The following is a 288358-nucleotide window of genomic DNA, read 5'->3' as shown; positions in this document are numbered from 1 at the left end:
TCAATATATGAAGTTTATTGTCAAATTGGTTTCCATACAACACCCAGTGCTCATCCCAAAAGGTGCCCTCCTCAATACCCATCACCCACCCTCCCCTCCCTCCCACTTCCATCAACCCTCAGTTTGTTCTCAGTTTTTAGGAGTCTCTTATGCTTTGGCTCTCTTCCACTCTAACCTCTTTTTTTTTTTCTTTCCCCTCCCCCATGGGTTCCTGTTAAGTTTCTCAGGATCCACATAAGAGTGAAACCATATGGTATCTGTCTTTCTCTGTATGGCTTATTTCACTTAGCATCACACTCTCCAGTTCCATCCACGTTGCTACAAAGGGCCATATTTCATTTTTTCTCATTGCCACGTAATATTCCATTGTGTATATAAACCACAATTTTTTTTATCCATTCATCAGTTGATGGACATTTAGGCTCTTTCCATAATTTGGCTATTGTTGAGAGTGCTGCTATAAACATTGGGGTACAAGTGCCCCTATGCATCAGTACTCCTGTATCCCTTGGATAAATTCCTAGCAGTGCTATTGCTGGGTGATAGGGTAGGTCTATTTTTAATTTTCTGAGGAACCTCCACACTGTTTTCCAGAGTGGCTGCACCAATTTGCATTCCCACCAACAGTGCAAGAGGGTTCCCGTTTCTCCACATCCTCTCCAGCATGTATAGTCTCCTGATTTGTTCATTTTGGCCACTCTGACTGGCGTGAGGCGATGTCTGAGTGTGGTTTTGATTTGTATTTCCCTGATGAGGAGCGACGTTGAGCATCTTTTCATGTGCCTGTTGGTCATCTGGATGTCTTCTTTAGAGAAGTGTCTATTCATGTTTTCTGCCCATTTCTTCACTGGGTTATTTGTTTTTCGGGTGTGGAGTTTGGGTAGCTCTTTATAGATTTTGGATACTAGCCCTTTGTCCGATATGTTATTTGCAAATATCTTTTCCCATTCCGTTGGTTGCCTTTTAGTTTTGTTGGTTGTTTCCTTTGCTGTGCAGAAGCTTTTTATCTTCATAAGATCCCAGTAGTTCATTTTTGCTTTTAATTCCCTTGCCTTTGGGGATGTGTCAAGTAAGAAATTGCTACGGCTGAGGTCAGAGAGGTCTTTTCCTGCTTTCTCCTTTAGGGTTTTGATGGTTTCCTGTCTCACATTCAGGTCCTTCATCCATTTTTTTTGTGAATGGTGTGAGAAAGTGGTCTAGTTTCAATCTTCTGCATGTTGCTGTCCAGTTCTCCCAGCACCATTTGTTGAAGAGACTGTCTTTTTTCCATTGGATATTCTTTCCTGCTTTGTCAAAGATGAGTTGGCCATACGTTTGTGGGTCTAGTTCTGGGGTTTCTATTCTATTCCATTGGTCTGTGTGTCTGTTTTTGTGCCAATACCATGCTGTCTTGATGATTACAGCTTTGTAGTAGAGGCTAAAGTCTGGGATTGTGATGCCTCCTGCTTTGGTCTTCTTCTTCAAAATTCCTTTGGCTATTCGGGGCCTTTTGTGGTTCCATATGAATTTTAGGATTGCTTGTTCTAGTTTCGAGAAGAATGCTGGTGTGATTTTGATTGGGATTGCATTGAATGTGTAGATAGCTTTGGGTAGTATTGACATTTTGACAATATTTATTCTTCCAATCCATGAGCACGGAATGTTTTTCCATTTCTTTAAATCTTCTTCAATTACCTTCATAAGCTTTCTATAGTTTTCAGCATACAGATCTTTTACATCTTTGGTTAGATTTATTCCTAGGTATTTTATGCTTCTTGGTGCAATTGTGAATGGGATCAGTTTCTTCATTTGTCTTTCTGTTGCTTCGTTATTAGTGTATAAGAATGCAACTGATTTCTGTACATTGATTTTGTATCCTACAACTTTGCTGAATTCATGTATCAGTTCTAGCAGACTTCTGGTGGAGTCTTTCGGATTTTCCATGTATAATATCATGTCATCTGCAAAAACTGAAAGCTTAACTTCATCTTTGCCAATTTTGATGCCTTTGATTTCCTTTTGTTGTCTGATTGCTGATGCTAGAACTTCCGACACTATGTTAAACAACAATGGTGAGAGTGGACATCCCTATCATGTTCCTGATCTCTCAGTTTTTCCCCATTGAGGATGATGTTAGCTGTGGGCTTTTCATAAATGGCTTTTATGATCTTTAAGTATGTTCTTTCTATCCCGACTTTCTCGAGGGTTTTTATTAAGAAAGGTTGCTGAATTTTGTCAAAGGCCTTTTCTGCATCGATTGACAGGATCATATGGTTCTTGTCTTTTCTTTTATTAATGTGATGTATCACATTGATTGATTTGCGAATGTTGAACCAGCCCTGCATCCCAGGAATGAATCCCACTTGATCATGGTGAATAATTCTTTTTATATGCTGTTGAATTCGATTTGCTAGTATCTTATTGAGAATTTTTGCATCCATATTCATCAGGGATATTAGCCTATAGTTCTCTTTTTTTACTGGGTCTCTGTCTGGTTTAGGAATCAAAGTAATACTGGCTTCATAGAATGAGTCTGGAAGTTTTCCTTCCCTTTCTATTTTTTGGAATAGCTTGAGAAGGATAGGTATTATCTCTGCTTTAAACGTCTGGTAGAACTCCCCTGGGAAGCCATCTGGTCCTGGACTCTTATTTGTTGGGAGATTTTTGATGACTGATTCAATTTCTTCGCTGGTTATGGGTCTGTTCAAGCTTTCTATTTCCTCCTGATTCAGTTTTGCAAGCGTGTGGGGTTTAGGAATTTGTCCACTTCTTCCAGGTTGTCCAGTTTGTTGGCATATAATTTTTCATAGTATTCCCTGATAATTGCTTGTATCTCTGAGGGATTGGTTGTAATAATTCTATTTTCATTCATGATTTTATCTATTTGGGTCATCTCCCTTTTCTTTTGGAGAAGCCTGGCTAAAGGTTTATCAATTTTGTTTATTTTTTCAAAAAATCAACTCTTGGTTTCGTTGATCTGCTCTACAGTTTTTTTAGATTCTATATTGTTTATTTCTGCTCTGATCTTTATTATTTCTCTTCTTCTGCTGGATTTAGGCTGCCTTTGCTGTTCTGCTTCTAGTTCCTTTAGGTGTGCTGTTAGATTTTGTATTTGGGATTTTTCTTGTTTCTTGAGATAGGCCTGGATTGCAATGTATTTTCCTCTCGGGACTGCCTTTGCTGCATCCCAAAGCGTTTTGATTGTTGTATTTTCATTTTCATTTGTTTCCATATATTTTTTAATTTCTTCTCTAATTGCCTGGTTGACCCATTTATTCTTTAGTAGGGTGTTCTTCAACCTCCATGCTTTTGGAGGTTTTCCAGACTTTTTCCTGTGGTTGATTTCAAGCTTCATAGCATTGTGGTCTGAAAGTATGCATGGTATGATTTCAATTCTTGTATACTTATGAAGGGCTGTGTTGTGACCCAGTATGTGATCTATCTTGGAGAATGTTCCATGTGCACTCAAGAAAAAAGTATATTCTGTTGCTTTGGGATGTAGAGTTCTAAATATATCTGTCAAGTCCATCTGATCCAATGTATCTTTCAGGGCCCTTGTTTCTTTATTGACCGTGTGTCTAGATGATCTATCCATTTCTGTAAGTGGAGTGTTAAAGTCCCCTGCAATTACCACATTCTTATCAATAAGGTTGCTTATGTTTGTGAGTAATTGTTTTATATATTTGGGGGCTCCTGTATTTGGCGCATAGACATTTATAATTGTTAGCTCTTCCTGATGGATAGACCCTGTGATTATTATATAATGCCCTTCTTCATCTCTTGTTACAGCCTTTAATTTAAAGTCTAGTTTGTCTGATATAAGTATGGCTACTCCAGCTTTCTTTTGACTTCCAGTGGCATGATAAATAGTTCTCCATCCCCTCACTCTCAATCTGAAGGTGTCCTCAGGTCTAAAATGAGTCTCTTGTAGACAGCAAATAGATGGGTCTTGTTTTTTTTATCCATTCTGATACCCTATGTCTTTTGGTTGGCACATTTAGTCTATTTTCATTCAGTGTTACTATGGAAAGATATGGGTTTAGAGTCATTGTGATGTCCGTAGGTTTCATGCTTGTAGTGATGTCTCTGGTACTTTGTCTCACAGGATCCCCCTTAGGATCTTTTGTAGGGCTGGTTTACTGGTAACGAATTCCTTCAGGTTTTGTTTGTTTGGGAAGACCTTTATCTCTCCTTCTATTCTAAATGATAGACTTGCTGGATAAAGGATTCTCAGCTGCATATTTTTTTCTGTTCATCACATTGAAGATCTCCTGCCATTCCTTCCTGGCCTGCCATTCCTTTCAGTAGAGAGATCCGTCACGAGTCTTATAGGTCTCCCTTTGTATCTTAGAGCACGTTTATCTCTAGCTGCTTTGAGCATTTTCTCTTTCCTTGTATTTTGCCAGTTTCACTATGATATGTTGTGCAGAAGATCGATTCAAGTTACGTCTGAAGGGAGTTCTCTGTGCCTCTTGGATTTCAATGCCTTTTTCCTTCCCCAGATCCGGGAAGTTCTCAGCTATTATTTCTTCAAGTACACCTTCAACACCTTTCACTCTCTCTTCCTCCTCTGGGATACCAATTATGCATATGTTATTTCTCTTTAGTGCATCACTTAGTTCTCTAATTTTCCCCTCATACTCCTGGATTTTCTTGTCTCTCTTTTTCTCAGCTTCTTCTTTTTCCATAATTTTATCTTCTAGTTCACCTATTCTCTCCTCTGCCTCTTCAATCCGAGCCATAGTTGTCTCCATTTTATTTTGCAGTTCATTGATAGCATTTTTTAGCTCCTCCTGGCTGTTCCTTAATCCCTTGATCTCTGTAGCAAGAGATTCTCTGCTGTCCTTTATACTGTTTTCTAGCCCAGCGATTAATTTTATGACTATTATTCTAAATTCACTTTCTGGTATATTGTTTAAATCCTTTTTGATCAGCTCATTAGCTGTTGTTATTTCCTGTACGTTTTTCTGAGGGGAATGCTTCCGTTTCGTCATTTTGGATAGTCCCTGGAGTGGTGTGGGACTGCGGGGCACTTCCCCTGTGCTGTCTTGAATAACTGTGTTGGTGGGCGGGGCTGCAGTCAGCCCTGATGTCTACCCCCAGCCCACCGCCGGGGCCACAGTCAGACTGGTGTGTGCCTTCTCTTCCCCTCTCCTAGGGGCAGGATTCACTGTGGGGTGGCGTGGCCCGTCTGGGCTACTTGCACACTGCAAGGCTTGTGGTGCTGGCGATCTGGCGTATTAGTTGGGGTGGATCAGCAAGGTGCACAGGGTCGGGAGGGGCAGGCTCAGCTCACTTTTCCTTCGGAGATCCGTTTCGGGAGGGGCCCTGTGGCACTGGGAAAGAGTCAGACCCGCCGGAGGGATGGATCCACAGAAGCACAGCTTTGGGTGTTTGCGTGGTGCAAGCAAGTTCCCTGGCAGGAACTGGTTCCCTTTGGGATTTTGGCTGGGGGATGGGTGAGGGAGATGGCGCTGGCAAGTGCCTTTGTTCCCCACCAAGATGAGGTCTGTTGTCCAGGTCTCAACAACTCTCCCTCCCGTTGTCCTCCAGCCCTCCCATTCTCAGAGCAGAGCTGTTAGCTTATAACCTTCCAGATGTTAAGTCCCACTTGCTGTCGGAACACACTCCGTGTGGCCCCTCCGCTTTTGCCAGCCAAACTCGGGGGCTCTGCTTGGCCGGCGGGCCGCCCCTCTGCCCCAGCTCCCTCCCGCCAGTCCGTGGAGCGCGCACTGCCTCTCCGCCCTTCCTACCCTCTTCCGTGGGCCTCTCGTCTGTGCTTGGCTCCAGAGTCTCCGTTCTACTAGTCTTCTGGCGGTTTTCTGGGTTATTTAGGCAGGTGTAGGTGGAATCTTAGTGATCAGCAGGACGTGCGGTGAGCCCAGCGTCCTCCTGCGCCGCCATCTTCCCAGGATCCTCCTGTAATATAGTTTAAAATCAACAAGTGAAATACTTCCAACTTTGTTCTCCTTTCTCAAAATTGCTTGGAATATTCAGGGTCTTTTGTGTATCCATATGAAATTTAGAATTTTTTTCTCTGTATCTATGAAAAGTACCATTGGAATTTTGATAGACAGTTTATTGAATCTATAGATAGATTTTGGGTAGTATGGACATTTTAACAGTATTAGTTCTGATCCACAGACATTGGATATGTTTCCATTTATTTGTGTCTTCTTCAGCTTCTTTCGTTAGTAAGTTAAAGTTTTCAGTGTAACAGATCTTTTACCTTCTTGGTTAAATGTATTCCTAAGTATTTTATTGTTTTTGATCCTGTTGTAAATGGGATTATTTCTTTTTCTTTCAGATATTTTCATGTTGATACATAGAAATGCAATTGATTTTTATGTTAATTTTGTATCCTGCAATGATACTGAATTTGTGTATTAGTTTTAACAATTTTTTGGTGGATCTTTGAGTTTTCTGTATATAACATCATGAATTATGCAAACAGAGACAGTTTTAGTTCTTTCTTTCCAATTTGGATGCATTTTATTTCATTTTCTTGCCTAATTGCTTCATTTAGGACTGCTGCGAAGGCTTATTGGTACTTAACAGATACTTAATAAATGACCACAATTATTATTAATGAGATGATGCACAATATAAAGCTAGCCATTATTAGTATCACAACAAGTGGTGGGAAGCAAAGGCTCTAAGGATGGGGAATCCCTATTCTGGAGAACATTAAAGAATCTGCAGCATGGAAGTGGCAGGATTCTTCCTGAATGACTGTGTTTCCACCTTTGTTGCATTGGTCCTCTCAACCTGATCACATCCTTTGCTATCACCGTAGGGGATCTTAGCACATCAAAAGGATGTATATAAGAAAAATTGGAATTATGCTGCCACAAAGCCACCAGAGCACATTGGGAACAAAAGAGTGCATTTAAACAAATGTTCATTAACTAGACTCACTTGGGTGAGAAGCCCTGCACAGAGGCAACAGCCCTGTTTCACAGTCCATTTAGTTGGAGATGAGAGAGTCAACACAGGCACAATCTTAGGCATGGCAGTTGTTGAAGGACAGCTGTGACCCATGCTTCCAAATGAATCTTCACTACTATTACTGTAACCGAGGTGGAAGATAGTGGTTTTTAATTTCAAAACTTGCTTTGAGAAAGCCAAGTGCAACACACAGAAGCAAAGGAGCTGGCACCAAGCACTGCTCTTGGCTGCTCTAGCCACAGCAGGGACTGAGGCCAGCTCCAGGTAGCCTTTGGCGTACAGGGGGTGTGGATGTGAAGAAGCAATGACTTCTCCATATGCTGGAGGGGAAGTGAGCTGCACATTGTAGTCCTGAGCCTACAGTTGCTGTTCTACCTGAAGGATCTTTGTCTAGAAGAATGGGTCCACAAGGCTCAAAGAAAGGTCAGTAAGAAAAACAACCAGAAAAATAAATCTTTCTTTGTTTTTGGCAACCATTCATGAATAGAGCTTGAAAGATGGCGTTCAAGGCAAAGGTTTGGAGATCCTGAAGTTTCACCCCATGGGTCCCTGTGTTCGCTGAAGTTTCCAGCTGTCAGGACCATGCTGGTATGAGACAAATGGACTGAATTTTCCAGCTCACCTAGTTGCCCTTGAGGCTGGAGTCTGGACAGAGGTCACTCAAGCCTGCTGACCATGTGTTCCCTTGCACTCCTGTGGTGAAGGAAGGTAATGGGGCCAGCGGCACAGCTTGCAAAATCCATCACCATCTGTGTTCATTCGTCAACGAACGTTTGATGCCCATGATGTACCCAGCAATGGGCTGAGGAGGACCTGGAACTACAGAAGGGAGGCTCTTGGTTCCTTTTCTCAGAGTCGTGGTAGGGTGGAGGACACAGACAAGTAGACTTTACAGTATGATATGACAGGGACTAGAGAAGCATAGGGGCAGGGGCACCGAGCCTGGCTCAGCCAGGAAATGATGCCTAAGTTGTGGCTTTAAGGACTGGTATGAGTTGAATAGTGTCCCTTCTGCAGAAGATATGTGGGAGTCCTAACCCCCAGTACCTTAGAATGTGACCTTATTTGGAGTTAGGGTCTTTATGAGGTAATCAAGTTAAATTGAGGTCATTAGCATGTGCCCTAATCCAGTATGTATCCTGATAAAAGGGGGAAGATTTAGACACAAAGACACACACACACATACACACAGGGGTAATGCCACAGGAAGATTGAATTATGCCGCCACAAGCCAAGGAGCTACCAGAAGCTAGGAAAGAGTCCTGGAACTGTTCCTTCCCCTAGCGCCTCCAGAGAGAATACAGCCCTGCTGACACCTTGATTTCAGACTTCTGGTCTCCAGAACCCTGGGATAATAAATTTCTGTCCTAAGCCAACCAATTTGCAGTATGTTGTTATGGCAGTAACAGGAAACTAATACCTGTACTTGGGGTTATCCAGGTGGAGAAATAGGGGGAGGGAGGCCCCAGCCCAGGCAAGGAGACAGGGACATGATATATTGCTTGTTGGTACAACTGGGGCATAGGAACAGGGTAAGGCCATGGTAGGAGCGGAGGTGTAAGAAGACTGAAGGGGCCCTTCCCTGCCTTCTCCACCTGGATAATCTCTGATTCCTTGAATTAGTTTCCCACTTCCTACTATAAAAAGGCTGGAGAAGAGGGTGTATTGCTTAAATCATGAAGATCTTGGCCTATGCCATACTAAGGAGTTTGGGTTAATTCCAAAAGTGATGGGGATCTATGAAGGAACTCTGTCACAGCCAGCATGGCAGCATTGCAGAGATGTATTGTGGCCTGTGGGGCTTAAGGAGGGAGGTTGCTGTGGCAACCTTGGCAGGGAGCGATGAAATCCAGAATCAAGGCAGTGGGTAAGAGAAAAGGGACCAGGAGGAGGTGCTGCTGAGGAGATGGTGACTGGCTGTCTGTGGCGCAGAATGGAGGGGTCAGGGAATACCAAGCATGGTGGATGCTGCTGGTCTTCACTGAAATAGGGAAGACAGAAGAGGAGCACTTGCCTGCTGGGGAAGATTGGTGCTGTTCTAGGCCTTGCTAAGTTTGAGGAGCCAGTGAAACATCTCAGTAGAGAAATCCGGGAGGCGCCTGAATGGCTCAGTTGGTTAAATGTCTGACTCTTGATTTCAGCTCAGGTCATGATCTCACAGTTGGTGAGTTCCAGCCCTGTGTTGGGCTCCTCACTGGCAGTGCAGAGCCTACTTGGGATTCTCTCTTTCTCTGTCTCTCTGCCCCTCCCCTGCTTGCTCGCTCGCTCTCTCTTTCTCTCTCAAAATAAATAAATAAACTTAAAAAAAATTGTGCAGGGCGCACTTGTGGTTGTGTGGTTGTGTGGTATGTGTGGTCCCTTAGGGGACCCTGTCCAGACTCTTGCCTGGTGTAGAGTCATCTGTGAAAAGTGTGGAGAGGAAGACAAGGCTGAGCGTGGCCTAGAGGATTCTTCCCACCCTTTGCTGTGGTCAGAGGGGCTGTGTTGCAACCTGAGGGGGCCCCACTCTGGGATCCCTGGTTCACAGCAGACAGACCTCATCTGGCCACTCAGTCTTGCTGACCCAGGGCTGGGCTAAGAGGTGGATGTGTTTGGTCATAGGGCGGTCTTTGGGGAACGCATCTTAGAGATCTGAGCTAGTCTGGCAGTCTGAGCCTAACACCTCCTAATCCAGATACCTCATTCTTCTGATCTTACTGATCTATACTATCCTTCATCACTATAATTTTGAGACACGGGCTAATGTCAGTGGAGAGAATCCTGAGCTGTAAATCTGGAGACCCCCTCATGTAGGGTTTGACTTTTACCAGGTGGATTGTGCAGGCAGCTTCATTTTGCTTAGTCTCCCTATGCCTCAGTTTCCTTACCTCAGTCACAGCCATAGTCATCCAATCAGATTGTGGAGGGCAGATGTGAGACAATATAGAAAAATACTTTGACCTCTCTGAAGGAAAACTACCTCACAACTGTACATTTTTAATCTTATCAGTGGTATTAGGTATATCTTGCCTGCTAGAAGGACCACTGTATTGTTTTGGGCTCTCTGCTGGGAGGTCAATGCTTACGGGCCCTCTTTTAAAACTTACTTTCAGGTTACCTTAAGACAGGTTTTCCATTGGTGTTTTTCTGTCACCTTTTCAAGTGACTCTTGCAGCACTTGATATGCTTTTTTTGAAGAACTCACTTTCTCCCAGGCTGAGCAGAGGGCCTGGCCTCTCTCCCAGCAGCTGCTGGCTACATTCAGGAAGGTTATACTCATTTTCCTGCCTCATAACTAGGTGAATTATATTATATTCAGCTCAAGACCTGTAAGCCAACCATTCACAGTGAGATGGCAGAACTAGATTCCTCAGTAGAAGATACTCAGAAGGTTTAAGGGAAAGGCTTTATTACTGTTAATATCAGCTAACATCTACCAGATGACCACAGGGCACAAGGTTCCGTACAGCACAGAGAATGGCACAGCTTTGTCATTATCCAGAAATTCTGGGCCATTGACCAAATAAAGGAGAAAATCCTCATATGGATTCCAATAATCAAGAAATCCTTAATATTGGATACTGTGATTCCCCAGCCTGGCTGTACATCAACTCCCTAGCCTGGACGTACAGAATCTTGGAGGCTGAGATCCAGAAAATCAATATTTTTAAGAAGTCCTCCAGGGTGATTCAGGTGCATGTTTAAGTTTGAGCCCTGCTGTAGTACTCTCCCAGTACTCCAAAGTCCACACTTTGATGGACTGTGCCATAAGGGACTTCAAGCAACTTGATTGCCCTCACCCTCACTTTCCGCTGTGCTCACTCTTATTTACTTAGTCAACACGTATTTATTTTATTGAGGGCTGGCTCAGGTCGGATGCTGTGCCTCATGCTCAGTGCTCCAGACAATACTCCAATGAGTAGAAAGGACATATAGTCCAAGCTCCCAGGAATCCAAAATCTTCTGTTACCTCAATGAGGCTTGGCTAGATGAGAGAAGGCCTGGAGTTTTACAGATGGGAGGCAGAGTCTTTGTGGCTTGAAGCATGAGGAACTGTACAAACAGGGGAAGATCCAGGCAACTCCTCTATTCTGCCTTTCTTGCTTTTGCCTTTCTGCCACAAATATTAACAGAGGCAACACTTTATGATATGGAGGTTCTGGGTCGAAATGTCATCCACAGGCACTGTGGTGCCAGGCCAGTCCCTTCTGTGACATGGGGCCTCCTAGTGTAGGGAGGATAGCATGAAGGTGTGGTTGTGTGGTATGAAATCAATACTGGGACACAGTAAGACCTTGATGAGGTAACGGGACAAGGTCCCCCTCTCATGGAGCTCACATTCTGACAGGAAGAAGCAACATAAACAAGAAAACAATGAGGAAAAAATAAGTTCAGATGGTAATGCTTCCATGAAAGAAATAAAACCAGGTGGTGAGATGGACAATGTATCTTTGGGGTTTGGGGTGTTAAGGGTGACACTACTGAGGAGGTACTGGCCTAGCTGAGATCTAATAGCCAGCCTTGCAAAGAACTCAGATAGGGGACATCTCGGGCTAAGGAAGAGCAGGGTGAGCTCAGCCCTTTAGGTCATGAGGGGGCTCTGGTAGCTGAAGCACAGTGATGAGGGGAAGGGTTGGGAGGTCACTCAGACAGAAAAGGGCCATACCCTTGTAAGGTCTGGTAAACAGGGGATTTTATTTAAAGTGAAAATGGTAAGTGATATATTTTTGTAAGCCACCTAGGCACCCTGGTTTATTCACTTATTTATTTATTTTTTATATAATTTATTGTCAAATTGGTTTCCATACAACACCCAGTACTCATTCCAACAGGTGCCCTCAATGCCCATTACCCACTTTCCCCTCTCCCCCATCCCCCACCAACCCTCAGTTTGTTCTCAGTATTTAAGAGTCTCTCCTGGTTTGCCTCCTTCCCTCTAACTTTTTTTTCCCCCCTTCCCCTCCCCCCTGGTCTTCTGTTAAGTTTCTCAGGACCCACATATGAGTGAAAACATATGGTATCTGTCTTTCTCTGCCTGAACTTATTTCACTTAGCATAATACCCTCCAGTTTCATCCATGTTGCTGCAAATGTCCAGATTTCATTCTTTCTCATTGCCAAGTAGTATTCCATTGTATATATGAACCACATCTTCTTTATCCATTTGTCAGATGATGGACATTTAGGCTTCTTCCATAATTTGGCTATTGTTGAAAGTGCTGCTGTAAACATTGGGGTACAAGTGCCCCTATGAGTCAGCACTCCTGTATTCCTTGGGTAAATTCCTAGTAGTGCTATTGCTGGGTCATAGGGTAGATCTATTTTTAATTTTTTGAGGAACCTCCACACTGTTTTCCAGAACAGCTGCACCAGTTTGCCTTCTCACCAACAGTGTAAGAGGGTCCCCGTTTCTCCACATCCTCTCCAGCATCTGTTGTTTCCTGAGTTGTTCATTTTAGCCATTCTGACCAGTGTGAGGTGGTATCTGAGTGTGGTTTTGATTTGTACTTCCCTGATGGGGAGTGATATTGAGCATCTTTTCATGTGTCTGTTGGCCATCTGGTTGTCTTCTTTAGGGCAGTGTCTATTCATGTCTTCTGCCCATTTCTTCACTGGATTATTTGTTTTTCAGGTGTGCAGTTTGGTGAGTTCTTTATAGATTTTGGATACTAACCCTTTACCCAATATGTCACTTGCAACTATCTTTTCCCATTCCGTTGGTTGCCTTTTAGTTTTGTTAATTGTTTCCTTTGCCGTGCAGAAGCTTTTTATCTTGATAAGGTCCCAATAGTTCATTTTTGCTTTTGTTTCCCTTGCCTTTGGAGATGTGTCAAGTAAGAAATTTCTGCGGCTGAGGTCAGAGAGGTTTTTTCCTGCTTTCTCCTCTAGGGTTTTGATTCTATTCTATTCCATTGGTCTGTGTCTGTTTTTGTGCCAATACCATACTGTCTTGATGATTACAGCTTTGTAGTAGAGGCTAAAGTCTGGGATTGTGAGGTCTCCTGCTTTGGTTTTCTCCTTCAATATTACTTTGGCTATTTGGGGTCTTTTGTGGTTCCATACAAATTTTAGGATTCCTTGTTCTAGCTTCGAGAAGAATGCTGGTGCGATTTTGATTGGGATTGCATTGAATGTGTAGATTGCTTTGGGTAGTATTGACATTTTAATAATATTTAGTCTTCCAATCCATGAGCATGGAATGTTTTTCCATTTCTTTGTATCTTCTTCAATTTCCTTCATAAGCTTTCTATAGTTTTCAGCGTACAGCTCTTTTGCATTTTTGGTTAGGTTTATTCCTAGGTATTTTATGATCCTTGCTGAGATTGTGAATGGGATCAGTTTCTTTGTCTTTCTGTTGCTTCATTATTGGTGTATGAAAATGCAACTGATTCTGTATATTAATTTTGTATCCTGCGACTTTGCTGAATTCATGTATCAGTTCTAGCAGACTTTTGGTGGAGTCTGTCGGGTTTTCCATGTGTAGTATCATGTCATCTGCAAAAAGTGAAAGCTTGATTTGATCTTTGACAATTTTGATGCCTTTGATTTCCTTTTGTTGTCTGATTGCTGATGCTAGCACTTTCAACACTATGTTAAACAACAGCGGTGAGAGTGGACATCCCTGTTGTGTTCCTGATCTCAGGGGAAAAGCTTTCAGTTTTTCCCTATTGAGGATGCTATCTATTAGCTCTGGGCTTTTCATAAATGGCTTTTAGGATGTTTAAGTATGTTCCTTCTATCCCGACTTTCTCGAGGGTTTTTATTAAGAAAGGATACTGAATTTTGTCAAACGCTTTTTCTGTATCGATTGACAGGATCATATGGTTCTTATCTTTTCTTTTATTAATGTGATGTATCACATTGATTGATTTGCGAACACTGAATTGGCCCTGCAGCCCAGGAATGAATCCCACTTGATTATGGTGAATAATTCTTTTTGCATGCTGTTGAATTCGATTTGCTAGTAGCTTGTTGAGAATTTTTGCATCCATATTCATAAGGGATACTGGCCTGTAGTTCTCCTCTTTTGCTGGGTCTCTGTCTGGTTTGGGATCAAGGTAATGCTGGCTTCATAGAATGAGTCTGGAAGTATTCCTTCCCTTTTTAGGGATAGGAGATGAGAGGGATAGGTATGAACTCTGCTTTAAATGTCTGGTAGACTTCCCCTGGGAAGCCGTCTGTCCCAGGACTCTTATTTGTTGGGAGATTTTTGATAAGTGATTCAATTTCACTACTAGTTATGGGACTGTTGAAATTTTCTATTTCTTCTTGTTCGAGTTTTGGTAGTGTGTATGTGTCTAGGAATTTGTCTATTTTTTCCATGTTGTCCAGTTTGTTGGCATATAATTTTTCATAGTATTCCCTGATAACTGCTTGTATTTCTGAGGGATTGGTTGTAATAATTCCATTTTCACTTGTGATTTTATCTACTTGGGTCCTCTCCCTTTTCTTTTTGAGAAGCCTGGCTAAGGTTTAACAATTTTGTTTATTTTTTCAAAAAACCAGCTCTTGGTTTCATTGATCAGCTCTACTGTTTTTTTAGATTCTATATTGTTTGTTTCTGCTCTGATACTTATTATTTCTCTTCTGCTGCTTTGGGCTGTCTTTGCTGTTCTGCTTCTAGTTCCTTTAGGTGTGCTATTAGATTTTGTATTTGGAATTTTTCTTGTTTCTTGAGATAGGCCTGGATTGCAATGTATTTTCTTCTCAGGACTGCCTTTGCTGCATCCCACAGGGTTTGGATTGTTGTATTTTCATTTTCATCTGTTTCCATATATCTTTTAATTTCTTCTCTAATTGCCTGGTTGACCCATTCATTCTTTAATAGGATATTCTTTAACCTCCATGCTTTTGGAGGTTTTCCAGACTTTTTCCTGTGGTTGATTTCAAGTATTGTAGCATTGTGATCTGAAAGTGTGTATGGTATGATCTCAATTCTTTTATACTTATGAAGGGCTGTTTTGTGACCCAGTAAGTGATCTATCTTGGCAAATGTTCCATGTGCATTCAAGAAGAAAGTATATTCTGTTGTTTTAGGATGAAAAGTTCTAACTGTATCTCTCAAGTCCATCTGATCCAATGTATCATTCAGGGCCCTTGTTTCTTTATTGATTCCCTGTCTAGATCTGTCCATTGCTGTAAGTCGAGTATTAAAGTTTCCTGCAGTTACCACATTCTTATCAATAAGGTTGCTTGTGCTTGTGATTAATTGTTTTATGTATTTGGAGGCTCCTGAAATCGGTGCATGGACATTTATAATTGTTAGATCTTCCTGATGGATAGACCCTGTAATTATTATATAATTCCCTTCTTCATCTCTTGTTACAGCCTTTAATTCAAAGTCTAGGGGCGCCTGGGTGGCTCAGTCGGTTAAGCGTCCGACTTTGGCTCAGGTCATGATCTCGCGGTCCGTGGGTTCGAGCCCCACGTCGGCCTCTGGGCTGACAGCTCAGAGCCTGGAGCCTGTTTCAGATTCTGTTGTCTACCTCTTTTTCTGACCCTCCCCTGTTCATGCTCTCTCTCTCTCTCTCTGTCTCAAAAGTAAATAAACATTAAAAAAAAAAAATCAAAGTCTAGTTTGTCTGATATAAGTATGACTACTCCAGCTTTCTTTTGACTTCCAGTAGCATGATAGATAGTTCTCCATCCCCTTACTTTCAATCTGAAGGTGTCCTCAGGTCCAAAATGAGTCTCTTGTAGACACCAAATAGATGGGTCTTGTTTCTTTATCCATTCTGATACCCTATGTCTTTTGGTTGGAGCATTTAGTCCCTTTACATTCAGTGTTATTATTAAAAGATATGGGTTTAGAGTCATTGTGATGTCTGTAGGTTTCATGCTTGTAGCGATGTCTCTGGTTCTTTGTGGTCCTTGCAACATTTCACTGACAGAGTCCCCCTTAGGATCTCTTGTAGGGCTGGTTTAGTGGTGATGAATTCCTTCAGTTTTTGTTTGTTTGGGAACGCCTTTATCTCTCCTTCTATTCTGAATGACAGACTTGCTGGGTAAAGGATTCTTGGCTGCATATTTTTTCCATTCATCACATTGAAGATTTCCTGCCATTCCTTTCTGGCCTGCCAAGTTTCAGTAGATAGGTCTGCTAACCCCTTATGTGTCTACCTTTGTATGTTAAGGCCTGTTTATCCCTAGCTGCTTTCAGAATTCTCTATTTATCCTTGTATTTTGCCAGTTTCACTATCATATGTCGTACAGAAGATCAATTCAAGTTACATCTGAAGGGAGTTCTCTGTGCCTCTTGGATTTCAATGTCTGTTTCCTTCCCCAGATCGGGGAAGTTCTCAGCTATGATTTGTCCAAGTACCCTTCTGCCCCTTTCTCTCTCTTCTTCTGGAATTCCTATGATAAGGATATTGTTCCATTTGATTGCATTGCTTAGTTCTCTAATTTTCCCCTTGTACTCCTAGATTTCTTTATATCTCTTTTTCTCAGCTTCTTCTTTTTCCAAAATTTTTTCTTCTAATTCAGCTATTCTCCCCTCTGCCTCTTCAATCTATGCTGTGGCCACCTCCATTTTATTTTGCACCTCATTTATAGCATTTTTTAATTCATCATGACTATTTTTTAGTCCCTTGATCTCTGTAGCAATAGATTCTCTGCTGTTGTCTATGCTTTTTTCAAGCCCAGCAATTAATTTTATGACTATTATTCTAAATTATTGTTCAGTTATATTGCTTAAATCGGTTTTGATCAATTCGTTAGCTGTTGCTACTTCCTGGAGTTTCTTTTGAGGAGAATTCTTCCATTTCATCATTTTGGCTAGTTCTCTGTCCCTTATGCATTTTAAAAACTTGTTGTGTGCTCTACACCTGGGAGCACTGCTCTATTAAAGGACGGTCATACACCCTCCAGGGCCTGGCCCTTCAGGAGGTGTTTTTTCAGAGATTGTTACTTGCTCTCTGTTGTTGTGACTTTGGTTTTTTTATTATCCTACTCATAGTGATATTTTGGACCCTCCAACAGGTGTGCTTTGATTTGTTCCTTGGAGTAGCCCTGTAAAGGAAAACAGACAAACAGGAGACAAAAACACGCAAACACACAAATAACACAATAAACAATAAATAAAAACAAAAAACTAAAGACTAAAAACAAAGAACCCAAAACACCAACTACAAGTAAAGAGGAGGGTGGAGGTGGTGCTGATGGAAGAGCACATACAGGGAAATGAGGGTGTGGGGGAGAGAAAAAATAAACATCGATTAGGCCGAGAGACTGAAAGGCTTAATCCAGAGAGAGAGAGAAAGGATAATAAGAAAGGGGGCAGGGAAAACGAAAGGAAGATAAAGTTACCCAGATGGAGAAACTATATGGCTTGATTATTCTAGAGAGAGAGAAAGGAGGGTAAAGAAGGAGGTGTAGAACACTATCAAGACAATGGATTAAATATGTCTGTTTAGACAGACCAATAACCAGAGTAACCAGCCTAGGGATGGGAAGAGATAAGGAGGAGAAGTGGGGGTGGGGGGAGGATATATCTATACATCCAGAATTGATCCAGAGTCAGTCCAGGCCATGCTGCAGAGTTTGTCTGGAGTAGCTGTCTGCAGGGTCTGTGCCGCTCTGGTGGATGCGCAGTTACCCAGTGTGAAGGGGCATGGTGTGGTGTAATCTGGACCCACCTCTGCTATGGGCCCTGGGAGTCATCCCTGAGGCCTCGCCTTCGTTGGGGGGGTGGGGTGGGGAATGGTGACCCCCCAGTCTCTTCTCCATGGAGCCGACCCGGTGGACTCCGTTTGAGTCATCCTCCCTGTGCCAGGGGCACAGACAGGGCAGTCCTTCTCGCTCTGCCAACTGCCCTGACCCTAGGCTTGGCTAGGATTCAAAGTCCCGCTCCGCGTGCTCTGGCACTGGGGAAGCGCCTCTCAGTGTGGCCGATGTGTGGTCCCGGCTGGCTTTGTCTGTGCCACCGCACTTCAGGGAGGACCGCCTTCTCCTACTGCGGAGTGAGAGCTGCCACCCTTGCCGTGAGCCCCTGGGGTTGGTGGTTGTGTTTTCCCACAGCACTCCAGGGAGACGGCTGCCTTTTCCTACTGCAGACTGTGCCCTTGGCCCAGCCACTGAGGACGCAGGCAGGCTTTGTACTATCACGCAGCCCTCCAGGGAGGGAACTGCTTTTTCCAACTGTGGTCTGAGCCCCTGACCTACAACTACACCCAGGCCCCTGGCTCCCCTCCTCCCCAGGTGGGCGAAAAAGGAGCCGGCCCCAGTCGGAAGAAAGCCCCGCAGTTAGAGATCGGATCCCTCTCAGTCTCAGTCCGAGGTCTCTCCCCTGTCCAGATATTGTCCTACACTTCCCTAGCTGCTCTTTCTCTTCCCTTTGTCTCTCCCCAGAAGGGAGTCCCTCCCCTCCGTGCCCATGCGGCCTTTTATTTTTTTATCTCCCCCAGTTTGGAGTTACCCACCCATCTTTTTTCCAGCTTTCCCATTTTCTTCCTAGTAGATTCAGTCTCTTTTCCTCCCAGGCTCTGGTGTTCAAAGTCCTTTGGCTTCTGTACCTCTTTGTTTGAGAGACAAGGCAAGTATGTATCCCCCTATTTCTCCACCATGTTGGCCCCCAATAAATGACATTTTAAGTGAAATCACTGTAGGGTTTTAGGCTAAGGGGATACATATATGATATAATTTATGTTTTAAAAATACCCACCTTCCCTTGTGCAATGAAAATGTCACCAGCACCTGCCTAGACCTGAAGTTAGGTTTGTTTCTGATAACATTTAGGTTTCACCATGCACTGGTGACACTTGCCTTGAAAAGGCAGCAAGATTTAAGGTAGACTCTGTGTCTCTGAAACAATGCCTAAATCTTGCTCCCTGTTGTTTCTTGGGATGGGGCACCTCTCTTCTGCCTTGGGAGGTGCTGGTGGCTCTTGGGTAGGCACTGGCCTTCTGAGAAGCCTCTGGACCTTCTTTCAAGCCTGTATCCACCTGTGGTCACTGGTTCTATTTTCCTGCCCCAGTTGTACTGTTGTACAAAGTTAGGTGGCGGTGGCGGCGGCTTCTTCTTCTTCTTCTTCTTCTTCTTCTTCTTCTTCTTCTTCTTCTTTTAAGTTTATTTGTAATGGGAGAGAGAGAGAGTAAGAGAGAGAGAGAACACATGAGAGCTGGGGAGGGGTAGAGAGGGAGGGAGGGAGGGAGAGAGAGAGAGAGAGAGAGAGAGAGAGAGAATCCCAAGCAGGCTCCATGCTGTCAGGACAGGGCCAGATATGGGGCTCAAACTCAAAATCTCACTCCATGAGATCATGAGCTGAGCTGAAATCAAGAGTTGGATGCTTAACCAACCAAGCCACCTATGTGCTCCATAAGGTTAGGCTTCTAAACCTCTGTTTCTTCTCTGTCTCTGGTTTGCCTGGAGACTTGTGTCCAGGACAGTGACAAGCTCATTCACGACTTCTTGAGGCTCAGTGAGGCAGTTTGGTGTAGCTTTGTTGTGAAGGTGTGCAGTTTTCCTGTGTAACTCACCTGGCACTCAGCAGGGACTTGGGCTAGGATACAGGGCTTCTGTTTCCTATTACAGTGCTTTTGTTGTGAAGTGTTCTCTCTAGATTTTCCTGGGGCATTCAAGTGAATCCTCTGTGGAATATGTTTGCTGGCTTATATATCATACTCCTACCTTACTCCAAACACGCTTTAAGATTTCTAACAAACATACATAAAGTACAGACCAGAAAAAGTTGAGAAAAAAGAAAAAGGGTAGAAATAAAATGGTACAAAAATGAGGCCAATTTAAAATGCAGACGGGAAATTCTTTACACTTGCTTATGAGTGGGTGACAAATTTGCTTCTATTACAAGCCACATGAAGGACAGCCCTGCCCCTGCCTACCATGGGCAGTCTCCGTGGCTGACAGATTCATGAGGGGTGGAGGTGTGCTGGGTCTCAGCCCTGACATGCAGGGTAAAGTTCTTTCCAATACATGTCCCTCCAGGGGACAATGCAGACAGGGTAGGCAGGTGTTCGTGGGTCAGGGCTTGCAAAAGTAGCAGGACTGAAACAGAAAAGATTGTGTGCTGTGGGGCAAGGTACATGTCAGTTTTAATCCTACTGCTCTGCTTATTAGCTGTGTGATGTCAAGCAGGTTTCTTATCCTTTATAAGTATCAGTTTCTACATCATAAAATAGGGCTAATAAAGCTTACCTTATGAGGACTGAATGATCTATGTAGACTCATAGAATGTGTACCACAAGCGCAGCCATTAACATTGTCATCACCAATAAGAGCAGGTTGATTGACAGTTGGCTGATCTTTATTGAAAGTCACCTATATGAATATCTATGCTACCTTACTTATCCCCACAACAACCCTGGAAGGAAGGCATGACTATAGACTCAGAGAAGTTAAGGAATTTGCCTGGAATAACCAGCTTTCATCTACCTTGCCTCTAAGGGCTTGAAAAAAAAAAGTACTTCTATGAGAAACTTCCTGCCCAGGGAGTACTAACAGTAAAATTAATTATAAAAATGGGGGTTCCTGGGTGGCTCATTCAGTTAAGTGTCCAACTCTTGATTTTGGCTCAGGTCATGATCTTGTGGTACATGGGTTTGAGCCCTGCATTTCATGACAGCATGAAACCTGCTTGGGATTCTCTCGCCCTCTTTCTCTGCCCCTCCCTCAACTCGTGTACTGTCTCTCTCAAAATAAACTTTAAAAAATTATTAAAAAATCCTTACTGGACACTTTTTTGTGTTAGGGATTATGTTAATATATTTTACATGAACTATCTTACTTAAGCTTTAAAAAACTCTCTGGTATATGTATTGTTGTTATTATCTTTAAAGTACTGCAGCTTAGAAAAGTTACTGTAGCAAGTTGAGAATCCAGAATTCTTTAGACAAACACAGGAGACTTTGTTCATTTCTTTGTTCAACAGCTAGTCATCAAATAGCTACTATGTTCCAGTCTGAGAATTCCATGATATACAAAGCAGAAAGGGTCAGTGCTCTCAAGCAGCCTGGGAATCTTACGGGGGAGACAGTCACATCCAGTAGAGCAGGGCTCAGATATTAGTCTCTTGTCTCTAATTTTGGGTTTGTTTCTCCTATACTACATTGGGAGCTATAGGTCACCTTCCAGCCTGCTGGTCTGATTTTAGGTCATTCATATTTTTGTAAAACTAGATGGAATTTCATCAAAGCAAATGGCCTCATTTTATGGATTGGTGTTTTGTTTGTTTTTATTTGTTTGTTTTAGCTATAGACCTCTTCCTTCAAGTCGAATCTTTCTTTTTTTTTTTATAATTTTTTTAAACATTTATTTATTTTTGAGACAGAGAGAGACAGAGCATGAACGGGGGAGGGGCAGAGAGAGAGGGAGACACAGAATCGGAAGCAGGCTCCAGGCTCTGAGCCATCAGCCCAGAGCCCGACGCGGGGCTCGAACTCCCAGACCGCGAGATCATGACCTGGCTGAAGTCGGACGCTCAACCGACTGCGCCACCCAGGCGCCCCTCAAGTCGAATCTTTCATAGAAGCCCTCTGTAGGCACAAGCAGTTGTCCATGTGACTATGTGTATATAGACATATATATACACATGCCTGTATATATACACATACACTATATATGTGTATAAATACAATATACACACCTATAGATTAGTGTGTGTATAGGGGAGGAAAACGTTTGCCTCCACCCTGTTAGGTTCAGTGTTTGGAGACCTTCAAAATTAAACTGGCAAGACAGATTAGTGACAGATTACTCATCTAAGTATATGCATGGGAGTTCACAGAACAATGTGACTCAAGTGGTGATTAGAATTTGGGGCTTATTTACCATCTTAATAGGGAAAAGTAAGAGGAAGAAGCGCACTTATGGAAAACAAATGACTTCTTAATAGGGGAAAGGGTGGGGATCAAAGGGCATTTAAGGCAAAACAAATGACTTTTTGGAAAGATAAATGGGCTTTTGGGAAAATAGATAGGAGATACAGTTTTTTGACAATGTCTGTTTGGGTGGAAGAGTGAATCTTCCATGGATGCTTCTGGGGAGAGGATTTATGACAACTGAGTTCTTTTGAGTCTTTTTTAGTAGTTCTGCTTTTAGCCAGAAAAAGCATTTCAGGAATTCAAATGCTTTCAGCTCAAAATAATTTTTATGCCATAGTGGTGTATTCTAGATCCCTTCATGGTATATATGCTTCCATGATTCATGCCATATCCCATCAGGCGCAGAGATAAGGATTGGTGAGAGGGCATCGAGAAATGGTATCATTTCTAGGTTTCTTTTCTTGGTCAGGGGTTTAGGCCTACTTTGAGCAGAGGTCATCCATTTCCATAGTGTGGGATTCACAACCTTCCAGGTGTGTGGGAGAGCTGGAAAATCCATACTTACCACATTTGTATCCCCTTCTGTTCATTCCATAAAGACTTCTTGATTACTTGCCAATTGCCAGCCATGGTGCTAGCAGCTGGGAATATAAGAATGAAAAACATCCTCACTTTAAAGGAGCTCACAGACTAGTGGGGAGACAGTAATGAAATTAATAAGTAACTGTTATGTGATAAATATTAGGATAGAGAAGGGCCCCATGGTGCTATGAGAACTAGCAGACAGTTCTCCCCTCTGCTCAGGATGGGGGAGAGAAGTGAGAGACTTCACAGAGGAGATTGCTGAGGAGATGAATTGAGTTTGGAAGGATGGGTGGGAGAGCACCAGGGGTACAAAGAAGTTGCAGGCAGAGGGAATGTGTGCAAAGGCCTGGGAGCAAACACCCCACAGTGTGTTTGGGAATTGCTAGTGATTAGAGCATAGATATGTTACTGGGGTTGGGTGTTATGGGGATGCAGATGATGAACCTAGAGGGCTGTCCGAGGCAGGCCAGGAGAAACCTTAGAACACCCTAGCAAGAGAGTAGGTTGAAAGGAGAAGGTGCTGTAGACAAGAGGCTCAACAGCAGAAGTGAGAACGCATTAGGATTAATCCTATGAACAGGCAGCATTTTCATGCAGGCACTTTCACTATCCACCTGGCTGGGCCAAGGGGAAGGCTGAAAGTTAAATAGCCTCCTACAGCATGTTGGAAAAATGCTCTGGAATATCTTCTTTGGCATCTGGCTTTGATTATTTTTATGGCACATGTATAACCAGGAAGAAATTACACATATGCATTTCCCAGTGGCTACTGCTAAGCCAAAGGGAAAAGAACATTTGCATTTCTTAAAGAATTGATTGAGATTCTAAAGCTACACTGGAAAGTTAATAGTAAAATGCACAGCTTGAAAGACTGCTTTTTGGCACGAGAGTGCAGACCAGATTGATGCTAACTGTGACACAGTTTTTAATTAAGTGTTTATAAAGAGACATTTATAGCCACTCAAGAGGCCTTTTTGGTCCTTTGGAAAGGAGACATTAAGGAGGAGATGTTTATGGTTCTAACAGAAATTAATATATAAACAGACTTCAATGGGGTGCCTGGGTGGCTCAGTTGGTTAAGTGTCTGACTTTGGCTCAGGCCATGATCTTACGGTTTGTGAGTTCGAGCCCCGTGTCAGGCTCTGTGCTGACAGCTCAGAGCCTGGAGCCTGCTTCGCATTCTGTGTCTCCCTGTCTCTCTGTACTTCCCCTGCTCGCTCTCTCTCTCAAAAATAAATAAACATTAAAAAAATTTAAAACTAATAAACAGACTTCAATGTATATTTAGGAAGAATCAAATAGGAGGAAGCACTTTGTGAGGTGAAACTTGTCACACAAATTAAAATTGAATACAATGGGGAGAAAACGTGGGAAACATACTGGTTAAATGTTTCGCTCCAAAGTGTTTGGTACTGGAAACCAGCGTTATTACCGATAAGAAAATTAGATAACATTTCATGTTCATTAATTCACATTACTTTTGATTTGATAAGCATTGTTAAGTAAACACCAAATGTTTTGTTAAAGCAGTAGAACTAGAAATTAATTGCCACGAAGTAGGTGCTTCTCTATTTCTGTGAATTCATTAAGCTCTGGCCGTGGCTTGAATCCACAGTGACAGGACAGGCCAGTTAAACAGGGATTTGACTAAGGAAACTAGTCAAATTAGTTTCAAATCTAAACTAGTCTAGATTAGGAAACTAGACTAAGTTACGTTATTAGTAGCAGGAGTGAGCTATAAAATAGTAACTAAATTTCCTCCTCCTTGCTTCATACCTCTAAGCAAATGGTTTCAAGCTCTGCTTACTGCTCTTATTTCTAGGTATGTCTCTCTTAAGCTGGGCTGTGTCAATGAGAGGATGGATCGGTGTCCAAAATTTGTGCTTTCTTTTGTATTTGGCATTTATGCCTATTTAGGAATCATGGTGTTGGCTCAGTTCTTTCCAACTAATACTTGGCTGCCTTTTTGAAGACCTGAGGTTAAAAAACAAACAGAAAGAAAGATATTATTAAGGAAAGCTGCTTGAACTGGCTAGACCAACTGATGTTTGTAATTATTACACTAGTTCCCATTTCAGACACAGCAAGAAAAATAGACTATCTTCTAGAAAACAACACCAGAGTGAATTCCCATTTGTGTGGCCACACAGTGCTAATATTCTGGGAAATAAGTAAATATCCACTTCCTTCAAAACTGTACACCCTGGCTATGGTCCTTCCTACTCTTTTCTTTCCAGAAGCAACCTGCCTACTCCTGGAGGGCTCTCAAGGGCTTAGAGCATTCTTATTTGTCCTAAGTTGCACTTTCTCTGCCCTAGTGCAGGGGATGATTAGGACCTGAGAGCCGTTGGGAAGTGAGCACTGTTTTTATTTGTTTGTTTTGTTCTGTTCTGTTTTTTGTTTTTAACCTCTCAGAAACACAGTTTTTGAGAGTGCACCAGTGTCTTTCCCTGCCAGATTACTGACCAGAGCTCAGCAATGAGATTGTTTACCTCCCGCCTCAACATTGAAGTATACACAGAATGAGATAACCGGTATAAAAAAGCCACAATTCTCTCTCCTCTTTCCCCTGCTCCCTGGGTTAACATACGCCATTAGACAGCAGGTTCTGCACTGAGCTCAGGTAGAACAGCTCAGGGAGTTTTCACTAGATCTTTAGAGAAAGTTCTGTTCAATTGGAATTGCACTAAGAAAGCTACCCTGTGGGTAGACTGGCCTCCCACTTCGCACTGGCCTACAGCACTTCCTAGTACTGAGGGCCTGGAACGCTCTTTCCTCTAAGAAGTTGGAATATGCTTTCAAGTCTTTGCTCTGCCGAGATCTTATCACTCAGTATAAAATTGCATCCTCCCAGCACAGCTCCTTCAGCCTACTGGACTTTTCTCTTTCCCACAATACTGTCATTTTGTAACATACCATATAATTTCTTTATTATACTTTTTCCTCATTATCTGTCTCTTTCTCCTGACTCCTATCATGAAAACAGGCATTTTTCCTTCTTCTCGTCTTTCTCTTCCTCTTCTTTCTCCTTCTTCATTTCCTCTGCTTATGCTGCTTCTTTTTTTGTCTGTTGATGTATCTCAAGTACCGAGAATGGACAGGCCAGTATGCAAATATTTATCTTGAAAAATTGTATGCCTGTGAAATTATAACCTCAGTGAAGATACAGAACTTTTACTTTGCCCCCAAAAGTTCCCTTATGTCCCTTTGCAGTCAACCCAGAGTCAACCAATACCACATGTCTTGATTATTGTAGCTTTATAAGAAATTAAAGTCAACTAGTGTGAATTCCCTAACATTGTTCTTCTTTTTCAGTGTTGGATTGACCACTCTACATTATTTATATTTTCATAGCATCAAGTTATTGAATCTTACAGAAAAGCTGGTGCAGATTTTGATGGGGATGGCATTAAATCTATAGACTAGTTTGGGGAGAATTGAGATTTTAGCAATATCAAGTCTTCTAATCCATGTACATGGCATCTATTTCTATTGATTTAGGACTTCTTTAATATCTCTCAGCAGTATTTTATAGTTCCAATATGAGGTCTCACCCAACCTTTGTTAAATTTATTCCTAATTATTTTATGTTTCTGATGCTATTGTAAATAACTTTTTTGCTTTATTTTCTAATTATTTGTGACTGCTCTATAAAAATATAAATTTTATATTTTGACCTTCAAACTTTACTTATTCTAGTAATTTTTGTAGTTTCCTTAGGATTCTCTATTTACACAATCATGTCTTCTGTGAACTAAAATAGTTTTCTTCCTTTCCAGTATTTGCCTTTTTATTTTCTTGCCTTTTTGTTTTACAGTACTTACTGGAGTGTGTTTTTTTCCCCTTAGATTTACTGAGATATGATTGACATATAACATTGTATAAGTTTAATATGTACAAATGTGATGATTTGATACGTGTGTATATTGTGAAATGGTTACCACAAATAAGGTTAAATAACACATCTGTGACCTCATATAATTACAAATTTTTCATGTGGTGAGAACATTTAAGATACATTTTCTTCCTTCCTTCCTTCCTTCCTTCCTTCCTTCCTTCCTTCCTTCCTTCCTCCTTTCCTTTCCTTTCCTTTCCTTTCCTTTCCTTTCCTTTCCTTTCCTTTCCTTTCCTTTCCTTTCCTTTCCGTTCTTGTTTTTTGTTTGTTTTTGAGAGAGAATCCAATGGAGGCTCCACAATGTCATTGCAGAGCCTGATGTAGGGCTCGAACTCATGAACGATGAGATCATGTGCTGACCCAAAGCTGGACACTTGACTGACTGAATCATCCAGGTATCCCTAAGATACATTTTCATAGCAACTTTCAAGTATATAATACAGTATTATTAACTACAGTTACTGTGCTGAATGCTAGATCCCCAGAACATATTCATCTCATAACTGGAAGTTTGTACCCTTTGACTGCATCTCCCCAGTTCTCCTACACTGCAGTCCTTGGCAACCACCATTCTACTCTCTGTTTCTATGAGTTTGGCTTTTTTGTTTCTATATATATTTTTAATATATTTTATTGTCAAATTGTCTTAACATACAGTGTGTACAGCGTGCTCTTGGTTTGGGGGGTAGATTCCTGTGGTTCATGGCTTACATACAACACCCAGTGCTCATCTCAACAAGTGCCCTACTCAATACCCATTGCCCCTTTCCCCCTTTCCCCCCATCTACCCTCAGTTTGTTCTCTGTGTTTGAGACTCTCTTATGGTTTGCCTCTCTCCCTCCCTCCCTCTCTGATTATAACTATTTTCTTCTCTTTCCCTTCCCCCATGGTCTTCTGTTAGTTTCTTAAGTTCCATATATGAGTGAAAACATGATATCTGTCTTTCTCTCAATGACTTATTTCACTTAGCATAATACCTAGCAGTTCTATCCACGTTGCTGCAAATGGCATGATCTCATTCTTTCTCATTGCCAAGTAGTATTCTATTGTATATATGAACCACATCTTCTTTACCCATTCATCAGTTGATGGACATTTAGGCTCTTTCCATAATTTGGCTATTGTTGAAAGCACTGCTATAAACATTGGGGTACATGTGCCCCTATGAATCAGCACTCCTGTATCCTTTGGATAAATTCCTAGTAGTGCTATTGCTGGGTCATAGGGTAGATCTATTTTTAATTTTTTGAGGAACCTCCACACTGTTTTCCAGAACAGCTGCACCAGTTTGCCTTCTCACCAACAGTGTAAGAGGGTCCCCGTTTCTCCACATCCTCTCCAGCATCTGTTGTTTCCTGAGTTGTTCATTTTAGCCACTCTGACCAGTGTGAAGTGGTATCTGAGTGTGGTTTTGATTTGTACTTCCCTGATGGGGAGTAATGTTGAGCATCTTTTCATGTGTCTGTTGGCCATCTGGTTGTCTTCTTTAGAGCAGTGTCTATTCATGTCTTCTGCCCATTTCTTCACTGGATTATTTGTTTTTCAGGTGTGCAGTTTGGTGAGTTCTTTATAGATTTTGGATACTAACCCTTTACCCAATATGTCACTTGCAACTATCTTTTCCCATTCTGTTGGTTGCCTTTTAGTTTTGTTGATTGTTTCCTTTGCCATGCAGAAGCTTCTTATCTTAACAAGGTCCCAATAGTTCATTTTTGCTTTTGTTTCCCTTGCCTTTGGAGATGTGTCAAGTAAGAAATTGCTGCGGCTGAGGTCAGAGAGGTTTTTTCCTGCTTTCTCCTCTAGGGTTTTGATGGTTTCCTGCCTCACATTCAGGTCCTTCATCCATTTTGAGTTTATTTTTGTGAATGGTGTAAGAAAGTGGTCTAGCTTCATTCTTCTGCATGTTGCTATCCAGTTCTCCCAGCACCATTTGTTGAAGAGACTGTCTTTTTCCCACTGGATATTCTTTCCTGCTTTGTCAAAGATAGTTGGCCATACTTCTGTGGGTCCAGTTCTGGAGTCTCTATTCTATTCCATTGGTCTATGTGTCTGTTTTTGTGCCAATACCATCCTGTCTTGATGATTACAGCTTTGTAGTAGAGGCTAAAGTCTGGGATTGTGAGGTCTCCTGCTTTGGTTTTCTCCTTCAATATTACTTTGGCTATTCAGGGTCTTTTGTGGTTTCATACAAATTTTAGGATTCCTTGTTCTAGCTTCAAGAAGAATGCTGGTGCAGTTTTGATTGGGATTGCATTGAATGTGTAGATTGCTTTGGGTAGTATTGACATTTTAACAATATTCTTTCAATCCATGAGCATGGAATGTTTTTCCATTTCTTTGTATCTTCTTCAATTTCCTTCATAAGCTTTCTATAGTTTTCAGCGTACAGCTCTTTTGCATTTTTGGTTAGGTTTATTCCTAGTTATTTTATGATCCTTGCTGAGATTGTGAATGGGATTGGTTTCTTTATGTGTCTTTCTGTTGCTTTATTATTGGTGTATGAAAATGCAACTGATTCTGTATATTAATTTTGTATCCTGCGACTTTGCTGAATTCATGTATCAGTTCTAGCAGACTTTTGGTGGAGTCTGTCGGGTTTTCCATGTGTAGTATCATGTCATCTGCAAAAAGTGAAAGCTTGATTTGATCTTTGCCAATTTTGATGCCTTTGATTTCCTTTTGTTGTCTGATTGCTGATGCTAGCACTTTCAACACTATGTTAAATAACAGTGGCGAGAGTGGATATCCCTGTCGTATTCCTGATCTCAGGGAAAAAGCTCTCAGTTTTTCCCTACTGAGGATGATATTAGCTGTGGGCTTTTTATAAATGGCTTTTATGATGTCTAAGTATGTTCCTTCTATCCCGACTTTCTCGAGGGTTTTTATTAAGACATGTTGCTGAATTTTGTCAAACGCTTTTTCTGCATCGATTGACAGGATCATATGGTTTTTATCTTTTCTTTTATTAATGTGATGTATCACATTGATTGATTTGCGAACACTGAATTGGCCCTGCAGCCCAGGAATGAATCCCACTTGATTATGGTGAATAATTCTTTTTACATGCTGTTGAATTCGATTTGCTAGTAGCTTGTTGAGAATTTTTGCATCCATATTCATAAGGGATATTGGCCTGTAGTTCTCCTTTTTTGCTGGGTCTCTGGTTTGGGAATCAAGGTAATGCTGGTTTCATAGACTGAGTCTGGAAGTTTTCCTTCCCTTTTTATTTTTTGGAACAGTTTGAGAGGGATAGGTATGAACTCTGCTTTAAATGTCTGGTAGACTTCCCCTGGGAAGCCGTCTGTCCCAGGACTCTTATTTGTTGGGAGATTTTTGATAAGTGATTCAATTTCTCTACTAGTTATGGGTCTGTTCAAATGTTCTATTTCTTCTTGTTTGAGTTTTGGTAGTGTGTAGGTGTCTAGGAATTTGTCTATTTCTTCCATGTTGTCTAGTTTGTTGGCATATAATTTTTCATAGTATTCCCTGATAACTGCTTGTATTTCTGAGGGATTGGTTGTAATAATTCCATTTTCACTTGTGATTTTATCTGTTTGGGTCCTCTCCCTTTTCTTTTTGAGAAGCCCGGCTAGAGGATTAACAATTTTGTTTATTTTTTCAAAAAACCAGCTCTTGGTTTCATTGATCGGCTCTACTGTTTTTTTAGATTCTATATTGTTTATTTCTGCTCTGATCTTTATTATTTCTCTTCTTTTGCTGGTTTGGGCTGTTTTTGCTGTTCTGATTCTACTTCCTTTAGGAGATTTTGCCATTTGTATTTTTCTTGTTTCTTGACATAAGCCTGGATTGCAATGTATTTTCCTCTTACAATAGCCCTTGCTGCATCCCAAGGGTTTGAACTGTCATGTTTTCATTTTCATTTGTTTCCATATATTTTTAGATTTCTTTTTTAATTGCATGGTTGACTCATTCATTCTTTAGTAAGATGTTCTTTAACCTCCATGCATTTGGAGGTTTTTCCAAACTTTTTCCTGTGGTTGATTTCAAGTTTCATAGTATTGTGATCTGAAAGTGTGCAAGGTATGATCTCAATTCTTTTATACTTATGAAGGGCTGTTTTGTGACCCAGTATGTGATCTATGTCTGTCGAGTCCATATGGTCCAGTGTATCATTCAGGGCCATTGTTTTTTTTATTGATTTTCTGCCTAGATGATCTATCCACTGTTGTAAGTGGAGTATTGAAGTCCCTGTAATTACCACCTTCTTTCCAATAAGATTATTTATGTTTGTAATTCATTGTTTTATATATTTGGGCGCTATGAATTGGGTGCATGAACATTTACAATTCTTAGCTCTTCTTCATGGATAGACCCCACAAGTTATAGACCCCACTTGTTATTGCCTTTAGTTTAAAATCTAGTTTGTCTGATATAAGTATGGCTATTCCAGCTTTCTTTTGACTTCCAGTAACATTATAGATGGTTCTCCATCCCCTCACTTTCAATCTGAAGGTGTCCTCAGGCCTAAAATGGGTCTCTTGCAGACAGCAAATAGATGGGTCTTTTTTTTTTTTTTTAATTTTTTCAACGTTTATTTATTTTTTTGGGACAGAGAGAGACAGAGCATGAATGGGGGAGGGGCAGAGAGAGGGAGACACAGAATCGGAAACAGGCTCCAGGCTCTGAGCCATCAGCCCAGAGCCTGATGCGGGGCTCGAACTCGCGGACCGCGAGATCGTGACCTGGCTGAAGTCGGACGCTTAACCGATTGCGCCACCCAGGCGCCCCTAGATGGGTCTTATTATTATTTTTTTTAATCCATTCTGATACCCTAGGTCTTTTGATTGGAACATTAATCCATTGACATTCAGTGTTATTTTTGAAAGATACAGATTTAGAGTCATTGTGTTATCTGCAGGTTTCATGCTTGTAGTGATGTCTCTGTTACTTTGTGGTCTTTGCAACATTCCACTCACAGAGTCCCCCTTAGGATCTTTTGTAGGGTGGTTTGGTGGTGATGAACTGCTTCAGTTTTTGTTTGTCTGAGAAAACCTTTATCTCCCTTCCTATTCTGAATGACAGCCTTGCTGGATAAAGGATCCTTGGCTGCATATTTTTCCTGTGCAGCACATTGAATATTTCCTGCCACTCCCTTCTGGCCTGCCAAGTTTCAGTAGATAGGTCTTCTGATCCTGTTATGTCTATCCTTGTAGGTTAAGGCCCATTTGTCCCTAGCTGCTTTCAGATTTCTCTCTTTATCTTTGTATTTTACCAGTTTCACTATGATATGTTGTGCAGAAGATCTATTCAAGTTACATCTGAAGGGAGTTCTCTATGCCTCTTGGATTTCAATGTCTGTTTCCTTCCCCAGATTGGGGAAGTGCTCAGCTGTGATTTGTTCAAGTACACCTTCTGCCCCTTTCTCTCTCTCTTCTTCTTCTGGAACTCCTATGATACAGATACTACGTTTCATTGAATCACTTAGTTCTCTCATTCTCCCTTCGTGGTCTAGAAGGTGGTCTCTTTTTCTCAGTTTCATCTTTTTTTATCTTCTATTACACTTATTCTCCCCTCTGCCTCTTCAATCCTCGCTGTCACCACCTCTAGTTTATTTTGAACCTCATTTACAGCATTTTTTTAATTCATCATGACTATTTTTTAGTTCCCTGATCTCTGCAGCAATAGATTCTCTGCTGTCTTCTATGCCTTTTTTCAAGCTCGGCAATTAGTCTTATGACTATTTTTCTAAATTCTTGTTCAGTTATATTGTTTGTGTGTTTTGATCAATTCTTTCGCTGTCATTTTTTCCTGGAATTTCTTTTGAGGAGAATTGTTCTGTTTCATCATTTTGGCTAGTTTTCTGTCTCTTATGTGTTTTAAAGGCTTGTTATGTGCCCTGCACCTGCAAGCACTACAAGGCATGGCCCTTCAAGAGGTGTTTTTTTGGCATGTGTTACTTGCTTCTCTGTTGTTGTGACTTTGGTTGCTTTAGAGCCCTACTGGTAGTGATATTTTGGACCCTCCACCACGTGTGCTTTGATTTGTTCCTTGAAGTAGCCCTGGAAAGGAAAACACACAAACAAACATACATACAAACAAACCAAAAACAAGAAACCAGAAACACCAGCTATAAGTAAACAACAGGGTGCGGGTGGTGCTGATGGAAGAGGCCTTATCCCATACAAGGAGAGAAATGACAGGGTTGGGGGGAAAGAAAAGAAAAGAAAATTGACCAGAGAACCTCTAACGGTTAATCGAGAGAGAGAGAGAGAGAGAGAGAGAGAGAGAGAGAGAGAAGAGGAAAATAAAGAAGGAGGTGTAGAACCGGTCTAAAGAGAATAGATTAAATATGTCTGCTTAAACAAACCAACAACCAGAATAAGCAGACTAGAAGAGGGAAGAAATAAGAAAGAGAAAAAGGAAGGAAAAAAGTATATATAATAAGAATTGTCCGAGAATTAAATAAGAAATGCAAAACCACTGGGTGCCTTGGAACCGGTGGTAGTGCTGGTCTGCAGGTCAGCGTCAATCAGGCTCCAGTAGATATGCACCGAGGGGCGTGGTTTCATGTAGGTGGGTCTTGCCTCCACTTTGGACCTGCTGACCGTTCCCTGAAGTCCTACCTTGTTGGTGATGGGGAGAAAAATGGTGACACCCCAGTCTCTCCTCCACAGACCGGCTATCCCAAACCACTCTGTTCAGGCTGTCCTAGCAGTGCCGCAGGCAAGGATGAGGCGGTTTGTCCCGCTCCACTGACTCTCATGCCTCCCTGGCGCTCAGCTGAGATTTAAACCTCAGTATCTTAAAGGGTCCTGCTCCGTGCAGCCCGGTTCTGGGGAAGAGCCTCCCTGAACTGCCTCACAGTGCCACAAGTGTGGTTTGTCTCACTCCACTGACTCCCACGCCTCCCTGGAGCTCGGCTGGGACTTAAGCCCCCATGTCTTAAAAGGTCCCGCTCTAGGGGCGCCTGGGTGGCTCAGTCGGTTGAGCGTCCGACTTCGGCTCAGGTCACGATCTCACGGTTTGTGAGTTCGAGCCCCGCGTTAGGCTCTGGGCTGATGGCTCAGAGCCTGGAGCCTGCTTCCGATTCTGTGTCCCCCTCTCTCTCTGCCCCTCCCCCATTCATGCTCTGTCTCTCTCTGTCTGAAAAACATTAAAAAAAAAAATTAAAAAAAAAAAAAAAGGTCCCGCTCTGTGCGCCCCAGTTCCAGAGAAGTGCCGCTCTGAGCCACCGATATACGGCCTCTGGCTGGTGAGCGCAGGCAGTCTTTTTCCTTTGAATGGTTATATACCTTCTTCCTGTAGCACTCCAGGGAGGGGATTGCTTTCTCCCACTGTGGACTGTGCCTCGAACTAGCAACTGAGACTGGGACTGGCTCCCTTCCTTCCCAGGTGCGTAAACAGGGCAGCTGGCCCCAGTCTGAAGAAAGCCCCGCAGTTAGAGATTGTATTTTTCTCCTTCCCAGTCTGTGGTTTTTCTCTTGTCTGGATAGAGTCCTACCCTTCCCCAGCCTCTCTTTCTCTTCCCTTTGTCTCTCTGCAGAAGGGAATCCCTCCCATCCGTACCTATGTGGCCCATTTTATCTTTCCCAGTTCCCATTTATGCACCTATGGCCCGTCAGGTTGTCCCCGTGGGTCCTTGGAGGTGTTTCTGTCACTTTGGAGTCTGGATTCTTGGAGTTCAAAGTCCTTTGGCCTTAACACTGCGGTGTTTGAGGGACAAGGGAACTTTGGGTCCCCGTACTTCTCTGCTATGTTGGATCCTGAGTTTGGCTTTTATAAAAAAAGATTCCACACACAAGTGAGATCATATAGCATTTGTCTTTGTCTGACCTGTTTCACTTAGCATAATGATTTCAAGGTCTATCCATGTTGTCACAAATGGCAGGATTTCTTTCTCTTTTATGGCTGAATAGTATGCCATTATATGTGTGTGTGTGTATATATATAGATATATAGATATATATAGATATATATGAAATAAATGTTTTATTATTACTTATATAATAATAAATATATACAATAAAACATTTATTATATCATATTTTTGTATATATATCTTATATGTGTGTGTGTGTGTGTGTGTGTGTGTGTGTGTATCACATTTTCTTTATCCATTCACCATTCACACATTTCTATGTCCTGGCTGTTGTAAATAATACTGCACTGAACATGGTATGAGGATGCAGATTCCTCTTTGAGATAGTGATATCATTTGCTTCGGATATGTGCCCAGAAGTAGGATCATATGGTAGCTGTATCTAAAAATTTTGAGGAACCTCTGTACTGTTTTACATAGCAGCTGCATAGGATCCTTTCAGGATCTCTGGGTGCATGGATGGGAGTGTCTCTTGCTGGGACTTTGGACCTTCAGAACTTCTGGCAAACTGGCAGACTATGGCTGTAAGGAAAGTGCAGCCATATAGAGAGCCGTCTCTGGATCTCCGGAAATGCAGATAGGAGCATCTCGTATGAGGTCCCTGTACCAGCAAGACTGTTAATGGACCTGTGGCTGGGTTGAGCTAGAGTCAGTTACAGGTACTTTTCAGAATTTACAGTCTGTGATGAATGTATATAGAAGATGTGGTGTGTACATACACACACACACACACACACACACACACACACACACACAATGGAATATTACTTGGCAATCAAAAAGAATGAAATCTTGTCATTTGCAACGACATATATGGAACTAGAGTGTATTATTGTGCTAAGCAAAATTAGTCAGAGAAAGACAAATGTATGACTTCACTCATATGTGGAATTTAAGATACAAAACAAATGAACATAAGGGAAGGGAAGCAAAAATAATATAAAAACAGGGACGAGGCAAAACGTAAGAGACTGTTAATACAGAGAACAAATTGAAGGTTGCTGAAGGGGTGTTGGGTGGGGTGATGGGCTAAATGGGTAAGAGGCATTAAGGAGGACATTTGCTGGGATGAGCACTGGGTGTTACATGTAGGGGATGAACCACTGGATTCTACTCGAAATCATTATTACACTATATGCTAACTAACTTGGATGTGAATTTAAATACATACATACATACATACATACATACATACATATATAAGAATCTGCAGTCTGACTGAGTTTGACAGGCTCCAGGGGTTCCTGGGTCATGGCCTAGATGGAGTAGGGCTGGTTCATGGACCACTTCAGGGTACACAGCCAGGACCAAGGTCTATATGCCTATTATGATACACATGGGTTGGCACGACTCCTCCCAGATCCCTTGGCATAGGGTACTGGTGACAGAACCAAATCTAAATGGGACTATATTTGTGTTCTTGGGGGTACAGAGCAGTGTCTGAATCTGTAGCCAGGACCCTGGTAGGTGTGAGGAGAGCTCACTGTACTTAGTATTGGACTGCATTGGGGTTTTACAGTCTCCTACCTGGATCTCAAAGCTCCACCAAAGGCCCTTGTGTGTATGAATGGATGCCAAATTTTTTTTGTTGAGGAGGGTATATGTAAGAGGGACTGTCGTAGACTCTGGGTCTGGAGGTCTCTCTTGTCCAGCAAGACAGCAGGCACAGGATTAAAATGTGAGAGAGGCTAATGTCTGGGAGGAGACAAGAGACCCAGGTAAGGGTCCTTGCTCTGTTTTTATTAGGATCCGAAGGCTTACAAGCGTGATGCACGTGTACAAAGAGACAATGAAAAAGTGAACATTAACTCATGGGTGTGAGGGAAAGGGGGTTTTGAAGATATGCAGTGTTAGGGGTTTGGGTTAATGCAAAACAAAATCCTGGCACCTGATGGATGGTTGTTTACAGCAGACATGAGACACCACCTCTGCTTACCTAACCTTGCCTAGGGGACAAGAAAGAGCATACTACCTCAGGGTCAACAAGACACCTTTCTTTTGCTAATTAGCTCTGCTCTGGGCAACTTTGCCCTGTTGCTGTCTAAAGTCATGTTTTCCTGTTTTTGTCCTTCCTTCCTGTGAAAGCAGCATTCTGCTATTGTACTAAATTGGGGGGTGTTTCTGCCCTGAATACCTAATCTTGTTTACCTAATCTTGGATACTTTCATCCTGATATTTCCTGTTCCTGTACCTTTTTCCTATACTGGGAGCCTCTGCCCGGTTTACCTAATCTTGTTTGCCTAATCTTGTTTACCTAATCTTGGATGCATTCATCCTGTGGCTATTTCTTTATGCCTTGTGAACCCATCAGGGCAAGCTCAGGGAATTCCTAAATTTATTCCCCACAAGGGTCATCTTTTTTTTTTTTTTTTTTTTTTTTTTTTTTTTTTTGCTTTAGTCTATATTTTAAAATACTGAGGTACAAATGATGTATAATATTATATTAGTTTAGATGTATAATATAATGATTTGGTATTTGTATGTACGGTAAAACTTTGGTTTCTGAACATATCCATTTAGGAAACACGCTTGTAATCCAAAACACTTGTATATCAAAGTGAATTTCCCCACTGGAAACTCAGATGATTCGTTCCACAACCCAAAAATAGTCACATAAAAATGCTTCCAATACTGTAATATAATACAAAATAATAAAGAAAATACAAAACATAAAAAAATACAAACAATTAGCCTGCATTTAACCTTTGAAATTCTTTGGGGCTGGTGTGAGGGAGACGGGAGACGAGAGAGGAGGGTTATAGTGTAGGACTACTTTCACTATCACTAATAGAATCACTGTTGTCTATTCGCTCAATGGAATCTTTTTCTTTTCATGCAACTTTAACAAGGAACCTATCCAGTGACACTTGCTTTTGCATCTTTTTGAGGATTTTGGGGAAATGTGACATTGCATTGTCTTTAAACAGATTCACTACTTGAACTGCTACAGCCTTATTTGGGTGGTGCTCTTCTACAAAATTTTCACGGTTTCCCACATTTTACACATCTCCCTAATCTCACTTGAAGGGAGAGATTCCTCTGCCTTTTTCTCCTCTTCCCCTACAGAGGAGATGCAGACATAGACTTATAAAATCTTGTACTTTTGGCCACTTGCATACCTCGTTTGTATTTCTTGATGATTTCCTTCTTCCATCGTAATCATCTCCTTCTTCTTACCTCCTTTCTTTTCAACCTTTTTCTGCATGGGGGACATTGTATACACTCACATGGATGTTGATTACAGTACAGTATTAACAAACTCTTGTCATATACTACATTTAATGTGACTGGCAGTAAGGCAGCAGAGGAAAGGCTCTGTATCTGCAGGCAGCCTGACCTAGAATGAAGCAAAGCATTCCTAAACTTACTCTTGTATGGAAAAGCAAAGGACTGTTCATAGGCGCTGTGAAGTCACAAAAAATACACTAATGCCCGTTGTGGGCACCTTCCAATGTTCTGAAGAATCACTGATTTCTGCCAAACACCACGGACTGAGACTGAGCATCCAAGCATGGGAGATGATCTCCCACAATCCTGCAGTGAGAGGGAGAGAGAGAGAGAGAGAGAGAGAGAGAGAGAGAGAGAGAAGAACCATTGGCTTAGTTGTGATTATGTGATGTTCAGCATCACATACTGCTCTTATTGCAAGACATTGCTCATTTATCAAGTTAAAACTTATTAAAACTTTGCTCATATTGTGGAACACTCACAGAACAAGTTACTTGTAATCCAAGGTTTTACCATATTGTGAAATGGTCATCACAATGAGTCTAGTTAACATCTATCACCATACATAGTTACAATTTTTTTTCCTGTGATAAGGACTTTTAAGATTTACTTTCTTAGCAACTTTCAAATACCCAAAATTATGCACTATAGTATTAACTATATAACTATGCTGTAAATTACATCCCTATGACATATTTATTTTATAACTGGAGTTTGTACTTTTGACCACTATCACATATTTGTGCCCTCCCATCCCCACCCAAGCCTGGTTCTGGCAACCTCCAATTTGTTCTCTGTTTCTGAGTTCAGTTTGTTTAGATTCTACATATAAGTGAGATAATGCAGTATTTGTCTGTCTGATTTACTTCATTTAGCATAATGCCCTCAAGATCCCTCCATGTTGTCACAAAAGGCAAGATTTCATTCTTTTTTATGGCAAGATAATATTCTTTTGTGTATGTATATATCTATTCATTTGTGTGTATTTATTTATTCACTTATCAATGGACACTTTGGTTGTTTCCCTATCTTGGTTAGTGTAAATAATGCTTCAATCAATGAACATGAGGTGCATATATCTTTTTGAGTTAGTGTTTTCATTTTCTCTGGATAATATCTGGAAGTGGGATTGCTGGATCTTAGGGTAGTTCTGTTTTTAGTTTTTGGAGGAATCTCCATCCTGTTTTCCATAGCGTCTATACCAATTTACATTCCCATAAATAGTGTATGAGAATTCCCTTTTCTCCACATATCTGCCAACACTTGTTAACTCTTACCTTTTTGATAATAGCCATTCTGTTACCATGTGTGAAGTGATATCTCATTGTGGTTTTGCATTGCATTTCCCTGATGATTAAGTGATGTTGAGCACCTTTATGTGTACCTATTGGCCATCTGTATGTCTTCTTCAGAAAATGTCTTTTCAGATACAATGCCCACTTTTTTAATTGGATTTTTTTTTTTTTTTTTTTGCTATTGGGTTGTATGAGTTCTTTATATATTTTTGGATAACTTCTTATCAGCTATATGATTTGCAAATATTTTGTTCTCATTTGGTAGTTTGCCTTTTCATTTTGTGTACAGTTTCCTTTGCTTTGCAGAAACTTTTTAGCTTGATGTAGTCCCCACTGTTTATTTTTGCCTTTGTTGCCTTGGATTTTGGTATCAAGCGAGGAATATCTTATTTGGCCATTTTGCTCTGTAATATTGAACGGAATTAGGAGGAGTGGATATTCCTGCTTTGTTCTTGAGCTTATGCACTCTTCCCATTTCCCCAACTGTGTGTACCTCAGAAGACATTTCTTCCTTTCTCTTCCTATCTTTGGGTTGGTGCTTTTAGCTATTGCTGTCGATGGCTAACATTCCTGCTTTAGAAGTAATGGAAATTCTGCTTAATCCTGGAATTTCTGCCAGTAATACAAAACTGAGCTCAAATATTCATGGAGCCTTCCCTGATTTCTCAAAACATAGTTTAGAGACTCTCTTTTGTATGTTTCCTCATAGTTCTTTACATATCTGTGCTTTGTCAGTAATCATATTGCATTGTAATTATTTGTCTCTCTGTCTCTCTCACTAGACTGTGTCCTTGAGGCACTGTGCCTTACTCACCTTTGCATTCCCAGAATTGTGCTTAGTGCCCCCCAAATGCCCATGGATGAATATATGAAGAGGTGGAAGTCAGAGTTTTATAGGTGAATATATTTTCTCTTTTCTATTTGCAGTGAAAATGGTTCCTTCTCTTTCTGATGATGATGATGATGATGATGATGTGTGTGTGTGTGTGTGTGTGTGTGTGTGTGTGTGTGTGTGCATGCCTGTACACCTCTACCCCTGGAGATATTTCCTTCCAAATCTTCTCCTCTTACCTTTACATTGGTAACTATGTTGCAAATTTCTGAATTTATTGAAAAGAAAAGATTCTGTGTAGGACAGAGTGTAGATTTCTTTCAGATGGTGACAAGGTAAAGGGGCCAAATTTGCTGTTTAACTGAAATAAAAGAAGAGGTATTTGTTCAAGATTTAATTTGCTTCCTTTATTTCTTTGTTATGGGATGTCATGTGATATTGATGTTTACTTTAAAATGAAATGGACTGAAGAATGTCTTGCTGAAATAGGATACAAATTGTATTTGGATTCTAAGTGATGAGGTAGTTTATTTATGAAGGTAGAACTCTTCACTGATGAACCTACAAGTTCTTTTTTTCTTTCCTTTAGTATTCACTACCACGGTAGCGATGATCTGGAGAAAGTTCTAGGTGAATTATTGAGGCAATTTTGCATGAAAATACTTTTTCCTCTCTAAGAAAAAACTTCTTTTACTTTTGTCTCAATACCTTGAAGAATTGAGAACATATTTTCTTAAAGATTTCAAATTAAGGGCATTTTTTTTCTAGCTTAAACTCTTTCTTTACTTCTTCTAGAGAAGGGCCTGTCTTCTCTTATGGAAATTTTACATTATGTCATTTTCTTTTCTCAGACTTAAAGAATAGAACTGAGAGAAAGAGCTTAAGAAAGTCAAATTAGCCATATATCTTCCCAACAAGAACCATTGTCTGATTTGCATCTTTTGTGTCATTATAATATTCATTGGGCATGTAGCAATTTTGATATGATAAAGAACTTATCATTTAAAAAAAATTTTTTTAAGTTTATTTATTTTTGACAGAGAGAGAGAGTGTGCAAGTGTGAGCTAGGGAGGGGCAGAGAGAGAGGGAGACACAGAATCTGAAGAGGCTCCAGGCTCTGAGCTGTCAGCACAGAGCCCGATGTGGGGCTTGAACTCACAAACCGCAAGATCATGACCTGGGCTGAAGTCGGACGCTCAACTGACTGAGCCACCCAGGCCCCCCTAAACTATCATTTTTAAATATAGAAATTAGTTAATCATATTCATGGCAGACAAAATTTACTTAGACAAAAATTTAATTATTTATTACATTGGTAATGTATCTGTAAAATTGATGTATTAATTGTTAAATCCAAATTAAAAATAAAGTATAAAACATAAAGTGAAAAATATTTAATTATATTTTATAGGCTCATAGAAATGTAAAGTTTATTAGGGAAATCAGATAATCTAGTCAAAATCCTCATTTTATAGATAAGGAAATGATAATCCAGAGACTTTAAGAGGCAGAACTAATATATTCCAGGGCTTTTTATGCTATTGTATTTCTCCCAAAAGGAGATAAAATTTTGATTGTTTGAATGTTGTTGTTTATGAAATTATAGAATATTGTATAAGTGGTACATAATTACATTCTTGTAAAAGATTAAAACAACAAATAAGGATGTAGAATAAAATATGGCAATCTTCCTTTAAAACCTCTTCTCACCCGAACACACACATACACACATACATTCCCCTATTCACAGTTGAGAACATAATTCTCTAGTCATTTCACTGTTCCTTAATATATGTATATGTACATACATACATATGTCAGTATAGTGATTGTTTTGTTTTTGTAAGGAAGCATCTGACACTTGCTCATTTCCAGTTGATCTATTTTACAGATCTTTTATTCCTGTACAATTGGTCCACTTTGTTCTTTTTAATAAGTGTATAGTATTCCATAGTATAGATTACTGTAATTTGTTTAATCATCCTCCTATTGATAGATACTTAGTTTCAGGGCTTCCCCTTTAAGTTCTTTCTATTACAGATGGTGTTGAAATATTCTTTTACATATGACAGGGTTTAGGACATGCTATCACAAAATATGGTAGGTTGACATTTTGAAAATTTTAAGTCGAAAATATATAAGAAATGGCAGGTGCGTGAAAAACTCTTTGATCAACCCTTTCTACCTCAAAGCAAGTCATAAGGTCCTCATGTGAGAGTTGCTCTCCTTATCCTTGGAGGAAAGAAACACTCTTATCTCTGAAGATGGACAGATGCCAAGAGGAATCCAAACAAACTGGCCTTGTTGAATTTCTCCTGGTTTACTACCCTTCTGTCATACCCTTTTGTCCTATATTTTCTTACAACTTCCTACCCTTCAAACCTAGTATAAAAACCTTCATATTTAACCACTTCTTCAGGTCTTCATTCCCTATGAAGGCTTCTGTGTCATACACGATTTATATTAAATACATTTGTGCTTTACTCTTATTAAGCTCTTTTGTCAGTCCAATTTACACGGCCCCAGCAGAGAACCTGAGATGGGTAGAAGAAAAGATCTTTCCTCCCCTACATCTCAAATTCTCAACTATTTATTTATTGAATATTCTGTTTCAGTCCTCTGTCCCTGATATGAAATGTCACATCCAATAGTAGCCAAACTCAAGAGTGTGCTCATGCACACAGGTATGTGTGTGGCGAGGGATGGGAAGGAGTGACAGAGCCTACTATATCTGCATTTGTTATTATTCTCCATTTATTTCTTAACCCATGCTATACTATTTTAATATTAACAACCTTTTAGTGTTTTTTGAAATCTTATAGGAAAAGCTGTTGTTTTTCTGTTTCAAAAACATGTTGGCTGTTTTTATATTTTTTTCTTTCATGGGAATTTTTCCAACCATTTTGTCAAGTTTCCTTAAAAATATTCTTTTGGGATTTGTATTGAGATCACATTGAATTTACAGATTGATTTGGGGGGAAACTGACAATTTTAAAATAATGGTTTTTCTCCTTATTTATTCCAATCTTCTGTTATGTTGTTCAGTTAATTTTTATAGATCCTATGTTAGTTTATTACTAGGTTTGTTTGTTTATTGGTTGCTAGTTTGAATAGAATCATTTTTTAATGACCTTTTAAAATTGATCATTGTTAATATGTAGGGTTGGGGGATTGTTTATATCCTGCAGTTTTAGTGGTTTCATTAATTCTAATAGTTTTCAGTTGATTCTGTTGCATTATATAACATTATTTTGTACAAATAATGATAATTTTCTCTCATTCTTTCTGCCATCTTAATGCATTGGGTAAAAGCTACAGTATGATATTGCCTAACTGTCTGCATTTTTGTCTTCGGATTTTAGTAAGAATTATTTTAATATCAACTCTAAGTGTAATACTTGATCTATATTTCTAGAAGATATATTTTACCTTAAGAAAGTCCCCCCCCCCATTGCTAGTGTATTTTTTTTTAATTCAGAAGAGGTTTTTGCTTTTATCAAAAACTTTTAGAGTAATTTGAAATTATTAAATTTTTCCATATAATTTCTTAATCTTGTTAATTTCATCAGTAGACTTCCTAATAAGGAATTTTTGCAATCCTGGGATAAAGTCTGCCTGAATATGATGCATATTCAATAATTATCTTGCTGATTATGTTTTCCAGTATTTCACACAGGAATGTTTATTGTCACATTCATCAGTGAGAATGGCCTGTAGGGGTGTGTGTGTGTGTGTGTGTGTGTGTGTGTGTGTGTGTGTATGTGTGTACGCGTGCGTGCATTTGTTTTTGCTATTTTTACCCAATTATGGTATTAGGGTTAGGATAGACTAGCAGAATGAGTTGAGAAGTTACTTATTTATGCTCCGAAATAGTGTAAATAACATGATATTGTCATAGACTCTATGTCTAAAGTTCCCTTTTGTCTAGCAAAAGAGCGGACGCAGGATTAAAACGAGAGACGGCTAATGTCCTGGAAAAAGAAAGGAGCCCCGAATAAGGGTCCTTGCCCGTATTTATTCAGATCAGAAGGCTTGCAAACGTGATGGGCATGTACAAAGAGACAAACTAGGATGTGAGGGGGAAAGGGGGATTTTGAAGATATACAGTATTTGGGGTTTGGGTCAATATAAAACAAAATCCAGGCACTGGGCAAATGGGTAGATGGTTTTTAACAGCAGACAGGAGGCGCCGCCATGCCTGTTTATCTTTGCTAGCCTAGGGATGAGACAGATAGGGGGAATAACCTCAGGGTTAACAAAACACCTTTTATTTTGTTAACCATCTCCACTCCGGGCTGCTTTGCCTGCAGTGCAGCAGTCCATAGTCCAATTCACCAATTTACCTAACCTGGCCCTGTTCTCTTATGAAAGCAGCTTTCTGCTATAGTACTAAATTCGGGATGCTTTCACCCTGAATATCTAATCTTGTTATTCCTATGTATTGGGCACCTTTGCGTCATTTCTATTTCAGGCCTTTGCCTCTCCCTCTCTAATCTGGGGGCTCTGCACCCCCTCTCTATTTTGGGGTGCCTTTGTACCTCCCTATTCTCAGGGTGTCTTTGCACCCCCCTATTCTTGGGGTGCCAATCTGGTTTACCCAAACTCGGGTGTGAGCATTTTATTGACTTGGTATTTCTTTGTCCTTGTTAACCCATTGGTGTAAGCCCGGGGGATTCCTAAGCTTATCCCCCACATGACATTAATGTGTTCCTTAAGCATTTTGTAGAACTCAAACCTTGTCGCTTTAGTACCTTTTTATTAGGGTCAGATCTGTGACTGCTTTTTCATTTTGCCCCAAAGTTACCTATCTATGCAGGTTTCTGCTTCCTGAGTTAATTTTGATAATTTGCTTTCCTTAAAAATGACCCATTTCATCTAGGTTTTTACATTTATTTCCACAAAATTTTTTATAGTATTTTCTTATAAATCTAATATTGTTCTATATATCTCTATTTATAATTATTTTCTCTTTCTAGTTTTTAATATTTTTATTTATGTCCTTTTTTGTCATCATACTGCTAAAGGTTTATTTCATTTGTTTGTTGAAAGAACTAATTCTTGATTAAAAAAAATTTTTTTTTAAACATTTATTCATTTTTGAGAGACAGGGAGAGACAGAGTGCAAGGAGGAGTGTGGCAGAGAGAGAGGGAGACACAGAATCTGAAATAGGCTCAAGGCTCTGAGCTGTCAGCACAGAGCCTGATGTGGGGCTTGAACTCATGAACCATGAGATCATGACCTGAGCCAAAGTCAGACACTTAACTAATTGAGCCACCCAGGCAACTCTAGTTCTTGATTTTGTTGATTATTACCACTCTTTTGTATTTTCCATTCTATTAATTTACCTGCATTATACTATTTCTTAATCCTTTCTACTTCTATTGATATAATTTTTATGCAAAATTTTTTGTGTGTTTATTTATTTTTGAGAGAGAGAGAGAGAGAGAGAGAGAGAGAGAGAGAGAGAGAGAGAGAGACAGACCATGAGCTGGAGAGGGACAGAGAGAGAGAGGGAGACACAGAATCCAAAGCAGGCTGATATGGGTCTTGAACTCTTGAACCCTGAGATCATGACCTGAGCCTAAGTCGGAGGCTTAACTGACTGAGCCACCCAAGAGCCCCTATTGATACATTTTTTAAAATGTTTAATTTATTTTGAGAGAGAGAAAGAGCAAGCAAGCACAAGTGGGGGAGGGACAGAGACAGAGAGAGAGAGAGAGAGAGAGAGAGAGAGAGAGAGAGAGAGAATTCCAAGCAGGCTCCTCTCTGTCAGCACAGAGCCCGACACAGGACTCAAACTCACAAACCTTGAGATCATGAACTGAGCCAAAATCAAGAGTCGGTCAGTTAATCAACTGAGCCCCCCAGGTGCCCCTGGTATTTATTTTGTTCTATTTATAGTTTGTGAATTTGATGCTCAGTTGATTTTTTTCCCCAATATATAGGAGTTTTAAAAGAATATATATTCCCCTTTGTGGTATATGAAGTGATATTTTATTAGATTTAGCTTGTTATTCCATGATTTCCAGGCTTATTTTTGTCTGTAGGACTTGTCAACCTTTTAGAGATAGACTCCTCCCACTATGATTATAATTTTGCTATATGTTTTTATTTTCTCAAGTATATATATGTAGATATTTTAATGAAGAGTTGGCAGAAATTGTGATAGGACCTTTTAGCCAGGTGCTATTAAAAACTCTGTTTGGCAAGTTATTTCTTAGTGACTCCACAAATATTGTTGTTTTACCTAGAAGTAGTTTCTACTAAATCATACCAATTCTTTAGATTTAAATAAATCACAATAGTGTCTTTTTGCTTAATAACCTTGTCTCTACCTTGTCATTCCACCCTATCACTATGGATAATTTGTGATTTTTGTTTTTTGCCCTGCCTAGATTGTATGTCCTTAGAGCAGCTTTTAAATGCTTTTAAAAATTAGTTGGGTCTAAAGACCCAGAACACATATATATAAATTATAATTATAAATATAAACATAAACATATATATATAGTCTTTTAATTGTTCTCTTTGCTCTCTCTTATAACCAGTTCTTAAAGAGCTGATGAAAAGATGATTTCCTCCATCCTCTCTCCCTTGCTTCTTTCCTTCCTATTATTATTATTATTATTATTATTATTATTATTATTATTTTGGAAAAAAACCCAGTTTATAGAGGATAATAAAAGATACAGATGAACAGCCAGATGAAGAGACACATAGGTGGGGTCTGGGAAGGTCCCAAGCATAAAAGCTTCTGTCCCCACAGAGTTTTGAGTGTTTCCCTCTTGGTATGTGGATGCGTTCACCATTCCAGAAGCTCTCCAAACCCCATTCTATTGCGATTTTATGGAAGCTTCTTTACATAACTACAATCAGTTATTAACTCCATTTATAGCCTCTTTCCCTTCTCTGAAGCCTGTTTAATTGGGCTGAGAAATCTAAGTTTCTCATCTTGGCTTAGTCTTTCTGGTGGTCAGCCCCATCTAGGAGACATCCAGGAGCTCACCCAGAGTCACCTCATGAGAACAGAAGATGCTTTTAGTATTCTTATCACTTAGGAATTTACAAGAGTTTCAGGAGCCCTGTGTCAGGAACTGGGGTCAAAGACCAAATATAAGAACAAAAGATGCTCTTAGTGCTCTTATCACTTCTGAATTTTGAGGGTTTAAGAACTCTGCCAGGAATAGGGAAAAGACAAAATATATTTATTTCTTATTATAAATCATGCATCACAGGTGTATAATATCATGATAGTTTTATTCAACTTACTATTGGCTTGGGTGCTTTATTTTCAGGCTTTGTTTTCATTTTGCTACTTGTTACATTCTATCATCTTCTACATAAGAATTCATAATGCAATCATATTAGCTCAAATAAAATATATGTTCTCATTATTATTTATATAAGACGGGGAGCTGGAATGTGCCATTGCATTTATTATAAACATTTCCCCAATTAATATTAATGACTATTTTATTGAATTTACTGTGTGACAGACACCCATTTTATAGCAATTCTCACAAAGATTTCCTTGTGTTTCTCAAATTAAGGTAAACTTATATTCTTATGGGCATAAAAAGAATAATCACTATGAAAAAGAAATTTGGATAGGACTTAAACCTGAATTCTTCTCTTGCCTTCCCAAATCACGGTTTTTATCACATTCTCTCTTACTGGAGAATCAGCAATCAGGATAGAACTCAGTTTTTGTTTTGTTTTAAGTTTATTTATTTATTTTGAGAGAGAGAGAGAGAGAGAGAGAATAAGTGGGGGAGGAGCAGAGAGAGAGCAGAACAGAGAATCCCAAGCAGGCTCTGTATTGTCAGTGCAGAGCCTGATGCTGGCTCAAACTTACTAAGGATGAGATCATGACCTGAGCCAAAACCAACAGTTGGAAGCTTGACGGACTGAGCCACCCAGGTGCCCCTAGAACTCAGCTTTGAAAGGCCAAAAGCTTATATAATTTTGTTATTTCTTATTAAGAAAAAGAATACAAAACTAGAAATTCAAAATTAGATACAGAATTATGTATACCAAGAAATCATAGCAAAGTACAGATTTTAAAAGAGCTGATAAAAACAAATGTCACAAAATTAAATGCCTAACACATTGCTATGGAACTTTTCGCCTACATTTTTGGCTGTAAATTCTTTACCATTTCTTCCTATGACAACAATTTTGTAATGTTTTCTATAGCAAGAATGGAAAGACAATTCAGTCTTTTTATCATGGTTGTTAAAATGTGTTGTTATTATTATTATTATTACTGAAAAGTTTCTCTCAGCTTCACAACTTGTCATTATCATGTAAATTTTTAGAACTGTTGACAAATATGAGAAGCCTCTGTCAATTTTCTTTCTATGAACTGTCACAGATGTGCTTGTTCTGTGTAGTATGCTCTGCACCATAGATCAGGGACTTTGTGTATTGTTTTAAGGAAGCTGGGTATACGTGAGCTAGGGGAGCTGTTCCGAGCACAGGGATTGATGCTGACCCTTGAATGCAGTGCCAGCATTCACTGGATGTTCTCAACTTTGGGTTATTAAACTGTTCAGATAAAGATTAGACTACAAAGGGCTTTGAAGCCAGTTTCTTTTTTATTTAAATAAGCTTTTTATTTTGGAATAGTTTGATTTACAGTTTTAAACCACTTTTCACTGTGTTATCTCATGTAATCCTCTTAAAATTGTGAGATGAGTATTTTGAGGTTTAAAGGGATATAAGGATCTTACCTAAAGTGACAACACATGTCAGTTATGGGCTCCCTGCTAAAGAGACAACGTCTGTGTTAATAGCTTTTATACAACAAACATGATTAAGGGGCAGTAGCAATAGTTAAAAGATCATTATGTGACTAATAAAAGCAATATCTTTTTTTATTTAAAAAAAAAAGACCCTCTTTCTTTTGGTCAATCCATTTTAGTTGGGTCAAGTTCTCTTCATGAATTTCATGAGTTTCCTTGACAATTTATTTCTCTGTCCAGACTTTAAAGTGCTTAATAAAGTCCTCAGAGGATCACACACCCCACTTCTCTTAGAATGACTGTCTTTGGGCCCAGGAGAGCACTGAGAAGCTGATCTGACCTCTTGCAGATTGGCATTATTTAGTGACCACCCAGGAAAAGAAGGGACCTTTGCAGCTGACATTGTGCATCTATGTTTTAATGCAATAACTTTCTCTCAATAGACCTACTATAATTGGTGAAGGAAAATCAGTTCGAAAGGAGGAAAATATATTATTAGAACAAATCGACATGTACAGGGAATGGTAATTGTCTGTTCTCTGTCACCTAAAATGATATTAGTACTAATGGAGTGAAGAGTGAGAGGGAAGAAAAGGATAGAAAAGTTGGCAGAGCTGTTTGTTCCAGCTTTTGAAAAATTTTAGATCATTAAAAAAAAAAAACAAAACAGGGGCGCCTGGGTGGCGCAGTCAGTTAAGCGTCCGACTTCAACCAGGTCACGATCTCGCAGTCCGTGAGTTCGAGCCCCGCGTCGGGCTCTGGGCTGATGGCTCAGAGCCTGGAGCCTGTTTCCGATTCTGTGTCTCCCTCTCTCTCTGCCCCTCCCCCGTTCATGCTCTGTCTCTCTCTGTCCCAAAAATAAATAAACGTTGAAAAAAAATTAAAAACAAAACAAAACAAAACATACTCACTGTGCTAAGATGTCTTTGCCTTCAGCAGCATGACAGGAGAATGAGCAAAGGCTTTGGAGTAAGACAGAACTTGATTCAAATTCTGGTTCTGTTGCAACTGACTATATGATACTGGGTAAGGTATTACAACTATTAGAAACCTTAATGTTTTTAGTAGTAGAAGAGAGACAGTTGCAAGCTGGCAGGATTGGTGGGTGTTATCATGGTGAATGTATGCAAAATACCTAGTATACTATCTGGTATATTGCATTCATGTAACAGTATTAACTATATTATCATTCACACTAAGTTGGAGTCTTTTTTTCCTTTAAAAAAAAAATAAATGAAAGGGATCTACCAATTCCTTATTGTGATTGCAGTAGACAAGCAGAACAAAGCAATCATTGGTTTTTCTGGTGGAATAAGCTGTACATGGAGCTAAGAAGACAAGATATAATAAAAATTGTATTGAGGTGGTATTTACCTGTAACATAGTGTGATATTTAATTTTGTCTATCAACTTGGCCAGGCCATAGTAGCCAGGTATTTGACCAAACACCCATTGGACTGTGTCTGTGAAAGTGTTTTTTAGATGAGATTAACATTCAAATAGACATTTAAGTAGACTTTGAGTAAAGCAGATTGCCTCTATAAGGTGGGTGGGCTTCATCCCGTCAGTTTGAGGAGAAAAAGACTGAGTTATTCCCAGAGGAAGAGGGATTTCTGCCTCCAGACTGTCTTTGGACTCAGGCTGTAGTATCAGCTCTGCTCTGGGTCTCTGGTCTGCCAGCATTCCCTGCAGATTTTGGCCTTGCCAGCCTCCACAGTTGTGTGAGCCACTTCCTTAAATCAATCTCCTGCCCTTCCCCCGTCATTCCCATTGGTTCTGTTTGCCTATAGAATGCTGACTTATACACATAGATTAAATATTGATTTGTGGTGACATTGCAATAAATTTGGTTGGGGCCCTGCCTCTCTGGCTTATTTTTCTTTTCCTTTTTACCCTTATTTTGATTTTCAGGTTTTTAGAGGATAGAAACCTATACACCTTTGTTTGGTATTTGTTCTCTGTTAGGCATCTATGTTGTGGATGATCAAGAAAAGTCAGAAAAAGCAAATGTTGGGTAATTTGTAACCATTTAGAAGGTATGTTCATACACATTATTTAATATTTACACCAATGCTGTGGGATAATTAAAATTATCCCTGTTTTAGATACAGAAGGATAACAATAAAAACAATATTGAGCATTTATTGAGTTCTTTTGCGCTAAGCATGTCCCAGGAATAATCTCATGTAAGAATCACAGTTTACTACTCCTAATTTACAGATGAGCACACTGGTTAGAACTTGAACTCTGATTTACTGATTCCAAAGGAGCCTATGCTTTTTTTCTCATGTGGAGAGGTGCCTTTTTAGATCCCCTCCCCCAAAGTGGATAGGACACATCTCAGAGCCCTTTTGTGGCATAGGTCTCTGAACTACTATCATTTCTGGAACTCAGCTAAAACTCTGGTATTCAATTAGGACAGAGATCGAATGACTCTAGGCTGCAAATGCAGAGCCTTGCCACTCCTGAGTTAAAGATTCTCATTAATGGCTATTAATATTGAAAGGGATGAGGTATATCTTTGTATCAGTCATCAATTTTCCTCTGCCTTTACAGTGGAACTGTAGGACAATTCTGGGGACAATTCAAGGCAACTGAGGAAGTAAGAGGAAATAGAATTAGAGGGCTTAGGGGCTATAGGGCTTTTAGCTTCTTATCCTTCTCCCTCCTTTGAGAGACAAGGACACTGAGTCAGAGGAGCTGAGTCACCTGCTCAGGTACATTAGACTGGTACATTTAAGGTGCACATGAAATCACCTGGAATCTTCTTAAAGTGTAGATTCTGGGGCCTGGGAGTCTGCATTTTCTAACAAGCTCCCAGGTGAAGCTGATACTTCTGGTCAAGGGGCTATGCTATTGTGAGTAGGAAGGAAGACTTGGCATTATGTTAGGATAGAAGTGGAAGGAGGGAATGAGGTCTTAATAGGTACCGTAATAGGTGATAATTGGATAGGCTGGTCTCTACAGTGTTTGTTAACTCAAAACACTAATACTCTTTCAAAAACACTAATTTATAAGTGATCACATGATTTCAAATGCTACCATGAGGTTAAGAACTTTAACAGGCTGGAGCAATAGACTGATTTTTAATATGTTTAAAGTTAAACAGAATGAATATGATTTAAAAAAAAGCCACAACTCTTACCAATACAGAATATGTGAAATACAATTTAATAATGTGATAAAGACCTAGGGATTTAAGTTATTATAAGTTTATTGAGTCAGTAGCATGATGTGGTTGCATTAACGGAAGTATATAGTGTGTGGGGAGTAGGAGGTGATGGTTTTCTTCCACATTGTACAAGTCATAAGATGCCTGGAAGATGTGTTTACTTTAGGGTGTGCCACATTAAGAGGGATATTAGAAGTGTGTCTGGGTGAGCATGTTTGGGGACATCTGGGGATTGTGCATTTGAGGAATTGCTGAAGAAAGTGGATGTTTAATCTGGATGTTAAAATGTCATAGAATAATGTAAGACCTTATGCAAATATTTGAAGAGACATCATGTGTGTAGTAATATTAGGATTATTCTGTGTTAACTAGAATCTGTAAAAGTGGACACTAGAGACTGATTCCAACATAATCTAAGGCATTTGGGAGAAGACTAAGGAATAGTCTTAGAACTGGGCTTGGAGTTGAATTCCAGCTGTATGGCAGTGAGCACATCAATGGCCACTCTATCTCAGACTCCCCATTTTTAAAATGGGAAAAAAATCTTCCTCCCTGGTCATTATAAGGAGTCAATGAAATCATTTGTGAACAACATGGCCAAGTATGGCAAAGAGTACTGACTCAATCACTTTTTAAAACATCGTAGTGTTAGAGTAGTCTAGCCACAAAATGACTACCTCAGGAAGCAGTGAGTTCCTTGTCACTGGAGGTGTGCAAGCCAAGGATGATTAATCTCTTGGGAATTTGGGGTGAGAACCTTGCACAGAGGTTTGCTGCCAGGCAGGAGGTTGATGTACAATGGATATGATTTATAGGGTTCCTTCCAGTTTTAAGAGTCTGCGCAGGCTGGCCCACCAGTCTCTTTCCTTAGCTATTAAAAATGCGGGTGGAAAAATGGCTTCATTCAATTGTAATACTACTCACTTTTCAGCCTAAGATAGGCAGAAATGGGCTTTATTTTGAGCAGTTCTTTCCCTTTCCCAAACCATTTTTTGAATTATAAAATAGTACTATTTCCATTTTATGGGAATATCAAGGGCATATGTGTCATATAGAATAGCTTCCTATATAGTATGATTTGAGGAGAGTAAAGAAGACTCAATTGCACCAAATTATTTTTTCCATTGGTCCTGTTATACATCTTAAAATTACTGTTATTGTCACATCTTTGTATAGAACTATCAAAATGTGAATGTTATTTAGAGTGACTAATGCCTCAAGCCATTATCAGTCATTAACATCTTGGCCAGACTTAGTTTGGTCATTAGTGCATTATTTGGTGCTCATGAAAATGCACTGCTCAGATCTCCTGCTGTCGGGAGCATTGTTAACTGGCAGACCCAGCTGCTAGCTTGCTGGAACTTCTGCCATGTTTATACCATGTCATGTTTCCTGTGGGCCACTTGCAACGAATGACTGACCACAGCAAGGGTAGTAATGCAGGACTGTTCCTGAGAGATGTGGGTCTCAAGCAACTTTTACTGGAAGGCTCCCTTCAGCCCAACTGAACCCTTCTAAGAACTGTGCTATAGGGGCGCCTGGGTGGCGCAGTCGGTTAAGCGTGCAACTTCAGCCAGGTCACGAATCTCGCGGTCCGTGAGTTCGAGCCCCACGTCAGGCTCTGGGCTGATGGCTCAGAGCCTGGAGCCTGTTTCTGATTCTGTGTCTCCCTCTCTCTCTGCCCCTCCCGCGTTCATGCTCTGTCTCTCTCTGTCCCAAAAATAAATAAAAAAAAAAGTTGAAAAAAAAATTAAAAAAAAAAAAAAAAAGAACTGTGCTATAGTCCTAGGCTCTTCCTACCCAGAGCCCTCCCATTCCCTTTCCTTCGCAGGTGTCAGACCCGCATTGTAGTTTAAGGCCTTCCCTGCCTTCTCCTGCTCCCTCACCTTTATCCTTCATAGGCACTTCCCTTAACAAACCTCTTGCACATATAACCCTTGAAGGATTCAAACTAACACAAGTGGTGCCAAGAGTGGTCTGAGGAAGCAGGTGGTAAGATGGATTTGCGAAACAGGCTTCCTCATAGCTCAGCAGGCAAAGAGGGTACCATCCTGAGTGATATAGTGCATGGTAATCCTTGGCACAGGGTGGAGGCCCAGACGCTCAACTTTTAACCTGTGGTGACCTGAGAAAATGCTCTTTTAGTAAGGCGAACTGAAAATCGTGGGGAGAGAGGGAGATGTCTGCAAAAGTTGGTTACTACTTAGTTGCACTGATGCCCTGGAGAGAATGAGATGGGGGCCTTTCTATGAGAAAGTGAGGGCCTTTGACAAGAAGTTAAAGGCTAACTCTGAGAGCCAGAAGCTGTCTTTGATAGCTCACAAAGAGACCCAGGTGAGCAGTATCTTTAGACAGAATTGCAGCACTCAGAGACATTCAGAAGTTCAGCTGAGGCAGATCTGTCATATTAAGATCAGGGCCCTGGTTGAGAAAACCTGGGATCTGGATGGATGTTTCTTCAGACTTCCCCAAATCCTCAGAGTTCCCTCTTATACATGGTAGCACTTGCCCTGCACTATGAGATGCTGTGGAGGCCTCACCTCCACAACACAAGAGGAGCTGTTCTCACTTCCTCACCTGGCTGCCTGTTGGATAACAGGTTAAATCCCAGCATAACCTGACTGAGGACATGCTGAGCCTAAGGAAGAAGGAAAGAGACTGAGCACAAAAGGAGCTTCAAGAATTAGCTAGAATGTACCTGCCATCAAGGAAATACCTCTTGAACTAGATTTGAGGACACTTAATCAAGGGAGCTGGAATGTCTGGCTAGATTAACAAGAATTCATTTTCTTGGGATGTGGGATTTAACACCTGGGAAGGACCAGGTGGTATAGACTGAATATTACCCCCCCCCCCAAATTCATATGTTGAAACTTGAATCCCCAATGTGATGATATTTGGGGAAGAGGGCTTTGGGAGGTAATTAAGGTTAGAAAAAGTCATGAAGGTGTGTTCCTTAGGATGAGATTAATGCCCTTATAAGAAGGAGAGACATGCACATACCCAGGAAGACCGTGCACAGGAAGGCCAGAACCTGGAAGAAGGCCTTCACCAAGAACTCAATGCTGGCCCCTGACCTTGGAATTCCAGCCTCCATTACTTTGAGAAACAAATGTTTTTTGTTTTAGCCACTCAGTCTGTGGTATTCTGTTATAGCAGCCCAAGCTAAAACACCGGAGAGTGAGGCAAACTCATTGCTAAGGTGGCTCATAGCAATCTGGAAAAAGCTATGGCAAGTGAAAATGCATGTGTTTCTTTAGCAGACAGTAGAGGAAGTAATAAAAAGGCATAGACAGGTGGGCATGTTGGAGTGGATATATTATGTGATACAACCAGAGGATTATATTCCATGGGAATTCCTGAGGACACAGCATTCATCAAGGCCATCAGGGAAGAGAGAGAGGCAGCAACATCAGTAAGATGTTCACTGGTGGCCCTCCTCTACAAGCCAAGGTCATAGTAGAAGAGATAATCCCCAAACTAGCTTTGGTAACATCATGAAGACGCGGCCCCAAAGTAACGGAGGGTAGGTGGCAGTGCTTCCTGTAATGATTGGCCAAGTCAGGGGGCAGCCAAGGGCTGGTTCCCCAGGGAGTATGGGATGGTTAATAGAACATGGCCATCCTCAAAGTGCAGCAGCTGGGTAGCCTACAAGGGTGCTAATTAATCTACAAACAGGGAAAGGCAAGAATTGAGGAACAGGAGGCTGAAGGCAGTATCCTAATAAAAAGTCAGAGTCCCTTGCTCAGTTTTCAGACCTAAGCTCATTACAGATCTAGAACCCTATTGACTGAAGTTTGAAATTGTCAGTGATGGTAAAAGATCCAGTATGGAGCTTATGGCAAGTCCCAGTGGGAGAATCACAATGCAGGTTCCTAAGAATCTAAGATTTGGCTGTAGACAATTGAAATGCCTTTTTTAAAAGGCTATATTGAGGTATAATTTCTATTTGAAAACTATTTTGATAGGTTTTTTTTTTTTGATAGGTTTGGACATATGCATATACCCATAAAACTGTCACCACAATTAAATTAATAAACATATCTTATCACCTCTAAAAGTTACCTCTTATTTTACCCCCCCTTTTTATGGTGCTAGGAACAGTTACTATGAGGTCTACCTTCTTAATTTTTTAAGTGTGCTATACAGTATTGTTAATATCTTTTGAGAAGCAGTTCCTGGTTTGTTACTGGGCCCTGGTAAAGATGGATTGCTTGGCCATATGGCACCAAATGATTATGCATCTGGAGCTACTCATTAGGAGCTGGGGCCTGTGCCCTCCCAAGTCATAAAGTAGATGGGCCCACTAGCATTTCTTTGAGAGATGCAAATCGTGCATCTGGAGTCAAGAGCAAGCAGCACTTGAGGGCCCAAGTGAGCTCCATAAGTAGGTCGCCCAGATCTCTGTGTAGCCCAGCACTATTGCCCTGGCACCTTTTTCCCTGCTTGAATCAGTGACCCTGTAGGGTGTCCTGTAGGAGGACCAGCTGAAGGAGGAGGAAAAGGGACTATCTTGGTTTAGAATGGGTCAACTTGGTATGTTGGTACAGCTGAAATTGACAGTGGCTGCATTACAGCTACATTCAAGGATGGCTCTAAAGGACATGAAGAGAAAAAGGTCTTCTTGATGGTGAAGCTGCAGGCAGTGTCCCTGGTCATCTGTTCTCTGTAGAAGAAGTGGCTCAAGTTGAGAATATATATAGATTTCTGAGCAATGGCCAATGACCAAGACATTTGGCCAGGGATTTGAAGAAAAAGGATGGGATGGTTGGAGACAAGATCTGGACTAAGAGGCCTGTGAATGGAAGTATAGAAGTGGGCTGAAGTGGGAAGGCTTTTATAGCACACATTAACACTCACCAGAAGACATCCGCCACAGAAGAGGCATTAAATAACCAAGGAGACAAAATGGTTTGGCCAGTTAGGATGAGCAGCCTTCTCATCAGTCACCAGACTGGCACAATGGGCATATGAATGTAAGGGCCAAGGTGGCAGGGATGAAAACTTAGTTTGGGCCTAATAGCATGGACTCCCACTTACCATGCATGAGAGTTATTGCTGCCTCCCAGTGTCCAACCTTTCAGCAACAGAGATCAACATGAGCCCTCATACATGGGTCTAGAAACCAGAGGTAGAAGCAGGAATGGTTCCACTTTCCATCACTCCAAATGATCCACTAGGGGATTTTGTGCTTCCTGTTCTCAAGATTGAAAGTGTTGGTCCCCAGTGGGTATATGCTCTTGCCAGAGTGCACAACAAAATTTCCATTGAACTATAAGCTAAGATTGCCATCAAGGCTCTTTGGACTCATCTCCAAGGACCAGCAGCAAGCAAGGGTCATTGTCCTGGTAGGGGTAATTGCCACTGATTGGCAGGAGGGGGTAGGGCTGCTGTTACACACAGGGGCAGGTAGGACCACAGGCAGAGCCCAGGCAATCCACTTGGATATCTACTGATAACACTTCTGCCCCGTTTTGACTGTGAATAATCACATGCCAGCATCCTATCCTAAGGAGGATGTTGTTGCCAAGGCCTCAAACCCCTTGGGAATGAAGATTTGCGTGAAACTTCCAGGCAAGCCACCAAGCCCTTTGAATGCATAGTGGGGGGAGATTGCATAGGAGAACCAGACATGATCCCAAGACCAGCTGCAGAAATGAGTACTGTTGTTCATACACCTACCTCTTTTGTCCACATTTCCCCTCAGGAAGAGAGGCCTCTGGGATGCATGGAGGAGCTGCTTCTACTTCCCATGTGGAGAAGTAGATCAGGCCATGAAGTGGGGTGACTGTGGTAGCCATGAAAATTCATAACTCAAATCTCCTCCCGTGGGAATGTGATGATCTGACAGCACCAGCTGCTTCCTCTCTAGATTCGCCCTCACATTCACACTGAGGCCAACTTCCCCAGGCTGCTCCCAGCCAGTGGCTGAACATGATGCAGCACTGGCACGGGTCCTCTCCTGAGGGATGCAGGACTCCTCCAGTTGGTGACTTTGACGCGAGACTCCCCATCAGAGCTGTAGTCTGAGGCTCTTCCTACCCAGTTCCCTCCCTCCCCCTCTTCCTCACAGGAGTCAGACCTGTCTCTCCATCGGAAGGCCCTCTTGTCTGCTCCTTTCCTTAAGAAGGTTCCTCCAACACACTCTTACATGTTTAATCTTGTCACCGTGTCTGCTTCTCAGAGGATCCAGACTAGCACATATACACTAGAAAATGATGGCTTTTGACTCAGACCTGGATTAGAATCTTATTTTGCTACCTATTAACAATATGACTGTCCTTCAGTCTTTCCTTATTTTCCTCACCAATAAAAGTATCTTATGCCTAAAGTTCTAGTGAGTATTAAATGGCTTATCATTTGAGGAGTACTTGTGATGTGCCTCCTCTGTTGAGTACATGATTGATTCCTTTCTCATCTCTGTGATTTAGCAAGACAGTGAGGAAGTGGGATGTTGCGCTCCCAGCCTATCCAGCTTTTGAGTTCTCAGGAGCATGAAGATGCTGGGTGCCTAGGGAGGGAGGAGGGGAGAGGGAGGAGGGAGGAGGGAGGAGGGGACACAGATTAGAGACTGAAATTGATCACTTTATTTTAAAGCCTGTCCCCAGTTGTATGTAAATTCTCATATAAAGTTTTTCAGAAGAACATTAAAGGCGACTATGAAGAAAAGTGACTCTTCCTGGCTGTGCAGTGCTCTCTATGCCTGACCCCCCTCCCCACCTCCCCTGCTGGGAACACATGCCTTCCTCTTAGGACCCTTCAGAGCCTCACACAAAGGGCCACACATAGGATTTATGCTCTGATGAGAGCAAGTTCATGGAGCAGAACAATGTGACTGTTGTGTGACTGATGGCAGTGGAACTTTCTGAAAAGCCCTGAAAATTTAATTATCATCAACCATTTAGCCCATTTCAAATGAGGTTTTCGCAAGCCCACATACTTCAGAATTTGTTTGATAACATGAAATAAAGTTTTCTATGGCGTTTGTAATGTGTCAGGGACCCCACTTAAGCTGGGCCTCCCTGTGAGCACTGTCTGGGCTCACTTACAGAGGATACCCTCTGTGAATTTTGTCCCTGAGGTGTGGTTGGGAACAAGGGGGAGGGAAGGAATTGAAATAGGGAGAAGATGTCAGGACTTTAATTATTCTCTATTATAGGTGGCCTTTAAAGCTAAGTCAAAATGAGATTTTAAGCCCCTGCTCTCACTGGCCTGATGTGAGGATTAGATTGAATGTGAGAACACCTTTAAAGCACATAGAAAGTGTTTGACATCTAAGTGTTCAGTAAATACCCATTGATAATAATAGCACCATCATCTTTTTCGTGTTGCCCTTCCTCCTCCCCATAGTACACTCCCTTCTTCTTCTCACCTGCCTAATCTTACCTGTCCTCCTGCTGCCTCCTTGAAGTCTTCATGCTATGGTCCAGATGACATTAATAAGTTTTTTGTTTAATGCCATTATAACTTCTATCTCTACCCTCATTGGGCACAGACAACATTTGCTTGTATTCTGCTCTAGGGATGTATCTTCTCTTGCTTGAGGAGAAAAGTAAGGCAGTGTAGGTAGTGATTAGACCATGGGATGAGGAGCCGGAATAACTGAGATTCCATGATTTATTACTTATATGAACAAGTGACTTAGCCTTTCTGAGCCCTGGCTTCCTTATTTTTAAAATGGAATCTATAACTTACCTTATGCATTTGTCATGAGGATTTGGAGATAAATATGCAAAACTCATGATACTGAGAAAGGAAATTATTTATTTATTTGTTTGTTTGTTTGTTTGTTTATTATTTTGCCCTTTTATCTGCCAGAGAATCTAGCAGGAAGGACTCAGCATTCACTTCATAAATATTAGAAATAAAATTGGAACTCTTTTTGCAATCACTTTTTTAGATAAAGATTTTTATGAAACTGGTGCTTCTCATACCTTCCTGAGCCTATGAATCCCTTGGAAAATCTGATTTGATAGATCTAGAAGAGGGTATTTTAACATGCATCTCAGGACATTCTGATGTTCACGCCACTTGGGAAAACTGCTCTAAAGTAAACTCAGAGCATGCTTTAAACCCTCAATGATTATGTAAGGTTATCTGTTTCATTAAAGGAATGGAGTTATACCAGCCTCTTAATAATTGACTCACATTGCTGCCCAACTGATTTGGGCAAAGTGACCACCATGAAGAGGTGGGTATGTGTGGATAAGTAGCATTGCCATTGAGCTACCATTAGGTCAGAGCCATTAGCTGCTATGGTGGATGCTGTGTCTCTAAGTGGGATCTAAATGTATTTTCTTAATTGAATGAAATCCAAAATTTCATTTCATTTCAAAGCTGCATAATGTGTAATTAGAAACCTAGTTACATCTAATGCCCTGAATGGAGATCCCAGGGTTGTCTCACAACAGTCAAGAGGCTTGAGCAGATAATTACAAGCACTTCACTGTGATAATTGCCAACCTCAGAGAGCTCTAAGAAGAGAATGCCTGTGAAAGCAATGGCTTTGAAAAGGTGAAGCACTGTTCCAGTGTCAGGTATTGTTATCAATAAAGAGATTTTGTCTTTTATGAAGCTGGGATTGTTAGGAAAGAGGTTCTTTGACATGTCATTGGTTTCCTTACCATTCATCAGTCCACAGTGAAATGGTTTTAATGAGGCATGGATTGGGCTGAGACCAAGATGAAAGCAGAACCAGGGCCAACAGGGAAGAAAAAAAGAATATTCAGCCCAGGAGCATCTTCCTTTGTGCAAGGAGATTTCCTAGTGGAAGCATTTGAGATTTAAATAGCAGACTTGAAAGTGAAGCTCTTTCTATTTCCAGGCATCAGAGGAAATATCTTTAGAGATACCCAACTTATCTTAATATTCAGATAGATTTAAAATGAATTTCATAGGGTATAACTGAAGCACCCTCAAGCAAGTAGTACTCAATCTGCTCAAACCTCAAAGCCCAGAAATACAGAGGCTGGCTTGAATTCTTGGACTAGAAACGGAAAGACCAGCCCACAAAGCAAAGATATATACATACTTGAGTTACATGTACTACCTCATAGCATACAGTACTTGACATCACTCCTTATCAAAAATATCCCTTCCTTTCTAAGTCTTAAAGTGAATGGTGTTATCTTCAATAGAAACTATATTGAATTAACTGAAAAAATTGAAGTTCTCCTCCAACCCATTAAACAAATGCTGAAGACCAGAAAACCCCATATTTGATCCCTGTCTTACTTTATAGAAAGTATTTAGAAATATTGATGATATCAATGTCACATTCCTCAGCTGGTTGTACATATGAGATTTGGTTGTTACTGAGGGAGTCTTTTTTGATAAGAGAAGTCATATAGTGTGAGTGGAGGTGGCCTGGAAGTTGAGATATTACATCACAGGGACTCAAGTTGGGAGCAAATTCTGTGTGCCATATTTCTAGACTAGTATGTGAGATCAAGACCTTCAGGTAGTGAGTTCACCTAGCTGACTGCCCAGACCTCTGCATCTTTTGTGGCGTTCATAAAATAAAAGAATTAGAATTTTCTGTGGTTTTTAGAAAAAGATTTGAAAGAAAGGTAGCCCAGTGTTGCTTATAGAAGTAAAGAGAAAGTTGTGGTCGAAGACAGTTATAGTTTAAGAAAACAGAAGTTTTGGGTAAATCAGGCAGTGGAATGTGAAATTTAACAGTGACCCTGTTCTATGAATATAAGTAATTCACAATATTCTCCACAGAAAGAAGAAAAAAGTACTTTGTGAAACTATTTCAGCTGGTGTCTCAGCTAGTATAAAAATTGCTCATCAAGTGAGAGATAAAATTTTAGTGGAAATTGAAAAGACAATTTGTGGTATAATGATATGCACGGAAAGCCTATGTCTGTACAGAAAACTGATTTGGGTGAAATCCAGAATTTACATAATTAAGATCTTGGGGATTTGTGAAAAACTAGATACTTGTCTTTCAAATGCATTAGGTATACAAAGAAATTTATATCTGTCTATCTATCCATCCATCCATCCAGTCATTCTTGTTTGAAAAGCCGAGTATTCTGTGTGCCAGGCATTGTGTTAGGAGGAAGGATACTGAGTTTAAGGGACAGTGACTCCTAAAGGAAGAGGTCTAAGGCATATTGTCATGGAATACCACTTATTATGGAAAAAGGACCAATCTTGATATAGGATTGGAGAGAAGGTAGCCCTTATGGTTTACTTATTATCCATTTTCTACTCACTCTACTTTTCTGCATTAAGCAATTTCACAGCTAGGCAAATCCACTCAACCTTATCTACCCTTGATTTTTTTTCCCCCTGAATGTTTTTCAAATAATTCTTGATTATTTGGCCCTACAAATTATACATCACAGGGAAGCTTGTCAACAGGTTATAACAAAGCATATACAGTAATAAAAGCAGGAGATCTCACTTTGGTTTTATGTGACTTCCTTTGGGTTTCTGGTGACTTGTGAGCAAGCATTAAGGGCTCTTTCTTCTTGCTGAATGTGCTTTCCACACAGATGGGAGGACCAGCATGGATGCTGAAGTTTAAAGTGGTTTCAGAAGGAGGATCCAGAATCTGGGACTAGCTTTCTATCTTTCAGGGTCTTGGATGTCTCATCTTATTCCGCTCTTTTGCTCCCTTTCCCACACTAATAACAAACAATAAAAACACATTATGGCACAGTTATTATACGGCCTTTTTTAAATATTAGCTCATTTATTGACTTCAACTATATTAGAAGATAGATGTTCTTATTGTCCCCATTTTACAGATGAGGGAAAGGGGCGCAGAGAGATTGTTTGAAACTGCATGGCTAGTAAACTGCAGAGCATGGATTCAAACCCACCAGGTTTGATCCAGACTATAAATACACTGCCTCTCACACTAAAGTTAACCTGATGACAGAAATGTCTCTCATTCATCATATGTTCAGTCACTATTGTGTGTGACAGGAGACTCAAAGAGGCCTTCCTCCCATTGGACCTTCTATTGACCGTTCATGTCCATCTCACTTGATTAACTCATATGGAGAAAGGGCAAACATTAAGAGCTATAGAGCATGTTTCAGTTGGCTGGGAGAATTTTGAGACTATTTCCAAATATGCTCTGGTTGTGATGCTGTCTCCACATCCATTGGACATAATAAAGACAGTTGAGTTCATAAAAGGTTCGCAATAGCAGACACTGTCTTCTACTGGTTGCAGAGCTGGTTGAGTTGCTGTCTGATGAGCAGAAACAAGGAATACTGTTTGGCTTTTAGGGGTTTCAGTCTCTCCCATTCCTCACAGATGACTAGTAGGTGCTGCATATGATAGACAGTCTGTGGAAGTCCCAGACCAAACTCCTTCCCTAACTGAACATTCCCAGATGCCTTTCACTTCTCTCCTTTTATTTTTTTTAAAGTTGATTTATTTATTTTTGAGAGAGAGAGAGACAGAGCAAACAGGGGAGGGGCAGAGAGAGAGAGAGGGAGAGAGAGAGAATCCCAAGCAGGGTCTGTGCCTTTAGGGTAGAGCCCAATGTGGGGCTTGAAACCATGAACCATAACATCATGACCTGAGTTGAAACCAAGAGTTGGCTGCTTAACTGACTGAGCCACCCAGGTACCCCTCACTCTCTCCTATTAAAGCAATAATAAAATTTATCAGAAATAAAAATCAAACTATTCATCTTAGCTCACAAAATGGTTAAGCCAGATCCATGTAACTTTCACCTTTTCTCTTTCCTGTGAGACATTTTTGGAAACTATTTTAAGTTGTTGAAGGAACATTCCACTTGAAGAAAAGGTTAAAGTAGTCGTGACTGGGCTGAAGGGACAAAAAGCCAGGAGAATGAGCTAAAGTTCCAGGAGCTTCGTTGACCTATTTCTGCCAGTTTTGCAAAACAGTACAACACCCTCACCCTTCAAGTGGTTGGATGACAGTCAGGGCCGTCCATCACAGACACAGACAGAATTGTTTCTCTGCTCATCTGCCCAGGTGACCACTCTGAGGGACCATTGTGGCCAGGCTGTTCTGAACATTGGACAGCAGGAAAATGCCTTCCTCCACCAAACATATTCTCTCTGCCTTTTACTCCTTTTCCTTTCCTTTGAGTCCTGGAAGGGTATATTTTAACTGAAGGGAAAATGAGTCCAGAAAGTGAACTCATCTAGATGTGATCATGGGTGTTTTTGTCCCAGCTGTGCTAGATTTGATCTCATGGGATGCCTTGGGACACTGAGAGAATGTGGAGCAATTGCTTGGATTCATAGGACCCAATCACAGCTAAATTTCACGTTTCACTGCTTGATTTACTGTAAACTTGTTTTCTAGTTTAGAACTTTAACTATCATTGACCTCAACTTTCTCTCTGCTTCTACCAGCAAGGAAACCCTATTGTCCCTTTTTCCTTGTTTTCTTTATTTTCTCTCGTTTTCCTAATCAAGACACTTTCTTTTGAATAATTCAACTTTGGACTGAACTAAAAAGATGTTTGTTTACATGTCTGAATCTTTAAGGCCGTAAGACTGAGCCTTCCCAAAGTGATACAGTAACACAGAGTAGAATTCAAGAAATGTCCATTAAGTAAGCAAATAAACATTTTGGTCACTGGTGCACTGGACCAGTGCACCAGCAAATAAACATTTGGTGCACTGGAAACCAGCTGCAACACATCCATTCTTCCCAATGACTGTAGTAAACTCCTTGATTCTTGGTGCCATTTCCTTAAGTGTGAAGCCTATGCTTTACTACTATGAACTGTGTGATTCAGGGCAGGTTTCTTAACCTCTTAGTTTATATTTATAAAAGTGACCCCAAAATAGGACCTACTTCCTTGGGCTAAGGATTCCATGAGACAGTCTACATGAAATCCTTTACGGCATTGCCTGACTTACCGTACCAGTTATTCCAGGTTCGATGCCCGTGCTTCCTGCAAAATACCCAATTGAGTTACTCTTTTCTGTGGATGGACACTCTGCTGCTGAGCACATTTTCAGAGCAGAGATGACTGGTCTGTCTTTTGTGTAGTATAGACTGAGGTCCCTGGTCTCAAGCTGCTGTGCCTGAAACTCCGATGGCTCCTGCTCCACTTACTATTAGGATGCGACAAAATACTGCAAACCTAGAAGCATAAAATAACTCCAGCTTCACACATTCTGTGGGGCAGGAATTCAGAAATGGTGCAGTGGGGATGGCTTGTTTGTTCTACAGCGTCTGGGTCCTCAGCTGAGAAGACTTGATTGGCGAGGGGCCGGCATCACTGAGGGCTTTGTCACATGGGTGTTTGGCACCTGGGCTGGTGTGTTAGTTTCCTAGGGATGCTGCAAGACAATACTACAAACTGGGTTGCTTAAAACAACAAAAATGTATTCTCTGACAGTTCTGGAGTCTAGCAGTCTAAAATCAAGGTGTTGTCAGGGCCATGTTCACTCCAAAAGCTCTAAGGGAGGATCCTTCCTTGTGTATCCATCCCAGCTTCTGGCAGCCCCAGGTGTTCTTTGGCATGAGGCAGCATAATTTCACTCTTTACCTCCATCTTCACATGGCCATCTTTCCTGTGTGTCTATCTTCACATGGTGTTCTCCTCTCTCTGATAAGGACGTGTTAAGGGCCTTCACTACTCCAGATGCTCTCATCTTAACTAATTACATTTCCAATGGCTATATTTCCACATGAAGTCACATTCTGAGGTACTTAGAGTTAGACTTCAGCATATCTTTTGGGGCAGGGGGACACAATTCAATCCCATAACAGCTGGGATTCAAAGGCTCAGGCTGAGCTGGCATTATTGACCAAAACACCTACATGTGGCCTCTCCAGGTGGCTGAGGTACCTCACAGCACGTATCTAGATTCTGAGAAGGAACATCCTGAAAGTGATCATTCCAAGAGAATCAGATGGGAGCCACATGGCCATTTATGACCCAGCCATGAAGTCACACGTATCACTTCTGCTGTAGTCAGTTGGTCAAACCAGTAACAGTCTACCCAGATTCTACCTGTTTAGGGGAGGGGACATCAAAGAATTTGGGGACCATGTTTTAATTTTTTTTTAACATTTATTTATTTTTGAGACAGAGACAGAGCATGAATGGGGGAGGGTCAGAGACAGAGGGAGACACAGAATCCGAAACAGGCTCCAGGCTCTGAGCTGTCAGCACAGAGCCCGATGCAGGGCTTGAACCCGCAGACCTTGAGATCATGATCTGAGCTGAAATTGGATGCTTAACCAACTGAGCCCCCAGGCGCCCCTGGGGACCATGTTTTAATCACCCACTTTCTGCCCCTACCACACACACAGCCTGGGAATAGTTTTTCTGAATTTTCTCATTTAGTTTCCATATTAAAATACAGAACACAGGATCTTCTCTAAGACAATAGAAAGGTTATTCTCTTGCACATTCCTATAAAATATTTTTCATTGTCATTTTGAAGATAGGATACTAGACTGAACTGGTTTATCTTTATATTTTAATTTAAAAATCAAAGAATTTTAAGGAAGAAAATTTAGACTTGAAACAAAGTATTTTTGAAAAAAAAATTTTATATGAGCTGAAAATAGACGACATAACTGGGGTGATTACGAGCCGTTGCCAGGAGGAGGGAAGGGTCTGTCAAGTGAGAATGCTGTGATCCTACAGCAGTAGGAATTAAGGCTGCAGCTTAGTGGTTGTTGCTTGATTTTAGAGAATAAACTGCCAAAATATTGTGGAGAGCTGATGTGAATGTCTAATCACCTTATTTTTTTCTAATAGATTTCTAAATACACCCAGCACGTACTCTCTTACCGAGCTTTTTTAAATGTGGTCTGGAAGAATAGATAAGTACATGATCATCTACTGCAGGGCCACACATTGTAAGAAAATATGGCTCACTATGTATGTTTATCAAAAACAGGTATCAAGATGTTCATAGCAGCACTATTTGATAGGCCTCAACCGGAAGTACCAAAGTACCCATCACAGCAGAGTGGATACGGTGTGGTATGTTTATAGTGGGATACCATAGTCCACAGCGATAAGAATAATCTACAGCTACACCCAACAGTAGGGATTAATCTCACTAATAATGGTGAGAGAAATAACACAGATACAAAAGAGAATATGGTGTATGATTTCAGTTTTCTAAAGTACAAACCCAGCAAAAACTCATTTATCCTGTTGTAAGGCTGGATAATAGTTGCTCTTCAGGGGAAGAGTAGCTGAAAGTGGTGAGGGAAAGAGCTTCTAGTGGTTTTTGGTTTCTTGATCTGGGTGCTGTTTGCAGGGTTGTGTTCAGTTTGTAAAGCTATGCACTTCTAATATGTGCACTTTTCTGGATGTATATTTTGCCAGAATAAAAAAAAAAAGTACTTACACTCAGATAACTACCAAGCTATGACAGAGGAATGAACATTATTAAAGAACACAGAAGAACGCATGTTGAGACTTTCAGTGCTCATGTCCAAATGACTGACTTTCTTGGCTTTTCTGGTGATACATTTTAATTCTGCAAGATATTTTCATTTTAATTACAGTGAAATGGGTAATGTCACCTAAATCTCCAAAAAGTTAATTTCTGGCCCTTGCTTAAAGGGAGAATCAAGGAATATAGAGGCCTTTGGAAACAGAAAATTACTCATTCGTCCCTTTGAAAGTATCCAGGACTGCAGAACAGAATCATTGGCTCCATCAGCTGAAGAGGAGAGGGACTAAGGAAGATAACGAAAATGCCCACAGAAAATATGGGCTTTGCTAGATTTCCAGTATACTTCCATTGCCTTCAGATCCAGGGCTCTCTGTTGCCAGGATCTTGCAGAATGCCAGTTTTCACTCCACCATCCCTCCCTCACTTCCGTTACCCATGTCCTACTTCCCAGGATATTCACATGGAGTTCCATGAAAACTTTTTCTTCTTTGAGTATCCTCCTTGTTTTATTTCCTCCACTGGGACTAACGGCCACCTGTCTTAGAGGTCTTGTTGTTTTGTGACAAACCACCCTCAGCAGGTTTCCTTGAGGCTCATTTGCTCAAGGGCCATAGAGTCTTCTGGGGGTGCAGACCAAGCTTCCAGACTCCCTTGCTCTGCAATAAGCTAGTCACAGGTTAGGGTGCAGATGGTACACAACGTGTTTCCTGTGCTTGGCAGGAAGAGAATGGGGTCCATTGGTTATTTTGTCAAGCTGGCAGCAGTTCCTGTAGAGAAGACTGTGTCACTTGTGCTGATTCAAAAGAGTACCTTGATGTAGGGAAAAAGCAGTCATGGGCCAAGGCATGAGCTGAGCGATTCCTTGAACGCAGCCATAGAGAATGTTTCCCCTGGCACCACATACACATCACTAGTTTGAACAGCACTCTGCTTTCCCTGTCTTGGTGAGGTGAACAGCACATTTAATTTCAACTCCTGTGGCCTTCTGCAAACCATCCCAGCTCTACTTGATTCCTCAGCTGTGTTTGCTCCTCTGTTCTTGGAGAACAGCATTTTCACTTGGTATAAACTGTGAGGCACCGTCTGAACAAGCAGATTGGTTACTAATAAGGAAACTGGCACTGACAGCTTTTTAGGCTCTGATGAGAGAAAAGAGATATCTTTACCTCAGAATGGTTTAACTCTCAATGTAGCATACCCACTAGTTGAAATTTAGAGAAAGAGAGAGAAATTTAATTGTCAGGCTGTGGTGCATAGTGTCAAAGTTACTTAGATTATGAGAAATAAGACTTTTCAGTAGCTTTAAGGCCACAGCTCATCTTTTTTTCTGGTGTGGGCAGCTCAGACAGGGTCCAGAGGCCCCACCCTATAACTCATAGTTCTGTCAGGCACTCAACAGAAAAAAACAAGAAGTATTTGACTGTAGTGTTAGCTATGGAATGTTCACTGCTAGTCATGCAATTCTATTATCTCAGTTCATACCTGTCAGATTAATAGATATATCAGAAATATTTAGAATTAGAAGGGTCCAGAGAGATAATCTGGTCCCATATTCTATTAAAATTTTTTTATTAAAAAAAAAAAAACAACAAACCTAAGTTCAGAGAGTTTAAGTAGCTTGAAATATTCTATAAGTGACAGAGCTGGGACTAGAGTTCAGTCTTTTGCAGCTCCTGGCCTACTAAGGACCCTATTGACTGTACCATTGTGATGAACCAGTTTTTATAGAAGTTTTGAAAGTCAGAATGATTTCTTGCTTGAGAGGTACATGTCTCTAGGATAGGACCATTTGAGGGTAACCAGGAAAGCTATTAAGATGAGTTACCCCATGCCCTCCTTTCTTCATGAATCCAAAATGTCAAGGCATTTGCAGCATCCATTGTGGGGCTGGGACTGAATACCAAGGATTTCTAGGAAGACTGATCTAATCTGAAATGACTCCACAGGAGTTGGCTGTACCCTTTATATCTTCCTGGTATATAGGGCCCTACTGGACATTCTGTAGAAACATCTGCAGAGGGGGGGCTGCTCTTATTTAAGCCCAGACATTCAGTTCTTTGTGGGGTCCCCAATGCCATCTCAAGTCTGAGCCATGATTCTCAAATACCCAAGAGAGTGAAAATGTCCACCTTTCTCTCTGAAGTCTTTCTGATGTTGGAAGACCTAGGACAAAGGCAAACTTTTCAAAGGCTTTTCTGCTGGGGTTTAACTTTATGTTTAGCAAACTTTGGACATCAGAGGATGGTAGTATTTACCCAGATAAATTTTCTTTCCCACGGCATTGTTTATCCTTGGAAGACATCCCTGGTGAGTTCAAGAGAAGATTCTGCTATCTTCTGCACTCAGATAAAACCTAATGCTGAGATTTGCTGGGCATGGTTTACAGCCAATAATGGCAGAGGTAAAGCAAGTCACAGGTAGTACTGTAGCACACACATTGCAGATCTCAGCACAGCTATATAGGCTGACAATTAATTCCAAGTTTCTGGCCTATCTCCATGACTAGTACAGCTGTTGGAATTAGAAGGACCATCCCTGGGAATCTTGGGGATGCTTTCAAAAGATGAAAGATTTCAGGCACCCAACCTCTTCTGTTTGCTTAAACATATCCTCCAATGTACCTCCTATTCCCTAATTTATTCAACAAGCATTTATTCAACCCTTGCTAGAGTCTCTTGGAACAAACTGGTAAATGAGCTTTTATTAAGCTCCTACTCTGTGCCGAGCACTTACACATACATCGTCTCAGTTGTGCTCAAAATACTGTTGTGCACTAGGTTCTCTTTCTTACAGATCATGAAACTGTGGTTCAGAGAAATTAGATGAATTGTTCAAAACACAGAAATGCAGAGCTGTGGTCTTCAGGATCTTCTGGTTTGGGGTTCTGGGTAGTTTCTACTACATCTACCTCTTCTAATATTGTACCATTGAAATTGTTGACAGGAAAACTGTGTGGTTATTTTTAACAAAAATCACGCACCAAATCCAGTATCTTTGGCTTGGTTAACATGCTAATTTAACTATACTCAATATGTAAGCAATAGTGATTTGGGTGATAAATGGATCCATCTACCTAGAAATTATTAGCATGTCTTCTTGACAACAGATTTGCCTTCACTCTTTGACCCAAACTAATTTTAAAATTATTTTTGTTTCCTGGGCTCATATTAATTTAGAAGAAAAGTAATCTGAATAGCCAGCAGAAGTCAGCCCGGGACCACTGGTGTGGTCTAACCCTAAAGACCCAAATGGAGGCAACAGCAAACAAGTACAACAGTATTAATGATTAAAAACTACAAGTGAATATTGTTGAAAGTACTGGTATAAACATTGGGGTAGATATGTTTTCACTCTTATGTGGATCCTGAGAAACTTAACAGAAGACCATGGGGGAGGGGAATGGGAAAAAAAAGTTACAGAGAGGGAAGGAGGCAAACCATAAGAGACTCTTAAAAACTGAGAATAAACTGAGGATTGATGGGGGTGGGGGAGGGGAAAGCAGGTGATGGGCATTGAGGAGGGCACCTGTTGGGATGAGCACTGGGTGTTGTATGGAAGTCAATTTGAAAATAAATTTTATATTAAAAAAAAAAACTACAAGTGAAAAAAAGCAGAAAGCACACACCAGACATCCTGCAAAACAATTAAGTTCTTTAAGGGTCTTACAGTCCTAAATCTGGAACCATCACAGCTAAGAGGATAAGCTTTGGATTCTGAGAAAGCTGACTCAAAACTAGGCTCTGCCAGTCATGTACAAGCTACAAGAAGTCAGGAAGAGAGTTTAACCTTCACTAAACCTCAATTTCTTCTCTGCAAAATGTTGGGGATGGTAGGAGAAGTGGACTCTGATAATACTTCCCTCATAGGATTGTGGGGCATCATAAATGCCCCATAGCACAGGGTGGGGCACATGAGAAGTGTATCCTAAGTAGCAGATATTGTTAGTATTATTAAATAGGATATATAAGGATATGCAAAATAATAACTAGCATTATGCATTTTTACTCAATAAATTAAATTTATATCAGGCAAGCTAAGAAGTTTCCTAGATTAAACATCTGATGAAAGCTCAGACTCAGAAAAGATTGACCTTTACATTCATTTCAACCCTGAGAGTCTTGATTTTATAAGCCCTTGTAGGGATTGAGTGCTAATTCTAAACAAGGTCCTGGTGTCATGTTATTTTCAAGTAAATAAAATGTTAATATGTAAATAAAAAATGCTGAGAAAAAAAATCACAGATTGAACACATGCATTTATCTCCACTCCTGTGCAAAATCTCACAGTAAAGGAATTTAATATGCAGGAACCTGTAAGAACAAGAGAAAGGAGAGATGGTGAGAGGGAAAAACTCAATTTTGAAAGCGAGAAAGCAAACAGAAAGGCAGTAACATGCTTAGTAGACTAGGGACAATTGAAAGCTGCATGTCTGCAGGGGAAAGAAGCCAACAAGAAGGAATGAGACCAAGCCAATTCTGAGGTAGAACCTTGGAAAGGCTTAGAGTAGGAAACATATGGAATCGTTGAAGGCAAGGATGTTGAGCAGGGCTGAAAGCAGGAGGCTTTGTTGAGTTTGTAAAAGGAATACTTAAGACCCCAGATCTCTCCTTTGCTACTCAGCCAGGTGGCTACCCTCGCCCCACCCCTCTTCCAGCATTTCCACCATCACTTCGGCCATCTCGTAAGAATTTTTCTGATGTTGTCACAGCCTTCTTTAGTTCACTCTACTTCAAAGCATGGATATAGAAGCTTCTTTTTATTCACCAGTACTTAGTAAAAGACAACAATATGAGGTAATGATGTTCAACAAACCTTACTACTGAGAAAAGGAGAACCTAAATCAGATACCATATATCACTATTCTCAGATTCCATTGTCATGTCCCTATGAAGACAGTCTTCTACTGGTTCTTTCTCTCCTCTGTAGGCCTTAGCCTCCTGCTACTGAAACAAGGGCCTATTCTTGTCCATGCTTAGAAGTCTCCTTTATCTTATCCTCTCCAGACATACAAAGTATGGGAAAGCTTGTTGACAATGTAACAGGCAGTATATTAGTTGACAGCATATTGATGTATCTTGCCCAGTCTGAAGATAGAGTTTATCATTGGTTAGACTAATGAGCCCTCTCCATGTGAAGCCTTTACAGTTGGACCCTCCTTCATTCAGGGTTCTGCAAGGCCAATGAGTAGGTACTTCAATCTATGCATAACTAAAAAAGACACCAAAATGAACTCCCAAGAATAAATGGGGGAGGACTTACCCTCATAGATATATTCCAAATTCGATCCATAAAGCAGATGCTTCTGACAACTCTCTAGAACCAGTTTTTTGTTTTGTTTTTGTTTTCAAATTCAGATATATCAAGATTGGGACAGAATCTCTGAGCAATAAGAGATTGTTGGGATCTATCTCTAATATATCATTTGGTTTCCCACTTCCTTTCTGATTTCCCTCGACAGTATTTGTTGCTCCCTTACTGGTGTTTTCATTCTTGTATGTTTATGCAAACAATAATAAAATTATAGCTCTTATCATAGCATATTATTGTTCTTTGTTAGTGGGACGCCTACGCTGATAAGTTGTGAGCTATTTGAGGAGTATTTTATTCATCTTTATATCCCTGGCACATAGTAGGCACTCGGTAATGCTTGTGCTGAATTGAATTGGCTGTGGGAAAAGAACAAAATGCTTCTCCTCAGTCAGCATTTGTTTTCCAGGATCCATTCCAACATACTTCCAACTCAAAAATGTGATTTAAGAGATAGGCAGAGAGGGAATTGAGCTGAATGTTTTGCAAAAACACCTTGTCTTTAAAGGTGGGGGAAAAAATCAGCTACTTTCCCAAGATAGCTATTCTGTCCTGCATCTTGAAGCAATGAAATGATGAGTGTTGTGATCAGAGAGGACCCTCAGAAAATAAATAAAACCCAACCCTAGTAATGCAACCATTAGCTAGGAGGGAAATGACGAAAGATATCATTATCATCCTGATATTTTTAGAACTTCTTTGGTGACAGGTCAGATTTTGAGAATCAGAAAATGATAAAAATAATCTTGTTATTCCACAAAGGAGGCTCTATATATATCAGGACGATTTTGAGCACTGCTTGAGAAATGTGGAGAAAATATTTTTAAGTGTTAGTGAAATGATAGGCTTTGGGGGCAGACCCAGCCTTGTTTTATAAGAGATTTCTCTTGTGGGGGGAGGAGGTGTTGAGAGGTTCTGAGATGTTGGTGTCATAAAAAGTCAGCAGTTGATGCAGGTTTTTATTTCTGAAATTTTCGAGAGAAGGGTCCATGTGGTAGAATTTCATGCAGTATATAGAAAATTGAAAATTGCTTTTGAAGTTATTAGAGGTGCCTGGGGAGTCCTCTGGTCCCCACCAGATGACCATGCTATCCAGATCCTAAGCCTCTTTGTTTTTCTTTATTTTCAAACTACAGGATTCTATAGGATTCCTTTTGCAGCCTCCTTTTGTAGCTATTGGTGAGTGGCCCTATAGCCATATATCTAAAGGGGCTTGGGGCTCCGGGATTAATAGAAATGGCCCTCTATTTATTTGGGATGCTTGCTTCTTTAAATACTCAGCCATCTGACTCTCTAATGGTTTAGGATTAGTCATAAGTTAAGTAGAACAGAGAAAATGTTATAAATAGTTTATTGCATATCCATTCACGAAATTTAGGCTAAATTTGTATATCCTAGCCATTAAAAGAGAGCCTATATGTTTATTTAAAACATTGTGTGGCTCCTGTTTCATTTAGAATATGAAACATGATTCTATAAGATTTATATGTAAGTTGCTCTTTTCCTCATATTTATTTCACTACCTTTTTATGTCTTGTTTTTCTTAGGTCTGAATTTGAGCCTTTGAATGTATTCCTTTTATATCTTTTTGTATTTTTAAAAACATGAATTAAAAATATAAGTCCCTATATCAAGGAAACTGTCGACTTATATCTTTGGAATGTGAAAATAATCACTATCAATACTCTGAGTTTATTTTACTAAATAGTGTAATTTTGGTAAATTGGGTCTTACTGTGGCCAGAGACCTGACTATGAAACTGAAATAATATTAAATGTAATATTAAGAAATACGTAGAGGCCAAGGAACAATATCTGTAAAATACCATTGACAATGGGACTTTTAAATGGCCCATGTCATTCATAGTGTGCCCCAGGATGGCTCTGGCACACTGCATCAGTGACATCAGGTGTTGGCTCTTTGAGGTGATTTGAGGAGTTCTGAGTTAATTTGCTTCAAAATAGCCACTACATCAGTAGACCTGCCAGAGCCCACATGTTCCTCTATCTGCCAAGCACTTAGACTTAGGCACTGAAGGCCTCTTGTGAATGCAAACGTGTTACTGGGAGAGACAGTACATCAATGTATAGCATACAGTGTCATTGGTTATCAAGTTAACTGGCCTGTCTCCTAAATGTGGCCCAGAGACAAGAGGGAAGGAAGAGGAAATCTGGAGAGGCAGTGTTGTTCTGGCCCAAATGGTGGGTGCACTGTGGAGTTCCATCTCTGGAAAGCCAGTGTTGGGGGAGGGGAAAGGAGAACACTTAGAAAAGGAAGGAGAAGGAATCAGGTGGGGACCAGGGGACCACAATGACTTCACAAAATTCCTGCGAGGCTGCAGTTTGCAATTTGGCAGAGCCACTGGAATAAAAAATATTTTCAGGGGAAATTTATATAAGCTCTCTCCTGCAGGTCAGGGACTCTATTATTATAGTAACATGAAACACACCCTCTTCAGAAACTCTGTAGCCCTGTGGCACCAAGCAGGAGTCTGATGCAGATAATTTGAGTGGTCTAGTGCTCCCTGGGAAGACAGGTTTGGGGAAGTTCTCTCTGGCAGGCATGAGCTGCATCTCACCCAGAATCTTCCTGGAGTGCCCCCACTCCTGACCACTTGTCCTGGAAGCATCCTCCAGATTGCAGCATGACAAAGAAATGTAGGAGTATATCACCATGACTTGGGATTTGCAAAAGTCAAAGTGGGTCAAACATAAGGAAAAGTGCTGCAGTTGGGGAGCCCAAGTGGTCATAGCTAGTGCCCTCTGGATGTTCTACACTACAGTGGTGCCAATCACTTAGGTGGGCTTTTCCAGCTCGGTCTTTTGGTAAGTTCTTGAAGCTTTGGTGAAGTGTGCTGACAGATTGCCAATGTTCATGAGCCCAAGTAGAGAAGGAGGCTCTAGTTTACCAGACTTCTCCATTGGATTTCCAAAGGAGCTAAACTGTAATCACAGGGCAGTGCATTTATGTAAACATCTTGCTGAGCTACTGGCTCTTGGGCAGAAAATTATTCTTATTTTTCTCTTTCTGCCCAACAAGAGGCATAATATCATGGGAAAGAAAAGGACTTAGAGTGATGAGGAAACCATGCATTCAACTGCATTCTAGCAATTTAAAGCTCACATCACTCAGGAAAATTAATTTAGTCTCATTGAATCACATCTCTAAAACCCAGATGATTATAATAATTGCTTCATAGAACTGAGAAGATAAAATAAGGTCACGAGTGGAAATTTGACATATATCAAAATAATGTTTGTGAGATTCCCAATGGCATGGACTAGCTTCTCTTCAGAAGATAGATAGACTTTCTGAAGAGAAAAATTCCAGGGTTCCTTCTGAGCGGACTAAGATTTGGAAGCACTTCCCTTGGATTTTAGATGTTAAAGAATCTTAAAAATTATCTTGTCCAGCCATCATACTTTATTTTATATTTAAAATTTATTATTTTTAATTTTATTTTTTATTTTTTAAGATTTACATCCAAATTAGTTAGCATATAGTGCAACAATGATTTCAGGAGTAGATTCCTTAATGCCCCTTACCCATTTAGCCCATCCCCCCTCCCACAACCCCTCCAGTAACCCTCAGTTTGTTCTCCATATTTATGAGTCTCTTCTGTTTTGTCCCCCTCCCTGTTTTTATATTATTTTTGTTTCCCTTCCCTTATGTTCATCTTTTTTGTCTCTTAAAGTCCTCATATGAGTGAAATCATATGATTTTTGTCTTTCTCTGACTAATTTCACTTAGCATAATACCCTCTAGTTCCATCCACGCAGTTGCAAATGGCAAGATTTCATTCTTTTTGATTGCCAAGTAATACTCCATTGTGTGTGTGTGTGTGTGTGTGTGTGTGTGTGTGTGTGTGTGTGTGTATATATATATATATATATATATATATATATATATCACTTTTTCTTTATCCATTCATCTACCGATGGACATTTGGGCTCTTTCAGTACTTTGGCTATTGTTGATAGTGCTGCTATAAACATGGGGGTGCACGTGTCCCCTTTGAAACAGCATACCTGTATCCCTTGGATAAATGCCTAGTACTGCAATTGCTGGGTCATAGGGTTGTTCTATTTTTAGTTTTTTGAGGAACCTCCATACTGTTTTCCAGAGGGGCTGCACCAGCTTGCATTCCCACTAACAATGCAAAAGAGATCCTCTTTCTCCGCATCCTCGCCAACATCTGTTGTGGCCTGAGTTGTTAATGTTAGCCATTCTGACAGGTGTAAGGTGGTATCTCATTGTGGTTTTGATTTGTATTTCCCTGAGGATAAGTGATGTTGAGCATTTTTTCATGTGTCGGCAGGCCATCTGGATGTCTTCCTTGGAGAAGTGTCTATTCATGTCTTTTGCCCATTTCTTCACTGGATTATTTGTTTTTTGGGTGTTGAGTTTGATAAATTCTTTATAGATTTTGGATACCAACCCTTTATCTGATATGTCATTTGCAAATATCTTTTCCCATTCTGTTGGTTGCCTTTTAGTTTTGCTGATTGTTTCCTTCGCTGTGCATAAAATTTATTTTTTATCAAAGAAATGTTCATATAGTTTTAAAATAAAATATTTGTAGTGAAAAATAAGTTTCTTACCTCCACTCCACCTCAGATCCCACTCTGTAGAAGATAATATCTTGCTGAATTCAATTTTAGACATTATCTTGTATCTAGTGCTCTAATATATGAAAATTTAGTTCATTATACCTACCACATTCCTATCCAGCCCCCCAATATAGTCTTATCACTTTTGTTAGTTTCTTCATAGGGTAACTTTGTGACTGCAGAAAGTATACCATTTTATTTCTAAATTTATCATGGGGCTGTAATCTGTAATCCTTGACTTCACACTTTAAAAGATGAAGCCAGGGGCACCTGGGTGACTCAGTTGGTTGGGCAACTGACTCTTGATTTCAGTTCAGGTAATGATCTCATGGGTTCATGGGATTGAGCCCTGTGTCAGGCTCTGTGCTGGCAGCATGGAGTCTGCTTGGGATTCTCTCTCTCCCTCTCTCTCTGCTCTTCCCATGCTGTCTCTCTCTCTCTCAAAATAAATAAATAAACTTCAAAAAAGTAAACAAATAAAAATAAAAGATGAAGCCATTGGCACACCACCTTTTCCTTTACCCCTCTTCCCACTTCTCAGTTTCTATCATTTGAAATTTTATGTCTGTGTTGCTAAAGTTGATGACATTTACGTTCTATTTTATGGTCATAATTAAGTGTCTCATGTCTTGTTTATAAGATATTTATAAAAGGTTACAAGCAAGTGTGGTTAAATAAATGTGGTTTACTGTAGAGCCCAGTAGAAGACAATGATTAGATTGCCTCTCACCAGCATTTTGTTCTTCCACAAGTTTCTAATTGACTTTTTTTTAATCAAAATTTTGCTTTTGTTATTTTCTCATTTCAAAATTTTAGAATTGAATTAGCTATTTTTCAAGTGCTCTTTTTTCCTCCCAGAAACACTCCATTCTCTTCAGATCTATACTAACTGATTTCCAAATTTGTGTTCATATTTGTTATTTTGAGATTTCTCTTTTCTGGGTTAAATCTCCTATGTCCTGGATCCAAGACTTCAGGTTTTTTGTTTACATTTTTCAAATTTACTTGATGGTCTAATGCAGATCCTAAAAAGAATATAGGGCTGCACCTAGGTATATGAGGCCACAGACAAATAATTTTTGAGGCCTCTTTCTGCATAAATAATTGTATTAAAAAGTATTATAAGATCCATAGGCACATGTCAAATGTAGTGTTTTATTGGATCTAATTTAGAATACTGGATAGAGCCTTATGTATTTAATATTCAATCAGTATATGTGAAGATTCTTCTTTATTCTCCATGTTCTTTATGGTCAAGTGCATTATTTCTATCTCCTACCATAAGAAAAAAATAGCAATACTCTTATTACTCATGATACTCACAATACTATACATTGAAGCAATATAGATCTGTATTTCTGCAATTCTGTAATACCATTATTGAATGCTGGTTGTTGTTAATTATGATGCTGTGTCATCCATCAAGGCACTTGTGAATATTGGCTTCTAATGACTCCCTCAGAGGCTTTTGCTGCATTTCATTGATGATGACCACAAATGCATTTCTTATCCAGAGTATGCAGGAAAATGTGAACAATAATTGTGTTCTGGTTGTGTTGAATTTACCACTTGGAATTTTAGAACATAAATATAGAACAATATATCTTTCAACTCTGTCTTCTCTTGAATTCTTTATGCAGCAACCACTATATTCCTAGAAAGTGATTATGTTAATGTTAAGTGCACCCTACCTTCCATTCATTGCCACAGGCAGAGAGGACTGGAGAAGGAATGACAAAAGAGGTCTTATTTGCACAAGGAATGTCTGTCTCTCAGCAGGCATGGCTTTAGCGACCTGGAAAAGCATGATGTCCTCACACCAATGGAAGCAGGAGAGGACATCAACCAGGGTCACTTAGAATAAAGGATACCTGCTGCCACCCTGGGTTGCCCTTGAGTGCTAATGATCAGACATGGCACCATAAAACAAAGCCAGACAAGAACTGACATATGGGTTCACACATGCAGCTTAAGTCAAGGGTCTGTTGGTGATGAACAAACGTTGTCCTATGTCCAGTGTTTGAAAGTCACTAAAAATCATCACATCACTGCCATTCTGACAACCCAATCTACATGATTCTATGAAAGGATTTTTGAACCTTGTAGCATGAGCATTCCACTTGTTAGGATGTCCTCCTGGAACCAGGGTAAATCAGGACCTCAGGCAACCTTTTGGCATATGGGGAGGGTAAGATGTTGGAAGAGCACCAGGAATGGGATGAAAGAGGACTAGGGCCCATGTGGATCCTGGTCTGGGCTAGGGTGCCTCCCAGGAGGGTTCTGCTGAACCTGGCTGGTCCCAGGCACTGGAGGAGGCCTTAGGAAGTTTCAAAGAAGACACTTCTGGAGACCAGATCCCATGCAAAACCAGATCTGAGCTCGGTTCTCTCCATCTGGCACGATTAACTCCCAGACACCAGGAGGGGACTTAGAACTTCAAGGAACTGCATTCCTGTAGGGCGGGGATCTCAGGGTCGTATTGCTGACAAGTGTGAAATGTGGTATTTTTCAGTTTATGCATTTGTGGAAATGGCTCTTTTCACCCTAATCCTTGATTGTTGGGTTGAGTATGGAATTCAAGTTTGACAGTCATTTTAACTCAGAACTTTGAAGGCCTTTGGTCCATTTCTTCGCAGATCTAGTGTAGCTGATAAGATGTCTGATGCTGGTCAGAGTTTTAATTTTTTATAAGTATATTTTAAATTTCTCTTTTTCCTACTGAAGCTTCTTAGTATCTTCTCTTTATTACTGAAATGCCTGGCACTGGGTGTTGCTGAGATGTCCAGGGCGGGCAACAGACTGCCTAGGAACCACTGAAGTATCACCTGCATTGAATGATTTATTGTGCCTTTTTACAAGAGCTATTTTTTTAAAAAGGAAACTCAGTACAAAAGGCCAGGAGGGACCACACCAGTAAGCATGATGCTGTGTATAGCACAACCACTACTTGTAACCAGGTGTGGGAGGGATGTTACTTCCAAGAGCTGGGCTTTCCAGCCTAAGAGAAATGAGCTGCCACTGTCGCACAGAGCAAGCAGGAGAGAGAAGAAAGAGAAACCAAACCACAGAACATCTGTCCAATTCTGCACAGTGTATTATAATAACCCTCAAAAATATAGGCAATTTTTTTCAGATATAATTCAAATACCCACTTTGCTGCAAAAGATTTTGAGAAGACTTCTTTTGATGGACAGCTTCAACACTGGAATTTAGAATTAGTATTTCATCAATTAATAAATGTCAAATCTCAAAAAAAACTTCTATAATACTGAGTCTAGAGTGTATGTATGCACGTGTACATGCATTATGCGACTTAGGTAGCTTATTGCCTTGGGCACTTGATTGGCATCTGAATTTATACACTCATGTCCTTTGACTTTTGGAAAACCATTGTGATGTTTCCTTGATGATTACTTCCTCTTTGTTTTCTCTCTCTGTCACTCCATTGATTTGGCATGAGGCTTCTTAGACTGATTCTCTATATATCTTAGATTTTCTCTTAGTTTTTCACATCTCTTTGTTCTACTTCGTGGTGATTTTATTAGATTGTATCCATAATTTATTTGAATTTCAGAGTCATATTTTCATTTTACAATAGTTCCTCATTAGCTATTTATATTTTGCTGATGCAATAATTTTTTTTACTCCTTTTTAAAAATTTTTTTTAATGTTTATTTTTGAGAGAGAGAGAGAGTGTGTGTGCGTGCATGCATGCATGAGTGGGGAGGGGCAGGGAGAGAGGGAGACACAGAATCTGAAGCAGGCTCCAGTCTCTGAGCTCCGAGGTTGGAGCTGTCAGGACAGAGCCTGACACGGGGCTTGAACTCATGGACTGTGAGATCATGACCTGAGTTGAAGTTGGACGCTTAACTGACTGAGCCATTCGTGCGCCCCTATTTCTAAAAATATTAATTAGAAAAATTTTTAAAGTTTAAATTGTGTTTTTCCAAAGTATAGCTGTTCCTTTCAGAATGACATATTCTGCTTGTTTATTTTGGCCTCTCTCTTATGTTATGGAATTTCCTGAAAAGTCCCGTGATATTTGGCTATTGCATCATATTTAAGAACCAGACAATAAACTGATCTTGAGGGGTGTGTGTGTGTGTGTAAGGGGAAGGGGAGTGGTCAATGCTTTCAGGTTGGCAGTTGCCTTTAACGTGATGTGCAGAAGTGGACAATAATCCTGGGGACCCATAATTCTCAGGTTTGAGGTCTTTTCTCTGTGGGCATTCCATTGCTTTGGAAAAGAATCCTCTTGTTACTTACATAATGGGTATATTAGTTTGCTAGGGCTGTCATAACAAAATACCATGGACCATGTGGCTTAAACAGCAGAAATGTATTTATTTACAGTTTTAGAGCCTGCAAGTCCAAGATAATGGCGTTGGCAGGTTTTGGTTTCTCCTGAAGCCTTACTCTTTGGCCAGCATAAGGTCATCTTCTCACTGTGTCCTCTCATAGCCTTTCTTCTGAGTGCGTGTATCTCTGGTGTTCCTTCCTCTTCTTATAAATACTGGCCTATTGGATTAGGACCCACCCTAATGGTCTCATTTTAAATTAATTACCTCTTTTTTAGGGCCCCATCTCCAAATACATTCACATTCTGACGTACTGGGAATTAGGACTTCAACATATGAATTTGGGGGAGGATACTTTTCAGTCCGTAACGGTGGGTAGATAGACATCTGTCAGTCTGCCAATAAGAAGAGGGTTTTAAAGTGTGAGATCAACTGTTGGGTCAAGAGCAAGATTTCTTAAATTTGGCACTTCTAACATTTTGGGTTACATAATTCTTTGTTGTAGGACCTGTCCTGTGCATGGAAGGATGGTTAGTAGCATCCCTGACTTCTACTCACTAGATGCCAGTCATGACAACCAAGTATCTTTAGACATTGACAAATGTCCCTGGGCAGTAGGGCAAAATTCCTACCCAGTTGAGAATCAATCTGTGGCTTTCTCTATTTTAGGAAGTCTAAGGGCAGAATATAGATGAGTATGGATGGTCAGTGCACTATATGTAAATTAAAGGCTCTCCTACCTCACCTTTATTATAAATTATAAATGATAAAACTGAGACTTTGAGAGAAGAAGTAATTTGCACACAGTTGCATCTAACAGTAGTGGAAAAGACAGGATTGGAATCCAGTTCAGTTGACTCCTAGTCTCGTGCCCTTTCCACGAACTCAACTTTTCTGCTTCAGCATGATTTGTTCTCTTCAGAGAGATTTCTCCTCTTTAAAGGAAGAAGTCCCCAACAGATTATCTGGATTCCTTGAATTAATAAACTCTAGTAACAGCAAAAGCTTTTGGGAGGAACCCTTTACCTCAAACTTTTGCATGTTTTAAAAAAGAAATTAAACTCTGATCTCAGTAAGAAACTGCTTTAAACTGGGAGGTTGAGAGTAGATGGCTACTGTGTTCTATCCTCTATTAAATGATTACAGATAAAATACCGACTTCATTCATTCATTCGTGTATTATTTATTTCCTCCAACTCTCTGGCTGAGGACAAGCATTGCAGTGTGTGTGTGTGTGTGTGTGTGTGTGTGTGTCCGCACACACACTGAGTGCCTGCCTGTATTTGTGTATTGTGGGTGTGCGTGATGTCTGTGCATTTCTATGTGGCATGTGTATGTATGCATACACATTGGGTGCACTAAATTTGGGTTTGCTCAAAAAGGAATAAACAGAATTTTATCAGAATAGTCCAGAGTATAGCAGTATTACCCAGTGCTTCCTCTAAGGACAGCACACACTCATTTGGTGTTGCTGATTTTTCATCCTTAGCATCCACAAAGCACTCTGAGATCTCTTCTAACACCTTGACAGATGGTGATTTGACCCCCAACCCCCCATCACCCAATTTGGGCTGACAGTATTGGCAGCCTGCTGCCTGGAGGACTTCTGCTGCCCATCAAAGTCAGCTCTGATGAGGCTTTGAAGACACACACGTGTCAGGTGTGAAAGAGCTTCACAAGTGGGCCCAGACCTTCTAATCTTACTCCCAGGAGGGGCCAAGAACTGCCCACTGGAGCCCATGACCTTGACCTTGACCAGCTGAAGACACTGAATCCTGGGCTTGGGAGCAGAAAGAATGCTGTGGACTGTGAGTCTCCAGGGATCCAAGAGAGAGAGAGAGAGAGAGAGAGAGATGATTGGAGACCAATCTGAAGGGGAAAGTGAAGTCTGGGATGAAGGAGGGCAGGGTTCAGTCACTCTTTTGTTACCATATGGGAAAATTTGTTTCATTTCTTCAAATATTATAAATTCTATGATAGAAGAGACTCCTCCATATTCTTTTCCCATGTCCGCCATAGGGCCCAGCAGAAAGTGTCTGAATACTAGTTGAGTGATACGTGTATTCCATTCTCTGTTTCAGTAGTACTTACACATGGGGGTTTCATTCATTCATGTATTCAGCAAATACTTAGTGCCTACTTTGTGCCAAGGATTGTCTTAATTCTGGATTACAACAATGAGCAAAACAGACAAAAATCCTTGCCTTTTGGGGAGACAACAAATAAATCTGATAATTAAGATAGAATGTGAACACTAAAGAGGACAAATAGGGGGGGTTCCATGTATGTGGGAAGGATGGGTTAAAATTTTAGATAGAGTGGTCAAAGAAGGCCTCAGTGATGATCTGTGTGAAGACCTGAAAGACCTTGGGGAAGAGAGGAGAGGTGCTTTCTGTTTAGATCATTTTGTAGGACTCAGCACATCACTTACAAAGTGGGTGTTTTGTTTGTTTTTTTATGAAACATCTTCACCTCTCACAGGAATCAGTGTTCTCTTGCTTCTGCCTTCGGCCAATCCTTGCACCTACACACTGGGTTCTATCTTTCCTATCTCCTAGAAATGCTTTTACTCATCAGTATGGAACTCACCTTCCTATGGGCTCAGGTTGAAACTTGCTTTAGGGTCTTCCTTCTTAGTACACAAACAAACAAACAAACAAACAAACAATGAAATTCCCTTCCTGAACATTGTATTTACCTCTGCCTATCACTTTATTCTCTTCTCTCTTTTATGGCAAAACTTATTGAGAAAATGGTCCTGATTTACTGTCTTGACTTTGGCTTCTCAACCCATTGTTAGATGGCTTTCCTCCAAACCATTAAAATTCTACTTGTGAGGGTCACTATGCAGATTAAAAAGCCAGTTGCTCAGCCTCAGACCACCTTTCTAGACTCTCTTTTGGGATCCTGGGACCAGGAGTCTGCAAACTCCATTTGTCCTTTGTCATCTGGTTTCCACTGGGTGTTGCTGAGAGGGGACACTAGAGGGAGACTGTCAGGCAGGAGGAGGTGGAAAGGGTTTGTTCTTCCCCATTTGCGTGCTGTTTTGGTCAGCATCTCCCCAGAAACAGCCCCACACCTCAGATGGAGTTGTTGGCTCCAGTCCCCTGCTTCTGCCAGCACCCTCATGCCCTTCTCCTCAGAGGTCGCAGCCTCTGCTCTGCTGGGCCCATCCTTCAAGTTTCTAAGGCATCAGCTCTAGCTGAGTAGGCTCCCTCCCCTGAGTCCAAGCTCCCCAAGGCCCTTAAATGAGCTCCAGAGGTATCAGAAGCAGCTGGGCAGCACTCCCTCCTTTGAGGCCAGAGCCCAGCTCCATGGGGCCTCTGCTCCAAGGGCCTGGATTCGAATGGCTCCCACCTCTGCCTTTGTTTCCCTGGCCCTAGAGGAGGTGATTGCTTCCTGCAGTTAAAATCTCTGTGCTTTCTCAGTCTTCCCTTTTGCATTTTCAGCTCTTTAACCCCTGGATTTGGCTGCCAAAGCAAATGGATCTCTCTCCATCTTTTATATCAGGTAGCATTTTACCTTTCTGACGGCTCTCTCCTTCAAGAGCTCTCTTCCCTTCTGCCTCTTGAGACCATTCTTTCCTGGTTCTCCTTCTCACTCTTGAACTGCCCCTTCTCAGTCTCCCCCATGATCTCTGGCTACCCTTTAAATCTTGACTGTCCTGAGCTCCCTCCCTGGCTTCTCTTCTTACCCTGCACCATTCCAAGCCCTGGCTTCAACCTCTTGTTAAGGATTCCAGTTCTCCAGGCTTGTTCAGACTTCTCTCTAGAGCTCACACTCCTATTTACAATTGCTGGTTAGATCTTTCTTCTGAATATTTCACAGGCTCTTTAGTCTCAGTACTTTTCAAATAAATCTTGTCATCTTCTTATCCCAAACTGCTCTCCTGCTATGTTCACCATCTGCCCCATTGCCTAAGACAAAATGATAAGATCTGTTTGGGTTTCTCCCTCTGCCCTACATCCTGCCTTTACTTGCACTTAACGTTTCTTTAGGCTTTGACTTCCCTCTCAAGCTCCTGCCATAGTTCAGATAATGAGAGCTAACACACAGCACTTAATGTGTTCCAGAAGCCATACTAAGGACTTTGTATAGAACTCATTTAATCCTCACAGCAGTAATTCTATGGGGTAAGTCCATTTTTATCCCCATTTTGCCGACGAAGAAACTGAGGTATAGAAAATTTATGTGACCGACCCAGTCACTCAGCTAGTAAGTTACAGAGCTTAGATTTGAGTTCAAGAAGGTGGGCTCTTAACCATGCTGCACAACAGCCTCTCAAGCACCTTGGATGAATCCCCAGCTTGCCTGAATCAGTTTCCTTCTGTGGAGCTCTTCCCAAACCTTCCTCCTCCCCACTGTCAGAGTAGACTCCCTTCTTTGTACTTACAGACCCCACTTACCATAATTGTTGTTAACACGTCTTCCTTGATGAGCAGTGACTACTTCAAGGGCAGTGGGGATTTTACTTGTCCATTTTTCTCTCCAGCATGTAGTATGGGGGCTAAGACATAGTAGAAGCTCAGTAAATATTTTGGGGACTAGAAAGAATTATTTTCAGTACTCTTTGGCCAGTTGAGTTCAGTGGTTAGAACCTGAATTGGGGTCTTCCTCTGGGCATATGTTTGTCAGCTGAGGGACACACCCCCAGGGACAGTCACTTATGTCAGAGTGAATTTGGCAAGGTGATCTTGGTTGCCTGACAGTCCCTGCCTGACAGAATAATATAAGAAAACTTTCACAAAACAGTGTGATCTGCTCTTGGCTTTGAAAATTCTACCAAATGGTGGGGAAATAAGAAGCAAGACTCACGGCAAAGGCAGCATGCTAATCAGCTCCGTGTGTCTTATCTCATGTTGTAAGAAAAAAGAATCATGCAAATGTTGTATAATTGTTTGTCTTCATTATGTGAGCTTGTTCCTCACTTCATTATGCACAGAATTTGCAAGTTGCTTTCTGCCTTCCTCCCATTTCAAATAGCTGATTTGAAATTTCAGGAGAGGTACATATTAATTAGCAGGCCTCCATATAGCAAATATTAATTTAGAAACTGGTGTGAAGCATAAACATCAACATAACAGCCATTATAGAATGAGAAATGATATAAATGTTTTCAAGGTCCAGATAGATGGGAGGTTGTAATCTATTTTGAAGATCTGGATAAACACATTTTTTTTTTTAGTAGATTGTCCCCCTTGCTCCTGGGGATGACAGCAAAGGGTGGATGGAATGGGATGTTCAGCATGGTTTATATAGAAGAGGTGTGAGGATTAAAATTAAGGAGGAAAAAACAAGAGCAAACAGCAAATAACTATGGATAATACCTAGGTAAGTTTCCAAGGATGTTCCCATTGAGCCCAGATGTTTTAGTTACTGTTCTTTTGAGTGTAATGAACACAGGCAGTGATATTCCTCATAATCACACCTTGTGGTTAGTGCCAAAGAAGGAGACAAACCAGGAGCATGGGGTAAATATGGGGCCTGTTCCTTCAAAACCATGTGTCCTACCTCAACCCTCCCTAGAGCTCCTGGGAGGCCTGAATAAGAAAGGGGGAGGAAAGAACAGAGAAACTCTTTGGGGATCCCAGCACCCCTTCATATATTAGCTGGGAGACACCAGCCAACTTACTTGCCCATTCTGAGCCTCTGGTTCTTCATCTACAGACCGTATATAATAACATCTACTTTTTAACAAGGTTCCAATGAAGATTAGAGATAAGGAAGGTAGAGACTTCTAGAAGAAGCATAAAAAGGAGACACTTTCCTTGACCAAAAGGGAAGGAGCTGCAGTGGCTCAAAGGTCCAGATGAGAAGTCTCAGTGGCTAGTTTCTGAGAACCTGCTCAGCTCCTTTCATAGTACCCATCCACCCACAGAAGATTTCTGATAAAATCCCAACAGATACAAACATGGGTTGACATTTTTATATTTCATTAAAATCTCAAAGCCCCAGTTTTCAGCCACTGTTTATGTTTATCCTTATGTTTATTCATGACCCACTGAAGGTGCTCAGTGTTGAAGAGAACTGACATGGCTTCAGGGGCCCTGCCATTATTTTGGGGATGTGGTTGAGACTAGGATAGACACAAGGGCCCTTCTTTGAGCCATCCCCTTCTTGGTGCTCCCAACCCCATCCAACCAGTCTCACCACCCTGGCCCTATATCAAGGAGGCCACCTGTGTATATGGGAATGGACATCTCAGTGGCACTCTGCTTCAAGATCAAGAGCCTCCCCCACGATTAGACACAGAAATAGGAGCAGGGGGAAAATGACAGCTCTTTTACGGAACTCTAAATGACGTAGCTTCAGGAGGTTTGGTGAAAAGCCTACTCTTTGCCATCTTCCCCCACAAAAAGCCCTACGGAAAGTTCAAGCACCCAGGAAGGTGGCTTTTAAGAAAGCCGCTGAAGGAGCCAAATAAATATATTTATGCATTTTCTAAATTTAGACCAGTGGGGAGAGACATACTATTTATAAGTGCTTGAAAGGTGTAAACATTGTGGAGGTAAGAGGAAGCTGAAGGGGTGCACAAGAAACTGTATCTCAGAATATTTGATGGAACAGGATGAACATGCAATTATTAAAGAAATGATATTTGGAAGAGGCCTGTCAGTCTAGGGCTGGCCTCCTGGGAAGACGTGAAGGCAGCTGCACCTATGCTGTCCCCAATGCCTCCCTCCGGCTGAAGAAGGGGGTGGAGGGGTCATCTGGGGATTGAGGCAGGAAAACAGATGAGTAAAAGAAGATTTTTCAAAATTGTGATGAATGATTATTTTTTATTGCCTAACCTTAGAGCAGAAACTAAGAATGAACAATAGTAAGGTCATCCAAGAACATTTAGGGTGTGGAGAAAAAAATGGACTCTCAGCTACCTTGATGCAAGTGGCCATCCAGGTCAAATTTGGAGAACCTGGCAGGTCTGTAGCAGCCTGTGGGGCAATGGAGCTCCCACTGGGAAGTGAAGGACTCACTGATCTTAGTATAGAAAAGGGATGTTTATATTCTTGTATTTTATTTTTTATTAGGAATTTTATTGTTGTCTTTAACCCCTCCTTATAATGTAAAATTCCCCCTTGAGTACACCTAGTTTCAGTTAAATGGATAAATGATTAAGTTAAGAACAGAAGTTTCAACCCAGAAATAATCCTTAAGTGAGCAGACATTTACCAAATAGAGTGACATCAGCCAAACAGATATTTCCCAGCTCAAAATTATGCTATTCTGAAGTAAAAGTGTATCTTTGAGAAGACAAGGAGGAACCTGAAATGCATAGTGGAAGAAGTCAGTTTGAAAAGGCTGCAGACTGTGTGATTGCAACTATATGTCATTCTGGAACAGGCAAAGCATAAGGGCAGTAAAGCGATCAGGGATTGGAGGTAGAGGGGGAGGGAGGAAGGCATGAATAGGTGGTGCATAAGGGATGTTTAGGGCTGTGAAATGACTCTGTGTGACGCTGTCATGGTGGATACATGACATTATACATTTGTCAAAACTCACAGAATATACAACACAAAGAGTGAACCTTAACGTAAACTGTAGCTTTACATTAGTAATAATGTAATAGTAATGTAATTAGTAATAATGTAATTAGTAATAACGTATCAACATTATTGGCACATCAGTTGTAACAAATGTAGCATCCCAGTGCAAGATATTAGTAGTAATGGGGGAAAACTTAGGTGGAGGGAGAGAGTACATGGGAGTTCCTTGTACTTCCTGCTCACTTCTTTCTGTAAACCTAAAACTGCTCTTAAAAAACAAAAATTGTTGATTAAAAATTTTTTTCTTTTTGAAAGAACTTTTTCAAGTTTATTTATTTTTGAGAGACAGGGAGAGACAGAGGGTGAGCAGGGGAGGGGCAGAAAGGGAGGGAGACACAGAATCTGAAGCAGGCTCCAGGCTTTGTCAACACTCGAACCCACGAACCGAACCGTGAGATCATGATCTGAGCCAAAGTGGACGCTTAACCGACTGAGCCACCCAGGCGCACCCCCCCCCCCCAAATTTTCTTTTTCTAAATCATCTGGGTGGCTGAAAAACCTCCGGTATTAGAAAAAGAACATCTCAGTGATTACATTTATTTTATTTCATTAATAAACATAAGCCTAGTAAATACTGAGCTAATGCTAGGCTCTGAGGAGCTGAGATTAAATAGAATCACTGCCTTCAGCAGTAGCAGTAACCGCATCATTAGCCCACAACAGAAATAACTAATGTTTATTGACTGCTTCTTCTGTTTTAGGCCCTGAATTCACTCTCATTTAATTCCATAACCCTAAGAGGGGCAAATAAAGAAAGTTACGTTTTATATTGGCTTGACAAATAAGGAAATAAGTTTTGGAAATTTAAATAACTTGCCCAAGGTCACCCACCTAGGAAATAATAGAGTCAAAACTGTATTGAGGTAATCTGACAACTGCCGTACAGAACTCTAGGGTATATCCCCACAGGAACACGGAGCCAGGTGTTCTATTTGCAAGGCTGCTTTGAAGAGTTTTGTTCTTCTTAGGGAAATCTCCAGGTAAAGAGAACAGATTCCATTATGAACAGGAATCTGATATGGTTCTGCCTCAAAAAGCTGCGTAACTCTTTTTACAGAAGAAATCTATCAGATTATATAATTGTATTTCTCCATTCAAATTTGAAAGATCCCTTTATTGCAATTATTGTTGTTGCTGCGAAGAGTACATTAGCACAAGACAGAACTTTACAGCTATTGAGACTTAAACTACAAGGAAAACAAATTGGAAAATGAGGTGAGGCTCAAGTATGTATCTATATTTAACTTTATATGAATAAGAGGAGCATTAAACTTCACCGCCGCTTGAGGCCATTAAAATCTTTTTCATTATCCTGGGAACACTATTGCTCAGATCACTTCTAAAATTCATGGAAAAGAGAACAGTGACTGTGGCAAATGAGACAGATCCTTTCTTTCCCACACACAGGTTTCATATAGCCATCCTTTCAAGAGTTTGTTGACTCACAGTTGTGAGACCACCTTGAATTAATGTCCTCTTAAGTAGGACATAGTCAATCTAACAACCAAGCAAACACCACATGTAAGTAGTGTACTAGGAGTTACGGGCTACAAGGTGGGAAGAAATCTCAAAAAGAACGAGAACACAGATGAACAAGCACATACACATAAGAAAAATAACTGTAGCTCTCATAATGAAAGCTAGCATCACATTTCCCACAAATGGATGATGGAAGCCTTGGAGATGAAAAGAGCTTGCAGCAAAGTTCAAAAAAGGTCTACACCCACAATGAGAAACAGCATCTTTGAAATCCACAGCTGCTAAAGGTTGGCTACTTGTCATCTCTGTCCATCCTTATGGTCCTCACTGCCTACTACTTCTTGAGTGACTGAGTTTTTGTGTGTGTGTGTGTGTGTGTGTGTGAAAAACCCAGTATCACCCATTACAATCAGTTTTGTCTAGGACACTAATGCCTTTTCACACTCAAAGAAGTTCCTCCTTTGCAAGGTAGGCCCACAGATTTTGACTGGGCTAAATTACTGTAGAGACCAAGTCCTTCTCCTCACCAGGAAGTGTACTTGACCATTTATGGGTGGTGAGAGAGAGCTCTACAGCTCTTTCCCAGGTGACCCTTCCCAGGGCAGGTAATCCTGAGAAGCATTGGAAATGGCATTTCCCCATACCCTGAAACCCTCTCTTCAAGGGTAAAAAAAAAAAAAAAAAAAAAAAAAAAAAAAAAAAAGTTATCTTTAAAGTTTCTTCCAGGAGTGGTAGAAAATAATGACTCAGTAGCTCTAATCATGGACTTTAATATGGATGCCAAAGAAAGTGTAGCTGGACTCCACATAAAATGCCTTGAGTTATTGTATCTCCCAACTAGTGCCACAATAAACTTGCTTTGTGGTCAAATAAGTCTGGGAAACACTGAAGACTTGAGGATTTACACTGCAGAAAAATTTTTAAATACTAGAAAATCCTGCATTAAAAAAATGTGTTTAACCTTTCTTTACATCCCCCTCCTCCGTCTTTCCCTATGGAACACCAGTAAATTCCTAGGAGAGTTCTTTGAGAAATCTTTCTTTAGAGTCAAGAGATGTTCATGAATATAAATACCTATGCAGGATGCTTGGTTGATGGATTTCTTTCTTATGACCAACCATTGTAAGATGATTAGTTCCTGCAAATTGCCCTTCGTGACAGAAAGTTCACACACATCTTCTCACTGCCCTCCATCCATTATCCGGAGCCTAAAACAGAAAATTCGATGTATTATGATGTAAATAGAAAGGTCAGTCCTGTCTATCAACACAAGGCCTTGTTAGAGAAGCAGAAACGTGCCCCTTTTCTGTTGCTCTGAGTCATCTCTCCAGGGTAACTAACTTCCTAACTTTTGGAAAAATAAAGGGATGTGTAACAAAATTCTTGCCATTTTCTGAGGAAGGGAGATGAAGCACACCATGATTCCTGGATGCTGAGAGAATTATTGACTGATGGGGAACTGAAAGGAAGCCCTGCCCCTATAAACCCCCAAACAGGAGTGTAGCTGCCCATGGGTAGTGTCCCAGGCTCCTGGAGCACTCATGGGAGACCCTGCCATTGTCTTGTACAGCTCCTGTCATCACTGGCATGTGATGTTCATGCTACAGAGACCCAGTGTTAATGACCTGAAGACCATAATTCATTTGTCTGCCTCCATGCCCCTCCAATCTACTCTCCAACACTGTGTTCAGAGAAGTCTTTCCAAAACACATATGTGTTTACCTCCCCTCCCTCTGAGATTCCATCAAAGTGGTAGTATAAACCCAAAATGATAGACTAGGATGAGGACTATATGCAGGTAAGAGGGCTTAACAAACTTCTGAAATAAGTGGAGCAGAGAGGATGAAGGGTCTGCAAAGGGGGTAGCTGAGGAAGGAGAACACAGAAAATGGGAGTGGTGTCTGAGGAAGAAGGTAAGGAAGCTATTGCAGAGGCACACAAAAGAACAGGCAGCTGAGGAAGGATCCCACCTACAGAACCAAGGAGGGGCTCAGGACTTAGAAATTCCAAGTATCACCAAAGGCAAGAAGGAGAAAAGGGGTCAAAATAGGGAGGATACTTGAAGGTCTATATTTGGAAGAGTCAAGCCCTCTAGCAACATTTCTCATCCCTTGTGGAGAATGTTGAACATCCAAACATCTACCTGTTAGGCAAAAAGAAAAGAAACATTTGCAACGTATGTTATTATTGGCCAAATTGCATCCCCCCAACATTCCTATCTTAAAGTCCTAACCCCCAGTACCTCAGAATGTGACTGTATTTGGAGATAGGGCCTTTAAAGAGGTACTTAAGGTAAAATGAGGTTGTATGGGGTCCAGTATGACCCCAGTCCTTATGAGAAGATGGGATTAAGAGAGACGTGCACAGAGGAAAGGCCATGCGAAGGCACAGGGAGAAGACTGCCATCTGCAAGGCGAGGAAATGAGCCTCAGAAGAAACTGACCCTGCCGACACCTTAATCTTGGACTTACAGCCTCCAGAGACATGAGAAAATACGTTTTTGTTTGTTTCAACCACCCAGTCTGTGGCACTTCATGTTGGCAACTCTAACAGACTAATACCTGTATTTTCCTTAACTGAAATTGAATAGCTCCAGATAAAAGTTCTCTGTAATTTGACACTGATTGGTGACTGTTTCACTATCTGATCGCCCTAAGAGGTAGGCTGCTTGGTGACAAGATCCTTGTTCTTCACGGAGAGTTCCCGGTAAGCTTTGTATCACCTAATTATTTAAAAAAAAATTTTTTTTTAATTTAATGTTTATTTTTGAGAGAAAGAGAGAGACAGAGCATGAGTAGGGAAGGGGCAGAGAAAGAGGGAGGCACAAAACCCAAAGCAGACTCCAGGCTGTCAACACAGAGCCCACTGGGGGGCTTGAACTCACAAGCTGTGAGATCACGATCGGAGCCAATATCGGTGCTCAACTGACTGAGCCATCCAGACACCCCTTAAAAATATTTTTTAATGTTTATTTATTATTTTTGAGAGAGAGAGACAGAGCATGAGCAGGGGAGGGGCAGAGAGAGAGGGAAACACAGAATCCGAAGCAGATTTCAGGCTCCGAGTTGTCAGCACAGAGCCCAATGGGGGGCTTGAACTCATAAGCTATGAGATCATGACCTGAGCCGAAGTTGGTCGCTCAACTGACTGAGCCATCCAGGCGCCCCTGTATCACCAAATTCTTAAATATGAGAGCGCCACCATTTATACATAGTTTACCTTAAGAGATTTAAGGATAGTCTCCAACATAAAATAGAGAAACCAAGAAAATACATTTTTTAAAATGACCGTGGATGGAACAGATAATTCAGGGAAAGAAGGTTAATGTTTCCTACTTAATACTCTTAAAGAAATTTGAGAAACAGTTAAATTATACAGCAAAAATAAGAGCTATGAACAAAGGATGGAGAAAGAATAAAAAGCCTGGAAGTTGAATATATGTTGTAAAATAAATTTAATTGAAGAACCGTAGGATATTTAAGGCCCTCCCAGAAAGTAGAACACAAAAGAAAGAGCCCTAAAAGGAGAGAATATAATAAACATAGAGGGCCAGCAGAGGGGGAACATCTTATAATAGAAGTCCCAGAAAGAGGGGTGCCTGGGTGGCTCAGTCGGTTGAGCGTCTGACTTAGGCTCAGGTCATGATATTGCAGTTGGTGGGTTTGAGCCCTGGGTTGGACTCTGTGCTGGCAGCTCAGAGCCTGGAGCCTGCTTCAGATTCTGTCTCCATCTCTCTGCCTCTCCCCTGCTCGTGTTCTCTCTGTCTCTCTGTCTCTGTCTCTCTGCCTCTGTCTCTCTGTCTCTCTCTCTCTCAAAAACAAACAAACAAAGAAAAAAACAAAAAAAAAAAAAATGAAGTCCCAGAAAGAAAGAGCAGAAAGTGGAGGAAATTATCATAGAAGTTAGTAATGCAAGAAATTTTCCTACACTTGAAGAGCAAGAATCTCCAAATTAAAATGGATAAGTAAAGAAAGACCCAATAGCATTGTGAAATTTCAGAACGTCAACGACAAAGACAAAATACTAAAGTCTTCAAGTGAGAATGAGAGAGGGAAAAGGGTCCTATAAAGAAATGAGAATCAGAATGACATTGGATTTCTCATCAGCAACATTGGATGATAAAACACAGGGAACAGATTTGTCACGATTGAGAATCTAAAAGAAAAATGGGAACAAAATTAAGTCAGTAATTCTAGGAAATTCTAGTAATTCTAGGAAAAATCAGACCGAATATAAAAAAAAAAAGGTGATTTGGTATTATAAAACAAAGGCAAGGAAATGTAATCAAAGTCTATGACTTTTTTATTCAGTGAACAATTTTTACACAGTCAATAATTACAAACTGTATTGCTTTTTAACTTTTAGATCAATCTATAGTAAAAATACAGAAGACTTAATGATTATAAAAGTATTAACATGGACAATCTAGAAGTGAGACGAGTATTAACATGGACAATCTACAGATGAGAAAGCCTGGTAGATCAAGGTGCAGAAAGCTATGTGAAAAGCTGAAGTGATACTAATATTCTCATTTACAGTCTGGAGGGTTAAGAGATGTTGTTTATATTTGAAGTATCAGGAAATGATTCTGTGGATGTACTTAAAGGTACAAGGGTCAGATGTAGATGAAAAATTAAAAAGCAGGTCATTAGGATGGTGATCTACAATGAGGAATGAATAGAAATTGTGGTACATCTCCTTGTAGTCAATAAAATGGGTATCATTTAGATACAGAAACATGTCTGAGATATTTTAAATGAAAAAAAAATAAATATAAAATTTTAGTTATAAAATGTTCATCTAGTTATTTCTTGATGATAGGCTTATAGGTCATTTTCTATACATTCATTCAACAAGTTTTCTATATAGTTCATCCATTTAGAAGGTTTATTGATTATCAGCTGTATGTTTCAGCACTATGCTAGGGGCTGGGAGTAATGAATATGGAAGTTTATAATACTCAAGTCTCTGCCACACAGCTTATAGTCCAGCAAGAAAGATACATATTGTACAAGTAACGATTTGAAAATGTGAGCTTTATGGTGCACCTGGGTGCCTCAGTTGGTTAAGCGACTGAATTAAGCTGAGGTCATGATCTCATGTTTCATGAGTTCGAGTCCCACGTCGGGGTCTGTGCTGACCGCTCAGAGCCTGGAGCCTGCTTCATATTCTGTGTCTCCCTCTCTCTCTCTGCCCTTCCCCCTCTTGTGCTCTGTCTCTTTCTCAAAAATAAATAAAAAAATAAAATAAAATGTGAGCTTTATGGATGGAAGACAATCATGATGTTAGGAGAGCATTGAGCACAAGTCCTAAACCTAATCTAGGAACATGGAAAAGATTGCTTCAACCAACTTCTTTTAAGTTTTAAATGAGAGAGATTTGTTTTGTTTTTGTTTTTGTTTTTTTTTTAAAGCAGAGATTCAGGGGCGCCTGGGTGGCGCAGTCGGTTAAGCGTCCGGCTTCAGCCAGGTCACGATCTCACGGTCCGTGAGTTCGAGCCCGGCGTCAGGCTCTGGGCTGACGGCTCGGAGCCTGGAGCCTGTTTCCGATTCTGTGTCTCCCTCTCTCTCTGCCCCTCCCCTGTTCATGCTCTGTCTCTCTCTGTCCCAAAAATAAATAAAAACGTTGAAAAAAAATTAAAAAAAAAATAAATAAAAGCAGAGATTCAAAGATAGGAACATATTGTTATCTCAGTTACATAAATGCATGTGCTCAGGAAAAATTCTCAAGGGAAACAGTAAAACCTTAACTGAGATTATATTTAGATTCTGGAATCTGAGGAATTTTGTATTCTTCTTTATACGTTTATGATTTTTCCCAAGTTTTCTGCTAAGTGGATGAATGGCTGTGATAATAAAAGTTATTGTTACCGGTGAGGCAGTTACATATTTGTGCTTGGAGATCCGTTCCCTCGTACTGCCTATGGAAGCCGAAGGCAGTTACTAATCTATCTGAAGCACAATTACAGTTGCCAAAACATCTGTCTACCTACTAGGCATTTCTTTCTTTCTTTTTTTTTTTTTTCCAACGTTTATTTATTTTTGGGACAGAGAGAGACAGAGCATGAACAGGGGAGGGGCAGAGAGAGAGGGAGACACAGAATCGGAAACAGGCTCCGGGCTCCGAGCCATCAGCCCAGAGCCCGACGCGGGGCTCGAACTCACGGACCGCGAGATCGTGACCTGGCTGAAGTCGGACCCTCAACCGACTGCGCCACCCAGGCGCCCCACCTTAGGCATTTCTAAAGGCTGTCACTGGAGATGGTAGATTCGTTTCAACAAATATTCCAGTTAGCAAACTTAGAGACTTTGTTTGCATTTTGCTAACAGAAGCACATATTGGGATACTCCTCAAAAGTGCAAGGAGATGCAGATGACAGGAATAAGCCAAGCAGTGACCTATTATTTCTGATACTTCTTTGTTTATTGGGCTACTGTGTCATGCCTCTAAAAATTTAACTATACCCTATAGTATGTTTTTATTGAAAAAATGTGGTTTAAAATGTAAAGTAATCCTTGTTTTTATGCCCATGTTCCTTGGGTTGTGTTTCTGGGTTCTAAAAGCATTTAGATTAGTTTTCCGTGACTACTTTCAAGAAGTTATTCCTACATCTGTCAGTGGTAATTTTTATGGACTTGGACATTAAGTGTACTGCACATATACGTCCTTTGCCTTACATTATGTCTTCAGTCGCACGTGTATATCATTACTTTGAGAACCACATAACGATATTTTATCCAAAGATCTTTTTTCTCCAACATGAACTAAGGTGGAAAATCAAATTAATGTATCTTAAGTTGGCAATATATATAAAAACCTCATGTTATAACTACAAGATTCAGCTGAAAGGTAAATTGCAGTGTGTGCACCCAGAGATTTAAAATCAGGTTCCAGGGGCGCCTGGGTGGCTCAGTCAGTTAAGTGGCCAACTTCGGCTCGAGTCGTGATCTCGTGGTCCGTGAGTTCGAGCCCCGCGTTGGGCTCTGTGCTGATAGCTCGGAGCCTGGAGCCTGCTTCTGTTTCTGTGTCTCCCTCTCTCTCTGCCCCTCCCCCATTCGCGCTGTCTCTCTGCCTTTCAGGGATGAATAAATGTTAAAAAATAAAAAAAAAAAAATAAAATAAAATCATGTTCCAGGTTAGGGCGCCTGGGTGGCTCAGTCGGTTGAGTGACTAACTTTGGCTCAGGTCATGATCTCACGGTTTGTGAGTTTGAGCCCCGAGTCCGGCTCTGTGCTGACAATTCAGAGCCTGGAGCCTGCTTCAGATTCTGTGTCTCCCTCTCTCTCTGCCCCTCCCCCACTCATGCTCTGTCTCTCTCTGTCTCAGAAATAAATAAACATTAAAAAATTTTTAATATAAAATCACGTTCCAGGGGCATCAGCACTTACAGAAAATCTCCTGTGTTCTCATTCCTTAGGAGATTTATTAATATAAGGAAAGGGTAGGAATGGTGTATAAATGCATCACTTTATCTAACTTCATCTTCTTCTGTTTGTTTCTGTGTCTCTGCTAGAAAGGGGGGCGGGTTTCCAAAGGGTATTGTTATATTATGGAAATAGTACAGTCTGCTAGTCCAAAGAACTGGGTTCTGATTCTGACTTTACCATTAATCAGTTAAGTCACTTAACTTCTCTGGTTCTCATTTAAACAAATGATCTCTCTTAAAAACTGAGAATAAACTGAGGGTTGATGGGGGGTGGGAGGGAGGGGAAAGCGGGTGATGGGCATTGAGAAGGGCACCTGTTGGGATGAGCACTGGGTGTTGTATGGAAACCAATTTGACAATAGATTTCATATGAAAAAAATAAAAGATTTAAAAAGGAAAAAAAATAAACCAATGATCTCTTCAAGTCATTTCTAATGTAAATGTTCAGTGATTTGATGAGATCTAACTTTTGGATAAATTGTGGAGAGTAAAGGCTACTGTGCACAGTTCCTGCTCCTCTGGGATCCAGACCTTTTGTCGTCACCCCTATTCAGAGCCACTTTGTCCTCTACCAACTACCTACTTCAGGAAAATCTCACAGCAAGGATTCAACAGTGATGAGGGAGCTATAATAAAACAACATCCTCCATATGGCCCAAAGGAGAGAGGTCTTAAGGGGTATGGGTTTAGAGTCCAAAACATGTGTCTTCTCTGGAGGGAGCTCTCAGGCCTCCCCAGCTAAATTCATGCTCTTATCCTTTTCCTAGTTCTTCTTCTGAATCCATTTACCTGAACAATTTCTTCCAAATCTACTTTCAACTCCAGATTGATATCTAAGCTGATTCTGCCAATGGGGACAGTGAAGGGGTCATAAAGGAAAGTAAGCAAAAAAGTCAATATCCATTCAAAGGGGGGGGGAAAGCCCACAATAACAAAAACCAAGGTTTTGTATGCCCCCTACCAACATAAAACACTGCTTTCCTATAGAAGCTCAACCATTTTCTATAATTCTGATTTTCTTTTAACAATCTGCATCTTTCCTAGAAGACACATTTTTTTGTTCTCTTATGTACATTCCATATAAAAGTACATTCCATAGCACAATGAGCAACTATGGGCTGAATTCTCTGGAAACTGCCATCATTTCTCTTTCTACCTTCCTTTTGTTTCTAAGAGCAGTTGTGAATTAGTATAGACCCAAAATAGGAGTTGAAATATGTATTGCATCATTTGTCATGTAGCTACAAAGGAAGCAGCAGAGCTAACCAGAAATGAGCAATGGGAGATTTCTGATAAACAACTCTGATGGTTATCTATAAGCTGAATTAAATCATAGACACCAGAGTTTGGAATTGCATTTTGAATGGCAAAATTAGAGGTAATTGCCTCCCACTTATATGATAGTGTCAATTTAATGTGGAATTTGAGTATGGTTTCACAGACTTATCATTCCATTTTGTGTTAGTGCAGAGAACATTTATTTACTTATCAGGCTTCCATGGAGCACGTTTAAATTTCGAAAAAGAAATGATTTAAAAAAAAACAAACAAACACCTGGGTGTCCTGATATGGATACCATAATGGATGTTGATAGTATTTAGAAGTAAAATGAATGAGATTACCTTTTTACAGACTCAGTATTCATCAGTGAAAATATGCAAATGATGAATTCAGCCTTGTTATCAGGCAGTTTACGCCTCTCCCAATATAGAACAGGAAGTTAGAATGGATTCTTCTCTCATTGGGTTTTCATCAAGTAGACCAAATGAAGATTGTGTAACTCATGCACCTTTGGCTTGTCCTTTCTCTAATTTGGGAACAGAAAAATCAACAATTAATTTTGGATTCTGACAGAGACAAAGGAGGAGCAGTGAGGTTCTGGGGGAATTTAAAATCTTGCTGCATCCCCAACTGACCCTGGCTTGGGCCCCTTCATCATGGAAGCAGCTCCTGCCAATCATTTAAAAGACTTGAGTCTTGTTTCAAGAGACTTATTGGTCTTGGTTCTGCAAACTCACAATTCCTTTATTTACTCTTGGGAAGAAAACGCAGGTAGAAGCTTAAAAGCTGGATGTCCCTGCACTTCCATCTCCTTGTTCATCATCCTTAACCAGGCAGAAAGGTGATGGGACAGTTTGTCTCTAGCAAAAGGATATGTTTAGATGCTGAGGTGTTTCCAGAGACAACTGGTCAGAGAAGTCAGGGGGAGAGAAAAAAGCGGGATCCAGATCCCCTGTAACTGCTTGCTGCTTTCCCCACAGGACTCTGCATTGATAGACCTCCTGTCCCATACTCTTCCCTTCCCCTCTCATTCGATGTCTCTTTTCTGACCCTAAATTTCACCTTTCATAGTAAGAGGTCAGTATGTTTTCATACTTGGGAAATCTCATTCAAGAATTTTTGTCAATGGACAAGTCATAAGAAGCCCTTCCATTTTAGGGCTCGTTGACGTCACCAAGGAGGCGATAAATATCTGTTGATATAATTGGATGTGAGATTCAGTGTTGAGATAGCAAAACTCTGCCCCTCGTTCTCTGGCAGGGCCCTATGATTTATGCAGGAGCAGAGGCAGCACGCAATCGAGCTGTCAAGAGAGCGTCAGCTTATTAGGCAAATGCTGCGTGGTTTCTGAAGAGGGTCGACGCTATAAAATCCCACTCCAGGCTCTGGTGTGGAGAAACTCAGAGCCCAAATCGGTTGAGAGACTGGAGAGAAGGAGAAGAGAAGAAAAAGAGAGTGAAGACAGAAAGGAAAAAAGAAGAAACCCCTTGAAAAAGCCCCGGAGACTTTCCTCTGCAGAGAGGCGGCAGCGCCCCACTCACCTGCAGAAGCACCTCAGAAGGTAGGGAGCGCCTAGACGGAAATGTGCCTCCAACTTTGCATTGCCTGGGCTGCCACGGTGTGCGAGGCCGAGCCAGGTGTCCCGGTGGGGCCGAATGTTGAGTGTGTGCGTGTATTTGCTGACTGTGCCTCAAGATTCTGATAGTAACTGGGATGTGTCAAAAGCAAAGTTAGACGGTTGCTAATCGTTTTTCAAACTGCCAGTTACTCGTCACTGGCGGTGTAGACGAGCCCCCACCTCCCCCGCCATCGATCCCGACCCCTGAGAGAAGGACTTCAGGGCTAGGATAGAGAAAGAGGAGAAGGAGGAGGAGGAGGAGGAGGAGGAGGAGGCAGTTCTCATTTGGGAGGACAACGCTGAAACATCCGGAAGGCGGGCGGGTATTTACAGCGGGTGAGATATGAAATTTGTAGATCTTCTCGAGAGCTCGGGGAATCAGTTTTGGGGATCGTTAGAAAGGGGACTCAGAGACCCTTCGAGGGTCTCAGAAGGAGAAGGGTCACTCCAGCCTGGCGTGGGGCTGAGTTTTGGTGCTGAGCCTTGTAGGCGTCCCCTTTCCTGCCCCGCCCCGCCCCCCAACTCTAGAAGTCCCAGTTCGGGCGCTTCAGCACCGCGGACAGTGCCTGCCCGAACGCCTAAGGCAGGTCCACGGGTGTAAGTGTAGGAAGACCCCCCAAGCGCACCTTCCGTTTGAGCTCAACTCTGACCAACTCTTTCTTTCTCTCTTCCCTCCTCTCATTCCGCTCTCCGCCCACCTCTGTGCCGCAGCGAGCGCCCCTAACATGCGGCTGCCGCTTCTCTTGTCCGCGGGCGTCCTGCTGGTGGCTTTCCTGCCCTGCCCGCCATGCAGGGCCCTCCTCAGCCGGGGACCCATCCCGCGCGCCCGGCAGGCCCCTCAGCAGCCCCAGCCCCTGGATTTCTCCCAGCTGCCGCCGCAGCCCCAGCAGCCCCAACAGCCACAGGCTCGGCCCATCCTGCTCCGCATGGGAGAGGAATATTTCCTCCGCCTGGGTAACCTCAACAAGAGCCCCGCTGCTCCCCTCTTGCCCGCCTCTTCACCTGTCTCTGGCGGCAGCGGCAGCCACCTTTCACCGGACGAAGCGGCCGCCAACTTTTTCCGAGCGTTGCTGCAGCAGCTGCCGCTGCCCCGGCGCCCGCTGCCGCTCGACAGCCCCGCAGGTCCGGCTGAGCACGGAGCCGAGAACGCCCTCGGCAGCCGCCAGGAGACACTCGAGAGGCAGAGGCGATCCGAGGAACCTCCCATCTCGCTGGATCTCACCTTCCACCTCCTCCGAGAAGTCTTGGAAATGGCCAGGGCTGAGCAGTTAGCGCAGCAAGCTCACAGCAACAGGAAACTGATGGAGATTATTGGGAAATAAAACTGTGCGTTTGGCCGAAAGGATGCAGTATTTAGCACGCAAAAAAATAATAAAAAAAAATCAAATACAGTATTCTGTACCATAGCGTTGCTCTGATACCATTTGTTTATTTATTTTTTTTATAGCTTGAAGCCTAGACGATGTATAGCAAGAGAGCCTATACTCCTTAATTAGCATGCACAAAGTGTATTCACACACAGTAACAGCAGCAAAACGTTATTTGTATTGTCTACTTTTAGTTTCCATTTCCAGGTGTCTTTAATGGTGTTTAGAAAGTATGGACCCAGAATGAAATGTTTTGAAGCAGGCAGAAGTCACTCAATTTATTTTGTTGTGGTCTGAGCCAAAGAGAGTGTCATTCTCTTGGATAGGTGAAACAAAATCTGTAAGCTCTTTGAATCAACCTTTCCTTGTAAACGTTTCAGTAATAAAAACATCTTACCAATCATTGGTCAATTTGGTTGTGTAAGAGAATGTCGAACATTTATATTTTTAATAAAAGCTGCAAAGGTAATCATGACTTTATTTTTTCCTTTTCAGTATTCATAGGAGTAAAACTTCCAGCCCCTGGCTTCCTTCGACCTGACAGCAGCACAAGAAGTGCTGAAAACTCTTTGCATTAATTTCCTACTAAAAATACAAACATATGTCAAGTGGCTTACACAGATACTGCAGTCGCCTTGGACTCATCTGTGTACCTCAGGTTACTCCTCTGAGGTTAAGTTAAATAATTTGGGAAGTTGCTTCCAGCTCTAAGACTTGGTAGTTCTATGAATGGTAGATCAATTCATAATAGAAATAACATTTAACCCTGATTAACTATAAGATGTTAAATAATTGGAAAGGGCAGGGAAGGAGGAAAGGAAAAGAGAAATGTTGAGGCAGGGCATTCCTCCAAACTCTAGGGCCAACATGCTGCCTTTTTTTTTTTTTTTTTTTTTTTTTTTGGTATGAGAAAGTCTCACTTTATGAAGCTACTACATTAGCACCATAAAATATACTTCTTCTATGCTATTTGCCAGTGCCTACTTCTAATAGGAGAAACTCAATAGTTTCTACACTTAAATATAATGCTGTGAAATGGCACTTGGGAAACTTTTTATATAAAAAGTATTTTGACTTTAATAACTTCACAAGTGTGCTTCTCATTTATGTCTATACCAATCTTAGTTTAATTCTTAAGGATACAAATTATCTCTAGCATTTCTAAAATGGAACAGGTGCAGCCAATTAGTTTTATAATGCATTTATCTTTGGTAGTTGAGTTACAACTTACAGAAATTCAATTGAATGTTTAATACTTCAAAATTAATTTGGATGTCTGTAGATGCTTCTTCCCTTGGGACCCCTTAAATACACTTGACTGATGTATTAATAAGATAACATGAAACACTGAATAAGTCATTATAAGACTAAGTTGTTAAAAACAGCATTTATTTAAGAGTTCATACAGAATAAAGTTATACTTATGTTTTGAAAGAGGCATCATGGTGGGACAAATAAAGCATGATTTAAATATACATGTATTTTATATGTGTATTGTATGTGTACATATATTTAAATACATGCAGTTATTCTATAGTTCACCAGGTTGGTGCCTCAGTAGATACATAAGGAAAGTAGACAATTGCTGATGGAAATTCTTTTTCAATTTAATTGCTTGATATCTGCACATCTAACTAAGATTAGAAAAAATGTCACAAGAAATGTCCCAGGCCTTCAGCCTTCTGGACTATGGAAATATCACCAGAGTTAAAGAACATTTCTGGATATATGAGTGACATCTGTTATGGAAATGAGGAAACCTTTGTAAAATGTTTCATATCTTTGGTCAATGATTTACCTTTTGTCCATATATTGATAAATCAGTCACTTCTGAATTAACACTGAATTTCACTGACCAACTGCACGGTTAAAGAAGAAAGAATAAGAGCTACTATGATATAATAACAAAAGCCAATGCCTATTAGAGACAAGAGTGTAGTGTATACTTTTTCAACACTTGCCACTTGTTACAGACACACGCACACATATCACACCTACATACTCTTTATAATGTTTCCCACACAATAAAAGATTTTCATAAGATCAAGTTTTTTTTTTTTCCAATGCTTTCAGCAACTATGTTTTTCAAAATTGTTTTCCCTCTGGAAAGTCATCTGGAATTAAAGGGGTTTTTGTTTTGTTTTGGTTTGGTTTTTTGCAGAAATTCTGTTCAGAGGTCCCTTTCATCACCTGCATTGTATTAATTTCATCTAGGTTCCCTGCTGCTGGTGTGCATCTCAGCCAGGCAGACAGAGGGCAACAGTTGGAATGAACATCATTCGTTCAGGGAGTTCAACCAGGAAAAGGAGAAGACGTGGCGAGCTGGCTCAGAATCAGCTCCATTCCCACTCCCCGAAGCTGCAGCCTGTACCTGGAGGGGAGGGTCCTCAAATCCAGTCTGCAATAGAAGAAAATCTGAATCAGAGGAAGAAGAGCCTAGTCCTTTTGGGTTCGTCCAGTCACTTTTCTACTTAGGAGAAAGGATAATAATAATAATTATTATACAGGGCATAATTATTATTAGGGATAGAAAGCAAGCTCAGGCCCTCTTGGCTGTGGCCAAGAGTCCTGAAAGTAACTCACGCTCATGATCCAAAAAGGGGCAGCAATGATGCATGCAGTGGAGGGAAGTTCTTGGGAAAGAGTCCAGGCTATTCTTTTTTTTTTTTTAAGTTCACTTATACATAATTTACTGAGGTAAAAGTGGCATTGAACTAATAGGAATTTGGATTTAGAAATGTCTGCAGCATACAACATGATGGCTATAGTTAATACTGCTGTATGACATATTTGAAAGTTGTTAAGAGAGTAGATCCTAAGAGTTCTCCTCACAAGGGAAAAAAAAACCACAAAGGAAAAAAACATTTTTTTTTCTTTTTGGCACCTCTATGAGATGATGGATGTTAACTAAACTTTTGGTGGTAATCATTTCATAATATATGTAAGTCAAATTATTTATACCTTAAACTTATACAGTGCTGTATATTACATATGTAAATAGTATAATTTTTGCAATGCTGCAGACTTAGTTTTGAGCAAATCATGAATGAAAGGACTTTTTTTCTCTAGGTAATAAAATCTAATAACATAAAATTTTATTTTTTATATAGCCATCTCTTTAAAAGGTACCTATCTTTTATAGATACCAGACAGATACAGCTGTGATTTTTGAAGTAATTGATCAATCTAACCGTGTAAATGAAATTTATTTCTGTTGTTTTAAGCTTAAAAAATAACAATGAAATGGGGGACAATTATAAAGCAGTCTTGCTGAAATGCAATGTGATGTATAAACTCAAACTCCGTACATTTAAAAGTACTCTGACAAACACAGTTCTTCCTAGAACTACTGAAGATGGGCTAATATATTCTGATGACTTCACTGGTAAAATTATCCCACTGGGTTAGAATGCCACTGATTTCAAAGCAATGAGGTAGGCACATGCATTCAACTCTGAAGCCCCGAGTGATTTTATGAAGCTGCTACATGAATGGACACTAGCTGGCATGACAAAGCAGAACTTTGGTAAGTATAGTGTTTTGTTGCCACTTAAAATAGTTTTGAGTGAAAAATGAGTATTTTTCCTACACCTTCCCAGATTTTACCCTAAATATAAGTTTGGGGGTAACGTTTCAAGTTTAATAAATTTGTCCCAGGTCCTTGAGATTATCCTTCCCACTGCCATGTTGTTCCTCAATAGAAAGTTTCAAAGGGCCGGGGTGCCTGGGTGGCTCAGTCAGTTAAGTGACTGACTTTGGCTCAGGTCAGGATCTCAAGGTTCCTGAGTTCAAGCTCCGCATGGGCCTCTGTGCTATTAGTACAGAGCCTGCTTCAGATCCTCTGTCCTCCCCTCCCCCCACTCTCTGTCCCTTCCCTGCTCTCTTTCTCTCAAAAATAAACATTTTTTTTAAAAGAAGAAAGTTTAAGGGGTGCCTGGGTGGCTCAGTCGGTTAAGCGTCTGACTTCGGCTCAGGTCATGATCTCACGGTCCGTGGGCTCGAGCCCCGTGTCGGGCTCTGTGCTGACAGCTCAGAGCCTGGAGCCTGCTTCAGATTCTGTGTCTCCCTCTCTCCCTGACCCTCCCCCATTCATGCTCTGTCTCTCTCTGTCTCAAAAATAAATAAACATTAAAAAAAAATTTAAAAAAAAAGAAAGTTTAAAAGGGCCATGAAATCATACTAGATACAGTAGAATAAAACTTATGCATGTAGTTTTCCATGAAGGAATAGTTGACACGTCAAATGAAATTGGACTATTGAACAAGGGCTGCTATTATGTTATTAGATTCTGTTGGTAATAGGTTAGATACCTCAGTGTCCTTCAAGTTGATGTGGAAAAAACAACATCCAGACAGAATTCTGTGCCTATTTATGTACCTCAAACTCTTCTCTTCCCTACCGTAGTCACCTTACTCTAATCCTAAAAACAAAAAGCCCATACCAAACTAAAACAAAACCAACAAAAAACAACAACAACAAAAACCCAAACCAAATGATCTGGGCGTATCAATTGTTCTGTAAAAGATCAGATGATTTCTAAGCATCCTTTAGGTGTGAATACTGAATTTTGCCTAAACAGACCATCAGTGTTCATGTTGTAGCCTCTTTTCCTTGAAAGCAATCCTGAATCTAGAGGAATCTTCCATGACAGCTGTTCTGAAATATCTAAAGGGCAAAACTAGTTGGGTAAGGTATTTTCTGTATAGGGATATAATCTTCGCAAAACTTCTGGTAGCTAACAAACCATTTGGTACTGCTTTGGGATTTGTATGTATTTTTATACTTTTCTGTACTTGAGATTAAAATCTATCTTCCATTTAAACCGTTCTAGCTGTTACTACCTAACAACCTTCAAAACTTGGTATCACGTAGTTTGGTTTGTTGCTTTTACATCCCCATGTTTTCATGCAGTTAGTAGATTTTCCTCTAAACAATATGGACAGATGATACCTATCAGAGAAGAAAGGCCAGTGTCAGAGTGGGTGCCAAAAGCAGAGATTTATCCTGAGTATTTTTAGATGATTATACCATCCCCTTGGTCTTGTTTATGTAAACTTGAGGACCCACCAACCATCTCAGCAAAGTTCTGTGCCAAGAGGTTTAGCCTGGTTTTGATTCCCAGACTAACCACTTCCTAGCTGTATGACTTGGACAAGTCAGTCAACCTCTCTAAGCCCTTAGTGTTTTCTTTTGTAAAACAGAGATGAGACCCTATCTCACAAGGCTGTCGTAAGTACTGAATAAATAAATACACCCAAAGCACTTTGTACATACCTCACTTATATTAAGTGCTTTAAAAATGTGTTTCCTTCCTTCCTTCCTTCCTTCCTTCCTTCCTTCCTTCCTTCCTTCCTTCCTTCCTTCCCCCCCCCTTTCTTTCTTCCTTCCTCTCATCCTCCCTCCCTCCCTCCTTTCTTTCTTTTTTCTTACATTAGTAAAGAGCCTCCTCTACCATGCGGAATTGCCTGGGACTTCTTATGAGGAACTATACACAGCAGCAATGACCCTCAGTAAGGAAAGACAATTATATTTGCAATGCTCATCTTTTCAGAATTGGATATTATTTATAGGATTTAATTCCTGTGGCATATTGTAATAATGATTACCTATGACCCTGTTGTGTATCTCCAAGTGGCCTAACACTATATATGGCTCTTTCCTAAAGGAAGAATGAATTACAGATTTAGAAACCTTCTTTCTGTAAGTACAGCCCATTAAATCATAAGCAGACGTTTTTCCTATAGCCTTCCTCAAATGTAATTGTATATGTGTATTCCTTTAAATAGTTTTCCAAATGCTGGTTCTCCTCCATACAGGAAATGCTATTTCTTAGGAATATAGATGTTCTTTGAAGCCAAACAAAGGACAGAAGATGACAAGCACTGAACTTCCCTCTGCTTTTGAGCTTGTCCTGCACTTCAGTTTACTTTGAGATGTATAAAAAGATGAAGAAATGATTATTAGTCTTATATTATTTCTAAATATTACACATTTTCCTGAGGTGACCCAACTTACAAGCATCATTTAACACTGGGCCGTATCACTATGGGACTCCAGATAATTTGAGAAATGACTTTTGGTCATAAAATAAAAGCAGGAAGCAGAATAGGGAGGCAGCATTTTCCCCTGTCTCAACCATGAAATGCAATTTAGTCAAGATCCACAAAAGACTATAGAAGGGAGTGGCATACCTTTGCTCAGGGAAAGACTATTTTTCTTAGATGAACTTGATTAAGAATGCTGGATATTCATGAACCCAACCTACTCAGAAACAGAGTCTTGAGTTTTTTCCCTGTTACTACCAAATGTTTTGTGAGAGAAAAATAATGTCAGATTATAGTATGAGGGTTTTACTCCATAGATGAGTAGGGTCATAGATGAGAGGTTCTTCCACCAAGAACTGCATAATGTACTGGCATCATCCTTGACAAGTTAGGTCATCTAGAATCATTTCTTGTTGATGGGGATTAAGGAACATGCATTCTGTCAGAGGTTTGCAGACATCTGTCTTTGTGCACAGGACAGTTCCAGATTATGGACAGTGTTTACTTGGTCTGAACTGTGTGGCTGAGTGGTATTCTGACAAAAACTTCAATTAGTTGCAAACATTAAAAAATCAGGACCAAGGGTGCTTGGGTGGCTCAGCCGATTAAGCATCTGACTCTTGGTTTCAGCTCAGGTCATGATCTCACAGTTTGTGAGTTCAAGTCCCATATCGGGCCATGCACTGACAGCACAGAGCCTGCTTGGGATTCTCTCTCTTCATCTCTCTCTGTCCCTCCCCTGCTTGTTCGTTTTCTCTCTCTCTCTCTCTCTCAAAATAAATTAAAAAAAAAACATTTAAAAAATCAGGAGCAAGGATGTAGAGAAATAGAAGCTCTTGTGCACTGTTGGTAGGAATGTAAAATGTACAGCTGCTGTGGAAAACAGTGTGACAGTCCCTCAAAAAATTAAACATAGGATTACCATATGATCCAGCAATTCTTCCACTTTGGGGTGTACACCCAAAAGAGTTGAAAGCAGAGACACACAGATATTTGCACACCTATGTTCATAGAAGCAATATTCACAATGGCCAAGAGGTGGAAGGAAGCAACCCATGTGTTCATCAGTGGGTGAATGGCTAAACAAAATGTGGCATTTGCATATAATAGAATATTATTCAGCTGGAAGGAAGGAAATTCTGACACATGGTACAACATGGATGAACCTTGAGGACATTATGCTAAGTGAAATAAGCCAGTCACAAAACAACAAATTCTTTGTGATTCCACTTACAGAATATAAGAAGTATCTAGAGTAGTCAAATTCATGAGAACAGAAAGTAGAACAGAGGTTGCCAGGGGCTGGGGGAAGGGGGGCAATGGGGAGTTGTTTTTTAATGGGTACAAGAGTTTAAGTTTTGCAAGATGAAAAAATTCTGGAGATTGGTTGCACAGCAATGTGAATACACTGAACACTTGAATTGTATGCTTACAAATGGTTAGGATGGTAATTTTTATGTTATGTGAGTTTTAAATTAAAAATTAAAAAAAATAGGAGACTTCACATTAAAATCTGGATTTGCAGGTTCTCTTGACGAAGAAGAAATGGAGCAATCCAGAACCTACATGGAGAGCTGAGCAGCCCTGTCCCTATAAATTGGGTATGCTCCCTCTATCTCCTGATTTCCATCATGCCCACCACTCCATTTTCCCTCCTCTGCTGCAAGGCTGGTTTCGGTGGCCATTTTTCATTTATAGTTGCTATGCTCAGAATTAAGAGGAAAGCAAAGTATAGCTCGTATTTATGCTTTTATTAACATTTTTCTTTTACCTGGCTTGCTTTTTCATTAATGTTACCTTTTTGGTCTCTATGGGCACACAAGCTTGTTGCTGTTAACCAAAGGGTAGGCTAGTTTTTAGTAGGAAAGTGTCAAAGAAAAGAGAGAAATGATCAATGGGGTCTTTGGCTTTGGCTTGATGCTAAATGTAATGATTTGTTTTTTAAGCCAACATGCTTCTTTTGGCAAGATTCTTGACAATTAAAGCATGAAACTGCCTTTAGTGCTCAGTTGAAGCCAGATGTGTCCTTGGGCACTTAGCATAGGGATATAACTGGGTGCAGTTTCGTGAACATGCTCTTATTTTGGTGTGGGGGCAATACTAGCAGCCCCCTCTACTAAATGCATCCTGCACCACATGATTCACTGACTGAACAAAACTAAACAGATGCTTTCCTGATATTCACTCTGGCACAAGTCTGGGTAGCCACGTTTAGGAGGGAAAATCTTTTTTTAGCTGGCCTAAAGTAAAAGAGTGAGCTCTTTGACCAGTAACCAATGCCCTCAGGGCTCCTCTAAGCTTCCCAGGGGTTCCATGAGGTGCCAGCATCTGCTTTTCCCCAAATGATCATTCTCTACTCCACCCATGATCCTGATCCGTTATCATTTACCTGCCTGTGTTCCAGTTCCTCAGCTTATCCAGGTGATAGTAATTTATCTGATAAACTGAATTACAGCTAAGACATTAATGGATGATGATGGCTTAATGTACACCCCTGCCACACATAGCATGGAAATGTCCATGTCTTATCCTGAGGGATAACTGTGGTGGACATGGGAGCCGCTATGCCAGGCCATTGAAATGATATTGGGGACAGTGAGGACATCTCTGTCCAGGCCTCCACACTTGGGCTCCATTTGCTCTCTGCCACTATGAATGCCAATCACAAATTCCACCTGACAGAAGGATCTGGTTATTACTACCTGTTAAATGCCAGTCTTTCTTGGCCAATTCAAGAAGACCCTTGCACATTTATAATTAAACTCATTTGCCTTAAAGGAATGTGGATAGAAGGGGTAAAACTAGACCTGAGGCTGCTGAATGGGCAACCACCCTGTCTCTACCCTGAACCTGCTAGGCTAGGTTAGAGGCTCAAAGCCAGATGCTAGAAACAGGTGTGAATAGGATTGCTGAGGTCATGCTTAGAATGCTTATTCAGAAAGACTAAACTCAAGCACTGGCCTGCCCCCTACAAAGCATTCCTGAACCACAGGCCCTTGGATAGCTTAAGCATTATGGATTCCAGCCTGGAAAAGAGAATGCAACCAAAAGTCTGAGGGAGGCAGCAGTGTCTGAAGAATAAGTGAGGCATGGTGGGTAATTCCCAGCTGAGAGTCTAAGCCCTGGAAGTTCTGCTGGGCAGGTCTTCCATTGTGGGCATTTCTTTCACAGGAATACAGACATTTCTGCTTCGTGATGGAGCAACTGGGATACATGAGGAAGCACAGAGCTGTGTAAATATAGCACACTCTCCATGAGTGCTAGAGGAAGAAGAAAAGAGGTTAGAAAGAAAACACCCACTGAAAAGCGTTTTTTTGTTGTTGGGAGTCTGCCACTGTATACACTAAGTAAAGAAATGGGGGGAGGGAATTGATTTGGGGGCTTCATTGTCACTAACTGCTTCCTTTTTGCTGAGGTAAGACCAGAAACCAGAGTAATTTCCTCAGGCCTATGAAACAAGAAGAAATTAACCTCACTCGCTTTTTCTTAACTCAGAGTCAGATTCATGGTGTATACTGTTTGGTGTGTTTTGAAACATGGTTTAGGCATTGATGAGGTCAATGGATGGGGTGGGGAGCAGGAAGAAGCTAAAACATTGGTATCACAGCCTGGCACAAACTTAAAGCCAGCATTCTTCTCAGATATGGACCTGCCGATTATGTGTTCAATATAGAGTGTGTGTTCTCACCCTTTCTGACAGAACTGAATTACAAAGAGCTGCTGGTTGGATCATTAATTCCTGCCTTGTGTTAGATAAATAGGCCAAACAGGCTGTCTTCAAGAGCAATGGGAGGTTGATAGTATTATTATGCCCAATTTATGGATGAGAAATCTCAGGCTCAGGAAGGTTAAGGAACTTGCTCAAAGTAACTCTAACGAGAGAGCTGAGGGTTATTAATATAAATGACTACAAATCCAAAGAACAAAGCTAGAGCTGTTGAGCATGTGAGACTCAAGGGAGGGGCCAGCTCCACCCTTGGAAGTCAGACTGAGAGCCAGCAGTAGCACGGGTGCAACTAAGGGACTGGAGTGCTGTCACTGCAAGGGTCAGCCACAGTCCTACAAGCAGTGGAGGCCTAGACACGTCCTCTCTCTGCCCGGTGAGGCTGTGCCGATGCGCCAAGAGTGGTCAGTCAAAGCAGGGGAGCCCTTCGTCACACTATTTTTGCCTCATTCATCAATCACCCCGGGTAAAGTGGGGATTCACTCACGTTTCCTAGATGCGGGCTTGGCGAACAGTATACTGCACATGCGCACTCTGTGCCATGGCGGAGGGCAGCGGATCACTGGGCCCTAAGCTCCAGCTGCTCTGTGACCTTGAGCAAGTCACTCCTCCTCTGTGGTCCTCCACTGTAAAATGTGCAAGTTTAACAAATCCTACTTTACAAGACTGTCCTGAGGTATTACTGAGAGGACCTCTGTGAAAGACTAAATGATAGAGTCATGTACACACATTGGTTACAGTCTTGCCCAGCGGCATTGGTTTTTCAGATGCATTAACGATGGTGGATGAATTCCCTGCTTTGTGGGTTGCACTGGGGGAAAAGGCATTTTTCATGGAATCCACTGAGATATGAAAATAAAGACAGAAAAAATCCACAGGATGTACAACACTAACAAGGGTCTTAAGGTTAAATCCGAATAATAAACAGTTTTCAAACACAGGAAGCAAAACTCAACTGGCTGTGTCATAACAACTCCCCCAGAGAGCTCTCCCTGGTGCCTGCGTTACTGTTTTCATGGAATTGTGGAGCTGCAGGTACAGGTTGCCAGGGGGGATGAATTCATTACACCCCTCACAAACAATTTATATTACATTTCCCTCTTTAAAATGGATACATCCATTTTAGCTTCCTATTAAAGTAACCTTTACTAAGGATGCTATTTGATCCTGAGAAATACAGCCTACAGTTTTAGTGTAGGGTTTGTTTGGGGTTTTTTTGTCCTTCTAGAAAAGCCCCCAAATTGACAGTGATTAGAATGTCACTTTCCCAACAGGAAAAAAAAAAAAAAAAGCCAGAGAAAGAATTGTGGTTGTAGGATACAAATGAAAAAGCATTAATAATGTTTATGTAATGGTCTCTCCTATAGCTTGCTCTCTCCTATAGTTTTTTATGTAAAATGACTGCATTTTATTATCATAACTTCTTATAATTGCCAGGTTTATTAAGTCCTGGATAGTGTTATGCAGTAAATGTAGGCCAGTCCTGAGCACTGATTAATTTTCTATTTTTACCAAGCTTAAATTCCAGCACAGTCAGGGCGCTGGTATATCAGCGATTTGTAAGCTCGAATCTCCTAATTTGTAAAACACAAGCAGTCACTCTCAGCAGGGATTTCTGTTTGAAAATAATTTGACACCTTGAATCCCTCAATTAAATTGAGAGAACATAGTTAAATTTTCATTCATTTCAGTTTGTTTTGGAAAATTAAATAGATCATTTCAAAGAATACAGGACCTATAGTCACACTCATGGGAAATCATGTTCTTAGTCTCCTGCTTTATTTTTAAAAATGTTCTATAATACTTTGTGAGATTAATCTCACTCAGAAAAGCAGCTTTTCAGCCCTCTAGCCTCCAACATCTCTCACCTCTCAGTCTCAAGTGGCAAGTAGAGCTTGCCCCTGAAATCAGGATGAATGGTTTGATCTCAGAGGTCATTTGTGTGAAAATGATTTTATCTTTTGGCCTGTGATACCTATGGAGACCCAGGGCTCCACCTGGCTGCTTTTCTTTGGAACTCTAGCCTAGTGTTCATCCTGGTTTAGGAAAATATGAATATTTTCAAGGAGACTGAATTTTGGGATGATGAGAAATTTGATAAGGTCTCAAATCGGGGGACACATGTATTGGTTTCTGAGAACTTAGGAAATAAAACCTTCAAGAAGGGAAAAGACTCTTTGCTAGCCACTGCCTGTCTTTTTAACCATTTAAACCATAGATTTTTTTTCTTCACTCTTCTCTCTCTCTTTCTTCCTTCCTTCTCTCCTTTCCTATTTTTCTCCTTTCTCTCCATTTCTTTTCCTTTCCTTTCCTTTCCTTTCCTTTCCTTTCCTTTCCTTTCCTTTCCTTTTTTTTCTCTCCTCTCCTTTCCTCTCCTCTTCTTTCTCTTTCCTTTCTTCCTTCCTTTCCCCTCCCCCATTCTCTCTCTCTCTCTCTCTCATGAAATGTTTTTTTTTTTTTTTTTTTTTTTTTTTTTATTTTCCTCCGGGAGCACCTTTGTAACCTCATAGGACAACATTTATAGTGCCTGGGTTGGGAACTAAGATAGTATGGGCTGGTGTTCCTTGGTGACACTTTCCCACTGGCCTTGACTTCCACACATCCCTTTTGCTATTTTAGAGTAAAGAGCTCAAATGTGTAGGGGGCCAATGTGGTTCTGATGTTCTGTGTCTGAGCTCATGATACTCTAGATAGGAAGAATCCGGAAACACTTGTACCATGTACACCTGCTTGTTAACACTTGGCTTGGGAATCTTGGACTTCTTAGCAAGAAGACAGCTTGGTGCTGGAAGTCCTTGGCCCATGACAGGGTGGCCTCTGCAGTTCTGTAAAATCTGGTTTAGGTAAGATAAGGAGTGAATTAGGGCATAAGTGTGTCATGAAAATATACAGAGACATTAGCTTATAGAGCAATTTATATCAGAACTAAAAATAGGGAACCACAGACCAGTGACGCCTAGTCATTGAATCATTAAGCTCAGCTTAGTCACTTAAAATCATTAGGTACCTCAGCTGTCTCAGCTCTTGCTATGCTTGGCCCCGGGCATGGCTAGGTGAGGAAGGGGAGACAGGATTGTTGGTTTTGGGCTATGAGGCCTTCCCCATTGCCAGACACTTGGAACATCTTAAAGATTATCAGCACCTTTCTCCTCCAGGCTCTCCCCACCTGCCTTCTAACTTTGCTAAGCTACTTTAAATGATAGTACATGTGTATAAGGACCTTCTTTATACCCATTAAAGCAGGTACACACACACACACACACACACACACACACACACGAGATAGAAAAGGATTTTGTTTAACACTTATCTTGGGATATATTCTTTAAGAAAATGTAACAATGCTAAATGTGAATGCACCTAAACAAAACTTCAAAATGCATGAGGCAAAAGTGATAGAATTGCAAAGGTAAATAGACAAACCTACAGTTATAATCAGAGACCTCAAACTTCCTCTCTCAGTAATTGATGAAACAAGTCAACAGAAAATCAATAAGGATATCAGAGACTTGATCAACTGACCTAATTGACCTTTACAGAACATTTATCTAAACAAATACTATGTTTTCAAAAGTGCACTTAGAACATTCACCAAGATAGATCATATTCTGGGCCATAAAACCTTAAGCTTCCTAAATTTAAATCTTAAATTTAAAAGGACTGAGATCATATAAAGAGTATTGTCTGTAAACAACAGTATCAAACCAGAAATCAAACAGAAGGATGTCTGGAAAAATCTCCAAATATCTAGAAAATAAACACTACTCATCTAAATAACTCATGGGTCAAAGAACAAATCCCAAGGTAAATTAGAAAACATTTTGAATTAAATGAAAATACAACATATCAATCTTGTGAGATGCAGCTAAAACAGTGATTAGAAGAAAATTTATAGCATTAAATGCTTGTATTAGAAAGTAAGAAAGATTTCAAATCAATAACTTAAGTTTTCACCCTAAGAAACTAGGAAGAGAAAATCAAATCGAAAGTAAGTATAAGGATGAAAATAATAAAGAGCAGAAATGAATGAAATAGAAAATAGATTTTAAAAAAAGTAGGGAAAACCAATAAAGCCAAATAAAACCAATAAAGCAGAGAACTTAAATTACCTGATTTAATTTTGTTTGTTTATTTATTTTTGAGAGAGAGAGAGTATGCAAGGAGGGGAGGAGCAGAGAGAGGGAGACACAGAATTGAAGCAGTCTCCAGGCTCTGAGCTCTCAGCATAGAGCTCAAACTCACAAACTGCGAGATCATGACCTGAGCTGAAGTTGGACACTTAACAGACTGAGCCACCCAGGCACCCCTTACATTACCCAATTTAGAGACTTCTATAAAGCTATAATAATCAAGACAGTGTGGTATTGGTAGAGAGACAAAGATACAGATTAATGGTTCAAAACAGATGGTCTACAAGTAGACCTGAGCATATATGGTCATTTGAATTTCTATGAATCATCAAGGTAGTTCAATGGGGAGAAAAGATAGCCTTTTTAATAAATAGTGCTGGAATAAACAAGTATCTATATAGAAAATAAGCAAACAAGATCCAAAACCTTGATCCTTATCTCACAATACAAAAATTAACTTAAAATGATCTTGGACCTAAGAGCTGAAACTATAAAAATTCTAGAAGAAAATGTGAGAGAAAATCCGTGTGGTTTTTGAGTTAAACAAAGATTTCTTAAAACACAAAGCATAAAGGGGAAAATGAAAAATTGAACTTTATCAAAACTAAAAATGCTTGTTCTTCAAAATACACTTAAGAACATGAAAAGGCAAGCCATAGACTGGGAGAAAATATTTGCAACACATGTCTGATAAGGGAGTTTTATGCAAAATAACATAAAGAACTTCTACAACTCTCTAATAAGATAAGCAACCCAAAGAAAGTGGGCAAATACTTCATCAAAGAAAATATTAAACTGACTTAGAAGCACATGAAAAGATGCTAAGCATCATTAGTCATTGGGAAAATGGCAAATTAAAACTATGTACCATATATATCCATTAGAATGGCTACCAAGTAAAAGATTGACACAGTACCAACTGGGATGCAGGGAGGGGATTAACTGCAAAGGCATATGAGGGCACTTTGGGGAGAGATGGAAATATTCTACATCTTAATGTGGTAGTGGCTATGTAAGGCTACATATTTGTCAAAAGCGATTGTACTGTGTAACACTTAAAATCAGTAAATTTTTAAACCACATATCTTCCATCTCTTCATACATGTAGTATTCTGTTACTTCCTGTATATCCTAATAATTTGCTATACTGGGCAGTGAGGGCTGTAAGTGCCTTTAGATGGACTTCAGAGTTGAACCATCGTAGATTTTATGGAGTTTACAGCATCGAAGGGGAAAAGTGCAGCTGTGGAAACATTCAGCCAAAGGGGTGCCTAGGAAGAGATTTAGAAAACAGTTTGGGAAATGGACATTTATATAAGAACTTCAAGGCAAGACATATTTTGAGAAATGCACTGGGCTATTTCACTGAGAACTTGTTATTATTGTCACTCAGCATGGTTTGTGTCAGGCCTGACTCCATAACCCTCCCAATGAAAACATCCTGAAACAATTTATAAAGTTCTCAGTACTAAATTTCTCACTCTGTAATGTGTAAATAGATGAATCTTTTCATTGAGTAGTTGCTTCCTTTTCTCAGTGGGAAGATGAAAGTAAATAAAAGTAAATGCCCAGAGTCAGTGCAGAGAAGCAGCAGGATGGGAACCTAAGTCCTTTTTACTAACTTTAACTTCATTGATCTTTCCAGTGCCCGAGACTTAGCAGAATTTCTACCCAACTTGTTTGTCTGTTTTCAGGCTTGAGAAACGGAATGTGAAAAGTAGATATTCTATTCTTAAAAAAACAAATAGTTATAATATAGTAAAACTTTTAGGTTCTCTTATAATTGTAACTTCAGAGTCTGGTGAAATATATGAGTTGTGGTTCTCTATAGAGACAGAAATCATAGAGATTTTAATGTGAAAGTCCCTATCTCCAAAGCAAGTGACTCTCACTGGGATGTGGTGGGGGGGGGGGGGGTGGGAATGGGAGGTCCTGTGACCTTGATTGAGGCAGCTGCCAGGTTAATCCACCAAATAGGAAGACATTTCTCTGGAAAGTCTTGTGCCCTGAATAGCTCCCATTAAACAGCTTGGACAAATTCTTCCACACAAGGCTGCTAACCCTCATTAGGAAGGGAGGAAGGGGAACAGGGGGTATCTTTCACTGTTGCTGCTCCCACTTCTAGAAAAATCACACTGCCACATGTATTCCCGATAAAATACTTAATTGTCCGCGGGTATCGATGATGGGAGTGGTCCCTGTGTTAACACCCGGGTGTAATTTGCATGAAAGTTGTGTAGGAAGAGGAAGGGCAATGGAGGGAAGCAGATTGGACCCAGAAATGGCCACAACAAGGCATGCGTGGGAGATGAGGCTCACAGAAACTGCTTTCCAAGGACAGCTGACCTGCTTTCTTCCCACCTTATTATTGCCCTGCTAAGATTGACTAGGGTGGGATGTCACTTTTGCAAAATAAATTTAAAAATTAACACATGAAGTAGATCAAATGTTATTTCCCCCAAACTCTCTTTGCATTGAGGGAGCGTACAGCCTAGAAAGGTGGAGACTTAGAGGGCAATTTTGTAGTTCATGCACAGGGGCTTTGCACAATGTGACCTGTGACCTCTTTTACAGGGGTTCCTGGGAGAAATCTGATGTTAACAGGGCTCAAAGTGCATCCTGCAGAAGAATCTCTCTTCTGTGAGATTCAGTTTTTCCACAAGGCTGAACCCAAACCTTGTTGAGAAAAAAAAAATTTTTTTTTCAAGAATGAAGGCAGAGAAGACAACAGTGCTCCTCTGATCCAACAAAAAGCAAAATCCCAGTTCGCCACTGGTGGAGACTGCTGATGTCTAGTTTTTGCCATGACCAGTTTCTAACACATAATCTGCCTATATGATTAGGTGAAGAGAGAAGGTAAACAGGTTAAAGTAGTGGGTGCCTGGGTGGTTCAGTGAGTTGAGCATCCGACTTCAGCTCAGGTCATGATCTCGAGGTTCGTGGGTTTGCGCCCTGCATCGGGCTCTGTGCTGACAGCTCAGAGCTCAGAGCCTGCTTCAGGTTCTGTGTCTCCCTCTCTCTTTGCCCCTTCCCCTCTAATGCTCTGTCTCTCTGTCTCTCAAAAATAAATAAACATTAAAATAAACAGGATAAAGTAGAGATTATATGGTATCAGAAATCACAGGCAGCAAAAGCAAGGGCAGGTTTCACTATGTGGATGGCTATGAAGAAAGCATGTGGGAACAGAACATTTGCCTTCTTAAAAGTTTGAAGGTGACTGAAGTGAGTTTACAAATCAGCAAGTGGGCCTGAGATGCTTCTGAGATTCTAAGGCAACATTATTCCCTGACATAATAAAGAAAGTTGAGACCATCAGTGAAATCAAGAACTTTTGTATCGCATCCTAAGTGTCCAGGGAACGACTAATGATAAAGTGTGAAATTCCAATAAGCTAACTTTGCATTGAACAAATACTAGTCTAGTGAGTTGGATTCTGAGGTGTTGAAAGTAAATCAGGCCGGCAAAAAAATTCACAGAGGCCAGCAATGTCTGATACTATGGTGACATCTCTATCAACCTGTCCATATTCTTTGCAGTACTGAATGTCAATCACCCTACTCCACTGCTCTCCCATCTGCCTCACCCTTATCTTGCAGGCATGTGAATGTGAAGGTGCACAACATGGGCTCAGTGGATGGCAGACGAGAAGCATGACTCTCCCCCTGCAGCCTCTGAGACACATTACAAAATGTATGGCAACAAAGCCCCAAACCTGAATTCTCAGAATGTAAACTGAACTCTTCAGACAATTATTCAGATCCACAATTATTCAGGGTATTCCAATAAAATATGGAGTTTTCTCTCTCTCCATTTGCCCCACTGAGTCCATGGCCAATACTTCTACCCACTGCTCTTCACTGCAAATAATGAGCAGACTATAAAGACACTAGGAACATTCTAGGGTACAAGGTGTCTGGCTATTAGACATTGGGGGCAGATCCTACTCACACATAGTTGCAGACATGACAGGGACCCATGGAGATCCTACTGTCATTGCTGAACAGACAGCTAATGAGGCAGAAAGGAGCTATGATGGGAGCTTCCAGAAGAGTCAATGTCAACGCAGGAAAAAGTCAATGAGCCAGAAATAGCTGAGGGCTTTCAGTACCAGTCACCCTGAATTGCTTTTGAGCTACAGGCACAGGGAGCTGGGCATCAGGTCCAGCAGGGTCATTTACTCAAAAGCATGTGAGGTTTGAATCTTTAAATATTGTTAAGCTGATAATATTCAAAAGGCTATTAAAAGAGTAAGATGTTCATCCCTAAGCAAATCTTATAACAGTAATTAAGAAAATGCTTGACTTTGAGAAAGGTGTCTCAAAAATAAAGGGTGTTGGCTTTATGACTCTTCTTTGGTTCTCATTCCTTGTGTCTGGTAGATGAACATTGCTCCTTCTGCTTTTTATTCATTCAGAACTGACCTGGCTGAAATCCCCTTGATGTTGCTGCACCCAGGATATCTTTCAGAGATCTCTCTCAGGAAAGACTGTAGAGGTTTCAAAGAGACGGAGAAGTCACCTGGCCCACATTCCCACCAGTGCCAAGAATTTCCTATGTATCTTTGACAGGAGTCATCTGGCTGCCTCCTGGGTGCCTCTGATGTAAGCAAATGAAATGCGGTTTCTTAATCTGTGGAAACCCTGAATATTCCTGAACAAGTCCTTTGCTGGTCCTCCCTCTACTTTAAAAGCCGTGAATCCTCATGGCATTATTGACAACTTTTGAAACTGGCCTGTCCTAATGGCCATTTTGGAGGGTCCACTTATACTGGATTACTGAATAATTGCCCACTGAGTCTCTATTCTGAGTCAGGATTTGCCCCTCCATGCAGGTTTAGATAATGGAGCAATTACCCCTCCGAAGTCACCTTGAGATGATTACATTGTAGAGAGTTTGAAGCCATTACTATTATCTGGAACTTGGTTCAAATTTTTAGATGGCTGAACCTCAAAGTTGGGGAGAAATTTATCTCTGAGCCTATAGAGTAGGGACATTATGGAAGAAACTATATGAGATGTTAGTTAAGGGAAAAGAAAATATTTCCTACCCATTAAAGTAAAAATCAAGCACTGAATCTGACGCCAGATGTAGTGAAGTATAAGAAAAGCCAAAAGTGCTAGGCAGATTGCTAACTCCTGTGAGAAAACAAGAAGAAAGCTTCACTGATATTATCACAAATAATATTTTTCAACATCATTTAGATGGATTTTGCATTTTGGTTTGGAGCCCTATTATATGCTCCTCTTATGGGGTATTTCACACGGTTTTCAGAAAACAGCTCTTCCTGACTCAACTTCCACTAAATAGATAAGAAAGTTAATTAACTTTCTAGAAATAAAATTCCCATAAATTTTCTAGAAAACATTATACTCCGTTTTTTAACCTAAAAACTACCTCAAGATGTTTCCTCATACCAATTATTTTTTGTCATTTTTCATTCGTGAAAATAAATATATGACACAAAAGCATGTTACTTTTAGTTTTCCAAACATAATTTCCTTTTATTATCTCATGAAATTAAGGTTTACTTGAGCAGATAGTCAAGACAATGAGTACTTTTCTGATTTTTGAAAATTGCTGTTTGTTGTTCATAATCACCTGATGACCCAGGAGCATGGAAACAATATTTCTTTCACATCCCTTGTCTGAGCAACACTCACATCCACACATCATTTAAGAATGTTCATGGGTATGGAGCAACCATGAGCATCCTTCCTTGTAAAGAAATTGTAGAATATTTCTTCTGTGGAATCTTTGAGCCATGCAAACATTAGGAGTTTCTTAACTCCTTATAGGAAAAAGACATGGCCTTCAAAGATATTATATTAAAAAAAAAGTATTAAGTGACCCTTAAAACCCCCAAAGTAGGAAAACCTGTGCTTTTCTGCTCCCAGCAGCACATGTTTAGGAAGCACTGGTTTAATCAAGCAAGACTATCTTTGTCTAGCCATAGCCAACACACTCCCAGAATCCATGAATTAACCAGAGGTTATTTTCCAGAGCAGACTTAGAACTCCGTTCAAATGTGCTCCTTCAGGGTTGCTGGGAATGACACAAAAGCAGGTGATTAGTGTTTAGAAGCCCAAGGAGGACACAAAAGGCTGAGCAAGGGCAAGTGGCCTTTGCGAAGGGGAACCAGTCACTGCAGACAAAGCAGCTTTAAACTGCATGCTTAAGGGCCAGGCTTGCGTGGACCACCTCCCTGGGGAACCAGGTGTGAGGTCACCACATATGGGTAGAGTGAAGTCCATTTTTTTTTCTGTTTGTTTTACAAGGCTTAAAAAACAAGCCAAAATTGGGGAATGAGTTGTTTCTGTGTTTTTCCCAAGGCCATGGTTTCTTTCTGCCCCTTTGGAAGCCCTTCTTTCTTGCTGTGATTCCAGCAGGACGCTAGATGGCAGGGAGAAGCATTCAGACACAAGAGCATCAACACTAACCTGAGAAGTAGCTGCTGGTGAACTAGTTTCCTTACCACTCACTGCTGCCCTCTCACTGGCTGCAGCTTCTGCCACTTCTGCCTTCTGCACATTCGAATCCTCAGAACCAGGAGGCCCTATGTGTCCCAGACTTTCGCTCCCTGGGGTGGAAGGTGGGTTGGTGATGGCTTTCCGGGTTTGGCCTTTATACCAACTAGGGTAAAACAAGGGATCCGCAGTGTCCGTTGCTGCAGGGACTGGAGTTTCAGACTCTGTGGTCTGCTGAGAGCCAGTGGGCACAACCTCCCCCTTAATCAGGACAGATAAATTCAAAAGTAAAAAAAAAAAAAAGAAGAAGAAGAAAATGCAGTTGATTTTAGTTCCCTTTGGGTTTGAAAACCGTGAGCTCTCTGTGCAGTGTCTGATTTAGCGCATGTTTTAGTTCATCCCACCCTCTGCAAGTGCTAAGGGAAGGAAAAATGATAGCACTCTTCTCTCTGGGCACCTGCATGTGCCTTCTCTTTTCTGGGCTTGTCCTTCCCTAGATGGCAGCCTGGGCAGAAAGACAGTGGACGACTAAAATGAAGGTTGCTTATAAAATATCAGATATAGGAGAAAGGTCAAATTATTGGCCACGATTAATTTTTTGACATTCTTGGTGGGCTCCCCAAACCTCTTTCCTAAAATCCCAGATTGGTCTTATTGATCAAATCCAAGTCTTGTTAAGTTACCACACCTCTTTCAAATTCAGTGCAATTTGATTTCAAGATTCTAGGAACCGTTAACAGTATTTCAGCCTGGTTTCCTATGGAGACAGAGCATAGAATATAATTCTGTAATTCAGAGTTTCCCCTCTGAGGTTTTGTTTCTATAGATAATCTCAATTCATTTTGAAAGCAGGTGCAAAACCAGGATTCCTTTTTGATGAATCTACATTGTCCACAAACTCCGTAGGTTGAGACCTCTCTGCTGAAGGTGCCATGAAGTCAGCACAAAGACTTGAAAACTGGACAGTGACATCTTAGAAGCTAAGAGTCAGCCAATCAGATACAGAATTTGGGATGAGTTATCTCCTAAGAAAATTTTAAAACAATTCTATTAACACATAATCTCATCAAATGACAGATACATAGAAAACTAGATGGCATTTGTTTGCCCACTTAATGAAAGATATGGTTATATTTCAGGGTAGGTGATAGGGACATAAACTAACATGGCTTCTCTGTTTACTTCCTTTTTTATCTACAGAAAATTCAAAGTTCTGAAGGGACATTCATTTTTATTTCTCACCTTAGATTATTTATTACTCTGTACTCCATCTCTGTATCCAGAGCAGACCCAATCTGCGTGACATGGCTGTGAACTAACAGGTTATACACGTACCCCTCCCCCATGCACACACAATTTCCAAAGATTGCCTCAGATTCTAGTGGGAAAATCGTGTTAAACTAGGTCTTGCCAACCAGTTATAATAACACCAAACCTGTTGAATCATCTAGAGGACTTTTCTCCCTGACACTGCCTGTGCTGAATTCTTTGGTCTTCCAGATACAAATGTCTGGCCTTGTATGACCTTTCTCTTAAGGCAGAATAAATTGTTTAGCCTATTCAGCAAGGACACACCTGTGAATCCTGTAGGAAGGCATTTGTGAACAATTACCTGTGTCCCTGGGGCATCTGTGGCAGGTGGGAGGGCCGGAGGTGGCTCCGGGGAGGAAACTGGAAGCGCCCCTGGGGCAGCCTGGAGCTCTGAGGCCAGCTGAGAGGGCTCCGAGGCTTTCTCTGGACTTTCATCCTCTCCTGATGACTCTGTTCGAACATTTTCTACCTCTTCCACTTCTACTTGCTCTCTTTCTTCTCCTCCTTCTTCTTCTCCTTCTCCTCCTCCTTCTTCTTCTCCTTCTTCTTCTTCTTCTTCATCTTCATCTTCTGGTAAGGTAACGTGTTTTTAAAATCATTATAACTACCACTGCAGCTATGATATCAATTAATGGCCAGTACTTCCAGCCCAGATTAAGGTCAGGGCCAGGGAAATCTTCTCCATCAGATACTGGACTGTGGCCCAAGTATGTCATGCTGGGGCTTGTGCTTCTAGTTAAATGTGGGCAGGAGAAATGTGATGATGGGCCCAATCATCACCATCCTCCTTGTTTCCCTCTCCAGTACAAAGTGCGTCTTCAGTACCACTGTGCAGAGCCTGGTCACATTTATATCATGCTCTGTCACATCTGCAAGCTCCTGGAGGACTGGGATTGTCACTAACGTATCTCTGCCAAATTAAATGGAAATGCAACTCTCTTCCCTATCTCAGAACGCATACATTACCCTTGTCTTCTTTTACTTTCTTACCTCCTCTGTTCAGTGAACGCTGACTTTTGCCACAGTTTATGCCATGAGTCTTTTCCTAACACATTGATCTTAATATTCCCTCAGGCAATATTAAGGAGAGACAATATTAAGTAATTATTTTAGGAAGATTCATCTTGAAGATTTGCTTCTGAAGTTACATCTGTACACACTAATACAGCTTCATGGCATTATTAGAGGTCTAGCCAAGGAGTTTTGTGACCTAGATGGGCTAGGATGAATCAAGACAGTCAAAGTTTTGATCAGCTCCAAGGTAATTATCCTCTTTTTAATTACTTCATGAGGACAAATTTCCAGGAGGGTCTCTGGACCACATGGTAGGGGTGCATTTATAACTCATGAAATATAGCTGGTCACACATAGAGCCAGTTTTATTTCCAGATTTTTTTTATTCTATGACTCATTGCTATTCTTGCCCTCTGATGTTTGATTAAGTGGATGTGCTACAATATCTATCCAAATGTCATCTACATTTTGTTTTTATCTCATCCTTAACCTTGCACTTCATGACACTTCACATCATTGTAGTCAATACCTTGTGTAGGGTTGATGTTGAGACATCATCATCACCATCAATTATTAAGTATTTGACTACCCAGAGTCAAATGCCCAGTAATGGCATTATAATAGGCACTGTGATGTGCAAAGCCAAATAAACACTGTCAACCAACTCTATGAATCTGTAATGAAATGGAGTTTCACATTGGATTATGATCCTTGTATAATTGTCGACATCCATTCTGGAGGTGATTCTGAATCCCCCTTCTCTCCTGCTGAATCCATCTGCAGCTTTCACACACCTGCAACTTTGGCCAAATGGTCACAAGAATAACAAACCTCTGTAAAAATCAATTTCGCGTATTATTTTTTCTTCTCTATTGAGGTTGACTGTGAAGTGGTTCATGTTCTCATAACCATGTTCTATTTTCTCCATCTGAAATGCCTTCGATGCCTCAGAAATTCTGCAACAAAGACAAGTTGCCACTTTTTGTCACCGTTTAACATTTGATAGCCTTGGGTAAAAATGAAAAGTATGCATTTTTCCATAAAATGAAAATTACTTACTTTTGTAACAGGGTTTTGGCATTCTGTGAAAGCAAACAAAAGACAGACCTACTTAAATTCTTTTCATCAAAGACTTTATTCTTTCCTCCGCTGACTCTGAAAATCTCAGAGCTTAGTTTCTAAATGCCATGAATAACTGCTGTTTTATACCGGAACCCTCTTATATTTAAGCGATATCATGGTCCCTTAAATATATGCTTATGAAATTGTTTAAACAGATGGAGACATGAACACATAATGAGCTTATAGTTTAGTTGGTAAAATAAATCAAAATGCTGTGTGCATAAAATAACAAAAATATGATGACAACTACTTCTCCAGGACCCACGTTCTTGGTTAGTTCCATCAGGTACTGAAAGAATACTTACCTGCAGAAACACTGCCATTTCTGGCTCATCCATGAACTGGATTCCTGATTCAACCAACTTTGACACATTTTCCAAGTGATCAGAATACTTTTTGATCAGAGCACGGACACGTTCCAGTTTCTCCTCTTGGGTTCGGGTAATGACTTGGGTCATTTCATTCTTCCTTTCCTCCAGGATGCCATACAGGTAATCAAACTTCTCACAAAGTTCCTGTTTCTGTTTTTTACAGCATTCCTGTTAGTTGAAGTTAGCTCATGTTAGAAAGTGTTTAAAAGAGTGCCTATTTGGAGAAATCACCTTGGGGTGCCTTGGTGGCTCAGTCGGTTAAGCAACTGCCTCTTGATTTTGGCTCAGGTCATGATCTCATGGTTCATGAGTTCGAGCCCTTTTGTTGGGCTCTGTGCTGATAGCACAGAGCCTGCTTGGGATTCTCTCTCTCCCTTTTTCTCTGCCCACCCTTCTCTCTCTCAAAAATAAATAAATATTTTAAAAAAATCACCTGGATACTTTGGGAGATAAATTTACTTATACAGTATATTTTTTCTTTTCCTTGAAATTGTCCTTTGGGTATAGATTCCCATTGTGCTGATGTTTTGAAAATCTCACTTTGATACTCAGACAATCTAAAATCAACCAAATTGACTAAATGGACCAATGAATTTTCAGTATGTTCTATGTAAATGGGGAATTTCATAGAAATTAAAACAGTTTTTTAAAAAAATACATATATATTGGTTATATATATATATATATATATATATATGGCTTATATTTTGCTTTACAGTGTGTGTATATGTGTGTGTATAAGGAAAACTATGGTACTTCCTGATTTGTACCCTTCAGTCTCTCTCTGCTCCACTTATACTGCTGCTGTTCTAGTTTCAATCTTCCCTTGGAGATTCGGAAGCTGCCCACCAGCCTCTGCATCTGGAATTCCCTCCTTCAAGCAAACTCATACACTACAAACAAATTCATTTTCCTGGAGTACATTTATCTGGGGAATAGTGTTTTTCTCTGACTAATCGTTGTCCAGAGAATAATATTTAAACTTCATAACTGGCTTTCCAGCTTCTCCATGACCTGGTTCCAACTTTCCTTCATAACATTGCACTGTTCTTCATCACATACCCTGTGTCCAGCAAAAATGAACCACTCACTTTCTTTGCTCATCATCATCCCTCTGTATAGGATGTTCTTTCCCAATTCATAGTTGCAAACTCTAAATAATCTTAAAGACATGGTTGAAATACCACTTCTTCCATAAAACTGTCTTTGATCTCAATGACTGAATGCCGTCTTTTAATTCTTCTGAAATCCCATAATAGTTACCACTTATGCCATACACCTATATTCACCTGGTTCTCTATTTATCCAATACTGTCTAAGACAGAGAAATATGGGATCTGGTCTTTGATTCCTGGAGAGAAAGGCTGTATGGGAATTCAAACTTGTGCATTTGCATTGTGTGCCGGAAGCACCTCCAGTACCATCTAGCTCCCTTCTCTCTGAGTCCATGTTTAAAACATCATTAACTTTCCAGATGGCCTGGTCATTGTCCTTTTGCTTTTTCAAGTTCCAGTAAGCTTGTTATGTATACATGCCAGTATCATTGGACCTGACCATCTCTGTGTCCAGGAACTTTATAGCTAACAGCAAGTTTTGAGACCTGATGATCCAACATAGCTTTCCTGTCTGGTGGGGGCTTCTTGGGAATGCAGCCAATTGATTTGACATCTCTGAACTTTGTGTAACCCTTATTACATGTTCTTTCATTTTAGTAAGCATTGGTCTCTTAGATGTCAAGTATCACTTTCTTCTTTCACATGAGTTTCTTAAATATCTAAAGTATAGTCTCTTTAAGGATAGAATCTGAGTCTCTCTGAGACACATACCACTTCGGACAATAGATGTTCAGTGTATATTGTTGAACAGGTTTTTTAAAACTGTGTTTTTAAAAATGTGTTTCATTTCTCCACAATTTTTCTACTATTCTCAGAGTAAGGGAAAAAAATGGGTAACCTAAAGCAAATTGTTGATTATGAAGATATTCCACAAATTAACAAGAAATAACACCCCTCACTCCACTGCCTCCTTTGGAACACAATTCTCATCACATTTTCTGACCAATAATAAAGCATGATGGAGATCCAATGATTCTAACCACTTTAATAGTAATTACTGGTTAATGCTATCATCCCGCATCCATTCATTCATTTAGCAATTGGTTCTTAAGCATGTCATTTGTGTCAAGCACTATGCAAGGTTCTGGGGACCCAACAATGAACTAAAGCATAATTCCTGTTCTTAAGGAGCTCAGGTTCACTGAATGAGAAAGACTATGGGCCAATAATACAATAATAACCTAGTAGGCTGAATAATTTAAATATCTTGGAGCTTTATACCAGGTTTTATAGAAGTATGTGGATGGGGGCCATTCAAAGGGAGCTGGGGTGGGTGGGTGGCTCAGGAAAAGCTTCCTAGTGGAAGTAATGCCTGACTAAAGGAAGAGCAGGAACAGAGGAGGTTGGAGGAGGGGCTGAAAATCCATGGAGCGCCTTGGCAGTTGTCAAAGTAATAGTACTAGGGTCCATACAGCATGTCTAGACATGGAAATTGCTGGGCTTGCCAAATTTGCATCTATTTCCAGCCCTTTAGCATGAGATCTGGACTATTACGAGGCCTCAGAACGGAAGCCAATTAGTAGCTTCCCAATCAAACTTTCTTTCACTGGACTGCTTTCTGTTCTAAGCTTACAGGCAAACTTGAGCCCACTGCATTCCTGAAATATGTCTCTTTGACTTTCAGAATCTCTACTGTTTACTGCAAACATATGATGGTTTCTAGCTTATGAATTGTGCACTTGAAACATATATACTGAGTATTAAGATGTGATACTGGTACAATGTCTTTGTTTCTCAAACGTTTTCTTCTAAGCCAAATTATTTATGAGACTGATGTCATGTGTCATGGCTAGTGTTTGATTTAGCGGTTTAAGTGAAATAGCCACTTTATTTATACATTATTTTCAATTCCAAGTATTATTTTATTTACATTCTGGTTTTCTATTGATTTGTACTATATTGAATCTATCATTTTAATAGCATCTATTATTTACTTATTTACAGTATAGGAAATTCTGTCCTATGCATGGCATGTGCTTGATTATCATCATCATCATCATTATTATTATTATTATTATATGACTACATACTGTATAAAGCACTTATAATATTACATGACATATTATAGGTACTATATCAGTGCTTATTAAATTTAGATCCAATTTTCCTTGATTTGAGGGAGGGGTCAACTTGGCAGAGAAGTAGGGGGATCCATACTTCCCAGGTCTCTCAAAGAAAGAAGTGCTGAAGCCAATTTTCCTTGATTTGAATTATTTAATTGTGGAACTTTGAAGCTGCATGGAATATCAGAAGTAACCTGCTCCAAACCAGTCATTTCACTCATGTGGAAACTGAAACCCAGCAGAGTTAAATCACTTTCTCAAGGCATTCTGCCATGTATTGTTAGTTCCTGGCCTATAGCCAAAGACTTTGAACTCCTGGGTCATTGTTACTCCTACCACACCTTGCTGTGAAATACTTGAAAGTAACTTGAAAAAAATTTTATGTGAAGTACTGTGAACTGAATATATGTCTTTTAACAAATCTACTCTGTAGTAAGTAGGTTTTTAAAGATGAGAAAACTCTCAATTGTTTCAGAATTATATTCATTAGTTCATTCTTTCAGCAAAATTCACTAATTACTATGTACCAGGCATTAGAAGATCTGAAAACCTGCCGTAGTTTTCCAGTGTTCATAAGAAGGGTAGAAAAATTATTATATTTTCTAATCTCTAATTTAAAAAAAACCTTAACTTCTTTTTTTTCTTCATTAATGTGCCTTTAGTATAATTCTGTGCAAAATATGCTAAGAGTCAGACAAATCGGTTTCTGAAATAGAGAAAGTATGCTTCTTTCTTGGAATTATGAAACTAGTACTTACAGACTTTTAGAAATGAACTTGAGATGTTCAGGTTAACCTAATGTCAGATTAAAATGAGAAATAATTCCCTGAAATTAAAATTCTTCTATTTTTTTTTATTCTCTCTGAGGTAGAAGCAATACATGAAGACTAAGGTGGGCACCCTTCCATCTTTCTGGACTGCAAGACCTTCAAAATGCTGTGAAGGTCAGTTAACAACAAACGCCTCAGCTTATCAACTCCCCCCTCCGAGGTAATTAGGGAACAAGTATATGCTATGAAAGAAAAATATGCTCTTAGAGGCCAGCTCACTAGTGAGTGATTACTCTGAATTTCAGTACCTACTGTGCCTTTGTAAATGTGGACCTGAAATGCTTTCAACAGTGACTTTCCAGTAACCTGAAAAATGGAATGGGAAAAACGTGGACTTCTGCATTATCAAAATGTCTGCAGGTAGCACACTTTAAAGGATGACTATTACCTGCAAAAGCGTGATAGCAACCGTCTTTATCTCTTCTCCACAAAAACTTCCTCACCTCAAAGATTTCTTTTTGCTTTTAATGTTCTATTTTACTTATTTCAGTAAAAAACTGGGTTAAAAAAAAGTCTTCAGTAAAAATTCTTGGCTCTGTACCTTCTCCCTCCCCCAACGTCTCTGGATAGTAATTGAATCAAGATACATACTTTTTAAACTTTCAAGTTTATGTTTTCAAATATTCTCCATTTTCTTCCTTTTGATATCTGTGGTTCCTATGTCCTGTGTGTATGTGTGTGTGTGTGTGTGTACACATGCACATGTGCATGCATGCATACCTGGGTGAGTGTGTTTAGCAACTGAAGTAACTTCCATCATGAATGCCCTAGGCATTGGCCTCCAAACATATTCTGATGCATAGCCTCCAGCTGCAACATGACCTACCTCCTGGGTCTGCCAGGACAGTTATATGTATTGGCTTCTTAGAAGAACAAAATAAAAGTTGTCCGTGATCCTTGAATGAAAATAAAATCCATCCCATCTCTAAGGTGAACCCAGTATGGATGCAATATACCAAAAAGGGGTGATTTTATAAAGGGAAAACTATGCTGCCCATATTAAAAATGCAAAATGATGACAGGTAGAATATCTGTTTCTAACCAATGTCATAATATTTGGCTAAAAAGAAAAAAAATCAAGTAATCATTTGGTCATTTCCTTCGAAGTGAGTAGGTAATCTTTAATATTCATCTAAAGCCCATTGTTTAGCTGTTGCTTTCATAGAAATGTTAAAACTGACAAGTTCTAATTTTTAGCCTGCTTTATATTTTAATGGTAATAAGATATAAGATATGCAGTTGCAAAAAGGAGCTTTCCATGGAAAAAAATCAACAATAGACAATCTTATACTAAAGAGTAGATAGTTAGACAAGCAAAGTACTGTCATCCTGTTGTTTTTAATGGCTAGATTTTCAGTGGCTCACCTTCTCCCCAGGCACTTATTACTCTCTGAGATGATCTTGTTATTTATTTGTTTTATTGTCTAACTCCTGTACTAGAATAAAACCTTCCTGAGAGCAGGAAACTTTTCTGTTTAGTTCATCACTATTTTCCAGTATTATGTGTGCAGAATATGGTGTATAATGCACACCTGAGAAATATCTGAATGACTGAGTGAATGAATGAAATATGATTTGTATCTAGGGATATTCAGTCCTCAAAAGTTTCTATGTTCCCAGAAAATAGATATTTAAGTAGATACTCCAAGACTCTGCTTCGTTTAGTGCTCAAAAGAAAACTGTGCAACCTTAGGGAAGCCATTTAATCTCAGGATGATTTTCTTATCTGTACAATAAGGGTTGGGATTGGATGATTGCCAAGGTCCCTTTTGACTACAGTTCCAAGACTCTATGACTTCAGATAAATGTGGGGATATTTCAGTGTCTTAAGGCTCTAAAATGCCTCTTCCTATTCCTGGCAAGTTTCAGAGTCGTTATCTACAGTATTAAGACATAAATTATATGTCCGGGCCCTGCAATGTCAGTCCCAGCTTGGGAATGTGCCAGGGCTATGACAGGAAAACCTAAGACAATTGTAACCACTGCTCTTACCATGTAAGGAACATGCCTCTGTGACCAAAATAGAGCTGAAGATAAGCTCTTAGCCCACCATTTGTCACTGAGCAACTGTGGCTCTACCCAGCCCATTCACATACGCACTTCATACCTCCAGCACTCATCCACACACTCTCGTTTGGGGCTGCAGCTCTGGGTCTGGAAGTGCTCAGTCAGCTACATTTGAAATACAGTACTTTAGAATTCCCTTCATTAAGCCAAATAGGGTTTCCTTTCCCCAAAAGAAGGGGGGGGGAAGCAGATTAATATTACTAAAGAGAGAACTGTATTAAAGTAGAAAGATTCTTCTGAGGAAATCAGTCAACATTTACTGGTAAAGCCCCAATTTCTAGCACTTGGGAGAAGTTCCATGAGTGCAGACTAGGATGAAAAGTTGGGTCTCCACCGGGCTATACAAGAAAAGAGGCAGACAAATGAGGATAACGTGTTCCTTCCAGGCACATGGAGTTCAGCTCCTCTCCCATCAGCGGGGTCCCCTTGTGCAGTGCTCAGCAGAGCAACTCTACCCAGCAGCCATGGGTCTCCAGACTCCCAAACTCATGCTGTTTCTACCATATCACGTTGCCACCCACTTCATGATAGAAGAACAATTATGTTCTAATCAATGGATCTCTAAAACTTACTCCTGGGGTTCTTCTCTAGATCATTTAAAAGCTCCTTGAGCAAACTCTCTAAAGCAGAGAGCCCAGTGAGCCATACTGACTTGGGTCCTCTGGTTCAGTGAAAGCCACAAGCCCATGCAAGCTGAGAAGTTATTTAATTTGCTCCCATACGTAGTAGAGAGTCAACTTGTCTCCCAGAAGAGCCTCAGCCTCCCTTGGTTGCCAGTATTTTGCCTCTTAGATAAATAATAGGGCTAATATCTCCTGCCATTCATGTTCAGTTTTTCCATCTGAAGGGGGTTGCTTAGCTCTGCATCATAATTACTCAGGACCCTGAAGGTCTTACTCTGATACTGCTTAAAAGATGCTCCAGATGCTCCAGTGGTTCAAATGATTATTAGCATTGTTACAATAAGTGTGGTCTTTCCAAGCTATGAGAATAATATGAGGTAACACTTATCAAGCCCCTGGCATGTGCCTCTTACCCCAATTTATTCATCTCAATAACACTGTGAAGAATGTAGTATTAACCCCAGTGTACCAGTGAGGAAGTTGAGGGACAAAGGGCTTAAGTAACTTCCCAAGGTCATATAGTTAAATGACAGCTAAAAGTCTAACTCTGAAACCTGTTCTTTTAAGCATATGTTCTATTGCCTTTGAAATGTTGCCTTAAAAATTCTGGAATGCTTATTAAAGTGATTCTTACAATATTTATACATCATATTTGTAACTTCATGGACAGTGTCCTAAAAGCTATTTGGGTAAAATTATTGTTTTGGAAATATAATAGGTTTGTTGTCATTGAAGAATCATTGGCGGATCTTATTAAAGTCCTCATTTTTCAGATAATGGAAATGCTCAAGATCAAATAGTTATTATTCAACTTGTAGCTGTTTCCTTTAGACATGCATCCATACAAAACAGGATTATTTCTGGGTCTGCTTGTCTGTCAGCCTCAGGAGGACCGGAATTAATAGCCTACTCTCTTGGGTATCTAGTGACATAGGATAAATGCCCTTTGTAAAGACTATAAGACGGAGACAGAGGTTATGATTTTTAGCAATGAGGAAGGAAAGCCAAGCACAGTATTCTGGAAACAGAGAGCTCCCAAGGCAGTGCACTTGTCCACTCCAACCAGCAGCCCTCTTTCTGAGTCCTAGCCTATCCCAGAACATTTCCTGGGCTGGAAAGGCAAGTATAGCTCCAGACCATGCTGGGCTTATATAGAACAGCCTAGAAGGCCCTCCAACCTGCAGTCGAGAGCTCTGGGAACATCTCAGCCTGTGCGACATTCAGCTAGGAGTACTAAAAAGGCTGAAGGCTCCTTCACCCACTGTCAGATCCACAGCAAAGAGAAAAAAAATGCCACTCCTCCTTTTGACACGGTTCAGATTGCCCTTTCATGACTACAGCCCTTTTCAAAGCCACTCTCATAATCATTGTAAACTCATATCAATTGCATACATTATTTAAAAAAAAATTTTTAATGTTTATTTATTTGTTTTGAGAGAGAGAGAGAGAGAGAGCAGGGGAGGGGCAGAGAGTGAGAATCCCAAGCAGGCTCTGCAAAGTCAGCCCTGAGCCGGATGCGGGGCTCCTTCCCACAAACTGGGAGATCATGACCTGAGACGAAATCAAGAGTTGGACACTTAACTGACTGAACCACCCAGGTGCCGCTTTTAATTTTAATTTTTAAAATGTTACTTATTTTGAGAGAGAGTGAGCAAGCACACATGCATGAACTGGGGAGCAGCAGAGAGAGAGGGAGAAAGGGAAAGCATACGTTATTTTTAAATGATAACAAGGAGTCCCCAGTGCGATTTAGCCTAAGCTCGGCAGCTCTCCAGGGCTGATCCTGGGCCAGGTGCCTGACCAGCCCAGCCCTGCAAGACATTACATGATCAAGGACAAAATTAGACACGTACAAGGGATGGGCACTCCTACCAAAGGGCAGGTGTCTGGGCCCCATGTGGGAAGAGGCAAGGTAATTGGGGAAGGATAGTGCCCACCCAGGGACTACTCCATTTCCCATCCCTAAGGGGTTCTTCACCAATCAGAAGAGCGACTTCTTTAAACAACAGCTCCCCACCCCCTGGCCAGGAGCCACCAATGGCTTCCCAGAAAATGTTTCCAGGCAGGTGGTGAGCAAAGTCAGGAAGGAAAACAACTACCCCAGCGAGAATGGGAGACACAGGAGCTCTGCTCTGTGACCCTGAACTCTGGTACAGAATTCACCTGCTCTGCAAGGTAGGATCATTTCACTCTAAGCCAAGAACCTCGTGTGCTTCACTACATGCAGCTTTGCAGGCTAGTGCTCACAAAGTGAGCCTCTGGTGTTTTGCCCAGGCTCTGTGGGAGAGCACTTTAGTGATTACAGGTGCACCATGTGGCCATTTGTGGCAGTGTCTCTGTCCTCTGTCCTCTTCAAATGGAGGATATTTGCATCAAATAGGGATCATAAAATCAGAGACCTCCCTGAGGCTCTGAGCCAATACCTACATCTGCAGATGAGCCACCTAAACTGATCGGAAAGAACTGTGCTTTTCTGAGCAACATTCATTCTATATTTATTTTACTGATTATTAAAAAAATGTCCAGGTCTCTTTACAAAAATGCGAAATATAGGAATATATAAGGAAGACAGTAGTCCCACTGTTCATTACTCCTAACCTTTTGGTTTCTGGAGTTTTTCCCCATATAAATATATATAGGGGTTATTTATGAATATATACATTCTATACTGTTTTATTTCCTTAAAGTAAAATCTCAGAAGTGAAATAAATAGGTAAAAGGGATGGACACTTTTAAGACTCCTGCCAATTTACAGCTTCATCTGAAAGCCCTACAGGGAACAATTACATTTGTCTAGTAGCCTGTGAAAGTACTTATAAAAGTGTGTCATGTTTGATGAATACTTTTATCAGTAATAATAGGAGTAATAATCCTAAACCTCACTGCCTGGAAGTTCCTCCTGATATCTGCACTAAATCCCTTCTCCTGACTTAATTTCAAACCTGTTCCTGCTTGTCTTGTTCACAGTGAAAGAAAAAACAGCTGCTCCCTATTGTGCCCCTGACCGGCCTCCAGGAAGAAAACCAGTTGTCAAATCTCTCCCCGCCCTCTCAGTGTCCCCCCCGCCCCCCGCCCCCCATGCTGGCTACAGGGAGCCCGGTTTGTTTGCATTTCTTTGCTCAAGGCCAAATGTGACCCCCAGAGCTTTTCTCCTGTATGTGTTCTGCAGCCTTGATGTCCCAGACAGAGATCTCTGATGCAGGCTTGACCAGAGATGAGTATAGAGATTACCTCACTTACCCACAAGCAACCCACTCCTATTTATACACTCAAGACTCAACATGGCACCACACTGGAGTGCTGATTCATGGTTTACTGATTAAGTTGTATTTGGCCTTTATTGTAAATAAGTAAAAAGATAAGAGTTTATATTGTCCATTTTGTAATCACTTTGGGCTCTTCACCAAAAGAAAACCTCCCTTCTGTAAATGGATCCCAGATTTATCATGATCTTTACAGGAATATAGGTATGGAGAAGAAAGGACATTGATTTTAATGTAGAAATCTAAAACGAGATGGTTATGGCCAATGTCTTGAAGTGATCATACAGGAACCAGCCTTTGGCTTCTGATAGAATTTGCCTTTCTAATGATAAAATAAAACAGGGTATTTATCAGGCACTCACCATATACTAGGCACTGTGCTAAGCATTTTGCTTATGCTTAATTTTTCACAGTAACTCTGTAAGGTGGGTCCTATGCCCCATTTTTACAGAGGAGAAAAATGAAGGATTGAATGTACATGAGAAGGGATCTTTAAAACATATGGGGCGCCTGGGTGGCGCAGTCGGTTAAGCGTCCGACTTCAGCCAGGTCACGATCTTGGGGTCCGGGAGTTCGAGCCCTGCGTCGGGCTCTGGGCTGATGGCTCAGAGCCTGGAGCCTGTTTCCGATTCTGTGTCTCCCTCTCTCCCTGCCCCTCCCCCGTTCATGCTCTGTCTCTCTCTGTCCCAAAAATAAATAAATGTTGAAGAAAAAAAACATAATACATAATTTAAAAAAAGCAGAACGAGAAATATAGTACATTACCATTTATAAAAGTAAAAGACGTGCATATAAAATAATCAACATTTTATAAGAGTGTAAGTGAACGGAACACCAAACATGTTAGAGTGGTTATGTACAGAGAAGAGAACAGGACTGGGATATGGAGATAAAAAGAAATAAGTAGATAAGAGGGGCCTTGCCTACAGCAATACAGACAATATGCTACAGACTGAGCAGTACAATGCCTCAACACTGCATCTGAGGTCCAACTACAAGAACCAACAACCCCAAAACCTAAAGCAGGGAGTAATAAATGGCTCCAGGTTACAGATCCAGAGACCTGCACTCAACCCAGCTGTCTTGCACCTGTCCTCTGTGCAGCCTGGCTTAACTAGTCTGTGAATCTTCAGTTCTTGAAAAGGTATCTGCCACATAGCTAAATCTCTTTAGGTTTCAGCTTTTTGCCTTCAGCAATTACACAGTTTACACTTGATCTTGAGGAAGGGTGGATTTACAGTATTTCTTATATGCCAAGCTTCAGTGTGAGCTAAACAGCCAGTCATTTATGCATTTGTTCACCAAGTTTGTATCAAGTGTTTATTATGTTCCAGGCACTGGGCCAGGCAGAGGGCAGATATGAATGAGCCAGAGCTCTGGTCTCAATGAAATCCACAACTAAATCATTCTGTAACCACAGACACATCTTCCTCCTTCTGCTATCCCCTTTGTGACCCCGCTGTCAGAGTGTAGATACGCAGCTCAAACCTGCACATGATTTTCCAAAGCACTAACTAGTACTCCTTAAGAAATTTGGATTTCCACAAAGAAATAGTACTATAATGGTGGATAACACTTATTTTCATTACTGGGAATTGATTTTTCTTCTAACTAATCTTTTAAAATGGATTGACCACAAAAAACAGCAAATGTAACAACCACCCCAGTAGATGTGGTAAAATCTGCCTTGTTGACTCACATGGTAACTTCTCTTCCTGAGCCAGGAGGAGAATGTTTTAGAGACATATGAGGAAGGCGGTCATTCTATAAGGAAAGATTGTGTGGCACTGAGGCAGCCACAACCCCCCAGGAGTCCAGGCTTGGTGTATATTCAGCTGGAGTTGTTTGACTTACCTCAATAGTTTTACAGGTGTCCTCCAGCTGGCTGATTACTCCCTGGACTCGATCATTGCTTCCCACAAGGACAGCAATGCCATCACTGAGCTCAGACTAATGAAGAGAAAGGAAGGATGCAAAGTTTTAGGAGTCTTCTAGCCAGCCCTGATTGTAGATAAATTGTAGTATTATCCTCATGGATTCCTAATCCAGCGTCCACTGAACCCCATAGGAGTAACAGGCTTATAAGGCCTAACCTCCTGGTCTTGTAATAAAATTCTGTCTAGATGTGTATATAAATGTATTTGTCTGGGAAGAAGTTTCATAGTTTTCACCAAATTCTTAACGGAGACTGAGATCTGACCTTGGTAATAACATCATAAACACTGAATTATAGATTATAGAGAATAGCATATTCAAGCTAAGTAATTATAAATATTGTTTATAAATTCAGTGGAGTCCAATATGTGACTTCAGAGACCCGAAATGAATTATTTTCCTAGTGTAGCTCAGGATCCATTTTACTAGGGAAATGAGAATAGTAAATATTCATTTATTCACTGACTCAACTAATACACACCTTCTATGTGCTAGGTGTACAAATACATACATACTAGACTAAGTTATTACAAACTTGAAACTCTAGCATTTGACTGGTTCTAGGGGAGGGTTTTCAACTTGAAATTCCTCTCTGCTTTCCAAGACTGGCTATCAGGAAGCACTGAATGGGGACTTTGGAGACCTACCTGCTTGATCCAACTCTGCCTTTAACTTGGTTATGATGTTGGCCAAACATGTAATCAATGTGGACCCTAAATTTCTTGGATATAAAGTGAGAAGGTTGGACCAGAACAGTGGTTGTAAAACATTGTAAAGCTTCAGAACCCTTTCTTCAGAAAAAGGAAGCTAATGTGGAATCCCAGTAGATAAGAGTGAAGCTGCTCTGTCCAAACAGGAGTGGGGTAGAAGTCCTGCCAGTCTGTCCTGTTCATCCCACAAGAGTTCCTAGGGCTCTGAGGGAAGTCGTGTGAAACAAGTACCATTCGGTTCTAACATGCCATGACTTGAGGGGGATGGGTGGGTGTGGAAGGATAAAGGGAAATAAACCACAAATGGATTGAAAAATAAATAAATGTTACAGATGTCTTGCTAAATTCTGCTTTTTTGGCAGTTAGCACTCACTGATCATGACTGGTATTGCCCAAAAGTTTGGCTTTCACATTTGATTCCAACTCTGACCCTCACAGTAAAATATCTACCAAATGTGGGATGTGTGATTCTTCATAGAAAGGAGCTCGATATGGAGCTCCTCAAATTCTAGGTGTGGGGAGTGGCTGCATCTATTTGAGCACATAACTGCACGTTTATTTGCATCAAATGGGCAAGTTGCTACTTGCCAATGGATGAAACTGGGTTGGCAGGTTAGTGATAAGCTGGGGACATGCTGTGGTTGGTCAGGGTGAGGAGGCTGATGCCCTGGCGGGGGGGGGGGGGGGGGGCATGTGTCAAACTGAGAGGAGTCCTTTTAGCAAGCGGCCTAGGTTGAAAGCCTAGGAAGCCAGTTTAACCTGGACTTGAAGGCTAATACAGTAGGAGTTGGGGGAGCAAAGGCCTGGGAAGGGTGCAGGAAACAGTAGCTTTTTTTAGTGAATGAAGAAGAATTCCTGTGACTGGCGTGAAAAGTTAATCCTTTTCTTATCTATAGTCTAAACTTCAAACAGCTCTGACCAGGTCCCAACACATTGCTTGTCTTCAGCAACCTCCCAGATGCACAAATAACAAGCGACCCTTGCCCTCTGCGCACCTTCCTGAGCCTCGGCACCCCTTCCCTCGCTAGCAGTCCCCTTACTCTCTTGGGGATCTAGTGTGTGGCCATGTTTGCACCAGCACTACACCACTCCACGCTCTGAGCCGCCAGGCCTCAGGGCTACGTGGCTTGGGCAGTCCCCTTCAGCAAAGAGAGCCAATCACACAGAAATTCGGAAGGGGCTAGAGAAGAGGAAGAGAGGCTCTGTTACCTTCTGCCTCTGGAACACGTGAGTTAGGGGAGCCACCTGGCAATCCTTGTGTGCCCCAAAGACCTTGCACAGAGAGCAGGTGGGCACTTCACAGTTCAGACAGTAGATGTTGATGCGTTCCTCTTCATGCTCCTCACACATGGGCTGGTCAGACTTCTTTTCTGGTCTGGGAGGAGGTGGGCAGATAAATGTGTCAGCTCCCATTGCAGCAAAGCAGAGTTGGTGGGGGGGTGGGGGGGGTAGGATTAGTATTGCTATTCCAGAAAACTTCCAAGGTCCTGTTCTTGTCCTCGGAAACCTCCAAATTCAGTTGCCCTTTGGGCTTAGCAGTGGTGTGCTGATAGGTATCTAACGACCAGCCTGGAGTAGGGGATAGGACATGGACACTCTGATCTGTAGTGTTTGACAATTTCTGCGGTGAGGGTTCCCATCATGGCTGATTTAAACTTATTGACGGTTTAAAACACAGCTAGTAAAATTCCTGAAAATTGTGAGGAGTGTGCTCCAGCACTGTCTGCACACACTTACAAGTCTCTTGAGATACTTTCCAATTATGGGTAAAGAAGGAGTATTTGCTGATAAGCTAAATCTCAAGTTTATGCTGGCTTTGCAGAAACACTAGGTCCCAACTCTACAACCTCCAGCAAACACTTCTCCCTCCAAAAGGAAGATAGAGGTGGGCTGGAGGAGTCCAAATCTCTGATTATTAGTCTAGGCACTGATGGAAATAGCTCTGTGTAAGAAGGAACATGTCCGTGTGTGCTTCATTAATTTGTTTGGGTCTCTTCCTGCCATTAAGAAAATTAAATGTAAATAATTTCCCGATTGAGGACTTGGCAGGGACTAAGAGTGGGTATTGTGTGCTCAGTGACTGTGAACAGTACTTTAAGCAATAAGAAAAATGCAAAATGCTGTTCTGGGACATGGTGGTAACCTTGGAAGTAAGGACCTCACAGATAATCCCCAGGTTTTAGTTTTCCCAGTAGTTCAGCACCAGCCAAAACTTTTCGGAACTGCAACAGGTAATAATGGAGCATTGGGTTTGTATGTGTTAGTGAGACGATGACCAAGCGATGAGGAATTGCAAGCATGAAAGGGGAGTGACAAGTCATTACTATTTAAGAATAACTTGCTGTGGAATCACCTGGAACGGCCCAAGTTCACAGCGTGTGGTGGGGCCCTGTATATTCTCCTAATGATCAGTGTGATTTATGTGTTATGATCAAGATCAAAATTATGTCAAATTGTAGCGCTCTAGGCCCCCTCTGGAGAACATGGTGAGAGATGTGGGTGTAGCCTGCCTCGCAAAAACCTGGAATTCTTATACATCCTATCTAAAGACCAAGTTTGTTAATAGTTTTCAGAGGTACCTGAAAAATGTAAATACAAATCCAAAACCTTTCTTCATATTCCCAAACACATATTTATAAGCATTGTTATTTAAAAGATTGGGACTGGGGCACCTGGGTGGCGCAGTCGGTTAAGTGTCCGACTTCAGCCAGGTCACGATCTGGCGGTCTGTGAATTCGAGCCCCGCGTCGAGCCCCGCGTCAGGCTCTGGGCTGATGGCTCGGAGCCTGGAGCCTGTTTCCGATTCTGTGTCTCCCTCTCTCTCTGCCCCTCCCCCGTTCAAGCTCTGTCTCTCTGTCCCAAAAATAAATAAACGTTGAAAAAAATAAATAAATAAAAGATTGGGACTGAATTTTTCTGTTGTTACCAAGATCCACTTTTTAAAAAACTGCAGGTATTTATGGGCTGTGAAATTGATTATTATGGGCCATGAAATCAATTTAGAGGTCATGACCAGCATTGTTAAAATCAAACTAAAATAGACAGTAAATACATGGGCTACACCTAGTAAGAATAAGTAATGATACCTGAAACTTTTGTTTCTGGTGTACATAGACGCATGTGTATGTTTTACATGCATATGTATGTACATGTATCTAAGTGCACTGGAAACAAAAAGTATATATTTCATGTCTATATATCTACATCCATCCATGTATGTAATGGTCATTGGATCACAATGTAAAATGTACTTCCAGTGTGAGACATGAATAAAATGGTTTGTAAACCATTGATTCTGATGTGTGGTACCACATACCTGCAGCCCCAGAACTCAGAGAAAGGCAGAAAATATACTGATTTCTATCTATAAATCACTAGGTAGGAGTCAAGTCAAGGAGACCGGGCTGTGGGGGTAAGACCTGGGTCTGGTGAGGAAATTGTATGGGCTTCCAGCTTTGAGATTTTTGTGAAAAGAATTTTCACCTGGTCTCGTAACAATATGGTTTCCATGAAATCTGTGGCTTCCTAACTTGAAATTCTGCCATATCCTTGGAAGTCAATTGAGAAAAGTGAACTCTGCAACCAAGAAATGTATCTTCCTTCCCAGGTCTATCTGTTTCCTCCACAAATATGTGAGTTCCATGAGGGCAGGTTTGTCTTGTTTTTTTTGCTGGATCCCTGGTGCCCAGAACAATGTCTTGCATAGAGTGGTACTCAGTAAATATTTGTTGAATGAATGAGAAATGAAAGAGACTTTGCCAGATGAATGGACAGTATTCTTTGTACTCTAATTCATCTGGGGAAAGCATGTGAAATATGGGGGAAAACCAGGGTCACTTGGCACTCATGAGTGGCAAAGAAACCAGACAACATTCTGAAGACTCCATTTATAAATGACAAAGCCCTTTAAGGTTCTCTAGAGACTAGAAGTGGTTTGCTCTTCGCTTGTTCAAAGGCTTCTCCACCTCCTATACCTTCTGTCCCATATATCTCCACCTCATAATAATAAATGTCAAGCATGTATCTGGAGTATATGTACTGGAAAATGGCACAGGTGATGCCTCTGTGGCTCACTTCCCTGAAGCATTTCCTGAGGGCAGCTTGCATCCGTGCGCTGTTCTGATGTCAGCAGCTGGACCAGAGCTCAGGTCTGTGAGTACATATATGTATGTATACAATATATATATGTGTGTGTATATATATATATATATACAGTACGCGCAAACACTTTGGAAATGTGGCAACAGCCATAAGGCTGTATGCTTAGTTTTTGGTTGTGATTATTTTTCCATAATGCAATACAGACTGAGAACTATGTCCCATATTCCTTATTAGGTTTTTCTTGTTTAGGTGGTTACACAGGCCCAGAGTCGTCCCCACTTAAAAGCGGGTGTATAATAGAGACCTTTAGACAACTTAAAACATATAACAGACTTGGGTCAAACAGGCATGTAGAATAAAGATGTAAATGCACTTTCATGAGGTGAGGGTAGCTGAGCTCACAGTTGTGGCTCAGGACTCAGCTTCAGATGCTGGCAGTGGCCTCTAGCCACTCAGTGCTGCCTAGTCTCCAGGAGTCTGTAGCCTGCTGTCTCTGGTCTCAGGTTCCTGGAACCATCCTGGTGAATCCTGAAGGGTTGGCATCTGGTCTTGGTGAGGCATTACAGGTGGTACCTTTGAAGTCAAACTTATCTCAAAGCTTAATTCCAGCTGAGCTTCTCCGTGTGGTGGTTGTGTGACCTCAGGCAAGTTACTTAACCTCTTTGAGGCTCAGCTTTTATTCATATCTGAAAATCGGCCTGAGGGTCTTCTAATTAAATACAGCAGAATGAACATGTGCCTTTTTTTATTTGTGTTTCCTGTGGAAATCCCACTAAAATGCGAGTAGGGAAATTTTAAAAATCGCATTCTAATATAAGTCAAGAAGGACAAAAAATGAGCAACATGACAGCAGATAAGGGATGTCAACCACATGTGGGAAATTGAGAACTTCTGGATGAAAGGAAGTGACTCTTCTTTCTGCTAAGCGCCTGCGGGGGAGAAGGCTGAGAGGAGCAAGCTGACTTGAGCTGAGGGACCCCAGAAAGGCTCTGCAACTGCGGCAGCCAGGTATTTCCAAGGCAGGAGTGTGGGGGGAGGCTAAAAAGCGGGGCACTTTTTTGCATATTTTGGAAGATTGCTTGAGGATGTGGTCCATAGGAAACAGTAGAATAAACCAACAAAGAGAAGGACGTAGGCTCTAGGAAATAAGGATTCAACCCAGGGAAGAGGAAAAGTAGGTGAAGCCCAACGACGTGAGGGCACTGTCCTGACTTTCTGCAGTGAAAAGTCCATAGAGAATGTCTAAATTGAAAAATCAGAAATAGGAGTACACAGATCTGTAATATACAGATGTCACCGGAGGATAAAGAACAGAAAAACAGCTAAAACAATTAAAAGTGGTTGGCTCTGGGGAGTGAGACTTGGGGGTGGAGAGTGGGGTGGGAGCATGGGCCTCATTAGAGGTGTCCTAGTACTATTTGAATGTTTAAATTATGTATATGAGTTAGTTTGAGTAGAATATTCAAAGTTTTTAATAAGGTAATGATAATAATCACAATCTCACAGGATTGTTGTGCAGATTAAAGAATTACATGTGATTCATGTGTAAAGCACCCTGAACAGTGGTTGGCACATATTAGTTTTACTTATTATAAAGTTAATTATGATTTTTGTGATTACTGTTAATGAAATAAATTCCTTCTCGTGTCCACCTCTCCAAACTGTGGCTAGTTCAGCACCAGGCAGTTATTCTAGATAAGGCCAGGTTTTGTTGAGACCTACAATGTCTGGTCTTTCTGTGGGAGGTCAGAGTTGACCAGCCCCTCTCCTTTCTGCCCCCACACCAATGACTGTGAGCCAGAGATGGGTGCCTCTCACTCTGAATATCCAAGGTTATTCTAAGGTTGCCTAATGTTCTCTGAGGCACAGGGTTCTGGGCTGGCAAGGCTGACATCCTCCAGGGAACACCTGGGTGTATGCCCAAACATGTACCTGGGCCCTCTGTGCAACTTGTGATTTTACTACCAAGTAAAAATGTCCCAAGGCGAGTCTCAAGTTCAAGAAATAACAGTGTAAGAAGAACTTGATAATCAGAAAAACACCACTGGTCCACCCAGCTATAAGCTTCATTGTTGGAAATTTGGTTCATTACCTTTATACCGTTTGTGCACCTGGGCACTTTTTTGGCAGATGCACATGTAGACTTTATAGTTAAAGTAAGGACATGTCTTTTGGTTTTGCTAATGCTACAAGTTTTAACATCTTTCTTCTCTGGATTTCATAACATTGTTATTATTTCCCATGTTTCAAGCTCTCACTGTAGCAAGTAGCAAAAGGAAATTATTGCAATAAATAGAACATGTAAGAAGCTTTTTGGTGTTGCTTAATTAGCTGGCATTTATGAAGCAACTATTCTATGCAAGACACTGTATTAGGCACTAAATCAGTTCTTATATCAACACCCTTAATAATTGGTTGGTTATTAGTTGACTTTTTTTTAAGAGACAGTGTGTGTATTCGCATTTTAAAGTAATGTAAAACAATGAAATCAGATCTGTGAAGCAACGGCAGCAACAACAGTATTTTCCTTCTTCTGCAGACACTTTGGAAGCAAAGGAAATAGCTGACTCTGTATCTCTGTAATATGTCATCGGTAATTACTCTTCTTCCCCCACTTCCATCTAGATCCTGGCACTATCTAATTTAGTTTGAATCTTAAGCAGAAACTAATAGCCATAATGATTATAATAATTATATGTTAGATTTATGGAACAGCTTTCCTTCTAAGAGTGCTAGGCTCTTAAAGCCCTGCAGATGTTCCATAAATACATGTCTCCTAATAAGAATCACAATGAGTTCATTTCCAGATGGTCTCAATATTGCTATCAAGCTTTGTGGACTGGACTGACCTGTGTACAATTGAAAAAGGGCTCTTCACACCATGCCTTCTAGGAATGAACTACTACGGTGTTGTCTCTAGGAAAGGAACTCTATAGCCAATGTGATTAGATGAGGAAGAAGCCTTTTTTTTTTTTTTTAATGAATGGATGCATATACTGAGTATCAATCCAACAGGTGAATGCTGAGAGTATGCAGCAAATACAATCTAGAGAGTAGAGAAACATAACCCAAATGCCATCTTCTTCCCCCCACCCACCCATGTCACTAAACTTTAAGTTGCTGAAGGGCAGGACTATGCATTGCTTTGTAACTTCCCAGAGTCCATACAATGATTAACTATGTTAGAGAAATTTGTTTTTTATTATGATCATCTAGACAATTTTAAGGTGAGACTGTTGTCTAAACTAGGAACCGGACTATTTTGGAAAATGCCATTTCTGTTAGTTCTCCTTAAAGTTTTGTACTGTGAATTTTCTGCTATGTAGAATTGGGAGCTACGAAGGACCTGTGAAGTGCAGAAATGTCTAAAATATGCGTAATACAGGGCTGAGAGGGGTAGGCCGCATTATGCCTCTCTCAGTATTACTGAACAGGTTAGTGTTAATGAATTACTTCATTCTTAAATTGATGCAAAGTCTTGGGCACCAGCTCCCTTCTCTTTCCATGAGTGATTCTCACACCGGTAAGGACTCACTTGGAAAAACATTTTCCTATAAGACAATGTCTGTGATTGGCAAACGAGCATTGGATAGATTGATCTGTTAGAACAAACAAACAAATACACAAAACCAAGCTTCAGATGGGTGTGACACATGAAGGGACAGTACCTGGTGGACTCCTGCTTATAGATGTCAATGATATTTTCCACCAGCAGGTTCCTCTGAAGGCCATATATCCCATGTCTGTCCAGAACCACTTCGTGTCTACAGGATGGGCAGCGAAACCGGCCCCCTGATGCCACAGTGGTGCCTCCTCTTGTGGGCAAATACGGGTTAGAGGCCTGTTCTTGCCAAGCAAGAAAAGAGGAATTAAGTAATGCCACAGGTAGCTTTTCTGAGACTTCTTTTCACTCTCTGTTACTACAACAAGATCAACTTCTACTTTAAGCTGGCCATAAGATAATCCCTTAGGGCTTTAGCAGCAAGTGGTCCTAAAATACAGGCCCAGCACTTTATCCACAGTCAACCGCCATGTACCATTTTCAGCATGAGGCACTTTTCCATCCAACATTTTTATTACCAAAAGCTCTAGCCAGAAACTCTAACATTAATGTCTTAGGAAGCCATTCGTTTACAATTTTGAAGCAGATTCAATGTTTTGAAGGTTTTTTTTTTTTAACAAATAGGATTCTTAGTATTTAAGTTAAAACTAGATTTGGGAGTAAGGAGGAGTAAGGAGGAGGCAGACAGCAAAGCACAAAGCAAATCATTTTAAAAAAATGGTTTTCTTAAAAAGGAATGTAGCCTTATAAAGTTTTCTGAAAGAATTCACCTACAAGTTAAGGACTTGATTCCAAGAAGAGAGAATCTTTTTTACCCCCTAAATTCCAAACAAACCTACCTGGAAAATATCACTGGCACATTTCCTACACAGGTTATGCTGACAGGGGAGAATGACCACGGGTTTCGTGAACATCTCTAAGCAGATAGGACAGATGAGTTGCTTCTCCAAGTTATCCATGGTCTGCTGCTCTTTGGAAAAAGACTTATAATTCAAAGATGCGCTCATCTCCTGGCCGTCCCCGTGTGCACTGCCAGGGAAAGGGTGCTCCGAATGGTTTCTGCAAGTGTTTCCTGGAAATAATTCCAAGGATTGGGTGATCAAGTGTCCTTTACGGTTTTTTCGATGGAAGACATTGTTTCAGGCCCAGGTTCAGAGGGGGTGCCTGAGCTGTTTTTAGCAGCAGGGGGGGTCACGTGATAGTGGGCTGACTTGTCCATATAAGCCAGTGACAGGAGGATGGATTCTGACAGGTGACAGAGAACAGGAGCCAACATTCCTGCCCCAGGGAGTGAAGAGAGTGAGTGGGAAGAAGGATTACAAACCCCATTTAGACAGAGTTGTGAGGAGAGGGATGTTGAAGCTGACAGTTGTCAACAACAAATGCAAATATGCATGCCTAGTCACTGAGCCATGCCCTCTGTGAGCACTCAATAAGAACGTGGTGACGGGTTTCTCCAGGACTGGGGAGAATGCAGCCCAAGAGTCTAACTGTATAACGAATGCATTCCTGTCTGGAGAATTGAGGAAGCAGGTCACCAAAAGTAGTGTGATCATACCATCTTACATGAAAACAAACAAAACATGTCTCAAAAATCATTTTCCTGACTTCACAAGGGCAATCAACTAAAACGATTTGCTTCACTTTAAATTTTTCATCTTTGCAAGAATGGCGGTCTGGGAAAAATTCAAATTTAAAAACTGATTTCAATCCTTTTCACCATAAAAGTATCTACGAAAAAAAAAATCCAAACACCAGTTGATGATCCCATGTTTTTATAAGTTGTGAATAAAATTCTAGTAAATTCTTTTTTCTTCCACACTGCTCTTCCTCCTCCCTAACTCCCTCCTTCATCCTGTATCCCTACAGTCACCTTCCCCCTCACACACACCAAAAACACAAAGAAAATTTGGCAATCTTTTAAAATATAAATTTAGTTTGCAACAATAATCAGTAATGAGGTAGTAATGGCATGTAGGATAACAGACCCATTGTTTCATTTTTCCATAAAGCAGGGAACAGATATCAGTGCTGTTGCCAACCGAAGTGAAAATGGAGTCCTGCTTCCATACCCGGGTTTCATCTGGCCTGAAATACCTATTACACCTCTTTGCATTTGCCCCCTCCTCTTCCAAGTTGATTTTTTAAAATGATAGTTTCCCTAGTCATTTCTGATATTCTTGGTCTGCTCTTGAGTCACAAATAACAATTTTGATATTTGCCAGAATTTTGTGAAACTGTTTCATCAATATAGAGTTATTTAAAAATTAAAAAATCAGATCAAAAATGAAATAGTATCTGTGTATATGTGATTTACTTGCAGGTTTATTTCTCCTTGATTTAAAAATATTCAAACATTGAGCACATCTTGTCAACATATCCCCAGTGTGCACTTAATTACCAGTAAACAGTAGGCCAGTGTGACTGGTTATGTATGGTCTTATTGCTGTGTGCACTGAAAGCTTATTGAGAATCTAATAAACTCTATTAGTAATAAGTTACATGTGTTCGTAAACATTTCAAGGATCTTAGGAGAATTTTGTTATTCCTTTCAATATATATTGAGTAAAGAAGGGAATTGGGTGACATTTTTTTATTGAGTTAATTCAGTTCACCTAGCCCAGGCAGTTAACAGTATTTATCATCACATGGGCTATGGAGGTTATTTTCTAGGAAAGATAAAGTTTCTACTGTAAAAGACTCATCAGTCTAAGAAAAAAACAAACTAATAATGTACAATGAGCCAAGCCCATCCTTATTAGAGGAATTCATTCTTTCAAAAAATATTCATTGAGTGTCTATTGTGTATCCCCATTGTGTTCAGCTCTGTGGATTGAAAGACAAACAAGACACAGGTTACTGTCCTCAAGGAGCTCAGTCTAACAGCAGAAATAAGACACGCATGTACAGAACCACAGTACAAAACAAAATGTGATAAAGAGCCACAAAATTTCAGAGTTGGATTCATCAGGAGGGCTTCATGGGTGGATGGTATCTGAATGATCCACTAAGAACTTGGACAAATGGATGTGTAGTTATGTGGGGCATAGTTGGGGCTTTCTAATAAAAGGCACAGAAGCAAAGACAGCGAGGCACAGGAGTGTGGGGAATGCTCAGAGCGTATGGTGCTTTGGGCTGGAGTGCAGAGCATGCTGCTGGCACATGAGCAGGTCACAAATACTGGGCTAAAGAGTTTTTAACACTTAATAAATTAGTCAACAGGAAGTTGTTGAAAGTTTCTCACAGAAACATTTCTGTGAGAGCTGTGCATTGGTTAGATTAGTATCACAGTGGTGGCTAGAATACTGAAGGTGACCTAGATAAAGACCAGATGGGAGATTGTTGCCAATGCCTAGGTGAGAGGTCATGATGCCCTGGCACTGGGCGATAGCTGTGGGGAAGAAAAAGAGGAAAGGGACTCTGAGGCTATGAAATTAGAATCCACAGAGGTGACTCAGATGGTCTGAGTATGAGCAACCACCAGTGATGCAGTGAGAGGTGCACAGTGAGTCAGGAGACAGGCCTTCTATCCAGTTTCCATGTCTACCTTGCTTTGTCATCTTGGGAAACTGACCTCACCTAGCTGGATTTCTGTTTAATCTGTAAGTGAGTGGTGTTCATAACCTAGGCTTAACAGTATTTTTAGGGGAAAAGAAAGAAAAACCCTTGAAATATTAATTTTGACATTGAGAATCCCCAATTCAATTATGTGATGCTAAGTTGATCCTCTTCTCTCCTCTGTTTTTCTGTTTCCTACTTCCTGCCTTGTACTTTTTCTTAGAACTGCCACTAGGAGACTACCCAGGAAACTAGCAAGAATCTCATAGGAGTAAGAGTCAAATCAAGTCAACTATATGCCCAAATTATTGCCTTTCCCTCTTTATCTTCTTTTTTCCATTCTTTGTTCCTCCCTAATCTCAGAGACCAGGAGTCCATGAGGTGGGCATGTGAATTAAGAGTGGGACATAGGAGTAGCATTCTGTTCTAAAGAAGAACCAGAAAATTTTAGTCTGCTCCCAAATCATTCACAAATTTCCCTGAATGATTCTGAAAATTCTGAAGCTGAATAAGATTTGAAGCTAACTTCAAGGGTCTGGGATTTCCACAGACGTGAAAGCCGGCTTAGTTTCCCGAAGTTGTCTTTACTGTGTAGGAGTGATGTACAACTTTCCCTGCTTCTCGTACCCCAACCCGCCACAATTAGGACAGGGGGTTAAAACCAGTTGGGGCAATTTTACATGGGGGATTGGTTTAGTTGGAAGCCCCAATCACTCCTCATTCCTGAGTCCCACCAAACTAGGGCAGGGGTATGTTTACACACATTGAGGAGATGAAGCAAAACCACCATTGCTGTCACCTCCTGGAGGACCAGCAGTTTCCCAATCCCCCCAATAAGTCAGAGGAAGTAAGATGGGTCCCTAAGAACCTGACTATATGCCCAACAGCAGACTTGCCATTAAGGCATGATAACAAAAAGAGAAGACTTTTGACTTTTTTCAACCTCTAGCTACCAGGCTAAATGGACCCAGACTTCAGAGGACAGAGCATGGGAGTGAAATGTGGATTTCAGTGTGTTGCTCATCTCAGGAAGGAAGAAAAGGGAGTTCTAAAGCCTATTACTTTTAGTACTATGGTTGGCCCTTGAACAATAACTTAGGTGTTTTTTTTTTTATGGTACAGTACTATAAATATACTTTCTCTTCCTTACGATTTTCTTAATAACATTTTCTTTTCTCTAGCTTACTTTATTGTATATAATACATATAACATACAAAATATATGTTAATTGACTTATCAGTAAGGCTTCTGGTCAACAGTAGGCTATTAGTAGTTAAATTTTGGGGGAGTAAAAATTGTATGTGGATTTTCAACTGCACGGGGCGTCAGCACCCCTAACCTCCACATTGTTCAAAGGTCAACTGTATACTGCCACAACAAACATAATAAATCTGTACAGAGTACCAATCACTACTTATAATAGCTCTTTATAATAGGTATTATTTCCACTGAACCAACTGTAACTCAACAAAGTAGTTGCCTAGTCATATGGCTGCTAGCTGTGAAGCAGATTTAGAGACACATCTTTTGACTACAGAGACCATGACCTCACCGGCTAAGCTATACCACACTGCTCTATAGCACACTATCCATTAGAATTCTCTGCAGTGATGTTAATGTTCTTTATCTGTACCGTCTAACCTCTATCCAAAGGTGGCTATTGAGTACTTGAAATGCGTATAATGCAATTCAAGATCTGAGTTTTAAATTTTATCAATTTAAACTTGTGTTTAAACAACCATATGTGGCTAGTGGTTACCATATTGAACAACCAGCTCTAAAATATGTGATATGAAAAAATCTTGGGGAAAATTGGAGTGTATTTGAAGGATTCTCCCATAGGAACAAGGTCCCCTTCTTTTGATGAATTTTATACCTTCTGGTCAGAGTGATAGGAAAGTCTTCTAAGCCTAGAATAGTTACAAGAGCAACATCAACTCTTCATCCCAACTTACAAGACAAGAGAAACCATCCTGGGAATAGGAGGCATTAGAAGAGTCCCAGGAAATCAGTGTCAGGAGTGCTAACTTTCCTGAGGATTCCAGAATTTTCTCAGCATTTCATTTACCCATGTTCTCTTTGTCTCTTTAGCCCAGGTAACTGAAAATCCAGGTACTTGAAAATCATCAAGGTTTAACTCAAGGAGCTAGTCATTCATCAAACAGAGCAGCAGACTTATGGTCAGATGGAAGGTGAGCTAAGAGGAAGTAAAAAATTGATTTGAAGCAAAGCAGTGAAGCAGAGACACTGTAGCCCTGCTGGAAGGAAGAGAAAACGAAAGGCACTAGAATGCTGACCTTGCCTCTGGCTCAATGTTTAAGGTAGAGAGGGAGGAGAATTCTTACTTCTTCTACCCACCAGAGGTGAGAAAGTTGGTGGCTGACTAAATCATTAAAACAGGGAAAGAACACTGGATGATGTGGATGTGGAAGCAGAGAATTAGGGACTGCTTAAGAAGCAGGTTTATTTAGCCTGGAATGCTAGGGCATGAGTGGACCAGGACCTTCAGGTCAACTCCAGCACCAGTCACACATCTCTTGAAAGTCAATTTAATTCCATCCCAAAACAAGACCCATTCTTAATATTGTGCAGACCAGGTCCTCTTAAAACCAAGACAATGAGGTTATTAATTGTTCCCTGCAATATCCATCCATCCATCCATCTCTCCCTCTCACCATTCTTCCCTCTATCAGTGAGAGCACTAATATATGACCAGTGGAGATAAGGCAGCACTTCATTTGGGATTTAGATGAGCTGGTGTTCCAAGAGCCAGGCTCTGTTGATCAGTCCTGTTAGATATAACTCATCTGACCACAGGAGGCGTATGTATAATGTATAATGTTATTTCTTTTGGTATTCTGGGGTTCAGGGTGTGATCAGGAAAAGCACCTTTGAACCATTATTTAACCATATAGCAACTTTACAAGTTACTTGAAAAAAATATAACCCAGAACTCTATTTCCAGTAAAAGGATTCTTGCAATCTTTTTACACCAAGGACTCAACTCATGACATCTACAAAATACTTAACATTTTTCCTCTGTCTACATTGTCAGTCTCTTCAATTTAGCTATCTGGCAATAGGTAGGTTGGATATCTGATTTAAAAATTTTTAATGAAAAGAAACATTTTACAAAATATAAAATCAAATGAGTTAACTTGAAAAGTACTTTACAGAAGCTAATACCATGGCATTTCTTTCATTAGTTTGCAAACTTCTGGCTGTAAGCTTTTCTTCTTGATAATTACTCCTCCAAATCCATTGTTTATACATTTCAATTTATCATAAATATCTCTCAGGATATATTAGAAAATTAACATATTTTACTTTCCTCTGAACATTTCTTGGCATAATTCAAATGCCAGAAATAAATAGTGACAGCCCCAACAAATAAATCCTTTAGCCTAAGGCCTTCCCAATGGCCATGTCTGAACTTATATAGGCTCCAGGCCCTTCTTGACTCCACCTTCAGCACACACAACCCTCTCACCTTCCCTCCACCTCAGCCCCCTGATTGATTTTTCTGAATTCACTCTTGTTTTCTGCAATCTGTTTCTCATATGTCAGTCCTTATTTAAATTGCACTAATGGTCATATTACCCATAGGATAAAAATGTTAATCCTCATTGTGGTCTCTAAGGCCTGACATGATCTGCCCCTACCTACCTCTCTGACCTAATATCCAATAGAAATAAGATGTGACATACATATATATATATATATCTATATATATATGTATATATATGTGTGTATATATGTATATATATGTGTGTATATATGTATATATATGTATATATAGTGTATATATATATATATACATATATAATTATAAATTTCTAATAGCCACATTAAAAGACAGAAACAAATGATATTAATGTTATTAATATATTTTATTTAACCCCCCAAAATATAAACTATTATTTTAACATGTAATCAATATTTTAAAAAATGAGACATCTGTGAATAGAGATAGTTTTACTTCTCCTTTCCAATCTAGAGGCCTTTTACTTCATTTTTCTTGCCTTATTGTACTGGCTAGACACCTCAGAATGGATATCCTTGCTTTGTTCCTGATCTTGGGAGGAAAGCATTCATACTATTAAGTATAATGTTAAGTGTGTGTTTTTCATTGAGGCCCTTTATCAAGTTGAAGGAGTTCGGTTCCCTTCCACATTTGCTGATAGTTTTATTTATTTATTTATTTATTTATTTATTTATTTATTAACGTTTATTTATTTTTGAGACACAGAGAGACAGAGCATGAATGGGGGAGGGTCAGAGAAAGGGAGACACAGAATACGAAAAAGGCTCCAGGCTCGGCTCGGAGCTGTCAGCACAGAGCCCAACACAGGGCTCAAACTCACGGAGTGCGAGATCATGACCTGAGCTGAAGTCAGCCGCTTAACCAACTGAGCCACCCAGGTGCCCCATGCTGATGGTTTTAAAAATCAGGAATGGATGTTGAATTTTGTCAAATGTTTTTTCTGCATCAAACTAAGATGATCATGTGGTTATTCTTTTTTAGTCTGTTTATTATGATGAATTGTTGATTTCTGAATGTTCAACCAGTCTTGTATTCTTGAAATAAATCCCATGAGGTCAATGCTGTATTTTCCTTTTTTGTATTGTTGGATTTAATTGACTAAAATTTTTACGTTTATGTTCATGAAGGATATTGGTCTGTTGGTTTCTTTCTTTCTTCTTTTTTTTTTTTTTTTATAATGTCTTTGCCTGGTTTTGGATCAGGACAATGTTGGCTTCATAGCAAGATGGACAGCATTTCCTCTTATTCAATTTTCTGTAAGTCTGTGTAGAATTGGTATTATTTCTTCCTTAATTGTTTGGTAGAATCCACCATGCAAGCCATCTGGGCCTAGTGCTTTTTTTTATGAGAAAAATATATGGGTTAATACAAGTAAAGTAACTAGAACTGTGCTTGGCTTACAGGAAGTGCTGTTAGCTGTTAATTTTTTTAAATGTATCTATATTTTCCATTAAAGCTTATAATGTGTACTGCAGAAATTAGAAAATATTTTAAACTTTTAAGGAAGAAAAAAATCACAGTGATGCTACTATCCAAAGATCACTACTATTAACATTTCAATTCATTCTTCAGTCTTTTCTACAAATTAATGCTTGTTTATATTGTTATTATTTATAATGCCCTGTATGCAATTTATTAACTTAGCATTTGATTAACATTTCCCATGTAAATAGTTCTTAATAAGTATAATTTCAATGGCTACATATACTCCATTATATGGTCACAACATAATTGAACTATCATTTTGTATTTTTAGAATTGTACTACTTTCCCTCCACAGTAGATCCAAGCATCTCTTTCCTGTACTCCCATATATATTTATATAAACACACATGCAAACCCTCAGAATATTCCCTCCAGGCCTTCCCTTTATGGTAGTGTTAACATACTCTGACAACAGTTCATGTTTAGAGTGTGTTCACTATGTATTAGGCACTGTAATAAGGGTATCATTATTATCATCCCTATTTAACAAACGAGGAAACTGAAGTACCATGATGCCAAGCAACTTGCCCAATGTAACTAGGTAGGGAATGTGAAAGCCAAGAAAGGCCATCAGGTTCCACAGTCCATGTGACTAACCACTATGCAATAGTGCCTCTCAGCTTATACCTTTAGACTTAAAAAAAATTTTTTTTAAACATTTGTTTATTTTTGCGAGACAGAGACAGACAGATCATGACCCAGGGAGGGGCAGAAAGAGAAGGAGACACAGAATCCAAAGCAGGCTCCAGGCTCTGAGCTGTCAGCATGGAGTCCAACGTGGGGCTCCAACCCATGAACGGTGAGATCATGACCTGAGCCAAAGTCAGATGCTTAACCAACTGAGCCACCCAGGTGCCCCCCTTTAGACTTTTTAATAAGAATTCCATTCCATACCTAAGTTGCTGACCCTGAGATGTTTGAGTTCTTACCCAGCTCACCTGCCCTAACCATGTGCTCCCACCTGGATTTGGAGAGCATTTCTTCCCCTTATTACCCATTCCTTGATCTTTTAGTCATTTATAATTTCACTGTCAGCTCCTCCAGTCAGCCAGTTAGAGTACTCATAATCTCAACTGGAAATTGAGACCTAACATCTGATAAAAGGATTCCTTTTCCTACTTTATAAACTTGTTTTTATGAAAATGATATATTTTAAACGAATCACTATACATTCAATTTAAAGACTTTATTGAAAAGAGTAAAGTGAGATAAAAATGGAGACTGCCCTAGAAAATGAAAGATATACCAATAAAATGCAGCAGTTGTATACATTAGTACAAAAAAAAAAAATACAGGTTGCCTAGAACCCTAAAATGAACATGAGATAAAAGAATTATCATTTACTAATTGTAATCCTCAAAAAAGATAGTATTTCTGCCTTTGTCTTTGTAAATTTATGTTTTGTGTTGAGAACCACAGTATAGTTTCAACAGCTTTTTAAAGGCTATATTCTAGTAAATTAGGATAGGGAGCATATATTTCCAGAAAAACCTTTGTGTGTGTTCTGCTCAACTTCTGAATCTTTCAGCGAGTGTGTGTGTATTTATTTTGTTTTTGTTTTGTCTTTAACAAACTAGACTATGCTCAAAATCAGCCCTAAGTAAAACTTTTTTCCATTTAATTCCTTTTCAGTGCTCGTCTCCAGTTCTCCACAGTTACTCCCCAGGAGGAAAAGGGCATTAGAACCCCTCCTTCAGTAGCCAGCTTCTAGGTTGAAACCCTTCCGCTTCCTCACCTCTCTTCAGGTATCTTTATCCTACCTTAGTAGATCGGCCCAGAGTTGGTCACCCCACTGAAAGTTGATGTGGAGCGGAATACTTCTCGCTTCGGCTTAACGCTAAGTTTAAAGTAGCCAGCGCCCTTTTCCAAGTTCAATGTTTTTTGCGTTGTTTTTCTGTCAGTCCCCCCTTAAATCCGGGCAGTTTAGTATCAAATGGGTCCTTGGAAGTGCAGCGATCGAGGACAAATCACAAAGTGGGAACAGATGGGACTGCAATCTGTAACCATTTTTGGACAGAAAAAGAACCAATTTCGTGAACCTCCCAAAGTAAATGGGTCTAAGAATTTTAAGTTGTAAGAATAAACTCCGTCAGCACCCATTATCCCTCGTCTGGGGAGTTTTAGGAAACGGTAACCTCAAGTTCGCCTTGTCTCTCACTTGCCTGAGAGCTGATTTCAAGTTCTACTTGAGTTGAATGAGAATCGAAAGAAAAACTATTACACGGAATGAGGAGAAAAGGGTTGGAGGATGCGGGCATCGATCCCGCTACCTCTCGCATGCTAAGCGAGCGCTCTACCATTTGAGCTAATCCCCCACCGCTGGGCACGGCCGGTTATCTCTTCCCCTAGAGAGAGGTCAGAGCATTTAGAAATGGAAAAAATGTTTTTCTTAATCACGTTCTTGATCTTGCGTCACAGCCGAGGCCAAAGTAACAAAAATCAATAAACACTCTCCTTCGAGCCGGAATCGAACCAGCGACCTAAGGATGGCTAGGGACATCAGGGCCTACAGTCCTCCGCTCTACCAGCTGAGCTATCGAAGGGAGCGGGGAGACAGAGTGCCGACTTTTCTTCATAATGTTTACTCATTTTCTAAGCTTCGTGTGCTTTCTACCGCGTTTCTTTCCCGACTCCCAGGTTTGCCCATCACAAGGTATCCTTCTGGTGACCCCACCCCCCCACCCCCATCTTCTCATGGCCGCTGGAAAGAGCGTTCGAGTTGCCCCCTCTCCCCGGAGCTCTGAGGAAAAGAGCAGGCGGCTGGCTGGCTCGGGACCTTTCTCTGTATGCTCAGGGGACTCGGGAAACGCCAAAGACGATTTAGAAAGGAGCAGAAGGCCGGGACCTGGCAGCCGCCCCGCAGAGCGCAGACTCACTTCGGCGCTTGTTAGTAGGACAGCACGTCCCCGCTTGGGTAATTCACAAACTATTTCATACGGGGGTTGCTGCCATAGGCCAAAACTGGAGCGAAAGTACCAGAATCCCCAAGTGTTCGTTGGAATATTATACTAGGAAAGGAGACCCGTGGAAAGGGCCGTAGATCGTAGAAAGTTGACAAAAAGCATACTTGTCTCCTTCGAGCCGGAATCGAACCAGCGACCTAAGGATGTCTCCTGCCAGGAAGTCAGCTACAGTCCTCCGCTCTACCAGCTGAGCTATCGAAGGAACGGGCAAACTGTCCGTGCCCCTTGAGACTCAATGTTCAAGAACCCGAACGAGCACAGCTGCGGGCTAGAGACTGAATAGAGCATGCGTATTCCGGGACGGGGAGGGGAAGGGAGTAAACGCCTGTGTATTGTTTCACGCGTGCGCAGAAACACAACCTGGCTCCCCTTCGTGGGATCCTGACAGACCCCGGAGAGGACCCCCAATGCGTGTGTCCTAGAGCTAGTGGTACCAAGACTCAGCAACTCCGACACCACCTTCCTTTACTTTTCCTTTACCACCCCATATTGGGAGTGACTGCCCGAGTGTGGCCTTACCACTCTAATCTGTATGTCCCCTCAGTTTCTCCTTGTGTGGAGGGCCAGTGGCGCAATGGATAACGCGTCTGACTACGGATCAGAAGATTGTAGGTTCGACTCCTGCCTGGCTCGGCATTTTTGTCACAATGATTTTTTTTTTATAAAGCAAAGATTATTACTTCTTCAGGGTTCCTCAAGTCACAAATGCCGAGAGTATTTTACTGCACTTCGAGTCCAGAAATCTGTTGTGCGTCGCTTCCAGTGCCGCCCCGTCGAACTCTCTCGAGCACTAAGGAGAGGCAGCCGCGGCCGCGCGGCTAACTGCCCGCGAGAGCGCTTCCGACACGGGCGGGGGGAGGCTCTGGGGAAAGCTGGCGAGATCAGCCGCTCAGGAACTCCAGGTAGGAAGCTGGGTTAGGGAAAGTGAAGCCCGCAGTCCCCGTGAGGAAGCTGGTTGAAATGCCAGGGCTGCTTCTGCAGCAGCTTCATTCGTCGGGTCTTGTAAAATAGTTGAAGACTTTAGTCACCAAAGTCACGAGAAAAACTGCCCACGCACACGCCCTGACAGTGCTGACGAAAGAAAGTTAAGGTATTTTTGATTCGGTTCCTGTTTTACATTTCATCTTAATTAGTGTATCGAGCCCCTCCTAGGTTGTAAGCATAGCATAAAAACCATCGAATAACTTGGATTCTGTTCTCAAGGGTCTTTTAACCGAGAGGGCATAATGTTGGTTTGAATACATTGGATTTTTATTTTGAAGTTATTGATCTTATTTGTGGAGAGTAGTTTAGAATTCTCTTAAATTTCCTCAAGGAAAATAGCAATTTCCAAAAGTAAAAGCTTTAAAAAAAAATGTGAAATTCGGGAAGATATAAGTTAGGGAGGAGAAAATGTGGGGTTAGGAGAAAGGACTAGTTTTTAACTGGGAAAGCAGTCTCCTTAAGGTCACATAAACAGTTAAAGGAAGCTAAAAATTGGGGGGGGGGGGACAAGTACAATTTGAACAAAATGATGGTGGGTTTTATTTTTGTTTCCTAGTGAACATTTTGCCATTTTTGCAGGTAACAAGCTAATATTTGTTTCAAGTTACATAGTATTCCTGAGAGTTTAAAAAAATTACCTCTGTGGGAAGTTGCGGCCATATGTTGCAGGCCTTCTCCCAAGTTTGTTGACGGAACTTTCAAAATGAGTCTCCAAGGAAAGAGCCTCCATCTTTATTCTTACTTTCTTCTCATTTTACAAGGGTGACAAGTAAGGGGTTGATTATTTGCAGAGGTCACGGTCATGGCCATCATTGCACTGTGGGAGAAACTCTAGCTTCTTGGTGTATCCCCTTCTTGCACTCTTTCCCCAGCAGTCAGCCAGACCAGAGTAACACCCTCCAAGAGGGCCAAGATGGTGGGTGATTTCTGACTCTCTTACTTGTGACAGAAAACAACCATGCCTGGACAGCCTAGTGAAATGTAAAATCATTGAGGATAAAGATGAAAGCCTAGGCTTTCAGAGATGGGGACAGAAAGAAACAAAACAAAACAAACAAAAAACAGGCTAGCTACAAAAGAATGAAAATCAGATTTTGATCAGATTTCTTATCAGTAATACTGGGTGCTAGAACACAGTAGAGCAAGATTCTTGAAGTTCTCTGGGGAAATAATTTTGAACCCAGAACTGTATAAACAATCAAAGTAGCAATCACATATGAGAATAAATAGTTCACACTTGCAAGGTGTCATAAAATTTAAATCCTATGACTCCTTTCTGAAACAAAAAAATAAACATTACTTGAAGATGTTATACTGATTGGGTTCTCTAGGAAGTAGGAGTTGACACAGAACTAGAGTATAAAATTATAGTGGGGAGTAACATCTATGAATGGAAAAGGAGAGGACACGGTATTAGGTAGGGGTAGTTAGACAGCAATGTGGACCTGATAGGCTTGGTACCTGCAGAGCAAAGATTTCCCTTCAGAGGAGTCCTGAATTGGGTAGGAATGACTAGGTTTTCAGACCATCACTTTGCTCAGTCATAGGCCAAAGACTGAATACCTCCTCTGGAAAGCTGAGGTAGACCCTAAAGGAGGTAACACCTGGAGGCTCTCAGTTAACTATCCTCTCTGCAGCTGGGCAGTTCTTTCTTGAAAGGCAATCAATCTAGCAGCAAATCTCTGTGTCTGCCATAGATGTACTTCAGTAAAAAAAAAAAAAAAAAAAAAAAAAAAAAAAAAAAAAATCCAAGAAGAGGAGTACATAGAATTTAAGTAAAAAGGGAACCAGCCAAGAAAGCAATCAGGACAAATTAGGAAAAAACAAAAGGTGTGTCAGAGGGCTCTAAGAAGAAAGGGGAGTCTTTCATAACAGTGTGATTAAGGACCAGGAAGACTTTAGAGATATGATAAGATATGCTTTCTCAAAAAGCAAGCCAAAGATAATTAGAAATTTCTGGAAAAAATACAAAGAGCTTTATAAAGAATTCATGGTCCATGGCACAAAAACAGACATATAGACCAATGGAATAGAATAGATACCCAGAACTAGACCCACAAAAGTATGGCCAACTAATTTTTGACAAAGCAGGAAAGAACATCCAATGGAAAAAAGACAATCTCTTTAACAAATGGTGCTGGGAGAACTGGACAGCAACATGCAGAAGAATGAAACTAGACCACTTTCTTACACCATTCACAAAAATAAAGTGGATGAAGGACCTGAATGTGAGACAGGAAACCATCAAAACCCTAGAGGAGAAAGCAGGAAAAAATCTCTCTGACTTCAGCCGCAGCAATTTCTTACTTGACACATCTCCAACAGCAAGGGAATTAAAAGCAAAAATGAACTATTGGGACCTCTTGAAGATAAAGAGAAAGGAAACAATCAACAAAACTTACAGGCAACCAAAGGATTGGGAAAAGATATTTGCCAATGACATATCTGACAAAGGGCTAGTATCCAAAACCTATAAAGAACTCACCAAACTCCACACCCCAAAATTAAATAATCCAGTGAAGAAATGGGCAGAAAACATGAATAGACACTTCTCTAAAGAAGACATCCAGATGGCCAATAGGCACATGAAAAGATGCTCAACATCACTCTTCATCAGGGAAATACAAATCAAAACCACACTGAGATACCACCTCACGCCAGTCAGAGTGGCTAAAATGAACAAATCAGGAGACTATAGATGCTGGTGAGCATGTGGAGAAACGGGAACCCTTTTGCACTGTTGGTGGGAAGGCAAACTGGTGCAGCCACTCTGGAAAGCAGTGTGGAGTTTCCTCAAAAAATTAAAAATAGATCTACCCTATGACCCAGCAATAGCACTGCTAGGAATTTACCCAAGGGATCCAGGAGTGCTAATGCATAGGGGCACTTGCACCCCAGTGTTTATAGCAGCACTTTCAACAATAGCCAAATTATGGAAAGAGCCTCAATGTCCATCAACTGATGAATGGATAAAGAAATTGTGGTTTATATATACAATGGAATACTACATGGCAATGAGAAAGAATGAAATCTGGCCTTCTGTAGCAACGTGGATGGAACTGGAGAGTGTGATGCTAAGTGAAATAAGTCATACAGAGAAAGACAGATACCATATGTTCTCACTCTGATGTGGATCCTGAGAAACTTAACAGAAGACCATGAGGGAGGGGAAGGGAGAAAAAAAAGTTACAGAGAGGCAGGGAGCCAAACCATAAGAGACTCTTAAAAACTGAGAATAAACTGAGGGTTGATGGGGAGTGGGAGGGAGGGGAAAGTGGGTGATGGGCATTGAGGAGGGCACCTGTTGGGATGAGTACTGGGTGTTGTATGGAAACCAATTTGACAATAAGTTTCATAAGAAGATATTTTTGGAAATTAAAATAATATCCTATAGCAGCTAGTACAATGACAGACACTTAAGTGTTTGATCTAAAGTTGGCACTAATATAATGTCCTTATTTCATGAGTTATTTTTGAAATTAGTACCTATGTTTATTAATATCTATATTCTTGACATGGTTTCTAGCATGCATCCAGCATTAAAAAATATTCATTACAGATCTGCAAAGTTTTTCCAAAATAAAATGCTTGAAGGGGAAAAAAAAAGAATTCATGGTGCAAATATAAAGCAAACCAAAATCTGGCACAATTTTGAGAGACTGATGGTGTATATTATGGACTAATTTTCTCGTACCCCTCTCCAAATTCTAATACTAACCCCCAGTGCCTCAGAATGTTACTGTATTTGGAGATGGGGACCTTTAAAAAGATAATTAGATTAAAATGAGGTCATTAGGGTGGGCCCTCATCCAATATGACTACTGTCCTTATTAGATTAGGACACGGGGGGAGAGAACACCAGACATGTGCATGCATGGAGAGACAACCACGTGAATACACAGCAAGAAAGTGGCCATCTGCAAACCAAGGAGACAGGCCTCAGAAGAAATCAAACCTGCTGAAATATGCATATGAAAGTACTTTCAAGTTCTTCCTTTCAGTTGAAACCGTTCTGCAGAGCAGGAAGCTCTACCAAGAAATGTTAAATAATTTCTTCAGGATAACTCTTCAGGTTGGGGGAGCAGGGCTGAACTCAGGTTTACTGTTTCCTCATCCGTGGCTTTCTGTAAATGTGTACTGTTTCCAAGAAGGATTCCAAAAGATTGGAATGAGAACATTTGCTTGTTATGAGAAACCACAGAGATAGCATTTTCAAGGTTAGAAAGGGAACTATTCCAGATAACTCCAGGAGATACAGTTCATTTGTGTTATTTGCAGTAGTTAGGTTCTATATAGTCACCACAAACAGTGGTTTAGTGAATACTGAACCTTTGCTTTTAGGAAAAATACAAGGTTAAGTTCCTGTGAGCCTCTGTTCACAACATTATCTTAAGTGATCAATATGTGTTTTGTGTGTTACTGTTTATATACCTTATTTAATATATATTATTGTGAATGACCATGAAATAAATTTTAGCAAGTAGGAAAATTTGCAAATATGGAATCAGGATGATTAAGCCAAGCTAAATCCTGAATTATAAGCCAAATCACTATATCAGAAGATTTTAATGAGAGCAACCCTTGGCCCCCTACTTCTCTTAAGGAGGTTAAAAGGAACCATTTGCACTACAGGGAGATTGCAAGACTGACCCATCCAATTCCCAGGGCTCCATAAGACTGCAAGTTCATTTGCAGTCTTTCACACTCAGGAAAAGTAGAGCTATCATCTTGTTCATACAGTGTCTTTCCCAAAGGTAAGATTTGGAGGACTAGGGCTGGGAAAAGATGTTGCAGGGAGATTTTCTTCAGAGATTCATATTTATTCCTTTAATAAACATTTATTCAGTCTCTACTATGTTCCAGGCACTATTATAGTGCTGAGGATGCAGCAGTAAGCAAAACAGCCACAAATTTCTGCTCTCGGAGCATATATTTTGAAGGGACAGACAGACAACAGGTTGACGATAAATAATATCTATAGTAGGCTTAACAGTGGGGAGTGCCAAAGGAAAAAATAAAGACTGGTAGGTCCAGAGTGTGGAGGGTACTGTGCTTTTCACAATGGCAATTTGACATACACAGACTACCAGAAACAAAATAAATTGCTGTGGAACACACACGTTTATTTTAATTTTTTTTTCAACGTTTATTTATTTTTGGGACAGAGACAGAGCATGAACGGGGGAGGGGCAGAGAGAGAGGGAGACACAGAATCAGAAACAGGCTCCAGGCTCTGAGCCATCAGCCCAGAGCCTGACGCGGGGCTCGAACTCACGGACCGTGTGTGATCGTGACCTGGCTGAAGTCGGATGCTTAACCGACTGCGCCACCCAGGCGCCCCCCACACACATTTATTTTAAATGATGGGAGATAAAATTCCAGGTCCTTTAGGAAAAATTAGTTTGCCATGTTGTATTTCCTATGAAGAAATAATAAAGGGTTATTAATTTGTCATCTGACATAATAATGGTATATTTTTACTAATAGAAACTTCAAAAATTGTACCTTATTTTGTACAATGGAGAAATTGAGTATAATTTCTTTTATTATGAATAGATAATTAAAGTCATGGAAAACTATACATCCTATTGTATAAATGATATTGACATGCCTTGTTTTTACATATAATAGCAAATATTCTCACCCCAATCTTGTGGAATCAGAATAATGGAATAGAATGTATTAACTTGGATTTATAGACCTATGGTATTCACTTTTAATAGGGGAGGAACAAATTTGAGTATACTGAGTATAAATGCTGTTTTGATATTAAATAAGTAGTTATATCTGACTTTACAGAATTCAAATGTCTTATGGTGCTATGGTGGTGTCATAATTAGGCAGACAGACCCTAGAGCTAGACTACCTGAGTCCAAATGCTGGTTCTCTTGTTATTAAAGTCACAGGTTAATTAACAGCTCCAGTTTTCCCATCTATGAAATGAGAAATAATAGTACCAACTTCAGAGTCTTGCTGTGAGGATTAAATATATTAAACACTTAGAATAGTGTCTGGCACATAGTACTAAATATATATATATATATATATATATATATATATAACACACACACACACACAATAAATACATATATATATATGTATGTACAATATATGTATGTACAATATATATATGTATGTATGTACAATAAATACATATATATATGTATGTATATATATATATATAAATAAATATATATATATATTTAGTACTTACTGTGTACTAAATACTATTTAAAAATATATTAAAAGTTTTCTTAGCACTGTCTATTATCCTGTAAAATTATGGCAGGAACTTTACCAAAATTTTTAGTCAGGATTGTTTAGTAATATCCACAGCTCTAGAATCACTTTTAAAATTAAAAAAAAAAATCCAACTTTTCACTCACTTGATTAATGCTGCAGTTATTCATTGGTCAGACAAAAGAAAGTGGCAGACAGCTACCAAGGCTACACAGGCTTCCCAGGTTAACAAATGCTACAGGGAGCTGGGAGTGGAGGGAGGGGGGAGGGGAGGGAGGAGGAATAGGAGCAGGAGGAGGAGGAGGAGGAGGAGGAGGAGGAGGAAGCAGCAACAGAGGAAGTGTTTGGGAATTTGCTCTTGCAGAATTTGAGGATTTTGAGTCTTTGAGGATTTGCTTTTGAATAAGGCCCTGAGAATTAAGTGAGGATGATTACTCCAAAGGGCAGTTAAAGAGAAAGATACATAATAGAGTGACAGAAATGAATATTCTTTTGAAAATGAGAGCTCTGGGACAGAGTTGGGCAGGACATGGAGAGGGTTAGTTTTCAGGAAGGACAAATGTAGTTGGAAATCTAAGATCACCATGGAGAGGCAATATAGCGTAGCTGTTAAAACCATGGATTTGAGGACAAGCCTGTTCCACGTCTTACTAACTGGATGATGTTGGCCAAGTTTATTTAAACTTTGTGTGGTTTAGTTTCTTAGTGTGGAAATGGGGGAGTGATAATGCTGATAGTACTTGTCCCTTAGATGGTGTATTAAGTGAATATATAAATATAAAATATATCAAGCTAATAAGAAGCTCTTAGGGCAGCTTCAGGTAGTAAGCACTATGACTGTTGGTTAGTATTGTTCATTCGACAGATTTATTTTTAATTCATGAAAGAATGAATCATCTTTTAAAAATACAAATGCTCCTGTGATCCTAAAAGCCATCACTTCCCACCTCCTTTCAAATCCTTTAGTTTGAGGGATGGCATGTGCTGAGAAAAGACTTAAGAGAGAACAAAGAAAAGTAGAAAGAAGGGAAGTGAATCACTTTTATTCTTTTTACCCTCTTACTCAGAATAACCTGCATCTTTCAGGTTTCGGTAGCTAAAATTTTATTTTCTGAGTATACTATGTATTGTTTAAAAAACAAATTCCATGCTAAATACAATGAAGCAACTTTTGAAATGAAGGCATTTTATATAAAACTGTTATCCTATAAGTTAATCAATAAGTAGACTTAATATTTTTCTGTTCCTGATGGCTATCATTTGTTACTTTTAAACCTAGATTAGCTTTAAAATACTGCTTTCTGCAATTATAATAAATAATCCTGAAAAATGTCAGTTTAATAATTAACATGCCCAAATAGATCATTCTAAAAATATTTAAGAAAATGTTGGAATTTCATTCCCAAAGTGAAAATTTTCACTAAAAATTTTCTCCCCAATTATTCTTCACCAGAAAATAAAGTGCATTATAGATGACTCTGGACAATGTTTCGGGAGTAGAGATATTTGGGTACCAGGACAGATTACTCAGAAGGAAAAAACCTTCACGAGGTAAGATGCCCTCTTTCTGGGCCTGGGAACAAGGACCTGCCTGGGGTGGGGGGGCTCTCAGGAGCTGAAGAAGTTGATACAGTAATAGGATTTTTCCGCTATCACAAAGCTGAGTTGGCAGCCCCAGTAGCGAGCAGAAAGTGTTAACAGCTGTCCTATTACTGCTGATTGGATTCTGGGAATTTAGTTTTGCTTCTTGGGGACAGCCTGGGAACAGCATGAAAGTTCCAGAAAGCTGCATCCCACCCATTTAATACTGAGCATGTTTAGGCCTCTTTTTGGAGAAAGGCTTTTCTCAGAAATGACATGTGTTGTAAGAATTAATCAGTTAATCAAAAGATATTTGTTAGTTCCTACTTCATTTTTAGCACTGGGAAAAATACAAATGTAGACTCTGACTCTAAGATGTCATTCTGGAAATCACTGCTAATTTGAGCCATCTGCAATTTGGAAATGGCTTTGTTTTACAGAAACTGGTTATACATAACTTAATCTAAGTTTATACTTTGTACTCTAGAACAGCTCAAGAATAATATACAGATAAATGTTACTTAGGTGCTTAGGAGGGGTGGCTGGAAAAAGAGGGGTTTGGAGAAGTGGACTTGTGTTTCTCGGATAAAGGTTTTTCTTTGTTGGGGAAGGACTGGTGCTCTGGGGATGGATTTGCCTTCACATCAGTGAGGAGTAAGGGAGGGCAAGCTGCTAAAATTTTTTAAGATAGCTCTGTAATTGAGTCAGAGGCCTTATTGGGTCCCAAGCTACCATTAGCTTTTATATTAATCAAATTGTTCATATTAATATGCAAAAAAATTAATATACTAAGCCTTCCTTAAAGGCTAAAGATTCTAGCAGCTTTTGCATTTCTAGCAGGTAGGAATTTCTCTATTTTGTGATACAGGTTAAACATTTACTCATTTAACAAATATTTTCTTGCTGTCTACCATGTGTCAGGCATTATTTTAAGCACTGGGGATACAGCAGAACACAAAAATAGCCCCAAATCTTTGCCTTCACAGTGTGGGAGACAGACAATAAATCAAGACTAAAAAGTATGTTAGTGAAAGGTATGAAGGAAAAAAGTAGGGAATAGGAAGCATGAGGTGGGTTATAGTTCTAGGCATGGTAGTCTGGGAAAGCCTTTGAAGAAGTGACATTTGAAAAAAGATCTTAGGTAAGTTTCTTCATCATCTAAATACATTATATGTTCTAAATTTAATTCTGACTCAGAGCTGCAGTTTAACAAGGTAGCAAGAAATTTCACCTCAGCCAGGTTTTTAGAGTCTTCCCCACTTCCTAGGGATGTATGGGGTCCTCAGGTTTTCTGTCTTCCTCCTCCAAGTGAGTTTCTAGCCCTTCATCTTGCTCCAGCCTCATTGCTCCTGGGGTCTCTGTGTCCAACCCCGTAGGATTCCTTTGAGGGGCCAGGTGTGGGTAAAGGAATCTTTTGCTATGGCTAAGAAGCCATGACTTAAATTTGTCTGTCACCCAGCATCCAAGTGCTATCTCATCAGAGGGGCTCTCCCCTGTGGAGATATTGCCAGTAAACTGGGGAGACCCTGGGCCCTGGAGCCTTGACCCAGCCTGTCCCAAAGGTGTCGCTGAAGCTTCTTGGTCTCCTCACGAGAAAGAATTCAAGGACAGACACAACACAGGGATGAATGACACAAGTGGGAAAGTTTATTAAAGCTAGAGTATACTCTTCAGATGTGACAGCAGGTGACTTAGAGAAAGAGAAGAAGAGCTGTGCACACTGGGGTTTGGGTTTCTATCTTTTATTGACAGTTACAAACTAGGGGTGGAATATTCATTACTAGGGGCAGGGATTTCTTGGAAGCTGGGTTTTGGCCTTTTCTTCCTTTTTTGGCCAGGGTTTTCGTGTCATGACACCCACCTTCTTGGGCCTGTCTGGTTTGATCTGGCTTCTTGTGGAGTGCTGCCAGGACAGGCCTCTGACTTCCCTGATAGGTGGCCATGACTTCCTCTTTGCTGGCTTCTGGGTATCCTGCTAGAATCTAACTAACTGCTTACTCTAACAGAGACACAAGTCTGGGCTACTCTGGGAGCTCCCCTCCAAACTTCCAAACCCATCTTTAGTCCAAAGGCCCTCATAACAGGGCTACTCTCTCCCTCACATTTCTTTCTAACAGCCCTTATAATAGCCCAAGCACCCAAACAAAAGCCTGGGTGGTAGTTTTCTAGGTGTCTCTCTACCATTATATTTAACCTCCAAGGTCACAATAGCAAGGGAGTGACCTTTATAAGATGAATCTCAGAAGGACAGCCCTCATTCCTTTGAGTCTCACTAAGGACAAAACACAATTAATGTCTCAATAAATTACCTTGCCATACATTCAAATAATGAATGTGGTCACTATGAATTATTTTTCTGTCAATACACTCAGAGAATTGTTGGAAAAATACTTCTGTTCCTCTCTGACCTATCAGCATTATGAGTATCTGTGCTTGAATTTGAAAATATTCACCTCTCTGAATATTGTTACCCAGGCTATTTGCTATTTCTCCCTCCTGCGCTGGTTGGGGGTAGATTTATAACAGTTTATGTAAAAGACCAGTAAACATGGACATGGCATTGGTAGTGGCCAGCAGAGAGATTAGGAGACTAAAACAAAGGAATAAATGTCAAATGGAAGAAAGGTGGGAGTGGGAGAAGGGAGGAGAACAGGGAAGGAGATGGAGTATTGAGAACCAGGGAAGAGAAGAGACCGAGGAGAAAATGAAGTTAGATACTCAGGATGAAGAAATAAAAAAAAAAAAAAAGAAAAAGAAAAAGAAATCTAGAATAGGGAGTAAAGACAATAAAGAAACAAGTGAGGAGCACTGATTAAGTGTTAAACTCATACAGTCAGAAGGTCAGAAGTTTGACGTGTGTCACGGGACAAAAATCAAGGTGGTGGCAGAGCTGCATTTCTTTTTTGGAGGCTCTAGAGAAGAATCCATTTCCTTAAAATTTCCAACTTTTAGAGGTTGCCTGCATACCTTGGTTTATGGCCCTTTCTTCCTCTAACTTCAGAGCATATCTCTGACCATTCTTCAATCACCACATCTCTCTCATAGCCAGGAAAAATTCTCCATTTTTAAGGAGCCATGTGATTAGATTGTGCCCACTTGGATAATCCAGGATAATCTCCCTATCTCAGAATCATTGGCAATGACATCTACAAAGTCCCTCTCACTGTAAAAGGTAATATATTCACTGGTTCTGGGAATTAGGATAAGTACATCTTGGAGGAGTCATCATTGTGCCAACCACAGAGATTATGTAGCCCTAAGTGGAACCCTCTCTGTAGATCAGAAGATCAGGCAGTGTATTACAGGTGGGTGTATTTTAGGCCACATCAGATGTGTTTTAGCATACATACCATTTAAAATATAGAAATAAAATGTCATTTATTCTCAAAGAATTAAAATATGTGTATTTTGGTAAACAAAAATGCATATATGTATTTTATTATGTTCTTATGTAAAAGAGGAAAAAATAAATAGATGGACTTTGAAACCTTATATGAAATCACCTACTCGGATAACCTGAAGCCCAGGACTAGGTGTTAAGCCACTGAAGTGCTGGTTCATTTGACCCTTTATGAAGATCACAGTGAGCATGTTTCCTCTTGGTGCTTCTCTGCTAAGATGCTTATGAATTTAGAAGACCTGCAGGTGACTCTGGATGGCAGCTTCTGTTGATCTCTACAAGATGCCTAAATAGCCTCTCCTCAAATGAAGAGTTGATCCTTGTTTCTATGTAGCCAATGGACATTCTGTAGATTCATTTCCTCATTCATACACATTCATCATTGTAACCGGTAATTAGCCCTTTGTGGGGAACATTAACAAGAACCCCTTCATGAATTTAATCCGACCATCTGATTCTGATTCTGATTCATGTCCTGTTCTCATCTTTCTACTCTTGTACCAGCTCTCTGGATAAGCTGTGAGTAGAAGTAAAACATTCCATGTGAGAAAGAAAAATGAGGTCTGGGAGAGAAAGAAAGGAACTTTGTGATTTACAGTTGCTCTTCAAAAATAGGCCTGACCTTTTGCTTTAAAAGACTTCAGGAAGGAAATGTAGTAGCTGAAATTATCCACAGACAGGGCTATTTCTCTTAGGTTCCCATCAAATGGAAAATAGCACTTGTTTGTTGAATACAGAGTTCCAAGTACTTGCTGATCACTGGAGCCATTAGTACTGGGTATCTTCCTGGGTTTTGTTGGGTAAGAGTTTATCTATGTAAGAAGTCACATTATACAAACATATACAAATTCACATAAAACCACCTCATATTTGCCAAATACTTGATTCTGTAAAGTTCTTTCACCTCAGCTATTTCATCTGGTCTCACAGTAACTTGGAAGGTGGTCAGAGCAGATAAGAAAATGGAGACACAGAGCAATTAGCCATATTCTCATCTCACTTGGTCACAGGGCTAGGTAGTGAGAATTTAGATTAGAACCAGCTTTCCTAATTTTCAAACCAGGGCTTTTCCTACTTGATTATGTCAATTAAAAAAAAAATCCAGTAACTCAAGAGTTAAAGTAGAGTTTTAATGACCTCATAACTGACAGAGTTATAATACCAATTTTCACTTACAATGTATATTTAGGCTCATTTAACTGTAATTTGGTGGTAGGGGAGAATAAGAAACAGAAAAAGGAAATGGCATTTCATGCAGTATTATATAAAAACATAATAAGATCTTGAAAGCTGCAATATTATATAAAGAACCAAGAAAAAACAAACACTTTCTGTACTATTTTAGAACATGGTTTTAGCACATGGTTTTGATCACATAATGAATATAAAGATCAAACAGTAAATGCAGACATGACCTTTGAGCTTAATTGTTCAACATGCACAGAGCTGAGCACTTTCTGATCAGTGTAATTAATCCCACCCAAAAAGGGGTAAATGATATGCCTTTAAGTCTAAAGTTAGGCTGTAGAATTCAGAATTCTACCTTTTACCCTATATGTTTCTTTTCCTCACTTTGTCTAATTTAGGTCAGTTGTAGAAAAATTATTTTTACTTAAAAAAGTGGTCAACACATTTTTAGGGCTGGTTTGGGAATTTTTCTGGATCCAGAAAAACCATAAACTTAACCAGGTTGATATTTTGTTTTTGTTTTTGTGCCAATCTAAAAGTACACACAAAACCTTTCTTCTTGGTTTTACTCAACAATTTCTAGCAAATGACAGTTTTTAATCTTTCAAAGATATACTTCAAAATTAAGTGATTTCTCTTTTTTACCTAATAATTTCTTCCTGCCTCTTGAAATATTTTTCTAGCCATATTGAATATTGACAGGGAAAATTCTCCACACATACACAAGATTCCTCTTAAATTCTCATATATGTTTTGCTGATGATATTTGTGGCAGATAGGAATATTGCAATTCAGTTAAATAGATGAAAAGTGGCTTCTGTTTGGAATACTACAGTAAGGAATTAGGTCTGGGTCACATAAAGGGCAGGCTCATGAAGCCTGTCCAGTACTACTGTCTTACCTCATGCAAGGAGCATAAAATAACTCTTCAGGCTTTTATTCATCAAAATGGAGTGTGTTTCATTAGGAATTCTACTCAAAGAGTGAGACTGCTTACTGAGAAAATTATGTAGCAATCATCTTTCCCTAACCTAAAAAATAAAATACAAATGTGGAAAAGTTCACAGCATTTCATGCCCCCTACCCTGCCTTCCCATGACCACCTGGAGACATGGTTGAACCAAGAAGATGTATTGTGGACCCTCAGTGGTCTCAATATTAAGAGTCTGTGCAATAACTTCGAGGTTCTTCTCTGATTAGCTGTGTTTTCTCATTTGCATTTGTAGGCTGGAGAACAACTGGAAAGTCCACATCTAAAAATAAACAAAGCAAAGCAATAAACACCCTCTTATTATGTTACATTTCCTTTAATGGGGCAAGTGGTAGATATTTTTGTTGAAATGATGATTGGCAAACTAATTCAGTTCATAAGATATTGAGGATGCCTACCCTTTAAAGGACTTCAAAAGGGAGGAGACACTATCTTTACTCTTCATTTAAGTTCTGTCAGTTATAGAATTATAAAACAAAAGCACTGAACCCAGCTTTCAACTTGAAGCAATTGCTGAACCTGGTGAACTTGAGCCATCTTGTGGGGATGAGGACAGGTCTACCACATATGTCATATAGACTCTAGTGTATATCTGTATGCAAAATGCCCCCTCAAGTTGTTCAGTGCACAATTACATATATGGTCCTGGTTGAGAGAGAGGTCAGAACTTGGAGCTTGCTTGGGGCGCCTGGGTGGCTCAGTCGGTTAAGCGTCTGACTTCGGCTCAGGTCACCATCTTGCGGTATGTGAGTTCGAGCCCCGCGTTGGGCTCTGTGCTGACTGCTCAGAGCCTGGAGCCTGTTTCAGATTCTGTGTCTCCCTCTCTCTCTGCCCCTCCCCCGTTCATGCTCTGTCTCTCTGTCTCAAAAATAAATAAACGTTAAAAAAAAATTAAAAAAAAAAAAGAACTTGGAGCTTGCTTAGATGAAAGTCTAATAGGAAGCTTCCCACATAATACTGTACCCAAAATGGTTATCACACTCTAAGTCACCATACCCCTAAATCTATAAGGAAATTTGTTAGGCTTGCGTTTTGGTGCTGAGGTGAAAGAGGAAAGAGCTCCCCTACAAATACTTAATGGCAAGCCAATGAACATACATATTGGCAGACCAAATTTAAATATCTATGTGTTCCAGGAAACCTCAAGCTGATAATTTAGTTTAAAATGGTCCAGTATAAGATGTGCTCCCAAGCACCTAGCAGAAGAGAATGGCTCCACCTTCAACACAGGTCTCAAAGATTCATTAAAATATTGCTTAAATACATGAACTCAAGGTAAAAATGAATAGAGAGATCGGGGAGATATAGAGAAATAGAGAAAGACCCTCAAAAAAATAACTAAAAAATTGCAAGAAACGTAACTCATAGTGAAAACAGAGAGAGAGAGAGAGAGAGAGAGAGAGAGATTGAGAAGGAGGGAGTGAAAGATTGCACACAGAAACAATGCACACTGAGAGCTAGTAGAAACAATAGGCCAAATCAGACCCACAAAGACTTCAAGTCCTGCACTTTTAAGACATAGAATAAAAAAGAGTTGCATGTGTTTTTTAAGTGACCAAGTAGATTTTGAAACTATTAAAAAAGAAGTTGAGATTAAAACATCTGAAATTTAAAAACCTGATGAGTGGGTTTATAGCTAAAGAGAGAATGAAGTGGAAGACAGATCTGAGGAGTTTAACCAGAATGTAATAGAGAAACAAAGAAATAAAATATGAAAGAGGTTAAAAGACATGAGGAATAGAGTGATAAAGTCTAACATATCTGATAATACTTTCAAAAAAAAATTAGAGGCAATATTTTGAAGATTTAATGGCTAAGAATTCTCTAGAAAGACACCAATCCCCAGATTCAAGAACAAGCCAGGATAAATTAGATACAGTTATATCTAAAACATCTTAGTGACATTAAAGAAAACCAGTGGTTTCAACAGCAGTCTTATCTCTGAATAGCAAATGTGTAGGCCAGAAAACTATGGAATTATACTTTTAATATGTTAAAAGAAGTATCTATCAACTAAATTTGTTTACAAACTGTGCTATTGTTACTTTTTTAAAAACCATAATATAAAGGCATTTTCAGACAATAAAAATGGAAATTGTGCTACTCAATTTAAAAGATGTGATTCAGCCACAAAGAAAGTGTTACTAGATGGAAAATTTGTGCTGTAAAAAGGAATGATGATTAGTAAAGAAAATGGTAGATATGTGAATAAAACTAAATGATTATTGACTATGTACAGCAATAATAATTTATGAGGCTTAAATTAAGATCAAACTAGAATACAGCAATGGTGTATAAATCAGAAAGGGAGTGATCAGAATTAAGGTATTACAGAGGTCTTGTATTGTTCAGGAGGGGTAAAGATAAGAATTAACTTTAAACTTTGATAGCTTAAGTATGCCTGATAAGTGTTCAGAATAACCCTTAAAGAACAGAGCAAAGAATATAATTTCCCAACTGGAGAGGAAAAGAAATGAAATATGAAAAAAAAAATCTATCATTACAAAAGAAAGAAAAAAGAAAAGAGAAACAGAAAAAAAAAAGGTCAATTTAAAGTGATAATTAAATATAACTAATTATAAGTAAGTAGCCCAAGTTACTCAGGTAGTAAGTAATAGAGCTGGTAATCAAACGTAGGCAGTATTTCTTAGAGTCTATTCTCTTAAAAACTGTGCTATACACAAAAAGGAAGTATATATACTTCCTGTGCTAGTAGGAAATAATTGAAATACATAGTTAATTATAATAAATACAAATGGACTTAATACTTTATTTAAAAGAAAAACTTTCTCAAACTGAATAAATCCCTCCCCCCCCCACGTTTATAAAACACACATCAAAGGACATAAAGACAAAAAAGTTCATAGTGAAAAGATGTAAACATCTTACCACACAAACACTAATAAAAAGAAAGCTGATGTGGGGCTCCTGAATGACTCAGCTGGTTAAGTGCCTGACTCTTGATTTTGGCTCAGGCCATGATCTCACAGTCATGAGATGGAGCCCCGAATTGGGCTCTGAGCTGGGCATGGAACCTGTTTGAGATTCTCTCTCTCCCTCTGCCCCTCCCTGGCTCAGGCGCACACTCTAAATAAGTAAGTAGGTAAGTAAATACATAAATAAATAAGAGAAAGCTAACATAACTTTAACAGACAAAAAGCATTGATAGAGCTAAAGAGTAACTACATAATAATATAATATTCAATTCACCAAATAACTATAAAAATTCTAAACTTATATACACTAATAAAATAGCCTCAAAATATATGAAGCAAAACTGATAGACTTTATGGAAAAATAGAGAAATCCATCATCATAGTGGAAGATTTGAATGCTTCCTCCAGTAACTGACTGGTGAAACAAATCTTTAAAGATATAAAGAATTTGAATTTGAAAAGTACAATGTTGTGGACTAAACTGTGTCACACATACCTCTTCCCCCTGCCCCAGCTCATAGGTTAAAGTTCTAACCCCCAGTACCTCAAATATGAATCAAATTTGGAGAGAGGGTTCTTAAAGAGGTAATTAAATTAAAATGAGATCTTCAGGGTGGGCATTCATTTAGTGTAACTGGTGTCATTATAAGAAGATGTTATTAGGACACAGATACACAGAGGGAAGACCATGTGAAGACATAAGGTGAAAATGGCCATTTACCTGCCAAGAAGAGAGGCCTCAGAGGGAGTCAATCTTAATGACACCTTAATCTTTTACTTCTAACCTCCATACTTGTGAGAGAATAAATTTCTGTTGTCAAGCCACCCTGTCTGTGGTTCTTTGTTAACAGCAGCCCTAGCAAACTAGTACATACAATAAGTTGGGTTTATTTAACAGTCATATATGGAACGGTGAACCTAACAAATGCAGAATGTATTGTTTTGAAGCAATGTGGGACATTTATAAAAATTAAGTTCTAGGATACAGAGCAAGCCTCAAGACATTTTGAACTATTGTATCATGCTCTCCATAATTTCTGATCACAGTGCAGTTAAGTTATAGATGCAAACAATAATAAAAAACCTGAAAAACCCCACAGGTCTACAAATTAAAACTTAGGCCTAACTTAGAGATCAAAGAAAAAATTATAATGAAAATGAGAAAATATTTAGGACTCTGATTATAAGAACAATATAAGAATGTGTGTGTGTGACACTAAAGTGTTACTTATAGGAAAATTTATAGCCTTAAATGCTTAATATCACAAAAGAAGAAAGGATGAAAATTAAGAAGTATAAAATTTAAGAAGTTAGAAAACTAACAATAAATTAAGAGAAATAATAAAGAATAGAAATTAATTAAATAGAAGCAAATATACAAGAGAATCAAAACCAAAAGTTATTTGAGAAGACCAATTAAATTTTCAAATATCTGGTAGAATGGCTAAATAAAATGGAAATAACCAATACAGGGAGTGAAAAATGGGACAGTAATGCAAATACATGAAAGGTAATAAGAAGAAATTTTGAAGAACTATTTTTTTAATAAAGAAAATCTAGATGGCCTATAGACATTAAATACATTGAATCAGTAATTTAAAATTTGTACAATCACACATTAGCCCAGAAAGTCCTACAAAATCCTGTAGAAAGAAATAAATCTAATAATACACAAACTCTTTAAGAAAAGTTTAAAAAGAAGGAATCGTTTCTAATTTATTTCATGAGGCATAATCTTGATATAGAACCCTATAAGGAAATTTTGACAAAGGAAAATTGTAGACCAACCTCACTTATTAATATAGATACAAACATCTAAAACAACATTAGCAAACCCATTTTATCAAAAAATAGTTAATTCATCATGACTGCATTGGGTTTATCTCAAGAATGCAAGATTGTTTTAACATTGGAAAAATAACATATAGTTCTTCACATTAACAGATTAAGGGAGAAAAATCATGATCATCTCAACTGATGAAGAAAAAAATATTTGATAAACTTTTACACTCGTGACAAAGTTCTAACAAAAAGGAACAGAGACAAAACCTACAGCAAGCCTCATAGTTAAGATGCAATCTGGAAAGCATCTTCTCTTCAACATTTTACCGGTAGTCTCAGCAAAAACAGAACGGCAAGGGGCGCCTGGGTGGCGCAGTCGGTTAAGCGTCCGACTTCAGCCAGGTCACGATCTCGCGGTCCGTGAGTTCGAGCCCCGCGTCAGGCTCTGGGCTGATGGCTCGGAGCCTGGAGCCTGTTTCCGATTCTGTGTCTCCCTCTCTCCCTGCCCTTCCCCCGTTCATGCTCTGTCTCTCTCTGTCCCAAAAATAAATAAAAACGTTGAAAAAAAAATTAAAAAAAAAAAAAAAAACAGAACGGCAAGACAGAGAAAAAAAATTATAAGAGATGGGAAGGAAGAATAAAAACTATCACTGTTCATACATGATACAAGCAATTATGTAGAAACTTTGAAGAATTTACAGATAAATAATTGGAAATAGAGAGCTTAGCTAGTTTCTTTAATTCAAAATCAATGTTTAAAAAAAGCACAATTTTGGGGCGCCTGGGTGGCGCAGTCGGTTAAGCGTCCGACTTCAGCCAGGTCACGATCTCGCGGTCCGTGAGTTCGAGCCCCGCGTCAGGCTCTGGGCTGATGGCTCCGAGCCTGAAGCCTGTTTCCGATTCTGTGTCCCCCTCTCTCTCTGCCCCTCCCCCGTTCATGCTCTGTCTCTCTCTGTCCTAAAAATAAATAAACGTTGAAAAAAAAAATTTAAAGAAAAAATAAATAAAAAAAATAAAAATAAAAAAAGCACATTTCTGTATACCAAAACAATGTAGAAAATTAATGTTATTTATTTGTAACTATATAAAAATGGATAAAGCATTCAGGAATAAATGTAGCCAAAAATACGTAAGATATCCTTAGCAAAAGCCAGTAAAGAAGGGATATACCATGTCACATGTTAGAAGACACATTTTTTAAAATGTCAATAGTATGTAACTGATCTACAGAGTCACTGCAATTCTAAACAAGATTTCAAAGGTTTTATTTAAATATCTTTTGTTTAAAAACTTGACAAAACTGATTCTAAAATTTATATGGAAAAGCAAAAGGCCAAGGATACATAAGACTTCCCTGAAAAACAGAGCGGGAAGACTTGCCTAAACAGTACCAGGAATTTTATAAATGGGCCTGGTGTTGCATTACAGATAGACAAAATGAGCAGTGAACCAGAACAGAAAGACCAGAAAGTCCTCCATATATCTATTGAAACTTAGTGTATTCTGAAACCAAGACTAGAAATCACTGTGCTCTGACAACTTTTTTCCATATGTAAAACTTGAAACTGGAACCATACATCATATGACATATAAAAATCAGTCCAGATGATTAAACATGTAAATGTGAAGAGCAAAACTATAAACTTTGAAAGGACCACATAGAAGAACCCCTTTATATCCTTGGGATAGGGAAAGATTTCTTAAAATACAAAAATCACCAAAGATAAAGACAACAATTGACATTTTATTACATTAAAACTGAGAACTTTGGTGTATCAAAAGATACCATAGAGTGAAAAAACACCAAGACATAAACTGAGAGAATACATTTTAAACAAACATGATAAAGAGTTAATACCCAAATATAAAAATATCAGTTAGAAAAAAGTACATGATATAATGAAAACCTGCAAAAGATTTGAATAGGCATTTCATAGAAGGAAAAACTCAAATTAACAATATAAGAAAAGAGATAAAAATTAGAACCACAATGGCATACCATTTCCCACCCACCAGATTGGCACACAATTAGTCTGGTGATATCAAGTGTTGACAAGGATGTGGAACAACAGGAACTCTCATTAACTTTTAGTAGTAATGGAAATTAGTGCAATAGTTTTGCAGAACAACGTGGCATTATGTAATAAAGTATAGATGTACAAACACTTTGACTAAGGTATTTGCTGTTAGCACTTATGCACCAGAAGATATGTATAAGAACATTCATAGAAGCATTGTTTTTAACGGACAAAAAAGTGGAAACTACCCAAATATCTGTTAGCGGTAGAATGGGTAAATAAATTTATGGGATGTTCTCACAGAAGAATACTATACAACAGTGAAAATGAATGAAAGGCAGTCATAATGTGAATGGATCTTAGAAATAGTATGTTGAGGGGCGCCTGGGTGGCTCAGTTGGTTGAGCAATCGACTTCGGCTCCGGTCATGATCTCATGGTTTGTGAGTTCGAGCCCCGCGTTGGACTCTGTGCTGACAGCTCAGAGCCTGGAGCCTGCTTCTGATTCTGTGTCTCCCTCTCTCTCTGCCCCTCCCTCACTCATGCTCTGTCTGTCTCTGTCTCAGAAATAAACATTAAAAAAATTTTTAAAAAGAAAAAGAAATAGGATGTTGAGTTTTGAAAAAAAAAAGCAAGTTGGAGGATAATTGTTGAATATATAAGCCCATTCACTTAAAGTTCAGAAATATGCAAAACCAAGCAATATGTGGATTAGGAATGCAAATTTATTTATTTGTAATGCTAAAAGGAATATTAAGGAAATTATTACATTATAATAGCCAGGACATGGATGGAGACAATCTAAGTGTCCATCGATGTTTGAATGGATAAAGAAAAAGTGTGTATGTGATAGAATATTATTCTGCCATAAAAAGAAAGAAATCCTGCCATTTGTAACAACATGGATAGAATGTGAGTACATTAAACTAAGTGAAGTAAGTCCGATAAAGACAAATACTGTATAATCGCACTTATATGTAGATTATAAAACTTATTGGAGATTGGATTTGTGGTTACCAAAGGTGAGGGTAGTTAAAAGGTACAAACTTGTAGCTATAAGATGAATAATTTCTGGGGATGTAATATACAGCATGATGACTGTAGTTAACACTGCTGTATGGTATATTTGAAGGTTGCCAAGAGAGTAAATCATAAAAGCTCTCATCACAGGGAAAACCTTTTTTTCTTTTTTCTTTTTGTATCCAAATGAGATGATGGATGTTATCTAAACATATTGTGGTAATCATTTCATAAATATATATAAGTCAGGTCATTGTATACTTTAAACAATGCTGTATATCAAATATCTCAATAAAACTGAAGGAAAAAAATGATTACAAAGGATTTAAGATAGCAGAGGGAAAAGTCAATAGGAACTGAAAAGGTAGTGGCATATTCTTTTTATAAAAGGTATAAAGTCAGGTCATAATATTTGTATGTATTTAGTATTTAATAAAAACAATAACAGATTAAGGAATTAAGTGAATTACCCCCAACACTTCAACCAATAACCTATATTTAGGGCTTGAAATGGAATTGTCTGACTCCAAAGCCCTTGGTTGTAGCCATAATAGTATCTGCTCTCAAAGTAGCTGGCATAAAAGGCTAATAATCCACTTTCTCATTTTCCCTTACTTTGTGAGTTGGTTAGGCCTGTGGCATCTTCCACTCCCTGCCATGGGTGAATTTGCAGAGAACAAAGAACCTTCTCCTTTTCTGTAGGAAGGGTATTTAATTTCTTTCTCTAATCAAATTTTGTTCTACCCTTCTCCTCTATGTTTTTTTGTTTTTTTAAGTTTATTTATTTTTGAGAGAGAAAGAGGGAGAAAGCGAGAATCCCAGGCAGGCTCCATACTAGAGCTCCATAGCAGAGAGCCTGATACAGGACTTGAACTCATGAACCATGAGAACATGACCTGAGCTGAAACCAAGAGTCAGACGCTTAACAGATTGAACCACCCAGGCACCCCTGTGTATTTGTTTAATTGAGGTAAGATTCACATAAAATTAGTCATTTTAAAGCAAACAATTTAGGGGCGCCTGGGTGGCTCAGTCGGTTAAGCGTCCGTCTTCGGCTCAGGTCATGATCTCGCGGTTCGTGAGTTCGAGCCCCATGTCGGGCTCTGTGCTGACAGCTCGGAGCCTGCAGCCTGTTTCAGATTCTGTATCTCCCTCTCTCTGACCCTCTCCCATTCATGCTCTGTCTCTCTCTGTCTCAAAAATAAATAAAGGTTAAAAAAAATTAAAAAAAAAAGCAAACAATTTAGTATAATTCACCACTTCTATCTAGTTATAAGACATTTCCCCCAAAGGAAACCCAGTACCTATTAGGCAGTTGCTCCCTGTTTCTCCCTTCCCCAGGCCCTGACAACCATCAGTTTTCTGCCTCAATGGACTTGTCTGTTCTGGTTATTTAATATAAATGTATCATGCAATATTTGTTCTTTGGTGTCTGGTTTCTTCCACTTAGCATAATGTTTACAGGTTCATCTACGTTGTAGCACGTGTCAGTATTTCATTCTTTTTATGGCTGAATAAAATTCCACCTCTCCTCTACTTTTTGTCCTTTCCTCCTCAGAACCTCTTAACTCCTTTTCCCCTTTATCTAGTTAAATTTTACGGCTCTTGCTCTTCTCTAGCAAAATGTCTAAGATTCTAGCTGCTTTCTCTCTATCATACTTTGATGGGATGAGCCCTTATCTGAACAACCCCCATTTTGGGGTTATTTGCAACTGTGATCTCTGTACAACTACTGTTTTACTCAATTCCTTGATAAAACTGTTCAGTAGAACAGCCCAATATGATTTTAACTGCTTTGTCTGGCATGGAGAACATTATTTGCCATCTTATCTACAGGGTGTAGGGAGATACTGTGCCAAACGCTTTGTTGGTATCAAGATTCATCCCTTCTAGGGTTATCCATCCTCATAATCTCCTACACCTCAACTTCTCCTTCTTTATGCCTTCAGCTTTAAATGTCACTTCCTCAGGGAAGCTAGCTTTACCTGCATCCTTTGGTTTGCTTTGCCAGGGATAACTGGTTCCCATTTATGCTCTTGTTTCTGTTCCTTGTTACATTGTCTCACAAGTCAGGCCTCCTAGTGTTTATTATCACAGCCCCTGTTCCTCTTCTTTGGTGTGCTTATACTTGTAAATTAGCTAGCTCTTTTGTGTCATTATTTCAATTTGTCTCCCATCTCCTCTGCTAAATTGTAAAATCCAAGATAGCCCAGTCCATGTATTTTCTTTTTCTAGCTCCTACCACAGTGTCTAACAAATATTAAGTGCTCAATAAATGTTTGCTGTGGGAAAACTATCTTAATAAACCTGTCTAGTAAACAGGTTTTTACACTGTTTGTTTGTTCACTGAACCTTGGCAGCCAAAAATTGAAGAAACTTTGGATCCACTTTGAGTTTCTTTTGGGTCAGCATTCTGAGCTGACTCACTTGTCCTGGTCCCCTGGCCCAGAGCCTTGATGATGCTTACTTGGTGTATTTATATAAAGAAGAAGTAAAGGACTTTGGATTAGTTAGTTGCAAGATTTTTTTTTCTATGAATTAGTTTTAGAAATGAGTCCCTTTTGGTTGGGGGGAAGAAGGTAGGAGGGAGATTGAGTGGGGGTTGGTGAAAAGAGAGAAGGTGAATTTAATCTCTTCCTTGATGCCCTTTACCCGAGCAGCAAAGTGTGATGAATGCTACAGAGCAAATGTAATAAATGTCTCAATATCTTGGCTGAGAGCAGGAGTCTAATTACAAGCCATATGGCCTCTTCAGCACAGTGGCTGTGAATTTATTTGGGTTTTATCCAGGTGAGTAACAAGAACAGTTAAGCAATCAATAGATTTTTCTATCACTGAATATCACATGTTTAGAACCAAGGTCAACTCTATAAAATCTTCTCCTTAGATATCTTATTCCCTCTCCTTCCAAAAAGTGGGGAAATCGTGATTGCATGAAAAAAATCTCTAGGGTTTAACTGGGAGTTTTCAGTCCATTGCCTTCAGTTTGGGGGAAAAAAAACCAACACTGAATTTAGCTGTTGTAATCTTGGATTGTTTTACCAGGGTGTTTAGAGATAACTGGTTCTCACTTACGCTCTTGCTTCTGTATTTTGTTTCTCTCTCTCTCTCTCTCTCTCTCTCTCTCTTACACACACACACACACACACACACAGACACACACACAGACACACACACACACACACACACACACACGCGCGCAGAGTTCCAGGAAACAGGGTATCTGAAGATGGTCTACAGAGTTCTCTTAGCTAGCAGTAGTATTCTGATTTCATTGTGGTCTTCAGCTAACAGAGGAATATACTGGGTCTAAATGAGATTGTTTTAAGTATACCACTCAAAAATTCACAAAGTGGAACTTTGAATTTGTGAACATTTGAAAGGAAGGGAAATCACCTGGTATTTATTACCTTTACCTTTCAAGTTTCAAATTTTCCAAGATGAAAAAGAGGGGGCAATGGGCTCCCCCCAGATACTTTCTCTCTTCTGTTTGATCCTAATTGATTCATAAGAATAATAGAATTTCTCTGTGTTCCTAGGATCCCACTGGGAGTATATTTTTATTTTGAAAAGAGATGGATATCTGTTTACAAATTCTGTAGTTTCCTGTGAATATTGAAGAGTCCACTGGAATTTCCCCCTTTCTTTTTTAATTTTTTTTAATTTTTTTTATTTTTTAATTTTTTTTTTCAACGTTTATTTATTTTTGGGACAGAGAGAGACAGAGCATGAACAGGGGAGGGGCAGAGAGAGAGGGAGACACAGAATCGGAAACAGGCTCCAGGCTCTGAGCCATCAGCCCAGAGCCCGACATGGGGCTCGAACTCACGGACCGCGAGATCGTGACCTGGCTGAAGTCGGATGCTTAACCGACTGCACCACCCAGGCGCCCCAGAATTTCCCCCTTTCTTAAGTGTAGAAACTGGATTATACCTTCTCACATAGTTGAAAGAGACATAATAACTAAAGCTAATCTTTCCTCTCTACTACCAAATCCCACCCTGTACCACTACTCCCAAATAGAAACTGGTACCATTTACAGCATCAAAATGTATCTTAGGCTTTAGCCAGTGTCAAGGAGTAGGTATGTTTGTAATATGTACATAATAAAAAATATCCAAGAAAAATTGTAGACTTTAAATATAAAACTAGAATATTAACTATCTCAAGTCAAGTGAAAAACATCTGTAATGTTTTTTAATAAGTCAGCTGGCTAAAAAAGTTTGATATTTTAAATTTGGATTTTCATAAACTAAGAAATATCTAGTGTTCTATAACGTGTCCTTAAAAGAGAAGTTTGAGGTGTTTATTCACTGAATTCAAATCATAAATGTATTTCTCTAGTTAGCTTCTTTCTTCTTTATTAGTCCAATTAGGCATAAGGAGGCAATAAAGTATTAAGGAGCTATAACTTTTAATCTGGAGAGAAGATAATCTCGTATTAGTTTTATTATAGTTTTTATCTTGGCATTTCTGAGAATTGCACTTAGAATAATATAAGATATGCTAGCCATACTTCTTTGAAAATTAATACTCAAATATGAAAAATACATTTTCATTTGTAATATTCATATACTGGTCAAATCTCTAAGTACAGTATAATCTGTAGCATAGCATTTACATTGATAATTAATATAAAACCCTTGCTCCACCTGCTTCTCCCCATCCCACTGTATCATCTCAATTAGCTTCAATCTTCCCTGAAAGTAGGGTATTATGCTCCACAGGCATTTTGTTCTATTACTCGCCAATGAGTATCAAGCTTGAAATGCGGATTTATAGTCCACTCAGAGAAATGTTTTATCAGTACTGGCTGCATAATTAGCAAAACACAGTGCACAATGAAAAATGTGTTATACCTGATTCAAAAGCTAAGAATTTGAAGTGAGGCACCTGGGTGGCTCAGCTGGTTAAGTGTCCAACTTCAGCTCAGGTAGTGATCTCACAGTGCTATTTGTGCTAATAGCTCAGAGCCTAGAGCCTGCTTCAGATCCTGTCTCCCTCTCTCTTACCCCCCTCCCCCCATCCATGCTCTGTCTTTCTCTGTCTCAAAAATGAATAAACATTAAAAAAATTTTTTTAAAAGCTAACAATTTGAAGATGGTGACAGCAGAGTAATAAACCAAGTGTTGGAATTCTAGCCAGTGCAATAAAGCAAGAAAAATAAATAAAAAGCATGTGGATTGGAATGGAAGAAATAAGACTATTTCTATTTGCAGAGGACATAATTGACATCATAGAGAATCCCAAAGAATTCACACATATCAATACAAATTAATGAGTGAGCTTAACAGGAACACAGGATACAAAGTCAGTACACAAAAATAATTGTAAATACTTGTGATGAACAAGTATTTAAGTATTTAATCTGGAAACCCAGATTAAAAGCCAGTACCATTTACAATAGCTCTCCCCAAAATGAAATAGTTAGGTGTCCATTTAACAAAACATATTCCATCTCTGTATTCTGAAAACTACAGAACACTCATAAAAGAAACCAAATGAGACCTAAATAAGTAGAGACACATCCCATTGTGGAATTAGAAGATTCAACATAGTAAAGATCTCAATTTTTCCCAAACTAATATACAAATTTCATGCAATTTTAATTTTAAAAATTGGCATTTTTCTGTAGATTTAGACAACCTGATACTAAAATTTATACAGAAAGGAAACCAAACTAGAATCACCAAAACAATTTTGAAAAACAATAAAGTTAGAGGAATCACACTAGCTGATTTTAAGACTTACTTTAAAGTTGCAGAAAGCAAGATGCATGTGTTATTGGTGAAGGGATAGATATAGATCAATGGAACAGAATAGAGTCAATAAATAGACCCATAGAAATATAGTCACTTGATTTTTAACAAAGGGATGAAGATAATTCAATGGAGAAAGAATAATCTTTTCAACAAATAGTGTTAGAACAATTAAACTCCATGTGCCAAAAAAGCCCACCAAAGTTGACCTAAGTCTACACCGTAAACAAAAATGAACTTAAAATGGGTCACAGATCTAAATGTTAGACATAAAACTATGACACTTTTAGAAAACACTGGAGGGGTGCCTGGATGGCTCAGTCAGGTGAGCATCTGACTCTTGATTTTGGCTCAGGTCATGATCTCATGGGTTCATGGGTTCAGGCCCCATATTAGGCTCTACGCTGACAGTGTGGAACCTGAGGAGCTTGCTTGGGATTCTCTCTCTCTCCCTCTCTTTCTTCTCCTTTCCTGTGTGTGCATGCTCCCTCTCTCTCTCAAAATAAATAAACTTTAAAAGAGGGGAAGAGAACATTGAAGAAAATCTTTATGACATAAGGTTAGGCTCAAAGTTCTTAGACATGACATTAAAATCACAATCCACTTAAAAATCTGATAAATTTTTCATTAAAATTTTTGCTATGCAAAGAAGCAGCAAAACATATGTAGCCAGGATAAGAGTTTTGCAAAACAAAACCCATAAATATTTACACAAAAAATTTTTTTAATGTTGTTATTCTTGGAGAGCTTGTGCCAGAAGGTTGGTATAAACTTGCTTTCGACTCTATAATCCTTCTGTGGTTGTTGAATTTTTGAGTATCTCTCACTTTCATACAAAGTCCCAAACCTCCTCACCATTGGCAGCTTTCAAATGAGGTTAGGCAGCAGTCTGATAAAAAATTGTGGAAAGGTAAGGGTTGACTACTCAGATTTCTTCCACCTCTAAAATCCTAGGATTTTATGATTAGATTCAATGTAAGGTAATAATTCCCCAAGTGAGAAAATGTTTGCCATGTTTCATTTAATTTCAGAATCACTGAAAAAAAATCTTGAAGTGCTAACATCTCACCAGTGCCTTCTAATGGACTCAGATATTGATGTATGCTGCCTACCATTTTTCATGAGTAGCTTGATATCTGCATGATTAGTAGCACCTTTCAAGAATATTTTCTTTAACAACTTTAAATGCCCCCCCCTTCTTTTGCAGAACAGAAGATACCACATTATGTTTATTGGATCATAGTCCAGAAAGCAGAGTCTTCTCATGGAATCTGCTTTTTCATCTTTACAAGTATTAATGTTTATTTTATCTGTAAACATAAAGTCTCTGAATTAGTGAATAAAAATCTGAAATTAACTAGTGCAGCTAGCTACAAATAAGGCATAGATTTTTGTAATGAAATGTTACACTGAAGAGCAGTGGTAAATTTACTGGATGGTTAATGAGTTTTAGCTTCATGGACCTCTATCTGTGCAAATCTTTCTAAGGGCCTTTTGGGGCCCTAGCAATGTGCTTATATTTTTGTATATTTGCAAAAGTAAGATATTTTAATCATCATTAGCAAAAACACTGTCTCTTTTCACTTTGACTTTCCCTCCATCATACTTTTCTTCTTAAGGAGTGGCAACAGAGGGGCTATGGATGTTTTGAGGGATTCAGTTAAGAGGAAATAGAGTTAAATGATAAGTTTCATTTGGACTTAGAGGGATATGTTTTTGTGGTTTGCAGCAACTCTGTTTATAGTTAATTATTTCTAGCCATACTGGCATGGGAATGGCTCGAGGAATACTATAGCTCCCTATGCCAGTTCACTTGCTGAGGAGACATGAAGATCCATGCCACAGGTGATGTCACACTATATGAATGTGCCCAGGGGGCTCTGATACTGGAAGTATTAGGTGATGTAGAGGCAACAAAGTTGGAAACGTGCAGACTTAAAAAGTGGTCTGTGAAAAATTCTTCCAAATCTTACAACTTATATATGAAATAGACTAGATTAGTCTTCCCAAATTTAAAGCAATCCCTAAAAATTTAGACATTATTATTAGTGAGTTGTAAAACCAAAAGAAATTTTTCTACTCTACCAATGAGAGAAAACAAATTTTGATCAAACATGCTAGAGGAAAAACAATTAGTTTTCTACTCTTCCTACAGAAAACGACATTCCAATATTATTATTAAATGAAGAGGCAAAGAATAATGAATGCATCCCGAAAACATAAGGAGAAAATACTGTAGAGGTGTGTCAGGCAGTTAATTAAACTATTCGCTATTTTTCTAGATTTTCTGATACATGATATTTTCAGTTTTTAAAGTTTTAAATTTGTTGTGATTTCATTTTCTCATTCCAAATAAATATTCACTTTCAGATCTAATTTTGTATTTGTAATTTCGTGCTTTTTTTTCTTAAGGGGACTGCCCAAATAGTGTGTCAGGCCCTATAAAACCTGGATCAACTCTGCATAGAGCTTTTAAATATTTAGCCATAGAATAAAGCTTGTCCTTTTGCTTAAGGATTCTTCGTAACACAATCAGACTTAGTCTAGAATATGACCTCTGCAATGGAATTGGTAGCTCTGGGGAGTCAGAACTAAGAACAGTGAGAGGCACACAGATTTATCACTAGTCACCCTGCAGGAAGGAAACCTGGGTGGAATTTGGCACTGAGTGTAAATTTCTGTTCCAGAAAAGAAATCTTCTGCAAAGGAGGTCTGCTGAAATGACCTGGTAGAGCTTTTATCTAATTTAAAATAGAAAAGATTTTGAGGCTTTTCAGAGAAGTGTGCATCAGTGGATTTGGGATATCTGGGTTCAATTCACCTAGTTTTGGTTTCTGCACTATACAGGAAAAGTTAAGATAAGGTTGACACAGTGGATGATGATGACAATACTCTCCTATCTCACGTCCCTTCCTATCCTCTGTCAATGATAGAGTACTGTACTGGGTTGATGGATGTTATGGGAGATCCTATAGACAACAGAGCCAGCTAATGAGATCTTAAAACAGTTTATCTCCCTTACAAAGGCAGATGGGATCATCATTCGTAAGCAAGTTATATAAGGTCACTGGCTCTTCCATGGAGAGAAGTTTACATTTATATATTTCTGTTTAACCCATTTTTGAGTAGTGCTGCTTATTTGTTCTTTTTGGTATGTATGTCCTCAATAAAAGATTAGTTGTCCTTTTATATCCCAAATGAGGCAAAAGACAATGGTAATTGTATTTCACCATGGGCCCACAGTTTGTCTCTAAGGGCAATAACAAAAAATTGTTACAGTAACCCACCTATTTGCCAGACTAGCCACCCAGTGTTCCCCATAGGAAGGGGTCACAGGTTGCAGGAAAATCCCTCAGTCTTCTCTTGATGCTGGTTGAGGCTGGCTCTGAATATGTGGATTTGGAAGGAAGCTTCATTTCCAGGGAAGAAAGATCACCCTTCCCCAGCTCTACCCAAAACTCATTACCAAGTAATTAGAAAAGAAAAAAAGTCCAGGGTTATTGATGTCCATTTTCTTCTATTTGAATAGAGATCTTTGTTAACAGGCTTGGTTCTCATATCTCTGGGTATTCCCACCCAAACCCACTGAACCTCCCTGAACACTCTTGTAACAACATCATGAATTGTACTGGCTTTGCTTTGTGATCAGCATATTTTGTGATTTATTTCTAATGGTGTCAGGTTCTGCTTTTCTCTGTGGCCAGGAAAAGTAACTCTTCCTTTATCCTCGCCCAAAAGAGGTACCAAAAGCTGACAATCTGTGGGATTCCCCTCATTGGGTTGTTGGATCTCTCTCACTTTAGTCATAACCATCACCAGGGACCTTGTGCTTGGTCAGGCCTGTGAAGGGACACCCACTAGCTCTGCTGTCATCTTACTCCACCTTTTTCCATGTCAGTCTTGATCTGCTCCTCAAGATCCTCTGGGGACACATAAAAGTCCTCTTCTGGCACTGATGATTTGGGCCGGCAGCGTCCACAGCAGCAGTTGCAACAGCAGCACAGGCAGCAGCAAAAATAACAGCCAGTGAAGAGTCCAATGATGACAAACAGGGTCTAGGGGAAACAGAGACAAACCAAAATAGGGGTGAGGAATGGTGGCGTGTGGGAGAAACCAGAAATTAAGTATGCATCCATGTATCTTCAGAGACCTGAAGATGTTGCAGTTCCCCCTGAGGACCACATATTCACCCGCATCCTTATTCCATGCAAGAACTAGCTTTTTCGTTGCCTTGGAAACAAATTCCTTATAGTTTTGCCTAACAAGTTCACAGGAAGTGACTTGTAGCCACAGTAATGAGGTGTGATACTTTCTTCTTTATTCATAAGCTATGGTGATCATTATTAAGAGGAGAACAAACAAAACAACAAACAGACAACCTCTACAGGTCAAATGAGCTAACCAAGGGGATTGAGTCATTCTCACCAAAGATAAGCTATTGATAGCTCTCCCTCACGCCTCCTCATTTCCCTTAGTCACTAAGTCTTGCAAGAGTCTCTTTAAGATCTCTTACACCCTCTCCCTTGTCTCTCTCCTGACTGGTAAGGACTTTAGAAAGATCTCCTTATCTCTGCCTTTAACACATCAGTAGCCTCCTAACTAGCCTCCCTGCCTCCACTCTTGCCTCCTATTCTACTCTGCACATTGTTGTTGGAACTTACTGAAATACATTTCTCTTGAACCTATGCGGCAACTTTCCTGCCTCTCAGGAAAGACTGGAACTCCTTATTAATGGTCATGTGGCTTCAAACCTTTCCCTAATTAGCACAGCCCTATTCCTGCCATACCTTCCATAGCTTTGCTCTCCTTGTGGATTCATCTTCCCAGAGGGCTCCTTCCATTCCTCAGCCATCTAACAAATGCCAACTCTGAGTTTAAGATTCATCTCAAAGATCCTCTCTCTGACATCTTTCCTGATCCCCCCACTCTAGAACAATTACTGCCTCCTTTGTGCCCCAGTTGTACTCCACAGAAATTTCTCCCATGGTTCTGTTGTTGTTGTTGACACCTTAGGACATTTATCTGTTTACAGGTCTGTGTCACATTAGACTGCGAGAGTTTTGAAGGCTGTAACTATATGTTAGTCATCTTTTAATCCCTCCTACCTAAGGATTTAGTACCTGGCATGTGGGAGACAATAAATACCTACTGAATTAATGAATGTATAAAGTCATTAATAGATAGATGAATAATTTGTTCCTTTTAGTGAACAGCCAGAACCAGGATTTCCCCACAAGCATATGAAAGATTTGTTTACTAAGTCTGCCATAGCTAAAGTGAAAAGAAACTCTACCAACCCTCAATTTAAGTTAAAATAAGCCAAATTTTTTTAATTCAGCAATATAATGGTTGTAAAAAATATGTTATTTGAAATAGGAAGTGTTTTGAATAAGAATGCAGATTTTATCTAAAAAGAACAAAGAGGATAAAGATCACCTTGCGTGTATGCAGTTCTTCAGTAACTTAAGGTAGAAATCTTTAATGTTGATGAAACTCACCTGGCTCATTCCTGCTTTCTGACTCTGGCCCCCATTATGGGGTGGAGCCTACAGTGGTTTGGAGTGAGGGAGCTTTAGTCACACTCTCGCACCTATAATCTTTTTGCTGTGGATACTCTATATTTTCATAGACTTAAGAAAATTACTCTGCGAAAAAAGCTGCAACACTGTCCTCACCAGCTGCCTCCAAAACCTTCCTATGCAGTATTCCTGAGCTATTGCCTCAACCAGCTCCTCCTTTCTCTACCTATTTTTGTCCTCTTATGTCTTTACCATGCAATTCCCATATTTACTCTTCGCTGAAAATTTTCTTTAATTCATATATTGTTTTGTTCTTTAATTAATCCAACTAGATTGGTTGCCTGCTACACAAATAGCCTTGACTTACATACTCATAGTACTTAGCACACTACTGAGCATAAGTAGGAGTCCACTATTTTTTTTTAATGGGAAAATTTATTTATTTTTTTAAATGTGTATTTATTTTTCAGAGAAAGAGTGCAAGCAGGGGAGGGGCAGAGAGAGGATCCAAAGCGGGCTCTGCGCTAACAGCAAAAAGCCCAAACTCACGAACCATGAGATCATGATCTGAGCTGAAGTTAGCCACTTAACTGACTGAGTCACCCAGGTGCCCCAGGAGTTCAATATTTTTGAAATACATATTTTCAGTGGTACAATAAATCATTCATTTAATGCATACTTAATACATGATCATATGCGCCGGACCACTCTGATGGACATGGTGCAGTTAGGCTTTTGACATAAACAGAAGAAGGTACATTTTTTTGTGGCCTTACTTTTAAAGAGCCACATCAGAAATTATTTCATATATTTCTTATACTGCTGGACAGCGTCTGTTTTTCTATATGAATTTTTATCAACTTTGTCAACTTCCTCAGTAAGGAAACCTATTTGTTTTTATGCAGGCCAGCCCTAATATGCAACCAGGTATTAGTGTGTAAATTATCTAGAATGTCCGATATACCTCCCAGGGAGACAATGTCACACCTGGAGGTTAGGTTCCCAGGCAAGCCCCCTAAAGCCTACATTTTATGTGAACATTAAGTCAATCATAAGTGATAGTGTCAGTATGTACACTCTCATTCCAAGGTCCAAATCCACTCAGCAGGAACTTGTCTCTCTCCCAGGTCTTCAACAATAGAGAAAGGAGATCTCAAGTGGGAATCCCAATTATCTCTAGGAGAAGACATTTTTGGAGACTGTAGAAGACAAATGTGGCTTTAGGTTGTAGACTCTCCATGCTTATGTGCAAAAATGTATTCTTTCTCTGCATATATAAAACTCCTCAATTTAGCAAGATTTATTTTAGTGGAAGAAAATAGCAATCAGAATCCTATTGACCATGCAACCCCTTTTTTTGGAGATCTGCAGTTTTTTTAAATTAATTACCTCTCATATGAGTGTGAGTTCATATGATTTCACAAAATGTATGAATTGTCCAAAAATATCCTGATGGATCATATGAATGCTTTGTATGTAAATATGCTTTTGTCAAAAGATAAGGGGGTGCCTGGGTAGCTCAGTCAGTTAAGCATCTAACTTCAGCTCAGGTCATGATCTCACAGTTTGTTAGCCCGAGCCCCGTGTCGGGCTCTGTGCTGACAGCTCAGAGCCTGAAGCCTGCTTCATATTCTGTGTCTCCTTCTCTCTCTGCCCCTACCCCACTTGTGCTCTGTCTCTCTCTATCAAAAATAAATAAATGTAAAAAGAAAAAGGTAAGGACATTAAAACTCATGAACAAATGCATAACCATCACCAGACATATACCAGGTATTCCTAGGAAACCACCCAAAATTTATTGTTAAAAGTGAATTCTGATTGTACTAAGTCCTTAAAAATGTTGCCTTCTTCTTGACCAGATATCCTTTTTTCCCCTTTTGCCTCTATGTCTCTCCAACACCCTGTTCAACACTACTTAATTCTCACTTTTTCCTCCTCATTTCCTTCTCCACTACTTCAAGTCAGGCTGCACGTGAGCCTATGACATAATTACCACACATTCTCCCAAGTACTGTGTTTGTTCATGTAGCCTATGCTATAGATAGTAAAGTACATGGCTAAATTTGTCCTATAATAACTTACTAAGCAGTTGTCACACTAATAAATTATTTTTGTTTTTGAGCAGTGAGTCAGTCCTTAATTAGTCATGGGTCGAGGGGGGGCCAGTCAGAATTAACCTGAAGCCTCAAATTCATTTATAATTAATGTCTAGAGGTATTTTAAGTCATGCTGTATTTTATGATTATTTAATGAGCTAAAGCAAAAAATGATCCTCAAATAATAGCTTTTGATTAAAGTGATACCTCTTTTTATTTATAAGAGTTTAATAATATAGTAAGCTTAGGTTTTCTCTGAGATGGAGCCTAAAAGAGTGAATAATATCATGGTTTTTCTAGGAAATTGTTTTTGAAGAAAAAATTGATTTACCTTTGCCCACCAGCTTGACAGCATGAAGTAGGTATTAACATTTTCATCTCCAAATTGCTCAGCCACATAGAGTCCCAGTGATCCATACTTGTCATATATGTTTCTCTTTGACATGTCGGTAAGTATTGTGTGGGCGTTGTTGATTTCTTTAAACTTTTCAGCAGCAGCTGGATCATCTGGATTCTTGTCTGGATGATGTTTCAAGGCCAGTTTTCTTTTAAAATAAAAAAAGTGAGGGAAAGTATTATTTGACAAGAATTGCAATGACATTTTAGGGGGGCATTATTCATTTGTTCATCATTTTTACATGCAATTACTGTGAAATGATAAGTTTCACAAAAATGTTGATGTGACTAAGCAAGTTTCCAGTAAATGTTGTCTCTTGTTCCTATGTGCAGGCACAGTAGTATTGTTTCTTTCCTCACATCCTCAAAGGAATTCTCAATAGCTGCGTAGTTGTCGAGTCTGAGCCATTTTGCTGTTGGCAGATATGTGAAGTTTATTTTCACCTGGCAGCTGATCAGTGGCCCACTTCAATATGCAGAGGCCTTTCAAGTGTTTGAGCAATAGAGTAAGTTTACACCAAAATTCCATTTAGAACTGGAACAAGTTTCTGGAATTAACAAAAGTTCACACCACATATTCTAAAAGTTAAATGAAAAATTGTCCAAAAAAATCTGATTCATACTCCCTTGAATAAAATTATGACCTTTTTCACAAATCTTCCACAAACACTTTTTCACTCCCTTTTGTTTTTATGAACAGATACTGTGACTTTCCTTGTTGTCAAATGTATATTTGACTTCTTTTTTTTTAATTTATTTATTTTGAGAGAGAGTGAGCAAGCAGGGGAGGGGCAGAGGGAGAGGGAGACAGATCCAAAGCAGGTTCTGTGCTGTCAGCGCAGAGCCCAACATGGAGCTAGATTGCATGAGCTGTGAGGTCATGACCTGAACTGAAATGAAGAGTCAGATGCTTAACCAAGTGAGCCACCCAGGCGTCCCTATTTGACTTTTTTAAAAATAGGTCTTTCCACTTCAAATAATCTGTAGAAATTTAGTTGTGAGTAAAAGGGCCTGTCTTCTCTGTGGATCATGAATCAGTTCCTGATGAATATATGTATGTGTTGTGTTGCAGTGTGGTGTTTGTGTGTGTGTGTGTGTGTGTGTGTGTGAGAGAGAGAGAGAGAGAGAGAGAGAGAGAGAGAGAGAGAGATTTGGGGGCAATTTATTCTTGTTATACTCAAGTATTAAAAAACCTATAACACGAATGTGAGAACTGGGCTATGATAGTCAGGGTCTGGCTGGTGGCCATTTCCTTCACTTCCCTTTGCAGACAGACTTAAATAATGATTAAAGCTGTGTTCAAAATTGAGTCTGTAGTAATTTTTCCACTAAAAAGTCAACAAATTTTATGACTCCGTACTGGAAATTTTATGTGACTTGTTCTCTCTGCTGTGTCCTTTATAGCTCTATGTACGAATATACCTTAAGCTTTTATTTTGGTTTAGATTAAACGGTTTCATTTTAATACAATAATAAAAGGCCATAGTAGAACAGAAAAGTAAAGTCTACTTTATAAGTCAATCTATACAATAAGCTGGAAAAAAAATCACACATATTTTAGGAATTAAATTACTGCTGGTTAGGAAGTAGGTGATTAAGCAGCTCAGCATCAGTACCAAAATACTTAAAAGTGTAAATCATGGTGTAAAAGCGATTTCAACTCTGAACTCAGAATAAACAAAAAGAATAAAACAATGATAGTTCATTTTAAATTTGTTTAACTAAAACATTTTCATGCTTTTTGAGAGACGTTTGGGGTATCTATGTTTTTTTATGTGCAGAATTCATAATGAAATCTTGTGCTAATAGCATAAAATGCCTATTTTGTCATTTAAAAGATCTTTTATGATGTTTACTATGTGCTAGCACTATTGTAAGCATGTTATAAATATTAATTCATTAATATTTATCACAACTCTATGAAATTGGTATTATCATGATCCCATTTTACAGATGAGGAAATTTAGCCCCCAGAAAGTTAAGTAATTTGCCCAATATCACACAGCTAATAATCACAGCCAGGCTTTGAACACGGGGAATTTGACCTCGAGCACATGCTCTTAACCACCACTAGGCTGCCTTTTTTATATTTTTAAATTTAAAAAGTAAGGCACACAGTGTTAGTAGACCATTATAAAAGGACTTTGGCTTTTGGTCTTTAAGGTGATGTGGGAAGCCACTGGGTTTTTTTTGAGAAAAAGAGTGGTATGATCTGACTTTAGTTTTAGAAGGATTACTGACTCTTGGAGAGGACAAAGACCAAAGCAGGGAGACTCTTTTAGGAAAAGTCCATGGTGGTTCTGATCAGTGTGGCAGTGGAGGATATAATGAGAAGTGGTTGGATTCTGGATATATTTTGAAAGCTAGCTGATGAATTGGATGTGGGATACAAAAGAAAGAAATGAGAGGTGGCACCAGAGTTTTGGCCTGAGCAAATAGCAGTTTGTAGTTACTACTTAATGAGTTGGCAAGAATTTTTTTTTCTTTTTTTGGCAGTAGGGAATGGTTTGTTAGGATTTAGAGTTTGTATTTTAGACACATTTGAGATGCCTATTAGACTTCTAAGTGGAGATGGAGGTAAGAGAGATATATGAGCCTGGAGTTTAGGCAAGAATTACTGTAGGAGATGCATGTTTGGGAGTTCTCAGCAAGTAGATGGTATTTAGAGCTATGGAAGTGGAAAAGATTCACAAGTGAGTGGGTCCAAGAGAAGTCCAAAAACTGGGCTTTGAGAAGGAAGAACAAGCAAAGGAGATGAAGAAAGAAAGATCAATGAGGCAGAAGGAAAAATATGGAGAATATGAGGTCTTGGGATCTAAGTGAACAAAGTATTTCAAGGAGGAGAGTGGTCATTTGTGTCAAATACTATTAACAGGTCATATATGATGAGGACTAAGAACTGATCACTAGGTTTAGTGATATAGAAATTTTTGGTGACCTTGATACACACACACACACACACACACACACACACACACACATGCACATACACATAGACAGTGGTATATATGTCTGTGTAAGGAGAAATAAAGCAGAAAAATGAGAAGAAAGAGGAAAATGGAAGGTTATGACCACAATTAACAGTGCTTATAGCTGCACATTGGGATTATAGGTGATTCTTTATTTTGTTTTTGCTTGTTACAAAAAATATACATATCACTTGTGTAGTTTCCTTCCATTGTTAAGGTCCAGTTACAAATGTTGTTCTCTTTTAATAGCTGAAAGTTTAGAGTTTGTTCTCTTAAATGACCCACTGACAAATTAGAAGGGGTAAAAAAGGAAGAAAGAAAAAAGTCCTCTAACTTCAGTGATACAATGATCATCATCAAACAACATCAAGTGGATTCTTTAAACACATTAATTTTAATGGCATGATATCCCTGGAATTCTCACACCATGCCCTCGAATACAATTTACAGCATTTCCCCCTACTAGTTCCAGAAATCAAATTCAAGCCAATCAGATACAAGAGCTATTAATTCTGCCTTGAAAAAAGAAACCCCTGCAAAGTGCCTCTTTGCATACATTTGCTTCTTTTTAGGTTTCAGTTGTAGACTGATTATATACTGCCCGAGACTTAGCCAGAGAAGCCTAGCTTCCTGTCATATTTTAAGCTGTTCGGATCTTTGTCAGCTTACAAGGGCAGATGCACCCAGCCATTTATTACACTCCTCTAACAATAGCACTGGCAAATTCAGAGGGCTGGAGCATCTCCATTTGTAACAAATCCAATTCCTGGTCGTCAGCAGCATTTTGACTCCTCTTGGCAGATGCTCTTGGCTCTGAGGAATCCTTGGGAAATATGGCTAGCAGAGGCAGCTACCAAAATTACACAACTGCTCAGGAAGTAATTGGTTAATGACCCACACTTGGGAATTGCCTATAGACCAAGAAAGCATGTGTGGAATTTAGGGTGAAAGAAAGTGCTTAGAGTACGTTTAAATATAAAATTCACCTAATTCATTTTAAAGATCTTTCTTATAATTTCTCATTTTAAACTTAAAAAGTAATAGAATTCTAACCAGAATGTGTGCTTTTTATCCTAAATCTCTCTCTACTCTTAATCACCTAATTAATCTGGTATGGCTATAACTAATGTTAGAAATAGCATCAATGCCTCTCATTTCCACTTTGCAATCCATTGACAACCGTAAACTGAAATGCATAGTGAATTCAGTTGAGTGGTGGAGAAGATGAACGTGGGGTTTATAGTTGTAATTACTTATGGCCCCTATTTTGAGACAGTGGCATACTTCTAAGAATTACGATGTTTTGCCCACTTCTTTTCCTCTTAACATCTAACACTCAGATCAGATCTACCTACTACTCTCTACCAGTCTCTACGTCATCTAAGACCTGATTCTGACCATGTTGCCTCAATTCTAGGCCAGATCTATCTCCATGGGGTTGAAATATCAGAGGAGACCTTGTTTGGGAAGGGTGGCATCTGAACTTCAGGGAATTAAGTTCCATCCTGGCATGGCTGTGTCTATAAGCTGCCTTTCCCCACTCAACACATTTTCAGCTGCTTTCTCCAATTACCTCCTGTTGTTTCCTATTTCAAAATTTCTCCACTGCAGTGTGACTTTCTGTTAAATTCTCTCAGCCACAAAGTTTATTTCCCCTCCAGTGTCCCAGAAGAAGCTACCTGTTGCCTAAGATGAAAGAGTAGAAGAGTGAAGCATGATTTCTTCCCATCTCCTAGAACCTTTAAAATAAAGTTAGCATCTACTGCAAAGATAGCAAAACCAAACAAACAAACAAAAAACCCAAACAAAATCTGAGTTTGAAAAAGCTCAGGTAGCAAAACAAAGCAAAATCTGAGTTCAGAGATAGACTTTCTAGAAATATTCTAGATAATATTCTCTTAAATATTATTCTCAGATAATTATTTCTAGAAAAAATTGGCTATAATGGGAAGGAGACTGGTGGTAAATAGGAAAATTAACTGCTGCAAACCAGAGTTTGAAGGTGAAAACAACCCCTAGATTAGTAACCCTAGATGTATGGCAAGTGTTGCATAATGGAACTTGATAGCTGTCATAATACTGGAAGTTTGGTGGACCTCCTGTGCCCTCCTGGACTAAATCAACACCCAAGTGAAAACATAAGAAACCAACATAGGAATCCCAGTGCACACATCTCCCTGACATTTGGTAGTGATGGACATTTTAATGTTTGACAGTTGGATGGATATAGATATATGTATATATGTGTATATATACATACATATATACACATATATACATATATATGTATATACATATATACATATGTATATACATATATACGTATATACATCTCTTTGTAGTTTCATTTGTATTTTCCTAATTACTAATGAGGCTGATATATATATTCTTGCAATTATAATTTGGATATCCTCTATTTAAGTGCATGATCTTTTGCCAGTGTTTAGTTTGATGTTTAAATTAATTTGTAGTATTTAAAAAATATGTGTTCTATATATGAATCCTTTGTCACTTATATGTATTACATACATATTCTCCCATTCTGGGAACTTGTTGTTGTTTTCTTTATGGACTCTTTTGATGAACAGAAATTCTTAATTTTAATTTAGTTGATCAATTTTAGTCTGAATTCAGGAAGATTCTCAAAGTTTTATAATTTTACCATTTACGTCTTGCATATATTTTATTAGATTTATTCCTAGGAAGTTATACTTCATGTGTGTGGTTTTGACATTTCAAAATGTTTTCTTAATTCATTGCAGATATAAGAGATTTTTATATATTGATGTTCCTAAGCTTATTTATTAATGTTAATAAATTACAGATTATTTTGCATTTTCTACATACACAGTTATATAATATATAAAAAATTGTTTCTTTCCTTTCCAGTCCTTGTATCATTTAACATTTTCTTCTTATTATTGTTTTGGCTAAGACCTTGGGTATGATGTCAGATAAAAGCAGTTGTATCAGGGGTGCCTGGGTGGCTCAGTCGGTTAAGCATCCAACTTCAGCTCAGCTCATGATCTCACAACTCATGAATTTGAGGGCTCTGTGCTGACAGCTCAGAGCCTGGAGCCAGCTTCAGAGTCTTTGTCTCCCTCTATCCCTGCTCCTCCCCTGCTTGCACTCTGTCTCTCTCTCTCTTCAAAATAAACAATACAAAAAATAAAAATAAGTTAAAAAAATAAAAGTGATTATAGCAGCCATCCTTCTCTTTTACTAATTTACTAACAGTGAATGGATGTTAGATTTTATCAAATGCTTTTTCTTTATCTGTTGAGAAGACACATTTTTTTTGTCTTTCAATCTGTTTATGTGATTGATTTTCTAATGTTAATTGAAGTTTGTGTTCTTGGATAAACTCAACTTGGCCATTTTGTATTATTTTTTATTTATTGCTAGTCTCAGTTTTCTAAAATGTGCATCTAATTATAAATTTCCTTCTAAGTACTACTGAACTGCATTTCCCAAGTTTTAATATATGACATTCAGTTCTAGATATTTCCTTTTTTTAAATGTTTATTCTTTGAGAGAGAGAGAGAGAAACATGAGCAGGGTAGAGGCAGAGAGAGGGAGACACAGAATCCAAAGCAGGCTCAAAAGCTCAGAATCCAAAGCTGACAGCTCAGAGCCCAGTGCGGGGCTTGAACCCACAAACCATGAGATCATGACCTGAACCAAAGTTGGACGCTTAACCGACTGAGCCACCCAGGTGCCCCTGGTTCTAGATATTTTCTAATTTTAATTGTGGTTTATTTTACCCATGAGTTAGTTTAAATTGTGCCTCCCGATTTTCAAACACATGGGAATTTTCTAGTTATCTTATTATTCTTACTGTCTATCATGATTGTATTACTGTGAGAAAACATTTTATTTGATTTAAGTCCTTCAAAATTTGAGGATTGCTCTATGTCTCATTATTTGTTCAATTTTTATAAATGTTCCATGTGTACTTTAAAGAATATATATTCCATACCTGTTGAGTGCTTTGTTCTTGTAGAAGAGCATTAGATTTTATTTGCTAATTTTTTTTGTTCAAATCTTCTATATTCTTAACCATTTTACTGATCTACCAAACAAGGTATGTTTCCCACTATGGCTGCAGGTTTGCATATTTCTCCTTATGGTTGTCACTTGTTGCTGTATGTATTTTAGGCCATGGTTTTTGAAGCATACAAATTAACAACCGTTATACATGACTAGTGAATTGAACTTTTATCATTTGAAATATGCCTCTTCACCTCTAGTAATACTTTTTGTCATTACTTTGATATGAATAAGCAACACCAGCTTTCTTTGGGTAGGCATCTACCTAGAATATATTTTTCTTTACTTTTATTTTCACATTTTCTGTATACTTATGTATTAGATGTGTGTTTTGTGAATCCCATATTATTTTTTTATTTACAATGACAGTCTTTCTCTTTTAATTGAAGCATTTAGCCTATGTTTATTTTTAATATAATTATTGATATAATTCAGGTTAAATCTACCACATCATTATTTTTTTCGCCCATATAAAAATATATTTTTCCTCCTTTTTGCCTTCTTTATTAAGTCTTTATAGTTTTTCTACTTTTTTCCATGGTTGCTTTTGGAAATTATACATTTTTAAAATTCCTCTTAGAAAATCCTTATCAAAGTCCAATATCAAGATACTTTAGTCTTCCTTCAAGAGAATATAAAAGTCTTAGGACATGAACCCTATTACTTTCCTCCTAACATAAGTGTTGTTGATAGCATGTACTTTAGTTCTCTAAGTCTCTTAGTCCCTCAAGAATTGCTATTTAATACAATTAGTGTTTAATACAATTAGTTTAATACAATTAGTGTTTGTGTGCATTTACTTGCATATTTTCCAATTATGTTGCCATTGATTGGAACATCTTACGTCTCTGACTATCCATCTGGAATTATTTTCCTCCTGCATATTAACACCCTTTAGTATATCTGTATAGATCTGCTGATAATTAATTCTTATGATTTTTGTTTAACTTAAAAATGTCTTTATTTCACTTTCATTTTTGAAGGGCATTTTCCTTGGATATAGAATTGTAAGTTATCAACTATTTTCTTTTTCACACTGAAGATCTCAGTCCAGTGTCTTCTAGATTCCATTATTTCTGTTAAAAAATCTGTTACAAGTCTATTGTTGTTCTTTGAAGATAGTTTGTATTTTTTTCTCTGGTGGCCATCAAAGCTTTACATCATTTTTCAACAGTTTTCCTGTAATGTGCTTTGATACAGATTTCTTTCTATTTGTTCTGTTTGGCTTTTATTTGGCTGCTGGTATAAATGGATTGATATTGTTCATGAGCCTGGAAAATTCACAAACATTGTTTTCAAATAAGTTTCCTCTTATTCTCTTTCTACTCTTCTTTTCAGACTCCAGTTGCATTTATCTAATGGATCTTCTTCTATGTGTTTCATCTTCTTGCATTGTTTCCTGTCCTTTTGTAATTCTTTCTTGCTATTTTCTTCTGGTCTATCTTCCAATCAGCTCTCTAACTTGTTAAACACTGCCTTTGAGTTCTTAAGTTTGGTTGCTGTATTTTTTTAGTTGTGAAACTTATGTTTCATTTAAAAAATCTGAAATATCCCTTTTCATAATTTTCAGTTTTCTGTGAAAATCCTCAATCTTATATTTTACTTCTTGATCATAGTTATTTTAAAATCTGTATTGGATAATTTTAATACCTGAGGTTGTCTGTGGTTTTGTGTCTATTGTCTCATTTCTGCTGATTCCTGTTCATATTGTCTTGACTTCTGTGCTTGTCTCTGTGTGCCAAATACTGTATTTTTAAAACTGTAAAAAGAGTATTATATGTAGGAAAGTTGTGAAAGAGTAAATCCTAAGACTTTTTATGGTAAGCAGAAATTTTTTTCTCTTTTCTTCTTTTGTATCTATATGAGATGATGGATGTTAGTTGAGCCTATTGCAATAATCATTTCACAACGTATGTAAATCAGATCATCATGCTATATAGCTTAAACTTATATAAAGATGTATGCCAATTATTTCCCAATAAAACTAGGAAAAATTTTAAAGAAATAGTTGGACTGCCAAGAGAATATTGTCTTATACCAGAAGGCACTTTTATTTCCTATTTTCAGATGCCTGGAAGCACTTACTAAACTGAGGTCATCTTAATCCAATATTAGGGATTGAGATTTTTTCAGTCACCTCGGTGGCTCCAAGTTCAGTTATAATCCATACAAAACTGGTGTTTTCCTTTATCTACTCCTGGGTAACAAGCTACAGTGAAATTTCATAGCTTAAAGCAACAAAAATTTTATTAATTTGCCTACAATGTTGTAATTAGGCAGAACTTAGTGGATACAAGGATACAAGTCCTGTTTGCTTTGGCTAGGACTGCTCAATTGGAGCTGAAGGATTTGCTTTCAAGATGGCTTCACTGACTTGCTGGTAAGTTGGCACTAGCTATGGCTGAGAGCTTAGCTAGGGCTTGTTGGCTGGGAACTCTGTTCTTCATGGGGCTTCTCCACATGGCTAAATGAGGAGCCCCAAAGTATGATAATCTCAGGATATCCATACTTCTTAAAAAGTGGCTAACTTAAACCATATTGCAGAAGCAGAAGCTGCTAGGCCTTTTTAGGATTTAGGTCCACCATCACTTCTGCCACATTCTATTGGTTAAATTAGGTCAGAGAGCCAGCCCAGATTCAAGAGGGTTATACAAGGACATGAATACCAGGAAATATGGTTTATAGAGGACCACAAAAGTAATAGTGAACCACAGATGATTTACTTCCATTTTGTCCTTTGTCCTGGGGTGCAGCACTTCAGAGTATAAATAGAATTGCAAGACTCTCATTCTTGTTGGCTAGGGTCCCAAAATTTTCTCCTTTCTCTGTAGAGTCCCGCTCAGCCTTTCAGCTTCTCTTCTTCCTTATCATGACCTAGTCAGCAGTAATTCTTTAATATCAAGTGCTTTTCAGATGTATATATTAAAAGATAATTTTTATCCAGTTTTTCTAGTTTCTCTCAGGGGAAAGGAAAATGATCCAAATTACCTAGTCAATGATAACCAGAAACTCTTGGTTATCTTTTATGTCTCCATTCTTCTCTTTCAAGTATAGTTGACCTTTTGAACAATGCAGGAGTTGGGGTGCCAACCTCCCACAGTCAGAAATCCATATATAACTTTTGATTCCCCCAAAACTTAACTACTAATAGCCTACTGTTGACCAGAAGCCGTACTGATAAAGTAAATAGTCAATTAACTTATATACTATATTCTTACAATAAAGTAAGCTAGAGAAAGAAAATATTATTAAGAAAATCATAAGGAAGAGAAAATACATTTATAGTACCATACTGTATTTACCTTAAAAAAATCCACATGAAAGTGGACCAGTACAGTTCAAACCAATGTTGTTCACGGGTCAACTATATATGTTAATTCTACCTAAGGCCTCTGTTCTATACCACTGTTATATAAATGACCCATTGTTTGTTTCTTTACTGCAAGCTGAGACCCATTAGCTCAAAAGCCCACCAAAGCTCGACTCAAATTTTTACATGTTTAATTATTTTAAAAATAGCTGAAAGAAGCAGATTATCAGCCATTTGGAGCCTACCTACTTTATATCTGCAAGACCTTGCTCCATATGTGCTTGAGAGCCTTGAGGTTCTAAGAATCCAACCTGCCATGGCCCTCTGGAGCTGTCTGGCTCAGAGACTTCCCACTATGCTCCTGAGTGACATCACCTAGACATGTAAGCCCCCTTGCCAATGCCCCCACCTTCCCTTCTCACTGAGTTCCCTTGCCTTGCTCCCCTTCTGTAAGTGGCTCCCTAGCTAAAAACCTCTGGATTGTTTCATGCTGTGAGCATCTTCCCCTCTCAAGCAATAAAGCCCCACCCAATAAAACTTATTGTGGGTTACTGCCTCTTATGGTCTTATCTTTTCTCTTGATCAACCTCTGAATCCCTTGAACACTTTACAACCACTTCATGCATTTGTACCCAGCACATTTTTTCTCCCCACAAGAAACTTGATACAATCTACTGATGAAAAAAGGCCAGAACAAGAATGTTATTGGGGCTTAAGGAAGAGGAGCCACTGGGTGAGGATTAGTACAGAGTCCTGCAAAAGGGACAGAATAGCAATTTCAGGGCACCATTTGGCTTCAAATTGCAAATAATGATGCCAGTGCTACCCCTGCCATGTAATTATTTCTGAAACACCTGCTGCCATAGTATATGATTCAAGTATTTGATCACCAGGCCACCCAGGGCCCTCTGAAGGCCACATTACACAGTCCTATGATTTCCTCACATTTGCAGATGGAATATCAGAACAGCTCACCCCAGCAATTGTCAGGGTGTTCTCTAGTTCTGTGTGATCCTCAGTCACATTCGTGATTCAAGACAGATGGCATGAGATAACAATAGGAACCATAAATGATGATCTGTTTTAGAGAATTGACCTTTTCGCCCCATCACATAAAACCTGATGGAGAGTCAAGTGCTGACCTCTAGTGGCAGTCAATGCATTGATATCACTTCACAAGAAATCTTCTCAAGTTTTTACTAGACTATGTAATAATTTGACTTTATGAGGCATTATGCTTGAGTATTTTTTTTAATGTGAGAGTTAAAAATATTTAAACTTTTGAAAAGTTTAAATGCTAATTGATAAATCTTTGTTTTAGACAGTTTTCTGGTCAGAACTCTTAGGCTAATTTTAAGAGCCAGCTCTTTACCTCCCCTAATAAGGTAGAATAGACTAGAATATTTGTACAAACACAGATAAACTGTGCCCAATATTAGAAGTATTTATCCACACCAGTAATAAGAGTACTGCCTTAAGGAATGAGGACCTGATATTCTGAAACCAGTGGGCCACTATAAGCCTTCAAACCTTCAGCAAGCAACTAAGATCTCTGTGTGTTACATTTTTAAAATATTTTTTTCTTACCAGCCTAAAGCTTGTCCAGAATCTAAGAGCTGCATACAACTTAAGATCTCTGTATTTGGCTCAGGTTTCCAACAAAAGTTTCTGGACCTCTAATCTTACTATGTTTCTTAGCGAAATGTTTGCATTTTTTTAAGCCAGCAATCTTTACAGAACTGTGATCAATCATCAAGGGAGAGACCTGGAATGTAGAAGAAAGAGCTATACAAACTTTGTCTCCTACCAACAGCAGCTCCCACCACTTGTTCTAGTCAAAGCCTTTAGCAGGCACTTGCTCTCTGTAGACCCTCCTACTGCTGTCTGATGGCTCAAGTGCCAGACATAGTGAATTGTGTCAAAGCTACAAGCAGTCCCTGGTGATTTCCAGTGGTGGTCCAGGCTGGTAGTTCTTATAGGGTCCCCAGTCTCTTTATCTTCTAGGTTTCTCAGTGAAAATATATATAGTATAACTCCCAGATACATCTTTGTATTAAGTGCTCACTTTCTTGGTCTCCCCTAAACCCATTCCCGACCCCCCACCAAATCCATTTTTTAAACTTACCAGGACCTGTTCTTCCAGACTGACATCTCACTGACTTAATTTCCTTAACTATACAGTCTGACCCTTGCAGTCATGCACTTGAGTGCTACTCAAACCAAATTATTCAGTTGTTTAAATGTTTTGATTTCCTGTCATATCCTCAAAGAAATTATTCTAGTCTTCAACTGCTTCCACTCCCATTTCTGTAATGACCAGCATTGCTGGAGAAGATTGCACAACCATGCAAACTAGAGCCAATAAAGGCCTTCAACTTTCTACCTCAGCTGGTCTTCTATTCTGCTTGTCAATCCTTTTGCTTGGCCTCAAGTTCCTTCTTAAGTCTCCTGTGGCAGATATTCCAGCTTTTATGACTTATCCTTGATTCCTCTTCCTCATTCCCTCACCCTACCCCTCAACAAGAAACCTCATTTCCTACTTCAAAAGAGGGGAAAGCTTTATTAGAAGGAAATAATTCTGCACAATTGCATCATCTTTCCTCTTCTTCTTATTTGGAGGGAAGAAGAACCTATTCTCTTTAAGATTAACCTTTCCAGTGTTTTCTAGGATCTACCTCTGCACCTTCCTGAATCCTGGTCCATCAGTCATCAATCCCTACCCTCAATTTCAGTACCTTCAGTAATTTCTCTTTGTTTTCAGCAAAAAAACATGCCCATCATTTTTTAAAAAGGAAACCTATTTTTATGTCCTTGCCTCCCCTTCAAATTATTGGACTGTTAATTATCTCCTCCTTCCCTTCTTCATAATACTTCTTCAAAGCAAAGTTTACACAAAAAAGGTTGCATCCTCAATATCATTTACTCTTCAACCTGCTGTAATCTAATTTCTAGTTCTCAACTTGCTCTCCATTCCATGACATCCTAACCCTCATTCTATCAGACTTTTCTACAAGGTTTGTTGACCATACCTTCTTTTCCTTTAGTTTCCAGGATGTCTTCCTTGATTCTTCTCCTGCCCTGACTGGGGGGCTGTGCAAGGTAGTTCAGACATATGTGGGTCCCTTGGGGCCAAGTTTGGCAGAAGGAGTACGTCTTATCCAAAGTGACCAGTGCAGCAAAAGCAAGCAAACAGTCAAACATCAAGTAAGGATAAGGCAGACAAACAACTGGGAAGCCAGGAGCAAGAACTTGAGAGTAAAGTGGACATGTCAGAGAGAGGATTTTATTCATTCTTCATAAGCCAAAGGAGGGCCACTTCTCATAAAAAGGACAAGGAACAGAGTAGACAATCTGAATGTGTTGCTACAGTCATGTATGTTTATAATTTCTCCTGTGCTCACCAGTTAAATCCGTAGTTTTCAACATCTGATGCTCAGAATCATCTGTGAATGGGATGTTGTTTTTAAAAACTCATGTGTCATGGCTCTACTATTAGAGGTTCTAATTTTGTAGGTCTGGGACATCTGTATGCTTACAAAAGCTCCAAAGTTGATTTGGCTGTGCATCAAAGTCTGGTTTTGAAGTTTTGCTGCTATTCTACTTGACACATGATTCTTTGTCTTTCTCCTTCCTTCCTTCCTTCCTTCCTTCCTTCCTTCCTTCCTTCCTTCCTTCCTTCCTTCCTTCCCTCCTTCTTTCCTTCCTCTTTCTACCTTCCTTCCTTCTTCCCTCCCTTCCCTTCCTTCCCATCCTTTCTTAAATTCTTTCCCTCCCTCTATCCCTCCCTCCCTTCCTTTCTTTTTTCTTCCTTCCTTCCTTAATTGTGGTAAAAAAATACACACACAACATAAAATTACTATTTTGATCATTTTTGAGTGTACAGATCAGTACCATTAGCTATATTACTGTTGTTGTGTAACAGATCTCTAGAAGTTTTTTACTTTGCAAAGCTGAAACTCTGTATCTGTTGAACAACTTCCCATTTCCCCCTCCCTTTAACCCCTGGAAACCATAATTCTAACTTTGTTTCTATGAATTTGGCTATTTAAATAGAACTTTGTTTTTGTTGTTTTGTTTTGTTTTCTGTTTTTTTTAAATATACTACTGAATTGTCAGCTTCAAAGCTATTTAACACTTTCTTGGCAACTTTTTTGGAATGCAATTATACTATTATTATTTGATGCTTTTCCCCTCCATGGTAGTTAAATATATTGTGCAATATTTATGGCATAGCATTGCATACACATACCATCATGTTATGGCAATTTGGTCTTTATTAAACATGTATAGCCTCCTTTTGTTTATTTTATTTTTTTATACAAGAGTTATTTATTTTATAACTGTAAGTTTGTACCTTTTGACCTTCACCCCTACCCCTCACCTCTGGCAAACACCAATCTATTCTCTGTATCTATGTATTTAGGGCTCTTTCTTTCTTTCTTTCTTTTTCTTTTCTTTCTTTCTTTCTTTCTTTCTTTCTTTCTTTCTTTCTTTCTTTCTTTTCTTCTTTTCTTTTCTTTTCTTTTCTTTTCTTTTCTTTTCTTTTCTTTTCTTTTCTTTCTATTTCACGTATAAGTGAGACCATAAGTACTGGTCTTTCTCTGTCTCACTTATTTCACTTAGTGTAATGCCCTCAAATCTCATCCATATTGTTGTAAATGATAGGATTTCCTTCCTTTTTATAGCCCAACAATATTCCCTTGTATATATATGCTACATTTTATTTATACATTCATCCATCAATGGACACTTAAGTTGTTTCCGTGTCTTGGGTATTGAAAAAATGCTGCAGTGAATATAGAAGTTCATGTATCTTTTCCAGTTAGTTTTTTCATTTCCATCAGATAAATACCCAGAAGTGGCATTGCTGGATCATGTAGTAGTTTTGTTTTGTTTTTTGAGGACTCTCTATAATGTATTCCATAGTGACTGCACCAATTTACGTTCTCACCAACAATGCACAAGGGTTCCCTTTTCTCCACATCATCACCACACTCATCTTTTGTCTTTATGATACTAGCCATTATGATAGGCACAAAGTAATCTCATTGTGATTTAAACATTTTTTATTGAGGTGTGTTTGACACACAATATTACATAACAATATTATGTTAATTTCTAGTGTACAACTCAGTGATTTGACAACTCTGTATGTTACACTATGCTCACTACAAGTGTAGCTACCACCTGTCATGATACAATGCTGTTATAATACTATGGACTATTTCCCTGTGGTGTGCCTTTCATTCCCATGATTTATCCACTCCATAACTGGAGACTTGTACTTCCCTCTCCCCTTCACCCGTTTTGCCCATTATGCCTTCCCCGCCCCCCCCCTCCCCCAGCAATCATCAGTTCATTTTCTGTAGGGGTTTATTTCTGCTTCTTTTTTGTTTGTTTGTTGTTTGGTTTTGTTTTTTGGATTCCAAATATAAGTGAAATCACAGTATTTGTCTTTCTCTACCTTATTTCCTTAAGCATAATACCCTCTAGATCCATCCATGTTGTTGCAAATGACAAGATCTCATTCTTTTTTATGGCTGAGTAATATTCCATTATATATGTATATACATATATGTTATATACACATTATATATGCATCATATCATACATACATATATACCATAATATATATACATATATAGTACATCTTCTTTTTTTGAGTTTTTTTAATATGAAATTTATTGTCAAATTGGTTTCCATATAATACCCCGTGCTCATCCCAACAGATGCCCTCCTCAATGCCCATCACCCACTTTCCCCTCCCTCCCATCCCCCATCAACCCTCATTTTATTCTCAGTTTTTAAGAGTCTCTTATGGTTTGGCTCCCTCCCTCTCTAACTTTATTTTTTCCCCTTCCCCTCCCTCATGGTCTTCTGTTAAGTTTCTCAGGATCCACATAAGAGTGAAAACATATGGTATCTGTCTTTCTCTGTGTGACTTATTTCACTTAGCATAACACTCTCCAGTTCCATCCACATTGCTACAAAAGGCCATATTTCATTTTTTCTCATTGCCACGTAGTATTCCATTGTGTATATAAACCACAATTTCTTTATCCATTCATCAGTTGATGGACATTTAGGCTCTCCATAATTTGGCTATTGTTGAAAGTGCTGCTATAAACATTGGGGTACGTGTGCCCCTATGCATCAGCACTCCTGTATCCCTTGGGTAAATTCCTAGCAGTGTTATTGCTGAGTCATAGGGTAGTTCTATTTTTAATTTTTTGAGGAAACTCCACACTGTTTTCCAGAGTAGCCGCACCAGTTTGCCTTCCCACCAACAGTGCAAGAGGGTTCCCGTTTCTCCACATCCTCTCCACATCTATAGTTTCCTGATTTGTTCATTTTAGCCACTCTGACTGGCATGAGGTGGTATCTCAGTGTGGTTTTGACTTGTATTTCCCTGATGAGGAGTGACATTGAACATCTTTTCATGTGCCTGTTGGCCATCTGAATGTCTTCTTTAGAGCAGTGTCTATTCATGTCTTCTGCCCATTTCTTCACTGGATTATTTGTTTTTTGGGTGTGGAGTTTGGTGAGTTCTTTATAGATTTTGGATACTAACCCTTTACCCGATATGTCATTTGCAAATATCTTTTCCCATTCTGTTGGTTGCCTTTTAGTTTTGTTGATTGTTTCCTTTGCTGTGCAGAAGCTTTTTATCTTCATGAGGTCCCAATACTTCATTTTTGCTTTTGTTTCCCTTGCCTTTGGAGATGTGTCAAGTAAGAAATTACTGCAGCTGAGGTCAGAGAGATTTTTTCCTGCTTTCTCTTCTTTCTCTTCTAGGGTTTTGATGGTTTCCTGCCTTACATTCAGGTCCTTCATCCATTTTGAGTTTATTTTTGTGAATGGTGTAAGAAAGTGGTCTAGTTTCATTCTTCTGCATGTTGCTGTCCAGTTCTCCCAGCACCATTTGTTAAAGAGACTGTCTTTTGCCACTGGATATTCTTTCCTGCTTGTCAAAGATTAGTTGGCCATACTTTTGTGGGTCCATTTCTGGAGTCTCTATTCTATTCCATTGGTCTGTGTGTCTGTCCTTGTGCCAATACCATGCTGTCTTGATGATTACAGCTTTGTTCATCCATTTATCTATTAATGCATACTTGCATTGATTCCAAATGTTGCCTAATGTAAATAACTGTAGTAAACAGGGATGCATGTCTTTTCAAGTTATTGTTTTCATTTTCTTTGGATAAATACCAGTAGTGGAATTACCGAATCTTACTGTATGTTTATTTTTAATTTCTTGAGGAGCTTTCATGCTGTTTTCCACATTGGCTGTACCAATTTACATTCCCACCAACAGTGCACAAGGGCTGTCTTTCTCCATATCTTTGCCAACACTTGTTATTTCTTGTGTTTTGGATTCTAGCCTTTCTGACAGGTATAAGATGATATCTCATTGTGGTTTTGATTTGCATTTCCATGATGATTAGTGATGTTAAGTACCTTTTAATGTGTCTGTTGGCTATCTGTAGGTCTTCTTTGGGGAAAAAAATGTCTATTTAGGCCCTCTGCCTAGTTTTTAATTGGATTATTTGTTTTCTCATGTTGTGTTGCATAAGTATTTATATATTTTGGATATTAGCCCCTTATCCAATATGTCATTTGTGAGTATCTTCTCCCATGCAGTAGGTTACCCTTTCATGTTGTTGATGGTTTCCCTCACTGTGCAAAACCTTTTTATTTTGCTGTCATATGAGTAGTTTATTTTTGCTTTTGTTTCCCTTGCCTGAGGAGACATATGTAGAAAAGTGTTGCTAGGGTCCATGTCAAAGAGATTGCTGCCTAATTTTCTTTTAGGAGTTTTATGCTTTCATGTCTCACATTTAGGTCTTTAATTCACTTTGAGTTTATTTTTGTGTATGATGTGAGAAAATGGTCCAGTTTCATTCTTTAGCATGTAGCTGTCTAATTTCCCAACATCATTTATTGAAGAGATTGTCTTTTCCACATTGTATGTTTTTGCCTCCCTTGTCATAGATTAATTGACCATATAAGCATGGGTTTCTTTCTGGGCACTCTATTTTGTTCTATGTTGTATTATTTTTGAGCCAGTACCATACTGTTTTGATTACTACAGCTTTGTAGTATATCTTGAAATCTGGGATTATGATATCTCCAGCTCTGTTCTTCTTCCTCAAGATTGCCTTGGCTATTTGGGAGTCTATAGTTCATACAAATTTTAATATTATTTGTTCTAGTTCTGTAAAAATTCTGTTGGTATTTTGATAGGGATTGCACTCAACTTGTAGATTGCTTTGGGTAGTATGGACATTTTAATGATATTAATTCTTCTAATACATAATCATGTATATCTGTCCATTTTTTGGTGCCATCTTCAGTTTTTTCATCAAGATTTTATAGTTGTCAAAGGTCTTTCACCTCCTTGGTTAGGTTTATTCCTAGATTTGGGGAGGCTGTTAGGTGCAATTTTAAATGGGATTGTTTTCTTAATTTCTCTTTCTGCTACTTTGTTATTAGTATATCACTGTGGTTTTGATTTGCATTTTCCCAATTATTAGTGATGAGCATCTTTTCCTATAACTGTTGACCATCTGTAGATCTTCTTGGAAAATTATCTAATCAGATCTTCTTCCCATTTTTAAATTAGATTGTTTGGTTGTTTGCTATTGAGTTTTACATTTTCTTTATAAACTTTGGATATTGATCCTTTAGTGGACATATGATTTGCAAATATTTTCTTTCATTAGGTAAGTTGACTTTTCATTTTGTTGATGGTTTCCTTTGCTCTACAAAATCTTTTTAGTTTTATGTAGTCCCACTTGTTTATTTTTGCTCTAGTTGCTTTTGCTTTTGTTGACAAATCCAGAAAGCATCACCAAGATCCATGTCCAAGAGTTTACTGCCTAAGTTTTCTGCTAGGAGTTTTAGGATTTCAGGTCTTACAATCAGATCTTTAATTTATTTTGAGGTGATGTTTGTGTGTGGTGTAAGATGGTGGTCAAGTTTCATTCTTTTGCATGTAGCTTTCCAGTTTTCCCAGCACTATTTGTTGAAGAGACTGTTCTTTCCCCATGGTATATTCTTGCTTCTTTTGTTGTAAGTTAATTGGCCATATGTGCCTGGATTTATTCCTGAGCTCTCTATTGTATCCATGAATCTGTGTCTGTTTTTATGCCAATATTGCACTATTTTAATTATTATAGGCTTTGTAAACATAGCTTGAAATCACAAAGCATGATACTTTCAACTTTGTTCTTCTTTCTCAAGATTGCTTTGGCTATTATGCATCTCTTGTGCTTCCAAACAAATTTGAAGATTTTTTGTTCTATTTATGTGAAAAATGCTATTGGAATTTTGATAGGTATTGCATTGAATCTGTAGATTGCCTTCAGTTGTATGGACATTTTAACAGTATTAAATCTTCCAACCTATGAGCATGGAATATCTTTTTCTTTTTTTCTTTACAAATTTTTATTTATATTCTAGTTAGTTAACATACAGTGCAATATTGGTTTCAGGAATAGAATTCAGTAATTCATCACTTACATTCAACACCCAGTGCTCATCACAACAAGTGTCCTCCTTAACACCCTTCACCCATCTAGCTTATCCCCTACCCACCTCCCTCCATCAACCCTCAGTTTGTTCTGTATCTTTAAGAGTCTCTTATGGTTTGTTTCTCTCTCTTTTCTTTTTTCCCCCTCCCATATATTCATATTTTGTGTTTCTTAAATTCCACAAATGAGTGAAATCATATGGTATTTGTCTTTCTGTTTGACTTTTTTCACTTAGCAAAATACACTCAAGCTCCATCACATCATTGCAAATGATAAGATTTCATACTTCTTGATGGCTGAGTAATATTCCATTGTATATATACACCACATCTTCTTTATCCATTCATCAGTTGATGGACATTGGTGCTCTCTCCATAGTCTGGAAGAAGAAGAAAATCTTGTCATTTGCAACGACTTTGATGTTGTCCGTATTTTCAAATAACCAGTTTTGGGTTTTGTGGATTTTCTCATTCTTCTATTCCCTATTTTATTTATTTCCACTCTAATATTCACTATTCTTTTTTCCCTCCTGCTTTTGGTCTAGTTTGTGATTCTTCTGGTTTCTTAAAATGGAAGTTTAAATTATTTGAGATCTTTCTTCCTTTTGAATGTAGGCATTTGCCATTCTAAATTCCCTTCTGAGAATTGCTTTCACTGCATCCCATATGTTTTGGTATGATATGTTTTTTCTTTCATCAATCCCATAGTATTTCCAATTTACCCTGTGATTTCTTCTTTGACCCATTAGTTATTGAGGAGTGTATTGTTTAATTTCTACATGTTTCTGAATTTTGCAAATTTCCTTCTGTTATTGATTTCAAATTTTATTCCATTGTGACAAGAGAACATACTTCGTTTGACTTAAATGTTTCTGAATTTATTGATACTTGTTTTGTGGCCTAACATTGTTAAACTTGGAGAATATCCCACATGTACTTGTATTATTGGGTAGAGTGTTCTATAGATGTCTAGTAATTCTAGTTGATTTATAGTATTGTACAAGTCTTATGTTTCCTTGCTGATCTTCTGCCTAGTTTTTCTGTCCACTATTGAAAGTGAGGTGTTGAAGTCTCCAGTTACAATTGTTGAACTATCTGTCTCTCCCTTTAGTTCCATCAGGTTTTTCTGTATGCATTTTGGGGCTTTATTGTTAGGTATATATATATATATATATATATACATTGTTAGGTATATATATATATATATACATTGTTAGGTATATATATATATATATATATATATATATATATATATATATATACACCTATCAATATATATACATTGTTAGGTATATATATATATATATATATATATATATATATATATATATATACCTATCTTTGTTTCTAATGTTTATTTATTTTTGAGAGACAGAGCTTGAGTGGGGGAGGGACAGAGAGAGAGAGACAGACACAGAATCTGAAGCAGGCTCCAGGCTCTGAGCTGTCAGCACAGAGTCTGACGTGGGGCTCGAGCCCACGAACCATGAGATCATGACCTGATCCAAAGTTGGATGCTTAACTGACTGAGCCCCCCAGGCAACCCTAGTTCTTGAGTTCTTTCTCCGGTCTTTCCTGAGTGTGTGCACACCTGTGAGCAGGTGAGGAGCTTCTAGATTCCCTGGGATATGTCAGAACTTTTCAAAGCCCTACTTCCCCAAAACATCTCATTCCTCAGCCTTTTCTCCCAAGTTTTTTTTAGTAAGTTTACTGTTGTGCCAACTGTTATCCATTACCTCAGGTATCAATAACTAAAAATTTTCCTATAAATATTTTCAACAAATATCCCCCCTGCCCTCTCATGTCAGCTTTAGTGCTGACACAATTTGATTTAGGTGAGAAAAGACAAGCCTTTTGAGTGGGTTTTTCAGAGAGCCCACACAGATTAACAAATGATAATTATTTGAAAATTAGGTTTTTTTGCAATCCTCTGGTACCACTACTAGTATTCTTACTGGGAGTGCTAGCAGTTATTTTCAAGTTTACCACTGAGCTGAGAAGCAGGGTATGGGACTAAGGCAACCTAAAATGCCCTGAAAATCACCATTCTTATCAATAGTTAATGTTAAAATATATATATAAGTACAGCTCAATTGCCATAGGCTTTTGGTTAATTTCCAGATTCTGAAAAGTTTGATTCTGACAGTTCTTTTCAGATTTTTAGTTGTTTTTATGGAAGAGCTGACTTTTAGAGTTCCTTATTCCACCACTTTCACTGTCATAATCATCTACTGATAGTTTTAATATCTATACCAATTTCAGTAAAATGTATTGAAGTGTATGGAAAACATATTCATTTGAAAGTATACTTGGATTATTTATGCTTCTGTTAGGAGAATACTGATAGACATTAAGAAGATTTAAGGAATATTTTGGTACCTAATAGATTAACAATTTTTAATGAAGTCTAACAGTGTTGTACCTTCATACCCCTGCTTTTTAATTTATGTTCATGTAATTTCTTTCAATTGCTATATGAGATTATTTGGCTCAATGCCCATTGCTAAAGCACACAAGAAGACAAACATTGCTTTTTCTCATTTATGATTTTGTTCATGCATTTATTTATCAGTTATTTATTAAGCACTTAGTCCATCAGGCATAGCTAAAGGTGCAGAATATTGGAAGGTAACATATGCTGAATGATGACATGATTTTAGTTTATCAACAGATGACTTAAGAAGCAATTGGACTTAATAGTATTGCCAGGAAAAGGTGCATTGCCTTACCTTATGACCTATAAGGATTCCTTGGCAGATCTTACTCTTTTAACTATTAAATATACAGAACCTTGCTGTCAGTACCAAAAGCTACTCTGTCTAGTGAGAGGACAGATATCATATTAGCTGGGATGTACAGTCATTCCCAGGCTGTGCCAATAGTGGACCCACTTACCCACATTGTTTGTAACTTAAACCTCTATGCTCATTCTGGATTCCTCTCCCTACTTCCATCTTTAAATCCCAGCTGGGGATAAGAATCCTGAATTTCATCCCTAGACTTTCTTCTCAGACATTAACCTTTACTCCATTTTCCAGAATGACTCATCACTCAGAATCTGGTCTTTGAATCTTTGGGATTCATGGGAGCTGTTCTAAAATCAAAGATGTAGTAATTGAAAGCAGTGGGTTCTAGAGTAAGACAACCCAGTGCCAGTATTAACTCCACTATGTACTGCTGTGTAACTTTGGACAGCTACTTAACTTACCCTTATAGGAGGTTGAGAAAACTGTAAAATGAATATAACAAAGTACCTACACTAGAGATGTGAGAATTAAATAGAAAAATGAATACAAATCACTGAACACAATGCCTGGCACATAATACGTATTCCATTTATATTGGTTATTTTTATTATTCTTGTTATCATTGCTTCATTGTGGCTCTTGGGCTTGCCTTTCTGGCTTTTTTTAAATTACCTTCAAGAAATTGGTGTAAATTGTAATAAAATCAAGGCAGTATAGAAGTGATGTCACCAAGATGTTGACTTAGGTGGTTCCTGACTTCACTTCCCCTTGAAAGAACAACTACTAACATCTATTTTAAAAAAAAGACAACACTGAGAGAATCCTAGAACATGGGGGTGAGGCTGAAGCACTCCCCTGCACCTCAGACCAAGACAAACTTCATTAGAAGGGAAGAGAAGTGGTTACACATTAACCACATTGCCCCCTCCCTAAGACAGCACAACCCCAAGTGGAGAGGTCTCCCTGAGCCTCAGGTTCCTCCAGTGGATGAAGAGAACCCAGGGGGAGACAACCAATCTCCCCCAGCCTTGTAGGTCACTTTATAGGAGCTCTCCTCTAGTCTTGAATCACAAGTATTGCAAGGGATTCTTTGGGGCCCAGGCACTGGGAATCTTACTGTAATGATGAAGGAGTAAGGGAATTACAACAACCAGCACATAGAACTTGGGAGACTGAGTTCATACTTGCAGTGCCCAAGTTGTAATCCTAACCAGCAGTTTTGCTCATCTGCAGAACTAAGTTGGGGGTGCACTCTGACCAGGGAACCTGGCAGGGTCCAGATTTGCCTGATTTGGATCCTCAAATGAGGAGTTTTGCCAGGCCTAGAGATTGGTTTGCTTTTACCAAGGCAGGGTGCTGAGTCACAGCCTCACTTTCTGTGGGGAGTGCCTTCATCCCCATCTGATCAGAAAGGCTGTTGACAACTCCTGAAAGCTGTGTAGCCCAGTGGCACTCGAGCCAAGAAGTAGACAGGCAGAGCTGATCACCTGCAGAGCAATGCCAGTACCAGGCATGGAGGCTTCCTGTGTTGTGCACAGGCAGGCATATTAATTGAAAGGAAAGGCTAAGGGTAGTACCTGGCCTCTCTCAACTAGAGTCTGTTTGGGAAATTGAGAGGAGCCTGGATCATCCACTCCCATTCCCACCTGTCTCAGCAAGGGGGCTGAGATATAACCCCACACCTTGTGGAGAAAGTTCTCCAGCCCCATCTGACCAGAGGGCCAGCAACAACTTGAAGCTGTGCAGCCTAGCACCATTTGAGCAGAGAGAAGAGAAGACAGAGACAATAGTTTGCAGGGTAAATCCAGTAGCCCTGTTTGGCCGGGGAGCTTGGGGAGCTTAGGTTGACTTAAGACAACAAAGAAATGTACTAGTTTTAGAGCTACTCCCCCTACTGTGCCTGTTCAGGAAATCTAATTCATAGACCTGCTCATCACTAAATATAGCATTCAGCCTGTCCTACCAAGGAAGCTAACCAGAGCACACAGAAGTTGCCTAGTACATTCAATAGCCCTCTGTACAGTGGCACTTGAACAGGGAACATACCCTGAAACTTCTATCATCTGTGGAGCAAAACCAGTGGCCTTACATAACCAGGGAATTCAGTGCACACTCAGGCTTGATTTGGGCCCCCAAAAGAGCTGTATAAGCCCTGAGCCCTGGTCTGCTGCTCTGCCAGGTCAGGGAAGCTAATTCATAAACCCATCTACCACTGAATACAATGCCCAGTCCTGACCATTTAGTAAGCCTGGCCAGAAAACTCAGACAACTGCAGAGCCTATTCTACACCCCTTGATTGGGTAGGAAACCAAGCCAATGGTCCCATTCAGCTGTTCTTAGCCAGTGGCACAGACCCTCTTGCTTGTCCTCAGAGTCCAGACAGTGGCTTTACCCCCAAATAGGCCATAATAGGAGGCCCCACTTGCTCAAAAACATCATCAGCAGATACACTCAAACTTAGTTGACTGGTGAAAAACTGTTTTTGCCAAAGCAAACCTGTAAAGTCTGGAATAGGAATCCCAGTACTCAAAGGCACAGGTACCAAAGAAAGGAATCAAGGATCATGAAAAATCAGGTAAATATAACACCATCAAAGGAAACTAATAAAGTTCTAATAACTGATCCTAAAGAAATGGAGATCTATGAATGGTCAAAGAATTTGGAATAATCTCTTTACGGAAGTTTAGTGAACTAAAAGAAAACCTAAACAAACAAAATTAGGAAAACAACACATGAATAAAATGAGAAATTTGACAAGGAAATAGCAACCATCAAAAAATCCAAACAGAAAGCTTAGAGTTGAAAATACAGTAACTGAACTGAAGAATTCAATAGAGAGTTCAAAAGTAGACTCAACCATGTAGGAGAAAGAATCAGCAACCTGGAGGATAGGACATTGGAAATTATCCAGTCAGAGGAGCAAAAAGATAAAAAGAATGAATAAGTGAAGAAAGACTGCATTCACTTTCTCAGGGAAGACTTCCATACTCCTGAGTCCCAAATTAGCTTCTTTGTTATAAATTCTCATGGAGCAATGCTTTTTTTCCCCCAAAATATTTTATCTCATTGGTAATTATATACTAATTTTTATCAACATTTGATTCATTTCTGTTTCCTGCATTATATCTCAAGTTACATGAGGTCAGTGACAATGATTTCCTTATAGATACTGGCACAGTACCTAGGACAAGAATGAATGATGGAATGAAGCATTCACTTTCGTTTAAATGATTAATATGAACTCTATACTCAAGTCAGTCTATTTTACTCACCACAGTCTCCCTTATTTTGCTTGTCATTCTGTATATATCTTTTAACCTTACTAAGTCTAACTCTTTATAAGGTAAGATTTTTAAGTGGTACAAATTACATGTATTCAGGTAGTTACAGATATATAGATAGATATTTATATTCATTTTCTCATAGTATAATATAAATAAGTATCCAATACAAATAGTCATTGAATGAATGAATGGAAAGAAAAGTCATTGATCATAATGATTGTAGTGCCTAGGAACAAATGAAGTTGCATGAAGAACTGGGAGGACCAAGTAGATTTTCCATGGGAGAAGGAGGATATGCCCCTGACCTGAAAGATAACTGACATAGCCTCATATACTCTTCTTTTTAGTGGAAGGTTTTAGAATTCAGGAAACAAATTAGTACTGATAGAGATTAATTTCAGTTTATCTTGTGAGCTTGAATCATCACTTTGCCTTGTAAATATTTACAATTCTTCTATTAGCTATGCATTCCCCTGACATTTACACTTTATTCATAAGCAGCCTCTGTTTTGACCTATAATTGCTAATAAAGATGGATAAGAGCACCACAGATTGAGGTTGCCATAGATCACTATGGAAATGACACACTTTCCTGCTTCTTGTGAACATAACATTTGCCTCATGTTGGTCTACTCCGAGAACTCACCTCTTCAGAGATGGAGGATGATTTCCAGAATGTTCCCTGTGAAATTGAATGCAATAGAAAAATCAAGTCCCTGCTGCCCTGTGAACCAGGATATTTGGTACCTCATCAACAAGGATAAATTCAGCACTTTCATGAAGCACAGAAACCCAGGTGCTAATGTATAAAACTAGCTCACTCTGATTTTGTGGTATTCTGAGGGGCTAAGGAAGGGCTAGATCTTTGTCTGATTTCTCATCTAGTAGGCTAGCACATTGCTAGGCTCTTGTCCCCAAAACACTAGAAGAACCAGGTGGCTTCCTTTTTGGGCATATTAATCTATTCTTAAAATAATTTTGAGAAATTGTCCTTTCAACATTTTTAACTTGTTACTTAATCTTGTAACTTAATCTTGTTACAAAAATGCACACATCAGTGTAAATAGAAACTAACATTTAAGCTGCATGTGAGATTTTGAATACTCAAGACTCACATTCTCTATATTACATACCTGGCTCTATTTTCTCAGAGTTTTCCCTTTTTTATCCCCTAACTACATTTTACCTGAAGGTCTTATAGCCATAAAAAAAATGCACCGTGTCCCAATCTGAAACTATGGTCTTTCTTTGGTGAGCTGTCCCTCTCTTTACTGGGTCAGTGAATGACTCCCTGTTCATCTAGGTGACAAAACCCTTGAGAAATGGTCCTGAAGAAGCTGAGAATATAATTAAAGAGACACAGACATATACCACAGGCAAAATCATTTTGTTGACCAAAGCATTTTTGAATTTGGTAAATATTAGCTAGAACTAATAAAAGTGCAGTGGAAGACAAGACATAATGCCTGACCTCAGGGAATTCATGGAATGTGAGAGGGAGAAAAGAAGAGTGAATTTCACAACCTGTGAGGGTTTTATGCTCTGATTGAACAACATCGGACCTACAAAGGGCCTCAGGGAAGGCCCTCAGGCCTCTCTCCCAAATTTACCTAAATGGCTCCTTGTAATCATTTTGGGTATGATGTTTAGGTTTCTTTCTCTCTCTGTCTCTCTCTCTGTCTCTCTCTCTCTCTCTCTCTCAATTAGATTCTAATTTTTTGCTTATGTGTTCCTTAAAGTAATTTTGAGAAATTGTCCCTTCAACATTTTTAACTTGGTATCTAAATTTTTTGTAAGATAAAACAGATGCAAAGGTGTAATTTTCAGCATATTACAGACATTAACATGTTAAAATAAAATAGTTGTTAACACTCTTTTAAATGTATTCACTAGAATTTAAATGTCACAGAATCTAAACACACAGTCACCCATATGCACATACACACATGCACACACTCTCACACATGCACTTGGAAGCGTGCACACGCGTACACACACACACACACACACACATATTCCTTGGAGAGTCTCCTTGTATTCATACCCCAGCTAACTTTGAAGAATGCCATTCTATAGGCCTTTTTCTCTGATGCCTTATGTATTTTTTTGTGACGCCCAGTAACTGTGTCCCAAAACTTGGCTAAACACTTTACATGTATCACCTCATTCAAACCTAACAACCCTCTGAGGTCAGTACTGTTATCTGCATTTTACTTATGAATAAAATGAGGTTAAGAGAAAGGGTTTGAATCCAGGTCTTTCTGACTTCATACCCTACATTCTTAACTGCTACTTTATACTTAAAATGCACTGCAACAGAGGGATTTTAGTGTTAAAATCAATACTACCTGCTTCGCTTTTCTCCATAGTACTGGCCAATATCTACTAAGCTGTATAGTTTATTTAGCTATTTTTTAGGCCTCCCTACTCCCCCAGCCCAGAATATAGGCTTCAAGAATGTAGGGATTTCATCTTTTTTCACTGCACTTTTCTCAGTGCCTAAAACAGTGCTCAATAAATATTTGTTGAATAATGAACTAGACTTGTTGTTATGAAGTCATTAAGAATCTAAGAGAGTCTAGACATACTACATGCTACATGCTCTGATCAGCCTTCCTGGCTTCATTATAATTGGGTAACAGTATGTGTAGATCAACAATCTACTGGATTTGGAGTGAAGGATTTTTATGTGTCAGTCAGTACCAAAAAAAGAAGGATCTAATTACACACCTGAAGTGCTTGCTGAGCAGCAGTAGAATGGTGAACTATATTTACCTCATTCAAGTTACTAAAGAGAACACAATCAGGTAGCTTTGTTTTAGGGCTATGATAGGGATGCATCTTGAGCCACCACAGTCTACTATTCAGGGCTGGGAGTCTGGGTACATAAGGGCATCCTTGGAAATCTGGTGGCTAGAACCTCAATGAAATCTCCCAGAGCTGAAGAGCCTTATTATAGTGTTTTGAAGTGTATTACTTTGTATAGTTTTCTTAGTGGTTGAATATATATATATATATGTATATATATATATATATGTATATATATATACAACTCATCACATTCTACTGATAGCAATGTTTTCCAATTTGAGTGAAGTGCAGAAACTTTTCATTTAGGTTTCCATATCCTCCCCACTTTTAAATATCATTGTCTTGAGTATCAGATAGTGTTATAATTTTTGTGCCAATTGTCATATATAATTTAGAAAATTTCTGGAGATAGTATATTGTATTTACCTATATTTCTGCCTTTCCATTGCTCTTTCTTACTTCCTAATGATGCAAGATTTCTTCCTTTATTATTTCTTTTGTAACATGTCCTTTAGCCATTCTTGAAGAATAAATCTGGCTAAGTGACAAATTCTTTTAGTTTTCCTTCATGTGAGAACGTCTTTATTTCCCCTTAATTCCTGAGGTATAGTTTCATCAAATACAGAATTTGCAGTTTACAGTAATTTTCTTTCAGCACTTGAAAAACAGTGTATCACTTCTTCTGGCCTCTGTTATTTCAGATGAGAAATCTGTTGTCTTTTGAATTGGCGTCCCCCTATAGGTAATGTGTTGTTTCTTTCTGGCTGCTTTCAAGATATTTTCTTTGTCTTTAGTTTTCAGAAGTGTAATTACGATGTGTCTGGGCATGGATTTCTTTGAATTCATCCTATTTCTAATTCACTTAGCTGCTTGATCTGTGGATTTATATGTTTTGTTGTATTTGGGAAATTTTCAGTCATTATTTCTTTGAATGTTCTTTCAGTCCCATTATCTTTCTCTTCTTCTAGGACACCAATGTTACAAATGTTGGATCTTTTGTTATGGTCTCACAGGTTCCTGAGGCCCTGCTTGTTTGTTTTTGGTTTATTTTCTCTCTGTTGTTCAGATTGGGTAAATTCTATGCATCTGTCCTCAACTTCACTGATTCTACCCTCTGTAAGCTGCACTCTGCTACTGAACTCATCAGTCGTTTTTATTATTTCTATTATTTTTTCAGTGCTACAATTTTCATTGGTTCTTTTTTATAATTCCTACCTCTTTTCTGAAATTTTCCCTTTTCACTTGTTTCAAGAGCATTTGTAATTGCTTGTTGAATTTTTCTTATGATGGCTGCTTGTCAGGTAATTCTAATCTCTGGTTCATCTCAGTGTGGGAATCAGAGGATTATCTTTTCTCATTCATGTTGAGATTTTCTTGTTTGTTTTATTTTTTTGTATGATAAATGATTTTAATCGTATCTGGACATTTTGGCTATTAAGTGAGGAGACTCTGGGTCCTACTTAAATTTTTTATTTTAACAGACCGTTACTCTGTTTAGATTTAACATATTGGTTATAGCCTACTTTTTATGGGCTGTGGTTCCAATGATAGTCTAATTTTCAGAGACTTGATAGTACTATGTTGGTCTTCTTGGTTTCTCTCCCGCCTCTGGGACCCCCACTGGTACTTGTTTGTACTAGTTGAGAAAGTGAAGGAACTTTCCGAGATGAGTGGCCTGGTGCCTTTAGGTGGGGGAAGGGAATCTCCAGCCTGCAGAGACAAGAAGCACTTTTGGGACTGGGTGCTTGTAGTGGCAGGAACCTGCTTGCTAATGTCCCCTGTCAAGTGGAGTCTCTGGGTTGGGAGAGGGGAGTCTCTACCTGGTGGGAAAGTTCTTTGGTGGGTTATTGTTAGGGGAACATTTAGTTGGTTCCCCTTGCTATTTCCTCTAGGCTAGAATTATTGGCAGGACTCTTACTCAGTTTGGAGGAAGCATAAAGCTATTTGGCCGCCTTCTCTTGCTAGATTTGGTGTCAGGAAAGGCTGGGTCTGGGTTACTTTCTCTTGAATGCCATGCCACTGTGTTGTTCCCTTGGTCCTCTGGTCCCTAATTCATCTTCCTCCTTCTACCTTTTAGTTGTCTCTTATGTTATTTCCAAAGCTTTTAGTTATGCTTGGCAAGAAGAAGCAGAGACAAACAAGTCTACATCATTTTGCTCAGATCAGAAGGTCTCTATGTAAGCTTATATAGGCCTAAAATCTCTCTAGACAGGTACACAAAAATTGCCTTCCCTGAGGAGGGAATCTGGGGAATATGAGGCAGGAGAGAAACTCTTTTTTGTATATGTGCTTGCATATTTTCATTTTAATCAGATTAATATATTATCTAGTCAAAAATAAAACGTAAAAGAAGAAGGAAATCTTCTAATTCAGATTTGCTTTCAGGGGCACAACCAAGAATTGCAACAGTGGTCAAGCAATGTATGGATTCAATAATTTGTAATTTTATTAACTTTCACTGACTTTTTAAAAAAATTTTTTAATGTTTATTTATTTTTGAGACAGAAAGAGACAGAGCATGAACAGGGGAGGGTCAGAGAGAGAGGGAGACACAGAATTGGAAGCAGGCTCCAGGCTCTGAGCCATCAGCCCAGAGCCCGACGTGGGGCTCACGGACCACGAGATCATGACCTGAGCGGAAGTCGGACCCTTAACCAACTGAGCCACCCAGGCACCCCAACTTTCACTGACTTTTAATTTCACTGTATTGTGACTGCTTTGATCCCAATCTCTAAATGTAAGAATAATGTTCTCAGTGGATTTTCAGCCTGCTCATACATTTTGAATAACTTGCAGAATACAAATGTGTAATTTAGATAGAAGTAGATGCTTTTGGCAGCATACTATCACCTTAATCAGCTGAAAAAAATGATATTTGTATGACATTAAAACAAAATTAATAGCAAGACGCTGATTACATGAAAAGACTTTAGGTTGTAATTATTAAACTTGCAAACAACTCAGCGTAATTAGTGCCTTAATTAGGATATGACCTGAAATTTTAGCTTACAAAATTAATTGAGGCAATTTAAAGTCACATTTGTAAAGTAAAGTGGGTTTTAAAGTTTACAAGGTAGTTAGATATCACTTTTTTTCTCATTTTGGGAAGCATCTTTAGAGGTAGTAAGCTTGCCGTGCAATTGCTTTGATTCCAAGCCCCCACCTCCAGCATAGTGTCTCAGCCTGAAGCCTTAAGGGTCAAGTTTAGTAACTCTCAGCTATGGGTTTCCACCCACAGGAGGCTGAGCAGCTCCTAGGCACACTCCTAAATAACTCTGGGGAGCAGTGAAACAGCGAAGACTTACTGTCCCCAGCACCTTAAGTGAAATGTAAACTAGAAGATTGATATTGACTTTGATTAAACTCCTTGACCATTTTCATGTAACTATTTGGATACAAATGGCAATTTCACCTCTGTCATTTATTCTCCAGCACATGCTTCTTGAAGGCATTTCAGGTACCACAGTTTAGCACATGGTGAAGGTTCCAATCCAAAGCCAAAGAATTTCCCATCAGTAGGTAAAAACAGTGAAAACAATAAATATTGGTGGGCTAGTGATTTGTGAAAAAATAAATCTAGACTCCTACCTTCATTACTTACATCAAAATAAACTCCAAATGGATCAAAGATTTAATATAAAAATAAGTTATAAATGTACTGGAATAAGACATGGGTTAGTATTTTTATTGTAATTGAGAGTGGCTTTTTAAACATGACAAATAAAACAAAATCCACAAAGGAAATTTGCCTACTTAAAAATTCTAAACTGCAATATGTCAAATAAAGTACAATAAGTTTTAAAAACCTAATTCAAAGTCAAATCAAGAGAAACTTTCTTTTATATTTTCATTTATTTTTTTCTCTCTAAAGGCAGATCTTTATTCCTCAATAAGAAAATAATGAAATACTTGGAAATAGGCATCATGATTTGTGTACAGGGATATTAAGTATGGGGAAAATTAAAAGAACTTAAACTTCAAAAAATATCTCATAAAATAATTACAGAATAGCCATAGGCTGCGGTCATTAAAAAAATCAATATTTAATAATACCAAGATATTTTCATGATAGAACCTTGGAAAAGATAGAGGGTATCAATGAATCCAATCTGATTTTTTCTAGACAAAAAAAAAAAAACAAGAAAAAAACAAAATATCAATAATTACTGCTAGAGATAGAATTATGGATAAATGTTATTGTCTTCATTTTGAGTAATTTCCAAATTTTGTGCTGTAAGTAAACTATTTTGTAATCAACACTTTTTTTTTTATTCCTTGGAGCTTTAAAGAAAAACATATTTGAGTTTTTCCCAAAAATAGCTAACTTGGAACAAGATCAGGTATGAAAAATCAAAATTGAAGACTTGAAAAGCATACTGTATAATACAGGAATAGTGACAAGCCTCCCTCCCTGCTCCCCCCACTCCAGCTTTTTTTAAATCCCTCTACCAGATTCCATGATGGTCTATCATTTGGGTTAAGTTAAAACTTCTGGTCATTCTCCGTGACCTCTCTCTCTCTCTGACACTGCAGGCCTAGAACACAGGCTTCTGTTTCCTAAGGCCCCAAATCATGAGAGCATTCTTTTTAAAAGTCAGTGTCACACTTGTCTATTCCTAACTGCCTATTTTGTAGAACAGGGAACATCAGGTTCAAAACACCGATGACTTGGTTTTGGCAAGAAGTTTATGTCTTTAATTGGGAGCACATGCCTATCACAAAATAACTATCACTAGTAGTATAAGAAATGTCATCATTGAACTTCCTCTGTACCTGTAAGTTTTCTTTATTTCTTCATTTGATGCTCCCTTTTGCAGACCAAGGACTTCATATAGAGCTTCTCCAGATGTAGACATAGTCCGCTGTCTTTGGTTAGGTATGTTACATGCCATTTTCTCAGGCTGTAAAACAAAGAGGGGAAATAGCCATGAAGGTTATGCATACTGGATCCCACTCTCTAAAGAAGAGATAGTTTATTTTTAACCTTTTGTAAAATGACAATCTGAAATACATTTTTGTGCCAGCCACAAAAGAAGAGGAGAAAAGGGTTAGGAGAGCCAAAAGTGGAGCTTCAAGTCAGGGTGTTAAAGGCTATAGGCAGCCATGCAAATGGAATATGGCTTTGTCCACATGGTTAGAAATGTAATCTAAATACCCAGCTAGTTCAGAATTGTTGAAAATGAATCCTCACAGGTCAGGCATATGTAGATTTTTTTGTTTGCCAGAATTTGCATAGCTCCTTTTATGTATGTTTTCCCGATTTAGCTAGGCAATGGAAATAATCTTCCATTTTACAATAAAAGACAACTTTTATAAATATCAGGGGGAAAAATCATCTGAGTGCCAGGTTAGAACTTCTCTGCAGCTATGGATGCCAAAGACCCCACAGTGCTCATGGGTTTTGCACTTGAGATAGATCCTTTCCCTATGGTTATAAAGAAGGGGCTGGGCTATCTGACCCAAGGAGCCATCTGCCTGCCATGCTTTGGCTCTAGGGAAGGTGAAGAGAAGCAAGCATAGCTGGAGGCATACCTGTATCCACCACTTAATCTCTCTAAACCTCCATTTATAAAAGGATAATAAAGCCCACATCACAGGATAGAAAAAGATAACTACTTTTATTAAAAGCAGCTCAGTATGTAATTCTGAGAGTGCACTGTAGTCGATTTGGCCTGGCCATGACCAGCTGCATGACCTTCCCTATCTGTAAACTGGAGATAGAAATGTGCCTAAAATCATGGAGTTGCTGTAATAATTCAGTGTATTCATATATTAAGAAACAAAGACTTGGGGCGCCTGGGTGGCGCAGTCGGTTAAGCGTCTGACTTCAGCCAGGTCACGATCTCATGGTCCGTGAGTTCGAGCCCCGCATCAGGCTCTGGGCTTGATAGCTCAGAGCCTGGAGCCTGTTTCCGATTCTGTGTCTCCCTCTCTCTCTGCCCCTCCCCCGTTCATGCTCTGTCTCTCTCTGTCCCAAAAATAAATAAATGTTGAAAAAAAAAAAAAGAAACAAAGACATAAACCATTGTTCATAGCACCATTGTTCATAATAGCCAAAAGGTAGAGACAATCCAAATGTCCATCAACAGGTGAATGAAAATATGGTACATACACACAATGGAATATTATTCAGCCATAAAAAGAAATGGAATTTTGACACATGCCACAGCACAGATGAACCTTGAAAACATTATACTAAGTGAAATAAATCAGTTACAAAAGGACAGATATTGTATAATTCCTCATATATGAGATATCTTGAATAAGTAAATTTATAGAGACACAAAGTAGAATAAAGGTTATTAGGGGCTGGGGGACATGGGGAATTAGTATTTAATGGGCATAGAGTTTCTGTTTGGGATGATGAAGAAGTTCTGGAAATAGTAGTGATGATTAGAAAACACTGTGATTGTACTTGATGTCACTAAATAGTACCCTTAAAAACAGTTCAAAGAGTAAATGTTAAATTTTGCCACAAAAACAAAATAAGGAAAATAAAAGCTACTTAGATTGTAAGCTCCCCTGACTAGAAGTTCCTTGAAAATCATTGTCCATTTCTTGGCGTTGGGCCTTGTACAGCAAGTGCTGTAGGAGTGAATGCCCCTACCCCACTTGCGCTCTCTCTCAAAAAAATAAACTTAAAAAAAAAAAAAAAAGAAAGAAAAGGAAGACCGAGGCAAAAATCTTGCCTAGAGGCACCAAGGACAAATGCTTGTTTTGTGGCACAGCTCATTGTTCCTTCCTCAATTAGCAACCTGTGAAAAGAGTGTCCCTAGAGGCCAGAAGGAGCCTCTTCCCAAATTCCTGGTTCACCCAAGGACCTTCACCAAGAGGAAAAGGAATCCTTACTTTGCAAGCTACAAAACAAAATCTAACTGATGCTCATACTGACTGGCAGCCATTCAGTAAATTATAGCACTTATTTTCATTGCTGTGCTAGTTTACCTTTCTTGTCTACCCATTACAACTTCCTAGGGAGTAAGCAATTCAAGACTTGGGGTATGCCATTCATCTCTGTATTCCAGGCTGACAGGTCAGCCCTATCCTGCAACCACAGACCAGCTGATTATTTACGATTGAAGGAATAATTGCCTGAGTAACTGACACCCTCCCTACTTCCTTCTCTGTCTCCTCTGTCCTACTGCCACCACACAGAGATATGCTCAGGATACTGATGCTCTGCACCATTCATACACCTGTGGTTGCCAGGAATGAAGGCAACCAGTAGGCTTCTACAAGTCATACTAAATGCCACAAATGAGTGGGTTTGGAAGATAGGGATTTCTGTGTGGCTTTGTGGACAAGGAGTAGGGCCACAGTCATCCTACTTGTCTCTCTGAGATTTTAAGATGTCACTGGTTAGCAAGATCCCCAGAGTCACAAACTAAGAATATATCAACTAATGATTGAAATTTTAGGACTGTAAGATATGGAGTTAGAGATCATCTAAGCCAACTTAACAAATGCTTTTTGGGAAATTTGGGCCATAGATCATTGTAGCAAACTTTACTTATTAGTGTACTAGTTGTCCTTTCTCTGAGGAATGCTTAGGTCCCCATTGCAACATATGCCTTTCCTGACACTTGCCTCAGTCTTACCTGATCTCAGTTGAGTAGACCAAGAGTGGGTACCAAGGCAGACCAATCAGAGTCCTCCCCTAGCATTTTTTTATATATAGGACAATCTCACAGATGGTAAAATCAGTAAAATGTAAAATTTAGGTATTGTTGGCTGGCCTGAAATGACAGAAATTGAAACTGATTTGAAGAAAAGGAGCAGTGGCTAAGAAGATGGGGAGACAGAGCCAGTAGAGTTCAATCCCGTGGTTCTAGTTGTTTCAGGGTGCACTTGCAACTCTTCCACTCCCACAGCTTGTCAATCAACTCTTCCTCAGATGGAAACAATAAAATTCCTCCCCATACCCAAATTTACACACATGTTTTTTCTTTTGAGCATATTTTAACTAGGTTTTGGTCACTGTTAACCAAAATTCCTAAGTGTCATGTACTCTCTCAATTAAACACCACCAGGGCTTCCCCAAGCACTTCCAAAGGAGGCTAATCTTAAATTATTGCACCTACTCATCCTTTAAAGTGAATGTGGCTTCCTGATACTTGGGAATTAATACTTTGGGGGAAATAACAATAATATACTAAGATATTCTAACAGATTCATTTATATATATTGTGTAAACATTACTAGTACAGATAAAAGGAGCAGTGATAAATCTATCTTAAGACCCTTTCATAAAGAAAGTTTGTGGAGAGCTATTCAGGAACACTAAGAAGAAATAAAAATAAGACAAATAGTTGTTTTTGTTTTATCTATTTATCTTTGTATTCAGCATTCCAAAGAAATAGTTTCAATTTGAGGGAAAAAATGTATTCACTCTTCACCCATCTCTCAGATGCCATGGCTCCCATAAATCAACAGATGGTCCTAAAATCAATTTTAACAAAACATGCACAATTTCCACAGTTGTGAGTATCATACTGCATGACCAGCTTTGATTCCTTCCTACTTGGGTCTTGCTGTCACTAATCCAGGAAAAGGATTTACAGGTTACGGAAGATAATCTTTTAAACAGGTTATGGTAATACTCACAGCAGAAGTTCAATTGTTTAGTCAAAGCCTGCAATGCAGGCCAAGTCTTTAGGGAGATTTCAGACTAACATGAGATACAAAACTGTAAGCCAATAATGAAACTACTGTTTAGAGGTTGAACAAGTACTGAGGATAGATGAAGGAATTTTCTGGAAGACAGGGATTCTGTTTTCTGCCAACAGAGGCCCAACATTGTCCCTGGGATATATTAGGTGTGTGATAAATGTCTGTTGGGTAACTAAATCAAAAATGAGTGGTTAACTTGAATGAGAATGTTAGGGAGAACTTCACAGAAAAGATGAAATCTGAGCTGATAATAATACTACCATTTATTTCTGTAGAACTTAGCATATATTTCCATTATAGCTCTTGCATGTAAGCCTAACCTTGGATCTGCATAGACGTGGTAGCCATTGCCTTTCTTGACCATTATTTGCATAAATCAACAGAAAAGAAGACTTCTGGGTTTGGGGGCTGAAAGAGGAGGCAGGACATTCTGACATTGTGACTGGGACTTTTTTTTCCTAAGACTACTCCCTTTAAACTTATCCCAGGTATAGAAAAGAGAGATGGGGTCAGTTGGGGGCTACCCTTAATCCTTTCCAGAGAATAGTCATGGAAACAGCCTAGGATCTATACTTCTATACACATTCCTCTTCCTAATGGAAAAAAGGAAGGCAGATTCTATCTCTCAAATAATTTCATACATAGAAACTCACCAGGAAAACTTGCTATTACTTTGGTTTATGTATTTTTTTCAAATCATGTTTTTTTCTTTTTTAGAAATCCAATAACACTGTATTCTATTCCTACTAAATAAAATCCAGTAGCTGACTTGCTTTATGGTATGGATTGAACAATATTCAGAGTGGGTTGTTGTAAAGAGTTTGGAAATTATTATGTTTCACCTTCTTTGCCCTATTCCCAAAAGATTACCTTTCAAACAGATGAAGTCTGTTGATTAAAGTACTAAAAAAAAAGCGCTTTTACATCAGTACTGTAACACAAGAAAAAGATAGTTGGTCAATAGTTGATCACTGTGGTGAGTTGTTAGCGGACTCTACAGACTATAACATAAAGGGACCAAAAAACTGCAAACTTGCCTTCTGTACATCAAATAGCAACAACATGGCTCCTTTCCTGTCTCTATGCTGATATAGAAACCAGACTTCATACATTATTGATGTAGATGACATCTAGTTTCAAATGCAACAGTGTAATTCAGTGAAAAACTTAGTTGTATAAAAATGTATAAATACAGATATATGCTCTGAGAACATACTAACTACAGAGTGATAGTCAAAACATCTAAAAACTCTCCTTAAATAACCTTAAACTAAATAATGGAGCCATACCTTTTTTAAATTCCTTATGTAAAATATAATATTTATGAATTCTTTTTTTGTAGCCTTGTGAATTCTAATACTTCAATGTAAAATTCAGGTCTTTATTATTTATTCATAGTCCCTCATCTATTAGCCATCCAATGTAGAAAAAAATGTTGTCATGCAAAATTATTAAGTAATTTAATTTTGATCATCCAGTACATGATATTTAATCTTCTGAACTTAAATTACTTTTTGGTACATTACAATTCCATTAATATCATAATTTCTTAAAGCACTGACCACTATTCAGTCACATATAGCTCATCTGTCTTTTGATAACAGATATAATTGAAAGAAGGTTCAGCACTCCGATGATGATGGGTATACAATTCAATATAAATACTTATTTCAAAGATTCTAATTCCAGGAGTTTTACAAATGCTGTTTTAAAATTTTCATGTTGACATAAAATATTCTTTTCAAAGCAAAAGATGTTTCACCTATATCTATTATGTCAATTCTGAAAATTGGAAAAAATCAAGCTATACCTTTCTTGAAAGCATTCCTTCAAGACTGAGAAAATGATGGTGGGCAAGGAAAATTAGATCATTAAACGCAGCAAAAACACTTTCAATGGCTGTCATTGGTGAAACCAACATGCTTTGCCATTTTCTTATTATTTTTGTGATTCCTCCATTGAAATCTATTTAGTGAAGTAAAATTTCCTTATTCAAATAACATTGTATCTTAAAGCTAAACACATATCCAAAATGCTAACTAAGCCTATGTTTAAAAGTAATACTTCTCCCTAGCATAATTACTCATTATAGAAAAATAATTATCTCTTAATCACATTGATACTTATATAAACAGCGACTTGAAGATGGGACCACTTGGAAATGTTAGAAATAACCCACAGTACCTGTTCCTATAACTCCGATTCTGTGTTCTCAAAACAGGAACAACTTGCTGTTTTTAACTGGTCTGGAAATAGATGTGCAAAGAAATAAAGGAAGGCAACAATGAAAGGAGCTATTCCATACCTGTTCCACTGTTTCAAAGCAAAAGGCTACTCCTTTCCATTGTTCTCATCCAGGGTTAAGCGGGTCAGTGGAGTTAGATTACTTTTCATTTGTTACTTCATCAGCCAATTGGTTATCCCTCTGGAAAACATAACAAAGAGAAAATAAAACATGCATGATAGTAAAGGCTGCCATTACAAGGCACCAACTGATACCAAAATATATGCTACATTTACTGTTGATCATTAGTCAACTGGTGCTTGGCTCAACCAAATGCTGCTATGGAACTGCCTCCAGGTTTCCCTCAGAACTTCCAATTAAGAGAATATGCAGAAATAAATAGTGTTGATGAGGATATAGAGAGAAGGGAACCTTTGTGCATTGTTGGTGAAGATTTAAATTGGTTACAGCCACTATGGAAAACATTACAGTTTCCTCAAAAAATTAAAAACAGAAATACCATACCATTCAGTAATTCTACTTCTGTATTTACTCAGAAAAAATTAAAACACTAATTCAAAAAGATGCACTTCATGTTTACTGTAGCATTATTTACAGTAGCCAAAATATGGAAGCAACCTAAGTATTCATCAATAAATGAATGGATAAAGAACACACACACACACACACACACACACACACACACACACACACACAGAGGAATATTACTCAGCCATAAAAAATGATGAAATCTTGTCATTCATGACAACATAGATGGACCTAAAGGGTATTATGCTAAGTGAAATAAGTCAGACAAAGACAAATACTATATTATTTCACTTATATGTGGAATCTAAAAAAATAAAACAAAATTAAAACAGGAACAGACTTATAAATACAAAGAACAAACTGATGGTTGCCAAAGGGGAAGGGATAGGGAGATGGGTGAAAAAGTTGAAGGGGATTAAGAGGTACAAACTTCCAATTGTAAAATAAATAAGGTCACAGTATGAAAAGTATAGATAGGGAATATAGTCAATAATATTGTAATAACGTCATATGGTGACAGAAGATAACAACACTTGTATTATGACGGTTTCATAATGTATATAATTGTCAATTCTACATCTGAAACTAACATAACATTGTATGTCAACTACAATAATTTAAGAAATACTGGAAAGAACATGTAACATCAATAAGGAGGAGACTTTAATTGCTCACTACATCAATTCAACTGTTTTCATATTTCAACATTTTAGTTGAATCTTGGTCAATTGCCTTGGTCAAGAGGCACTGAGCCATAGTGGTAAACGTGGTAGTTTTAAGAATGAAGGAATTAGGCTGTCTGAGTGGCTCAGTTAGTTAAGTGTCCAGATCTTGGACTCTTGATTTTGACTTAGGTCATGATCTCATGGTTTGTGAGATTCTCTCTCTCCCTCTCTCTGTGCCCCATTCTCTCTCTCTCTCTCTCTCTCTCTCTCTCTCTCTGTCTCTGTCTCTCTCTCTCTTAAAATGAATAAATAATAAACTTTTAAAAAAAGAATGAAGGAATCTCTTGTTAAAACAATGCTCTAGGGGCACCTGGGTAGCTCAGTTGGTTAGGCATCTGACTTCAGCTCAGGTCATGATCTCATGGTTCCTGAGTTCAAGCCCCACATCAGGTTCTGTGCTGACAGCTCAGAGTCTGGAACCTGCTTTGGATTCTGTGTCTCCCTCTCTCTCTGCCCCTCCCCTGCTCTCTCTCTCTCTCTCAAAGTAAATAAACATTAAAAAATATTTAATTAAAAATGCTCTTTCATATGCAACAAAAGGTCAAACCACGAGGACAATTCTTACGATTTTGACTAAGATCCTATGACTGAAAAAGTCTTAAATGAGACAGGTATTACTCTGAATTTGGGACAATGGGGTCTGGTTCCTGAGGCTGAAGGCAGAGTTTAAGCGTGTTGCTTGGCACAACAGGTAGGAAGCCTAGGGTTATTTTGTGAGAACATTTCAGAGAGCAGTCTTGTCTCTAGATAGTATTGATTTTTTAGATACAAAGAAATAAAAGGCTATTTCCCATAGATCCTGACTTCCAGCCAGAGTTTAGGAAGCAGCCTATCATCACTCAGAGAAGTGGGTGGGGAAAGGGAAGCTAAAGACATTTAAAACTAAAATCACATCAGCTTAAGGACAGCATCCTTTGATGAAATGAAAATAATGGCTATAATAATATTATGAGATTATGGGTGACTGTTTTTAAAAAGTACATTTTATGTTTCAAATTCAGTTTAATATTTTTGGTAAAATTCATTATTTTTGTATAATTAACCACTTCTTAAATCTTCTTAATCATTACTTTTTAATTTTTTAATGTATTGCCTAAGCCATGAGTTCTAAAAGTAAGTATTGCAAAACTCCTGTGTGAAGTAGAACTGTAGCTGTGCTTCATAGAGAAAACACAGTTTCTATTTCATCTAGTCATTTAGCAATTAGTCACCTATTAGATCCAGGCACTGGGCTAAATACTAGAAATACATTGGTAAACAAAATCAAATGTAAGCTCGGGGTTTGTGGGTCACAAAGTTACAGCCTACCAAGAAAGGCAGATATTAATCAAATGATCATCCAAATAAGTATATACAAGAAACTTTGGAGAGATGTTACAAGACCATGTAAATCAGTGTAACAGAGGTCAAAGAAACCTTCCCTGAACAAAAATAACCAAACAGAGATCTGAAAAGAACTAGATGAGAGGGTTGCTGGTAGAAACAAAATATATTCTGGGCAGTTGGAAGAGTATTCTCCACTGAACATATTGTCTCTTGGTGCTTAAATTGGAGAAATAAAGAAACATGCTGACATGCGCTCTCATACATAGGATATCAACACATACCTATACATATATGGTTTCTGATATATCATCTAAAAATATAGCCAAAGGTTAATGGGATCATATACCACTTAACCAGGGAAGGCTTTCTAGAAGTGGTGAATTTCAAATAATGTTTGTAAAAGGAAATAACTCATGGCAAGCACACAAATAATTCCTTGATGCAAAATACACTAAGTGTATTGTAAAAGTATTGCCAATTGAATCATTCAAGGTTGAAGAGGAGAGCTTAGAAGATATTCCACAACTGGACAAAAGTGGTCTCTCTGGAAGGTAGAAAATTGGAAAGAGAACCATGTATGTGGTGAAGAGGGAGTAGTTTACATGCCAGTTTTCCCTGTGTATTCTATTTATGAGGTCTTCACCATTCCCTGAGGTGCTCCTAGAGACCTTTTACCTACCTCTCTCTGTTACTACATGGGGTTAGTGTTATTGTAAGAAATGACTAGTACATCAACAGAGAATCTGCAGCAGGTACCAGATGACTTTGGATATTCAACCAAAATAATCTATCAATCATAAAAATTAGAGGGGAACCTGGCTGGCTCATTCAGAGGAACATGCAACTCTTGATCTCAGGGTTGTGAGTTCAACTCCCATGCTGGATGTAGAGAATACTTAAATAAATAAAATTTAAAAAAATTTAATATAAAAATTAGAGTACATAGTATTTCATTTAAACTTCACATCTCTACAGGTGCAACTATCACTCATTTTTGAACATGTGATGTGCAAAGGCACATAGCCCCAACAAATCCTAATCGAAAGAGCCCAATACAATGAACAAAAGGAGAATTATCAATATTATGGTTACTATTTTTATTACCTCTCTACATTGTATTGTTATTACAGTGTATGGAATTCAGGCTATCATTCTGTAAATTTCATTTTTTTTAATGTTTATTTATTTTTGAGAGAGAGACAGAGACAGAGCTTGAGCAGGGGAGGGGCAGAGAGGGAGACAGACACAGAATCCAAAGTAGGCTCCAGGCTCTGAGCTGTCAGAACAGAGCCTGACTCCGGGCTTGAACTCATGGACTACAAGATCATGACCTGAGCCAGTCAGACACTCAATTGACTGAGCCACCCAGGCACCCCTCATTCTGTAAATTTCAAAGGGAAGAGTCTTTGGGGCAAGCTTCATTCTGTTAAGTGAATTTAGAAGGGAAAAAGACAGTTGATTGCTTGATCATGTAAAATGAAGAGGCTGTTTGCTACCACACCAGTGGTATCTCAGACATAATTATGGAATAATCCTGGAATTTCTTTTGTAAAATCAAGTGTTTATATATGTTTTAGAGGAACAAATTAATTCCTGTCATGTTTCATAATTTTCCAAAATTTAAAAATGTCCCTTTTATACAGAAGTTACAAAGGACATGGCATTTTAATGTGCCTAAATCTATAATCCACATAGAAAGCATTAGAATATAGAATCATAGGAGACTATGGAGGAAGAACTAGATGGAAGCTCTTTCTAGAAAAGCTTAGAAAGACTTTAAGAATTCTGATGCATAGGCCCCACCAGATTATTCCAAAGCAAAATCTCTGAGATATCTTGAAGTAAAATCTCAGAGTTGGGCTACACTCGGGCATTTTCAGGGCTCTAGGTGTTTCTAAATAGCTGCTCAGGTTGAGAGCCACTGTTCATCACTTCCCTTATACACCAGATCTTATGGGCAGAGACTCCTCAGTTAAGTAACATGGAAAACAACCAAGCAGCTCTCCGGAGGAATTTTCCATTCCCTGGATATCCTAAGAAAACATTTACTAAAGGTATCTGTGTTATTAAACACAAAATAGAACTTGACTTTGCCTAATTTAACTTAGGAAGAACTATCCAAAGACAATAAAGACAATATTCCTATTTCTTAGACTTTGGGAAAGTCACTATAAGCCTGTGTCTTCTCTGTAAAACAGTAATGAAATATGAACGTTTTTACTTCTCAGAGCTTTTATCAAAGTCTACAGTGTGCCAACATTATGCCAGGAACTTTTATAAATACAGATCTAATGATTGTTTTCTATGGTTAGGGTTTGAGCAACTGTTAAGAAGTTACTCTCTTGCCCCCTAAAATTGGAACACAGTACACTGGTAGTGCTTTAAGAATTTGAATGTGCAATCCTGGTAGATTTCATCTGAAATCTATAATTCATTAGTAGGTAGAATCAGTTGTACAACAAAGGGAAATTGCTCCCTTGTTACACAGTGCAGAGTACTATATTGGGGGTTGTGAGGGATTCAGAGGTGGTAGTGGTGGTGATGATGATGATGATGATGATGATGATAACTAACTTGTTAACTACATTATCTCATTAAAATCCTACAAAAGTATTAGGTGGAACTTTCATATCCTTATTTTACAGAGGAGGAATATGAAATTATTTTAGAGGAGAGGTTAAATGAATTGCCCGATGTCACCAACCAGTAAGCAGTAGACCCAGGCTTTGAAACCAGCTCACTGTTTCGTGGTCTAAGCTCTAACTCATTTCAGTATTTTGCTTCAGGAGCTTATAGTCTAATTGCAGGAGACTACTGCCTGCAATACTCCCTTGCTGATCAATCTGTGACTGAACTAGATGGTGTATGTGTTAAAGCTCAAGAAAAAAAATTGTTGGAATAATGACTTTAAACAAGGAACTACCATAAGCACATTCATTAATGAGGCTTACTGTGCATGTAGTTCAGTATCAAGTACAGTATCTATTTGGTTAAGTAAAGCCCTGAATCTGAGAACTATGTTACTGAAAAAATATGTATATCAACAAAGTCTCGTCCCCTGATTAGGAAACACAATATGTAGTTCACAGGTGTGAAATTTAAACACCTTGTCGGGGTGCCTAGGTGCCTCAGTCGGCTAAGCATCTAACTCTTAATTTTGGCTCAAGTCATGGTCCCATGGTTCATGAGTTCAAGCTTTGCATTGGGCTTTGTGCTGACAGTGCCGAGCCTGCTTAGGATTCTCTCTCCCCTTCTCTTTTTCTGCCACTCCCTCTCTCTCTCAAAAATAAATAAACATGAAAAAAAAGGACAAACAAACCTAGTCACTTAAGTAAACAATTGCTGTAATAACCAAGGAGGCTTCAGGTCCAACACAAGTATTTTTTTTAACAAAATGTCTGTAAGCAGACTCTTGATCCTTGTTTTTACCAATAATTATTCCCTGTTAACATTAGCCCAAGATGTCTGTTAAGTTAATTAGCTAAAAAAGATAGAAGACAAAAACTTTTGCTTGAAGCAAAAGTCGTTTTCAATAGTTTCCAATAAGTGATCATTCTACAAATTGTCATCTGAATGTGGCTAAACAGCCTATGAAAACAGTAGAGTACACTGAAACCAAAATAGTTGTCATTCCTATTTGTTTAGCATTTAGATGGGGATTTAATAGTATTGACCTTAAGATAAATCTTTATCTTAACTCTAATGAAGCCCCCTTTCAAGTGAAGCCTCACCCCACCCAGGTAACAGACAAATATTTGAAAGGGAAGGAATTGCCAAGGACTCCCTCTAGAGACTTTGTAACTGCACTTATATCACACTTGGTAATTTCCTAAGTGTTTTCACATGTCATTACATTATTTGATACTCAATGTTCATTTTAAGAAAGAGATAACTGGCTAAGTGTGTTCATGTGACTTCCCCCAAGAATGAATACCTACAATGATGAGTGGTAAGAAGCAGGAACCGGAGTAAAATCTAAGTGCTCTGCTTCCAAATTCTGTGGTTTTATATCCTCATTAAGTAAAAAGGCTGTATTGAGCAATATAATTGTAAATGACAAAGATAATCTTTTTTTATCTGGTCACAGGCCTGAGGAAGCAGAGCAGTCCTCTCTGCCTTCTGGGTCCACTGCACCAGGCAGGTTATGGCCTTGCACCAATTTCTAGTGTCCAAAGTGGATCTTCTCACTGGTACATTTCAACTTATTCATCAAAATAATAACAATTACCTTGTGCCTTCTATTTTAGATACACATTCTTCCCTCATTTTGTCAAAGTATTCTTTTTCAGCTGGCCTACTAAATTCCAATCAACCCATTAGCACAACTTTTGGTCTACAGGACCTTGTATCTTGTAAGGTAAATGGTGCCTTGCTGTTGACAACATACCAGACAACACATCATTGCTGAGAGCAGTCTTAATCTCTGCTGAGTGCCATTGGAGGTGCTCAGAGATGAATAGCTAATGCTTAGCCAGCCTCTCCAAGGTGGCAAAAGTAGACAGATCCCATTTTGAATGAATCATGTAATTGGGTGCAGATTTTTCTGCAACTGCACACACACGTGAATGGATTCCAGATATGCAAGGTTAGATGAGAATTGATGCTGGTGGTCTTCTCCCTCCTGCCACCTAGGTGAGCACCTGTCCAACTTGGGCTCTCCTTACAGGCCTCATAGCTCCAAAGCCAAGCCCTCACCTACATGTTGACCTAGTCACCCTTTCCCAGGGCCCTCACCACCACGTCCATAGGCAAGCCTCCTAGCCTCCCCAACTCCTCTACACCTGCTCCTTCCAGACTCTTCAATGCACTGTAGAGTTTTCTGTGTTGCTCCAGAAACATGAACATTCTGCTGGATGTCCTCACTATCAGAGGTTGGTTAGAGCTGGTCTAAGACCAAAGACACAAAGACTGGTCAGTGGCTACCATCACTAGAGCTCTGCTACCATCTAGGTAATAACCGTTAGGACCTCTGCATTTCCTCCACCCTGCTCACAGCATCTCCTTCTCTCAGTCTTCTCCATTCTCTTAGGGCCAGGCCTCACCTCCAGATACTAAGTAGAACAATCCCATGGAACCAATTTAAAAAGGATAGCTCTGGAAGTGACATGCTGGGTCCCTATACAAGGTTGGTCTTACCTGAGACACAGTCTAAACCCTCCCACAAAACTGACCAGAACTAGACAGTCTCTAGGTGGAGTGAGAGTGTGACAAGTGCTTGCCCATAAGGGAAGCAGCAACCCTGCCCAACCCTGCAACAACCCTTCAGAGGGTCTCCCTGCCCCAGGTCCCAGGGCTTGAACATTCTGTAAGCGACTCAAAGGCCTTCTCTGTAACTTTCTCAGAGGCCTAAGCAAAACAGTCAAATGAACAAATATTCAATTCAGCCTTTGTTCTCATATTAAAAAAAGAAAATCCTTGGTTCCCAGGATTTCAGTCCTGAAGCAAGGCAGACTGGCTATTCAGTGTAGATGTATCGCCCTCTGCTGTTCAAAAGGAAACGGACTGTAAACAGGAGTTTCAACTTCAAAATATTCCTCACCCCAAATCACCCTCAATTTTCAGTATCCCTGATGCCTCTCTCTCAGCCACCTGAGATTTCAAGAATTGTGAGAAAAACACTCATGGAAGCACCAGGGTAGGGCCGTGTCTAGAGGGGCGCCGCCCTTTTACTGCATTCTTCTGAGGCTGAAGTTTTGCAATAGTGTCAAGTAGTTAGTCAGCTGGGGGATTTACATTATAACCTGACAAAAATTTGTGTTGAAGCTTCTGTTTGGAAGCAGAAACTTTGGGGCAGTTGTTGAACTTCTGAGGTCTCAGACCCATCCACTCGTTGGCTGGGTCAGGACAGAAGATGTAAGAGATCCAGGCAGCAAATTCACAGTGAATTTGTGCCAGCCAGCTGCTCCTGGGCGGAGGCAAAGGCCAAGAGACATTCCCCCTCCCTCAGGCACATCCCAGAAGTCCCCAGATGGCAGGTCTTAGTCAAGTTTTCCTTGACCAGCAGGGTGAGGTGTTTTTATTTAAAGGCAGACACACATTCCAGCCAGAAATTGTTCCCCTGGCATCACATTTAGCAACTTTGACCCATGAGGCATCTGAATTTACAACCTCTGGTTACCACCTAGAAGAGGAGGAGGCAACACGTCTATACTTAAAAGCATAATCCACAATACAAGGCAGCTAACAAGAAGCACCAGAGGATGGTACAGAAAATACATGCTGGAGGACCTAGGAGGGGAGGATCCTCTCCCTGGAACCAGAGCACAGGGAACAGGGACCTTCCCTCTGTAGTTCACATTGGGGAACTTCCACTTATTTTGTGTCCAAACTTGATAGCATAACAGATATCAGTTTCCTAGCACTGCTGTAAAAAGGTAATATAAACGGGGTGACTTAGGACCACAGAAATGTACTCTCTCACAGTTCTGGAGGCTAGAAGTCTGACTGAAATCAAGGTCTTGGCATTTTTGCTTCCTTTTGGCAGCTCTGAGGGAAAATGTGTTTCACAACTTCCTCTTAGCTTCTGGAATTGCAGGCAACTCTCAGGGTACCTCAGTCTCTGCTCCCATAGCCATGGCCTTCTCCCCTGCATTTGTGTCTTAAGTGGTGTTCTGTGTGTCTCCTCTTTTTATAAAGACACTAGTCAAATTGCATTAAGGGCCCACCCTACTCCAGTAGACTGTACCTTAACTTACATTTTAATTGCATCTGCAAAGACTACTTCCCAATAAGATCACAATCACAGGTACCAAGGGTTTGGACATATCTCTGTTAGTAATACAATTAAACCACAATGACAGGGCTATAAAGTTGGGCAGATTTAGATTTTGTATTTAGGCTGAAGTGCTGGGAAATGTTAGTGTTCATCTGATAGACAGTTCTCAGAGCATTGGCTGAAACAAGCCCATTTACTCTCAGCTCCTGTCATATAATTCACAAACTCTGGAAACAACACTAGTGATACGATGGAACCAGATTTTTTCAGGGAAGAAAAGCCCTAGTTCATAGTATTTGCAGATTTTCATGGTGTAACTATTCCCTCCCAGGCCTATTTCAAGCTACCAACATGACACCTCGCTTGCAGAATTCCAGAGAATTTAACAATATGTGGCTCCCATCCGCTGGTACTAACTAACTGGCTCCAGCATGCCACTGGGCCTATTATTTTTAAAAATGTTTGGGGCGCCTGGGTGGCGCAGTCGGTTAAGCGTCCGACTTCAGCCAGGTCACGATCTCGCGGTCCGTGAGTTTGAGCCCCGCGTCAGGCTCTGGGCTGATGGCTCAGAGCCTGGAGCCTGTTTCCGATTCTGTGTCTTCGTCTCTCTCTGCCCCTCCCCCGTTCATGCTCTGTCTCTCTCTGTCCGAAAAATAAATAAACGTTGAAAAAAAAATTAAAAAAATAAAATAAAATGATTGGTTTATATATAATTCATATCAAATTTTAAGTCAAACATGCCTCTGGGTCATTCTGTTTTCTGGTTCTCATTTACCCTGAAAGAGCTTCAACATTCTCCTCCAAGCCTTTCCAGACACTCTATCCCTTACATTTGATCTGTCTACCATCCATAGTTTCCCTGTCCTCCCCATATCCATTCCTATATCTGACACCTCGCTCGTATTCTCTCAGGACTCTGGCAATCAGCTCTCTCTAACCCAAGTCCTGTCACTGACCTGGGGCCCTTCAGTTCCCATGTGGTTTTCCAAGCCAGCACCCTTTCCCTCATGGCTCGCTGCCCTACTAGGATAGCTGGATGTCCTCCAGCTCTCAAACCTTGAACTCCAGCCTCACACCCTAAACCCATCATTGCCCACCTCACCAGCTAGCTCATCTGTACACACAGCATTTACATCTCACTAACACCTCCTAATTCCCCAAATCTATCAGCCATGTCCCTTTCTTTAACCCTTTACCTGTTCAACTTAGACTCTGGCATCACCATTGTAACTATTCCTTTGTCAATACCCCTAATTCCTTCTACTGCCCCAACCAATATTTAATTGAACATCCACTGGTGAGGTGAATGTTGCCATCACAGATCCATGATCTCCAAACCCAGTTGCAACCCTGCCCTGCATGCTTCTCTGTGTCCCAGAAGACCCTAGTCTTTTTACCATGCTCCACCATTCTCCACCAATCTCCTGCTTCACTTTCAGCAAAAGACATTATGTCTGCATCACAGGAAAATATAATATAGAGAGCACACTATTATTACCAAAGTATTTTCACATAGGTTCATTTAACGTACACAACAACAGGGACAGGTAGGCAGGGAAAATGTTATTATTCCCATTTTACAAATCAAGAAACAAAGGTTCAAAAAAGTAACACATGTCAACATCAAATAGTTACTAACAGAGCCTGGGTAGGATCACAGGTCTCCCAGTTCCAAGAATCCCAGGTCAAGCAGTGAAGTAGGTGATTTGCCCAAGGGCACCAATGAGGTCTTGGCAGCCAGGATGAACATCCATGTCTGTGGGTACCTTCCAAAGTCTTTACCCACCTCTAGAGTGTGCTGCCTTCTCAACAATTGCTTTATTGCTCTCAAAGCACCTGGAATTCATGTATTCTTTGTTTAAAAATAAAAAGTAGGATGATCTTGAAAACAGTTTTATTTTTTTTTCTTTTGTGAGTTGTTACCACCAATGATTGTTTCCTTGTGTTAGTGTTTATCTGATAGAGAGTTCTCAGAACCTTGGCTGAAACAAGCCCATTTACTCTCAGCTCCTATCGTATAATTCACACTCAAAACAACACTGGTGATGAGATGGAACCAGACCAGGGCTCTGATCTGGAAATGTCATCCCATGAAGCCCAAATGCTTGCCTATTGGCCTACAAAGGTGTCATGGAGAATTCACTGGGTGAATCCATGCAGACTTACCAGCTGATTTTCTATAAACGCACGATACAAGCCAAAGCCACTTCCATTGGGAATGGGGGCCATAGTGAATCACTTGTTGCAATTCCAGACAGATAAGAAGAGTCTTAGATCTTTCCTGGGCCTTCCAGTGAAGCATGAAAACCAAAGGGAATTTGCTTCTGTTGATAAAAAGGACTACTCTATCCCAGTTGTTCTACCAATACCTTGCTTTGTTTGTGCTGTACCTACATCATTGTACACGGTTGTACATAGAGGCAGCCGTGCAAAAGAGTTACTGACCTCCCTTGTCATCTGGTACAGCCTGCATATCTGCCTCTCACCTTGGAGATATGCTGCTCTTCAGCCTGCCTCCAATGGATTGGACTGAACCCCACCCATCAGAACTGATATCTGTGGGGTACACCAGAAACACTGGACTGGGAGATGGATGACTTGGCGTCTAACTGTGAACTTGGATAAGACACATGTCTTCTTGATCTTGATTCCTCCTCTCTCAGACAAGAGGTTTGCTGCGGCCAAAGCTAACTTAGTAACACTGTGAAAACTGCTTATGCTGTCACCACAAAGAGAACTTCCAGGGAAGAACCCAGAAAGTGTTGAAGGAAGAGAGGACAGAGGAGTCTCCTTTAAATAAGATTGATTTAGGGACTTACAATAAGTTTGCCACTGGACAGTGTTTCCTGAAAGTGCCAGAGGAGATGGAAAGTGAGGAGCAGCAGCATGTTAGTCAGGCTACGAAGAGCAAACCAAATGAAGGGAAAGCCCAGGCCTGTTCCATGGGTGAATCAGCAGACAGCACACACCTGTAGAATTATTGATTCATGCATGTTGTAAGCTGTTTTTATGGACATAATTGGGGATGAGTGTAACAGAATGTTTCTGGCCCATGGGGACCTTGAAGGCAATGTAGGGTGCTCTTGGTGGCTCTGAGGACAGTGGTTTAAGAAGCTGTTTCACAGTCCCTGCCCTTGGAAGCCCACGGTGACCATGTCATCCCTACCCTTCCATGGGAGAGTGGGGTGGTGGGAAGAGCACAGGGTCATTGCAAACATTAAATGAAATTATCCTGATCAAAGCACAAGCACATAACTTTCAATAAAGGGTAGCAACTGTTAATGTTCTGTGGCTTACTTCAAAGGCAAAGGAAAGTAAAGCTCTCCTAGTAGCTCCAGGTTGCACTCAAGTTCAATGTATTCAGACATGTGAAGACAAAAATGAGCCTTCCCGTCCCCACTGCTGCCCCTGAGCTTGGACCAATAACTAATACCTTCAGACCTGTCCAACTACAAAGGGGGCATCTCAGTACCTGTGGGGAATGATGCAACAGCACTAGAAGGCAGCTACCACACAGGCTAAGAGCACCAGATTTCATTCTTTCTCATTGCCAAGTAGTATCCCATTGTATATATAAACCACATCTTCCTTATCCATTCATCAGTTGATGAACATTTAGGGTCTTTCCATAATTTGGCTATTGTTGAAAGTGCTGCTGTAAACATTGGGGTACATGTGCCCCTATGAATCAGCACTCATGTATCCCTTGGGTAAATTCCTAGCAGTGCTATCGCTGGGTCGTAAGGTAGATATATTTTTAATTTTTTGAGGAAACTCCACACTTTTGCACCAGTTTGCCTTCCCACCAACAGTGCAAGAGGGTTCCCGTTTCTCCACATCCTCTCCAGCATTTATAGTCTCTTGATTTGTTCATTTTAGCCACTCTGACCAGTGTGAGGTGGTATCTCAGTGTGGTTTTGATTTCAATTTCCCTGATGATGAGTGATGTTGAGCATCTTTTCATGTGCCTATTGGCCATCTGGATGTCTTCTTTAGAGAAGTGTCTATTCATGTCTTCTTCCCATTTCTTCACTGGATTATTTGTTTTTTGGGTGTGGAGTTTGGTGAGTTCTGTATAGATTTTGGATACTAACCCTTTATCTGATATGCCATTTGCAAATATCTTCTCCCATTCTGTCGGTTACCTTTTAGTTTTGCTGATTGTTTCCTTTGCTGTGCAGAAGCTTTTTATTTTGATGAGGTCCAAATAGTTCATTTTTGCCTTTGTTTCCATTGGCTCTGGAGACGTGTTGAGTAAGAAATTGCTGTGGCCAAGATCAAAGAGGTTTTTGCCTGCTTTCTCCTCTGGGATTTTGATGGCTTCCTGTCTTACATTTAGGTCTTTCATCCACTTTGAGTTTATTTTTGTGTATGGTGTAAGAAAGTGGTCCATGTTCATTCTTCTGCATGTTGCTGTCCAGTTTTCCCAGCACCTTTTGCTGAAGAGACTGTCTTTATTCCATTGGATATTCTTTCCTGCTTTGTCAAAGATTAGTTGCCCATACTATTCTGGGCTCTCTATTCTGTTCTATTGATCTGAGTGTCTGTTTTTGTGCCAGTACCATGCTGTCTTGATGATTACAGATTTATAATACATCTTAAAGTCCAGGGTTGTGATGGCTCCCACTTTGGTTTTCTTTTTCAAGATTGCTTTGGCTATTCGGGGTGTTTTCTGGTTCCATACAAATTTTAGGATTGTTTGTTCTAGCTCTGTGAAGAATGCTGGTGCTATTTTGATAGGGATTGTATTGAATATGTAGATTTCTTTGGGTAGTATTGACATTTTAACAATATTTGTTCTCCCAATCCATGAACATGGAATATTTTTCCATTTTTTTGTGTGTCTTCTTCAATTTCTTTTATAAGCTTTTCTATAGTTTTCAGTGTATAGATTTTTCACCTCTTTGGTTAGGTTTATTCCTAGGTATTTTATCGGTTTTGGTGCAATTGTAAATGGGATAGAATAGATTCCTTGATTTCTCTTTCTGCTTCAGTATTGGTGTATAGAAATGCAACCAATTTCTGTGCTTTGATTTTACTTTCTTTTTATTTATTTATTTTTTAAATTTACATCCAAGTTAGTTAGCATATAGTGCAACAATAATTTCAGGAGTGGATTCCTTAAACTGTGCACTGATTTTATAGTTTGTGAGTTTGCTGAATTCATGGGTTGGTCTAAGAGTTTTTTGGTGGAATCTTTAGGTTTTTCCATATAGAATATCATGTCATCTGTGAAGAGTGAAAATTTGACTTCCTCCTGTGAAGCCATGTTTGACTTCAATGTTCATAAGTAGGGAAACTTGTGAGTTAACTGTAGGAGTATTTTCAATGTAGGCATAAAAAGAATGAAGCACACATCTCCATGAGGTGATATAAAAAAGGGTATAAAAATGCAGTTTCACATTTTTATAAAAAAGCAAGGCATAGAAGTATGTGTATAGTAATCTTATTTTAAAAAGTGGATCCAGGGGCGCCTGGGTGGCGCAGTCGGTTAAGCGTCCGACTTCAGCCAGGTCACGATCTCGCAGTCCCGGAGTTTGAGCCCCGCGTCGGGCTCTGGGCTGATGGCTCAGAGCCTGGAGCCTGTTTCTGATTCTGTGTCTCCCTCTCTCTCTGCCCCTCCCCCGTTCATGCTCTGTCTCTCTCTGTCCCAAAAATAAATAAATGTTGAAAAAAAATTAAAAAAAAATAAGTGGATCCATATGTGTGCATATATACATAGAGAGCATGTGCATAATACATACTTGTACATGTTTGTTTATGCATAGAAAATTTCTGGAGAGGATGTAAAATTTGTCTCAAGTTCCATGGAGGGAAGGGACTGGGGACTGGGATACAAGGGAGAATTATTTCATGGCATAAAGTTTATACTGTTTAAATTTTTACTGCATGCACATATAACTTTTCAATTAAAACGTATTTATTTTTATTTAACTGCACTTGGGGCAGGATCACCAGTGCTGAGAGGGGTTCACTTGCTTTGAGCAGCTGTGCCATCAGCATTTAACATCCACCTCAATGACTTTGCTTCCTGTCCATCTGCAACCAGTCTTCCCCTTCTAGCCTTCTTCCATACCATCTCCAGTGTTCTCTTTCAAAAATGTAGATTAACCTAAGCTAAGAAATACTTGTTGCTTCCTGTTTCCTACAAGATAAAGTCTGATCTGCTTAGTGGGGCATTAGTGGGAAGTGATATTGCACCTAGTACAGTATCATTCCTGGGCCTTCCAGAAGTCCACTGCCTTCCTCTCTTTTCTACTGTCACTACCCTAGACCAAGCTTATCATCTCCTTGGTTTACCCTACCAGGATCCTAACTGACAGTCTTTTCTCCAGTTTTTCTCCATTCCCATCTGTTCTCCATAAATTACTTTCTTTTAAAGTGCAAATAATATCTATTGCTCCCCTGCTTATAACCAACCCTTTAAAACTACCTACCCACCAGGGGCACCTGGCTGGCTCAGTAAGGAGAGCATGCAACTCTTAATGTTGGGGTTGTGAGTAGCCCCATGTTGGATGTAGAGATTACTAAATAAATTTTAAAAATAGATAGATAAACTTTATAAAGAAGAAAGAAAGCTGCCCACTGATCTTAAGTTAAAACCCCAGCTCCGTAGCAGGTCCAGTGCCATCTCTCCCCAGTTCTTTCCTCTCTGCTTAGATTTGATTTCTACCAACTACTGTACACTGCTCAGTTCCTTGAAGATGCCATTCTCTCTTTACTCTGAGTCTTTGTACATGCTATTTCGGGTCTTAAGAAACTCTTCTCTCTTCTTCTTGATCTTCCAACCCCACCTGGCTCACTCCTTCAGCCAAAAGGGTCATAAAAATAAGAATGCCATGAGAGGGGCACCTGGGTGACTTGGTCAATTAAGCATCTGACTTCAGCTCAGGCCATGATCTTCCAGTTCTTCAGTTCCAGCCCTGCATCGGGTTCTGTGCTGACAGCTCAGAACCTGGAGCCTACTTCAGATTCTTTCTCTCTCTCTCTCTCTCTCTCTCTCTCTCTCTCTCTCTCTCTCTGCCCCTTCCACTCACACTCTCTCTCTCTCTTAAAAATAAACATTTTAAAAAAAGAATTCCATGAGAAAATCATAAATGAAGGAAGAAAGAAAAAGTCACCAATCTGAGGAGGAATCCTGTAGGAATTCAGCTGTCAGAAGAGAACTGTATGAGTAAGACCATCGAGGAAAGAAAGGGCTGGGCAGTCTGGAGAATGGAAAGTAGAGGAGTCCATCTGGTTAATAAACTGGGGAAGACTGAGTGAATGGTTGGCAGAGAATGGCTAGAAAAAGTGAAAGACCTTGAAAGCCAAGATAAGGAGTTTGGTCTTCATCTTTTAAACAGTGGGAAAACTTGAACCATTTTTAACCTAGCAAGTGACAACCTCCAGTATTTATTTTAGAAAGATGTAAACAACAGAGATCAGAGCAATGAAGTTGGGGAGATGGGTAATCTTAGGGAAAGAGAATGAGAGCCTGGCCCAGGGCAACAGCAGGTGGAACTGGCAGAAGAAATGGACTTGAAAGAGATGTGGAGATAACCTCCTGGGCTTCATAACCAAGTGAATGGGAGGAGAGTCAAAGGAATCAGAAAGGACTCACCACCTTGTCAGAATAACTGGGAATATGGTAAGGTTATTGGCTGAGATGGGAATCACAAAAAAGGGAGAAGATTTGGAGGAATACAATGAATTAGGTCTGGAACATGCCAACTTTTGGGTGGGAGATCAGGAAGCCCATGTCCATAATTAAAATCAGACACAGTTCAGGGTACAGTATGCTGGGCCTTTCACAGAAACCACATGTTAAGGTTGGTTTAATCTTTTCTCGTGTGGCATGTTTCCATGACTCCTATTTTCCATATCCCAACAAAGCCATGTGAAATGTTTGTTCGCCTTGCATGCAAAAACGGAATTGTAGAAGTACAGGGAGAGTGGAGATAAGGTCTGTGAATAGGAGAAGACCTGTTGTTCCAGGACCAAAATCTAGAAAATGGTTTTTCTCTTTAAGCCTACTACTTAAACAGCACGCTACTATTTCTCTTCAAGTCCCAACTCTGCTATGATGAGCAACCTGGGGCAACTTCACGTCTACTCTTCCCTTAGCCCCTGGACACTTTGAAGTCCACAATACAAATATTTTTCATAGTTATGCAGTTTTTAAACTCCTTTTTGCTTTTGAACTCTTCAAAGGTGTATATCTTGTCTCCCTAACTAAATTCTTAATTCTTAAAGAGCCAAATTTATGCCAGACATTTAACTTTTTTATTGTCACAGAGCCTGGTACATATTGAGTTTTCAAAAACCACAAAGTGGATTGAAACTGATACTGAATTCATTTGGGGAAGAAAGGAGAACCACCTTGAAAGGACAGAGTACAGCAAGAGGTGATATGTTGGTTAGAGGTGTGAGGTGGTATCAGTTCCTAACATAGAAAAGAACCTATTCTAACATAAAAGAAATCCTTCCTCCATTTTCTAAGAAAAATGACTTTGCATTCTAAATATGTTCTAAAGAAAGGAAAATACTGGTAATTGTCAAGTAAATTACCTTCTCAACTCGCTAAAAATCTGTTTTTCAGGGACTACCTTTTGTTTATAAGCAATATGGATAAAATACAGAACTTGTCCTTTATAATTAATTATATTTGGTTGTTCTAAACAGTATAAGACTGAAGAGTAAGTCTTTCACTTTCTTTTAGTTCTTCCTTTTAGAGGTCTACTTGTGTGACCATTATGATTGGGCAACTTTTTTTAACATTTTATTTTATTTTATTTTATTTTATTTTATTTTATTTTATTTTATTTTTGAGAAAGAGAAGTGTGAGTAAGGGAGAGGGGCAGAAGGAGAGAGAGAGAGAGAGAGAGAGAGAGAGAGAGAGAGAGAGAGAGAGAGAAAATCTTAAGCAGGCTCCATCCTCAGCACGGAGCCCAACATGGGCCTCAATCCCACAATCCTGGGATCATGACCTGAGCTGAAATCAAGAGTCGGACACTCAACCGACTGAACCACCCAAATGCCCTGATAAATGGGCAACTTAAAAGATGCTTATTCCTGACTCAGCTCATGACAGAATTCCCTGGGCAGAAGAAGTAGGACAACCTCAAGTATTGCCGATGGGCAGATTGTGTATTTGCCATGATGGAGGATGATGTATGTGGGGGAGGTGGGGAGAAAAGTTTTGTGTTGCTAACTGACAAGTACCAATAGGGTAGGGCTCTGATCACAAAGATCTCTCCAGCTGTCCCGCCAACAGCTCCCACCAATCTGTCATCAATATCACTGTTTAATATAGAACCCCCATTAGGATCACCCATCAGCATTTATAGAGCCGCTGGAAGAATGAACCTACTACTCATAGCTTTCAGCAGGGAGTGTAATTAGGAGTAGGAAAGGAAGTGGTTCAAAAGTGGATCTGAGACTACTCTTGGGAGCAGCATGAAACATGACTCTGAAGGTTGGCAAAGAGAACAGGGAAAAGACACTCGAGTGATTGCTTCATCGTCTTGCCAAAGGCTCCATTCCCACTCCTTTTAGAGCATACCTTTCCCCTTCTGAGATTCCCCCAGGCACCAGGTGAACAGGTAGGAAAGCTCCTTCTAAGCCCTGGTGGCAGCAACGTCTGTTGGCTCTGTGTCACATTCCTTTCCAGACTTCACAAGCCTCAGGTTACAAAGGTCTCATTGCACAATTCTTAGGAGAGTGGGCATGGAGGCTGGGCTGGGATAAAGGAGAGTCCTGTATGTGTCAGAGATCCAGGTGTGGCCAGATGCCAAGGCACCCCAGGTGGTGGCAGCAAGAGAAAGAATCAAATGCCTTGATCTCTGGCAAGGTAGATTTCTTTGCTTTTTTTTCCTCCCAAAGCTGTTAAATAAAACTGATCAGGATGCATTTTCTTGGGTAATTTGATGGAAAACATTTCAAAAGTTCACTTGGCATACCTGTGTTTCAGTTTACTGTAGAGATGAAAATGCAAAACCCACAATGAAGAATCTGAAATTAAAGCTCTTTTTATAAAACCCTCCATTTCTTACAATCAGCTTTCTCATGAAGTTTTATGCTGTAGTATGTGCAAAGTTACTCAATATATTACACAACCTTTGAAATTAATGTGGAAGCTGAAAGACATTACTACAACCCGTTTAAACCCTATGTCATGATGGAATGTTCTTTTCTATTAGTGATCATTTAATAATTCTCTTTTATGAAAGATAATCTGCATGGATAGCTAGAAACATATGGAAGTTCCTTACAGGGTATACACTTTTCAGTTGGTTAAAAACAGTCTAGCAGCCTAGAAAATATTCATCAGATCTTTGGCACTGATGACTATGAAAATGAGATCTATATTTATATTTAGCAATTTCATTTCCTTTCAGATTTTGGGACTTTAGACAGATATTAATATATTTGCAATGAATTGAATAGGAAAAAGCTGTGAATATCTGTATCCAGGGAATGCCTGGGCTCAGACTTACAGGTTAATTAGAGATGCAAGACATATACAGCTCTACATAAAACAAACCCTGGAAAAATCTAAGGCAGCTCATAATTACAAGTAAAATATTAATTCATGGGAAGAGTCAGGAGAGGCTCATAAAGGAGGTATATTAGGTAGTAAGGATAGGTTGCCACAGATGGTGTAATAGCCACACCTGCCAGATGAAGTGTTCACTCATACATACATCTATGGAGTATACATATATATGATATATATACAGAGTATACACACTCATACACATAAACAAAGTGATCTAGCTAAACTGGAAAAGGCAAGGCCACAGAAAGTCTGCATATTTATTAAAAAGCAGAAAGGTTGTTAATGTTATAAATGCCTTTTTTCTTTTCTTTTCTTTTTTTTTTTTTTTCAGTGAACTACTTCTAATCAGGCCTCAAGGCAGAATAACCTGTCAGTTTCCCTGGATTTATTTTAATTGTTATCTCAGCCTTTTGGATGGGGTCTTGGATGCCTTTTCTTGACCTTGACCAAAGCTTGTTCTATTTGGAGCTATAAAGGCTAGGAGAGTTTTGGTGACTGGTACCACCTATATAGAGTACTTGAATTTACTAATAACCACTCCAAGGGTATAAAATGAGATTTCCTTTCTTAGGATATTCTAAAACAGGTCAGATATGAATAGTTAATTCAGCATGAATTAGGGGCAGGGAATATTGAAGACACCTGGCTGAAAGTAAGAGGACTTAAGCTATGTTCCCCAAGCTAACACTAACTAGCTTAATGACTAGACACAACCTCTCTGTGCTGGTTCCCTCTTGTAGAAATGAGGACATTGGAATGTATGATCTCTTAGTTCCCCTCCAACTCTAAAATTCCATGGTATGTGACTAACACAATGCTCAGAGAACATTATAATCAAGGAATATAAATGTAGACAAGTTAGGACACTATGTTTTTTGGATATTATTTTAAGTTAAACCTAAACTTGGTTTTCAATAACTATTAATGAAGTCTAAAAGTTGGACCATTGAGGATTTAATTTTCAAGGACCTAAGAAGTTGGATCATAATGTAACTGTAGGGGCACCTGGGTGGCTCCGTCGGTTGAGCATCTGACTTCGGCTTAGATCATGATCTCGTGGTTTGTGGGTTCAAGCTCTGCATCAGGCTCTGCACTGACAGCTCAGAGCCTGGAGCCTGCTTCAGATTGTGTGTCTCCATCTCTCTCAGTCTCTCCCCCATTCACCCTTGTCTGTGTCTCTCCCTCAAAAAATAAACATTAAAAAAACATTTTTAAATAAATAAATATTGTTGGGGCGCCTGGGTGGCGCAGTCAGTTAAGCGTCCGACTTTAGCCAGGTCACGATCTCGCGGTCTGTGGGTTCGAGCCCCGCATCAGGCTCTGGGCTGATGGCTCAGAGCCTGGAGCCTGTTTCCGATTCTGTGTCTCCCTCTCTCTCTGCCCCTCCCCCGTTCATGCTCTGTCTCTCTCTGTGCCAAAAATAAATAAACGTTGAAAAAAAAATTAAAAAAAAATACTGTAATTGTAAAAATCATGATGGTTTCTCTAGAGGGAGGTTGAATATATAGTAGAGTTAATGTACAAGTACATTTTGTTTTCATCTGGACCTCCGGATTTATTGACATGCTTTAGGTTATTACTACTTTTTATAGTGTATAGAGTATTGGTCTTACTGCTGAGATATATTTATTCCTGATGTTGGAGGTCACAGTGTGTTAAAATTGTGTCCTGTGGTTAGAGATTGGATCTCCCGTCCCCTGGTCTATTGCTATTGGAGTCCCCTGTGGGTAACTAATCTACCTGTCAGAACACTGGACTGCTGCTTCCACTGAGGGAATGTGGCAATAAACTTAGCTCTTGCGGGCAAATCTCAGCGTGCTTGCCTGAACAGTCTTGTACTCAGCTCTGGGGTCGCAGTGTGTTGAGACACGGAGGGAGGCCAATGGAGATGAGTCAGGACCTGGCGCTCACCCCATGCTCCGCCCTACTGGTAAACAGAACAGCTATTTGCCGTCACTTGAGCCTCTCCGGGCCCCAAGACTCCAGGAAGAAACAAATACTTTAGAAGCCAAAACCCCAAGGCAAGGTAAAGAAAACAGAAATGTCTGCATCCCCAGCGATGATTTCACTGGCATGAGTTCCTTAGAGGGGGAGGAGCTGTAGATGGTTCCAGCTGAACTGTTTTACCTACTTCTCAACCATAAGGCCCTTCTCTTTCACTGTTTATAGGAGATGATGGCCTTTGCCTTTTAAGCCTTGAAATTTCAAGGCTTTAAATTTAATCTTGGTTGCTAACCCATAATAAATTTATTTCTCCTCTTTTTATTACTTTTGTTTCTATCTTTGTATTATCTTCTATGAAAATACTTCTTTCAGTTCTTTCAGTTAACTTATTTTTTGTTAAGTCTATTCTTCCCTTTCAATGTTGGGAAGAAGCTATTAAAAGAATAAACACCACCAGGCAATAAATGTAAACTACTCTACAAAGTAATTTTACACTGACTTCCTCGAGGTAACTGTTGCTTTTGCATTTTTGCCATGGTTGGGGATAGACCGGTGAGGGGTTAAAAGTCTTGGAAATATCTTCATCTGGCTTCATGACATTAAATAAGTCTGGCTATTAAGAGGACATAACACAACTCGCTTTCTGGTGGGACTGCCTTTGGCCTTTTTCTGATCATTGGGAACCTTTACCATAAAGTATGTGGTGCGTAGTCTCTATGCTTATCTTATTCCTAAGCCTGGAGATATACTCATCTCCTGGTCCTCTCTTTCTATTTTTTTAGATAACAGCAATTTCTATTCTAAGCTTAGCAATTGTTACATACCTGAACTGGAGGCATGGCTAGCTGATTCCTTCTAGCTCTGTCCGGTAGTGTCCTGCCTCTAATATATCAATAGCTGAACCTCCTGTTACTTTCTTCTCAGTGGCCAAGTTGGAGCCTGGGCTGAATATTGTGATGTCACAGAGTAGAATCCTTGCTCCTCCCAAACTCCCAGCTGAGACCCTCTGGCTTCAGTATTTTCTGTCTTGCCCATGGTGGAAGGTTGGGAAGGTTAATCCCTTTTTTTGTTAACTGACCTATAGAGCTATAGAATCTTACTGTGAACAGAGACCTTAAAGACCTTGTGACTAGATTCTAATCTAACTCACTTATTTTACAGATGCGGACATTCAGATTCTAGGTAGTTCATGGCAGAGCTAAATCTAGAACCCAGCTGCCTTTAGGGTCAGCCCCCTACCCTTCTGAACACACCGCACTCACAATGGGCTCTGCTCTCTGGGTTTTATCAACATCATTGTTCTCTGGTAGGCAGCTCATTGGTTGATTTTTACCTGAATCTACCCATGACAAGAGACCATTCAGATAATGTGCATCATGGGAAGAGAACAGAGTCTCAGGGAAGATCATTAGTTTTTCAAAAAATCTATAGGTACCAGAAATAGCTAACTTTGGTTCTGGCCCAAACTCTGAAATTCTGAGCCACCTGACCAATTCTAGATTAACAAGTAATGTGACTTTTGAGTAACTGATGTTTTCAATGAGATTTAATGATAAGAAAGAATGCTCAACCCAGGATTAGTGTTGGCTGCAATGCCATACAAGGTTCTAGTGCTTGCTGAGGAGAGAATGGGAAGGAATAATCAGTAAGGAAATAGACTTTCATTGGAATTTCTCTTTCATACCCTCCACTTTTTCTAGATACTGTCCCCATATGACATTAAAAAATTGTCTGCATTGCACGAGATGACCTGTATCTGTGAAGCCTGAGAATTGTACTTGCAAAATCTCTCAAGTGGGGAGCATATATTGTACTTTTATAACACCAGCTACTAACATTTTATGTCATGTTTTAGCATTTACAAGCCATTTCCACATATTTCATTTAATCTTCACAGCTCAGTGAGGTAAACACTGTATTATTTTTAGTATGACTTTATGAGTGAGAAAATTATAGCTCAGAGAGAGGTTGTGACTTGCACAAGATCACAAAGCTAATTAAGTGGAAACAGTAACATCAACTACAAATCAGATCTTCCAACCAACCATTTTCCCTACCACAGGACTTCCCCAGGGTGGGAGGAATTGTCATGTGGTCCTGGAACACACTTGAAGTTAATTGCATTAAGCAACCTTTTGATTAACAAGAAATTATTCCTCTGGGTCATAAATGTTGCTTTGCTAACCTCCTACATGTCTCAATAAAAACTTAGAGAAATGGTTAATGAACACTAATTTCAAACTTTAAAATAATATAATCATTGCCCTTCCACCTGACAATTCCACATCTGAGAATTCTCCTAAGGGAATCATCATGGATATGAATAATATTTAGCTATAAGAGGTTCTTTGAAGCATTGTTTATAATAGAAAACAAATTAAAAGCTCAATATTAGAAAAGTGGTAAAATGGATTATGCTTAACTCATGAAAATAATGTTGTTGGTGAAGTTTTCCAGAACTTTAATCATTCATGTGCTATCTTTAGAATATTGCCATCTGCGCTAATACCTACTTAATATCTTCTTTATTTTTTAATTTATTTTTCTTTTCAAATTTTCATTAAACTCTAGTTAGTTAACATACAGTACATATTGGTTTCAGAGGTAACATTCAGTGATTCATCACTTACATACAACACCCAGTGCTCATCATAACAAGTCCCCTCCTTAATACCCATTACCAATCTAGCCCATCCCCCACTCACCTTCTTCCATTAACCCTCAGTTTGTTCTCTATGGTTAAGAGTCTCTTGTGTTTTCTTTCCCTCTCTTCTCTTTCCCCCCTTTCCCGTGTGTTCATTGTTTTGTTTCTTAAATTCCACATATAAGTGAAAGCATATAGTATTTGTCTTTCTCTGCCTGACTTATTTTGCTTCACATAATACATTATAGCTCAATCCATGTTATTGCAAATGGCAAGATTTCATTCTTTTTGATGGCTGTGTGATATTCCATTTCATATATATACCACTTCTTCTTTATCCATTCTTTAGTTGATTGACATTTGGGCTCTCTCCATAGTTGTGCTCTATTGTTGATAATGCTGCTATACACATCGGAGTGCACATGCCCCTTTGGATCTGTGTTTTGTATCCATTGGGCAAACACCTACAGTGCAATTGCTGGATCATAGGGTAGTTCTATTTTTAACGTTTTGAGGAAACTCCATACTGTTCTCTAAAATGGCTGTACCAATATGCATCCCCACAACTAGTGCAAGAGGGTTCCCCTTTCTCTGCATCCTCACCAACACCTGTTGTTTCTTGTGTTACTAATTTTAGCCATTCTGACAGTTGTGAAGTGGTATCTCATCGTGGTCTAGATTTGTATTTTCCTGATTATGAGTGATGTTGAGCATCTTTTCATGTGTCTGTTAGTACTCTGGATGTCTTCTTTGGAAAAGTGTCTTCTCATTTCTTAACTGGATTGTTATTTGGGTGTTTGGTTTGATAAGTTCTTTATAGATTTTGGATACTAACCCTTTATCAGGTATGTCATTTGCAAATATCCTCTCCCATTCCATAGGCTGCCTTTCAGTTTTGTTGATTGTTTCCTTCACTGTGCAGAAGGTTTTTATCTTGATGAAGTCCCAGTAGTTCATTTTTGCTTTTGTTTCCCTTGCCTCTGGCAATACGTTTAGTAAGAAGTTACTCCCACGGGCTGAAGTCAAAGAGGTTACTGCTGTGTTCTCGTCTAGCATTTTGATGGTTTACTGTATCATATTTAGGTCTTTCATCCATTTTAAATTTATCTTTGTGTATGGTGTAAGAAAGTGTTCCAGTTTTCTTCTTCTGCTTGTTGCTGTCCAGTTTTCCCAATACCATTTGTTAAAGAGACTGTCTTTTTTCCATTGGATATTCTTTCCTGCTTTCTTGAAGATTAATTGAACATATAGTTGGGGCCCATTTCTGAATTTTCTATTCTGTTGATCTATGTGTCTGTTTTTGTATTAGTACCATACTGTCTTGACTACAGCTTTGTAATGTAGTTTGAGATCCAGAACCATGTTGCCTCCAGTTTTTTTTTTCTTTATCAGGATTAACTTTTGCTATTTGGGGTCTTTTGTGGTTCCATACAAACTTTAGGTTTATTTGTTCTGGCTCTGTGAAAAGTGCTGTCGGTATTTTGATAGGGATTACATTAAATGTGTAGATTGCTTTGGGAAGTATAGACATTTTAACAATGTTTGTTCTTCCAATCCATGATCATGGAATGCTTTTCTATTTCTATGTGTCCCCTTCAACTTCTTTCATAAGTGTTCTACTTAATATATTCTTTCAATTAACTCTCATATTTTACTGAAATAAGAGAATTTAAAGGTATTTTTTTTTATCACTACATAAGTAGAAATGTAGTACAATTACCTTAAATGTCAGATAACCATAAAAACAAATATAACAAAGTCAGGCTCTGAGTCAGTCCCATCCACCACTACCCTCTCAGCAGTCATGATTCTGCCACAACAGAAAGGTGCATATGGCCCACAAATAGGATACCCCTGGAACACCTGGTTCTGATGGCCAGGGTGATTGTCCTTCTTGTCCCCCACAGGACATCTCCTACATAAGGACACTTCTTTAAGTCTGGGAGTTACAGCTGGACTACCTAATATAGAAAAACAAACACAGATTTGGGCAAAATGAGGAGTATGAGGAAAAACTTGCAAATGAAAGAATAAAACAAAACCTCAGAAAAAGAACAGAACAAAGCAAAGATAAACAATCTATCCAATACAGTTCAAAGTAATTGCCATGTTTACTTTATGAGCTCAAGAGAAGATTATATGAAAACAGTGTGAACTTCAATAAAGAGACAGAGTATAAGAAAGTATGAATCAGAGCTATAGGATACAATAACAGAAATTAACAATATACCAGAGGGAATAAACAGCAGATTAAGTGATACAGAACAGTGGATCAATAGTCTTGAAGATTTAGTGGAAATAACCCAAACTGAAAAGACAAGAGAAAAAAGAATTTTTTAAAAGTGAAGATAGTTTAAGGGACCTCTAGGGAAACATCAAGCATACTAACATTTGTCTTTTAGGGGTCCCAGAGACAGAAGACAGAGAGAAGGGGGCAGAAGACTTATTTGAATAATTAATAGTTAAAAACTTCCCTAACTTGGAAAAGAAAACAGATATCCAGGCCAGGAATAATAGAAAGTCCCAAACAAGATGAACACCAAGATACATTATAATTTAAATGTCAAAAATTAAAGGCAAAGAGAGAATCTTAAAAGCAGCAAGAAAAGAGCAATTAGCTGTATATAAGGGAACCTGCTATAAGAGTATCAGCTCATTTTTCAGCAGAACCTTTACAGGCCAGAAAGCAGTGACATGATATATTCAAAGTGCTGAAAGGAAAAAAAAACACAACCAGGAATACCGGCAAGTTTATTATTAAAAATTGAAGGGGAGATAAAGAGTTTCCCAGATAAGCAAAAGCTGAAGGAGTTAATCACCACTAAACAGGCTTTATTGTAAGAAATATTAAAGAACTTCTTTAAGTGGAAAATAAAAGGCCAAAACTAGAATTAAGAAAATATATGAAAGAGAGTTCTGGGAATATGGCAGCATGGGAGGACTCTGGGCTCACCTGGTCCTGCTGATTGCTTAGATTCCACCCACATCTTCCTCAATAACCCAGAAAACAGCCAGAAGACTAGCAGAACAGACTCTCCAGAGCCAAGCATAGACAAGAGGCCCACGGGAAGAGGGTAGGAAGAGTGGAGAGGCGGTGCGTGCTACACAGACTGGCGGGAGGGAGCAGGGGCAGTGGAGGGGCAGCCCACCAGGCAAGGCAGAGCCCCTGAAGTATGGCTTGCAAAAGCGGAGGGGCTGGACTCCGTGAATTCTGACAGCCAGCGGGACTTAACATCTGGAATGTTAAAACTCAACAGCTCTGCTCTCAGAGAGCAGGGAAGGCAAGAGGACGCCGGGAGGGAGAGTGGTTAAGCCCCCATAGGACAGAGCTCAGCGGGGGAACAAAGGTGCTGGCAAGTACCATTTCCCTCTCTCATCCTCCAGCTGAAATTCCAAAGGGAACCAGTTCCCATCACTGAACTTGCTTGCACCGCACAAATGCCCAATGCTATGCTTCTGTGGATCCATCCCTCCAACAGACCTGCCTCCCTCCCAGTGCTGCAGAGCCCCTTCCACAGGGGACCACCCATGGCAAAGCTGGCTAAGCCTGCCCCTCCCACCCCTGTGCAACTTGCGGATCCACCCTGTCTAATATGCCCTTGGCCAGATATCATCGAAGCAGCACCACAAGCCTGGCAGTGTGCAAGCAGCCTGGACAGGGGCCACACCACTCCACAGTGAGTCCTGCCCCTGGGAGAGGGGAAGATAAGGTACACACCAGTCTGACTGTGGCTCCAGTGGTGGACTGGGAGCAGACATGGAGTCTGACTGTGGCCCTGCCCACCAACACAAGTTACTCTGGACAGCACAGGGGAAGTGCACTGCAGTTTGGAGCTACTGCAGGGATTACCCAAAGTGATGAAACGGAAGAATTCTCCTCAAAAGAAACTCCAGGAAGTAGCTACACCTAATGAATTGATCAAAAATGATTTAAGCAATGTAACGGAACAAGAATTTAGAATAATAGTCATAAAATTAATCGCTGGGCTTGAAAAAAGCATAGAGGACAGCAGAGAATCTATTGCTACAGAGATAAAGGGACTAAAAGATAGTCATGAGGAATTAAAAACTGCTATAAATGAGGTGCAAAATAAAATGGAGGCAGCCATAGCATGGATTGAAAAGGCAGAGGAGAGAATAGGTGAATTAGAAGATAAAATTATGGAAAAAGAGGAAGGTGAGAAAAAGAGAGATAAAAAATCCAGGAGTGTGAGGGGAGAATTAGAGAACTAAGTGATGCAATCAAATGGAACAATATCTGTATCATAGGAATTCCAGAAGAAGAAGAGAGAAAGAAAGGGGCTGAAGGTGTACTTGAACAAATCATAGCTGAGAACTTCCCTGATCTGGGGAAGGAAGCAGGCACTGAAATCCAAGAGGCACAGAGAACTCCCTTCAGATGTAACTTGAATCGATCTTCTGCACAACATATCATAGTGAAACTGGCAAAATACAAGGATAAAGAGAGAATTCTGAAAGAAGCTAGGGATAAACAGGCCCTAACATACAAAGGTAGACACATAAGGGTAGTCGCAGACCTATCTACTGAAACTTGGCAGGCCAGAAAGGAATGGCAGGAAATCTTCAAGGTGATGAACAGAAAAAATATGCAGCCGAGAATCCTTTATCCAGCAAGTCTGTCAGTCAGAATAGAAGGAGAGATAAAGGTTTTCCCAAACAAACAAAAACTGAAGGAATTCATCACCACTAAACCAGCCCTATAAGAGATCCTAAAGGGGTCTCTGTGAGTGAAATGTTGCAAGGACCACAAAGTACCAGAGACATCACTATAAGCATGAAACCTACAGACATCACAATGACTCTAAACCCATATCTTTTAATAATAACACTGAATGTAAAGGGACTAAATGCTCCAACCAAAAGACATAGGGTATCAGAATGGATAAAGAAACAAGACCCATCTATTTGCTGTCTACAAGAGACTCATTTTAGACCTGAGGACACCTTCAGATTGAAAGTGAGGGGATGGAGAACTATTTATCATGCGACTGGAAGTCAAAAGAAAGCTGGAGTAGCCATACTTATATCAGACAAACTAGACTTTAAATTAAAGGCTGTAACAAGAGATGAAGAAGGGCATTATATAATAATCACAGGGTCTATCCATCAGGAAGAGCTAACGATTATAAATGTCTATGCACCCAATATGGGAGACCCCAAATATATAAAACAATTACTCACAAACATAAGCAACCTTATTTTTTTTTTAATTTTTTTTCAACGTTTTTATTTATTTTTGGGACAGAGAGAGACAGAGCATGAACGGGGGAGGGGCAGAGAGAGAGGGAGACACAGAGTCGGAAACAGGCTCCAGGCTCCGAGCCATCAGCCCAGAGCCTGACGCGGGGCTCGAACTCGCAGACCGCGAGATCGTGACCTGGCTGAAGTCGGATGCTTAACCGACTTCACCACCCAGGCGCCCCACATAAGCAACCTTATTGATAAGAATGTGGTAATTGCAGGGGACTTTAGTACCCCACTTACAGCAATGGATAGATCATCTAGACAGGGAATCAATAAGGAAACAAGGGCCCTGAATGATACATTGGATCAGATGGACTTGACAGATATATTTAGAACTCTGCATCCCAAAGCAACAGAATATACTTTCTTCTCAAGTGCACATGGAACATTCTCTAAGATAGATCACATACTGGGTCACAAAACAGCCCTTCATAAGTATAAAAGAATTGAGATCATACCATGCACACTTTTAGACCCCAATGCTATGAAACTTGAATTAGCCACAGGAAAAAGTCTGGAAAACCTCCAAAAGCATGGAGGTTAAAGAACACCCTACTAAAGAATGAATGGGTCAACCAGGCAATTAGAGAAGAAATTTAAAAATATATGGAAACAAATGAAAATGAAAATACAATCCAAATGCTTTGGGATGCAACAAAGGCAGTCCTGAGAGGAAAATACATTGCAATCCAGGCCTATCTCAAGAAACAAGAAAAATCCCAAATACAAAATCTAACAGCACACCTAGAGGAACTAGAAGCAGAACAGCAAAGACACCCCAAACCCAGCAGAAGAAGAGAAATAATAAATATCAGAGCAGAAATAAACAATATAGAATCTAAAAAAAACTGTAGAGCAGATCAACGAAACCAAGAGTTGGTTTTTTGAAAAACTAAACAAAACTGATACACCTCTAGCCAGGCTTCTCAAAAAGAAAAGGGAGACGACCCAAATAGATAAAATCGTGAATGAAAATGGAATTATTACAACCAATCCCTCAGAAGTACAAGCAATTATCAGGGAATACTATGAAAAATTATATGCCAACAAACTGGACAGCCTGGAAGAAATGGACAAATTCCTAAATACACCCTTCTAAAACTCAAATGGGAAGACATAGAAAATGTGAACAGACCCATAACCAGCAAAGAAATTGAATCAGTTATCAAAAATCTCCCAACAAATAAGAGTCCAGGACCAGATGGCTTCCCTGGGGAATTCTACCAGACATGTAAAGCAGAGATAATACCTATCCTTCTCAAGCTGTTCCAAAAAATAGAAAGGGAAGGGAAACTTCCAGACTCATTCTATGAAACCAGCATTACTTTGATTCCCAAACCAGATAGAGACCCAGAAAAAAAAGAGAACTACAGGCCAATATCCCTTATGAATATGGATGCAAAAATTCTCAACAAGCTACTATCAAATAGAATTCAACAGCATATAAATAAAAAGAATTATTCACCATGATCAAGTGGAATTCATTCCTGGGCTGCAGGACTGGTTCAACATTCGCAAATCAATCAATGTGATACATCACATCAATAAAAGAAAAGATAAGAACCATATGATCCTGCCAATTGATGCAGAAAAAGCATTTGACAAAATTCAGCATCCTTTCTTAATAAAAACCCCTTGAGAAAGTCGGGATAGAAGGAACATACCTAAACATCCTAAAAGCCATTTATGAAAAGCCCACAGCTAATATCATCCTCAATGGGGAAAAACTGAGAGCTTTCCCCCCGAGATCCGGAACACGACAAGGATGTCCACTCTCACCACTGTTGTTTAACATAGTGTTGGAAGTTCTAACATCAGCAATCAGATAACAAAATGAAATCAAAGGCATCAAAATTGGAAAAGATGAAGTCAAGCTTTCACTTTTTGCAGATGACATGATACTACACATGGAAAACCCGACAGACTCCACCAAAAGTCTGCTAGAACTGATACATGAATTCAGCAAAGTCACAGGATACAAAATTAATGTACAGAAATCAGTTGCATTCTTATACACTAATAATGAAGCAACAGAAAGACAAAGAAACTGATCCCATTCACAATTGCACCAAGAATCATAAAATACCTAGGAAAAAACCTAACCAAAGATGTAAAATATCTGTATGCTGAAAACTATAGAATACTTATGAAGGAAATTGAAGAAGATACAAAGAAATGGAAAAACATTCCATGCTCATGGATTGGAAGAACAAATATTGTTAAAATGTCAATACTACCCAAAGCAATCTACACATTCAATGCAATCCCAATCAAAATTGCACCAACATTCTTCTTGAAGCTAGAACAAGCAATCCTAAAATTTGTATGGAACCGCAAAAGACCCTGAATAGCCAAAGTAATATTGAAGAAGACCAAAGCAGGAGGCATCACAATCCCAGACTTTAGCCTGTACTACAAAGCTGTAATCATCAATACAGTATGTATTGGCACAAAAACAGACACATAGACCAATGGAATAGAATAGAGACTCCAGAATTGGACCCACAAAAGTATGGCCAACTAATCTTTGACAAAGCAGGAAAGAATATCCAATGGAAAAAAGACAGTCTCTTTAACAAATGGTGCTGGGAGAACTGGACAGCAACATGCAGAAGAATGAAACTAGACCACTTTCTTACACCATTCACAAAAATAAACTCAAAGTGGATGAAGGACCTGAATGTGAGACAGGAAACCATCAAAACCCTAGAGGAGAAAGCAGGAAAAAACCTCTCTGACCTCAGCCACAGCAATTTCTTACTTGACATATCTCCAAAGGCAAGGGAAACAAAAGCAAAAATGAAGTATTGGGACCTCATGAAGATAAAAAGCTTCTGCACTGCAAAGGAAACAGTCAACAAAACTAAAAGGCAACCGACGGAATGGGAAAAGATATTTGCAAATGACATATTGGACAAAGCGCTAGTGTCCAAAATCTATAAAGAACTCACCAAACTCCACACCCGAAAAACAAATAATCCAGGGAAGAAATGGGCAGAAAACATGAATAGGCACTTCTCTAAAGAAGACATCCGGATGGCCACTAGGCACATGAAAAGATGCTCAACGTCACTCTTCATCAGGGAAATACAAATCAAAACCATACTGAGATATCACCTCATGCCAGTCAGAGTGGCTAAAATGAACAAATCAGGAGACTATAGATGCTGGCGAGGATGTGGAGAAACGGGAACCCTCTTGCATTTTTGGCAGGAATGAAAACTGGTGCAGCCACTCTGGAAAACAGTGTGGAGGTTCCTCAAAAAATTAAAAATAGATCTACCCTATGACCCAGCAATAACACTGCTAAGAATTTATCCAAGGGTACAGGAGTGCTGATGGATAGGGGCACTTGTACGCCAATGTTTATAGCACCACTTTCAACAATAGTCAAATTATGGAAAGAGCCTAAATGTCCATCAACTGATGAATGGATAAAGAAGTTGTGGTTTATATATACAATGGAATACTACATGGCAATGAGAAAGAATGAAATCTGGCCTTTTGTAGCAACATGGATGGAACTGGAGAGTGTTATCCTAAGTGAAATAAGTCATACAAAGAAAGACAGGTACCGTATGTTTTCACTCTTATGTGGATCCTGAGAAACTTAACAGAAGACCATGGGCTAGGGGAAGGAGAAAAAAAAATTCCAGAGAGGGGAGGAGGCAAACCATAAGAGACTCAAAAAACTGAGAATAAACTGAGGGTTGATGGTGGGGGGAGGGGGAGGGAAAGTGGGTGATGGGCATTGAGGAGGGCACCTGTTGGAATGAGCACTGGGTGTTGTATGGAAACCAATTTGACAATAAATTTCAAAAAAATAAAAAGAAAAAAATAAAATATATGAAAAAAACCTCACTGGTAAGGCAAACATACAGTAAAGGTAGTGGATCAACTACTTATAAAGCTAGTATGAAGGTTAAAAAACAAAAGTAGTAAAAGTAGCTTAACTGCAATAATGATAACACCAAATAAAAATGTCTAATATGACATCAAAAACATAAAACATGGTGGAAAGAGCACAAAAAAGTAGTGCTTTAATAATGTGTTCCAGCTAAAGTGACCACCAACTTAGAGTACTATATACATAGGTAGTTACATATAAACTTCATGATAAGCATAAGCCAAAAACCTGTAATGGATACAAAAAAAAAAAATAAAGAGACAAATCTAAACATAACACTTAAGAAAAATCACCAAATCACAAGGGAAAAGACCAGACTGGAAGAAAGGAACAGAAAAGAGTTATAGCTCTTGTGCTCAGGCCCATGGTGCAGGCAGGATGGGCAAGTGTCATGGTCTTTGTACTGCCAGGAAGTTCCTGTAGTCGCTGACAAGATCAGAAGTGGCATGATAAACAATACAAGAAAATCCATTTGGGCACAGCCCTGAAGTCCAACCCTTTTGGGGGTACTTTCTATGCAAAGAGAACTGTGCTGGAAATAGTAGGGATTGAAGCCAAACATCCATATTCTGCCATCAGGAATTATGTCAGGTCCAGCTGAAGAAAAAACAAAAACAAAAAAGATTGCACTGTAATCCACACATTTTTCATAAAGTTGATTATCACTGTGTTTCCTTCTTTAGCCTTGTTATAAGCAAGATTATCTGTAAAATTACAGGCTCAATATTCTATATTTTTCAGTTACTCATAAAAAATGTAATCACTAAAAATGTTTAAAATGTGTTCATGCAACACCAAAAAATAATCTCACACATCAACTGTGGCACATATTACATATCATGCTTTAGGAAATACAGGGTTTCCAATTCTAAAGGTAGAGAAGAATGCCCACAGATATTAGTGAGGAAAAAGGATAAGCTGTAAAAAATAGTTACCAATTTTCATAAATACACATCTTGAGTAAAATTCGAAAGAGCTACACCAAAATATCAGCAGTAGTTACTTCAGAATGGGAGATTATGTGTGATTCAATTCTTTTGCTTGTCTACCTTTTCTAAATGTTTTAGAAAGGACGTTTATTCTTAAATTAAGAAAAATAGGCTATCTGAAATATGTATACTTGGAGATAAAATTGGAGAGAGCTATGGGTCGCATATATTCATATATACATCTCTGTCATGTTTGTCTTCTTTAACAAGCATTACTTTTCTTATTAAAAAGTCTAATAAAATGAAAAATAAAACACAAAAATGTTGAAAGGAATATACTTGTAAATATAATGAATGAGTTGAACCAGGAATATTATAGTAATAAATTTTTATATCATAACTAGCTAAACAGTGTAGTACGAAACCAGTATAAGCATACGTCTTTCTTTTTATTTATTTGGTATCCAAAAATTTACATTACCATATTTCTCCTGCCACACAAAGTGGGAAGACCTGTAGAGCAAGCAAAGATTCATTAGAAGAAGCATAAAGTGAACCAACATTTTTCCTCCTTTCATTAGTATTTTTAGTAGTGTCCATGGATTAAATAAGTAATTTCCAAAACTTAGTTTAAAAGTCACCTTCTTAGAACAAAGTATTCTCATGGCAGGACATGTAAGGATTGAGCTCCCTTTTCCTAAAGTGATCTCCTTCTAGTTATCTCAGGGAAAAAAATTAGATCCTCACTTGTGTTTTATCTTGTCTGAGCATATAATTAGTATTCTACATTCTGCAGATGTATGGACTACATCACTTCTTTTGTGTAAGCTTCTGTAATGAAACACATACTGCACCTGTGGAAGAGGTGGGCAGAACCTCACAGATGGAGCCCACAAAGGTTTCAAGTCCCTCAGGCAGTGGGAGGAGGGAAGCCTGTAATGAGGGAATCCCACTGGAAGTAGGCATTCTTGAGACTAAATAAGTTATAGATGATTGGAAGTCAGAGTTCAAATGTTGTTGCTCAGTTGTGGAGGGGAATTTTATGGGGGAAAAAATACTCATTTTGTCGACACTTGAATTTCGCTTCAAGCCAGAATTTTCAAATCGTGGGCCACCTAAATCAGAACTATCTACTATATTTTTAAAAATTAATGCATATTCCCACGTAACTCCCTGGATTTACTGCCACTTGATCTTAGAGGCTGGATTAGGGACCCATGTTTAAGCAAACCCTCCAGGGGATTCTACTGCACAGAAATGTTTGAGAACAATTGCTTGTAGGCCAGAGGTTCCCAAACTTTAGAGCAGAATGTCAGAGTTTTAACAAATCTGAAGGATTTGTTAAAACACAGATTGTTTACTCCACCCTCAAGTTTCTAGTTCTGGAGGCCTAGGAGAGGCCCAAGACTTCATATTTTTAAGAAGTTCCCAGATGATGACTAGGATTGGGACTACACTTTGAGAACCCCTGTACTCAGCCCAGGAAACTAGGGAGATTCTAAAGGCATTTCCAGAGACCTAGGAAATGCAATTTGAGATTTTGAGTCATTTTATTAAAGACTCAGAAAAGAATTTGTGTGTCAAAGAATTTTGTCCTTACTTTGGTTTTTATTTTAATCAGGTTTTTCCCCCACAAATAATGTTTATTTTTTCACATAAATGCTTGCAGTCTATGTCCATCCATTCAGGATTCTCCAAGGCTAAATAGCATCATTTTCCCTTCATTTGTACCTTTTATATTTGAGAATGTTGATAAATGAATGCAATTGATGTTTGATTTTTTAGATGCCTGCATTAATTTGATTTCAGTGACCCACTGAACACCAGTGTTAGCCTAACAACAGTTACCAGAGCTAAAGCTATAAAATAGGGAAGGGGTTTGAACAGCCTATGTGCAAGATTTTAATTAAGCCTTACTGGACTCTTCTTTAAAGGATGTTATGAGGGGCGGCTGGGTGGCTCAGTCGGTTAAGTGTCCAACTTCAGCTCAGGTCATGATCTCGCACTTTGTGGATTCCAGCCCAGGTCGGGCTCTGTGCTGACAGCTCAGAGCCTGGAGCCTGCTTTGGATTCTGTGTCTCCCTCTCTCTGCCCCCTCCCCGCTCATGCTCTGTCTCTCAAAGATGAATAAATGTTAAAAAAAAATTAAAGGATGTTATTAGAATTCAACATAATTCCAGAAAAGTAAATCTAAATCTATGTCTTTTTCGAAGCCAAACTACTTATGCTAAATAGAAATATAAGCGTACTTGGAAAATAAGAAAGATACATATTTCTAATGTTTGTTGCCATGAGGCCCACCTCATGTACTCACAAAATCATAATATTTTTTTGAAACAAAGATTGTGCTGTATACCTCAACATAATTCATTTTATTTTATTTATTTATTTTTTAAATTTACATACAAGTTAGTTAGCATATAGTGCAACAATGATTTCAGGGGTAGATTCCTTAATGCCCTTTACCCCATCCCCCCTCCCACAACCCCTCCAGTAACCCTCTGTTCTCCATATTTAAGAGTCTCTTATGTTTTATCCCCCTCCATGTTTTTATATTAATTTTGTTTCCCTTCCCTTGTGTTCATCTGTTCTGTTCGACATAATTCATTTTTAAGCAGTGCTAATGACATTAGTAAAATAAAATGTCAGCCAAACTGCAATAAAATATTTCCAGCCCAATGAAAGTACTTTGAGTTGAACGCTTTAAAATTTTTGACTTTGAAAGGTTAAAATAATAAATGATCACAGATCCAAAACATACAATGCTAAAGTTATTACCAGATACATTTTTTTCTGTATTGTAATTAAAGCCTCAGGAACTTCTCAGTTCAGATCCTGTAAGGTGATCCCTATAGGATTCCTTTGCTGTGTGACTCCTCTCTGAAGAACAGGAAGTTACATAGAGGACCGATAACAAACATGTTAGGAAATTTAAGAAAATATTTATATTTCCAGCAGAGTTATTATCATTTTTTAAGTTAAATACTGAATTCAAATTCTTTCCCAGTTTCCTCATCTAGAAAGTGAAAATAATGATTGCTGCTTTGCAGGAGAGCTGCAAAGAAAAAATGAGATGGTGAGTTTAACATGGTTGAAGCATGGAAGTTCTCAGTGATAAGTCAGTGTGATTTTTGCTATTATTAGCTTTGTTATTATTATAGAGAGAGAAACTACACACTATGGATTTAAAGGAAAAATAGATCATATGTGCTTGGGAGACTCAACAAAGTCTTTATTAAGTAGGTGCCTTTGTGAAGAGCCTTGAAGTTTGCATGATATGTATTTTAAGGCAAGATGGAAGAGTTGCATTTTTTTACAACCTTGGCACATGAACCCTGACTCTGCCAGTGTAACTACTTTAAGAGACATAGGCAGAGATGATGAAACTTTGTACATGTTAAAAGTTATAGTACTTATTTATGATTGCACCTAGTCAATTAATTCAATAAATTCCTGTTTCTATCTTTGATTTGAAATAGGCAATGCTTATTGAGGTGCTCTAATATAATATTCAAAAAAGCAAGTTAAGGATATTTTGAATAAGTGTTATTGTGAAATAATTTTAAAAGAGCATGCTTGTTATTAATGGCAGGCAATGTATTATGTACTTTTTGGCTTGTCATCTTGTCTATAGAGTACATGTTGTAAAGGAAGAAAAGTGGGTAATTATATTTCACATGAACATCAAATTGAGTGTTCCTTCCTTGTAGTTTTGTAAAGTAGAATTGTGGCAAGATTGTACCTAGTTAATGCCAGGAAAAATGGAAAATAAATGTCTTTTTAAAAATGTCTCTTATATAAACAAGTAAAACCTGTTAAAGTGGTTTGCAGTCATTGAACATAGGTCAGTTCCCATTAAAACAAACTCCATGGGTAAGTGAATTATTTTGTTGTGTTGGTATTGTGTTGTATCAAATATTGCTTAGCATGAAACTAAATATGTAAAGGTTGTATCACAGCAAAATAAATATCAATATTATTATTAATTAAGTCATTGTTGACAAATAATTTTGCAGTAAAGGAGTTTTAATTCTACCTGTGTTTATCTTAGCAGGTACAAACTTATGGCTCAAAAAATGAACAAGTTCTTTTTAAATGTTTCTTTGATATGTATAGCAGTTAATTTTTGCCTCACGTGTCTATTTTAATCATTGTTTTCAAGATATTATCAGAAAAACACAGTTGAGATTGTGTCATTAAGATTTGTATACTCTACATTAAAATGATCTAAGAGGTTCTAGTATTCATTAGCATTCTATATCTCAAACTCATTTCCAAGGGGTTTCTTCATTATAAGCTTATTTGGGACTATAGTTATTATCTAGATTTTAATGGTATCATTAATTATTAAAATTTGACATACAAAATTCTGGATTCTAGTCATTTGAGTCACTTTTTTTTTAATTTTTTTTTTAACGTTTACTTATTTTTGAGACAGAGAGAGACAGAGCATGAACGGGGGAGGGTCAGAGAGAGGGAGACACAGAATCTGAAACAGGCTCCAGGCTCTGAGCTGTCAGCACAGAGCCTGACGCAGGGCTCGAATTCATGGACTGCGAGATCATGACCTGAGCCGAAGTCGGCCGCTTAACTGACTGAGCCACCCAGGCGCCCCTATTTGAGACACTTCTAATATCTCCTGTGAACATATTCTACCCTGGAATATCTACCCTGAGTTTGGAGATAAAATGGATTATTATCTGGAAATGCCCTACAACTTTCTCTTGCACCTACTCCCTTACCTTTATTATGCTCAAGTCCCATCTAGAGCCATTCCTCAGTTCTTGGGAACCTTTGCTATATGTATTAATCAGCTTTTATTGTGTACCAAAATTTCTCAGTGGTTTCCAATAACAAAACATTTTTATCCTACTTACAGGTTGGCTGGGCAGCTACAGCAGCTTTGTTCTGAGTTGTGGGTCAGGTTCAAGTATATTCCATGAGTCTCCATTCTAGGACTCAGGTTAAAGGAACAGTGGCTTCTGGGTAAACTCTTCTTAAAATAGAGGGTGGGAACACAGAAGGCAGAGGGGTCAAGTCAAATGGTGCAAGCACGTCCAGAGTTTCTGCTCACATTCACTGGCCAAAACAGCTCATTTGGCCAACATCAATGTAGAGGATAGAATACTCTTTATATAAGTGAGAAAGAGGAGACAGAAGTGAATATTTGCTGAATAGTATCCCCATTCAACATACCATACTGGGACAGTGACAGGAGAGGAAAAACAAATAGCCATTGGAGAAGGGGGAAGCAGTCACTGGTCTGTAGCAATTCTGAAATCTCACTCTGCAAATGTTGCCAAGTTCCTAACCTGGAGGTAGGAAGTGGTCTTTGATTAGGCTCCAATTCTGTTCCTTGGGAATAGCTTTTCTTTTCATTGTTCTCATGACTCTTGGCTCCATCTTCTGAGAGGTAATTTTCCATTATCCTTCTTGGGCACATCTGAAGGAAAATATGTACCCCCTGCCCCTGAGCAGTTTCCTCATCCTGCTACCTGCCTGCAGAATGTTGGGGACCCTAAGGTCTTTAATTTTTAATGGTTCATTTTTCTTTCTTTTTTTAATTATTAAAGTATAGTTGACATCTGATGTGTTTTATTTATTTATTTATTTATTTATTTAAATTCAAGTTAGTTAACATACAATGTAGTATTTGGTTTCAGGAGTAGAACCCAGTGATTCATCTATGACACCCAGACAATGCTCATCCCAAAAAGAGCCCTCCTTAATGCCCATCACCCATTTAGCCCATCCCCCTACCCACCTCCACTCCAGCAACCCTCAGTTTGTTCTCTGTATTTAAGAGTCTCTTACGGTTTGCCTCCCTCTGTGTTTTTATCTTATTTTTAATTTTCTTTGGGTAAATACCCAGTAGTGGAATTATTAGATTATATAGTACATCAATTTCTAATTTTTTAAGGAACTCCATACTCTTCCACAGTGACTGCACCAATTTACATTCCCAGCAACTCTGCACAAGAGTTCTTTTTTTCTCCAAATCTTCACCAACACTTATTATTTCTTTTCTTTTTGATATTAGTCATTCTTGCTGGTGTAAGGTAATATCTTCTTGTAGTTTTTATTTGCATTTCCCTTATGGTTAGTGATGTTGAGCATCTTTTCATATGTCTGTTGGCCATCTGTAGTCTTCTTTGGAAAAATTTCTATGCAGGTCCTCTGCCCATTTTTTAATCCGAATGTTTGTTTTTTTGGCACAGAATTGTATAAGTTCCTTATGTATTTTGGACATTAATTTCTCATCAGATATATTGTTTGTAAATACCTTCTACCATTCAGTAGGTTGCCTTTTCATTTTGTTGATGGTTTCCTCCACTGTGCAAAAGCTGCTTATTTTGGTGTAGTCACAGTAGGTTTTCTTTTGTTTTTGTTGTCCTTGCCTGGGAGACATACCCAGAAAAATGTTGCTTAAGGCTGATGTCCAAGAGATTACTGCCTATGGTTTCTTTTAGGATTTTTATGGGGGGACTTGGGTGACTCAGTCAGTTAAGTGTCTGACTTTGGTCATGGTTGCACAGCTCATGAGTTCAAGCCCCATGTCGGACTCTGTGCTGACAGCTCAGAGCCTGGAGCCTGCTTATGATTCTGTGTCTCCCTCTCTCTCTGCCCCTCCCCCTCTCACACTCTGTCTCTCTCTGTCTCTTTCTCTTTCAAAAATAAATAAACATTAAAACATTTTATTTAAAAAAAGGATTTTTATGGTTTCAGGTCTCACAGTTAGGTCTTTAATCCATTTGAATTTATTTTTGCATATTATGTGGGAAAGTGGTCCAGTTTCATTCTTTTGCAAGACTTGGATAGTATTTAGCTATCTAGTTTAACCACCGCCATTTACTGAAGAGACTGTCCTTTTCCCATTGTATATTCTTGCCTCCTTTGTCATAGATTCACCATATAAGCATGGGTTTATTCCTAGGCTCTCTGTTCTGTTCTGTTCATTGATCTTTGTGTTTGTTTTTGTGCCAATACCATACTGTTTTGATTACTATGGCTTTGTAGTATAGTTTGCAATTTGGAGGTGTGATACCATTCTTTCTCAAGATTGCTTAAGCCATTTGGGGGTCCATATGAATTTTAGTAAACTTTTTTCCAGTTTTCTGAAAAATACTATTGGTATTTTGATAGGTATTGCATTAAATTTGTAGGTTGCTTTGGGTACTATGGATATTTTAACAATATTAATTCTTTCAATCCATGAGCCTGGTATATCTTCCCATTTGTTTGTGTCATCTTCAATTCTTTCATCAATATCCTATAGTTTTTAGAATACAGGTTTTTAACCTCCTGGGTTAAATTTATTCCTAGATATTTTCTGTTTTTGATGCAATTATAAATGGGATTGTTTCTTCAATTTCTTTTTCTGCCACTTTGCTATTAGTGTATAAAACCACAATAGATTTCTGTATATTAATTTCGTATCCTGCAAATTTCTGAATTCATTTGTTAGTTCTAATAGGTTTTTGGTGGATTTCTAAGGGTTTTCTTTGTATAGTATCATGACATCTGTAAATAGTGAGTTTTACCTCCTCCTTACCATTTTAAAGGTTCTTTATTTCTTTTTCTTGTCTGCTTGCTGCTGCTAAGACTTTTAGTACTATGGTGAATAAAAGTGGCAAGAATCAACTTTCTTGTTTTGTTCTTGATTTTAGAGGAAAAGCTTTTAGTCTTTCTGTTTTTTATATAAAATTTTAATTGAAAATAGTTTTAGATTTACACAAAAGTTGCAGAGTTCCATGTACCCAACACCTAGCTTTTACTGTTATTAAATCTTACATTAGTCTGGTATAGTTGTTACAATTAATGAACCAATTTTGAAATATTATTATCCTGAGGTCTTTTTCATGGCTAATAGAGTTATAGTCTCTCTCTCTCTCTCTCTTTTTAATTTTTTTTAATGTTTAATTTTTTTGAGAGAGAGATTGAGACGGAGAGCATGGGGGAGAGTTAGAGAGAGAGGGAGACACAGAATCTGAAGCAGGCTCCAGGCTCTGAGCTGTCAGCACAGACCCCAACGGGGGGCTCAAACTCTTGAACCATGAGATCATGACCTGAGCCAAAGTCTGAAGCTTAACCCCCTGAGCCACCCAGGCATCCCTAAGTCACAGTCTCTTTCAATCAGGGCAATGAAGTTTTGGGAGTTAAATTCCTCCCCAGAAACTATTTTTAATTTTTTGTGTGTGATTTAGTTAACTCCATGAGACAACCATAGCCACAGTAATTTTCAAGTCATGCCTCTATTTCTCTCTAGGCGTAATTACAGAGGGTTTGAGCTTATTAGGTTAGTGGAACTTAGTCCTCATCTCTTTTCTATGAGCCATTTTGTCCAGATGAAAGAATTTACTGGGTGCTCTCTTAATACATTTAAATGTTTAAAAAAACATATGACAGTGGTATTTATTAGATCTTTGTCTTGAGACTTGGTCTTAACTAGCATCAATCAGAGTTTGTGGTTTTTAGCATTTTTCATGTTTTCATTTTTCTATTTGAAGATGAGAAACAGTTCTATTTTTAAATTTTGCAATGGAATTTCTGGAGTCACTCTTTACTCTTTCATCCCTGCTTACAAGCAGGCCAGTTCTTTCTTGAAAGGCTTTAATCGAAGGCAGTAACCAATTCATGCTAATAACAGTCTGTCTTAAAATTTTGTCACCCCAAACCACCCATTCATGAGGTATGTTTTCTGTCTTCAAATTATTGCAGGTTTTACCAAATTTTTGCTTCTACATAATCTTGCTGCTACTACAAGATCATCATGTTTCCAGTCTTCAACACTTTCTTGCTGCCTGCTTTTCAGTCCCAAGGCAAGGACAATATTTTAAGTTCTTATTACAAAGCATCATACTTTTAGGGAATAATTTGTATATTAGTCAGCTTTTGCTATAATAATGCTGTGTAATAAGCAACCCCCAGATTTCTATGACTTATAAAACAAAGATATTTTGCTCATGAGTCTGAGGTTGCCTGCAATGGCTCTGCTCCAGCCTGCAGGTGGTTCAAGTATGCTTTTCTATACTCACTCCAGGACCCAGGCTTAAGGAGAGGCCTCTATCTGTGGCAAAGGGCAGGAATGCAAAAGGCCACACCAAATCACAGGAGCATATTTTAAATCCCCTATGCACATTTTATTGGCCAAAGCAAGTCAAATGTGACCAGACCTAATGTCAATGGAGGGAGGAGAGGAAATAGCAAATACTTATATGACAATAATACCATCTACCTCACCAGGCAAAGGTCTGGCCTCTGTTATTCATCATTCAGGTGGTCACTAAAATGTATGAGGAGCAGGAAGGTGAGAGATGAAATATGGTTAGGGGAAAATTTTTTTTTAATGTACACCCACTTAAAATTCAAGCCCCCTTTTTCCTCCCCATTAAATAGTTCCTTTCCCTGAAAGACCAGCTAGGGCTGGGCTGCATCAGTACTTAATATCCCTAATATCTGACTCCAATTCCATGGCTGGATGCTCCTCAGTGCTCTCCAAGGGCAGCTTTTTTGCTCTTCACCAGTTGTCCGGCTCCTAATGACCCAGAGATTGCTCTTTCCAACCCTACTACCTCTGCAGCAGATGAGACAGCTAATCCTTTTGTCTTTTAAAGGAATTTACAGTATCCTGATAAGTCTCCAAGTTCTTTACTGGCTTTAAGCAGAGAGAAGAACTGAAAGCAGAGTTGTTCAGGCATGGTCCTAACCATCCCATCCCTTTCTTCAATGCCAAAGTCCTAGTACAACAGATGTACCCTTACACCTGCTCCTCCTGGAGTATTGGACAGCAGGCCTTAGCCACACTTGTAATCCTTCCATTTTTCTCATTGCCTTCCTCTTTTCATTCCCACTGACTCCAACTCATTTGGGCCATCAAAATCTCTAGCCTGGTTTCCTGCAACAGCCTTTGAGCCTGGCTCTACTCCAGCCTGCCCACCTCCAAACCAACTCTCCACTCAAAGTGATTCAGAGTGGTCTTTCTGGGATGAAAATTTGATCTTGTGGCCCTCTTGTCTTAAATCATTCAGTGTTTTTACATTTTGTCTCTAGTAAATAAAAAGGGGCTTTTCCATGTATGCCCCCTCTTGTCCCAAAATATTCAGCCTTGGTAAAAATAAATCAAGCTTCTCCCACCCACCCAGACTCTCACACCTTCAGGATTTTGAATGAAAGTGAAATAATCCTGGTAATTCTGCTGGATGGGCCTACTGGGCAGCAGAATAGGCCCGAAAGCTGAAGTTCCCACAAGGTTGCCCCATCCCAACCCAGTTCCTCCATGTGCCACCCCTGACTTCCCCAAAGAGGGAAATAACTGCAGACAGAAATTTATTCAAACAACTGGACACATGATATCAGCTCCACAAATTGTGAAACTTAATTCCTACATCTTCTTGATCTTGTCTGTGTGGTATCAGGAAGTAAGTAAAGAGCTGTGGAGAAGTTCATGGAGCCGGAAAAAAAATTAACATTTCAGGAAATTTGAAATAATTCTCTTCTTTAGGGTTCCATAAACTAAAAGATAACAATTCCTACCTCAGGTAAGAGTATATGACCTCATGAGGTACCTTCTTAAGATTCTCTGGCAGCATTACTGGGAGGTAGAAGCCATTCCTCAGTACCAGTTCTGTTTCTTGTATATGAAGAGGTGAAGAGACACTAGCATAGTCACAAAGTTGATATAACTGTCAGGATGAATTAAACATAAACATAAACAAATCTCTCTTCCCTGAACAAAATTGCTTTTCTCTTTTGAAACTATTTTAATCAAGGATTTTTTGTTTTCAAGTAACAAACACATACCAAACTAAGTCGAGCACAGCAGTGTGGTTATTGTAAGGATTCTAGGGTGTCTTATAAGACTCAAGGTCAAGATAGTGGGTCTTGTAAGAAATGAGGAATTGACTAATACAGTAAAAATTGAAGCCAGATCTGAGCAGTATGTGTTGGTGTTGATGTTTTCATAAAATTATTAATGCCACTAGTTCAGGAGACCAAATGCTGAACTTATCAAATGCCAGCTGTATCCAGCCTCTCTTTCTCTCTATAAATGGCCCTCCCACCACTTTCTGTGCAGAGAACCAGCATATGATTTTTCCTTACACACAGCAGCCACTGGTAGAACCAGATAAGGGCATATAATCCAAAGGGAGCTTATCCATTGCTGGCCAGAAACTCATGAGGTTGACTCAGTGCAAAGGTTTCACCCTAATAGTATGAATGGCAGTTAACCAAGTCAATTAGTTTAGGATCATTTGGATTGGGAAATATTGAAGGAGTAGCTAGTGAGTTATAAATGTAAATGAAATGAATTTGCAGAGAGACACAGATGCCATAGCTAAGAGACCATGTTGAATCAGAGACCTGGAGAGACCTGGCCTCTAGAAGTGTCTTTCCCAGTTCTAGTTTATAGATGCCTATATTACTTTGCTGGGGCTGTCATATCAAAGTATCAAAGACTAAGTGACTTAAACAATAAAAATTTATTTTCTCACAATTCTGTAGGCTAGAAGTCTGATATCAAGATATTAGCAGGGTTGGTTTCTACTTCAATCAAAGATGGCTGTCTTCTCCCTGTGTCTTCACAATGTCTTCCCTCTGTGCATGTCTGTGTCCTAATCTCCTCTTTTCATAAGGATACTAATCAGCTTGGTTTAGGGCCCCTGATAATGACCTTACTTTAATTTAATGACCTCTTTAAAGAACTTGTATCCAAATGAGAATCATATTCTGAGGTATTGGGGGTTAGGACTTCAATATAAATATTTGAGCAGCTCAATTCAGTCGATAACAGTGTCCTCTCCCTTTTATTTAAGTGTTTTGTGTCTATGCAATCAAAACAACATGACAAACTATATTAAGACTTTCTGTTATCAGAGGCAGAAAATACAATTCAAACAGCCTTTGGGAAAAAGAGAATTTATTTGGCTCAAGTAACTGACAAATCAGGAGTATCACTATCTTTAGGCATGTCTGGATTAAGAACTATAATAATGTCATTTTATCTGTCATGGTCCTGGCAGGAAATAGACATCTCTATCCAGCTGGGTTTTAAAAAGAGGGCTAATTACAAAGATGGAAGCAGAACTTAGGAAAGTTATAAGGGATATTGATATATCAGAGTAAGTAATAGTGGGACATTGTTACCATCTCCAGGCCTGAAGGAACAAACCAAGAGTGGTTACTGGAACCTGAAGGCAGAGAGTTGTATGGAGAGGATTTCCTAACAGGACTTGTAGCCTCCAATAGAGGGACAGCCATCCTGAGGAAACTCCACAGAAAGGGACTGGGAAATAACCTAATGTCCCTGATCTCTTCATAGCACTCCCACCTAGAGTCAGTGGGGAAGAGAGATTGATAGAATTAATTTAGTCATCCAGTAGTGAAGAGGAGAAAGAAGATCTGGGGGCAAGTGGAAAAAGGCAACACCACCATTAAGACTTGGTCTTGCTCTCTACCTTCTGTGTTGATGTCTTTCTAACAGGATCTCAGCTCATCACCCTTACAGCTTTCAATCTGTAGAAGGAGAGCTTCTCTTGCCCAAGTTTTTCTAATAAAACCCAAGAATTTAATCTCACTGGCCTGGCTTTTATAACCAAACTCACCTCTATTTCTATCTGTACTTATACCATCTCTAAATCAATCACTGTGGCCAAAGGACAACTAAGCAGGTCTTTATTACCTAAATATCCTTGGAGCTAGCAGAGTGGGGTCAATCCCATAGAAACACATAGTGTTAAATGGGAGAGAGTGACCCCCCAAAGGCAAGTTCAGGTGTTGTTAACAGAAGAAGGGAGAATACATAGAAGCTGACAGACAAAAACAGTGTACATACACTACATTACCCAGAATATTCATAGTTCAGTCCTTGGTAAATATGTAATGATTGATTGCATTTATTGGATACAGTATGTTTTGAGAACTATTCATTGTACATAGTTGTAACTGAATCAATGTTTACAAAAATTTTTTGGAATATAAATGTTAATAATCGATGGACAGAATTATTTTGCAATTGACTAGGAAATGTTTCTGAATATGGAGGATATTTTTCTACTCCAATCTTTATAGTGATCCCTATGGATATTAACTTATGATTATTAACTTCTTGTTTGTAGAAATCTATATTTATATCTCAAACACTGCCTCTTTCAGTGTTCTGAATTATTTTGTAAACCCTGTTTGTTTGCTTTCATTAGACCACAGTCTTGAGAATTTCTGGCTTGTTTACACACATCACCAAGTATATTTTTAGACTCATTTAGCAAAAGATCATCATGAGAGATGCAATAAACTGAAGTAAGATTAGTGAACAATTTAAATTTAACTGTTAAAGGTTTCTTTGTTCCTGCCCATTAAAGATGACTATCAATATTGCTAAGAGATGTTTATTAAACCGATAAAAATGAATATTGTCTTTTAAAAGTCAAGCTGCCTTTATCTGATCTCAAAGGTGTGCTTATAAAATTAATCATTCTGGTGTTTGCTTGTTATTCAAGCATAACTTTTCTTCTACCCACAGCCACTGGTTTTTTTGTTTAGCTCCATCAAGTTTTTGGCAGTAGTTCTGTCAATGTTTCTTTGGATAAGAAGCTCTGCCGGTAGGGCTTTACCAACATTTTGCAAAGAGTGGGAGTGGGGAGTTGGACTGGGCTGACACTGAAAATCAAAGAATTTCCAAAGTGTAAGAATCCCTGGGACGCCTGGGAAGTTTAGTCGGTTGAGCGACTGACTCTTGATATCAATTCAGGTCAGGATCTCATAGTTCATGAGTTTGAGTCCTGAGTCGGGCTCTGCACTGACAGTGTGGAGCCTGTTTGGGATTCTCTCTCTCTTCTTCTCTCTCTCTCTCTGCCCCTCCCCTGCTTATGCATACTCACTCTCTCATTCTCTCTCTAAATAAACATTTTTTTTAAAAAAATCCCTGTTTTAAGGGTATAATTCCATTGAAAATTTCAAATAGGGAAACTTCCCCTGTCTGTTTCCTGTATTCTGGAGAGCAAGGATTTCACTGTTTTATCCATGAATATTTATACAGTGGACAAGAGAAGCATGGTCCCCACCTTAATGGAGCTTAATCTCCAATGAGGGGGTACTCAAATGCATGGACAATGGGGTTTATCATGGTGTTTGCAGGTATCCGTGTGTAAATGAGAGCAAGGGAGTATACCTGCTGTCCATTTATCTTTGCATAGAACATGCCATGGAGAATAGGAGAGAAAGCCTGAAGTTATGAAGGAGCCACTTTTAAAATCATCTGTGTCCACAAAGGCAAGCAGCAATGTAAAGAGATGCCCAAATCTCATGCATTCAATTGTGGAATAAATAACACACAGTAAGAGTGGAAGATTTAACTTCTTTCTCATCTCTTACATAGACATCTCATCTATCTGAATTCCTGCCTCTTCTATTAAGCCTTTCTGATCATTCCAACTCAGAATGATCTTATTTTCCCCTTTTTCTCAACTCCAGTAGTGCTTTGACTTAAATATATAGTCCCTCATAATAGTATCTGATTTTTATATGTCTCCCTATGTTCCTTGAGGGAAGGAGCCAGATTTAATGCTCTTTTATGTTCCCCCTGGCTTGTAGTCTGGGGTAAAGCAAGAGCTATATAACCACTGGCTAAAAGACCAGGAATGCATTGCTCAGGTTAATATTAAACTTAGTTTGTATTCTCGGGCCATAAACCACGCAGTAATTAGAGAGTTATTTGTGTAGAAGCAGCCTTGAATGTAACTGTAATGGAATAGATCCTGTCTGATAGTTGGATGAAATAGACCAGCCTAATAAAAACCTAATAAATTAGGTCAAAACTGACCCAGAGACCATCAACGCTGGAAGAGTTTGTACAAAAAATCATTTGTTGTACAGCTCCTCATTTTACAGAACCAAGGCCCTTCGATGTTGTGGCTTGCTTGAGGTCACCCTGAATTAGGGATTGAACCCAGACCAGTAACTACAGTTCTTGACCAAGTTGTTGGGTAAAATGTCAGGTTGTATGTAAGTCAACGAGATGAATACTCAACCTGTGTTTGCCAAGTCATCATAATAGTAACTGCCATTTTTCAAACCACTTTTTCCTGTTTCTGGCAACCATGTCAGGCACTTCCCATAGAGAATACATTACTTTATTTAATCTTACAACCCACCAGAGGGAGATGCTGCATCAGTCAAGATTCCTTTTGAGAACAGAATCAGTAGGAGGCACAAATTTAAGAGATTTGGTGCAATTGGTTTATGTGATCATGGTGGCTGACAAGGAAAGTCCAAAATCTGTAGAGAAGAGTAGTCTGGGATTGAAGTTGCTGTCCACAGGTAGAATTTCTTCTTCTTCAAGGAAGCCTCAGCACTACTTTTAAGTTCTTTCAACTGATTGAAGCAGGCCTGTGAAGATTATCCAGGATAATCTCCCTTACTTAAAGTCAACTGACTACGGACTTTAATGACATCTGCAAAACACCTTCATAGCAACACCTAGAATAGTGATTGAATAATTGAAGACTTGTAACCTAGACAAGTTTACACAAAAAACTGATTATCACAGGTACAATTATTCTTAACTAGTTCCCCAAGTGACAGAGGTGGTTAGTGGCAGAGCCAAGTCCTCAGGCTTTTTCTGCCTGTCTCTACAACCCATGCAGCCATACATTGTGCAGTCTCTGAAAGCAAACCTGAACAAGTTCTCATACCACTCTGAGCCCCAGATTGTTTCCTCTGTGAAATAAGGAAAATCACATCCCTGGCACAGAGTTGATATGTGAATTAAATGAGAAAAAGTGAGGTGTTAGCACATAGTAAAGATCCAACAAATGTTAGTTTCCTTTCCTTCCACTTTGTACTACATCACACACATAAACACACACACACACACACACACACACACACACACACATACACAAGCTGTGTTCCCATTCATTCCACTTGGGCTCTGGCTCAGGTGCAGGTTTCTTTCTGAAATATTACACAAACACTGCAATTTTAAGGAGCATAGCTATGACCTCCATGAATCCTTGGGCATTCTTTCTGATTCACTCCATCTCTCTTGGCTGCTTTGACTCCTCTCTGCTGGAAGATTAGTTTGCTTTCTTAACTGGATGAAAAAAGGACAAATTGGTTGATTCTGGCTCTTGCTCTTTTATGTTTGCTTCCACCTTGTCTGAATTCAGATCTCTCTTCTGAGAAAAAATATTTCTGCCTTTATGCAAAAATTGTAAGAAATAATCTCATGTGTGTGGACACTTTGTAAGCAATTTCCCCAAAGTCACTGTTCTACTACTTCCTGGTATGTTAGAAGTTGTCTGCAAGGGCAAGAGGATTATATCTGTTGGAATTCTTTTGTCCCCGTGACTTGGGTAGGGCAAAAAGGGAATTGATTACCCCTGCTGTATCCTCAAGATAACAGCAGTCACAACCTGAGGTCCACTAACCAAGTGGCACCACCTGATATTTTGCAGTTTATTTGCCCAAAGTTAAAACCAACAATTTTAGAAGACCTTCATGGCCTTGACTAAATGCCATAACTAGACTTCATTTGACTAAACTTCACTAAATGAAAACATTTCTTCCTGCTAGAAAATCACAACTGCATGATTTTTTGTACTACTAACCTATATTCTTTTGCGAGGAAGCAGGCATTGAATGCCTCACCTGCCTCAAACTGCTATCCTTGAATACATCTAATGATAGCATCTCTGCACCTCATGCAGCTGCAACTGAGAAAAATATCCTATGAGTCTCAAATATACTAGGTGTCTCCAACATGTGGTCTTATAAACATGAACCTTTGTGCCATTTATCTTGTCCCCCTCTCCCATTCTATACTGTCACTATTCCAAACTTCTCCCTATGTCCCTCTACCCAACTCCTCCCTCCTTATACCTCACTGTCAGTGGATGACCTTACCAACTTCTTGCAGAGAACTTGAGGGCTAGCAGACAGAAACTCCTTCAACTTCCTGATTGATGACCTCCTGCTTTCCTACTAAAACTTTCCTTCCCTCTACTCTCAGAAGAAAGCATAATCCTACTTCTCTTATTCCAGGTGAATCCTTCAATCTAAACCTGCCCCCCCCCCCCACCCCTTCTCTATAATTTCCTTTCTGGACTTGTAGACTCTTTTTCACAAGATCCTACCCAATAGCATTTAAAGAGATTCAAGTCTTGCCTATCAGAAAGGAAAGAAGGGAGGGAGGGAGAGACAAAAAAGAGAAGGGGGGAGGGGAGAGGGAGAAAGGGAAGGCACAAACTCCTCTAGCTGTTACGTTGTCTCCTATCCTCAGACAATCTTCTCAGGACAGTTGTCCTCATGTCCCCATTTTTTCATTTTTCACTGTGAATACACTGCAATTTGCCTTTTGCCTCTACCATTTCATTGAATATGCTTTTGCTAAGGTTATCAGTGACCTCCCAATTGCCAAATCCAATGATTACTTTCCATTCCATATCAAATTTGATGGTTATGAGACATTTGACACTGTATCCTTGAAAAAATGCATCCTAATTTCCAGGACACCACACACTCCCAGTTTTCTTTTACCTCCTGACAGATTCTCATCAGAATCCTTTACTGACTTTCTCCTTCAACCTGCTCCCTAAGCTTCTGTCCTGGCTCTTGTTTTCTTCTCACTTTATACCTTCTTCCAATGATGTTCAGGCCTTACCAGAAACTTTAATAGTTTCTTTCGCCTTGTACCAGAGATGACTACAACATATCCAAGTTGCTGCAGCAGTTGCAGCAGCCCAGGGAATTTCTCTAGGAAACACCTTTCACCCATGGCTTAGAACCTTCTTCACTTTTTGGTTTCCATCCCATTTCCTGGAACAAGGATCCTTGCTCTCTGCTGAGCTTCTTTGCATGCATGACTTATTTAGATGATCAGCCTGGCTTTTGAGTCTACTGTAACAAGAACAAAATTATTAATGCATAAGTCCTTCCGACCTTTCTCCTCTTCCTGGCCTCTAAAACGATACTGACTTTGCAGGTTTCATTTGTTCTCCTTCCCCACCCTCCAGAGAAGCTCTTCCTTATCAGACTTATATTTGGGGATTTTGTGATGTAGAATAAGAGAAAGTGTGAAGGACATAGGAAAAGGAAATGTGGGGGCGGAAGTAGGGGAAGGTTTTTCAGGACATGGAGGAGGGTTGAAGGAGCAGTATGTGATGAGAGGGAAGCAAATGAGAAAGAGACAGGGATTTTAATAAGTACTGCTGTGGTCTTTTGTATTCATTCAAAATGTCTTTTAAAATGCAAGCAAATAAGATAACTTATATAATTTTGACAGTACTTTTTTGGTTTATGGCAGATTTTCCTCGATGGTAATTCTGCTATGAGGACGGACCACAGGGTTTCCCAAGCATACCACTCTTCCCCACAAAGACTCTGAACCAAATTGTGGATTTCCCTTGGACACCACCCCACACCCCACACTTTGTCATTTGCCTTGAGGTCAGCCTATGTGAAGGAAAGATCCGAGTGCTCATCTGGTCTTACATCTGAGGCTCTGGGTTCTGAACCTGAATCTCCAGGTCAGTTCTTTCTCCTGAGCTCCAGACCAGTACATTGAACTGCTTACAAGACATTTTATCTAGACGTTTCACAGAACCCTCACAGTCAACCTGTCCCAAAGTTGCCTCTTTATCTTCGTCATCCCTTCTTCTTAACATCCCTTCTCTGTGTCCCTCAGTAAAGGACATCAACGTCCACTGAGTCTTTTGCTACAGAAGCCTTGGTGTCATCCTTCTCCTTGCTACACCTTCTTATTCAGATGGTCACCAATCCTCTTCTACTTCTTAAATATATTGACAAGCTGAGCCACTTGATGTTTCCCAAACTCGTGAAGTTTCTAAATTTTTCACATCATGTCACTGGCTACTCATTGTTTTTGCACTCGCAGTCTTTCCATTCCCTATCTCTGCTCATCTGTTAAACATTCACTGATGCTTAAACTTCATCTCTTCTTTGAAGCCTTCCTTGATTGTCCTAAGGGGACACAATCACCTTGTACTATCTTGAACTTAACAGTATTAAGGCAGTTGTCACAATGTATTATAATTATTTTATACTATCTCTGCTCCTAGACAATGAAATCCATGAGGAAAAACATTGTGTCTTATTGTTGAATCTCTAGCACCCAGCATGGTATCTGGTTTCTAGGAATTGCTCAAAAATCAAACATTTATTACTTATTTGAATGAGTGAACAGTAAATTTGTAAGGTAGTTAGGAATCCAAATTAAACAGAAGGTAGACTTCATGAAGTTAAATAATTTGCTCAGTGTTACATAGCTACTAAGTGAGAGAGCAGAGTTTGAACCTGGTCTGTTACTACAAAGTCCATGTCGGTTTCACAACAATTGTACTAGCTCATAGCTGGTCGCTCTTCTCACACTTCAGAAGTTTATACATACATACACTTTCTTTGAAGTTTATACAAACATATACTTTCTTCACTGATAGTGATAATGTCTCTTTATGGTGACATTTTAGGGCATTCAATCATTCTGTTTTCATTACATATTTTTATGCTCATCTTTGAAGTCCCCCCTCCCCCAATCAAGCTTTTAATGTCTTTTCTTCTACATTTATTTTACAAACCCTAGGTGGTGATATTGGTGGAAAGTAGGTCAGAGTTGGAATCCCCTAGCTCCATCCATTGTCATTTTTGGAAGTCCAGTCATCAATACCAAGGGCAACCTGAAGCAAAGGTAACTAGAAGAGTTTATTCTGAAAAAAATTAAGGGACATAGTAGAACCAATTTTGGGAGAGAGGGTGGATTTAGTGTTCAATAAAACCTCACTATCACTCAGCAAGGATATTTCTGTGGATTTCTCAAAAGCAGCCACCACCAATGCCCAGTGAATATTTTTCTTGTATTCATTTCTGAATCTGTATTCTACTCATCTTCTGTAATTGCTACCTATGGCAATGTAGCATGTGATGTCTGGACATATTACCTCAGAAAGAAAGCAGAAACAGTTGGCAGTCCACACTGTGTTTTAAGAAAAAAAATAAAATAGGGGTACGTGGGTGGCTCAGTAGGTTAAGCATCTGACTTCAGCTCAGGTCATGATCTCATGACCTCTGGGTTCAAGCCCCATGTCTGGCTCTGTACTGACAGCGCAGAGCCTGGAGCCTGCTTCGACTGTGTCTCCCTCTCTCTCTGCTCTTCCTGCACTCATGCTCTGTCTCTCTCTCAAAAATAAATATTAAAAAATAAAATAAAACAGTTGGTTTTCCCCAAATGGAGGGTAAAGAGTATGTGAATCAAATCAATGGTCATTTTGGTTTTGTTGTTGTTGTTGTTTACTCATCTAAAGTATCTCTTTTATTTCATCTGATAAGAATGTTGGGTAATATATGGTTAGTTTTAGTCATTTAAATTATGCCACTTTCCTAAGTAGTTCAAGGCACCCAAATTCTCTATAAGCAGAGCACAAGGAGAAATGTAGCAATAACCATGGATCAGAGTTGTTACTGAATTTTAAAATATGCATGACCCCTTTCCTCCAAGGAACTAAGGCTCCTCACTAAACTTTTGTTGCCAAATAGGTATTAATCTTTTTAATACCCAAGGAAACAGGTGAAAGTGTAAACTTCGTCAACACTATTTCATCAAACTATTTGGGGAGAGCAGTTAGCAGCTCACTTGCAGATAGAGTATGTAGGGGAATGTAATGAAGATTCTTATTAATTTGTTCCACAACATTTACTAAGCACTTTGTAAGCATCA

The 288358-nt window shown here is 39.4% G+C and overlaps 3 protein-coding genes, 4 long non-coding RNA genes and 4 other non-coding genes across 24 annotated transcripts; 4 read left to right on the top strand and 7 right to left on the bottom strand.

Moving 5' to 3' along the window:
* Nucleotides 1-80692: 80692 nt before the first annotated feature.
* LOC109496022 lies at nt 80693-99928 on the bottom strand. Its single transcript, XR_002739651.2, has 5 exons — nt 98938-99928; nt 90964-91097; nt 85273-85373; nt 83456-83498; nt 80693-81261 (listed from the first exon to the last, which is right to left on the bottom strand). It is a non-coding gene; the product is annotated as an uncharacterized LOC109496022 (long non-coding RNA).
* On the top strand, nt 99863-102050 carry CRH (corticotropin releasing hormone). 2 transcript variants are annotated; one of them, XM_019822565.2, is made up of 2 exons: nt 99863-100157; nt 100926-102050. In XM_019822565.2, exon 2 carries the CDS (start codon nt 100940-100942, stop codon nt 101534-101536), a length of 597 nt encoding a protein of 198 aa, XP_019678124.1. In that variant the 5' UTR covers nt 99863-100157; nt 100926-100939; the 3' UTR covers nt 101537-102050.
* An 899-nt stretch (nt 102051-102949) lies between these two features.
* TRIM55 (tripartite motif containing 55) lies at nt 102950-147607 on the bottom strand. 6 transcript variants are annotated; one of them, XM_006943243.4, is made up of 11 exons: nt 146870-147380; nt 146137-146309; nt 139577-139742; nt 137577-137672; nt 125696-125929; nt 125328-125350; nt 125100-125224; nt 123556-123824; nt 121917-122204; nt 120527-120614; nt 102950-103979 (listed from the first exon to the last, which is right to left on the bottom strand). In XM_006943243.4, the coding sequence occupies exons 1-11, from the start codon at nt 147035-147037 to the stop codon at nt 103969-103971; spliced, it is 1641 nt and encodes a 546-aa protein (XP_006943305.2). In that variant the 5' UTR covers nt 147038-147380; the 3' UTR covers nt 102950-103968. The 6 variants fall into 6 exon arrangements, with proteins under 6 accessions (XP_006943305.2, XP_003999902.2, XP_006943306.2 ...); XM_003999853.5 differs by lacking the exon at nt 120527-120614 and having other exon boundaries at nt 146870-147368; XM_006943244.4 differs by lacking the exon at nt 120527-120614 and having other exon boundaries at nt 121952-122204; nt 146870-147302.
* Nucleotides 108961-133907, top strand: LOC111558584. 2 transcript variants are annotated; one of them, XR_006592578.1, is made up of 4 exons: nt 108961-109226; nt 110797-110905; nt 119894-120080; nt 129811-133907. It is a non-coding gene; the product is annotated as an uncharacterized LOC111558584 (long non-coding RNA). The 2 variants fall into 2 exon arrangements; XR_006592577.1 differs by having other exon boundaries at nt 108961-110905.
* A 6623-nt stretch (nt 147608-154230) lies between the features above and the next one.
* On the bottom strand, nt 154231-157275 carry LOC123383066. The gene is made up of 2 exons (XR_006592349.1): nt 156378-157275; nt 154231-154467 (listed from the first exon to the last, which is right to left on the bottom strand). It is a non-coding gene; the product is annotated as an uncharacterized LOC123383066 (long non-coding RNA).
* On the bottom strand, nt 156860-156932 carry TRNAA-AGC. The gene has a single exon. It is a non-coding gene; the product is annotated as a tRNA-Ala (tRNA).
* Nucleotides 157070-157160, bottom strand: TRNAY-GUA. The gene is given in 2 exon segments: nt 157070-157105; nt 157124-157160. It is a non-coding gene; the product is annotated as a tRNA-Tyr (tRNA).
* A 53-nt stretch (nt 157276-157328) lies between the features above and the next one.
* Nucleotides 157329-287665, top strand: LOC123383065. 2 transcript variants are annotated; one of them, XR_006592347.1, is made up of 4 exons: nt 157329-158670; nt 163171-163318; nt 166258-166355; nt 287228-287665. It is a non-coding gene; the product is annotated as an uncharacterized LOC123383065 (long non-coding RNA). The 2 variants fall into 2 exon arrangements; XR_006592346.1 differs by lacking the exon at nt 287228-287665 and having other exon boundaries at nt 166258-169149.
* Nucleotides 157690-157782, bottom strand: TRNAY-GUA. The gene is made up of 2 exons: nt 157746-157782; nt 157690-157725 (listed from the first exon to the last, which is right to left on the bottom strand). It is a non-coding gene; the product is annotated as a tRNA-Tyr (tRNA).
* On the top strand, nt 158141-158213 carry TRNAR-ACG. The gene has a single exon. It is a non-coding gene; the product is annotated as a tRNA-Arg (tRNA).
* DNAJC5B (DnaJ heat shock protein family (Hsp40) member C5 beta) lies at nt 170895-256033 on the bottom strand. Of its 6 annotated transcripts, none has more exons than XR_006592344.1 (8): nt 255710-256014; nt 233168-233287; nt 226966-227093; nt 213638-213730; nt 193425-193638; nt 189362-189533; nt 172077-172226; nt 170895-172004 (listed from the first exon to the last, which is right to left on the bottom strand). XR_006592344.1 is itself a non-coding variant. In XM_045049790.1 (8 exons), the coding sequence occupies exons 4-8, from the start codon at nt 227082-227084 to the stop codon at nt 172132-172134; spliced, it is 693 nt and encodes a 230-aa protein (XP_044905725.1). In that variant the 5' UTR covers nt 227085-227093; nt 229791-229928; nt 233168-233287; nt 255710-256033; the 3' UTR covers nt 171895-172131. The 6 variants fall into 6 exon arrangements, 5 of the variants coding, with proteins under 5 accessions (XP_044905725.1, XP_044905724.1, XP_019678287.1 ...); XM_045049790.1 differs by adding an exon at nt 229791-229928 and having other exon boundaries at nt 171895-172226; nt 255710-256033; XM_045049789.1 differs by adding an exon at nt 251946-252357 and having other exon boundaries at nt 171895-172226; nt 255710-256012.
* Nucleotides 287666-288358: the final 693 nt, after the last annotated feature.

Source organism: Felis catus, chromosome F2 (assembly GCF_018350175.1).
Source record: "Felis catus isolate Fca126 chromosome F2, F.catus_Fca126_mat1.0, whole genome shotgun sequence".
NCBI lineage: Eukaryota > Metazoa > Chordata > Mammalia > Carnivora > Felidae > Felis > Felis catus.
The sequence above is the reverse complement of the archived record's forward strand: the minus strand, read 5'-3'. Positions and strand labels throughout refer to the sequence as shown.

Coding starts and splice junctions, on each gene's coding strand:
- CRH (XM_019822565.2), top strand. CDS start 100,940: ATGCGGCTGCCGCTTCTCTTGTCCGCGGGCGTCCTGCTGGTGGCTTTC.
- TRIM55 (XM_019822732.2), bottom strand. CDS start 147,037: ATGAGCGCATCTTTGAATTATAAGTCTTTTTCCAAAGAGCAGCAGACC. Junction 125,930..137,576: donor ACACCTGTAAAACTATTGAG/GTAAGTCAAACA, acceptor TTCAACTAACAG/GAATGCTGTAAAAAACAGAA. Junction 125,351..125,695: donor AAATGGCAGTGTTTCTGCAG/GTAAGTATTCTT, acceptor TTGCTTTCACAG/AATGCCAAAACCCTGTTACA.
- DNAJC5B (XM_045049790.1), bottom strand. CDS start 227,084: ATGGCATGTAACATACCTAACCAAAGACAGCGGACTATGTCTACATCT. Junction 193,639..213,637: donor TATTACTCAGCCATCAAGAA/GTATGAAATCTT, acceptor TTATTTTAAAAG/AAAACTGGCCTTGAAACATC. Junction 172,227..189,361: donor CAAGACTGACATGGAAAAAG/GTGGAGTAAGAT, acceptor GTTTATTTTTAG/ATGTGGACTTTCCAGTTGTT.